Consider the following 218,874-nt stretch of genomic DNA (forward strand, 5'->3'; position numbering starts at 1 on the left):
GTTTGAAAAAATATTCATAGGAATTAAGTTGAAATTATATTGTTCTAAGAAAAACACATTCTCTTTGCTTACAGCAACAATATTGAGCACTCACCATGTGCTCTATAAACATTATGTTGAGAATAAGTGGTGAGCCAGGATTTGAACTTTGGCAGCCCACACCTCTTTACACCATAAGCCACCTTGTACAAATGAGGAAGATGCTCTTCAGCCCAAGGCTGTGTGGTTCTCAATCTTTCCTGCCCAGCACTCCTAGGGATGTGGTATGCTCCCAGAGTCACGTGGCACACTGTATAAGGCAACATCCGTCAGAATTTGAGAGAACTCCAATTTGAACACATCCTCTTATTGTTTCACTTTACATCGTAAGATCTCACTGATTTCAGGGATCCCCTCTGACAACTTTTATACCCTTACCTCTTCCTTCACAGGAGTCAATTCTCTCTGCAAATACAGGGCGGGGCAAAAGTAGGTTTACAGCCGTTTGTATGGAAACTAATAAATACAATAAACTGTATTTCGTGTACTGCCAATTGTAAACCTACTAGATTCAGTACAATGCAACCTGCCAGCAGGACAGGCACAGTATTTTCATTCAACTAAAATTTCCTTAAAATCAAACTATATATACACTTCATTTGTAGTTGTATATACCTTCCATCTTGGAATTAAATGACAAGATTTAGAAAAATATTACTAATGCATAAATTTCAAGGGGCAAAACATTTTAGTTGGCAAGTATTTGAGTATTACTACTATACAGTTTCAGGTACTGTGCATATACACAGATTGCTTCCAACATTCTAACCATTAGTACAGGCGAAGACTTTAATCTGGAGAAAGAACCTGCCTTTTATTGCCTTCATTAATTCCATAATTCTACAGAACTATATTATATGAAGGAATCAGCTCTAGAACTTTATAGACACCTCAACTTCAAACTACATAGTGGCAGCTTTTTTTTTTTTTTTTAATTAGTAGTTTTATAATAGTGAAAGGACATTTTTCTATTTTTAGTGGGAGAAACCAATGCGGTTGTTCCCTGTAGGCACACCTGGACTGGGGATAGAACCCACAATCTATGTATGTGCCCTGACTGGGAATTGAACCCATAACTGAAAGATTGTGGGACAACACTCCAACTAAGCCATGTTGGCAAATGCAAAGAAAGGACACTTATGGTGACCTTATCCATTTTGCAATTCAGGGGAAAAGTCAAGAGCTCTTCCTCATTGTGACCATAGCATGATTTCTAATCACTTTCAGGTAATTTAGCCTCACAAAACCCTACAGAATGCGTAATTTCAGTATGTGTACTATTCATAGCTTTGTCAGTGGCAAGCTCCAACATGACCTATGTAGTGGTTATCTTTGAGTAACTCTAGAGATGTGAATAAAACTTATTTCAAGTCTGAAAACCATGTGGTCACAAGAACACAGTTCAACAGTTTAGGACTTCTCTACTCAATGGAACATTTATAAAGTTCCCACCACATCATTTTGCATAATTTTGGAAGTATAAGCAGTGTATCCAAAAGCATGAACGGAGTTAAAAACCTGAGCTATAGCCTGAGAAGGCATAGTTAAGTAAAATTCTAAAGTCAGAAGACTCAACTGTTTTAATTTCAGCTTCATCTCTTGCTTTAGGGTCTTCAGGCAAAGAGATGAGAGAGTTCTTGCTTCCACAGAGTAGCTGAGGATTATAAACTGTCAAAGCATTTCCTGTGCAATGAGTTCAGAGGAAATCTCATTAGTAAAGCCACTTGGTGGGTTGTCAGCCTTGCATCCTTTGGTGACATCCCAACCAAACTACTACCTCCACCAAAACAGTTTCTGTAAACCACTCAAGGCCAGCAAAGAATAATGACTCATAAAAATGAAAGTTTGGTCAGACGACCTCTTATCATTCCCATATTAACATTTCAATGCTATTTAAATATTCAATTAAGATATAACATTTTCTATGGATAGTTTATTAATGAATGTTGATTCTAACTTATAAGAGGCCTGATACAATGACTTAAATGTTTCAGATTATTTATTATAGCAATATTCCCATAAATGATTTCAATTATGATGGTTTTACAAGAATCATGATGGCTAGGATTAAATAATTTTTGAATAAAATACAATTCATTATTTTATACTTTCTTTGGTGATTTATAAAGTACTTACCATGATGAATTTCCATGACTAGTATTTAGTGAAGATTTTTTTCTTAATTAAAAATAATGCCAATCAGGTATTATTTATTCTATCATTTATTTAGGAAAAAGTTTTACACATTAGGATAGAGTAATAAAAGTTAACCTAGAACCTAATCCTTTCCAACCACCCATTTTTGATCTTATGATAGCCATGAGAACAAGCCGCTAGAAGTAATTACACTTGAGAGTTGTTAGGAGAAAGGCTATTGTCTTTTATTGCCCCACTCAGAATGATATGCACTGGCTACGTCTTATCTCATACTACAAACACTTCAAGCATACAGATGATTGCCATTAGAATGTCTAGCACAAATACCATGACGTAGACTGCTATCTTCAAAAACTGATTTTCTGCCCTGGCCGGATGGCTCAGTTGGAACATCATCCCATACACCAAACGGTTACATAATTCCTGGTCAAGGTCCATACCTAGGTTGTAGGTTTGATCCCCAGCTGGGGCATGTATGGGAGGCTACCTACTGATGTTACCCTCTCTCTCTCTTAAAAAAAAATCAATGAACATGTCCTCGGGTGAGGATTAGAAAAAAGAAAAAACAAAAACAAAAAAGACAAAAAGACTGATATCCTGATCTGCCATCTGAATATAAAGTCTCGGTGCTGAATAAATGGCACTTCAAGAAAATAATCTCTACTGTATGTAAACTGGCAGAGTATTTTTACTTAAAATGTTAAAAAAAGACATGCACACACACACATTTGATGACAAAAATCAAACCCAGGTTAGAAAATTTTATGGAGCCAAATGACAGTGCAGCAGATTAAGTAGAACACACAGCACTGCTCACAAGAGCTTCAGAGCAAGCGAACAGTTTTTCCAGTTACTGTCAAAAAGTCATCATCAGCCAAGGCACGCAATGCTTCTTCAAACATATCTTTGGTAATTGCCTTTGGGGAAAAGAAACAAATATTTTACATATTAAGTACTCTCTTATCTGTCATAGAGATACAATAATTTCAATGTTAAAGAACTATGCCAGTTTTTCTTTTTTGGTGGTTATATACATTTCTTATGTTCTAACTCAGGAGTGGCAAACATTTCCTGTAAAGGACCAGATGATAAATACCATAGCTTGGCATCTATGGTAACTAACTCTGCGCCTGTGTGCCAATGCAGCTATGAAAAATAACCAAGGGGCATTATGATAGCAGGCAAATGGCTGGTGTTGGCCATTGAACTTCTTTTCCCTAACCAACTCAACTTTATTTATTCACAAAAGGGCACCTGAATATTTCATCCCCCAAACAAATTTATATAATAAATTAAGATGTGTGATTTTAACACTTTATAATTGCAAAAACCTGCAAACAACTTAAATGTCCAGCTGGTTAAGTAAATGATGAACTATGCATGCAAAAGAGTTACCAACCATTATGATTAATGTTATCAAATCTATTTACCTTCACAGATGATGTTAATATTAACTTGTTAATTAAAAAAGAAACAGCAGTTACAAAACAGTATAAATGTAATTGACCATGTTCATTCTTCAAAGAGAAGACCACATGTGAACATATACACACAGAAGTTATAAAAGGAGGATAACAAAATTTTAATTGTGATTATTTCTTAATGATGGGTTTACGGGCGGTCTTAGTGTTTCTCATTATCCTTACCGATATTTACTACTTAAACAATAAATGAAGGTAAAAATAAGAAAAAAACTTGAAAGCAGTATTAAGAAAAAACACTCTATTACACAAAAAAATATATATGAACACTTACTATGTCAGATTGTCCACGGATATCTTCAAAAAGTTGCTGGTATTTTAGAGCCGGTGTTTTACCTTTAGATAAAATAAGTTTTTTCAATGCTTCAGCTAACTCTTCTTTCCGTTTACGAGAGGTAGCACTCATTCCTGATTTAAAAGAAATTAACAAAAATAATGTTTCAACTTTCCATAAAGGTTAGTGATAATAGCTGAATGTCAAAAAAAAATTAACTTAGTTATATATTAAATAATTTTCGTGTGCTTTTATGTTTAATACACGTGACAAACCTGTAGTAAGAATAGATATGTCCACAATGCCAGTCCGGGGGTCAGTGGCAGACTGTTTTAGGGCCTCCCGATGCAAACGTTTCGCCTCTTCGACATCAATTGCTTCAACTTTGTTTGAAAACCGTACTTTAGCATGGGCTTCTGCTAAGCGAATCAAAGATTCCAGCTGTCGAGGGTATGCAGAAACCATTCCTCGGCTACTGCCGATCTTTCTCATGTCTACATAAGCCTAATGTACATAGGAAACAAAAAAACCAAAATTCTTTGTAAACAATAACCTTAGTTTCATGGTTGAACCTTGAACATTTAGGATTCCATTAAATAAATGAAACTTTTGCCTGACTCCCATGTGCAGGTACTGAGGGGAATAAAAAGTGAGATCAAGCATTGTGCCTCAAAGCCAAGAAGGTGGTATCTGAATACGACTTTAAAGAATGCAGAGTGGAAATGCACAGTGAAGGTGCATGAAGCCCGGTGCTCAGAGGACATGTGCGCTGGGGTAAGGGGCAGGCTGCAATTAGAGCAGAGAACAACAAAGCTGCCCATATGAAAAAGTTCCTCTGGCACTGACTGACTTATACCCCAGTTGAGGATCCATGAATAAGGCACACAAAGGATTACCAGGATGTTACACAGGTAAGTTGTATTAAACTTATAGATAAGATGACATCATTTTATTTCTTATTGAGCAACTCTCAAGAATGATACAAATGCAAAATTACATCTCATCTGCAACGGTCATTTGAGCATTTTTGGGAGTGTCATTAGAATGTAAAGCCCATCAAAATCCTCCTATCATAACATCTGAATAACCTAATATGTGTCATCATGTACTGCTGTGCTGACCATGTGAGAGATACTGGAAAGTGAACACAAAATAGTTTAATTCAATTTATTTTTTAGAAACAAGAAAATGGAAGCTCAGAGAATTTGAATGACTTGTCCAGAGTTACAAAGTTACTAAGAAGCATCACTTATTATTTTAGCTCCTATATTTTGATCATAAATTCACTATACTTAGTATTTAAATGTAAAAAGTGGATGTACAACCTATGTAAATGAATCATTTCCCCCTTTTTACATTTGGAAAAGTCATTTTGCAACAGCGGAGAAAAGTTATAGATAATAGTATATTATTCTTAATAAAATAATTACTCTTTTAAGGGGACAACGCTAAGGCTTTTCGCTAAAGGCTCAGAAAGCCATTTTTTCAGGCTTTAAACATGGACGCATGGTACCTCAATGAGAGCTTGGCTGGCTTCCTGGCTCAGCCGAGGCATGACTGTGCTGTGAGCGTAAGCGATGTAGTCCTTTAGCACTGCCATGTCCATGAACTCCTCCTCCACTTGCTCCTCACTCTGGTAGTAAAGAGCGACAAGGTGGTGAGCCAGACGCCTGTCATAGGCTTCATCCTGAGGGTCCAGCATGAGGAAGATCAAATCAAACCTGAGAAAACATTGTAAAAATAATGTTTTCATAGTTGGGACACCAACACACCTACAAGCATAGTTTAAAAATTGCTCTTGGGGCTCTGGCAAGGTAGTTCAGTTGGTTAGAGCGTTGTCCCCATATGCCAAGATTGCAGGTTCGATCTGTAGTCAGGGCACATGATGCAATGAATGCATTAATAAGTGGAATAACAGAGATGTTTTTCTCTTTCTCTAAAATAAAAAAATAAATACATAAATAAATAAAATAAAATAAAATAAAAATTGACCTTGGGTCACCTAGGCATGTACAGTGAACATGTCTTTGGTCAGGGCTGCTGAGGATTCTCCCCAAGCATATTCTGTTCAGGCTGCCTACAGAGCCTTCAGATCAATCCAGTTCACCCTGCTCTGTCCCCAGCAGATGGCTGTTCTCTTGACCCTTAGGTTTGCCCAGAAAATAGCTAGTTGTCAAACAGCTAAGTCAAAGAATTAAGATTTCCCTGAGGGAAATGTTACTGTAATTTTGAAGACTGGAAGATATGAATGAAAATACATGCTAGTGTTTTGGGAAAGAACAACTATTTGGTTAAAAAGTAAAACTAAATCAATATTTGGAGTTTTGGGTTGAGCAAAAGTGTGGATTATATGACTCTGCTTTAACAAATTTAACTTTTCAGAACCTTATCTACCATGTGAAACTATTCTCTGTAGAACAAGTATAGTGCTTGATTCTCACTAGTGGCTTTAAGACAGGTAAAAGTAGTGACTGAGAAGCTTCTGAAATAGATGTCAAGGTGAAATGTCCTATTTGCTTCAAAGCACAAATAACTGTCAAGATACTACCCACAGTAGAGAAACACGTAGTGCTTGCCATGAAAACCCCTGACCAACCAAATTTGAAAACTTACACGTTAACGAGTTTGTGATATTAGCAATATGTTGAATATTAGTATTTCCTTTTCTCCCTCTCACCCTGGAAACTCTACAAATAAGCAAAGAACAAACATCTGTTATATAAAAATGTTTTCATACCTTGATAATAACGTGTGAGGTAGCTGGATATTTTCAATGGTAGTTTTCTTAGGATTCCATTGAGACTCGATAGGATTTGCTGCGGCCAGGATTGAGGTGCGTGCATTAAGCTGACAAATAATCCCAGCCTATCAGAGAAAACAGTGCAGTTAGAAGTTTCACCTTGATGGCAGGAACTGTGTGAAACATCTTTGCCTGGCATGGCATGGCCATGTCTCCAATGTCACCAAGAGCCATGTCACCTTGTAAAGATGACTTCAGCAATTCCACTTGGGACAGCACTGTCCTTGGACTCATGTAAAGTGCTGAGTTCTAGATAAATGTATATGCTGTAACTGCACTTTTCTCAGAAACTAAACCTCCTGCATGATATTTAGGACAAAATTAGTAGGTAAGTACAGCAAAAATAAATGAAAGACCCTGTAGAAAATAGGCAGAGATTTTGCTGAAATCTATAGTAAAAGTACTTACTAATTTCCCAAAGTTTAGAACTCAAGGTAACACTGACTAGTTCTACAGATGCTTTATTTCATGTGTCCACACATTTTAAACATGTCCATGTTTATGGTTGGAGAATGTGACATACCTTTGCGATAGAAAGAGTCTGCTGTTCCATGACTTCATGCAATACTGATCTTGTACTTTCATTCATCTTGTCAAACTCATCAATACAGCAGATACCATTGTCACTGAGGACAAGGGCACCAGTCTGCAGGACAAGCTGCCTTGTCTCAGGGTCTTTCATCACATATGCGGTGAGACCGACTGCACTGGAGCCCTTTCCAGACGTGTACTGGCCCCTGGGGACCAGGTTGTACACATATTGCAGCAGCTGGGACTTGCTGGTCCCAGGGTCACCGCACAGCAAAATGTTGATCTCAGCACGAAATTTGCCCCTTCCTGTGTGACTAAAATCCTTTCTTGTTCCACCAAAGAGCTGCAGCAGGATTCCCTAAACAAAAAAATATGTCTAAATATTCATTTACTATAGAGTAACCAAGATATAGTTTAAGTGTCAGAGGTACTTTTCTACTCAATGAGTTACAATTAAGAAATTTAAATAAAGGTATAAAAATGCATTTAATACCACTTTAAGTTATTTATTTATACATAAGCACATATCCTGCCAGAATGGTGGCCATGTAAATCCCTCTTCTGGCTCTGTGTGCCTCTTCATATATGTAGTAACATGTAAGTTTGGTGTAGAGATAAAGTAATGGACAATGATGCTGTGATTCTCCTCAATCAATAACCAAGTAAGGCTGTGAGCTCCTTGCTCTACCAAGCAGGCAGAAGCTCTTATCCTTTATGGTGGGAAGCATGGGGGTGGGAAAGGAGGGATGGATGTATATACTATTTGATCCCAAAGAACTATAAATCCCAACCATAAATTAAAAATCCATATTTACCTTCTTTATATCTTCGTGTTCATAAATACTTGGTGCCAAGGCTGAAGCAAGTCGCTCATAAATGTCTGGTTTTCTGGAAAGTTCCTTAAGCAATTCCACACGTTTCTCTGAAAAAAGTTTCTGTTCTGCTTCTTCATCAAGGCCATGCAGACGTTTTGCATCAGTTTTTCGATAATGAATGACATCAATGTGGGTTTTGTAGACAGACTTCACATTACTCACTCTTGGATTGACTCGAATAGGCACAGCTCGAAAGATGCCTGGGGGCACAACCAAGAGCCCTTTTACTTTCCACTAATGGGCTCGGACAACAGGCAGTACTGAGAACTGACAGCTGGCACTGGAGGAAGGGAGCGTCCAAGTACATTGCCTCCATGAACTCCCCAGGGGGTAAAGCTCTTTGCTGAAGGTGACAGGAGCAAGTTGGAAAGAACACAGGTCTCTGAAAGAGACAGGCCTAAAATGTGTTCATCAGTGACTACCTGGTTTGCTCTGTGACCTTGTGCGCCTATACAAGGATAACTGCACTGTATATAATCATTCTGAGGTTTAAATGAAATTACTTTGCTTTTAGAACAATGCTTAGCTCATGGCTGTGTTCAAAAAATAGTTCAAAACCAGTATTTTCATTTCCCTTAAACTGAGTGTACAGAATCTGCGTAGTAATTATTTGACCAAAACAAAATACTACCAAAATCTTGCATTAAAATTTGGGAAGAAAATCTCAAAAGCTTAAGTCTTTAAAAAATCACTGACAAATTATTTCATACACAGTAAGACAATCTGCTGAATCAAAGGTGAAGCTATGATATAGGAAAAATGACTATTCTGTTTATAATAGCAGATATTTCTAAGGGAACAGTCATGCCTCACCCTGCTTTCTTAAGAATACAGCTTAAGAACATTAAAAGTAGATGAACAATCAACATTTCAAACATATTAACTAATCCATTCTCCAAGAACAAAAATTTCCTAAATTGATGTGTCTGATATTTATCTTTTTTAAATTTTAAACTAGAACCCTTGAACTCTAGGACAACTCAGTTTCTTACTGTTTTTTGAGGAGAGAATATCTAATCTCTCTTATAGCTTTCACAACGTGCTGCCATTGATCACTTGACCTTTGTCTATTTAACAGGTAAATGTAATTCTTTTTAAAACATAAAAATCAACGTATATACATGGTCTATGGACTTGAACTAAGGAGGGGGGAATTGCTGGGGGAAGGAAGTTTCCAGGTAGAGGAGGGCAAAGGGGAAAGAAAATTGGGACAATTGTAATAGCATACTCAATAAAATATACTTTAGGGTACTTCTGGCCAAGACGGAGGCCTGGACAGACACACTGCGTCTCCCTCCAGAACTAAGAAGGAATACAACCACCTCAAAACTAGAGACAACCAGAAGTTCCAGAAAATCGAGCTACATGGAAGTTCAACAAAGATGTAAAGAAGAAATACTCATCCAGACAGGTAGAAGGGGCAGAGCCGGGGTGGAGAGGACACTGTGTGGTGGAAGCAGTGGCAGTGGCAGGCAAGCGGAAAGCGCAATCACACATTTTAAAAAATAGGGAGGGACACTTGAGAAGCGCTCTCAGTACTAGACCGGACTGAACAGCTAGCTCACAGTTCTAGCACAGGGGAAAATAAAGCCTCATTGCTTCTAACTGTGCAAACCAGTGGGGGTTGGGGCAGAGGAAGAAACTGCTGGTCCCTCAGTAGAGTCCGCTTATTTAAAGGGCCCCCGCGGTCCTAGAACATCTGCAGACCCACCCACTCTGGGAACAATGGCCAGGGCAACAGCTAGAGAGGAGCAAGTCCCATATGGAAGTGGGAGAAGTGCCTGGAAAAAGGGCGAGTGCTGAGCAAGTGGCATTGTTCCCCCTCAGACCCTTCCCCCACATACAACGCCACAATGTGGTGAAACAGGTCCCCCTCTACTGATGAGAAAACCTAAGGCTCCACCTCTTATAACGTAACAGGTGCAACAGCTCTATGTAAGAAACAGAGGCAAACACACACAGGAGTCTGTCAAGATGAGGAGACTGAGAAGTATGGCCCAAAAGAAGGAACAGGTCAAGGTTCCAGTGGGAGAACTAAGCGACGAGGAGATAGCCAACCTAACAGATGTAGAGTTCAAAACGCTGGGGATAAATATGCTCACAGGCTTGACAGCTATGCTTAAGTATGGCAAACGCATAAGGGAAGAAGTGAAGGCTATGCTAAGTGAAACGAAGAAAAATCCACACAAAACCAATGGTGAAGGGAAGAAACCAGGGTTCAAATCAATGATTTGGAACGTAAAGAAAAAAAAAAGTCAACCAGTACAGAATGAGGAAACAAGAATCTAAAAAAAATGAGGAAAGGCTTAGGAACCTCTGGGACAACTTTAAATATGCCAACATCTGAATCATAAGGGTGCCAGAAGGAGAAGAGGAAGAGCAAGAAATTGAAAGCTTATGTGAAAAGATAATGAAGGAAAATTTCCCAAATTTGGTGAAGAAAACAGACATATAAACCAGGAAGCACAGAATCCCAAACAAGCTAGACCCAAAGAGGAACACAGCAAGACACATCATAATTAAATTGACAAAGGTTCAAGATAAAGAGAGATTCTTAAAAGCAGCAAGAGAAAGGCAGAGTGCCTAAAAACTATCATTAAAAGGAAGACAGACTTATCCCATTAACACAACCTGCATTCTTACCTGTAACATTCACCCTGTCCCCAGGTTGAACCTTGTCAACAAGATCATTGTGAGCAAAAAGGATGACAGTGTGAGGTGTCTGCCCTGCAGGCATATCTTCAGGAGACTCTTGAAGTTTGATCTTAAAAAAAGCACATGAAAACAGAAACTCATGGAAGAAAGCATAATGGAGACAAAAACCACAAGTCTTTGTACCACTTAGAACCATTTCTGATGCCTAGCAGCTTTACCTTTTAAAACACTGTTCTTTGTTTTAACTTCTAGACGGGTAAGTTTTTTATAAAGTTTATAATGTGACATGAACACATCTTTTGTGAAGATGTTATATTTATTTAAACATTCCCCAACTTGAGGGAGCAGGAGGTGACTTAGGTAACTATTTTTGCCATTTTAAGGTTGTAGTGAGTATCTCTTTGCATAAATGTTAGTCTACATTTCTAATGATTATTTTTAGAAGTTACTTCTAGTAGATTTCCTGGGGGAAAGCAAACATTTTAGGTTCAGGGTTAAGCACTGCTGTGCATCTCTCCTAGTCACTGCATGCACCTCACAAATACCTGGCAGTTTACTTAATTATATCCACTCATCTAACAGCCTCTGTTGAGGACTGTTCTAGGTGTTGGGGACTCCATAGTGCACGAAGTCTCTTCCCTCAGAGTGGAGAGGGGACAGACAATACACAAACACACAAGTGAGCATGTAACAGATCTGACAGTAACCATGTAAGAGACAGAAGAGTAAGAAGCGCAGGCAGTGAGGATGATGGAAGAGATGATTTACATAAAGCAAGGTTAGGAAAGGCCTTTCACAAACCAGGTGACCTCTGGGCAGGGGTCTAAGAATGTTAGGGAGGCAGCATGTGTTCTCAATGTAAAGGACAGTAAGTTCCAAGGTCCTGTGGCAGGCTTGAGCTTGGCTAATGATCTAGGAATAAGGAAATAGAGCTGAGACAACGTCATCAGCCAGGTCCATGGGTACAAAGGTGTGGTGATGGGCCACATATTCTTCGAGACTAAGACATTAGGTTTTACTCTAAGTTTGTTTGGGAATCTTTGAAGAGTTCTAAGAATACTACGCTGAAATTCTTGGGGAACAGTTGTTCCACCTTCATATTTCCTGCTCTTAGCACCATCCTGGCAAGATCTGAGCTACACTTGCTGCAATAATTTGTATCAATATTAGATGAAAATTTACACCTTAATTTAATTTTCAGTTATTTGGTAATTATTTTTCACACTTGCTAATGTTTTTTCTTAGTGACTCCCAACAAGGGAAATTACCTTATGTAGTATTTTGAACACATCTAACATTAAAATTGTTTAAACACTGAAACAAAATATAACTTACAATCACAATAAATAACTTCCCTTCCTTTCCCCATGATTAAAGAGGAAAAAGGTCCAACTTTCTATACATAGAATCAGTGAGAAAAACTTCAGAAAAATTCCCCAACCTGTTCTTTACCAGTGAAACAGTTGCAAAATGACAGAATTTAACCAAATAATCCTTACTGATCTTGATATGTTTTATGTAATTACCTGAAATGCTAAAAAAAAATTATCTTATTTCCCATAAGAACATCTCAAGTGAAATTTGACTTAATAAATCAGAAGCTAATCTGATCTGTTAATTTATGACTATCATTAAGTTTAAGATGTGTATAGTGGAAGACTGCATTTTCTCTCTTTTTATGAAGTATTTTTGGCCATGAGAATGTGAAGTATATAATAATGAACTGGTGCTCAAAGGCAATAAAACAGGGACAGTGCAATCCCAAAGTGGAAGCCTGAAGTGTGCTCCAAGCATCCAGCCCACAATCCTATAACAAAACCTACACTGTCAGAGAAGGAATGAAGTAGCTGAACGCCATTTAAGAAGCAAGGATTCAAGGTTTCATAAGTGGACAAGTTATATTTAGCTTTTTGTGGATCCTGACGGAGGCAAAATATGCCAAAGGGGAGGCCACCCAGAACACCCAGGAAAGTCACACACCATCTGCTTGTCGGAGAACACAGAGCGGTTGTGGATTAGCGCCATGCTGTGGGTGGTGTGGCAGCGCTCACACACGCAGGGCTCAGCGATGCGGCCGCGGTCAATCTCCACCTGGGCTGTGTGGGCGCACGCCTGGCACTGGAAGAAGGCCTCCTGCATCTCTGGAATCAGCTGGGATGTCCTGATTACCATGCCACTGATGGTGATAAGTTGGTCAATGTCTGCAAGTAGGAGAGGACAGCTTGTTCATTAGCCACTGCCCTTGGCTCAGTCAGATGTTTTATCTCCTTGATCTGGATTCCTGACAAGGCAGGTCTGGGTCTGCTGTCAAGCCCAGAAGAACCATACCTGGAGGTGCAGACACACCTGGGATAGCTGGGGTCACCGGCAGACACTATGCCCAGGGTACAAACATCTCATTGGATAACTTCAGATCTAGCCTAGAGTGCCCTTTGTATGTCCAGTCTGCTTTCCTCTCAACCCCAATAAATCTCTTGCCTTTTTTCTCTCAGGGCCCCCTACCCAATAAGCATCTCACCATCTTTTTGTCTCAGCTGTCTTCTGTTGGGTTCCACTTTACAGCTTCACATTACAAACTTGATACTTTTGCCTATTTTGTCCCATGGCCTTCCACCTCACTCACTGTGTCACATGCCAAGTCCTGCTGTCTCAGTGTGTGAAAAGCATGGGTTCTAGAGCCACACAGCCTGGATTAGTAAGTACCTGTCTGACATTGGAGATGCCCTTAGCCTCTGTGTTTCATCTAGGAAATGGGAGTAATGACAGTATATATACCTCATAGAATTGTTGAGGATTAAGAGTCAGCATACATAATACTAGACCATTAAAAACAGTGCCAGACAGAGAACAAAGTATTATATAACTTAGCTAATCTTCACTATATAAGAAAGGCTATTTTGCACTCTTGCTCACAATTTGGACCTTCCCTGACATATAAGTTTTTCCTCAACTAATGCCCATGCTGGTTCTAAATTAGTTACACTGTTATTTGTAGTCAACAAAACATACCCCATAGTTAGCTACTGCTGGCCTTGTAGAACTTCCCATCCCTTAAGCACTTACTGCTGATTCACAAGGTCTTTCCTTTGATCCTGTCCTCCTTCCATCTATTTGTAAATCATTTTTGCTTCTCTCCTAACTAATCCTTCTTATTTTAAAACATAACTTTTATAATAAGTTACAAATATAAGTATAAAAAGCTAAATAATTTTGTAATCAGGTGAGTACCTAGCAGTTTATAATCTCTAATCTTAACTGGCACTCTTTGTGCAACAATGCTCTGACTCTGAATATTTAAATGTAGCACACTTACCCAACAGCTCTACCTCCCCCAGGACCCTCACCAGAAACCCTTATCACAGACTGATGTTAGGAGCCAATTTCATAAAATGAAAATAATTGTAGTTCTTCAATAGTGAAGTCCAACACCTGCTCATGTTTATTAGCTGTCTTATTTCCTTTCACTGAAATGTGTCTTTTACACTTTTACCTAAAAAGGTGTTCATTAATTCTAAATAGCTTTTATACCTCAATCTTCCTATACGGCAAATATGTTTGTCCTATTTTGTTACTTCTGTAGCCATTGTCTAGCTTAGGACCCTGCTAGACAATATTTGAGCGACCGTTAGTCTCCTTACTGAACCTCAATATACTTTGCTCGCTAGACCTACTACAAACTTCTCAAGAGTGGCAAATCTTTCTCCTCAGTGGTTCCCTATTGACTTTGGAATAAAAATCTTAAGTTGAAACACAAAGCTCTTTAGGACCTAAGCTTTCCAGCCTCCATGCAAACTCTCTGCTTCAGCATCACTTATTGTCCACAAATAGCTGTTTCACCTCCTTGTTTTTGGCTACATCCCTTCTTTCTGCTATCTAGAGAATTTCTCCATGTCTGCTTTCCAAATCCTTATTATACTCTCAATTTCTATTTCAACATGAATTCTTCTCACTTGGGCTCAAGACTCTCACCTCCCTGGGCTCAAACATCTTTTGCACCGTTCAGTTATTCTACCTTCTCTTACTTACTTTCCCATCTAGATTTACTAATATTTTATAATAAAGGTATGGTGGGTTCATAATTGCATAGGGTAACTAAAATCTACTATCATTTGGTCAACTGGTAATTTATCACCACCAATTCTTTTAACATTCCTTGATAAAATAAGGTTTAAGTTTGTTTATTTTCATGTAAGGTATTTTCCTGCTATTAAAAATATTACCTTCTGGATTCAGGTTTCTCATATTCTTAGTCTTCAAAGCATTGAATGGTCTTACTTGAATCTGATGTTCTAAGATTGAGTCAGGGTAACGGTCAAAAAAGATCTCATTGACGGCCATGTCAAAAGTTGGGATAACCTCCTACAAAAAATGAGTGAGAATGCTAAGCTGTGTTTGTGTCCGCATCTTACGGTTAATTATAAATAAAGCATTTCATATTAACAAAGTGTAAAAGCAAAAACACACAGCATAATCCAAAAGCATTACCCTACATAGTCACACATATATAATCTATAAATCTTGGACGCACTTAACTCACTCAACTATCTTCTGTGTGCATGCTCTCATTGGGGTTAAGTATGACTACATATGAAAGTACTTCCAGTATGTACTGTCATATTTTAGGTTTTAATTAGTAATAAAGCAAATTTTGAGCACATACTTTCATGTCTTACTTTTTCTCCACAGTGGAATGATAGCAATACTTAATTCATAATTATTTTATTCAAATTTGTTAACACTTGTTCCTCATTCTGCAGATGAGAAAACAGCCTTTGGGGAGGCGGGGGATAAGTAATTTGACTCAGGTTACATACCTATTTAGGCGGAGGAAAAAAAAATCAAGATTTAAAACTAAATCTGGTTGCTTCCAAAGCCTATAGCTATAATCAGTATAGATGATACACTGCCAATTAAACTGTAATGTGGTGTTAATGGTAACACACATCCTAATTTCAGAAATTTTAGTGTGAAAAAGTGCTTATCTTAAAGATTAAACATGGCTTTCTAGAGAGGTTCTTTTGCATTGGAGGCACATCCTCTGTTACCACAAAGAAAATTCTGCTATTCAGAAACTCTTAAGATATTCTAGATGTCTACTGCAATTCATTGAGGTCAAAGCCAAATTCTTACCTGTGGGTAGCAGATGAGCTGTCTGTATAGATTTCTGTCAAATGACTTTATGTGTTCACAGTTTACATTTAAAAATGGCTCCCCAATAACATTAATCTGTAAGATCAGATGAACAAGTTATATTCTAATTATTTTGAAATGCATGATTTGAATCTGTAAGCAAGTATATAATTACCTCCCCAAGCCGTTGCATGTACAGAGGTTCAGTAATATCTATACCAACACTTTCTTCTTCTTTAGCCAGAGGGTCAATAAAATGCTGAAGAAATCTCTTTTTGTAGAGAAAGAAATATTAAGCTTAATGCATTTAAAAATAAGTATTCAAAATACAAAGTTATGAGTTAGTCACTATTTGAAGACAGTATATCCCTATTAAAAACTAGAGAAACATCAACAATTCTAAGCCACCTAAAAATCTACCCCTAAGTATTATGGCTACTTAGATACAGGTTATAAACACTTCCTCCCAGCATTTTCAGCCCTAAGAGTATGAATTTGAACACATACAGCTCACCTGAAAATTTTCTTTGCATGTTGCCACATTTACATCTGTTCCCCATATCACAAGTTTTTGGCCTAGAGACTGCTCACTCGCTACTATATCTTCTGCTGTTGGCTACAAACAAAAATATGACAGGACAATGTTAATGAACAATTTTATCTTCCCAAAATAAAGCTATAAGAAGACTGTACTTGTGTACTCACCCCATCAGAATGCAAATCCACCTGCAGGCCCTTCCGTGCAGACCCCAGGTCAGGCCTCTGCCTCAGGGGTGTGCCCCTAACACCACTCCTTGGGGTTCCCTCTACTCGAGAGCTGGGAGTGCCATATGTCAGTGGTGAACTAGCATCAAAGTCCAGGGGAATAGCTATAAAAACAAAACTTGAAAGTTTACAATGAAATTCTGATAGCATATCCAACTGGAAAATATAGCATGTTATTTCAGTTGATCTAAGTCACCTAAATGCAACAGCGAACTGAATGTTTATTGTAACCTCTGGTGGTTAAGATTCTGAGGACTACTAAATGTTCTATAAAAAGCACTAAGTTTCCTTCTCTGCTCACTGAGCCCTAAGATGTACTATCTCTGTACTCTTCATGAACAATGAAGCATCATCTGTATTATCAGTCACAGTATAACTTAGACGTTCAGAAGCACACCTGAAGAATGTATTGGAGGAGGGCTGGAAAATAATGTGTCCTGTACAGCAGGGCTCTGCAGGTCAGCTCCAGGCGAGGTGGGCAATGGCTGCAGCTCTCCTGTGGAGGTAGAATCCTCGCCTCTACCTCTCCTAGGTGGAGATGACCTGGCATCCTCACTTCGAGCTTATGACAAACAAAACAGAAAAGATGGCCATCAATTCTCATGATTTGTCTTCCTGGATTTGTCCTCCTCTTGGGACAGTATGATTCTTTACTGAACAAACACAAACCAAACAGAAACGAAGCAAATCAGTACGGACATTCTTAACCAATCAACATTAGATGTGGAAAAGGTGGAAACGGGCGTCCAGCACTGCCTGACTCACAAGAAAGTCTCTCTCTGCACACTACAGTGAGTAGGGCATGAGCAAACGCTGGCTGCCCGCACAACAGCTTACTCCCGGGACCTGGACTCAGCGCCTAGAGGCCTTGAGCAAAGGCCAACGCCTCTCAGAGGTGGCGGGAAAAAACCAGAAGGCGGAGAGGGCGGAATCGGGGGATGGGGGGGAGGGCAGTGCATGGCAGGACCAACACGCTGGCAAGGACTTACGCGTCTGCGAGGGTGTGGCCCTTCCGCGACGGCTGCGGCGGCTGCTTGGGGTAGACGCCGGGGACGACATGGTGCTCGGGGTACTTGCGCGACAAACACTACAGGATCGCGTCGCGCCCGCTGCCGGCTTCCTCCGCCACGCCGCACAGACACTGTGCTCTTCCCGTGGCCCGCGGTTACCGGAGAAAAGCCGCTGCCTCCAATGCACGTAGAGCTCCGGGTAGCACTTAGTGGAGCGCACTCCTAGACCTCAGGAGCCTTGCCTAAGGGTTCGCGCCAGTGCCACTGTCGTCACCGTCTTCTGCGGCACCCCGCCAATCACAGCGGCGCTTTCACAGGGCTTCGCCTATGGGAGGCTCCACTGCCCACCGAAAGGGGGGACTGAACGACCTTCTTTGGAGCTTCACAAAAAGCCGACTCAGACCTCGCTCGGTACCCCCCTCTGTTCAGATGGTTTGACCCAGCACGGGACCGCACATTCGCGGGAAATCTGGGGAGTTCAACCAAGGTTCACTGTGGAGTTGATCTTCAGTGTACCGTTGGCCAAGGGAAATATACTTCTTTATTCCTTAAGCATTTTTACTCCAAAAGCATTTTTAATCTTTATCAATGGGCAAACTGTAGATCTCGGCCAAAGACCCCAGCTTTTCTTTTTCTGTCTCTAGTAAGTCAACTTCAATTCACCGACTGTCCTCCTGGTCTATTTCCGAAGGTCACACCGTTGGATTTCTGTTTCTCCCTAAGCTTCAATGTATGCATGCTAATATTTACGACATAAATCTTAGTTCACGTCTAAGCGAGCTATTCTTACACGGAAGGCCTTCCCGCGATGGCCTTGCCACCGCCTGCGCCGCCGCGAACCCCGCCCCCGCACCGGCGAGCCCCACCTCCGTGCTTCACGACATTTCCGGCCCGGGCCAGGTGGGCGCGCTCCCTTGGTTTATGCTGGGGCCTCATGGCTGACTCTAGGACTGGCGTGCAGGGCTACCTGCTGCAGCTGCAGGAGTCTTTGTCCACTGCGGACTGTTGCAGCGCTGCGGTGGCCAGTCATCAGCTGATTCGGGGCCTGGGGCAGGAGTGCGTGCTGAGCACTAGCCCCGCAGTGCTGGGTGGGTAAGAACCGGCCGGGTCGCGCTGCCACGGCGCCGAGGTGTGTGCGCGTTTCCGGGTTTATGAGTTGGGCCAGAGTTTCAGTCCAACGTTTCTCCCAGTGTTTTGAAGTCCAGATATTTTTTATCGTGGGTCGTTATAATTTCTGTGGCTGTTTATAAAAGTGATTTATCATACTGCTTTTTTTTTTTTTAACACTAGAGGACAGATACTGTAAAACTGAAGTTGGTGAAAATGCCCTAAACTTGTCAAACATAGCTATCCAAAATGGGGAGTAAGAACGAGAGGAAAGTATTTTCTTTCACCTTAATCTAGCCTAAATTCATCAGTTTCCAAACCCTTACATTTCCTGTTCTTACTTTAGAGAAGTATTGCAGAAATACAACTGAAAAGGAATGCTGTTCTTTTAACTTTAGCAGTGCCTGGATGAGAAATTTTGTAGTAAAATCTCCTCTTTTAGTACTTTAAAAATAGATCACTGCTTGAAAACTACGATATTCCTTTTTAAAAACAAAAATATGCAGAACTTCTCCATTGTATATCCTCTTAATTAAAAGATAGGTGAGGTTTTCTTCCTAAGACGTCGTTGCTGAATATAGCACAGAAATAATGTAAACAATATCTTAAACAAGATGGTACTTAATACCTACATATTGTCAAGAATATATTAATGGGGAAAAACTTAGAAACTAACAGAATCGTGTAAATAACTTTATAGCCTCAGGGTTTCTAAGAATTCTTTGTTGTACATTTAGTAACTTGTTTGTAATGCAATTCCAAGTTTACTCTGACTATTCAGTGTATGTCCTTTCCCTTGAGATAGAGGAGTGTATTAGTTTTCTATTGCTGCTGTTTGATTTAGTGGTTTAAAATAACACAGGTTTGTTAATAATTACAGTTTTGTAATCAGAAGCCAGCACAGGTCTCACCAAGCTAAAACCAAGGTATCAAGCAGGCTTTTGGGGAGAATTCATTTTCTTTTACATTCAGATTTTTAGCAAAATTCCGGTCTTTGTAGTTGTAGGACTGAGGTACCTTTTTTCTTGCTGACATTCCTTGCTTCTAAAAGCCACGCACATTTTTTCTCTCACAGGCCCCCATCCTTCATCTTCAAAGCCAGCGGTAATAGGGTGTCAAGTAACTCAGAGAGCTTGGAGTCTCTCCTGCTCACTTGTCTTCCCCTGTCTCATCTTCCTCCCTCCACTGGCAAGGGCTTACTTAGGTGATTACATTGAACCCACTGGGTAATCCAGGATATCTCCCCATTTTAAAGTCAGTTGATTAACAACCTTCATTCTACTTGCCTTGTAAAGTTAGCGGATTTACGGGTGTGACATTCCCCTGCATCCCTGTGGAACATCATCTAGAATTTCCTGTTTTTCTTGTCTAACTATAGCAGCCTTAGGTTACCTTATCCACACTTAAAGGCTGAACTGAGAAACACGGAATCCTTATAGGATGGGTTTATGGAGTGGTCCTTGGTAGCTCTAACTTTTTTTTTTTTTTTTGTACAGCGTTACACGCTTCCTTAGTTTTTAACAAAGATTTCGGTTTGCTTGTATTTGTTCGGAAATCACTTAGCATTGGTGAAGTAAGTTGAAAATTTTCATTTTGTTCTTGTTTATTCCTTTATGTTGGAGTGACTCTTATTCTTACCTGTATTTACTACAATATGTATCTCTTTTATTATAGTTTCGTGATTGTCGAGAAGAAGTCCTAAAATTTTTATGTATTTTCTTAGAAAAAATTGGCCAAAGGATCACACCTTATTCTCTTGATATTAAGGTAAGGAGGAAAAAACATATCTCACTATATATCAACATTCATTTTAATTTATGGTGTAAGTTAAACTTGGATTTTTATTTTATTCCTGCCTTTCTCTTTGGGGAACTTATTTCTGCTTGTTTGTGTTAGATTTTAGATTTTAGATTTAATAAGCAAAGGCACATGCCAAAAACTATTTTGATAACTTTTATAACTAGTTTGGTAACTTTTTGCACATAGGCTCAATAATGCCTTTTATAAGAAGTCATAATAAGTTAGGTTTTTGAATTGTGGGGAGATTTTAGAACACTTTAAAAAATAATTTTAAAGACTTCTCCCTAAGGGTGGGATTCATATTTCCTATAGTTCCTGTGTTCTCTTTGACAACAGTCTGAAAAGTTTGCCTGTTTGTGCCTCCCATTTTCTTTCAACCTGCCTTCCCCAAAGTTTCCTCATAACTTACTGTGGAACTGGTAATCATAAATTAAGTTGCTTTTTCCTGAACTTATTTATACTTTCAACAAGTGCCAGATCTTGAGGTAAGTTGTTTTTATGGGTCCTAAATTTGCTTCTAGTTTTTGATGTTAAGTGTTGATGAAGAAGTATATATTCAGTTTGAGGTAATTTATAAAGTTATGTTACAAGTAGCTCTAATATATAAAATGTTTTTAATAGTAATCTTTAAAAATAGGTTTTGATTTTATTCTCTTTTGACTTTTAATCTTTCTGATTGGAATCTTAATATTTATTTATTTTTAAAAGAACTTATTTATTTACTTTTAGAGAGAGGGGAAGGGTGGGAGAAAGAGAGGGAAAGAAACATCAAAGTGTGGTTGCCTCTCACATGCCCCGAACTGGGGACCTGATCTGCAACCCAGGTATGTGCTCTGACTAGGAATCGAACTGGCGACCCCTTGGTTCACAGGACAGCACTCAGTGCCCTGAGCCACACCAGCCAGGGGGGAATCTTAATATTCAAGAACATTGTCTCAAGGGTAGTAGTAACATTTGTAGAGTACTTCATAGTTTACAAAGTTCTTTAATATACAGCTTGTCATTTAATTTTTACCAGATCTCTCCTAGGTATTCTTCATCTCTCTAGTTTCATAAGTCAGATTTAGAAGTTAAGAAACCCACCCGTCTTGGAGCCAGGTTGCCTCCATCCAAAGCTCCTGCTTCTTTCATTACACTATTTCCCATAGAGTTCCAGCCATTCTTTTCTGAATTGCTCTAGTTATCTTTTTTGTTCTTTGTACTTTCTTTTTGATTTATGGCAAGAAGTGCTGTGGGAAGTATATACGGAGGAATAACTTTTACTTCTTTTCTTTCTTTTTTTTTAATCCTGTTGAGGCCTCCATTTACTTTGTGTTTTTTGTTTGTTTGTTACTGTTGATATTATTACCATTGCATATTGCATCAATATGTTTACAGTAATTTTTAATCGGTATACTTATATACTTTAATATTACTTTAACAGCTAAATATTAAATTTTGTTATGTCATAAATTGGTATTGCTTCTCTCAGAGATGTAGTTTTAGATCTTACTGATTTTTTGGTGTGTCTCCTTTTAAAACCTAGAATACTTGTACCAGTGTTTATACAAAAGATAAAGCTGCTAAATGTAAAATTCCAGCCCTAGACCTTCTTATTAAGGTAACTTTATATTTGTAAATACATGTATTTTATATTAAACATAACTTAAAAAAACTGAAAATTGGAGTTTTGGGTGGGAGATATTGGAGGATAGGCTCAAATCACATTGATATGTGAATAAGGTGCACATTTTGTGGTCATCATCCAACAGTATCTTGGCATTTTGTTCTCAGACTCTACTGGCTAGCAGAGGAAGTATTTGGGGTGTTTCAGGGGAATGAAGGGGAAAAATTCCTAAGAAATTTACTGCTTCTCCACTGCTCTCATTCCCCCTGCTTTTAAAGTTACTAAGAATTGTCAGAATTCACCTCATGATGTTTCTAAGTTTTTCCCTAAAACCTTACCATGAGAATGGATCTGTATGTTGTATTTAAGTGATCATTGAGATTGTCACCTATATCTCTCTCTTAGATGGATCTTGCTTTCTGCATCTCTATTTTAGAATTCCTTTGTGTCTTATTGGTTCTTAAGTGCCTCCAAGAGAATGGTTCTAGTCATGTTACTGGTTTCTTGGGAAAGTAAAATTAAGTTTATACCTTCTTCCCCTTTGAAACCCTCTTCTGCTCTTCCAACACTCACCTTAACCTCTGCCTCTCAAATAATCTGGCTAATATGAGTCCTGAGAGACCAAAAATAAATCCCACAGAGACACATAATTCTGAAACTGCTGTATATGGACTTAATTAGGTAGTTGATACCTATTAATGCTCTTTTAGTTACTTCAGACTTTGAGAAGTTCTAGACTCATGGATGAATTTAGAGTTGGGGAATTATTTATCAAATTCTATGGAGAACTTGCATTGAAAACAAAAATACCAGATACAGGTGAGTTGTATTTAAATGTTATTTAAAAACTATTTTAACAAGTTTACATTAAAAATTATTAGTGTAAAACTTAGGTTTGTCTCTACCAAGGTATTTATGTATATGTCAAAAACAATCTGAAGACTTCCGTTTATAAAAATTTTTATCTTTACAACATGATTTCTTTAAGTATAAATCTCACATCATGTCAAATGTAATTTAGTTTATAATACTAGATTTGTGTGAAACTTATCATGAATGATTCTAGTACATAAAACTAGATATTTTATATGTTTTATTGTTACTTTTGAACTAAACATCCTCTTATTTTCTTTTTTATATGTATTTGTTTATTCAACTTATTTAAATGTTACTTTAGGCCTTTATTTATTTAAAACTTATTTTTCAGTTTTAGAAAAGATATATGAGCTCCTAGGAGTATTAGGGGAAGTTCATCCTAGTGATATGATAAATAATTCGGAAAAACTGTTCCGGGCTTTTCTGGGTGAGCTTAAGACCCAGGTATGTAAACTTTATGATATTCTGCTTCCATACATTTGGTTGTATTTTCTATTTTAATGGTATCTTCTTAAAACTTTCCTTTTAGATGACATCAACAGTAAGAGAGCCCAAACTACCTGTTGTGGCAGGCTGTCTGAAGGGACTGTCATCACTTATGTGTAACTTCACTAAATCCATGGAAGAAGGTATTGCTTGACTTCCCTTGATTTTCTTTGTTAATTCAAAAATTATAGGTCCAAAATAAATTGCACATTTATCTTTGAACTTTTAAACCAATTTCTGATTCACATGCAGTTGTGAAAAATAATAGAGATTCCATATGTTCTTCACCCAGTTTCAGCTAGTGATGTAGTACATTAATAGCACAGCCAGCCTTATTCAGATTTCACTAGTTTTACATGCACACATTTGTGTGTCTGTACTTAGTTCTGTGCAGTTTTATCCTTTGTAGATTTGTGTAGGCACCCCCACAGTCAAGATGTTAAACAGCCCCATCACTATAAGGATCCTTCCTGCTAACCTTTTATAGTAACAGTCACCCCTGTTTCTCCTTCCTCATACTGTAGCCACAACTGATCCATCTCCATCTTGAATTTTGTTATTTCAAGGTTATATAAATGGACTCATAGGATGTAACTTTTTGTGGCTGGCTTATTCACTTAGCATAATGTCCTCAAGGTTGTATGTATGTCATGCTGAATAATATTAAATTCTTATGCTGAATAATATTAAATTTTATGAGTATACTACCTTTTGTTTATCCATTTATATATCAGAGGACACTTTTTAATAATGCTGCTGGAAAATGAGTATGCAGATTCTATTGGAGTCCTACTTTCAATTTGGGGGTACATATGCACAAGTTTGGATTGCTGGATCATTTGGTCATTCCGTATTTAATTTTTTGCGGAATTGTCATACTATTTTCCATAGCAGCTGCACTACTGTATATACACACCAGCAATGGAGAAGAGTTCCAATTTCTCCACATCCTCACCAATGCTTGTTATTTACTGCTTTTTTTATAATAGCCACACTAATGGGTGTGAAGTGGAGTTTTGCATTTCTGTTATGACTAGTTTTAAGTTTTTTTTAATGTGCTTATTGACTATTTATTTATTTTATTTGGAGGAATGTCTGTTCAAGTACTTTGCCTTTTTTTTCAATTGGATTGTTTGACTTTTGTTGTTGAGTTGTAGGAGTTCTGTATATATTCTGGATATCAGTGCCTTATCAGATACATGATTTGCAATTACTTTCTCCCATTCTAGTGATTTTCAATGATTGTGCCATGGCATACTGGTATACTGCAAGAATTTTTAAAACACTCAATACTTAACTATTAAGTAAGGGGCACTGATCTCTGTTTCTGTAGATTGTTTTTATAGGTTGGTCAAAAACGTTTGTTTGGTTTTATCCGTAAGATGGCTTTAGTAGCGTTTAGTTGTCTTTAACTTCATTTGAAAAAATTGTGTTAGATTGAATTATGACAGCTTTCATATCAGTGTGCATTTAAGAAACTTACCAAAATTGGTGAATTTTTGTGTAGCAGTTTTAATATTGAAGATGGAAGAAAATAAGCAACATATTCAGCATGTTATGCTTTATTATTTCAGGAAGGTAAAAACACAACTGAAATGTAAAAAAAGATTTGTGCAGTGTATGGAGACGGTGTTGTGATTTATCAAACATGTCAGATGTGGTATTCGAAGTTTCATGCTGGAGATTTCTTGCTGAATGATGCTCCACAATTGAGTAGATCAGTTAGAGTTGATAGCGGTCAAATCAAGACATTAATTGAGAAAGTCAACGTTATACCATGTGGGAGATAGCCAATATACTTAAAATATCCTAATCAATATATTATATTGTCTTTTATTTTATGGAAAAAACTGAACAAACATTTTGGCCAACCCATAAAAAATGTTAATAGCCAATATAACAATAGTTGTCCAGTGTGAATAAATCAAAATTATGTTTATTGTTTTCTGTCATATTGGCAAAAAATACAGTATCTTTTTTGGTGTGTTGCAGTATTTTAGTAATTAGTTTATGTCTGTTGTGAGATGAAATGGTTGAAAATTGCTGTCCCGTTCTGTGGGTTGTCTACCTTCTCACTCTGTTGACTGTGTCATTTGAGGCACAAAAATTCTTCAGTTTAAAGTCCAGTTTATCTATTTTTTTCTTCTGTTGCCTATACTTTGGGCATCATCCATGAAATCATTGCCAAATCACTGTTAAATTATTTTTGTGCCTTTGTGTAGGTCTGTTTCTGATTTCTATTTTGTTCCTTTGATGTATTATGTATTTATGCCCCTGTGAACACCACGCTGTCTTTTTGATATTAACTATATAGAAAGCTTTAATGTCCAGTACAGATAAGTTCTCCCATTTTATTATTTTTCAGCGTCATTTTAGTAATATTGGCCTTTGTTTTTTCATGTCAATTTTAGAGTAAGTTGGTATTTATGAAAAAACTGCTTGGGTTTTTATAGTCATTGCATTAAACTTGTACATTAATTTGGAGATAATTGACATCTCTACTGTGTTGAGTTTTTTAATCCATGAACACAATATATCCCCCATTTGTTTAGTTCTGCTTTGATTTTTTTCATCATCATTTTCTAATTCTTAGGATGCAGATCCTTGCTTATTAATATAAAATTCTGTTTAATATACTTTTCTTCAAATCTATCAATTACCTTATACTAAAGTATCTCAAAATTAAAGGTTTAGAGATAATCTAGCTATGATGATAGCATTATAAGCATTATGAAATTAATTTTGTTTTTAGATAATTTTTTGTTATTCAGTTACAGTTGACATAATATTATACTAGTTTCAGGTGTACAATGTAGTGATTAGACATTTATAATAACTTACAAAGTGATTGCCTCAATAAGTCTGGTACCCATCTGATACCATACATAGTTATTACAATATTGACTATATTCCCTGTGCTGTACTTTACATTCCTGTGACTATTTTTATAATGGCAATTTGCACATCTTAATCCCTTCCCCTTTTAGACTGGTTCCCCCTAACTCCCCTTCCATCTGGCACCCATCAAAATTTTCTCTGTATCTATGAATTTCTGCTACTTGTTTATTTTGTTTCTCTAATTCCCCATATAGGCTTGGTCTGATTTATTTTACTTAACATAATACCCTCTAGCTTCATCCATGTTGTTGCAGAAGCATGATTTCATTTTTTTATGGCTGAGAAATATTCCATTGGGTATACGTACCATCTCTTTTTTACCCATTTGTCTATCAGTGGACACTAGGTTACTTCTATATCTTGGCTACTGTAAATAATGCTACAATGAAAATAGTGATGCATATGTCTTTTCGAATTAGTGTTCTGAGTTTCTTCAGATAAATACTCAAAAGTGAAATTGTTGGGCCCTTCTTTGTCTCTTGTTATAGCCCTTGTTTTAAAGTCTATTTAGTCTGATATAAGTATTGCTTACCACAGCTTTTTTAATTTCTATTTGCATGACATTTATTTCCATCCCTTTACTTTCAGTCTGTGTGTGTCTTAATATGGAAGTGGGTCTCTTCGAGGCAGCATATGTATGGGTATTGCTTTTTCTCATCCATTCAGCCACTCTGTGTCTTTTGATATGAGCATTTAATCCATGTGTATTAAAGGATTTATTGATAGGCGTGTAGTTGTTGCCCCTTTATTCTTTAAATTTTTATCTTTTTTCCCCTCCTTCTTAAAGATATCCCTTTAATATTTCTTATACTACTAGTTTGGTGGTGATGAACTCCTTTAGCTTTTTCTTGTCTGGGAAGCTGTTTACCTATGCTTAGATTCTAAACGATAGGTTTGCTCCAAGTACAGCAAACTTGGTTGTAGGTCTTTGCTTTTCATCATTACTTTGAATATATGTGCCAATCTCTCTGGCCTACAAAGCTTCTGTTGAGAAATCAGCTGACATTCTTATGGCAGCTCCCTTGTAGTTAACTAACTGTATTTCTTTTGCTGTTCTTAAGATTCTTTTTGTCTTTATCCTTTGGTGTTTAATTATGATGTGTCTTGGTTTGGGCCTCTTTGGGTTCATTTTGTTTGGGACTCTCTGTGCTTCCTAGGTTAGGGAAGTTTTCTGTCATTATTTCTTCAAATAGGTTTTTAATTCCTTGTGCACTCTTTTCTCCTTCTGGTATCTTTGTGATTCCAAAGTTGTTATGCTTGATGTTTTCCAAGAGGACTCTTAAACTACCTTCATTTTTAAAAAATTCTATTTCTTTTTTGCTGTTCTGATTGGGAATTTTCTGCTACCTTGTCTTCCAGATCTCTGGTTCCATCATCTATACCATCTAATATATTCTTAATTTTTTATTTTATTTATGTTTTGTATTTACTTCTTTTTGTGTGTGTGTTTTTTTTTTAATCTGTTAAAGTTCTCTTTGAGTTCATTACACATACTTAGAAAAAGTTTTGAACGCTGCTTGTGGTAAATTGCTTGTCTCTTTTTTTCTAGAATATTTTATTTATTTATTTTTAGAGAGAGGGGAAAGCCGGGGGAGAGGGAAAGAAACATCAATGTGTGGTTGTCTCTTGCACGCCCTCAAGGCGGGACTTGGCCTGCAACCCTGGCATGTGCCCTAACTGGGATTTGATCTGGCGACCCTTTGGATCATGGGTTGGTGTTCAGTCCTCTGAGCCACACCAGCCAGGGCTGCTTGTCTCTATTTTATTTAGTTCTTTTTCTGGAGTTTTGTTCTGATCTTTCATTTAGGACAAATTTCTTTGTCTCCTCATTTTGACTGCCATCCTATGTAGATCTGCTATCTCCTAGTCTTTGTAGATTGGCCTTATTTAGTAGGTGTCCTGGGGGGCTCAGTCTCCGTAGTTACTTGAGATTAGTGCTTCAGGTGTGTCTTGTGTGCACCCTCCTGTTGCAATTGAGTCTTGGTTTCTGTGGAACCTAAGTGGGAGGGATTGACCTTCAGGCTGATTGGCTGAGGACTGGCTGTGACTATGGTGGAGGAGATGTTGTGCAAGGGCTGACCCCACAGAGCAGGATTTGCATCAGCAAGGCTTTGGGGCCTGCCGAATCTGCCCCCTTTCGGTGTGTTGTTTCTGGAGGCAGTTGGGTGTGCTCTGGTGTGGTCTGAAGTGATCACTGGATATGTTGGTTCTGGGCCTCTTGTGAAAAGGGGCTGTGGTGCAGGTCAAGGTCAGCCTCTGTCTTTGCTCTACCTGGGACCACCTGGTTTGAGCTACAAAGTGATCTGCAGATGGTTGCCACTTCTGCTATGGTTGGAGAGGTCTGGATGAAGTTATGCTGTGAACTGAGGCTAGTGCCTCTAGTGTAAGGCTTGGGGTTACTTAGCAAGAGATGTGTGGCAGGCTGAGCGTAGATGTTGCTTGTTTGGGGTTTGTAAAGCTTTGGGATATTTTAGAAAAGTCCACAGTATGAGCCAAGAAATATGGGAAAGCCTTAGGTAGGCCCACAAGTTGGGTGGGGCAGGTCTCTGAATCATCAAGGTGGGTGAACAATGTTAGCTAAGTTGATGGAGACTTAGGTATGGGAGGGCTCAGTGAAGGAATAATGGCTTCTGCCAGTGCTTCTATCTGGGGAATAGCTGCCCCGTCAGCCCTCACTCTGCAGCCACAATTTATTTCCTCCCCACATGTCCGTCATGCTTTACAAGCTGCTGCTCCAGCTCTGGAGCTTAGAATGAGTCCATGCATGAGCCCTTTGAGAGTAATGGGCCCTCTAAGAGTAATGCCACCCTGACTGGTATGGCTTAGTGGGTTGAACGTCGTCCTGCAAACTGAAAGGTCGCTGGTTTGATTCCTGATCAGGGCACATGCCTGGGTTGTGGCCAGGTTCCAGGTTGGAGGCATAGAAGAGGCAACCAATTGATGTTTCTCTCACATATCAATGTTTTCCTCCCTCTCTTCCTCCCTCTCTCTCCCTCTCTCTAAAAATAAATAAGTAAATAATGGCAAAGAGAAAAGTAATGCCTGAGATACTTTAGCTTTATGTCTCACTCAGCCACTAGTTTTCACAGCTGGAAGTTATGTGGGCTTATCTTTCTTGTGCTGGTGCCCTGGGATGGGTAGCTGGTGTGGGGCTGGGATCCCTTGCTCCTTAGAGGGAACTTCTACAGCTGAGATATCCTTCCTGATACTTAAAAAAATCTATAAACTTTAAATATATTTTTTTGGCTTTTAAAATGAATTCTAAATGGAGAAAAACCAATAAATTAAATTTTAACTGAAGAATTTTAAACTTGAAAGAAAAAGAAATCATGGTAAAATAAGAAAGATAAAATATGTCAACAGAAAACAATCTTTGGTTACCTGAGAAGGTGGAGAACCATAGGTAAGTCTGGGATATGGAAATCTAACAGTAGTTTTTGATCCAGGAACTTGATGTATGCCTTTATTTTTCTTCAAGATGTCTTTTATTTCTCTTAATATTAGTTTTACTTGGGTTTTGTTTTGTTTTTGCCTAGTTTTATATTACATATTTTTTCAAAGGGTGAATGTTTTCTTCTGAAGGTTCCATATATTTGTTATTCCCTCCCTCTGCATCTTCCTTTCATTCACACCCCCTGCTTACAACCATGAAGAATTCTTACCAACCACCTTACCATAATTGATATTTCTAAAACATTACAGTCAACAATTATTTTCAAATAATGTTTTTACTGGTCTAGACCATATATTTGACCATAAAACAACTCCATAAATTTCAAAAGACTGAAAATTATACAGAGTAGGTTCTGCAACCTCAGTGAAATAGAATTAGAAACAAATGATGAGATATCAAGATAAATTCTAAATATTTAGAAATTAAATAACACACTTCTAAATAATTCGTGGGCCAAAGGAGAAATCACAAGAGAAATTTTTTAAATTTTTTATTTTTTGGGAACACAATAGAGAGCTCAGAAATAAACCCAGGTCTCTATGGTAAATTAGTATTTGACAAAGGGGGAAGGAGCATAAAATGGAGTGAAAATAGCTTTTTCCACAAATGGTGTTGGGAGAGCTGGACAGGGGTATGCAAAAAAATGAAACTAGACCACCAGTTTATACCATACACCATAATAAAATAAACTCAAGGTGCATAAAAGACTTAAATGTAAGCCATGACACCATAAAAGTCATAGAGGAAAACATAGACAGTAAAATTTCAGTTATCCTACATAGCAATATTTTCACTGATGTATCTCTTAGGGCAAGGGAAATGAAAGAATAAACAGATGGGCCTACATCAAACCAAAAAGTTTCTGCTCAGCAAAAGAAAACATCAGCAAGATGAAAAGGGAACCAACAGTATGGGAAAACATATTTGCCAACAATACCTCAGACAAGGGTTTGATCTCCAAAATATATAAAGAACTTATATGACTAAGCACCAAGAAGACAGACAATCCAATTAAAAATGGGCAAAGGACCTGAACGAACACGACCTGAACGAACACTTCTCCAAGGAGGACATACAGAGGGCCCATAGGCACATGAAAGAATGGTCAACATCACTAGCCACCAGAGAGATGCCAATTAAAACCACAATGAGATATCACCTCACACTGATCAGAAAGGTTATTATTAAGAAATCAACAAACAACAAGTGTTGGTGAGGATTTGGAGAAAAGGGAACCCTTTTGCACTGTTGGTGGGAACGCAGACTGGTGTAGCCACTGTGGAAAACAGTATAGGATTTCCTCAGAAAACTAAAAGTGGAATTGCCTTTTGATCCAGCGATTCCACTGCTAGGATTACACCCAAAGAATCCTGAAACACCAATTCAAAAGAACTGTGCACCCCTATTTTTGTAGCAGCACTATTTACAATAGCCAAGTGCTGGAAGCAGCCTAAGTGCCCATCAGTAAATGAGTGGGTCAAGAAACTGGTACATTTACACAATGGAATGCTATGCAGCAGAAAGGAGGTCCTACCATTTGTGACAACATGGATTGGACTAGAGAGTATTATGCTTAGTGAAATAAGCCAGGCGGTTAAAGACAAATACCATATGATCTCACCTAATACAGGAACCTAATGAACAAAACAAACAAATGAGCAAGACAGTAACAGAGGCATGTAAACAAGGAACAGACTGACAATGACCAGAGGGGAGAGGTAGGGGGAAAAGGGGGGCAGAAGAAGAGGGAGGGTCCAGTCAATCAACTAGTATAAATGACCTATGGATATGGACAACAGGGTGGGGATTAACTATAGGAGAGGGGTAAAGTGGGTGGGGCAGGGGAGAGAAATGCGGGAAAAATGGGACAACTGTAACAGAAAAGCAATAAAAAAAATAAAAATTGAAAATAAGGAATGGGTATAGGCCAATTGGTATTTTGTAGCAGTTTGGTGGACTGCTGTTGGATGTGAGAGATGTATTAGTGTAGGATTGAGAGACTTTGCCCTTGAGTGTGGGAATGAGCAACTGAAGTCCCTGCACTGATTTTTAAGCAGGGTGGGATAGAAGAGGACTAGATCTCAGGCAGAAACCTGGAACCTATGGAACATCGAAGCTTAGATATTTACTGTGCAGTTTTGTTGCGTTGGTTGTGATTTCGGACGCTGAAATAAATCTGGCAGGCAGGATTATTGGCCAGTAACGAACGGAGGGCTGTGGCTGGCTCAGACCATCAGCAGAGAGCAGGAAGCCTCATCCTCTTTTTATTAGGGTTTCAAAAGTTACTAAAAATAGAACGGGGGGGTGTGACATTCCAGCCAACAACAGGAGAATTTTACAAGTGAAAGAATTCTTACAGTGTCATTAATATGTAAAATACGGCCAGGGTAACTCCTGGTTTAGCTAGCACCTATCAAGGAAGCAAGGCAGATCCACTAATCCTCAAGGCCAGCTCCATATCAAGACTTCATTAACAAGGAAGCAGATGGAGTACACAACAGAACCTGTTTTACCCAGGATTCCACGACTCAGTGGCCTCGACAGCCTAAAGCCGAAGGCGGAGACGAGAGTTGCTCATCCTCTCCTGAGTCACGGGATGCCACCTGGGTGGTGGGGCATGAGAATGCCCCTACCCAGAGATCTGTCTTCCTGCAACACAGTTACATATGTAAGACTGGAACTTGCAGGAGAATTAGACTTCAAGATAAAAATTTGGTTCTTCAGCATGGAGATAATATGTAAAGCTATGAGTGAGAGCAAGATTAGCTAGAGAGCAAGTGCAGAGAGACTAAGCCAAGGATATAAGGAGAGAGTCTGAAGGATGGAGTGTGGTACTGCCTTGCTCTTGGAGGGGTCTGAATACAAAGAGATGTGGCAGTGTGTTCAGCTCAACAAGGGCAGCTGCACTGGAGCATGCTTGTAGAGGATGTGGTCCATTAGAAAGGAGGGTGGACACAGGAGAATGGACTGTGGGAGGCTGAGCCTGGGAGAAGGCATGAAGAATCCTGAAACACCAATTCAGAAGAACCTTTATATATTTCAGAAGTTCTTTATATATTTAGGAGCACGTGGGCCCTAGATCTCTGGGCTTCACTGTGTTCACAAAGTTCACTCATTCCAGACCAACTTCTCTGACAAGTGTGCCCTGTGTCTGCACATCTGTGTTCGCACTGTCATTTTCTATTAAATGACCTTTTCCCCAACTAGTACCTATACTTTTAGGCCTAGCTCAGGTGCTACTCTGTCTATAAAGCCTGTCTTAAATACTCGACAGCCAGAAATCTTTCCTTGTCTTGAATGCCAAAGTAGCTTTTTTGTATTTTTCATGGCAGTATCCTCCAAACATGCTTATGTCTCTTATGTTAAGTCCTTCATCCTCTATCACATCTGGGTCATGTTTTCAAATATAGCAGTCCTGGCAATCAAAACAAACAAATCTTGAATCTCTACTATTGGCAGTTCACTCTTACAAGAGCAGATAACATGGTAATGCATAAAGGATGATTTCTGGATAGCTGCAGTGAGTACTGGTGGGAGACGATTATGGAAGTAGTTGTGATGTCTATCAGGCCAGGGTAAGAGCCTCTAATTATAGTTGGTTATCAGTTTTATCGACCCTTTTAGGTAATAAGTTTTCCAAGGTCAAAGATCATGTTTTCATTATTGTAGTTTCCATAATTATTTGGCATATACTATGTGTAGAATAAGTGCTTAGGAGTATTGAGAGAACAATGTGTTTAGCCTTGTTTAATCCTCTAAAACGCTCTAAAAGGAGGATATAGAGCCCCTTTTACAGATAAGAAAACAGGCTCTGAGAGACTGGGAAACAGATTTTTGTTGAGTTAGATCTGACACTTGTTTTTGACTAACTTTTGGCATCTGAATCCAAAAATGACCCCAGTTTTTCTCTATCACGTCAACTTTTCAAGGTACAGGATACCCTCCCTTTGTCCCCAAAATCGTACAAAATGTACATACAAAGGAAAATAAAAGAAAAATTACCTGAATATACTGTTTATTTAAAGTTATTTTATTCATATATATTGTTACCGTCAGTCAAATTGTGTACAAGTAGTGAAATTCTGCTACTAAACATACATATTAAGGTAAAAATTTATGCTTATAGCATTTCCTAGAGTGTTCAATCTGTGGACAATCTCGCCTGATGCTCCAACAATGGTCAGCCATCATATGTACATCCCATCTACCCTGATATAGTGCCTCCATGACCTCAAATCTTGGTGGAATCATTCACCTTGCTCATCACTGACTGCACCAAGGTTTTTCGGAAAGTAAGCAAGATGGTTATGCAGTAAATGCACCTTGATGCTCATGTTGCAACCAGGCAGTTTGAAGTTCTCCAAGAGTTTCTGGGCAATTTTGGTAATTCTATGCTCATGTATTTCCAAGAAAGGCCTTGACAAAGTTTCTGAATGACAACCAAGCATTCTTTTGAAGTTCTGATATTGTCCCGATGAAACGTTCTTAATGAGCTGCCGAATCTGTGAACCGTCAAACACACTGGCCTTTATCTTTTCAAACAACAGGCTAAGAAATGCCGAAATGAGGTACTTGAAACAGTCTCCTTCAGTTGGCAAAGCTTTAACATATTGCTTCACGAGACCCAGTTTTATGTGCACAGGTGGGAATATAATGTTCTTTCTGTCAACAAGTGGCTCACGTAGAATGTTTGGAGGTCAGATGTTGGAGACCAATTTGACTCCACCCAATCCTTCTCACGAGCTCTGCTGTCCCACATACACAGAAAACAGGGATACTTGGTGTATCGGTGTTGCTGACCAAGAAGAAAACAGACCATTTGAAGGTCAACACAGATCATCCAATTGTGCTTGTGATATTGCAACAGATCAATGCCTCTTTCTGTTTTCATATTCCTCATGAAAACAAACTGAATGGCCAATTGGGACTGCACCAAATAAATTGCCATTGTGGAGAAGGACACACCTCAAGCTCCACTTTGAGCTGTTGATGAACAGTTGCCATTCAGTTGCATTCTAGATTGGAATTCCAAATTCCTACATTAAACCATGTATGTTATGGCAATACACAAAGCCACCGTTACTTCAAAAGTACTGCAGAAATGCACGTTCTCTTGATCGAAAGTAGGATGCCTTCACTCCTTTTTCAAGGAAGTTTTTCTTGGCAGTCTTGATGCTAGGAGTTCTGAAGCCTTTTTGGATAGTCCCAAATCTCATGCCAAATCATTCAATTCATATTGATCAAATCCTTTATGAACTGAGTCATCTCAATTTCAAAATCTACATTATTGCTGTCACTTAGTTCTTCACCATACTCCTGTTTTTTGAAAGAGGGTAGTTAAATGAAAACTGGAACTGGGATGTTATCTGAATGAGGCACTGGGCATATAGCTGATGGTAGACAAGGATACTCTATTTTACATTTATTTTTCTTGTTATATCTTGACGTTTTCATTATACAAAAGTAACAGTCACTTGAATGATCTCTGGGCTCTCACCAAACCATAGGTATACCAAGTAGCAGTTGATCACGTCTTCCTTTCGTCCAGATCCATAAACTCTCGACACACTGCTTGCACACCTTTTGAGGGGCCCAAGACTTACCTTGATCACCAAGTTTTACTTTAGAGTATGCAAAATAGGCTTGCCTGACAAATGCACTGTTTGTCCTCTGACTGGGAGTGGTGAAACTGCCACAGATATAACAAAACGAATCAGGGTTGTTTGGGCACTTATGACGAGAAATAGCAGAGGCAGACATGATCTGAAGGAAAGGAAATAAGTACATATGTAAATTAAAAAATAAATTCTGCTAACTCCTTGTATACAGACAAGAACTCGGACTACACTTCAGAATTAATTCACTATATAGAGCAGCACACAACCTCTCACCACACTGTCTCCTGTATAACTGAATAGCCTAGACAAGTATGAACCTGTCGCTGATCTCCAAGGTCGTCCCCCACCCCTCCTCACTCGAGGGAGGTTTGCTCTCAGCCAATAGGAGAGCACTATTGCTTCCCTTGATCCAGGCTTGATCCAGCTTAGAGTAGTCGCATTAAAATAAGCTGTACAGAAAAGACGACGTGATAGAAGAAAACGAACTGCAGTTTTGAAATCAACATGCCTATTTAAGTCCAAAACAGCTGCAAAATCAAATTTAACAGGAATTATGTTAAAAATTGTTCCCCAGTGTTGTCTAACAGTTTGTAAGTGATAAGTTGACATATTAAGTTATGTCTTTATTATTCTAGATTTTCTTGTTACTCTACTGAAGTAATAACTGCAGCAGTAATTACGTGCAGCTCTCTAGCTGAATTTACAAGAGACTGTTGGGGTTAATAGAGACGTTAAGCTGTCTGAAATAAAGTTGTTAGTTGTAAAGTCGTTTGTGAGGTTTGTCAGAAAATACTATTAGGATTTGTAACAGAGGCTTCTTTTTGTTTTTTCCCCAGAGCCCCAGACTTCAAAGGAGATTTTTGATTTTGCATTAAAGGCAATTCATCCTCAGGTGGGATTTATATTCTAATTCTTTTACAGTTGAGACTTAATGATTGTCAAACATTGATGGTAATTTTTTTTTTAATAGATTGATCTGAAGAGGTATGCAGTGCCCTTAGGTAAGATTCTGTATTTAATAAGGTAGAATATTTCAGGTTATTAAATTAATGCCTTTGATAAACTTTTACTTAAACTACAAATGAAAGTAAATGTGGCTCTAGGACTGATGCCTGGATGCCCTGAACTGACATGAAATAAAGCTGTTTGTCTAACAAAAAGAACGAGAGAAAGAAAGTGTAATAACATCTCTGATGTTTCACATGCAACTATTTACAGGGAGGCTTTTGGAGACTTTATTTTTAGCACGCAAATTCTGGTTGAGTTGGTCACATCTAGAGTTCTTGATTTAGAAAAATTACTTTAGAATATATTTTAGAGGATCCAGGTGGCTTGCTCCTATTTCTGAACTTTGTTTTGGAAGTCATTGGCCAAATCATGGGCCTTTTGATTCAAATGGAGGATGGGGGCATTCGAGCTCTGATCAGGATCCCTAGGTCGTTATAGTGTAGTGATGATACTGGCTCTTCATGGACAATGTCAATTTTGATATATGCTGAAGCTTTCTTAGTTCTTTGTTGTGCCTTTTGTGGTCCTCTTTTAAATACAATGATTTTTGCATTTGCAGCTGGCTTATGCTTATTTACCCTGCATGCATCTCAATTTAGCACCTGCCTTCTGGACAACTACGTTTCTTTATTTGAAGTGCTGTCAAAATGGTGTAGCCATGCGAACATAGAATTGAAAAAAGCTGCACATTCAGCTCTGGAATCTTTTCTGAAACAGGTACTAAAATGTAACTTACATTTAAAAATACTGTTTCCATGAAGAAAATTAAATTTCAGTCTTATGCATGCACATTTGAAAAATAAATACAAGTTGATTCATTAGCTTCTGTAGTATTTTAAAAAGCTTGGTCATTGATCAGCCACATAAGTAGCAGCAGGATTGAAAGAAAGCTAGGAAGACACTAGGTCTGATCAGGCCTACAGAGCCAAGATTCTTCAGAAGTGGCAATGAAGAGCTGGAAGGAAAGTGGCTCAGATGTCAGGGCTTCTTTGAGCCAGGGGGAGCCAAGTGGGGATGAGGAAACACATCTCCTGGGAAGTGAGGGTCAGCTATCATTTTAGGATAAGCGGCTTGTGTTTCTGTTACTTTAAGAATAAGGGGAACCCATTTACCTTTGAGTGTTTTTCATCTAGATAGGATTTGGTTGCAGAATTTGAGCCTTCAAGTTTGGAAGCGTGTCTCAGTTGGCTAAGGAGATTGTGCTTGTGATTGTAGTTCTGAGCACCTAATGGTGTCTGGAAATACTGCTGTTCAGGCTGTGTTATGGAATTAGACTTCTTGGGTTGGCTTTAAAGGAAAATATTGAAAAGTCACAATAAAAGTTTTGTTTGGAGCAATGTTTAAGTGATAGTTAAATTCATAAGCTAGTTAATGAAGATAATGAAGACTAACTTGAACTATGGCACAGATAGTATTCCATTCTAGGAACATGCATATCATGGTTTGTTTATGGACACTTGGTGGTTTCCAGTTTGGGGCTATTTGAAATAAAATAGCTAAGAACATTTGTGACCAAGTATTTTTGTGGACATACGTTTTCATTTCTTTTGAGTAAAAACCTAGAAGTGGAATTGTTGTGTCACATGGTAAGTATATATTAAACTTTATAAGAAACTGCCAAACTTTCTTCAAACTGGTTGCACCATTTTACATTTCCACTAGCAATGCATGATAATTTCAGTCATCCCACATCCTTATCAACACCTGGTATTGTCGGTAATTTTTAGTCCTTTTTATGGATTTATAATGTAAACCAACTGTGGTCTTAATTTGAATTTTCATGGTGACAGTTTATAATGATCTTTTTTTCTTGTGGTTATTAGCCATACTTGCTTCTTGTTTTATGAAGTGTTCATTAAGATGTTTTGCTGATCTGAAAATTTAGTTATATGTCTTTTTATTAATGAGTTCTAAGAGTACTCTACATAATTTGGATATAAGTCCTTTTCTGAAAATATTGCAAATAGTTTTTCTTCTGCGGCTTGCCTTTTTATTTAAAAATATTTTTTATTGAGGTACTACATCGGTTAACATTATGTATATTTCAGATGTACTGCATTAGAATTTGTTATCTGTGTATTCTGTTGTGTGCTCACCGCCAAAAGTCTAGTTTCCATGCATTAGCATACGGGCACAAATATTTGATCCCCTTTACCCAGTTCACCCTCCTCCTAATCCTCTTACCCTCTGGTAATACTCATTCTGTTGTCAGTATTTGTGAGTTTTTGTTTTGTTTCTTTCTTTGTTTGTTTTAATTTCACATATGAGTGAAATCTTTGGTTTTTGTCTATTTCTGTTTGACTTATTTCACTTAGCATAATACCCTCAGGATACATCCATTTTGTCACAAGTGGCAAGAGTTTTTCTTTTTTTATGGCAGAGTAATATTTTGTTGTATATAAGTATACCACACTTTTTCTCGTATATCTATCAGTGGACCTTTAGGTTGTTTTCATAACTTGGCTATTGTGAATAATGCTGTAAATGAACATAAGGGTGCATATATCTTTTCAAATTGGTATTTTTGTATTTGACAGATGAATATGTAAAAGAGAAATTGCCGAATCATATGGTAACTCTATTCCTAATTTTTTATGAACCTCCATACTGTTTTCCATAATGGCTGTACTAATTTACATTCCTACCAGTAGTGAACGAGTATTCCCTTTTCTCCATATCCTCTCCAACATGTGTTTTTTTCATGTCTTTTTGATAACAGCCATTCTAGCAGGTGTGAGGTGGCTTCTCATTGTGGTTTTGATTTGCAGTTCCCTGATAACTAGTTACCTATGTCAAACATCTTTTCATATGGCTGTTGTCTTTCTTAGAAAAATGTCTATTTAGATTCTCTGCCCATTTTTAAGTAAGGTTGCTTGTTTTGTTGTTGTTGAGTTGTATGAGTTCTTTATATATTTTGGATATTAACTCTTTATCAGAAATATAATTTGCAAATATCTTCTCCCATTCGGTTCGTTGCATTTTTGTTTTGCTGATGGTTTTTATTGCTGTGCAGAAAGAAGCTTTTTAGTTTGATGTAATCCCAGTTATTTAGTTTTTGTTCTCTTGCCTTTGGAGTCAAATTCACAGAAACCGCACTGAAACTGATGTCCGAAGTCTAATGCCAATCTTTTCTATGTATTTCAGTGTTTCAGCTCTTACATTCAAGTCTTTAATTCATTTTGAGTTAATTTTTGTGTATGGTTAATATACTGTGCTAGTTTTTTTTTTTTTTTTCATGTATTTCTCTAGTTATCTCAATTCCACTTATTGAAGAAACTCTCCTTTCTCTATTATATGTTTTTGGCTCTTTCATCATAGATTCGTTGCCCATATATGTGTAGATTTATTTCTGGGCTCTCAATTCTGTTCTAGATCTGTTTATCTGTTTTTCTGCAAATATCATACTGTTTTGATTTCTTTATCTTTGTAGTATAGTATGTATGAAGTCAGGGAGTGTGATATCTCTCTTGTTATTTTTGTAAGGATTGCTTTGGCTATTCAGAGTCTTTTTTTGTTTTCATTTGGATAAAAATGCATAAAAAGGATGTTTGTTGAAAGTACAAAAATAAAAAATTAAAGATGTTTTAAAAAGTATATTCATAAAATAAAAAACTATTCTGTGATTAAGTAGGTGATGTTTGTTTACTTTTTGAGGAACATGTTCATGCTGTGTTTATAGAAAAAGAAATTATGAAGCAGTATGTATGGTATCCCTTTCTTCTGATATAAAGAGGGAGTAAAGTGTCTGGAAGGACATGTGATAAAGACCTGACGGACTTTGTGTGGGATCTAGGCGTGGAGATGAGAGGTGGATGTCTTTTCTCTGCCTTTGATAGTTGTCTAGATTCTTTCCATTCTTGTCTTGGAAGTCTTCGTGCTGAAATAAGGAATGCCTTTTGAACAATTACCTTCTTGCATTTAGGCTGTTGTCAGTTTGGTAGATAGTGATTTATCTACTTGCTAATCAAAGTACTTTTTCTTTTTCCTCACCTAACTTAAGCCTTATTATTTGTGGATTTTTTTTTTTTTTTTTTTTTTTTGGAAATAAATGAGATGCTTTGTCTTTCTGAATGTTAGTTCTGAACTTACTTTGTGCTGCTAAAAAGGCTCCCAGCCTGTTGATGGCTTCTGAACTTGCTGGCCACTGGGCACGCACAACTCTGTGTCACCCTCTGAGTCACAGATGAGCTCTAAGGTGATTTCTGCCTCATCAGGGAGCTTAATTCAAAACCTTTCTTTTCTTTTGTGCATATGTCTTCTAGCGTTTCCCTGGTCTCTTTCAGTTCCATTCTCTAGGAAAAATACATCACATATAATAAGGCCTTATTTGAGGGAGTGTCTTTCGAGAACCTGAGGGAGACTAAGCAGATTGAATCTGGTTCTTTATGAATAAAAGTGATTGCATGGGACTATAAAACACATTAATGATTTCTAATAAAATAATTTTAGCCTTTCTCATTTATATAGGTTATTTTGTTTTGCCATAATGTATTTTTAAAAAAGTAAATATTATGTAATTGCAGGTTTCTTTTTTGGTGGCAAAAGATGCAGACATGCATAAGAGTAAGCTGCAGTACTTTATGGAGCAATTCTATGGAATCATCAGGAACATGGATTCAAGCAGCAAGGATTTATCTATTGCGATTCGTGGATATGGACTTTTTGCAGGAGTATGGCTCATTAATTTTATCTTATCTTTTTAGTTTTATTTGAGAGTTTAAAGGAATATAATTTATTGCATTTTTAAAGTACCTCACACCTGTGATGATATCATTGTTACTTGCTTTATTGTTAACTTGTGTTTTCACGGGCTACTCTGCACTAGGATTCTGTATATGTATTATCTCAAATCCTCATAACTCCCCTCCAAGCTTTTAAGGGTATTATTTCACTTTACAAATGAGGAAACTGAGACCTAGAAAAATCAGGTAACTTGTGAAAGGACACACAGCTGATAATTGACAAAACCAAGACATAAATTCAGGTGTGAAAACTAGAAACAGCATGTTTTTTTCCACTATGCTATGCTGCCTCATTTATGAAGTAAAATTGTAGTTGATGTTACTCATCATTTTAAAAAGAAAAATTCTAATGACAGAAAGAGGTATATTTAAGAATAGTGAGAATAACCATAGTTGTTTCCCTCTTTGTGGCTGTATGTGACTTTTATTTTATGGTGAAAATCACTTGCTACCTCTCTTTCTACAAATTTGTCCTTTCAGTGTCCACTCCCTTGTTTCAGAAAATGAGAGTTCATCTTTCCAGCCTTCCCTATCACTATTCACTTTATGTCTGGTACTTCCTCATTTGCTTCCATTTACTTCTGTTGCCTCCTTTAAATATACAGTATTCCCTCACTTATCGCGGATATTACGCTCTAGGACCCCCCCCCCCCCCGCCCCGCGATAGGTGAAAATCTGCAAAGTAGGAACCTTACATTATTTTATTATTTATATATATATTTTAAGGCTTTATAAACCTTTCCCACACACTTATAAACCATTTCCAGTCCCTTATTAACCTTTCCCACTCCCTTAATAATCTTTTCCACACTTTATAAACACTACTTATATTCTTAAAAATATTCTACACTCTTAAACCTAGGTATCTTAAACAACATACGTATACAGTACTGCAAAATCCCGTGATATAGCAAAAAATCTGCGATAAATAATTAAATATAATATTTAAAAAAATCCCACGATACAGAGAGACCGTGATAAGTGAAGCACAATATAGAGAGGAACTACTGTACTTAGGGCAGAAGAAACAGTATGTAAGAAGGTTCAGAGGTAAACAAGAACATGGAAGTTTCAACTTCATACACTATGGTCTAACCAACTTCAACTTGTTTACCGTCGTTAGATATGTTCACAGTGTAGCTAGAGCGTGATAGAGAAAGGAAGGCGGGAGAGAGGACTCTAAAAACAGAAACTAGTCAGATCTTCAAGGAGGCTAGACTAGATCTGAAGTCTAAAGAAGCCTTTGGGGAATTTGAGGCTGGGTAGTAGCACTATCATATTTGTGAGTTATAAAGATGGCTCATAGTGTTCAGTGTGGTATAGTAGTGTGTTCCAACTTTGCATTTAGTTCTTAGTCTCTTCCTCTGGGTGACTAGCCTCAGGTGGCAGGGACTGCTCTTATTTGTCTTTAATACCTGCTATCTAAACAGTGCCTAGAATATAGTTGAATCTGTAGATGTTTCGTATATGAATAGATATTTAGAATATGGTTACAGATTATTTTAAAAAGCATTTTATAAGATACTTGTGTTTTATATCTGTATTCTCCATTAAAAAACTTTAATATTTAGTTTACAATCATGACTTAATAAGAAACCTTAAATATCATTATTTTGACAGTCATAACATTGTTAAAAATTTATATTTACCCTCCCTAAAGTCTTGCAAGGCTATCAATGCAAAAGATGTTGACCTTATGTATGTTGAGCTCATTCAACGCTGCAAGCAGCTATTCCTCACCCAGATGGACACTGTTGATGACCATGTTTATCAGATGCCAAGCTTCCTCCAGTCTATTGCAAGTATCTTACTTTACCTTGATGCGGTAAGTGGAATAATTAATTAAACTGAGCACAATTTTATTTAATCTCAGTTCTTCAAATAATGTGATAGAGTTGTATGAACTATATGTACTCAGCAAAGGCCCCATTATGATCAAGGCAAATTTTTAATTAATATTTTGTGTCAATAGAATTATAGTCATGAAACTTCACTTTTTGTTATTCTGTCTTTCTCTCTAAAAGGTTAGGATTGCTGCTTGGGATAGAATTTCATTCTAAGTATTACTCAGAAAGTTTTTCTCTGATTTTTAAAAATGTAATCACAATTATAAACGTTAAATTTATGCCCTGGCCAGGTAGCTCAGTTGGTTAGAGTGTCGTCCTGATACGCCACAGTAGGTGCCCGAATCAACCAATGAATGCAACCATAAGTGGAACAACAAATTGATGTCTTTCTCTCTCTTTGTCTCTCTACCCCCACTCCTTTCCCTCTCTGTTTCCCTTCTCTCTCTAAAATCAATAAATAAAAATTAAAAACATTGTACTAGTAGATGGAGGTAACAAGCCAGGTTTTTCATTTAATATGTGTCTAATTGAGTTATAATTATTTTGAATATTTGTATTATTCCCATATTTATTTATTCCCTCCCCTAACTTTTAGTTTGCTTTCCATTTCTGGTAGGTTCCTGAGGTGTATACTTCAGTTCTGGAACATCTCATAGTGGTACAGATAGACAGTTTCCCACAGTATAGTCCAAAAATGCAGTTGGTATGTTGTAGAGCCATAGTGAAAGTTTTCTTAGCTTTAGCAGAAAAAGGACCAGTTCTCTGGAATTGCATTAGTGCTGTGGGTAAGTCTGGAATTTATTTTTATTTTTATGGTAATGAATAATGAACATTTAACATGATATATAAAATAGATAAAGAGCATCTGGTTGCCAAATTCTTTTGTATCTTTTGATGCCTCTTGGAGAACTCCTAATATTTTGGTGGACCAAAATCTTCTTTTTCTATCATTTTTTAAAAATCTTTTTTTCTCTTCCTTGTGCTTCTGAATCTTAATAGTTTAACATATAAAATTAAAGGTTTAATAAAATAGAGAAAAAACTGAGAAGTAAATTTATGTTAAAAAAATAATAGCTGTCATTTTTGTTGTGTGTTTGATGATATTTTTCATTATTTACTTCATTTTTATTTTCATTTCCTTTTTTCAGTGCATCAGAGTTTAATCAGAATATGTTCTAAACCAGTAATCCTTCAGAAGGTAAATTCTAAATCTAATGTTTTGAAAATTAGACCTTTGTCACTGAAAGTTAGAAATGTTGCCAGGGTTTGTAGTCTGTAAATATGTAAAAGTAGGTCTTTTAATTATTAGCCATGCTTTACATTTTGAAAAGTGTAGGATGTAATACCTCTATATTTTTTTTCAGATGAATAAACTTCTAAGTTATGAAACATCTTTAAACATAAATTTAGTGTTATAACACATTTTTTACAAAAAGAAATTGTTTTCTCTCTTGAAATTCTAGAACAATATATTGTACTTAGGTGTGTTATGGGAAGCATATCTTAGTTACTTGAAATTACAAGAAATAGAAAAATCATGACTTTTTTTCAGTTTGCTTTTTTATTACGCTTTTATAAAATACTATCCTCAATCAAATTATAGTCTCCTATTGGTAGCTGTTTTCACTAAGAAAATTCTGAAAATAAGAAAGTTCTGGTAGCAGTGCTTATTTTGTGAATTCATTAGTAAATATCAGTATGATGTCTTCCTGCCAGGGCGCTGAGTCTGAATTGGAAGACTCTCGTGCATCAGGGGAAGTTAGAACTGGCAAATGGAAAGTGCCCACATACAAAGACTATTTGGATCTTTTTAGAAATCTTCTGAGCTGTGACCAGATGATGGTAAAAATGACAATTTTAAAGCCATAAAATACCCTTGTTCTTTTTTATCAGTCTGCATAGTTTATATACTTAAGACTTATTTATTTTAGAATTATATTTACTGACTTTCAATAGTTTATTTTAAAAGTCTTTAATAGATTCAACTAATAATATAACAGTATAATCACTATGAAAGAGCTGTTCTTTTCTTGTTAAAGATGAAGATAAATCTAATGATTTAATAGGTATGAAAGAAATTGGTGCACAGCTATTATTTATATAATAAGTAATATGTAAATAAATTTAAGCCAGGTTCTGGCACCATTTTAGCATAGACTGACAAAGCTTTAATAGGCTGGGAAAAGCAATTTTTGTCAATAGATGATTCCTATCTGTTGAAAAATCTTAGGGGTTTTTAATTGTTTGTTTGTTTTTACTGAGTTAAAATAGTGGTGTTACTAATTTTACCTAAAACATTTTTTTCTTATATGATGTTATATGGCCCTATATTTTGAGGTTAAGTTCCATAGAATATTTGGCTGAGTAAAGGTGAAGTAATTGGGCTATATTTTTGGAATGATAGAATAATTTCACTTTTAAGGAAATGATAGATTATATTTTTAAATCCATTTTGAGGATAGATAGAGATGTATTTATCCAGACACATGTATGTGTGCATGTATATATGTGCGGGCACACATGTGTACATGTACGTGCGTTTGTACACATACATATGATAGGTGTGGTGTGCATGTGTATGCACACAAACACAAATTAATCATCGGAAATGCTTTGTTAAGGATTGGCCTAAATCTTCTCATTTACTACTATGTACTTAGTATTTGCTACATGACGGATAAGTTGTATCATCTGACCAAAATGATATTGGCCTAATACTTTAGGAAAGTGTCTACAATTTGAACTTGTAAATTTCTAGATAAATCTGTTACAGTTTACACAGCAGTTTTCATAATATCTGTATATCTGTATATATAAGCATTAAAAATGCTTATTTAGTATTCATTCTGATACTTTTTACATAAAAGTTTGAAGTTCATGATTTTTTTTAAAGGGTTCTTTTTTAGCAGATGAAGCATTTTCCTTTGTGGATTCCTCCTTTCAAAGACTGAATCGTTTGCTATATGATGAATTTATAAAATCTGTTTTGAAGATTGTTGACAAACTGGATCTTACACTAGAAAAACAGAATGTTGGGGAACAAGAGGTTAGAACTTTTGTCACTAATAATTTTGCATAATTTTTATACCAGCTCTTTGTTGGTATAGCACATTTGTAGAGTATTGCAGGAAATTGGTTTATTTAGCATTAATATGTCTTACTGATATTTTTCTATTCTAATAGCCTAATGTGTAGAAAATGTTATCACTAGATTTTTTAAAAAGTAATTTATATGTTTACTATGTTAAAACAATTTTTTTATGTGTGAAAAGTTGTTTGCTAGGCTTATTTATTCCTTAGCAATATTAAAGTGTCAAATCTTATTTTGTGCAGAGGTGACTCTGTAGTAGGATAGGGAAACCTGAGATTCTTCTTGTTTATAGCTAAGTAAACGCCAACTTCGGGCTTCAAAATATTGAATATATTCTTGAGAGTAGAATATAGACAATAGGCATAAAGGGAAGAATGCACCTTCCCCTTTTTCTATACCCACTTTTCATGACTTTTGGCTGCTAGCTGGAGGTTGCTCTGCTTATATCTGAGGAGTTTTAGCACCAAAACACTATGGTAATGAGACTAGTGTCAAAGGGCTTGAGTTTTAGTGAAAACACCTACTTTTAGAGTTAGTACATAAGCACTTGTACTGTGATATTGTGAAGTTAGAACAGAGATAATGGGAAGTATATCCCGAGGATAATAAAACAGAAAAGGGCCATTTGTCACATGGATTTTATATTGCATTTATAATCAAATTTTTATGCTGGTTTATGGGAATACCAATTGTGTTTTATTGTTTTTTATGCTTTGTGTATGTCTAAAATAATTTAATTAAAAAACTTGTCAAAAGGCACTTTGTGGAAATTTGTCAGCCAACAAACCTGCTGTTTATCATTTTGTTGTCTTCAGTGTCTTCTCCTGCATTTTCTTTTTCTCTTGTTTCCTGATCTCCTCTGTTTTCTGCCATTACTTCATTCCAACAGGTCAGGTGTCAACTATGTTAGCACTTTCCAAATAAAGCTAGTCTCTAACCTTAACATCCTTCACAGCTTCTAGCTCTGCGTCTCTAACTCCTTGTTTAACATTTTCCCCTGAATTTGATAACAGACTTAATGTGTTAATATTACTAAATACTGTTAATTATTTCTCTCAGTTTGAAACTTCCAGGTCATTATCAATATTTTGTATAAACTTTTAGTTTTGAATTCTACCTCTGTTAAAGCATTATTGCTTATCTCCTTTAAGAGATGATATTTCTCCCTTTGTATCTTTGTTTTTGTATCATTTTTTATCACTTTATTTTATCACTTCCCATGTATCCTTTTAGTTAATGTTTTCTGTGAATTCCATCTTTTTTCTCAAACTATAAGCTTTGAGGACCCATCTGTACTTTTTTCACTTTAGCATTCCTTCCTTATAGCATCAGGCCTTGACTGTGACGTCAGTTGGTCACTTATTTGTTGAATGAAGTGTGATGGAATGGTACAATGTTTGTTTTGGAACAATTTTTAAGGATGAAGATGAACCTACTGGTGTTTGGGTGATCCCAACTTCAGATCCAGCAGCTAATTTGCATCCTGCTAAACCTAGAGATTTTTCAGCTTTTATTAACCTGGTGGAATTTTGCAGGTATTTTCTTTTTTTAATTCTAATTTTTTAAGAGTGAAAATTATCAGTTATTGGCTACGATATGGGAAAATCCTTGCATAGATTAAGAAACAAAATAGCAAAAGACATATAATCTAAATGGCTTATATGAATCCTTAAAATATATCTAAATGTACCAGCTTGGAGTTATTGTTTTTATAAGATTCTCAGGTAGGAAACAAAAAGGAATGTATATATCTCTAAAAATGTTATATAATGGAATCATAGACCTTTTAATTATGTGCCTTATAATTTCAAAGCTCAATAAAAATAATGATAAAATAATTTCTACATTAAGTTCTTCTATTTTTAAAATATTTTATTATTTATGCTATTATAGTTGTCTCACTTTTCCCCCTACATTAAGCTTTTAATTTGTTTTTACAGAGAGATTCTTCCTGAGAAACATGTAGAATTTTTTGAACCATGGGTATACTCATTTGCATATGAATTAATTTTGCAATGTACACGGTTGCCACTCATTAGTGGTTTTTACAAATTGCTTTCTACTGCTGTGAATAATGCCAAGAAAATAAAGTATTTTGAGGTAAGTGTTCTTCGGAGGACATTGAATATGCCGTCTTTTTTAGATTGCATGAGTCTATATAAATGTAATATAAAATATGAGATTATAGCATAATTGCACTTTAAAAATCTAATTTTATTATGTATTTTTAAAGACTGATAGTGTGAGTAGCAGTTGGATGACACTTTAAAAATAGTTAACTAATAGCTTTTCTGTTCTGATTTTACAAGCACCTGGCTAATTATGTTATGTTAACAGAGGTTCTTAAAGCGTGATTCCCTGGAGCAGCAGCACCAGCATTACTCAGGAAATCTCATGCCCTCTCCAGGCTTATCGGAAACTCTGGGGCTCAGCAGTCTGTGCTAACAGGCCACTCAGGTGGCTAGTGAAGTTTGAGAATGACAGGATTAGTGTACCGGAGGCTCTAGTCAGTGATGAGCAGTCCCATTGGTTAATTACAGGATGAGCAGCGTGCAGTGCTCATAAGTTTATGGATTGGAAGACGGAGAAGAAGGAATTGACTTAGCCCTGGCTCTTGATCAGCCATCCACCTCCTATCTCATGCTCTCTTTCTCACTGGCTTCTGCCTGAAATGTTTTCAGAGCTAGTTTTTCCTTCTGCTCTGTATGAGACATGGATTCATTGCTCAGAAGGAAGGCTGGGAACTACTGGTTTAAAGGAAACAGAATTACCTGATTATTGTTCACTGTACTAATTTATAATTTACTATTTTATTCAATAGGGAATTGGTCTTAAGAGTCAGAAGAAGTCTTCTGAGGACCCAGAAAAGTATTCTTGCTTTGCTTTATTTGCAAAATTTGGTAAAGAGGTAATTTTTAAATGATTTATCCAGTATTATTATGGGCTATTTAAAAATGAATTTATGTTTTAAAAAATCCTAGTGATCATAAATGGTCTATTTACTTAAAAATTTGTTTCCAGATCTAGATTAAGGGATTGAAAAACACTAACACAGGAAACCATAATGCTTCAAAACTCCCTTGAGTTTTCTTAAAATAATTTGTGTGATGAAAACTGAAAATTAGTAGATTCTTTAGCTTTTTCATATAAAGGGATTTAATTACTTCAAATGAACTTTTCCAAGGTGACTTTTTAATCTGAAAATGATCATGGCCATGTCATATAAAGGGTACATGATCATTTTTCATATTTGAGAATAGGTAAATATTTTTTAGTTGATTTTCAAAGCATAGGCTCTATTCAGGTGCACAGCACTGTGTTTCTCTTCTTTCTTGTTAAGGTATCAGTTAAAATGAAGCAATACAAAGATGAACTATTGGCCTCCTGTTTGACCTTTATTCTGTCCCTGCCACATGACATCATTGAACTTGATGTCAGAGCCTACGTTCCTGCCTTACAGGTAGATGCATTGTCTTGAGCAAATCCATTTCATTTACATAGGAATTCCTAGAAAACACAGAAATGTCAAGATCTTCCCATAGGAGTCATAGGAGGTGCTTACCAATTAGCTCTGGTTTTAAGTTCCACTTTTGTTACTTAGTAGCTTTGGGACTTGGGACACTTGTCTTGGCCTCTCTGTGCTTCCTTTACAGGTGAATGTGAGGACTGAACCTCCGTGTGTGTAAAGTCTGAAGTATATCACCACCCATGTAGACTAGTGGTGCTTGTTTTTCTGATAATGATGCACCCACTTACCTCCAGCAGTGTCTGGCATTCTAGCACTAGAAAGGGTTGTTCATTAGAAACCACAATTATTTGGTGGTACTTTTTTCTTTAAATCTTAAATTCCCTGCGTTTCAGTTTACCTTGTTTGTATTAACATAGATGGCTTTTAAACTTGGCCTGAGCTGTCCCCCATTGGCAGAAGTAGGCCTTAATGCCCTAGAAGAATGGTCAGCTTACATCAGCAAAGAAGTAATTCAGCCCTATTATAAGGACATTCTACCTGGACTTGATGGATACTTGAAAACTTCAGCCTTATCAGGTAAGGCTTAAAAGAATTATGATGGGTATCTTAAATAAAATGGCAATGTAATAATTATAATAAGACTACTATTTATTTTTGTGACTTCTGAAAATGAACCCAACTTATTCAAAATATATTTTGTTGGTATTTTTATAATCTTCCCCAATTCATTTCAATATAATTGAGACATAGGAAATATAACTGAAGCATTAAACCTATTTTTAATTTTATCCTCTTACATCCTACCAGGCTTTATAAAATCTCATTATAGCCTATAAAAACAAGAAGCAAAGGCACATAAACTTAAAAGTGATGCTTAGTAACCAGTGTTTTATTATTGTATTTTACTTATAAATTATCTGGGTAGTCACTAATTATCCATTAATTAAATCAGTCTAAGTCTTCAAGTTACCAAATAGATTTTAGAAGTTATCTTCTAGCTAGCTGACATGGTACAAAACATAATTACTGGGGAAATAAAAATTTTGCCCAAATAAAGATTCAGTTTATTTGAATGTAAACTTATTACATTTTTTATAATCTTAAAAGTTATGCAGGACTGTTTGTAATGATGAAAAATTCTGGAAATGGATAATGGTGATGGTAGCACAACATTGTGACTGCTGTTAATGCCACTTAATTGTACACTTAAAAATAGAAGATTACACTTTCTTAAAAATTTATTTATTTGTTTGTTTATTTACTTATTTTTAGAGAGGGGGCAAAGGAGAAAGAGAGGGAGAGAAACATCACTGTGTGGTTGCCTCTCACTCACGTCCTCAACTGGGGACCTGATGTGCAACGTAGTCATGTGTCCTGACTGGGAATCAAACCAGCAACACTTGGCCTGCAGGCCGATGCTCAATCCACTGAGCCACAGCAGCCAGGGCCTGAGATTAACATTTTATGTTTTATGTTTTATACCACAATAAAAGGTTATGAGAAGTAATGTTAACTTCTAAGCTTAGTAAGCCTGAATAAGTATAGGAAAAACAAGCCCAAGTAGAATAAAATGTATACTGTATTATGCTTAATACTGAAAGAAAAAAAGGATATTTTACTAAACTTGTATCATTTACCAAAGCTGTGCCTTAATTGTGTGAATATGGATTCCTAAAATGCTTCTGAGCTAGTTTCTGCAAGATTTTTTAAAAACTCTCACCCATTTGAAGCGTTATAAGTGTGGTGTCCTTATTTTCAGAAAATTTTAGGAATATTCAATTTATACAAGCTTATTAATCTGTAAATAAGTCAGAGCAGTTCTTTAATTTAAGAGACTATAATTTCCTTTATTAATACCCTTCAAATATAGAACATCATACACATAAGGAGAGAAGTAAATGCCTTTCTCAAATTGGACTTACAGTCACACAGACACATGGAGAGCTAATAGCTTCAGTTCTTCAATTTGAGTCACAGCTCAAGAGACAAAAGACACCAACTGGTTCAGATATCAAAGAGCTGTTTTTCTCAGTGTATGAAATTCTGAGCTGATTTGAGCTACAGAAAATAATAATAATAAAAAGACACTGAAAACCAGATCCTGTTTTCATCTCTGGCCCATTAGAATAGATCTCTAGCATTCATCCACAAAAAGTTACCCAATGGTCAACAGACCATAAACTCAAATTCTCAGCCACTCCTCCCATCCATGGGGAGCAAACCAAAAGCATGAAATCATATAAAGGACAGGACCTAGAGTGGCAGAAAGTTGGGTAAGTTTTTCTTGTCATTTGGGATTCATTTCTTGGAGCCAAGAAAAGATAGGCTGGGATTAAACCACCTTTGAGGGGTCTTCCAGCAATGCAGCTTACCTGGCTGGCCCTGCCAGCAAATACTAGGCATCTCCACAACTAGTGAAAAGTAACTTTATAGCTGTAAAATTATGACTTGGTTGGGGTCGTGCAAGAGGCAACCAACAGATCAATATTTCTCTCACACCTTGATGTTTCTTCCTCCCTTCCCCTCTCTCTAGTAATAAATAAATAAAATTTAAAAAAATTAGGATTTTAATGTCTTGATTTGGTGATATAATGTGTTCACCCTAATATTTATCAAGTAAATGAATGATGCTCTTTAAAATTGGCATTTGTTTTCTGTTGGTAGATGAGAACAAGAGTAACTGGGAAATGTCAGCACTTTCTCGGGCTGCCCAGCAAGGATTTAATAAAGTTTTGTTAAAGCATCTGAAAAGGACACAGACCATTTTATCAGTAAGAAATCCCTTGTATTTTCTTTACCTTAAACAATGCAAAGATCAGATTCTAATGTTTGTGAATACTAAAAATCTTCATTTAAAATGTTAGTCTTACATATAAATTAGAATGCAATATAGAAATAATTTCAATATATTTTTAGCAATAAAAATTAGCTATATTAACTATTTGGTTTATTGTCTTGATCTTGTTTTCCTGTTTGTCTCAATTTTTAAGTATAGTTAGTGGATAATAAAAATAATTAGTTCATATTCAGTAAACAGTGGGAATACTGATATTATGTAAGATTGATTTGTTTACTGATTAGATCTTAAGTATATCATTTTGTCAAGTTTCATTCATGTCAGTTTTTTCCCCGATGTTAATTTGTTGACCGTATTTTTCAGATGTGGCATATGTAAATGAAAAAAATGATGTAAATAAAGAAAATTGAATTAGTATAGGGAAAATAACAGTATAAAGTAAAAATTTAAATTTGCAAAACTTAAAAATTTTTTAAAAAATTAAATTTATTGGGGTGACATTGTTTTAGTAAAATTATATAGGTTTCAGGTGTAGAATTCTATAATTACATCATCTTTATATTGCATTTTGTGTTTACTACTCAAAGTTAAACCTCTTCATCACCACATATTTGACCCTCTGCCCTTTGCTACCTTCCCCCACCCCTTTCTCTTTGATAACCACCATACTGTTGTCTGTATCTATGAGTTTTTGTTTGTCTTATTTGTCTTGTTTGTTCATTTGTTGTTTTCAGTTTTATATCCCACATGTGAGTGAATTCATATGGTGCATGACTTTCTCTGACTTACTGCACTTAGCATGGTATTCTCAAGGTCCATCCATGTCACAGATGACAGTATTTCATTTTTTCTTATGGCTGAGTAGTATTCCATTGTATATATGTACTACAGCTTCTTTATTTAATTATCTGTTGAAGGGCATTTCAGTTACTTCCATGTGTTTGCCACCATGAATATGCTTCAGTGAACCTAGGGGTGCATGTATCTTTACAAATAAATGTTCCAAATTTTTCAAGTAGATACCCAGAAGAGGGCTTGCTGGGTCATATGGTAACTGCATTCTTAATTTTTTGAGGAACCTCCATACTGTTTTCCATAGTGGCTGTACCAGTGTACATTCCCACCAGCAGTGAATGAGGGTTCCTTTTTCTCCACAACCTCTCCAACTCATGTTACAGTATTCCCTCACTTATCGCGGGTATTACGTCCTAGACCCCCCCGTGAGAGTTGAAAATCTGTGAAGTAGGAATCTTACATTATTTTAGTATTTATATATATTTTAAGGCTTTATAAACCCTTCCCACACACTAATAAACTGTTCCCAGTCCCTTATTAACCTTTCCCACTCCCTTATTAACCTTTTCCACACTTTTATAAACACTACTTACGTTCTTAAACATATTCTACACTCTTAAACCTACGTTACCGCAAAATACTGCGATATAGTGAAAAATCCACAATAAATAATTAAATATAATATTTTAAAAAATCCCATGATACAGTGAGGCCGTGATAAGTGAACCATGATATAGGGAGGGACTACTGTATTTCTTAACTTGTTGATAATAGCCATTCTAACAGGTGTGAGGTTGTAACTCATTGTAGTTTTGATTTACATTTCTCTTATAGCTAGTAAAGTTGAGCATATTTTCATATATTCTGTTCGCCATTTGTATGTCTTCTTGGGAGAAGTGTCTGTTTAGATCCTTTGCCCATTTTTTAATTGGATTTTTTTGTTGTTGGTGTTGTTGAGTTGTATGGATTCTTTATATAGTTTGGATATTAACCCCTTATTAGAGGTGTTGTTTGCAAATATATTCTCCCATTTGGTTGGTTGCCTTTTTGTTCTGTTGGTGGTTTCTTTGCCATACAGAAGCTATTTAGTTTGATATAATCTCATCAATTTATTTTTGCTTTTGCTTCCCTTGCCTTTGGGGGCAAATTCATAAAACCCTTTCTAAACCAGGGTCCTTAAGTTTAGTACCTATTTTTTTTCCTATGTATTAATAGTTTATTGTTTCAGCTATTACATTTATTTAGGTCTTTGATGCATTTTGAGTTAATTTCTGTGTATGGTGACAAATAGCAGTTTAATTTTATTCTTTTGCATGTGTCTTTCCAATTTTTCTAGCACCATTTATTGAAGAGGCTTTCTTTTCTTCATTTTGTTTTTTGGCTCCTTTGCAAAAATTATTTGCAATTTATGAAGGTTTATTACTAAGCTCTCAATTCCGTTCCATTGGTCTGTCTCTTTTTCTGCCAATATCATGCTGTTCTGATTATTGTTGCTTTTTAGTATAAAAATTTGAGAAATTAATTATTGTCTAGAACTGATAATGCAAACTCGAGGGTAAACTCTTCCCTCATTTTTGACAGCTTTTGGTTGAGAGACTTGAATGATATTAGAAATGATTATCTAATTTTTAAAAATTATTTTATCATATACATAAAACAAGGTTAAAAGTATTTGAGCTTCTCTCTAGTTTTGCGAATAAAATTTCTTTACAGACACACCACCTGTGTTTCCTAGGACAGCATTTTTCAATTTCAGTGTGCTAGGTAAAAACTACTTCTGCTCGTTGACATTAGTACTGTGATGTAATGATGGGTAACATTGTTGGTCCCTTCGTATTTTATTAAATCTTGACCCTTGAGCACACATCTTTTTAAAATTCTGTGTGTTGAAATGGAGTTTGCATAAAGCAGTCTGCTGCATAGTGAAGTGTGACAGTTGTCTTCAGGGAGAGCACTTGTGTGATGCTTTCTTGAACTTTGAAGTAGGGTACCCACTCTGTTGTTCAAGAACATCATATTTATTTGAAAGAACAAATGACAGACATACCGGCTATTCAATATTTTGCAAACATCTTTAACAATAAGTAAGCCTTTCACTTTAAAGAAAACATCTGAGAATATTTGTTGGCAATGATAAAATTTAAGCAGTTATGTGAAAGTTAAAATTTTGGAAAACTGGTAACCATCACTATGAGCTTGACAGCTCCTCAATACTTAAAAAAGATTTTTCTGATGACATTGTTGATAATATGACCAAGTGTGATTTTTTAAAACATATATAATGAAATGTGTCAATATTTGGTAGCTCTGAATAACCCAGTGAACCAATAACTTAAGATGATCAATAATTGTTATCAAACCATGCATGGGTAAAAATTATTCACTCAATGTGCAAGATAAATCAGTGGATTTTAATGTAATAGGGTATATAATATTTGTTGATTAAGTTTTAGATTTCTCATTGTAATTAATCTTTAAGAAACTGCCACTTGTTTAGTGTTGGTGTACTGTCAAAGAATAATCACAACCATCCGAAAGGAATATCAAAATACTACTTCCTCCTTCTCTAGCTTCCAACTGTAGCCCTAACAACATATTGTAAGAACTATCTTCTAGTGAGCCAGACAATAAAGTAATTTGCAGAAATGTGAAATTATTTGATTTTTCTAAGGTTTTTTTTACTTTGTTCATTTGGGAAATACAGGGTGGGGGCAAAAGTAGGTTTATAGTTCTTCATATGAAAATAATACAATAATTAATAAATAATAATACAAGAATAAACTTTGGGTTTTGCATACTCACAACTGTAAACCTACTTTTGCCTTACCCTGTATAGTTACTTTTCCAAAAAATATTTCATTTGTTAACATGTAATGGGTTTAGTTGTTTTTAAATAAAATAATTATTTAAATAATTTCTAAGTTTAAATAATTTCTAATATGATAAATATTGATAAATATGACCAATATTAAAGCTCTTTGGGGGAATCCATAGTATCTTTTAAGGGTGTGAAGGGTTTTGCTGAAACTTTGGACTAGGAAATGGGAATTTAACTGCAAAATTGGAAGAGATGTGACTTCATGAATTTGCAATAAAATTAATAGCAGTATTGTGTAGGATATAATGAACCATTGGGAGACATAAACAGTAGAGAAAGTTGTAAAATAGTTTTTCTCTTCTCTCATAATTCTCTTTAATTATTAACTCAGTTGTCATCATATGTAATACAGTTGTTCAATTGCAGAATGAAGCACTGTCCTTAGAAGAAATAAGAATTAGAGTAGTACAAATGGTTGGCAGTCTAGGAGGAAAAGTGAGCAAAAATCTTATAACAGGTAAATAAACTTTTCTTTAAAATAAATTAACTTCTATAGATGTATTTGTACTTGAATTTAGATTAATACAAATCATTGTGTATTCGGATATTTACTCCTAAATGTGATTTACGTATTTTCAAATAAGATTACAAAGAATAATTGCCTAATGAAGTGCTTTGATTGTACCCAAGCAATCTGAATAATTCAATATACTACTGGTGAAAATGTTTTAGTTTGAAACATTAAGTGTATTTTTCATTTTAAAATAGAATCTATTTTGACATTCTTTTCTATATTAAATATTGTGTCAGAAATTCAAGAGTCAAAATTTTTTAAACCTGGTATTTTTAATATATGGATATTTTTAGAGTGTTTTGGTGAGAATTAACATTTTTGTTTAGTAAAAATTCATCTTTATTATTACGGTTGAAATTTCATATTAAATATATGAAAATATATGGTTATTTTAGGAAGTTACTGCCTATATTGGGAAAATAGTGTTATAAAGAGATTTTTAGTAAGAATGTTGTTTATCATTTTTCCACAGAGTACCGTAAGTCTGCTGAAATTGAAAATTCAACATCACAGACTCTTAGACTCATTTAAAAATAGTATTACTTTAAATTAAATTCGAAAAGAGTATAAGTGATTTCTCCTGTAGTTACATGTGTGAAGTCACAAAAGGAATGATGAATAAAATGCTTAACTTAAAAGTATAATAAAGTACTCTGGTTTCACTAATGAATTGGTATTAGAATGATTTTGAATGAAAAAAAAAAGCTCTGCTTAATCTTTTTAACAGCTGCATCCTCAGATGAAATGATGAAGAAATATGTAGCATGGGATAGAGAAAAAAGACTCAGTTTTGCAGTACCATTTAAAGACATGAAGCCTGTCATTTACCTGGATATATTCTTGCCTCGGGTTACAGAACTAGCTCTTTCAGCTAGTGACAGACAAACTAAAGTACTTTTATATTTCATTTCACTCATTATTTAGAGTCTATTGTTATTAAGACATATTTTTGTTAGGAAATAGATAATATATTTCAGCCATTTCAGTATTATTAACTTTATATTTTCTATAATATAGTAATTAGAAAACTAATTATCAGAAGTAGATGTCACTGATAAATGAAAGTTAAACATAAATCATCTTATTAGATAATAAACTGGCAAAACATTAATATACCAAAAACTTTATACTTGAAAATGCAATATAAAGAGCATTTAAAAGTGATTTTTCAATCTGTGCTTGATTATCTTCTCAACCTGGGAGACTAGAAACATAATTTCAGGTTTTTCTTTTTATTTAGAATGCTTCAAATATTCATTAAAGTAGTGGTAATTGAAAATGCACTACCAAATGAAGCCAAGTTCTGTGCATGACAGCATTGAAATATATTTCTTAATGATTGTGTTAGTCTCAATATCTAAAGCCTCTAAATTTCAATTTTTAACTCTTGGGTAAAGATCAAAGTGAACAGAAAAGCATTAATTTTATACAACAAAAAGTGTTTCTTCTAGTTAATTTATATTGGTATGATTTATATTTGGGTATGATAGTTTTTTTTTAGAGGGTTAAACTGAGTATTATTTTAAAATATTCTTCTCTTGTTAACTTGAAAACTTATATATTTTTGAACTCTTGGCCTATTTTAGGTTGCAGCTTGTGAACTTTTACATAGCATGGTTATGTTTATGTTGGGAAAAGCCACTCAAATACCTGAAGATGATCAGGGTTTCCCACCCTTGTACCAACTCTATAAGCGAACTTTTCCTGTGCTGCTTCGACTTGCATGTGATGTAGATCAAGTAAGTGATTGATTTTGAATCTGAAACAGTTGCAAAATAATTTTTTGAAGTTATGTCTTGTTCAGTGATTATCAGATTTTGCTTCACATTAGAATCACCTAGGGATCTTGAAAAAAGAAAATACCATTGCCTGGCTGCTACCCCAGACTCTGATTTAATCCCTCAGGAATTTGACCTAGGGATTGTGACTTGAAAAGGCTGTCCTGGTGATTTTTAACGTGCCACAAAGTTTGGGAATCGCTCTTCTGGTTAGGATTGAGTCTGGGCATCTAAAGCTGGATAAACGATTGCCCCTCACATATAGGAACTCACACAGTACTCATGAAAGAGATTGGAAATGTTGGCAAATGGCCCATTACTGGTGACTTAATGGACAAATTCTTACTGTTGTCATCACACAGAAGACAATGAAATTCTTGGTTTATTTTATGAAGCTCTAAAAACCCTGATATCAGGGTGCACAGATAAAAAAGAAAATGAAATGAAAAACTCATAAGTATCAGTGGAAGATTCTTCAATATATATGAACGAATACAATCCAGCAGTATTGAGATGATTAAACAGGACTTTTGGTTAGAACTGCAAATTTACCACAGAAAGGATTTCAGAAGCAGTGATCCTCTCTGTCAAAGCCTGAAGGACATGTGTTAGCTCCTGGTAAACTAGAAATCATTTAATATTGTATTAATTTGATAAAAAATGTCTACCTGAATGTCACAGCCAAATCATCCCCAGTCCTGAAGCCCCAGTGCTGCCTTTTGCTTTAGCCTGGACAGAGCCTTTGGTGAACAGGTATTTGGCTTGTTCATAGGTGCCTCCAGGGCCTATAGCAGCAGTGCCTATGGATGACTTGAAGTTGGTGGTTACTCAGTATAGCTTTATTTATATTCAGTTAGTTATTTAGAGTAGTTAGTATCTAGGCTTATCACTCAAACTGTGAGTTTCCTGAGGGTAGAGACATTAGAAAGGAAGGAGAAAAAAGTATTATTTGGAATACAGTTTTTTACAATCTGGAAATCTCAAGAAGGATATCAATTGATCAACTCTAAGCATTAATAAATCTGGAAGCTGATGAATTCTTGTATATCAGTATCCTCATATATGTCATTTATTAGTATTGACCAGTTGAAAAATATGTTTACAACATCCCATTCATAATAGAATTTACACACACACACACACACACACACACACACACACACGAGATCTGTCTAGAAAAAGTCCAGCCATTGTTAATATAACAAGAACAGTTTGCACATCAAGGTAGCCTGGAAGCCAAGGAGAGTGGACTGGAATGTGCACATGTGAACAATGACTACTTCACTGTACTAGTCAGTGGGGGTGGTAGAGGCCGTTGAGTGAGCACATGTACTGTGTGGCTGTTGCATTCAAAATGAGCAAGTAGAGCAACAAATATGCATCAGATTTTGCATTAAGCTTGAACATTCCTCCGTGGAAGCTATTCAGATGATTAAGAAGGCCGCGGCTATGGGCAGCTGGTGATTGGCAGCTTCATCATGACAGTATGCCCACTCATGCATCATGTGTTGTGCAGAGTGTTTTGGCAAATCATCTAATCACCCAGGTGACTCAGCCCCTCTATAGTGCAGACTTGGCACCCTGCGACTTCTGACTTTTCCCAAAACTAAAGTCACCTTTGAAAGGGAAGAGATTTCAGACTATTGATGAGATTGAGGAAAATTCGACAGGGCAACTGATGACGACTGGGAGAAGTGAGGTTCCCGCTTTGAAGGGGACTGTGGCGTCATTGTCCTGTGTACATTGTTTCTTGTATTTTGTATCTTCTTCAGTAATTATCTTTTTTTCATATAACATGACTGGAACCTTCTGGACAGACCTCATGTATCTCTCTCTCTCTCTGAGAGAGAGGGAGAGAGAGAAAGAGAGAGTGTGTCTAGGAATAACTTTCAATATGCCAGGCAGACATATTTTATGAATATGTTATGTACCTAAGTTAGAAGAATCAATATTGAAGAAATGCCATTTCTTTTCAAATCAGCTGGTGTTTGATAGCATTCCAGCAAAAAAACCAGAATTGAGTTAATTTTGAACCTAAAAAGTAACCTGAAAGAATAACTGCTTGAGCCTAACTAAGAAAAATTTTGAAAGGGTGGAGTGTTGACGGGAGTCTTACCCTAACAGATGTTAAAAAGAAACCACATTAATTATAACAGGGTTCAATCACTGCACAGATGGTAGTTCAGTGGGAGTATCTGGTGGTTGGGAAGTTGATCCTGCATGCCTGAAGATTGTATATTTGGTAGAAAGAACAGTTTAAGTTAGTGAGAAATGGATCATTTACTAAATTGTATTTGGCCAGTTGACTAACCTGAAAATTTAATTTCAAATTTAAAAGATTTAGAAGGAAAAACTGAAACTAAATATATTATAGAAAAATGTAATGAATTTATAACATCTGTCTGTATCTTCGGATTTGGATAGCCTTTTTCATGGATAAAATACCTTAATAATATAGCAGTATATGAAACTAAAAGTGAAAGTTCACATTGTCATCTCTTTCCCACTTATTCCCCAACAGATTTTTACAAACATGCATGTGTGTTTTATTTTTGAAAAATAGGATCATAGCATTCAAAAATACTTTATTTTGTTTACAAAATTTGATTTGGATGGACTTTGTTATTACATTAAAGACAGACATCCTCAAAATTGTCTTTCCATAAAATTTTCATAGGAAGGGAGGTTTTTGTATAAGATATTGAAGGCAAGAGGATAGAAGAACTATTCTAATGTAGCGATAGTTTGACTGTACAAATATTTAAAACTACTGAATGGCACAAACCCCACAATTTTAACATATACATTGTGGGAAAAATGTTTTTGCTACATTCTGCTGAAGATATAAGATCTAGAAATAGGCAGATGGATAAAGAAAAAAAATAGCTCATAAGCAAAGAAGTATATAGCTAATGAACTGTTTAAAATATTGACTGTTTGTAGTAAAAAGAAGAAAATTAAAATGATTGTTTTCAGCTTTCGTCAAATATTTAAAAATTTTTTAATGTCGGTATCGCCAAGCATGCAGGGAAAGGGCACTGTGACCTCTGGCTGGTCTGAGTGTGGCTTTGCATGGGTGCTGTGCAGGCAGAGCAGGAGGCTTGGTGACCTGCAGCTCTTGTCCAGTAGTTTCATTCCCAGTGATGTACTCAGAGTAGAGTGTGTAAGACTTTTCACTGTGATTTCTTTCTGTTGGTCACACATTAGAAATACCTGCAGTTCTAATAGCAAGATTTGGGTAACTGGATCATGGCATATCCATATATGGTATTTTGGGCAGCTAATAGAAATATTGATATAGCGTATGTGTTTATAAGGAAAATATTTGAAATTAAGAAAAGTCGGAAAAAGGTATATTTATTTTTGCACACATGTATATGTATATACATGTAAATACATACATTTAAATGTGTATAAATAATATATCTTGAAATTTAACAGCAATATTGAATGTTAACAGTGGTTTCCTTGGGGGGTAGGATTGTAGATGAAAGGTTTTCTGTATTTTCTACAATTTCTTTAAGGTGTATGTGTGTGAGTTGTATGTGTGTAGACATACAAATATATCTTAGGTACTAAGGATAAAACAGTATAATTTTTTTAAAGAAAAAAGTGATGCTTTAAGGCCAGTTTAAATTTTCACACTGAAAGGTAAGACCTTTTATTTTGACTAATCCTAAAAATTGTTTCAAAGGAAGGTTAGAAAGACTTTTTGTTTTTAATAGAAAAAAATCCATGTGCAGTAGGTCCCTTGTGTTGTTTGGTCTGAGTCCTGAGTCATCTTACATGGTTTTTGAGGTTGTAGTATTCATACCAAGGCGTTTCATTCTTTTTTTAAAAAATAATTTATTTGTTTGTTTGTTTATTTTATTTTTAGAGAGAGGGGAAAGGAGAAAGAGAGGGAGAGAAACATCACTGTGTGGTTGCCTCTCACTTGCGTCCCCAACTGGGGACCTGACATCCAACCTGACTGGGAATCGAACCAGCGACACTTGGCTTGTAGGCCTATGCTCAATCCACTGAGCCACAGCAGCCAGGGCCCAGGCATTTCATTCTTGAACTCAGTATCAGCTGGGAAATAAAACTCTCCTGGATTTCTCAGTGCTCCTGTAGGAGCCCCAGCCTTATAAGACACAGAAATTACAATGTTTAAATATAGGTAATGTTTCCCTTCACTTTCACTACAGACATTTTACTCTAATGAAGGTTAGTTCTCTAACCACTTGTCTAGGTAAGTGCTCTGATCCAAAAGCATAATAAACCTTCTCTTTCCCAAGATGAGCACATGGTCACACCAGAGTAGGCCACTAAGTTAACTCCCAAGATTCCAGAAAATAAGCACTGTTTTCTTGGGTATTTCCTTTTAGAGGGGAGGAACCCAGGCCTGGAAGACACCCTGGATTGTAAAAGCCAGAGACCCACAGAGCTGTCTTGCTCCTAGAGAGACTTTATTTATATTCTGGAAGTTTAGAGTGAGAACTCAGGATCTTTTCCAACTCATCTCCAAGGAGTAAAGATTTTTCTTCTTCCTTTTGGCAGCAGTGGGAGAGGAAGCTGTTTCTCCAATGATATAAGTTTTGAAGTCTGGCTTTCTTTTTGTCACTGAAAATGAGAGAATCAGAGCGCAGGGAATCATGCAGTCATTATTTGCTTTTTAATTGAATAATGATAATGTCTCTGATCCACAATACCTCAAGTGCATGTTCAGGATCAAATTAATGAAGATGCATATTAAAAAACAATAACCTAAATTGCCCTCTTACTTAGACAAACAATGAGTTTTAGTGTGTATATTTTTCTTTGCTGAACTTTTAGGAAGGAGAAAATAGGATCTATTCATTGTACTGTAGAATTTAACTAGAAAAGGAATCTAATAAAACCATGGTAGTATTATTACTTAATTTTTGCCCCTGCCTTTTAAATGGAACTCTTCCAATTGCCCTGGCTGTTGTGACTCAGTGGATTGAGTGCTGGCCTGTGAACCAAAAGGTTGCTGGTTTAATTCCCAATCAGGGCACATGCCTGGGTTGCGTGCCCGGTCCCCGGTTGGGAGCCTATGAGAAGCAACCAATCGACGTATCTCTTGCACATCAATGTTTCTGTCCCCTTTCTTCCTCCCTTCCTGTCTCTAAAAATAAGTAAAATCTTTAAAAAAATAAATGGTACTCTTCTCTAACACAAAATTACTTTAACATGAAGAAAATAAACTAGTATTTTTTCTTCAGGTGACAAGGCAACTATATGAGCCACTCGTTATGCAACTGATTCACTGGTTTACTAACAATAAGAAATTTGAAAGTCAGGATACTGTTGCCTTACTAGAAACAATATTGGTGAGTAATGGTTGATTCTTTCCCTGCTATTCCCATTGGCTAGTTTTGTTTTAAGGTATATTTAGTTCTTCAAGCAAAATTACCAGTCAAGATATAAAAATAATAACATTTAGCTAGATCACGTTGTCTTTTCTGTTTTAGAGAATTGGTGAAATAGCATTTTAATAATCAGTATGCTGTATTTATCTGCTTAAGTAATACTTTTAAATATCTGCAAGTAAATATTCACATTTTAATTTGTTTTCTGATTTTTGGGAGAATGGTTATAAATTTGACAAACTTCATCTATATTAAGGCTGTGGTTGGGGGTTGAGGGTAGAAGGAGTAAGAATGTTCTTTTATCAGAATTGCAGTACCCTACTTTTAAAAATACCTATAGTACAATAATTCACTTTAGAGTAAAAGGCTCTTTTGAGCTTATCCAGTTTTCTCCTGCATTAAGATTCAACAACTAAAGGACCCTACCAGCAGTAGTTCACCATTTACATAAAACTATCCTGAGACTGTAGAGGTAGAATATTAAGATTTGGTCACAGGTTCACTAAAGGTAGGAAAAATGAGGTCAGCTAAAGCTTTATTGTCTTTTGACACTTATTATAATTTTCTGAACTTGTACAAATAACTTTAAATTTGACCCATTAAATGTCATTGTATTTGATTTTACCTATCATTTTAGTCTATTTTTGTTTTACCAAGTATTGACTTTGGAATCAAAAGCCAGTTTTGTTTAATATAGTAAATTTGTCCAAAGTCCTTTAATGTCAAAGGAAATTACTAGAATTTAGATTCTAGACAGATTGGTATTACCAGTGTTTATTTTTTCTTGAATAGTGCTATAAATTTTTATAACATACTCTAGTTATGCTCAGACACTGACCTGGGTATTCAGTTGTTATTTATGCTTTGTTTTAGGATGGAATTGTGGACCCCATTGACAGTACTTTGAGAGATTTTTGCGGTCGGTGTATTCGAGAATTCCTCAAATGGTCCATTAAGCAGACAACACCACAGCAGCAGGAGAAAAGTCCAGTAAACACCAAATCACTTTTCAAGCGACTGTACAGCTTTGCACTTCACCCCAATACTTTCAAGAGGCTAGGTGCATCACTTGCTTTTAATAATATCTACAGGGAATTCAGGTAGGTAAGCCACATGACAAGAGAGTGTGTAAAACAAGTTCTTCAGATCATCTTTAGTGATTTGGAAAAGTTACTTGGTGTATATATGTCCATATATTCATATAGCAGATGTACAGTAAGTGCATGCTGGATGCAGTATTATTTTCTGGGGATTAAAAAAATGAAATAAAATGCAATTTATGGTCATGAAGCCCAGAAACTGCTGAGAAATGCATACAAATGTATTACTACAGCACTCTTTTAAATACAACAAAAGACATAATACAGAGTCTTTTGGAGCACTGGAAGCCAAATATCTAACTCAGTATGAGTCAGTTAGGGAAGGCTTCTTATAGCATTTGTACTTGAGATGAGACTAAGTATGAGTGGAAATCAGCTAGAGCATTTCAGATATAAATAGGATGGTATATAAAAAGGTAAAAGACATTTTATATTTGTATAGACTGTGGAGTTTGAAGCTTGGAAGGGAACATAGTGAAGCCAACCAGGAGCCTTTGTCGAGTTAAGAAACACAGGTTACCTCCAGTGATGATGAGTCCCTGGAGTATGGGAACAGGTAGTGACATGATTAGATTTCTTCCTAAAGTCACCTGCTGATAGTGATATGGTTTGTGAATCTCAGTGGGACAAGACTGAGAGCCTCTGAAAGGCTATTGTGAAAGTCCAAGAACAGATAATTAGTCCTGGACCTAAAGTGATAGTTGTATTTGATTATTTGTTTATTCAGTTAACATTACTTAAAAAAAGATTAAGTACCATACATGACCAAACTCTCAGCTAATAACATGCTCAGTGGCAAAAAACCTGAAAGCTTTTCCTCTAAGATCTGGAACAGACAAGAATACCCGTTTCTCACCACTGTTATTCAATATCGCACTGAAAGTCCTAGCCAGAGTAATGAGGCAAAAGAAACAAAGTCATCCAAATTGGGAATGAAGTGAAATTGTTATTTTTGCAGATGACATGATTTTGCAGATGATAAAGAAAACCCCAAAGACCAGTAAAAAAAACAAAACAAAACAAAACAAAAAAACCGTATTGGAAACAATAAATAAATGCAGTAAAGTTGAAGGATACAAAATCAATGTGCAAAAATCTGTTGTGTTCCTATATACTAACAATGAAATTTCAGAAAAAAAGAAAAATATTCCATTTGCAATTGAAACATAAAATACCTATGAATAAATTTAACAGAGGCTATGAAGGACCTATACACTGAAAACTACAAGCCATTGCTGAAAAAAACTGAAAAAGATAGAAAGAAATGGAATGATAACCATGTTCATGGATTGAAGAGTCAATATAGTTAAAATGGCCATATTACCCAAAGCAATATACAGATTTAATACAATCCCTGTCAAAATTTCAATGGCATTTTCCAAGGATACAGTACAAAAAAAAAAAAAAAAAAAAATCATCAAATTTGTATGGAAAACCAAAGATCCTGAATAGCCAAATCAATCCTGAGAAAAAAGAACAAAGCTAGAGATATCATACTCCCTGACTTAAAATTATACTACAAAGCTACAGTAATCAAAACAGTATGGGCTGGGCAGGAAAACAGGCACATAGACCAATGGGGCAAAATTGAGAGCCCAGAAATAAGCCTGCATGTATATGGGCAACTAATTTTCAACAAAGGAGCCAAAAATATACAGCGGAGAAAAGAAAGCCTATTCAATAAATGGTGCTGAGGAAATTGGAAAGCCACATGTAAAAGAATGAAAATTGGGTGCTATTTGACACTGCATGCAAAAATTAACTTAAAATGCATCAATGACCCAAATATAAGATCTGAAACAGTAAAATACATAGAAGAAAACATGGACACTAAGCTTATGGACCTTGGTCTCAAGGATTTTTTGAATTTGACCCCAATTATAAGGGAAGTAAAAGTAAAAAAATGAATGGCACTACATCAAACTAAAAAAGCTTTTGGACAGCAACAGAAAACTACCAAAAAAAAAAACAACCATCCAAATGATAGAAGATATTTACAAATAATATCTTTGATAATGTGCTGATATCCAAATACTATATTAAGAACCCATAGACTCAACAACAACAAAAAACAAGCAATCCAATTAAAAATGGGTTGAGGACCAAAACAGGCACTTTTCTCAAGAGACATACAGAGGGCCAACAGGTATATGCAAAGATGCTCAACACACTAGTATAAAGGAAATGCAAATCAAGCCCACAGTGAGATACCACCTCATACCTGTTAGGATGGATATCATCAACAAAACAAGAAATAATAAGTGTTGGAGAGGATGCAGAGAAAAAGAAACCCTCATACGCTGCTGGTGGGTATGTAAACTGGTGCAGCCACTATGGAAAACAGAATGGAGGTTTTTTAGAAAATTAAGAATGGAGCTATCATATGATCCAGCAGTCCCTCTTCTGGATATCTACCTGAAAAATTTGAAACATTTATTTGAAACATATGTGTACCCCTTTGTTCATTGTAGTATTATTCAGGGTAGTTAAGATACAGTAACAATCTAAGCACCCTTTATGGATGATTGGATAAAAAAGATGTAGTACATATATACAGTGGAATAGTACTCAGCCATGAGAAAAAATGGAATACTGCCATTTGCGATAGCATCAATGGATCTTGAGAGTACCATGCTAAGGGAAATAAATCAGATGAAAAAGGACAAGAACCATATGATTTCAATCATATGTGAGATATAAAACAGAAAGCAACAAATGAACAAACTCAGACATAGACAACCATTTGGTGGTTACCAGAAGCAAAGAAGGTCAAATATATGGTGATGGGACCTGGCTGGGTAGATCATTTGGCTGGAGTGTCATCTAGGACACCAAATGATTGCAGGTTTGATCCCCGGTCAGGGCACATACTACATTGTGAATTCAATTCCCCATTGGGGTCCTATGGAAGACTACCAATCTATGTTTTCTCTCACATCAATGTTTCTCCTCTCTCTCCCTTCCTCTCCTCTCTCTCTAAAAAAAAAAAAAAAAAAAAAAAAAAAAATTAATGGCCGTATCCTTGGGTGAAGAATATGTGTGAGTGTGTGCGCTTGTGCACGTGTGTATGTGTAAAAGAATTAAGCATTTGAAACTTATATAATGGTATTAACCAACGTCACTGCAATAAATTTAATAAAAAATATATATTATGTGCCAGATGCTGCCGACATAAAGATGTAGCCCTTCATGAAGTTTGCATTTTTGAAAGAGAGATGATTATTAATCACAGAAGTAAATATAAAATTTTTACCTAAAATTTGTGCTTTTACGTAGTGGTACATGATTACTAAGTAATTGTATAATGAGGAACCTGATCTCATTTGGTCAGTATCCTCTTGGAAAGTGGCAGTTGGGATAGAAATGAGGGGAGAAATTATAAAATAAAATAAATAGATGATAGATAGATAATGGGTGGATAGATGAATGGGAATCTATCCTGTAATAAAAATGTGTGTGTGTCGTCGTTGGCAGCTGTCCGTCTCGAGAGACGATGGTGTAGCTTCTTAAGAGTCTATCTGCACCGCCGAGAATGGCTGTGCAGTCCGACTCGGGAGTGACACGGTATCTGTCTCCTCCCGTGTTGAATCGACATCTTGCGATGACGCTGGAGTGTCCTCTCCAGTGAAGCTGAAGCTACAGAGCCTGGGCAGGGTGATATGGAGGGTCTGCTGTTGCCCATGCAGCAGACCCCCCCTCTCTTCGCAGCTGAAGGGTCCAAGGGAAAGACGGAGTCAATACAGCTTGGCTTCAGGTGCGCCGCAGGAGTTGCCGGTGTTGACTACAATGTCAAACCGCCTTAGGGACTCCGGCTCCGGATTTTCTGTCGGGGTTTACTCCCTTAGCCTTTCCCCTGAAGAGGTATGCCGCAAGGCAGCGGAGGTTTTTTGGAGTCAGAGTTTTCCTTCTCTGATGTGCCCTGACTGGAAGATCGAACCAGCGACACTTAGCTCGCAGGCCGACGCTCAATCCACTGAGCCAAACCAGCCAGGGCTCGTTTTTCTGTCTAGTCACTGGTTATCTTAATAGCTTCGTTATTGCTCATCCTTTAAAAAGCTTTTTCTTATCGTAGAATGTAGGTTTGATTTCCGAGTCTCCTGGGGAGGCAGGGTGGAGTAGGAGGAAGATAAGGTGCCCGGGCAGTGTCCTCGCTCTTGACTCTGGGCCAGTCTTTTCCCTCTGTGGGTATATATATGCATACATATATACACATATATACTACACACACACACACACAACAGTATTGTCCTGACTGGTGTGGCTCAGTGGGTTAGGCATCGTCCTGCAAACTGAAAAATCGCTGGTTTGACTCCTGGTCAGGGCACATGCTTGGGTTGCAGGCCAGGTCCCTGGTTGGGGGTATGCGGGAGGCCACTGCTCAATATTTCTCTTGCACATTGATGTTTCGCTCCCTCTTTCTCCCTCCCTTCTCTTTTCTCTAAAAAGAAAGAAATAAAATCTTATGTTAAAAGGAGAATGTTTACAATATAATATGTAAAGCTGTCACTATTTGTAAGATGACAAGATGTTATCTATAGAAAACTCTGAAGACTTCACCAAAAAACTGTTGGAACTTATTAACCAAATTTAGGAGTTTTAGGATTCAAAATCAATCTACAATAATCTGTTGCATTTCTATACACTAAATACTGTCAGAGAAATTAAACAGACTCATTCACAATTGCATCAAAAAGGATAAAATACCTAGGAATAAATTTAATAAAGGAGGTGAAAGAACTATACACTGAAAACTGTAAAACGTTACTAAAAAATATTGAAGATGACACAAATGAGTAGAAAGATACTCTGGTTATGGATTGCAAAAATTAATATTGTGAAAATGTCCATACTCCCCAAAGCAGTCTACAGATTTGATGCAATCCCTATCAAAATTCCAGTGACTTTTAAAAAATATATTTTTCAATTACATTGACATACAATATTATATTAGTTTCATGTGTACAACATATTGATTAGACATTTATGTACTTTACTAAGAGATCACCCTGGTAAGTTTAGTACCCACCTGACACCATACGTAGGTATTACAATGTTGTTGGCTGTATTCCCTATGCTGACTTTACATATCTATGTTTATTTTAATTACTGACAACTTGTACTTGTTAATTCCTTAAATGTTTTCACCTAGCCCACCAACAGCCCTCCCATCTGGTAACTACCACTTGGTTCTCTTTGTCTGTGAGTTTGTTATTGTTTGTTTATTTTGGTTTTTAGATCTACATGTAAGTAAAATTATGTAGTATTGTCTTTCTTTGTCTCACTTATTTCATCAAGCATAATACTCTCTAGGTCCATGCATGTTGTGGCAAATGGTAAGATTTTATTCTTTTTTAGGCTGAGTAGTACTCTATTGTATATATGTATCACATGTTCTTCATTCAATCCTCTATTGATGGACACTTAGCTTGCTTCCATATCTTGAAGAAGGTAAATAATTCTGGTGGATGAATTTTTTTAATGCATTGCTGAATTTGGTTTGCTAGTATTTTGTTGACAATGTTTGTATCTGTTTATCAGGGATATTGACCTGTAATATTTTTGTTTGCTTTTGGTATCAGACTAATGCTGGCCTTGTTAAATGAATTTTGGAGCTCTCCATCTTTTATTTCAGGCATAGGTCAAGAAGGACAGGTATTTTTTTCTTTGAATGTTTAGTAAAATTCGCCAGTGAAACCATCATGGCCAGGACTTTTTGTTAGGAGTTTTTGAGTACTGATTCAAAATAGAATTTCATTAGTAATTATCACCCTGTTCAGTTTTTCTCTTAATGCCTGAGTTAGTTCTGGAAGGTTGTGTTTCTAAGAATTTATTGATTTCTTCCAGGTTGTCCAGTTTGTTGGCATGTAATTGTTCATTGTGTTTTCTTTCTTCCTTTCTTTTTTCTTTTTAGTTTATTTACTCTTTTTAGAGGGGAGGAAGGGAAGGAGAAAGAGAAACATCAATATGAGAGAGAAACTTGGATCAGTTGCTTCTTGAAAACCCCTAGCCAGGGACCTGGCCTGCAACCTAGGCATGTGCCCTGACCAATACTTGAACTGGTTACCCCTTGGTTCACAGGCCTTGCTCAGTCCACTTAAGCCACACCAGCAAGGGCTGTTGTGTTTTCTTATAGCACTTTGTATTTCTCTGGTGTCAGTTGTTACTTCTTTTTCTTCTCTTATTTTATTTATTTGGCCTCCTTTTTTTTATTGTTGGTGATGAGTCTGGCTACAATTTTGTTTATCTTTTCACAGAAGTATCTCTTGGTCTCATTGCAATTATACATGGTCTTTCTACTTTTGTCTTTTTAAATTTGTATTAGCTTAATAGTTGGTTGATCCACTATTTGTCTTTCTGAGTGAAAATGTTTTATTTTGTTTTTTCTATATTTTTAATCTTTTGTTCTTAAAGAAGTCCCTTTAACATTTCTTGTAATATTGGTTTAGGTCTGATGAACTCCTTTAACTTTTTCTTATCTGGGAAACATTTTATCTGTCCTTTGATTTTAAATGATAGTTTTGCTGGGTAGAGCAATCTTAGCTGTAGGTCCTTGATTTATATCACTTTGAGCATTCTGTGTCAATCCCTTCTGGCCTGCAAAGTTTCTGTTGGTAAATCATATGATATTCTTATGGGAGCTCTCTTATAGGTAACTAACTGCTTTTCTCTTGCTACTTCTGAGAGCCTCAGTTTGTCTTTAATCTTTGGCATTTTAATTATAATGTGTCTTGGAGTGGACCTCTTTGGGTTCATCTTGCTTGGGACCCTCTGCACTTCCTGGATTTGTATGTCTTATTTTCTTCACCAGGTTAGGGAAGAGTTCAGTCATTATTTTTTGAAATAGATTTCAATTCTTTGTTTTTTTCTTCTTCATCTGGTATGCCATGATTTGAATGTTGATGCACTTGATATTGTTCCAGAGGTTTCTTAAACTAGTCTCCTTTTTACTTACTCATCTTTTTTTTTTCTTTTGCAGTTCCAATTTGGTGTTTCCTACTACCTTTACTTACAGATCGATGATTTGATCTTCTGCTTCATGTAATATGACTTTGATTCCCTCTAATGTATTCTATTTATTTGGGGGGTGGTCAGAGAGGGAGAAACATCAATATGAGAGGGAAACATCAATTAGTTGCCTTTCTTACTTGCCTCAACTGGGGATCCAGCCATAACCTAGGCATGTGCTCTGATCGAGAATCCAATAGTGACCTTTTGGTTTGTGGGACAACACCCAACCAACTGAGCAACACAGGTCAGGGCCCTATAATGTGTCCCCCCTCCCCTTTTAAAAAAATATTTTATTTATCTTTAGAGAGAGGAAGAAGATGGGAGAAAGGGAGAAAAACACTGATGTGAGAGAGAGAAATATCTATTGGTTGCAATTTGTATGCACCCTGACCAGGGATTGAACCTGCAACCCAGGCATATGCCCTGACTGGGAATTGAACCAGTGACCTTTCACTTTGCAGAATGACACCCAACCAGCTGAGCCACGCTAGTCTGGACTCTAATGTATTCTTAATATCAGTTATTGTGTTGTTTACTTCTGACTTTTTTTTCCTATCTCCATTTTTATGTTTTCTGTTTCTTTGTTGAAGTTTTCAGTTCTTTCCCTGAGTGCTTTGAGTGTCCTTATAACCATTATTTTGAACCCTTCATTTTATTTAGATTTTTATTTTTCTGGAGTTTTGTCTTGTTCTTTCATAGGTACTTGTGTCTTTGTCTCCTCATTTTGGCTGACTTTCTGTGTTTGTTTCTATTTGGTATTTCTGCTTCATTTGCTTGTCTTTACAGAGTGGCCTTATGTAGAAGATAGCCTGTGAGACCCAGTGGAGCAGTTCTCTTGGTTACCTGCTAGGTACTCCAGGGGTGCCCATTGTGTTGGTTTTTGTTTCCTTCTGTTGTAGATGAGCCTTGGTTGCTGTTGGCACATCAGTTGGTGGGATTGACCCTCAGGGTGACTGTGTTGAGGGCTGGTTGTGACTACAGCAGATTAGCTATTGTGGGAGCTTGACCTACAGAGCAGGAATTGCTTTAGTGGTGCTCTGCTGTCGTTGAGTCTGCATTTCGAGTGCATCATTTGTTAGTCTGGTTAGGTGGTGCCCTTGTGTGGCCTGAAGTTGGGCAACATATGTGTTCCATTCTAGAGCTCTTGGGAGGTGCTTTGCTGCAGGCCAGGGTCACCCACGCTTTGATCTGGGTTAGGGGTATCTTGGTAGGAGGTGCAGAGAATCTGAAGTTGGTTGCTGCTTGTGCTGGTCTTAGAGGTGCATGCAAGAGGCTTTTCTGTGAACACTGGCTGTCAATTATACTGGGCTTGGGCTACTTTGGTAGGCACCATGATGTGAGCTGAGGCCAGCTGCCACTTTTGCCAGACTTGTGGCTGCTTCGGTGAAGCTTTGTTCCATGCCCAGACTGGCCTATGCTTATGCCAGGGTTGAAGCCACCTGATGGGAGTTACAATGCAAGCTGAGACCAGTCACTGCTTATACTGGCCTTGGGCCACTGAGCAAGGTACAAGGCATGCCGAGGCTGCCCGCAGCTTGTTTGGAGGTTTTGGACCTTTACTGTTTTGGGGAGATTTCTGTAGCACGAGCCAAGGCAGGCCACTAGTGTGGAGGAGTTGCCTGAAGAGACTAAGGCCAGGTAAGCAAGTTGGGTAGGGCATGGTCTCAAGGAATCACCAGGGTGGAGTGAACAGTGTTAGCCAGGTTAATAAAAAGCTTATACTTGGCATCTGCCTATAGCAGGTCAGCTGGGTGGAGGGGTTAGTTTTACAAAGGAATAATGGCACTTGCCAGTGTGTCTATGCCCAGAGAGAGCTGCTTCCCCGCCCCTCTAAATCTTAACCTAAAGTTAGTCAATCTAGTTTCTCCCTGTAACCCCCTGGCCCTTTTTGAGCTATTGCCCCTGAGTTGGAGCTTAAAGAAAGTGAGTTTGTGATTGAGTCTCTGCATCTTCACATTGAGACCTGTGCCTCAGTCTCCCAGAGTCCTTAATCTTTCTCAGATGCAGTCCTCACTGGTTTTCACGGCCAGATTAATGGCGACTCCTCTTCCCAGCACCGATAACGTGATTGGGAGCCCTGTGTGGAGCTAGAAGTCCTCACTTCTTAGGGGGGACCTCTGCAGCAGTGATACCCATTCTGTTTCTGAACTGCCATACTGTGGGTTGGGGACCTGCCCATTCCATGTCTCCATCCTTCCTACAGTCTTGATATGGCTTCTTCTATATATCCTTGGTCACAGGAATTCTTTTCAGTTAGCCTTCAGTTGGTTCTCAATTATGGTTCTGTAATTTAATTGTAATTTTAATGTGGTTGTTTAAGGAGGCAAGCATAGAGTTTATATACTTCACCATCTTGACTGGAAGTGATTTCTCCAATAGTATTTTTCACAGAAATATAACAAGCAATCCTAAAATTTGTATAGAACCATAAAATGCCTTGAATTGCCAAATCAATCTTGAGAACAAAGAATAAAGCTGGAGGCGTCACATTTCTTATTTTAGACTAGACTACGAAGCTATAGTAATTTTATTTATTTTTTAAAGCTATAATTTTTAAAGTATGGTATTGATATAAAAACTGACACAAAGATCAATGGAACAAAATAAAGATCTCCAAAATAAACTCATGTATATGTGGTCAGTTAATTTATAACAATGGAGCCAAGAATATACAGTGAAGAAAGAGCAGTCTCTTTAATAAATGGTGTTGGGAAAACTTGATAGCTACATGCAACCGAATGAGACAGGACCACATTTTACACCATGCATAAAAATGAACTGAAAATGGATTAAAGACTTGAGTGTTAAGACCTGAAACCATAAATTCCTAGAAGAAAACATAAGTGATAAGCTGCTTGGCATCAGTTTTGGTAGTGATTTTTTGGATCTGACTCCAAAAGCAAAAGTGAACATAGGAGATTACATTAAACTAAAAGCTTCTGCATAGCAAAGGAACCATTCAACAAAATAGAAAAGCAACCTAAAGAAAATATTTGCTGATCATATATTTAATGAGGATTAATATCCAAAATATATGAAGAACTTATAAGACTCAATAGCATTAAAACTAGCAATCTCATTAAAATATTTACATGGACATATTTCCAAAGAAGACATACAGGTGACTGACAGGTACATGAAAGATATTCATTATCACTAATCATCAAGGAAATGCAGCTAGAAACCATATTGACATATCACTTCACACTTGTTCGGGGGGCTGTTATCAAAAAGGCCAGGAATAACAAGTTTTGGGGGGATATTGAGAAAAGGAACCCTTGTGTACTGTTGGCAGGAATGTATATTGGTGCATCCACTACAGAAAATAGTATGGCAGTTCCCCCCCAAAATTAAAAATGGAAGTACCATATTTCAGCAATCCCACTTGTATGTATTTATTCAAAGGAAATGAAAACACTAACTTGAGAAGGTATCTGCACCCTCATGTGTATTTCAGCATTATTTACAATAGCCAAGACATGGAAACAGTGTTAAGTGTGTATTGTATTGGTGGATGAATGGATAAAGACATGTTATATATATATATATATACAAATGTAGTATTACTCAGGTACAAAGAAAAAGGATATCATGCAATTTGAGACAACATGGATCAGCCTTGATGGCATTATGCTAAATGAAATACTTCAGGGAGAGAGAGACGAATACTGATAATATTAATTATATGTGTAATATTTTTAAAAATGTCATAGATACAGAGAACAGATTGGTGGTTGCCACAAGCAGAGGGAGAGGATGGGTGAAATGGGTAAAGGTTTGAAAAAGTACAAATTTCTAGTTATAAAATAAATAAGTTACAGTGAGTTGATGTACAGGATTGTGACTGTAGTTAGTAATACTTCATTGCATATTTGAAAATTGCTAAGAGAATAGATCTTAAAAGTTCTTATCACAAGAAGAAAACATTGGGAGGGGAGAGGGAGAGAAGGGGGATAAGTAAGGGAAGGGTTTAATTAAAGAGCCTGTATGAAAGACTCATGGACATGGACAACGGGGAGGGGTATGATTGTGGGAGAGGGGGTGGGTTGGGTGGGGGAGAGAAATTGGGGGAAAAGGGGACAACTGTAATTGAAAAACCAAAATAAAAAAATTAAAAAAAAAAAAAAAAAAAAAGAAAACATTGTAAGTAGACTTACTGTGGTGATCATTTTGTTATTTATACAAATATCAAATCAGTATGCAGTACACCTGAAACTAATAAAATGTTAATATATCAATTTTACCTCTTCTAAAATTTGTAAATTTTATAGAATAATAATAACAAAAGAAGTTTTTGCTTGCTTACTAACTAGATTAAGATATAGAATATTATCAACTTTTAGAATCTTTAGAAATTAATCATTGATCATTATCTTGAAATTTATGTTACTTAATTCCCTTGCTCATTTTTGTTTTATTATTTTTATATGTACACTCACGTCTATACATTTGAGTTTTGAAAAGCAGTAAGTATTGACACAACTGTATTAGCATGTGGAAGTGTTTTCACTGTTAGGTGATGGATCCCACAGAGAAGGAAAACTCTGACTCCAAAAAACCTCCGCTGCCTTGCGGCATACCTCTTCAGGGGAAAGGCTAAGGGAGTAAACCCCGACAGAAAATCCGGAGCCGGAGTCCCTAAGGCGGTTTGACATTGTAGTCAACACCGGCAACTCCTGCGGCGCACCTGAAGCCAAGTTGAATTGACTCCGTCTCTCCCTTGGATCCTTCAGCTGCGAAGAGAGGGGGGGTCTGCTGCATGGGCAACAGCAGACCCTCCATATCACCCTGCCCAGGCTCTGTAGCTTCAGCTTCACTGGAGAGGACACTCCAGCGTCATCACAAGATGTCGATTCAACACGGGAGGAGACAGATACCATGTCACTCCCGAGTTGGACTGCACAGCCACTCTCGGCGGTGCAGATAGACTCTTAAGAAGCTACACCATCGTCTCTCGAGACGGACGGCTGCTGACGACGACGATGGATCCCAGGAGATTCTCTGCTGAATAAGAACTCAGCTTTTCTAAGGGAGTTCAGGAGTCTATTCCAAGGAATTACAGTACATTGACAAGATTCACCATTAATGCTGGGAAGCAAAGCTGTCCAGAAATGGTGTGAAGTAGACCAGCAACTGATATCTGGGAGAAGTCCTCAGAGGGTGTGGACTGCCCCTTAGTTTCTACTTCTCAGTTCCCAGTGTCCGACCCCTGTCTGTCAGGAACAGGTCACAGCACTATTCTCTTATGGGATAAAGTAGCACTGTCAGCGGATCCAGGCTGAACATGAACAGGAGAAAAACTTTAAGTACATGGTCATGGTAGGCCTGGTAGGTAGACCAAATTCCCAAAAAGAAGAATTTGGATTAAGCTCACCTGGCTGTTCTGTCCAGATCAAAAAACCCATACTATGGTATCCTCATGGAGACAGCTGTCAATGAGTCTTTTCTGGGTTCCTGCTTTACTTTCTTGTCTGGATCTCCTTGACACTCTTCTTGGGTGTTCCCTTTACTTTTTTCCTTGTTTAGTCTTCTATCTCCTCTTCTCCCAATTATTGAACGACATTCCAAGTGTCTCTTTGAGAAAAGGTACCTGAGAGATCAGTATTTTGAGATCTTACAAGTTCTTATGTTTCCTTTCTGCATGATAATGAACTGTTTGCACACCTTTGGAGAGAACAGTTTGAGAGTATCATTTTGTCATATCATTTCTGTACCTACCTACTTTAACTGGTTTTGGTGTCTAAGATAAAAGCACTTGTACTTAGTCTGACCTTGGAAGGCCTCTACATTTCAGCTCTAACTTTTATGGTCTCGTCCCAAATTGCTCTTCCAAATCAACCCCCTAGCTTTTCCAGTATGCTTGCTGACACCTGTGTTTTCCACTTTGCCCTCCATGTCCTTGCCCATGCCATTCACTTATTAGAAGTATCCTTTATTTTTCAGTGTCAGATTTGGGCGCTCAACATTGGGGGAGATATGTACCTTGTGGAAGTCTGACAGGCCCTTCTGGGATTCATTTAAAAAACTTAATTTGGATGCTATTTCTGCCAAACCAAGTACCAGTTTGCAATTCTTGTTCTAAGCTCTCCCCATTCTCCAGCACCACTCTGGTTTTGTTTGTTCCAAAATGCTCCTTCCAAGTGGCTATGCTATAACCCAGCACTTCCTCACACAACAAGAACTCTTACTCTTAGTCTTCTCTGAACTCCTGTGAGACTTAGTACCTATACCTGTCATTTTGTATACTTAATCATTTACTGTCCAGTGTTATTAAAGATTAGTGAGAGATCTGGCTTCTGTCCTTGGCCAGCCCATGAGTAGGTGGTCCACAGACATTTACATTTACTGGATATGCTTGTAAAGCTCTTAGAGTTAATTCTTGGTATTCACTTATTTGGGGGTAGGTTGAGAGCTCTTAAAATTTCTTTATTTTAAAAGAATAATAGATGCAATATCAGATAGTCTTTTCTACTATATTGGATTTTAATGATATGTGTGGAAGTGTGGTCAGAACAGCAGTTCTAAGATTATGTACTATGAGCAATTGCAGATATAAGAGGAGAGGGAGGGGTGTTGGTGTACAAAGCCAGTGCTGCCTCTTGATTTATGTCATCTTTGGTTTGCTCTTGAGGAAGTTTTCTTTGACAAATATTTAGGTGGTTTTATGTTTTAAAACATTTGAGCCATTTTTTGAAAACAAATTTAATGAATGTATTGTTTAATAAAATTAGATTTTTGTCCTCATTTTTCTGCCTTATTGCTTTCTTATGTAAGGATCATTGTTCTTTATTTTACAGGGAAGAAGAGTCTCTAGTGGAACAGTTCGTGTTTGAAGCCTTGGTTACATATATGGAAAGTCTGGCCTTAGCACATACAGATGAGAAAGCCTTATGTAGGTTTTTTTTTTTTTTTTTTTTTTTTTTCAGATTTAATGTGTTTTATTGATTAAATTATTACATTTGTGCCAATTTCCCTTCCCTCTGCTCCCCTCCACCCAGTGGCCCCCCTCCCTCCAGTTGTCCCCCCCTTTTAGATTATGTCCATTAGTTGTGCATACAGTTCCTCCCAACCTCTCTCCGTCTATTCCATTCCCTCCTACCTTGATCCCCAATTCCTATATCATCTCCCTCCCTTTCCCCATTCCCCCTCCCTGTTGACCTCCCCCCGATATGCTTCCCGTACCCACAGTTCCTCTTCCACTCTCGTTGCCTATTTAGTTTGCCTTTGTTTCATCTCCCTAGCTTCTGTTTTTTTTTTAAACCAGTCCCTTTAACATCTCATATAACAGTGGTTTGGATCTAATGAACTCTTTCAGTTTTATTTTGTCCTGGAAACACTTTCTCTGTCCTTCTATTCTGAATGTCAATTTCGCTGGATAGAGTATTCGTGGTTGTAGGTTTTGGATTTTCATTACTTTGAATATTTCTTGCCAGTCTCTTCTTGCCTGTAGGGTTTCCCTTGAGAAGTCAGCTGATAGTCTAATTGGGACCCCTTTGTACATAATTCTTTTCTTCTCTCTTGCTGCTTTTAAGATTCTCTCTTTATCTTTAATTTTTGACATTTTGATTATAATGTGTCTTGGAGTGGTTCTCCCTGGGTCCAGTCTCTTGGGAACTCTCCTTGCTTCCTGGACCTGCAGGTCTATTCCCTTCCCCAAGTCTGGGAAGTTCTCCTTTATTATATTTTCACTCAATTTTTCAAGTTCTAGTTCATCTTCCTCATTCTCTGGCAAACCAATGATTCTTATGTTGGGCCTTTTATAGCTGTCCCAGAGGTTTCTGATCTTTTCATTGTTGCTTCCCATTTCCTCTCGCTGCATTGGTTGACTGCTTGTTCCTTCTCCATATTCCAGTTTGTTGAAATGAACTCTGGATTTTATTTCCTTTCTTTCTGTCTCGTATGCGGTTTTGTTCCTTTCGTTATGAAAGTTTTTCGCTTCTTTCATATCTTTTTCCTGCTCTTTTGTGAATTCTGTAAGCCACCTGATAACAATGGCCCAGAACTGAGCCTCTGACAGGTTTCTTATCTGTTCATCTGTCAGGTTCTCTATCTGCTGTCTGGTGAGCTGCGCCACCAGGATTTCTATAGTTGTCTGCCTCATTTTGACAGATGCGTTTTGTTTTCTTGGGCTGGCTGTCGGGGGCAGTGCCTGTGTACGCGTCACAAATCAGCGACCTGCCGGCGCCTGCCTGTCCGCGACCTATTTCGCAGCCCTGTGGTGCTTTCTTTGGGGGCGGGGGTCCAAGATGGATTCACACAGTTATTCAGCTAGGAGACCGGGATCCGTCCTCCCGCCCCCCTGGGCCTCACTGTTCAAGGCGATGCGGCGGCCGCTCTCCCCAGCTCCGGAGTCACGCACCGCCAGGGGCTTGGCCCCCGGGACTCCTCGCCGGGGTCGCGCACAGCCGGGGGCTCGCGCAGCCCGGATTTCTCGCCGCCCGCCGCTCCGGGTACGACCGCAAACAGCACTGTCCTCTTTAACTCTTACCTGCCCAAATGGCACCGCTGGTTTATAACTTCATATGTTGGACTTCCGTGTAGTTTTATTTTCTGGAATTTCTAGTTATCCTTTGTTTTGAAGTAGTTGTATTCCTCTCTAGTTGTAGAGGGAGACCTAGCGTGTCCGTCTAAGCCTCCATCTTGGCCGGAAGTCCCCTTATGTAGGTTTTATCCCAGCTTCTCTGTGCATGCCAATTCTGTGTGCCTTTTAAGTCTTTTTTTTTTTAAAGATTTTATTTATTTACTTTTAGAGAGAAGGGGAAGGAGGGAGAGAGGGAGAGAAACATCAATGTGTGAGAGATAAATTAATCAGTTGCCTCTCACAGGCCCCCAACCAGGGACCTGGCCCATAACCCAGGTATGTGCCCTGACTGGGAACTGAACTGGTGCTTTCAGTTCGCAGGCTGGCGCTCAATCCACTGAGCCACACCAGCCAGGGCACCTTAGAAGTCTTAAGAGCTTTTCACTTGGGTTAAGTCTCAGCTAATTCTGTCACATGGTGATGTGCTTTTCTCACCTCTCCCATTTTGGGTGATAGATGTGAGTGGAGATACACACCTCCAGTGCCTCAATTCCATTTTGTAGAAGAGTCTGCCATGCCCTCCTTCTCTAAGACTCACCATGTACCCCTAGTGACCACTGAGGTTGACCTGGTTGGTCAGAGGTCCCGCCCAGGGCAGGTGAGACAATTTTATTGTGAGTTTCAATAAAGCCAACCAGTTGCTATGATGATACAAAATGTGAAAGTGTACAGATTGTACAAGGTAGAGAAAGCTGGGTGTAATAAACACTGAGTTGCGGTCAATGTCTCTGAACTCACTAATGATAATTTAGAAAGTAGAACATATGTCTCATTACAAGATTATGATAAAACTATTTTGACCATAATTAAGAAATTAAAAAAAAAATTAAGTCAGGAATAGGCTACAGTAGCTAAGAGAATAATAAATGATAGTCTTTACAATTAAATTCTGTCCAAAAGCTGTTAGGACCATCATGAAATTTTTGATCTGGAAGGCTTCTTAGAGATCTCCCTATCCAGTTTCCACACTAGTCAGAGCCCAGGGGCCCAGAGAATGGAAGCACATGGCTGTGTGGCGGCAGAATTTCTCTTTCATTTATCCAGATTTCGGTTTCTGTATATCTTTTTAAAACACAAGTTGATGAGCTCTCTTATCCTTCATGTTGATAGCCCACTATGGACACCTCCTTAAAATTTAGTCCTTGCCATAAAATAGCTTAATATTACATTGTTTCTCTTAATATCTCATATGTTTCTTTTTCAACAAGTGAAACTTTACTCTTTTAAAAATCACCGCTGTATTTAAAAAGCATAGAAAGAAAACTTTTTCTTGGTAATGGAAGTTATAAGTTGTGGAAGGCTCCTTTCCTAAATAACCCTAGACATCTGTGGATGGTTTTACTATTTTATTTCTGTCCTCTTACAGTAGTCGTATTATTAAGCTATAATATAGTTTAAGCTACATAAGAAGAAGGGGATGTCATGGAAGTTATGCCCCTTAAATAAAAGCCTTAAATTGAGGTACAGAGGCTCTTGCGTGATATGTGGGTTTTGTAATACATCCAAAGTCTTCCATCTGAAATCCATTACATGAGGCTGTGTTTTGGCTGGCTGAAGGGCTTGTGGGGCAGTTTCTAATTAAGTGTGGTATTGCTATATGTGTGAGTCTTGCACTATCTTGCATTACATTTTTTTTTTTTATTATTGATCATTAAGGATGTCCCCATTTCCACCCCTTTCCCCACCGCACCCAGTCCCCACCCCTCAACTTCCCTCTCATCATCACCACACTATTGTCTGTGTCTATGGGTTATGCATGTATGTTCTTTAGCTAATCTCTTCACCTCCTTTCGTCCATTCTCCCCGTCTTATCTTGTGGTCCTAAATATGGGTTTTGTTTCTGGTTTTGGACATGCAGTGTAAATCATTTAAATTTTATATTCTGAAGGATGAAAATATATTAACTATTGTAAAATTACCTCTAATTAAAAAATTAGACTAATAGCCCTAGCTGGTGTGGCTCAGTGGACTGAGTGCCTGCCTGCAACTAAAAGGTTGCTGATTCGATTCCCAATCAGGGCACATGCCTGGGTTTCGGGCCTGGTCCCCAGTTAGGGGCATGCAAGAGGCAACCTGTTGATGTTTCTGTCCCTCTATTTCTTCTCCTTTCCCCTCTCTCTAAAAATAAATGAATAAAATCTTAAAAAACAAAACAAAAACAAAATATTACCAGAAATAAATGCAAGAAGTATTTTTTAAAAATCAGATCAATAAATATATACTATTTATTAATAATAATCAGCTTTGGAACTATGCTTTTGTATTTGAGTATAGGTACAATTCAACAGTGTTGTGACGCAATTGATCACCTAAGGCGTATCATTGAAAAGAAGCACGTTTCTTTAAATGAAGGAAAAAAACGACGTAGGCCAAGGTACATGATATTGCTTTCATTTTCCTTTTTTATTTCCCCAACATAAAACTAATTCTCAGTTAATAAAGGAGAGTATGGGAGAAATGTGTGGAAATACGAACAGTTATTTTTCTAAACAAGGAATGTGTGGATGTAATGAAGAGTCAGTTTTCCAAACACATTAAAAAGCTTTATGTTTGGAAATGTTTGGCTTAAGCTATAAATTTGATCATAGTTGGGACAGTTTATACAATTTGAAAATTAGTTTTGAAACAGAATTTATTTTACCTGTACTAACTTGAATACAAATTCAGTATGGAATTATTTGACTAGAATATGTGTGAACTATTTTGGATTAAATTTGAAATATAAGAACTGAAATATTGAAATAGTAGAATTTTGACAGAAATGGAATTATACAATCATGAGATGAAGCTGCTCAAAACCAAGGCTGAGTTATTGAGTGGTTTCCAGTCTGCTCTCATTTCCATCCCAGCAAGGTCTCATCCTCAGACAGGAAGGGGGTGTGCCGTGCAGTAGCCCCCTGTGTCTGAACAGGGAACTCTGGTGTCTGCTGGTGGCTGTCACTCTGTAAAAGCATTGGCTCATGTAGACTGGAGAATAATATGTGTTCTATTTTAAAATTTATTATTCCTGATTCTAACATTAACTTACATGCCCCTAAGTCATTGGCTCTCAAACTTGAGCATATATCAGAATTACCTGGAGGTTCAGCTAAAACACAGGTTGCTGGGTCCTGCCCTCAGAATCTGTTTCAGTAGGTTGAAGACGGGGCCAAGAATTTGCATTTCTGCCACATTTACAGATTATATTGAGGCAGCTGATTGAGGGACCACAATTTGAGGAGCACTGCTTTAGATCTTAAACCGTTTTTTTGTTTTAAAGTACAGTATAAAGGAAACATGAAATACTTGGTGCTGTTTTTTTTAAGAAATGGTTTTAAATTTTCCTCTCCAAAAAAAAACAAAGTAAGTAAGCAGCATTTAGGGTCTATTTAATTTAACATTTTAATTTTATTCTGATGATAGTACATTAAAAATAATTTGAGTGCCTTTTAATGAGGTTTTTGCATTTATCATTGTGGCAAAATTGAGTTTATGATTTCTAGACTTTCTGGTCAGTTAAATGCTTGATCTTGGGTTGTACATTACATACCATGTGTTATCTCCATATAGAGGATTTCCACCTGCGGCATCATTGTGTTTATTGGATGTGGTCCGGTGGCTTTTAGCCAACTGTGGGAGGCCCCAGACAGAATGTCGACACAAATCCATAGAACTGTTTTATAAATTTGTTCCTTTATTGCCAGGTATGGTGATCTTTATGCCATATTAATGATGGGTTTTTCTTTACCAGTAGTTTAAAGATGTGTGCTTATTTAAAATGTGATCCTTCCATTATTTAGATGAATGTAACAAATAATATGTTTCTAATAAATATAAAAAATAAATATGTTCAGTAATCATTGCAGATCAATTGTATGACAAGTGATAAATTATGGCTGTATATTTCTCAAAGATTTGGAGAAGGAAAGGAAGAAAAGCTCTTTTGATGTTAGTCAAATGGTACAGAGGAAGTAAATTTAGAATTCCCCAGCATCTTTTTTATTCCACTAAAATTTTGCTTTTCTATCCCATTTAAAATAAATAAAGAAGAGTTGAATGACCATTGTAGTTGTTAGCATGATATTCAATTAAGATTTAATAATCTTATTATTAAAATAATGCAGTTGTTTTATTTTAATATGTAATTAATAAGAAACTGCTAGTCTCCTAAGTCTAAATGATCTCAGATCATTATGATATTAAAGGAAAGAAATGAACCTTTGCTTCTCCATAATTATTGCACTAAACCATTATACTGTACTTATAGACTTGAAATTATTACTAAGCTTCTCAGGAATAAATCTATTTTCTCCAATAAGTTCAACCCCAAGTTTGGTAGCTTTGGCATGGGGAAGCTGTGCCTCAGGGTAGACCAGGCCCTGACTTACCCACTTCCAGTGCCCTGTATACTAGTCTATAATCAGTACATGCTCTGGCGTGTGCATCTGGTGAGAAAGGGGGCGGTGCACAACATGTCACAGCAGCCAGTTCTCTTTAGAAAATGAGGTGGAGTGCTACTTTTCGGCTTTTTTTTCATGGAAGAAGAGGTAAAAATTACTTCATGTAATTATAAAACCTAGAAGGATTCTATATTTTGTTATATTATGGATTATAATGTTATACACTATATTTTAGATATATATAATTGTATTCATAATAAATATATATGGTACTCAATATATAGTATTTATCTGCTATACTCTAATTTTATTTATGTAATAGAAATATGTATTTTTATTTATTTTTATTTTTTTATTTTTGGTTTTTCAATTACAGTTGTCCCCTTTTCCCCCAATTTCTCTCCCCCACCCAACCCACCCCTTCTCCCGCAATTATATCCCTCCCCGTTGTCCATGCCCATGAGTCATTTATACAGGTTCTTTGACTAAACCCTTCCCTTACTTATCCCCCTTCTCTCCCTCTCCCCTCCCCACTATTGACTGCTATTCTGCTCTTCGTTCTATTTAGTTCCTTTGTTTGTGTTGTTCTTTAGTTTCCTGTATTAGGTGATATCATATGGTATTTTTCTTTCTTTGCCTGGCTTATTTCACTAAGCATAATTCTCTCTAGTTCCATCCATGTTGTCGCAAATGGCAGGAGTTCCTTTAATTTAGAGAATTGTTTATTAGTATTTTATATTTGCCTTCAGCATTTAAAGTTTATTTTATATATTAAATCATTCTATCGCCAATCCTGTAAAGTCAGTGAAGAGTGAATGGGAGGAGGGATGGGGCATGTTTTATTATTTTTAAAAGAAACTGAGGCCCAGATATTACATAGGTCGAACTACTTGTTGGCAAACCTTACTTCACATTTGGGTCTCTGGCTCTCTCTGGCCCATATGATTTCTGGTGATGTCAGCTTAACTGATCCCAGACATTTCTTTTGCTATTCTTTTCAATTGCTTCTAATAGGGACCTGATATATTTTTGATGAAATAAGTTAGCTCTACCTCTTAGAATTGTTTTGGTTAAACCAAGAGTGCCCAGTAGGTGAACCTTGGCCTGCTACCAACATATAATTTTCATAAAATTAATGAGCATTCCTTGACTCACCTTTTGTGTCTTCCATGGTTCATCTGTCTCTTTCTCTCTATATTTTCCTCCAGTGGTTTTTAAGAGACAGCATTAGGCATCTTTTTAGATCAGAGGTTCTGTGCCCTGAGCTCCTGCACTGTGAGTGGGGGTGCTGGGCACATCAACACCCAGATCAGTGGAATGTAGTAACGGTGCAGGTAGGTTCCTATGACATGTGTCAGGGGCTCCTGAATGCTGAGACTCAGTGAATGGGAACATGTCATACAGAAAGCCAGAGTGACCAGCAGCCACAATCATGAGGGGGTAGTGAAAAAGAAGTGGAGAGTTGGGACGTTTCCAAGCTCTCCAGATGTGCTTTCCTATTTTTCTCAGGCTTGTCTTTCTTCTTATTCATGTTCTCTTGTCTTCTTCTTTCTTTAGATCTGTCTTTTTGTGTCCCTTATTTCTATACTTTATATCACTCTTAGCTAATTCTTGATGTAGAATTTAAATATCTTATTTTCAATTATTATTGTTATTATTATTATCATTTAGAATAAAATTTCTATATTTAGAATTAGCCAGCTGGGCTCAGTTTAGATGATCCCAATTTTGTTGGCAACATCCAAAGCATCATAGTCTAGAGCCAGTCGAACATATGCCTTCTTCTCTCCATCAGGCCTAATCAGGGTGTTGACCTTGGCCACGTCAATGTCATAGAGTTTCTTCACAGCCTGTTTGATCTGGTGCTTGTTGGCCTTGACATCCACAATGAACACAAGTGTATTGTTGTCTTCTGTCTTCTTCATGGCTGACTCAGTAGTCAGAGGGAACTTGATGATAGCATAGTGGTCAAGCCTAGGGGAGGTAAAATAGGGTTACTTCTTTTTCCTTGGAGCACTCTTGCGAGGATATTTAGGCTGCCTTCAGAACCACAGTGTCTTAGGCCTCCGGAAGGTAGGTGACGTGTGGATCTTTTTTTTGTGGCTGTGGACGCCTTTTAGCACTGCCTTCTTTGCCTTCTTTGCCTTTGCCTTAGCTTCGGCTTTGTGAGGGACAGGGGCTTCCTTCTTAACTTTGGGCACCATCTTTGTGGAAAAAGTTCACTTATTATTATAGCTTTATTTTTAATACTTTTTTCTAAAACAAAACCTGCAAACATGATATTAATCTTTTTTTATACAACTTGTGATGAGTATCTTTGACACAATAGAAAAACTTTTTTAATACATCAGAATTACATTACTGTTTTGAATTCTTCACTAACTTCATTAGCTCAAAATGATTTGACTTTTCAGAGCCTCTCATATCAGAAAATACAATTTTATTTTTTCTCTAATTTAGAAAAATGATTAGTACTTGAAAGAAAAATACCTTTTAACAAGCAGATCATCTGACTTATTCAATAAACACTACAACTAATTGTATGGTAGATGCAATTCTGAGCACTTTTTAAAACATTAACTAGTTCAATTCATTTAATCTTTATAATAATCTCAGAGGTTGATACTGTTATGGCTCTAATTTTTGAATAAGTAAACTGAGAGACAGGAGAAGCCAGGTTCCCACAACTGAGAGGTAGCACAGCCAAGATAGGAACTTAAGAGTCACAGTGTTTTTGTGTGTGTTTATTTCTTAAATAATTCCACTAAAAATGGAATAGTAATATTTAAGAAAAAAGGCAAAGGAAAGGGCATGAAGTTTATAGCTATTCAAATAGTGTCCTACTATTTTTATAGTGTTTAAAGAAATTGGAGAGAATGGCTTTTGGTGGAAATACTTCTTGGCAATAATTATAGTCAAAAAAGTTGTGAGTACTATAGTCAAAAAAAGATTATCCTGTATCATTTTTAAATTATACTGCTCTGATAGTTTCATGGGAAACTATATTTGAAATATTGTGTAATGCCAGTCCTCTTCTGGTCTGATTACATTTTTAAACTTGAAAGATTTACTTATCATTATTATTTGGGAGGAATGCTACTTCTAATTAGGCACAGTGGTTAAATGAAATAATTTGATTATGTAACATTTCTTTTGTTTTTTTTTTAAGGCAACAAATCCCCTTCTTTATGGCTGAAAGATACTATCAAGAAAGAAGGTGCTTCCTTTCTCATAAACACATTCGAGGGGGGAGGAGGAAGTTGTGATCAGCAGTCAGGCATCCTTGCTCAGCCGACCCCCTTCCATTTGCAAGGGCAGTTCAGTCTGAGAGCTGCCCTGCAGTGGATGGACATGCTCCTGGCGGCACTGGAGTGCTACAACACATTCATTGCAGAGAAAACATTGGAAGCATCTGAGGTCCTGGGTAGGTAAAACTTAGCCTTAAGTTAGTGTTGTTCATTTCTGCCTGGAGACACTATGGAGAAAAGATCAGTGGGGTTTTTGATTAGTTTGCTACTATTGCAAAATAATAATAACAACGGTGATAACATACAATTTATTTAGTACTATGCAAAGTGCTTTACTTGCATTCTTATTTATTCTCACAGTGAGGGTGTGAGTATAGACGACACAACAGAGGCTACAAAAACCTGTCCTTTCTCCTTTGTCCATAGGTTCTTGACCCTTTTATAAAAATAACCTTTGAGGCTTTTGTTTCTAGGTAGTACATTAGAAGAGTTCTTCCTGATCTGAGGCTTTATCTTATCCCATGTGCTGTATAGTGTATCTTTGCTTTTCCTATTTTTTTTATTCCTTAGCATTTGTATTATAGTATGGTAATAACATTGTTGATTTCAGAGAAGCAAACTGTAATGTGGAATGTTTTGTGTGTTCCTTAGCCCATGCCGAGAAGAAGCTATGTGGGCTCCATCCTTCTAGTGACTTAAATGTGGGTGGCTTTTGGGAAGTACATGTCTCCAAGCATAGAGCATTTGGAGCTGACTGTTGGCTGACAGATGTTCTCTCTGATTTATGGTTCTCTGGCAGGTCAGGTATATGTTAGCCTTCTGAGGTTTCATTTAAATCCTCTCTCTCATAGGCTGAATCTCAGGCTTGCCACTCAGAACATGTTTCATTATTTAAGTGACTTTTAACATAGGCAGAGAATCTACTCTAGTGGTGGTGGTGGCTGACTAAAGGAATTACCATTCTGTCTTTTATTTCATCAGGGGAGAAGTCCATATTATAGGAATTTGGGGAAGAGGAGCTGGGCTATTTTCCTTCTAGTTTTAGGATGGTAGAACCAGGCATAGTGGGGAGTGTATAATGTGTGTGTCTGCACACATGCTGGGGATCAGGAAAAGAGATATTGCACCATTCGGAGAAAGTTATGACTCTAACATGAGATTCCCAGAACAATAAATAGGTCAGAAAGTTGTGAAACTTTAAAAACAGCAATAGTAACTGTTCAGTTGTCAATAATACCTTAAGTTTATTGCTTTAAGAGGTCTCATATATCCTCTCATATATCCTCATTTTGAAATTTTAAACAAGGAAAATAGCATAGAAAATATGCAAAACCTCTTCCCTAATCACATTTCCTAGTGATAAGCACAGTAAAAGTTTAGTATTTACTTTTCTAAACTTTTTATATACATATTACATACTTTTTAATTTATATTTTTACAGTTAATGGGATGATTATACATGCTTTACTATAATTTGCTTTTTAAAAAGAACTTCACATAGACATCTTTTTATGTTAGCTATATAGCTTGTTCTAATTTAAATGACCACATATTACTAAATTATGTGAATGTGTTATAATTAAGTAGTCTTAAAACTGTTTTATTCACTTAACCCTGGTGCTGGAAGAGAGACATTAAAAGCAATATATTTCTTTCAAACTTTAAAGTTGACCAGTTTTTCTTATATCTTTCTGATACATTGTAAATGTTGACATTTTAATATAAAACTGTTAACGTTACTTGAAAAAAATGTACTCAATGGACCCTAAATACTGTAGTAGTTTTATAGTCAACATAATAAGCTTTAAAATACAGTTGCTGTATTGGAAATTTTGTAAAGTCCCTGATTACTATTATTTCATACCCCTTAACATGTTTTTATCCTAAAGTATTTTGCTTTTATGCTTATGTTTTTACGTAAAGCCCTACCTATGTCATTGGAACAAAGGGTCTGTTTGTTTAAAGGCTTCTCCTGTTTTATCATTACATTTGTTGGTAAGGCATATTACATTCATTACCACCAGCACAACATAAAGATAATAAACAATTTATAATCATTATATGTAAAAAGTAAAATTACATGGTTATAATTCTGTTTTTGTTTTATTTAGATTTTAGTACTAAAAAATGTTCGCATAAAATGTGCCATACTTGAATAATTCTAAAATGCACAATTTTCCCATATTTAACATATCTACAGTTGGAAGGTATTATACAGTTCATGGTCTGCTGTAGTCAAGAATATTTGGTATTTGATACCAATGATATAGTTCGCAGACCTAGAACAAGTACTTCCAAAATTCATTTGGAAGCAAAAATGACCCTGAATAGCCACAGCAATCCTGAGGAAGAAGAACACTGTATGAGGAATCACAATACTTGACATCAAACTATACTATAAAGCCACTGTAATCAAACAGTCTGGTACTGGCATAAGAACAGACATGTAGATCAATGGAACAGAATAGAGAGCCCAGAAATAAACCCTGGTCTCTATGGTCAACTAATATTTGACAAAGAGGAAAGGAACATAAAATGGAGTGAAAAGAGCCTCTTCAACAAATGGTGCTGGGAGAACTGGACAGGGAAGTGCAAAAAAATGAAACTAGATCACCAACTTACACTACACACCAGAATAGACTCAAGATGGATAAAAGACTTAAATGTAAACCATGATACCATAAAAGTCCTAGAGGGAAACATAGGCAAGAAAATTTTAGATATCCCATGGAGCAATATTTTCACCGATATATCTCTTAAGGCAAGGGAAATAAAGGAAAGAATAAACAAACGGGACTACATCAAACTAAAGAGTTTCTGCTCAGCAAAAGAAAACACTAGCAAGATGAAAGGGGAACCAACCATATGGGAAAACATATTTGCCAATGACATCACAGACAGGGGACTCATCTCCAAAATATATAAAGAACTTATATGTCACAACACCAAGAAGACAGACAACACAATTAAAAAATGGGCAAAGAACCTGAACAAACACTTCTCCAAGGAGGACATACAGAGGGTCCATAGGCATATGAAAGAATGGTCAACATCACTAGCCATTAGAGAGATGCAAATTAAAACCTTAGTGAGATACCATTTTACACCAGTCAGAATGACCATCATCAACAAATCAACAAACAGCAAGTGCTGGCGAGGATGCGGAGAAACAGGAACCCTACTGCACTGTTGGTGGGAATGCAGACTGGTGCAGCCACTATGGAGAACAGTATGGAATTTCATTAAAAAACTAAAAATGGAACTGCCTTTTGATCTAGCAATTCCATTGCTAGGATTATACCGGAAGAATCCTGAAACACCAATTCCAAAGAACCTATGCACCCCTATGATCATAGCAGCACTATTTACAATAGTCAAGTGCTGGAAACAGCCTAAGTGCCCATCTATAAATGAGTGGGTCAAAAAACTGTGGTACATTTACACAATGGAATACTATGCAGCAGAAAGAAAGAAGGAATTCCTACCATTTTTGGCAACATGGGTGGAACTAGAGAGAATTATGCTTAGCAAAATAAGCCAGGCAATGAAAGACAAATACCCTATGATATCACCTATTACAGGAAACTAATGAACAACACAGACAAACGAGCAAAACTGAACCAGAGGCATGTAAACAAGGAGCAGACTAACAGTGACCAGAGGGGAAGTGGGAGGGAGAGAAGGGGTTAAGAAGGGAAAGAGTCTAGTCATAAATGATCCATGGACATGGACAACAGGGTAGGGATTGACTCTGGAAGAAGGGGTGGGCAGGATGGGGGAGGAGGAATGGGGTAAAAGTAGGACAGCTGTAATAGAAAAGCAATAAATAAAATAAAATAAGAATATTTGGTATTTGAGAATGTAATTCTTAATGTATTTTCTTTCAATTCTTTGAATATATAGTGACCTGTCATCAAAATTATTTTAAATAATTTGACAGTTTGATTAATTTTTAAAAATGTTATGAAAACAAAGAATTGGAAACCATCAAGCTTATAAAAGGATTTCTTAGTTATTATTATCTTTACTCTTTTAACACGTGTGTCACTATTTTAAATTGTTGCTTTGGGGCTCTGAAGGTCTTTGTACCCTGAGATAATAAACTGCAGTAAGATTGAGGAGCAGAGGAACATGTATCTGTGTTTCTTTTGTTAAGCAGAAAGGCAACCATGGAAGGGGTGGAGATGGCAAAGGAGTGCCCCAGCACAATCATGTTTTCAGATAGATGAGTTTTATGAAAAAGTTCATTGAGGAGTTGATCTGAAATTGATTCTGTACTACACCTGTCTGAAGATGACTTCTGTAATTGGTCTCTCTGTTTCTCTTTGAAGGACATTTAGGTTGTTTCTGTTTTTTCATTATTAAGAAAAATGCTAAACTGAACATCCTTACACATCTTTGCAATTCTGCCATTATTTCACTAGGATAAAATTTCATTGCTTAAAGCATATGAGCTTTTCAGCATTTGATAGAAATTGGCATACACATATTCCAAAAATCTTTTGGTATGATTTGCCAAATTCCCCTTCAAAATAATCATATTAATTTATATCCCATAAGTAGTGTTTGAGAAGACCTAAGCTTCCATAGATGTGTTCTTACTCTATGAGTTTAAAGTTGAATTCTATTTGGGTGGTATTCATTTTGAAATTTTGAAATGAGAAGAAATGAGTGCCATTTTATTCAGCTTTTATTGAACTTTTCTTTTAATTTTGAATTTTGACTACATCATGCCTATATTTAAAGAAGGAATTTTACATTAACCTTATCGGAGAAGGAAGCAAAGGTTGATATTTTAATGCCATTTTTTCTAGGTACTGAAACACAGTCTTCGCTTTGGGAAGCAGTGGCTTTCTTTTTAGAAAGCATTGCTGTGCAGGACACTGTGGCAGCCGGAAAGTGCTTTGGCATGGGGGCAGCATTTAACAGACTCAGCCCGCAAGAGCAAGAGAGATATAATTACAGCAAATGTACAGTTGTCGTTAGGATTATGGAATTTACCACAACACTGCTCAGCATCCACCCAGAAGGCTGGAAGGTAGGGTCACTCCTGCTGCTCTGTTAATTTGAGGAGAGTACTTGGCACTGGAAAAATACAATAAAGTACTTATTAGAAGTGGCTTTGGCTTTGTTAGAACTATCCACTGCTGCAGGAGTTATCTGTTCTTGAAAATAATAAAATTTTGCATGTACTTCAAATGCTCATTGTGTGAATGAAATACAAATAATTTTTCCAAGTTTTTATTTGATATTGCATTTTATACTATGAGCAAACTCTGCCTTAGGAAACATGCATTTATAAATATTTGCTAATGCATGTTTCCCACCTGATGCCTGCTCTTGTAAAGAAGGTTTTATTGGAACACATCCAGGTTCATGTGTGCACATAATTGTTCATGGCAGCTTTCACACTTTTAATGGCAGTTAGTTATGTCATTGCAGCAGAGACTTGTATGACCCATGAAGCCAAACACATTTATTGTCCGACCCTTTATAGAGAAAGTTTGCCAATGCTTGCCCTAGCCTGGCAAAATTCCCAACCTCATGGATATTACATTCTAGTGAAAATCTAAATCCTTACTCATAGATGCGTTTTTATTCAAATCTATCTTTCACAGCTTCTTGAGAAGTATTTATGTAACACAAACCTTATGAAACTCTTGGTAAAAACTTTGTGTGAGCCCTCAAGCATAGGCTTCAATATCAGTGATGTCCACATTATGGATCATCTTCCCAGTGTTTGTGTGAACCTGATGAAAGCACTAAAGAAGTCCCCATATGAAGACATCCTGGAGATGCACCTCAAGGAAAAAATAACAGCACAGAGGTGAGCATTCAGTTCATGCTCAGGGCCAGTGTTGTGGTGGAATTTAAGGTTGCAGCATGCTCTGGCAGCCGTGTGCGTGTCTGCTTTAACTCTATTTCTTTAAATAAAGGATCTTGTCAGTGGAGTGTTTGGTGCAGAGGATCCTGACAATTTAAAAACCATCCCCTTAGCAAATGCCTTCACTGTCCCTTAGTGCACACAAGCCTTGCCTGTGGCTCAGCCTTGTGTTGATTTTCATGGTCCCCTTCTTTTGTGTTAGCCTGTGACTGTTTTCCAGGGCTGTGATTGTTCTGAGTGCCAGGTAGTTAGTAAATGCATTCATAACAGAATACACATATTTTTCAGTATGTCCTGATAATTGAATAAGATGAGCACTCATCTAGTTTTCTTTTTGCTTTCTCACGTGGCCAGCATTGAGGAGCTCTGTGTCATTGACCTGTACGGCCCTGATGGTTCTGTGAACAGAGCCAAGTTGTCTTCTATTGTGTCAGCTTGTAAACAACTTCATAAAGCTGGTTTTTTGCATGTTATATTACCATCTCAGGTAACCACATTTTGTTTTTACATTTTTCTTAGCTTCATTAAAATAGTCTATTTACTTATATTCTTTTTAAAACATCCTTTATGTATGCTGAAATGGGAATTAAAAAAATACTTGAGTCAGACATGTAGGTGTTACCAGAAATATAAATATGAAAGTAAATATAAAAATTTATAAATATAAAATGAAAATAAAATAAAGGATCTTTGAATAGTTCCTGCAGCCTTCTGAAGAACTTAACTGCTACTGTGCCTTTGTGGCTAGGCGTCATCAATGAAAAATATAGCATAGACAGCAAAGTTGAGTGAAAAGTTTTGTGACAGTTGGAAGGCAGTTGTCAGTGATAGCTATAGTGGAATTTTTAATTAATGAAAGGTGTGAAACTTTTTCTATTAAATATTTTATTGCTGAATATTTCAGTGTTGATTTTTCTTTTAGTCTGTAGATCAGCATCATTCTATAGGCAAAAAACTTCTTTCACTGGTTTATAAAAGCATTGCACCTGGACACGAACAACAATGCCTTCCTTCGCTCGACCCCAGTTGTAAGCAACTGGCCAGTGGACTTCTGGAGTTGGCCTTTGCTTTTGGAGGACTGGTAGGAAAAACAGCTACATGCTATTCTATCCTCACAATGTAAATATATAGTTCACATGCATTGTGTCTTTAAAAACAGGAATTTAGTTGGATAAGATCTTAGCTGCACAAGTACTTTAATTAATTTACATGAGCTGACTTTCTGAAAAGTTTTTTTTTTAAATAAAGAAATAGAATAGCATTATCTTAAATTGAGGTTTTGTCTATCGCTCTTTGTTTCCAAAAAGACTTTAGGCAGAGAACATTTTGTGACTATAAAGCTGAGCTGTGTTCACACAGTGACCTCTTTTGCCCACTGTCATTGGTGATTCTCCAGATGGCTGATTTGCGAGAGGCCCTAAAGGATAATTCCAGAGGCACCAACAAGTGTGTCTTCACTGTCTGTATGAAAGGTGCAGGGCTGGCCTCAGCAGTCTGCTGTAGCTGAGAGCTGCCAGCCAGTACTGTGTTCACTCCATTAGACCTATCATTTCTGCTACAGCAGAAGTGTGTTGGCTTCTTTGTCCACTTAATATAAACAAATTACATGCTTAAATTGTCAAATAATACTCACTATACAGGACTGTCCCCTTAAAGCAACAATAAGATGGCTAGAAATTTGGGAGAAACATGAGTCAGGGAAGCTATCTTTCCCAAATTGAAACCTAGAAAATGGAGACTCATTGAAATGTATACAATTCAAACTCAAACCCAGGCCTTTAAATATCAGGTTTTCATGTGATTTTCCATGTTAAGTTAATAGCTGCTCAAGGAATCTTTCTGTGGCATTTAAGATATGTAATCCCATCATGGCTCTTTTCTTTTTCTTCTCAGTGTGAGTGCCTTGTGAGCCTCCTGCTGGACACAGCAGTGTTGTTCATGCCATCCTCAGGAGGGCCCCAGAGGAACATCGTCAGCTTCTCTCACGGAGAATACTTTTATAGCTTGTTCTCAGAAACGATCAATGCTGAATTGTTGAAAAATCTAGATCTTGCTATTTTGGAGCTTATGAAATCATCTGTGGATAATCCCAAAATGGTAATGAAATTTTACTTTAAGTATATTTTCCTATATAATGCTTATATTCTTGAAATATATTATTTTAAAAAAAAGGTTTTTTCCTGGAAGGTGTAAAGCTCTTGCCAGTACTCGAATACAAAGTCAAAGGAGACAATCACAGCCTTTATGAATAATTAATAATGGATGTTGAAACATTATTTTTTCTAATCTCTCACTGTCCCACAATCTCTAGGCCTAATTTTATAAGGCACAGCTATATAGGATAATGACTTTTGTCAAGATTTGTCAGTGGAGCTCATGAACCTCTCCTGAAGCCAAGCCTGCCTTTGTTTCTCCTCAGCCCCTAGTTGGTCCTGTACATTCCGGTATCACTTTTTGCATGTTCCCGCTATAGCCACTTTGCCACCTCACATTGAACCTTTGGAGATCAATATTTAAAATACAGTTGACCTTGGTTTGCTAAACATACAAAATTTTGAAATTTAATCTGGTCTGTAGACGATCAGAAACTGTTAACTGTTAGAATGACAGTTTTAAGGGAAGAGTGTATAATTTCCTACTGAGTTTAAGTTTTTATTCCAAAGAGTGCTTGCTGTCTATTAAAGGGGAATATTTAGTGATAGATTACACTAGGAATTTGTATTTTTTTAAAGTTAGAGTTAAAATTATAGTAGGCTCATAATTCTCAGAAAATATAACAATTTAAGCATTTAAACTATTCAGATTTCTGCTGAAGATGATGGATAAAAACCACATGCATTTACCTCCACATCAAATACCTCTAAAATGACAGAAACAAGGTTTTTTTTTTTTAAGTACAGTGCTAAAGGATAAGAGTGACAACACTTTGGAAGCTAGAAGGCAATGCACAAGTTGTCGTTAACAGACTTCAGAGTCCCAGAAAGTGTGAAGATGGGCAGCCGGTGGTGCTGCAGAACTCAGAAAGGGGTCAGGTGGCAGAGATGCTGGGCGTCTGGGGAACAGAGAGAGCCGAGTGTGAAGGACAACCTGAGAAGAGGAAAACTGTTTGAAGATTAGTCATCCCCTGTGGTCAGGGACTGGCCCTTCCCAACTTGAGGACCCTGGAGATTCTCTGAACCCAGGGAATGGAAATATATTATTAAAAACAAAACAAGATTTCTTCCTGGAATGTTTAAAGTTCTTGCCAATGCTTAAAAATAAAATCAAAGGGAACAAAATATAGTTAATGACCTTAGGCATAGTTGAGTGTAAGGATTTTTTTTTTTAAAGAAGGACCTTTAATGAAGATTTAGAATCACATTTAGTATATAATACAAGTATCTCTTTAAGCAATGTAGAAAGTTTGGAATACTTTTTACCATAACACAAACATTTTATTATTTCACTAGTAACAATTCTGTTATGAACTTTTATCTTTTAAGTTTAATGTCAGTTCTCAAACTCTTAAATTAATTTATTTTTTTTATTTTTTTAAGTATATTTTATTGATTATGTTGTTATAGTATCGCAATTTTCCCCCCTTTGCTCTCCTCTGCCCAGTACCCTCCTTCCTTCCAGCAATCCCAACCCCCTTAGTTCATGTCCATGGTTTGTGCATGTAAGTTCTTTAGCTTCACATTTTCCTATATTATTCTTAACTTCCCCCTGTCTATTTTGCACCAGCCAGTTACGCTTTTGAATCCCTGCACCATTTCCCCTTTTATCCCCCTTCCCCCTCCCAGCTGATAACCCTCCAAATGATCCCCATACCTCTGATTCTGTTCCTATTCTGGTTTGCTTAGTTGGATTTTGTTTTTATTTTTTAGATTTAGTTGTTGATAGTTGTGAGTTTGTTGTCATTTTAATGTTCATAATTTTGATCTTCTTTTTCTTAAGTAAGTCTCTTTGACATTTCATATAATGATGGCTTGGTGATAATGAATTCCTTTAGCTTTACCTTGACTGGGAAGCACTTTAGATAAAGTACTTCCCATCCATTCTAAATGATAGCATTTCTGGATAGAGTAATCTTGGTTGTAAGTCCTTGCTTTTCATCACCTTGAATACTTCTTACCAGTCCCTTCTTGCCTGCGAAGTTTCTTTTGAGAAATCAGCTGTAAGTTTTATAGGCACCCCTTTGTCGGTAGCTCTCTGCTTTTCTCTTGCTGCTTTTAAGATTCTCTCTTTATCTTTAACCTTTGGCATTTTAATTATGATGTGTCTTGGTGTGGTTCTTTTTGGGTCTAGCTTTTTTGGGATTCTCTGCTTCCTGGACTTGTATGTCTATTTCCTTTGCCAAATTTGGGGAGTTTTCCTTCATTATTTTCTCACGTGAGTTTTCAATTTCTTGCTTTTCCTCTTCTCCTTCCGGCACTCCTATGGCAGACTCTGCTGAGAGACTGACAGTTTCTTCCTCTGCCCCAAACCCCACTGGTTTGCACAATCAGGAGCAATGAAGCTTGATTTTCCCCAGTGCTGGGACTGTGACCTGTGTGGTCTGGTCAGGAGCTAAGAACACTCCCCAGGTGTCCCTCCCAACTTTAAAACATGTGACTACGCTTTTCTCCAGCCTGCTGCTGCCGCCGCTGCTGCCACCACCACACCGTGTCCTCTCTGCCCCGGCTCCGCCTCTCCCACCTGTCTGGATGAGTATTTCTTCTTTATATCTTTGTTTATTGGACTTCCATATAGCTCGATTTTCTGGAACTTCTGGTTGTTTCTAGTTTTGAGGTAGTTGTATTCCTTCTTAGTTGTGGAGGGAGATGCAGTGTGTCTGTCTACGCCTCCATCTTGGCCAGAAGTCCTGGATGCCTTTTTATTTTGAAAGATTTTATTTTTTTTTGATTTTTAGAGAGAGGGGAGAAGGAAGAGAAAGAAAAGGAGAGAACCATTAATGTGCGAGAAATACATAAATGAATTGCCTTTCGCACGCCCAAAACTGCGGACCTGGCCTGCAACCCAGGCATGTGCCCTGACTGGGAATCAAACTGGCAACCTTTTGGTTCACAGGCTGGTGCTCAATCCATTGAGCCACATCAGCCAAGGCTGATGCCTGTTTTTTTCCTGATCCGGTTGCTTTGGCTGGGACTTTTTATCCTTCATTTTGTTTATGTGGTGGGTCACATAAATTGATTTGCAGATATTGTATCAACCTTGCCTCCCAGGAGTAAATCCCACTTGATCATGGTTAATGGTCTTTTTAATGTATTGCTGAATTTGGTTCGCTAATATTTTCTTGAGGATTTTTGCATCTATATTCATCAGGAGTTCCCTGTAATTTTCTTTTCTTGTATTTTTGTTGTCTGATTTTGGTATCAGGGTAATTCTAGCTTCATAAAATGAGTTTGGATGTGTTCCCTGTTCTCTTTTTTGGAGTAGTCTGAGAATGATTGGCATTCCTTTTTTTTTTTTTTTCTTTAATGTCTGATAGAATTCACCAGTGAGGCCATCATTTCCTGGGCTTTTGTTTGTTGAGAGGTTTTGATTACTGATTCACTTTCCTTACTAGTAATCAGTCTATTCAGATTAAACATTTCTTCCTGACTCATTCTTGTCAGGTTGTTTATTTCAGGTATATATACATTTCTCCTAAGTTGTCCAGTTTGTTTGTGTGTAATTGTTTATAGTAGTCTCATGAGCCTTTGTATTTTTTCTTCATATCTGTTTAGTTTCTTTTTTCTTCTTTTTTTAAATTTTTATTTTATTTTATTTTATTTTTTAAATGTTTTATTGATTATGCTGTTAGAATTGTCCCAATTTCTTTTCCCTTTGTTCCCCTCCACACAGTGACCCCTCTCCCTCCAGTTGTTCCCCCCTCCTTAGTCCATGCCCATTGGTTGTGCATATAGTTCTTCTCAACATCTTCCTATCTACTCCACTCCCTCATAATATGCTTCTTAATTCCTGTACCGTCTCCCTCCCTTTCCCCCATCCCCCTCCCAGCTGACCTCCCCCCAATATGCTCCCCATACCTATAATTCTTTTCTCACTCTTGGTGCCTACTTAGTTTGCCTTTGTTTCTATTCCCTAGCTTCTGTTGTTGGTTGTTGTGATACAGTTTTCATTTTAATGTTCATAGTTTTGATCCTCCTTCTCCTAAACAAGTCCCTTTAACACCTCATATAACAGTGGTTTGTATCTAATGAATTCCTTCAGTTTTACTTTGTCCTGGAAGCACTTTCTCTGCGCTTCTATTCTGAATGACAGCTTTGCTGGATAGAGTAATTGTGGTTGTAGGTTTTTGCTTTTCATTACTTTGAATATTTCTTGCCAGACCCTTCTTGCCTGCAGAGTCTCTTTTGAGAAATCAGCTGATAGTCTTATTGGGACCCCTTTGTACATAATTCTCTTCTTCTGTCTTGCTGCTTTTAAGATTCTCTCTTTATCCTTAATTTTTGAGATTTTGATTTTAATGTGTCTTTGTGTGGTTCTCCCTGGGTCCAGTTTTTTTGGAACTCTCTGTGCTTCCTGGACCTGTAAGTCTATTTCCTTCCCCAAGTTAGAGAAGTTCTGCTTCATTATCTTTTTACATAATTTTTCAATTTCTAGTTCTTCTTCTTCACCTTCTGGCAACCCTATGATTCGGATGTTGGCCCGCCTATAGCTGTCCCATAGGTTTCTGAGCCTCTCCTCATTTTCCTCACTTTTCGTTTCCTCTGTCTTCACTGGTTGACTGTTTGTTCCTTCCCTGTGTTCTGATTTGTTGATTTGATCCCTGGTTTTCCTTCCCTCACCACTTGTTTTGTGGGTGTTTTCATTCATTTCAGCAGGACTAGCCTTCATTCCTTCCCTGTCTTGTTTAAGATCCAGTGTTAAGTCTGTAAGCTGTCCTATAACTATAGCTCTGAACTGAGCCTCAGAAAGATTATCTATCTGTTGGTCTGATAAATCATATATTTGCTGTCTGGTAAGCTGCGTGATTGGGATCTCTATCATGGTCTCTGCCATCCTGACAGATTTTGTTTACCTTTCTTTCATGGATGGGGCTGTTACACCTTCTACACTATCGGGGGTGAAACCCCGTGCACTCATCCCTTCTCACCCCACTGTGGTGCTTTGTGTGGGGATGGGGGTCCAAGATGGATTCCTGCCGTTTACTCTCCACTGAGAGACCGGGAGCTTATTCCTGTGTCCCCACGACTTATGGGCCTCACAGTCCAAGGCAATGTGAGTCTCCCTTCTCCGGCCTTGGAATTGCAAGCTGACGGGTTTGGTCTACAGCAGGGGTGCTCCCTAGGCACTTCTCTCATCCCCTTAAATGTGGGTGCCTGTGCTTACCGTGGTCCCGCTGCCATCACTGCAGCTGCCGCCGCAAGCACAGCTTGACCTCTCCACCCCGGCTTCCGCCCTCCTACCCGTCCAGACAAGCTCCACTTGTTTATAACTTCATACGTTGGACTTCCATGTAGCTTTATTTTCTGGAACTTCTGGTTATTTCTGTTTTTTGCAGTAGTTGTATTTCTTCTTAGTTGTGGAGGGAGACAGAACGTGTCAGTCTAGGCCTCCATCTTGGCCGGAAGTTCTCTTGTATTTTTATGGTGTAAGGATACCTTCTTTATACAGGGAAGTTACATGAAAGCTTTCCTTAATTCTGATCTCCAGGGCTTAGGCCTTTCCCCCCAATTTGGCTTCCAGAATATGGTCTTCTAGGAATATACTCTCAGGCAGGATATTGGAATATTTTAACAAGCCTAAGAGAAAATAAGGATATGCTCAACACCGCCTAGCCAGATCAATTTACCGCGATCATCATGGCCAGTGAGCCCACCCAGTGCAGTGCTTCTAGTCAGTTCCTTAACATGTACCAACAGCAAAAGGATACCAAACACCTGAGAAAAGGGATTCTAAAAGGGCCGATGGAGGGAAAGGCAGTTGAAGCAGAGACTATTCAGTGAGATTAAAATGTAAAAAAAACACACACACACAAAAAAAAACCCAGAAAGATAAGGGAAGAGAGTATATCCATGAAACAATACTTGTTACTGAAAAGAAACATCAGAGGACAAAAGAGAATTTTGAGGAATTAAGCATAGGCATCAGAAATTAAAAATGGAGTGGGTTTAGAAGCTAAAGTTCAGGAACTCTTACAAAGAATAGAGGAAAAAGACAAAACAGGAAACAGAAAAGAAAGATGAGGAAACTTGGATCATTCTACAAGGTGTAGTACCAGAGCCTCTGCCTGAGAGGAATGGTAAACCTTTGTGACTAATATAACTGAAGAGAATTTCCCAGAAATGAAGGCCTTGTGTTTCCATGTGTATCCAGCCATTGAGTATCCAGCACAGTATATGAAAACACCTCCACATGTCTCAAAAATTCAGAATGGGGTTTCAACATTAGAAAAGATCCTGAAAACTTTCTGTAGGAGAAAACCTGATTACATTAAAAGGATCAAGAAATTGGGATGCTTTTGTCTTTGTAGTAGCAAAGTGGACGCTGCCAAATTTTCTTCACAATTAAGGAGAGAAGATTCCCAACATGGAATTCTGAATCTGGCTGGATTATCAATTATATGTGAAAGTTGAATAAATGTTTCAGATGTGCCAAACGAATGTTATTTTCTGTGCATTTCTCACCAGGAAGCTCTTGAAGTGCTTCATTAAAACAAGGCAGTCAGCAAAGAAAGGGGATGATGTTGGATCTGGGAAGTTGGCCTGAACACAGAGTCTCCCAGAGGGTATTCAAGTGAAACCTGAGGACAGCAGTCACAACATTCCAGAGCCAGAGCTGTCACCACAGAGAGGGAGCTGACAGACTTCTTGATATTTGGATGTCTTGAGGAGATTTAATTAATTTGAGAGAATCAGATGATGAACTGTCGTAGGCACATTGAAAACAGCAGAGAAAGCAAATAAGTATTAACTTTAGGGACATCAAAATGTACAAAAAAGGAATAGCATTGGCAGTATATAATGTGGATCATCTGTGAAAAATGGTTACATTGTCATAATGTTAGGAATATTGTATATTTTTCTAGCCAAATAGAAAGCACTGTTGAAAAGGTGGTGGGACAGGAAATGTGCACATGCCAGCCTGTGTGCATGTGTATGAATGCGCAGGTGTGTGCATGTGTGTGGACACGTGCCCATGCACATTAAAGTGGTAATGGTGACAGAAAGAAGCTAATTCCTCCTCCCATTGAGAATGGCAGCATGAGCATCATTTCATGAATGAGACACATTTTTTAATGGGAAAATTTACATGTTAAAATGCTGCTCTTATTGGAGAAGTTGTGAAGTTATCAGCTATTATAAAATTAACATCTTTATTTTTCGAGAATAGCTTTGAGTAAGGGAAGGGATTAGTCAAAGAACCCGTATAAAAGACTCATGGACATGGACAACGGGGAGGGATATGATTGCGGGAGAGGGGGTGGGTTGGGTGGGGGAGAGAAATTAGGGGAAAAGGGGACAACTGTAATTGAAAAACCAAAATAAAAAAAAAATTAAAAAAAAAATAAATAAAAGAATAGCTTTGAAATGAAAGTAAATTTTGTTATATATATTGGTCTTGAAGTTAAGAATTTTTCTTCAATCACCACATGATTGTTTCAGGTGAGCACCATTCTGAATGGCATGTTAGATCAGAGCTTCAGGGATCGGGCCAGTCAGAAACATCAAGGACTGAAACTTGTAACTATAATTCTGCAAAACTGGAAGAAGTGCGATTTGTGGTGGGCCAGTGATTCTGCTCCTGAAAGTAAAATGGCAGTGCTGACTTTACTGGCAAAGATTTTGCAGGTAATTTGAGACACATATAATATACAATTTTGGACTCTGTAACTTGGATCTTTAAAAATTTGATGGAAATTTGATAAATAAAAAATATTTTCTCCAAAAAAAAAACAAAAAAAACAAAAAAAACAAAAAAAAAAAAATTTTCTCTGGACAGTTGGTGATTCTCTTACATTTTATACTTTTTCTGTTATTTTACTTTTTTATCATTTATGCTCATTATCATTTCTTATATAATACTTTTATCTTTTCAATGTGACTTTACATGCATCTTATCAGATTGTTTTTAAGTATTTTTGAGGAATAATTGGTGAAATATTGTTGAAGTCCAGTAACAAATTTACAGGTCATTTCTGAAATTTAAAAATTTGAAAACAAAGAAAATTAGAGACATGATATAGAAATGTATCACGTTCTTATATCCCCTCCTTCAGATTGATTCATCTGTATCTGTTAATACAAATCACAGTATGTTCCCTGAAGTCTTTAAAACATACATTAGTATACTTGCTGATTCAAAGTTGGGTCTACATTTAAAGGTAAGTATTAAAAAATGTATTTTTAGATTATATTCTTCATTATTATTCCATTTTATATTTTTGCTTATTTGTGATGTTTGCTATTTTTATAATGAAAATTTTCCAGTATTTAAAAGCAGAGAGGCTAGCACGATGAACTTCCACATACTTATTACCCAACCTCAATAACCATCCATTTGCGGGTTTGTTTCTTTCAACTATACAGTCATTTGTACCCATCACATTGAAGGAAACCCCTGGTGTCATGTTATCTGATTTGCACATATTTTATTTAGTATGTTTCTCCAAAAACATAAGTAAAACTACAATGCGATTACCATACTTAGAAGGCATATTTGTCTTTGCATGTAGATTATTTAAATTGGCTTTTTTGAGAATTGCTATACTTATTAATGAATGCCAGGCTTTAAACTATAACTTAATCATTTTTCTATTAATAAGTAATGTTAAATATCTTGGTAATTTTTAGGGCAAAGAACATAATATTTTCATTTTTAAAGTTCTTTAATAATTAGACTTTACACTCTAATAAAATGTGGCCTTAATGAAAACCGTCCTTTTACTGGATCATGAAAATTTTCTTTAGAATGATCTGCTCTCTGTGATTAATCAGGTTTCTCATTCCTCAGTGGAAAGGAGCCTGGGAACTTACCTGCCACCTAAGGGAGATAGGAAATAACACCTACTTTCTTTGAAGCTTGGTATGAAGTTCTGAGTTAGTTCTGCAAGGAATATTTATGAATTATCCCTTAGGTTATTCAAGATGTTCTTTCCAGTCAAAATTTATCTAGTATATTTCTACTAGAGTCTACATTTTTAGGAGAAATAACATACAGAATTATCATACAATGTCCTTTTTATTTACATGTATATAGCCCTGAGTTGGCTCACTTCTCTCTAGAGTAGAAGCCATGATACCCATTGCATTCAGGTTTTCTTAATGTAATCTAGAAGGTATTCTGAAGTCTCTTATTGAATCTACATAGTGTTTTATTTGCAAGTCTTCAGAAGCAGTGACTTTATTTATTCCATAGGATCTGTAAGTCATGACTAGTGCAATTTCATATGTCTACATTGTTCCACAGGGTCAAGCTATAATTCTGCTTCCATTCTTCACCAATCTTACTGGAGGCAGTCTTGAGGACCTTAAGCATATTCTTGAAAAGCTCATTATTTCTAATTTTCCAATGAAGTCAGAAGAATTTCACCCAGGAACTCTGCAGCACAATAATTACGTGGACTGCATGAAAAAGGTAGTTCTTTTTTAGTAGTAACAAATAAAATTAAAATGTTTTCTTTTTCTGTCACATTTCGTGATGTAGAGAAGTAAGTGAAACATTCAGAATGAGTGTTCTTTAAGAATTCAGCCCTGATTGGTGTGACTCAATTGGTTGGGTGTCATTCTGTAAAGCTAAGAGTCATCAATTCAGTTCTCGGTCAGTGCACGTGCCTGGGTTGCAGGTTCGGTCCCCCGTCAGGGAGCATATGAGAGGCAACCGATCAGTGTTTCTCTCTCACATCGATGTTTCTCTCCCTCTCTTTCCCCTGACCTTCCACTATTTCTAAAAATAAATAAATAAAATCTTTAAAAAAAGAAGTCACAGTAACTCATTTTGAAAGCTGAGTAACACTGGAGGCAGATGCTTATCTAAATCCTTTGGAATTCACTTTTCTTTCTAATTTTAAATTGTGAAATATATTATGCATGAAGATATTGTGAACTATTTTATGCATAATATATGTCTTAAGAAGAGTACCAATAAGAGCTAAGAAATCAATGATTACCAATATGTTTCATTTTCTAAAATTTGAGTATGTTATTTGAGAAACATTCAGTGATTAATATCTATATTATTTAATATACAGCTGAAGGTCCCTGAAATACCAGTGGCTTAAACAAAATGGCAGGTTATTCCTCTCTTCTGTACAACTCTAGATTGACTACTTAGGGTAGCTTCTCAGTCTTCTTTTACCTTGTTCTCTGTCATTCTCCATATATAGCTTCCATTTTGTCCCAAATAGCTGCTCCAGCTCTGGCTGTCTTGTTTTCTTCTATCCCCTTCTGTCCAACAGGAAGGGTAAAGTGTAGTAGAGAACACTTTGCTTCCATGTAAGTGCTTAATTCCAAACTTACACATATCAATTCTACTGTTATCCAGTTTGCCATATACATTTGTAAACAAAGCTGTGAATGTTATTAGAACAATCATTATAATCAACTAAAACTTAGGGATTGAGAAAAACTAAGACAATGACCATTGCAGGGTTAGTTTTCATCTACCATTCTTATGATGGACTGAGCCCTGGGCCAATGTCTGAACACTTAAGAATAATGAAGACTTTGTCTTTGTTTTCAAAGAGCTTATAGTAAAACAAAGAAGAAACAAACAAACAAACAAAAAAACCAACAGATGATTAAAGCACACTTTACTAAATGCTGAGATAGAGATAAACATAGGGTATAGGTGTGGCAGATTATCCCAAGATGGCTGTACCAATATATCCCATTCCATATGTTTTTCTTATAGTGTGGCTTTTCCATTGAAAGGCAGTCAGATGATTTTCCTTCCATTGGGAATGGGTTGCCCTTAAAGAGTCAATAAAAAGAATGCAGAGGAAACAATGCTGCATGACTTCCAACACTAGTTAGAAAGGCTTACGGCTTTGTCCTAACTTTCTGTTTCCTGACATTCTTCTTGGTGAGACCCAGTCACATGAAAAGACCAGTATACAAGTCCTGTCCATCCATATAGATTTTGTCTTCCCCATTCTTTTTATATAATTTTCCCCCAAACATACAGGAAAAATAAATGAAAGAATACCAAGACAAGCATTCATATTACCATCGCCTATATTGAACAGTTAATATTTTGTTATATTTATTTTGTTTGGGGGGGGGCAGTGTGTATCTGTGTTGACTGAAACATTTGCAGATTAGTTTCAGACATCATAATATTTTGTTCCTAAATATACTTCAGTATGCATGTCTTACGAATAAGCCACAATACTGTTATCATACCTAAGCAAATTAACACTTCTCTAATATCATGTGTTATGTAGTCCACATTCATATTTTCTCAGATGCCCCGATGTTTAACTGGTTTTTCAAACCATGATCTTATTAATGATTGCACTGAATTGTCATGTCTCTCATATCTTTTAACCTAGAACTACTTTATCCTATCCTTTTTATTTTTTCATGACATTGAATTTTTGGAAGAAGCCAGAGTACTACTCCTGAATGTTGTCCCATATTTGTCTGATCATTTCCTTGGAGTGTTCTTTTACTTGTCCCTAATCTTCTTTATTTCCTCTGAACTGGAGTGGGCTTAAAGTTTGGTCATGAGATTCAGGCTATTCTTTCTGGCAACAATAGCACATCAGGAGGCAAATAGTGTCACTGTCCCTTTGTTACTGACCTCAAGTCTGTGGCCTGGTTAAGGTGGTGACTGCCTCATTTCTCTAGTGAACAGAAGATAAAATTGAGCATGTCTTCTAGAAATTAGAACAAGCAGGTATCAAGATGGAAATAGGGAGAGTAAGTATGAGAATGCTCCATGAGCAGCCTAGACATCTGTACAATTAAGACGATGGTGAAAAGACACACATTTCCAGAATAAAAGAGTCCACAGAGTACCTTGAAATGGTGAAGGAAAATGACCTGTGAAGGTCTTTAATTATGGAATTTCAGAACCTTGTAATAAAGAGAAAATTCTAAAAGCTGTTAGACAAATATCTGTAAAACCTTAAAAATTAATACTCAAATATTTAACAAAATTATATGCCATTTATTACATCCATAAAAATGACTAAAACATTACTATTTCTTAATTCTCTGTGAAATTGTTATAATTTTTTTATTTAGAACTTCTAAATACAAAACAAAAAAGAAAATTCAACAAAATTATTATATCATTACTGATTGTTTGTTTTTACAGTTTTTAGATGCATTGGAATTATCTCAAAGTCCTGTATTGTTGCAGTTGATGACAGAAATTCTTTGTCGAGAAGAACAACACATTATGGAAAATTTATTTCAATCCACTTTGAAAAATATTGCCAGAAAGTAAGTTATTCTGTTCTGATCTGGAATACCAGGAACCATATACATTATGTTTCTGTGGGAAATTTATCTTCTCCATTCCAAACAATAGTTGAGTGACAATTGAACTCGACTCTTATAACTAAACTTTATTTTGTTTTTCATAAGAAAAAAAAAATTTATCTTTAAAGTTTTAAACATACTCAAATTTGAAGGTAAAACTAAATAAATCTCCAGATTAAACAAGCATCAGCATTTTCCAGTTACATCACCCCTTTTTGGCCTGGGTTCTTTATTCAGCATGTTTTTGAGGTTCATTCACAATGTAGCATGATTCAGTCATTTGTTCCTTTATATTGGCATTTTAAAAAAATCACAACCAACATTCCACACAACTACCGGAGGATATACACTTCTTGAGGATATATGGAACATTCTTCAGGACACACCATTCAGTAAACCATTAAAGAAGTCTTAATAAATTTAAAATATTAAAATATTACAAAGTGTGTTCTCTATGCACTGTAAAGTTAAATTAGAAATGAACAACAGAATGAAGGTTGAAAATCCAAAAATATTTCTAAATACTGTGCTAACTGAACAACATCCATATTGTGACAGAAAACTTTGAACAAAGTGGGACTACAGGGAACATATCTCAACATAATAAAGGCCATATGTGACAAACGCAAACCTAAAATCATACTCAGTGGGAAGAAACTAAAAGTGTTCCAGTTAAAATCAGGAACAAGACAGGGATTCCCACTTTCACCATGAAGGAGTTCCTGTCAAGATGGCAGAGTGGGTCAATGCTGCTTGCCTTCTCCAATGACCACAACAAAATTACCACTGAATTACAGAACAATCATCATTGAAAACCACCTGAAGATAAATAAACAGCATTTCTTACATTAAGGATATAAAGAAGAAGCCAAGTTGAGATTGGTAGGAGGGAAGGAGATATGGAATGGGCAGGTCCCCCATGGTGTGGTGGTTAAGAAATGGGAGGGATATCTGCTGCAGCGACCCCCTCTGTAGAGTGAGGGGTTCCAGCACCACACTGGATCCCATCCCAGGGCATTAGTGCTGAGGGGTCCCCATAATATCTGGGTGTGAAAACTAGCAGGGATTGTATTTAAGAAATAACAAAGGACTGTGGGCTACTGAGACGAAGGCCTCAAGGGGACCGTGCAGAGAGTCACTCAGTCACAAATTCGCTCTAAGCTGCAGTGCAGGAGCAGGAGCTCAAGAAGTGCCAGGAGTCTAGAGGGAGGAACTAAATTGACTAAATTCTGGGTGAGGGCAGGAGGGGTATGGGTAGGGAGGAGCTCTCTGGGGACAGAAGCACTGGCACCAAATTAGAAGTAAGAAGTAACTGTCATTATTTGCAGATGACATGATAGTGTATATAGGGAACTCTGATATTATACCAAAGAACTATTAGAACTAATAAATGAATTCAGTAAAGTAGGAAGATACAAAATTAATATTAAGAAGGTGCACTTTTATACATCATTAATGAACTATGAGAAAGGGAAACAAAAGAATCAAATATACAACTACATCAAAAAATATAATATCACATACCTTCTTTTGGGACTATATTTGCATTCCCTCCAGCAATGTATGAGAATGCCTGTTTCATCACAATCTTGACAATACAGAGTATATTGTCATAGATTTTTTCCAAATTTTTTATTTTAGAAAGGATCTCTCGACATTGCTTTAATTTGTATTTCTTTTGTTATGACTGAAACAGCATATGTTTATATATTTAACTTTCATTTGCATTTATATTTCAGTAAACCATCTGTTGGTTTTTTTAAAAAAGATTTTATTTATTTATTTTTAAAGAGAGGGAGAGAAACATCGATGTGTAAGAAAAATATCGATTGGTTGCCTCTCACACATGTCCCGACTGGCGACCTGGCCCACAACCCAGACTTGTGCCCTGAGTGGGAATTGAACTGGCATCCTTTCACTTTGTGGGAAGATGCTCAACCAACTGAGCCATGCCAGTCAGGGCTGTTGGCCCATTTTTAAAATCAGATTTTTGAGCTATATGATTTGGATGCTTTAGGGCTGTGCATTTCTATAGTGCTCAATATAGGAAGCCCCTGAAGAGATTTTAAATCTAAGATAGTGATCAAATGAATATTACAAAAGTCCATGTTGCTTCTAGTACTGTCCTACAGCCTTAAAATTTAATGACTGAATTGCCTTATGAATCTAATATTTTTGTCCTGAATCATATCTTAACTTCTGAGCATTGGGATTTTAGAAGTGGAAAGGATTTTCATGTTTGTTTAGTTCTAACCTCTTATTTTTATAAGTGGGGAAACTAACCTGTATAGTCTTAATTTTATAGACATTAGAAAAAGCTGAATATATCTGTATAGGAAGTAGGAATGGTACTTCATTACTAGGAAAAACTAGAATTTTTAAATCATAATTCATGAGTTTTAGATTATGTAAATGTGATCATCTTTAGGCCTTAGACTCTCCCAAAGCCTTCTAGATATTCTCTGAAGAAAACTAGATTTGAAAGTAAATGAAAAAAATTCTTTCTAATGCTTAAATTTGTCATGAAGATTTCTGGATGTGAGTAAAATAATATAGTTTATGTACAAATGCTTTTTTATTTCATGGTTTTTATGTATATAAAATCTTTAAAGTTATTTTTCTTATGTAGTAGGCACTCATAAAGTATTTGTTCATAGCATAAATGTTTATGTAATTTTTTTATTAGGAGTTCATGTGCCACACAAGTTAGCCTTCTGGAAACTGTATACAAAATGTTCAAGAGGGATGACCTAGCTTCAAGTATCACTCGCCAAGCATTTGTAGACCGTTCTCTTCTCACTCTGCTGTGGCACTGTAGCCAGGATGCCTTGAGAGAATTTTTTAGCAAAATTGTGGTGGATGCCGTTGATGTATTGAAGTCCAGATTTACAAAGGTATTATATATCTATTATTAATTAAATGTTAATAAGAATTGACATATCTTCTTGATCAATGTCATTAGAATCTGCCTTGTGGCGGCTTCTGGTCTTGATGATGGCATAGGTAAATGTGGTCCTCCCATCCTCTCACAACCACATCAAAATTAAAACTAAACTGCAGAATAACCACATTGAGAACTGTCTGGAATCTAGCTGAACAGAAGTCCTATAACTAAGGATGTACAGAATAAGTCTCCTTGAGACTTGTAGGAGGGGTGGAGACGTGGAACTGGAGGTCCCACATCTACATGTGTCAGTTAAATATCAGGAGGGATATCTCGGCTGTAGAGGTCACCAGTGAAGAGTAGGGCTGTGCTTGCTTTAGAAAATCCATTCCTTGCCTCATCCAGCTTCTGGAGGCTGTCAGCAATTCTTGGCTTGTGGCTGCATCACTCCTATCTCTGCTTATGTGGTCACATTGCCTCCTCTTTTGTGTAATCTCTCTCACTCTGCCTCCATCTTATAAATATGTAATTGCATTTAGGGTCCACTAGATAATCTCCTTATGTCAGGGTCCTTTACTTAATTTTATTTGTTTAATCCTTTTTTGTCATATAAAGTATAATTCACAGGTTCTAGGGATGAGAACATGGTTATCTTTTACGGGCTATTATTCATCTTAACACTATTCACCTGTCCAAATGTTTCTACTTGTAACCTAAGTTTATCCCATCCTAATCTCCCCCAAAGTCTAAACTCAATACAGCACCAACTTTAAGTGGCAAATCTTATCAGCTCAAGATTCAAAGTTGCATTGTATAAATCAGGTATGGGTGGGATTCTGTGTATGATCCCTTTTCGGGCAAAATTCTCTATCTGTGGACCTGTGAAACTAGAAAACAACTTGGTTGATGGAACTTATAGGAATGTCTGTAGGATGACACTTATAGACATTCTTATTCCAAAAACAGACACTGGATATATGAAAGGAGTTAGTGTTCCAAAGCAATCTCAAAATTCAGCCAGCCAAATTCTGATAGGTTTCAAGACCAGAAATAATACTCCGTGGCCTGATGCTCTGTCCTCTGGACCAACGGTTCTATCCTTGGAGTTATTCTTTTTTCTTGAAGGTAGCATGTGTTCACAGCTGAGTAGTTTTACCAATGTGTTTCTTGCCTGTAGAATTTTGGGAGTACAGTAGCTTTTTTTCATTTCGTCTGGTGGTTTTTCCCCCAGTATAACATTCTCAAAAATCATTTGCCTCTCTTAAATATGTCTGCAGATTTACTCTGTTAGACAGGAGTCACCACCAATATATGTGCAATAATTTCATTTCTCTTCTTGGTCTATGAATCACATGTTTAATTTTTTTAGCACAGTCAAAGATTGTGCTTAGTCTTCTCTCCAGAGCACACTTTCCTAACAGTGAATTTCTAATGTTAGCATCTTTTACAGTGTGGATAGGCAGAGGATTTCCCAAATTAACAATTTCTGGTTCTTTTTGCTTAATAGTTCTTACCTCAGTTTATATCTTATACTTCACATTTTATTAGAAGCATTAAAGAAGGAACCAGGCAGCATCTTAACAAATTTGTTTGTAAGTCTTTTCAGCTAAATATTCAATTGCATAGCTTTTAAAGTTCTGCTTTCTGCACAAGTATAGTAGTATTTAACTATATTTCTGCTACTATGTAAAAAGGATCTCTTCCTTCAGTTTGTAAAAATATGTTTTGTATTTCCTTTTGAGACCTCACCAGCAACTACTTAATGTCTGTATTTTTACCAAAAATATGTTGATCATGATTGAGATATTCTCTAAAACAATATTGGCTTTCTCTCCCATGCTCTTCACTTCCTTTTGAGCCATAATTACAAATGCCTTTAATGTCACCATTTCTACTAACAATCTTTACAAGACAAGTTAGGCTTTTTCTGTCCTATAAGGCAAAATTCTTTTATCCTGTACTCATCATCTAACTCCAAAGCCCCTTTCATATTTTGGGCATTTGTTATAGCAGTCCCCAACTCTTGGTACCAAAATGTGTTTTAGTTTTGAGAATCTGCTGTAACAAATTACCATAAACATGGTGGCTTAGAATAAGAGAAATTTATTCTCTCATAGTTTTGGAGGCCAGAAGACCAAAATCAGGTTCACTGAGCCAAAATCAAGGTGTTGCAAGGGCCACACTTGCCCCACAGCTCTGAGTATTCATTCCTTGACTGCCAGCTTCTGATGGCTGATGGCATTTCTTGTCTTGTGACTGCATCACTCCAGTCTCTGCCTGTGTTGTCACTTTGCCTATTCCAGTTTTCTGATATCCCTCTATATCCCTCTTACTACATGATTTTTTGTGTTTTGGGGGGTCCATGTGAATAATCTAGAATGTCTCCCCATCTTAAGATCTTTAACTTAATCATGTTTGCAAACTTCTTTTTTTGCCTTATGAAGTTATATTTACAGATTCCAGGGATTGGGGTGTAGATAACTTTTGGGGATGGGAGGCATCATTTAGCATCTGCAGAATACTGTTGGGATTAGTGTAAATACCCAAATGGCAAATAGTTAATATAGACTTCTATATAATAGTTGGAAATTTGGGTTTTAAGAATTGAAATTTTACTTGCTATTATACCTTCAATAAGATTTTATGCAAAACTTGTATACCCATACCCTAAGCTCACTATTTGGACATTGTACATTATTTCCTGCCGCACTGAATATAATACATCAATACTTATATCCACATCTTAGACCTGGGCTGTCTCATATTGAAGTGATTTATCATCTTTACTTTTTATGTAAAAATGCATTGAATATTAAATTTTATTTAGGCTATAAACATTTTTCATGTTTGATAAGAACACATATAATTATTCGTTTTCTTTTTTTAGCTAAATGAATCTATTTTTGATACTCAAGTCACCAAGAAGATGGGCTATTATAAAATGCTAGAGGTGATGTATTCTCGTCTTCCAAAAGATGATGTTCACTCTAAGGAATCCAAAATTAATCAAGTTTTCCATGGCTCCTGTATTACAGAAGGAAATGAACTTACAAAGACACTTATAAAGTAATGTTTTAGTTAATTTTATGTTGCATTTGATATATTTGTGATACATATATTTTTATCCATGTCCATAATGTGGATAAATGTTTAAGTTTGAATACTGAATTTTATAATTTTCTTGTTTTTTTCTTGTGCACAAACAACTTAAATGGACTTCAGTTTGTTATTGGTAACATTCTATCCTATACTTTTATAAAGAACAAAAATAATTATTTTACTGTTTTCCTTACCATATTTCCCCTAAATAACTCTATATATTTGACTGGTGTGCTTTATAGTAAGAAGGAATTTGGTGCATTTTATTTTTTTCTGACTGTCATTTGAAATTAAAGGAGTATTAGAATATTTTTAAGCAGGCATTCTATAAGTAATCAAATACATTTTCTCTTAAAATCAGCCTTCTAATGAAGTTCCCTCTTTGTAAATATCAAACACAGACTTTTATTGACATGTCTAATTTTGCATATCCAAAACAAATGTATCATGATTATCCTCATGTCCTAATCCTTGTTTTACGTCCTCAGTCAATGACTGGTCCATCACTTATTTGCATAAACCAGACTTGAGAGTCGTAGTTTATTCTTCCTTTGTCTTCATCTCTCCTACCTCCAGGCACGCCTTATCAGTCACCAGTGGATTTTTATCTCTTGAGTATTCCTGAAACCAGTGCCCTTATTTCATTCTCCTTTCTACAGCCTTGTTGTAGCGTCTGCTGTTCTTTGGTGAATCACTGAAGTGGTCTCCATAATTATTCTCCTTGCTCCTAGGATTGTCTCTCTTAGTTCCGATTGTTTAACTTTCCCTCCCTAAAATCCTTCCAAGGAACCTTGTCTTCAGTAGCAGGTTGACAAACTTTCTGCAAAGGGCCTGATAGTAACTATTTTTTGCTTTATTGGCCATCTGGTCTCAGTTGCAAGTACTACCCTGTACTGTGAAATCAGCCATAAATAGCATGTAAACTAATGGGCATGGCTGTGTTCCAATAAAACTATTTTCAAAAATAGTTGGTCATCAGGGAATGGTTTGGTGACCCTAACATACAGGATGAAGTCCAAGCTCCTTATCATGGCAGGTGAGATCTTGTGGGAACACACCTCTTTCTACCTTTCATTCGCTGCTAGCTGCTGCTGTTTCCCACTTTATCCTCTGAACACACCATGCAGCGTGTCCCTTTTTATAAGTGACACTTTCTCTACTTATAATGCCTGTGTACATTTTCCTCTGGCTAATTTGTAATTTGAAGCTCAGATATTTTCTCTTAAAACTTTTCTTCCTTGGCTTCTTGGGCTGGACTATTTTCTTACCTTACTGTGCTTGTTGCTGTCTCCGTGCTTACTGCAGTGTGAGGTCCATGGACATGGCCTTCACCCTGAGATGTGCATGGGGTACAGTGACTTGCTTAGTCTCCTATTCCTAGTGCATAGTACTATGTTGGGCACAAACCTGACATCCAGAAAAGGCTGAACTGAATTGAAATTCTGTTTTCTGGCATTGTTGGACTTGAGCAACAATTTCCCTATTACATGAATTAATTTTTAACCTGAATCTATTCTGCAGACTGTGCTATGATGCATTTACAGAGAACATGGCTGGCGAGAATCAGTTGCTGGAGAGGCGAAGACTTTACCACTGTGCTGCATACAACTGTGCCATTTCTGTTATCTGCTGTGTCTTCAATGAATTAAGATTTTACCAAGGGTTTCTGTTTAGTGAAAAACCAGAAAAGGTAGGCCTTTCATGAGGTATTCAATACTGCTGTCATTATAGGATTTCAAAAGTTAGATTACATCAATCAAAGTTATATCATAATTTCCACCTTCTTATAATATTGTAGATACAGTTCTTTTAGTTCCTCATATATAGAGCTGAAGTGCTTCTCCATGAGTTATTCATTTTGTAGTTGCATCAGTAGTAAGGATCTTCACCATTCGTATATCTTTATGTGATTCTTTGAATTCACAGAATTTGCTTATCTTTGAAAATCTGATAGACCTGAAACGCTGCTATACATTTCCTATAGAAGTTGAGGTGAGTGGAATTTTTTAATGCTCTTTTCTAAGTTAAAATACTTACCAAGTTCTTATACAGAAAAATATGTATTATACCGAACATATTAAATTGCCAGTACTCAGATCTGCTTGGAACTACAAAAACTGGTAGTTTTAAGTAGTTCAGCCTGAGTACAGTCTCAGGCAACTACAACGAAATTCATCAAACTTATATTTTCCCTTTCTTGACTTGACTTGTATATAAAAGACAGTGCCAATAAAAGAAGCTGCTAGGAAATATTCCAGAAGTTGTTTTCTGAGTAAATTTTTCTGACCAATGAAATTGAGATCCATATGGATACAAAATTACAGCCCTGTGGCCCTGCTTGGGTTATTTGGTGGGAGAATGAGGGTGCCATGAGAAGTCACAAGGATAATTGCAAAACTTGGTCTGGTAAATGTGACGGGCTTGATTTTAGCAAAGCTAAGTTTGATGTACCTCACCCTAAGCTGTAGGTGTAGCTTTTCTCAGCTCTTTGGAAAGTGAAGTTCAGCAGAGGGCCAGAGCTCATACACTACGTCCTACCGAACAGAGCTGGGCCAGGAGCTGCCATTCGTGTATCTCTGCACAGCTGCTGACGTCGACCATGTCTTAGTGGTTCACGGGTTCCAATAAATGGTTGCTTCCTGCCGTGTAACCATTTAGAATAAGACTGGGAACCTTTTTTCTAGACGTATGTTCAAAGAACTAAACAAATAATAGCACTAGTTTATTAAGCATTCAGACACTTGCTTTATATTACTTCTGAACTTTACAACATTACTGTAAGGTGCTATGATATATCATAACCATATAGTTGAGGGAACTGAGGCTCACAGATCAAGTATAAACTATTGGTAACCCAGGCATGTGGTAATAAGAGCTTAACAGACATTGTGGGAATCTGTATAAAAAGCTTTCCTTCAGGAGTATTCACCTTTCTTTGTGGATATTTTTGAATACTTATAAATTTGATAAAAGTTTTATTTAAAAATTAATTTTTATTTTTGCCAGATTGCTACTAAATAGAAAACAGGTGGCCATGATTCTAAAAAGTTTTGAATTGTGTATTTGTTTTGCCTAATAGGTGCCTATGGAAAGAAAGAAAAAGTACATTGAAATTAGGAAAGAAGCCAGGCAAATAGCGAATGGGGACTCAGGTAGGATATTTTCAAAATGATGAGAAAGATTCTGGTGCTTGGTATTTGTTACGTAATAGAAAATACCTTAAGTACCCCAAAACATTGAAAGTGAATTAGAAAATTTTTAAGTGGTAAATGGAATTGTATCTTGTAATAAATGTTATTAGTTCAATTTCAACTGCGTAGAAAGATCTCTAAGTGGCCTCATGGGACTCGTATATGGTACATTTTATTTGAAGTCCAAGATTGGAATAATGTTTATTTGTTTGCCTATGGATTATATTATTTAGATATATTTAGAAATCTCTGTGAAAAATACAAGTTCCATCCTGCCACACCCACATTAGCTCCCACCTCCCTCAGGACAGGGCTTCTCTGCCGCATTAGTTTGTGCTCACTCCTCTCTAGCAATCTGTCCCTCTGCCTGTGCCTTTCGACCCTGGGCTCTCTTTTGCCTCCATGTGCATGTATGTTCCCTCAGCCTGAAATAATCTTGGCCTCAGTTATCAGCATGGATTATTACATTTTGTTTAATGCCAACTCCTGCAGGACGTTCTCCTTGGCCTCCCTATTTAAAATTAACCCTTTCTTCCCTCCACATACTCTTTGTTTTAATTTTCTGCCTAATTTTTCTGTATAGCTTTGTTTTCTTTACTTGAGAATAAAATTTGGACCAGTTTTCTAAATTTCTTACATGTTTAGGATTAGTTATTTTTTAGTAGTATCTTTTCCCACATTTATGCTATACATCACGGGCAAAATGTGCATCACCAAAATTTTAATATGCTTAATATCATACCTAAAAATTGGATCTAGTTTAACTTGATTTCTTTGTCCATGACAGTAGAGAATACTGGTCAATAATGAGAAAAGCAAAATTTCCTTTTTGCTTTGTTAATCTAGATAATGAGTTGAGAATCATAGGATTGATGAAAGACTTAGTTGACAGTATCCTTTTATTTTAATACTATTTGAGCTTAGAGAAATGCATTTCTTACTATATTTGAATAAATGTATTTTCTTTTTATTTCTATTTCAGGTGGTCCTCGTTATATATCTTCCTTGTCATATTTGGGAGACAGTAGCCTGAGTGAGGAAATGAGTCAGTTTGACTTCTCAACTGGAGTTCAGAGCTATTCATACAGTTTCCAACATCCTAAATCTACCATTGGTCATTTTCAAAGACAGGTGATCACATTTTACATATTAAAGTATATTCACATTTGTAAAGGAAGAAAGAAAGGTTTTGTTGTTTTATAGGAAGCCAGTTCTCTGTAGTAGTCCTCAGGGAATAGTATTAGTTTGGAGAGTTTTCCGAGATCTAAGGTCCAGCCTATCTTTCTGTAGACTCAGCAGTCTAATTTCATCAGCACAATAAAGAAAGCTCTCTCCCAAGGGCTCACTTGCATTAGCTAGTCAAATTAGCGTCGTTACTTAAGTGCGTATTTTGTGATATTGCCCCCCAAATCAGAATGTCATGCACACTGAAATTTTAACAGTGTACTTTGCATAATCAGATTCTTAACCTTTTCATAGGAGCATAAAGAACCCATGATCCAAGATGATTTTCTGGAGTTAGAGATGGATGAACTAAATCAACATGAATGTATGGCAACCATGACAGCCCTGATTAAGCACATGCAGAGAACTCAGATCTTACCTAAAGAAGAAGAGGTCTCCTTTCTGTTTATTTTACATCGTCTCACTTAATACTATTCATTGACATCATATTAAGAAAGAACATATAATATCAAGGACTAAACCAAATTCCATATCATATAAAAACATGATTTTTGCTGCTCATGTTTTACTTTGTCATTGTTGTCTCATAATATCAAAATATGAGGTTATTTTATTCTACTTTCCAGTGTAATTTTGAATGTATCATTTCAGGGTTCAGTGCCAAGAAATCTTCTTCCTTGGATGAAATTTCTTCATGACAAACTAGGAAATCCATCAATAGCATTAAATATTCGTCTCTTCTTAGCTAAGCTTATTATTAATACAGAAGAAGTAAGTAATTTATTATTATTTTTAAGTATTCTTTGAGTCTCCTTTAAAAGCCCACCACAAAGAAAGATGTTCTCTGAATAAATTAACCAATCATATTTATTTATCTAACATCATTCTTTTATATTTCATTTTTAAATATGTAAATTAACTTCTATTAAGTTAGAAGTTATCTTTTTATAAGGACATGTGTTGGCAGCTTTCTTATGGCTGCCAACCTTCTTGGTTTGTAGTAGCAAAGAAGGTGGTAAATTATTCCTTTTAACTCTATATAGAAAAATAACTGACTCTCTTAGATAGTTGCTGAATTTACCATTTGGTCTACATATAGCACTGTGTTAGGGAGGAGTGTCTTTCACCAGTGGGAGTTAGGATAGATTTTTAAGAAAGTCCTTGGGTTTAATGTTGTAAAATAGCAGTGGGAGCTTGCATTCTGCATGGAAGCAGCAGTGTGAGTGAGCACTGACAGCCTCTGAGAGAGCCAAGCATGTCTGCTCTTACTGCACAGACCATGGGCACATGGTCCAGAGGAATAGCATGTGTAGCATGATCACATTTCTGAGGGCAGGTGAACTGAGCCAGGCCTTTGGGGTCCCTACAAAGGGTCCAGCTCATTCACTGAGTGGTAGGGAGCCACCGAAGGGAGCTAAGTAGAGTGACATGATCCACTTGACCCCACAGAAGATCCTTCTAGGCAGTACTGCAAATGTGAGCCAAAAGCACAGGGCTGTCGGGAGGTGGTTGAAAGGGCTGACCTGAGACTACAGCAGGGCTATGTTCCTCAGGGTTGTGCTGAATTTCTAGCTCCTAGGGCTGCCTAACATAGCTCTTAGAGGTACGGCAAAACTGGATGGCTTAAACAACAGAAACTGAAAGCCAGTGTTCAAGATCAGGGTGTTGGTAGGGTTGGTTCTTTCTAAAAGCTGCAAGAAAGAATCTGTTTTTAGGCCTCTCTCGCAGGTGTTTCTCAGCATGTAAATGGTATTCCCCATGAGCCTTCACATTGTCTTCCTCCTATATGTCTGTCTCTGTCTCATATATACAGATTTTTCCTTTTTAATAAGGACACTTTCATTGGATTAAGACCCTCAGTGACCTCTTGATAATCTTAAAAGGTCCCATTTCTGAATAAGGTCACATTTATAGGTCCTGGGAGTTAGAACTTCAACATTCTTTTGGGGGACTCAGTCAGTTCAGCCCATAACATTCAGGTCACATGTGATTTCTGGCTCACATTCCTGTAAGTGCTGACTTGATGGCTAGCAAAAAGGGAACTGGTGTCTTTGTCTTTTGGTTGATGTATTGGTAGGCTGGGTGTGGGTGCATGGTTCGACAAGGAAACCTGCTCGATTTGTTCACGTGTGTGGATATGAGGTGCCACTGAGACATCACTGAGATGTATCCCTGGAGCATTATGTATATCTGAAGCTCAAGAATTATCAGGACAGTGGTTTTCAGATGTTCAAAATGTCTCTTGTCTTATGGGAGAAAGATTAGAACTTGTTTACATTTTAAAAATTTCAACCTTTAAATTTATCTATATGTTATATTTTAATAATATAGTAAAGTTTGTATTTATAATTTACAAATAAACCAATAGACATATATGGAAATTTCAGACTCTTTTTACTTATGGGTTGCATAAACAAAAAGATACGAGACCACACAGATTTAAGTGGTGAGAGTAAATAAGAAATCTCTGAGAAAAAAAAATTTTTTTTAAAAAGAAGGTAGTAAAGGTTAATATAATAACTTGAATCATGCTTTATTATTTTACATCAAAATGGCATTGTCTTGCAATTTCTAAAATAAATGGAATTTAGTATATAGAAACATTTTAATTAGGTTTCAGAGTCTTGAGTATATGAAGTCTTCCACGGTATAGGAAGAAATGGGGAAAAAAATCAGCCACGTGCACCTAACTAATTTGCATATTCTCATTTTTCATATATCCTATGCACTGGCATAAAATTAAAATTCTCTAGAGCTGAATGTTATTCAGATAGGACAAGGTTGATACAGAATGATTTTGATTTCCACAAGCATAGTTATATCAGAAAGGTTTTAAGCAAAGAAAACATCAATAATATATTTTCTTCTATTAAATTATGGTTTCAGGGGCCTCTAAGGAGAGAATTCAACAGAGAATCTGATCTGATTAATCAGGGTAATTATTGGAATTTACATCTGTTTTTGATTAGGTCAAGTCATAATATAAAATTTTAGCTGATGGAGGATATGTTTCTGGATTAATATTTTGGTTATTCAAAATAGTCCTTTGGTACTTGACTTCTAAATTTTCTTCTAGGTCTTTCGCCCTTATGCGAAGTACTGGCTTAGCCCGTTGCTGCAGCTGGTTGTTTCTGAAAATAACGGAGGAGAAGGAATTCACTATATGGTGGTTGAGATCGTGGTTACTGTTCTTTCATGGACAGGATTAGCTACTCCTATAGTAAGAATGGATACATCTTTTATGTAGTAATATATCAGTTCTTTGCTGATATCTTAACTAGGGTATATAATAAATAATCCAGGCTACTCTTTTTTTTTTTTTTTTTTAATTTTTTTATTTTGGTTTTTCAATTACAGTTGTCCCCTTTTCCCCCAATTTCTCTCCCCCACCCAGCCCACCCCCTCTCCCACAATCATATCCCTCTCCGTTGTCCATGTCCATGAGTCTTTCATACAGGCTCTTTAATTAAACCCTTCCCTTACTTATCCCCCTTCTTTCCCTCTCCCCTCCCCCCTATTGACTGCTATTCTGCTCTTTGTTCTATTTAGTTCCTTTGTTTGTGTTGTTCTTTAGTTTCCTGTATTAGGTGATATCATATGGTATTTTTCTTTCTTTGCCTGGCTTACTTCACAGGCTACTCTTAATGACTTAGAGTCATCATTTTTAGAATTAATTTTTATATTCTTGTGGTATTGCTATACTAAATGGCCTTATACTGCTTTAGTTCTCTTGTCTGCTTTCATAATTTCTCAGACCTTTTATTTCTAAGCTATCAGATGTTTGTTTTGTTTTGTTTGTTGCTTTTACCTGTAAGGAGTTTGGAAACTAGAAAATTGGTTTATTAAAAGTATGAGAAATAAATGTCAGTAGACTTCTGCTGTGACTAAAGTCCCTGAATGTGTTGGCATTTGTTTTGCCAGCCTGTCTACTTCCTGAGTATTGACTGTAATGGTTGTACTTGCTGCACAAGTGACTGTGAGGTCAATGACACTGTACTGTATTGCAGCTCGTGGCATCACCGGCATAGATTCATGTCTGTTGGAGCTTTGCCTATTCCCTTGAACACATTAGCACTAATAAAGTATAAGAGTATTCATGTAAGGATAGCTTGGGAACAGTCCTTACTAAATATAATAATGTACATGTGTTTATGTCTGGGTGTGCCCCTCTCATTCCAAAGTTAACTAAATTTAGATTTCTTGGCTTTAATATGATGAAATAAGTGTAGTCTGCTTACTAACATGAAAAAATTAAGAGAGTGTTTAGTTTAACTTAGGAACCATTAAAAAAGATTGATTTAGATGTCAGGAACTCAGCTGATCTTGAAAGAGCTGAATTGCTTAGTGTCAGAATAGCTGATTAAAGCAACAGCAAGCCAAAGTGAAAGTCACAATGAAGCCTTTAATCAAAAACTCATTGCAATAGTATATACAAAAGGCTAAAACCAGAGGAAGCCCCGGCTCTCTTGTTCCATTTCCTCCCAGAACAGCATACTGGTTGAGGGTCAGGTTGATGAGTACCGATCTGGGGGCCCTCTCGCTGTTGAGGGAGCCACTAATTAAAGACCCAAGCAGTTTGGTAGGACCCTGGAGCTGGGAGGAGTGTGATGGAGAAGGGCTAGGAGTTGAAAAGCACCGAGCACTGAGTCAGAGTAAGGAAGAATGTCTTCAAGTGTTCTGTTACTCCCTCCTAAGGAGGTTTTAGCAGAGACACCTAAAGAAGATAGAGACCTGAGAGTGAAGGCACCTGTGCTAGGAAGCACATGTGTGAAAGAGCATGACCAGACAGGGGGGCCTGAGTGTCTGACTGCAACTACCCTTTGACTGCAGTGTACTGGCTGTGTTCCAAGTCTGGTGTGGGGTGGGGGCAGCTTTATCCTGTGAGGCCTATCAGGGACAGCCTTTGTATGTGCCTGTGATTAGACCTGAAAAATCACACACAGGTTTTTAACCAGGAGCCAGACTCCTCAGTAGAATGCCACATATCTCTTGTAAATGGACTTTTGGATTAAAGACTGCTTTTTCAGAATGGAATGCTACATATTAATGTGGAATTTTTATACCATTTCAGGGGGTTCCTAAAGATGAAGTATTAGCAAATCGATTGCTTCATTTCCTAATGAAACATGTCTTTCATCAAAAAAGAGCTGTGTTTAGTCACAACCTTGAAATTATAAAAACCCTTGTGGAATGCTGGAAGGATTGTTTATCCATCCCTTACAGGTATAAATTTACTAGATTTTGCAATATTGTTTAGAAATTTTAAAGATGTAGCATGTTGTAAATAGTGATTACAAGGAAACTTAATTACTTGAAATGGTAAAAGGAGTACTATAATTTGAAATAGAATCTATTTATAAGGGTGTAATATTGCTACTCATAAAATTACAACTTCCGAAGTTTGACACAGAAGCACTGCTTTTTACTATAACAGCACAGGGGTAGACTGTAGGACTCTTCTTTGATTCCTTTTGGCACTACCTGAGGCAAGGTAAAACTTTCAAAAGGTTTTAATTGGTGAGTTTGGGCATATAATTATATGAAGATATAAAACTGCTTGTGTTCCAAAGCTAGAATAACCTGTATGTGAACGAAGAGGGTATTATTAAGAAGGGTATTAGATGTGGGTAAAGCAAAAGTATTATCTTGAAAATGAGCTGTAGAAAATTTCATATTCGTCTTCCTTTTTCTCCTTTTATTATACGATAACTTACATTGTATGTTTATGTTTCAGCTTAATATTTGAAAAGTTTTCCAGGAAAGATCCTAATTCTAAAGACAATTCGGTAGGCATTCAATTATTAGGCATTGTGATGGCCAATAACTTCCCTCCCTATGACCCAAAATGTGGCATAGAGAGTATAAAGTAAGTATCATAGTTTTGGGTTTGATTTTTATTGTTGTTGTTGTTGTTGAAGTATTCCTAAATTGGAGATAGACTGTTTAATTTTGATTTAATTTTAATAAGTTTAAGGTACAAACCCATTTTAAATGTTTCTACCTTAATTTAAGTAGTTGAGTTTAGAGGTCATTTTGGAGAAGAAATATGTTAATAGAATAAATAAGGAAGGTAATTTTTAAAAAATCAGTGTAATTTTTTTCTGTACATTTTGGCAAATGAGAGGTGTTAAGGTTTTTTGTTTTTTTTTTTCCTTATTTTCTAAAATGATTTTTTCCGCCTTGACCCCTGAAAGCAACATGAGCTGTATGAGACCATTTCTTACAGGACATGACCCTGAAGGGGATGCCGCTGGACCTTGTGCTGCCTGCCCCGACTCTGTTCTTTGGTGTAGTAGTAACCACACTGCTCCCCTCTTATGAGGACCCTTCACAGGTCCGGGTGGAGGGGCTTAAAGTCAATGTTCATATCATGGTTACTCCATCGATTTCAGCATCTCCCTCCCATGCTTTGTCATGTCTTTGGAAGTATCTCACTCTGTTTAGTTGGTCCTCTCCAACAGTCACCTGGTGTCTTGTGCAAATATGTTGCTCAGCACAGAGTCAACAGGAAATAGCTTCCTGATAGACAGGTTATTTTTTGAGCTTTGGTTTTCTCTAGTGACAACTTGACAGAGCCACTGTGGGGGGAAAGTTAAAAGTTCCTCTGCCCATGAAGGCCAAGGGCACTGCATTTGTACTCCCTTTCCTTTTCATTATTTTATTGTCCCTCTCTTTCATAGTCCATGACTTTAAGAGGAAATCATTAAACTGCAATAACAGATAATAGCTTTTTCTTCACTATAGTTTTAAATGCTGGGTGCTGTAAAACTATAGTGAAGGTTTTTGGTGGGGGCTTCGCCAAGAAGCCAGCACATTAATTGATGCTTGTTCAAGTCCCTCAGGTCCTGCAGGCTTCTTGGTCTCACTTCGTGTCAGGGAAGGAAGCCCAGCCAAGGCAATACAGGCCATAGACAGTGCCTCCAAGACATAGATAGCACTGTGGTCTGTCAGTACAGAATGTAGACAGTTCTGCCCTCACTTCAAGTGCACCAGGGTGTCTTTGTCTGCCTGGCGGAAATTGTGTTTTTCAGCCACTCCATTCTCCAAGTGGTTCTAGGCGGCAGTTGAGCTAAAGGAGGGAATCAGTGTTTGGTAAACCTGCAGGGCTCTCATTCTGCATCCTCCACTACAGCTGGAGTCACCTCCCCTCTCCAGCATTAGGTTTTGCTTTTACTATAGCATGTTCTGTGTAATTGAACTGACTGTAATGTGCCTTCTTGATACCCTGATGTCAGAGCCTTAAATACATCTTCATATATGTATTCACACAAATAATACAAATCACAATTTAGGTTTCATATTTTCTCAATTTGTTCTATTAATATGGTATAAGAAGTAAAATTGTTTTAATTTTATGTCATATGAGAATGAATTACTTTATGTATATATTTTCTATATTTGTTACAGATACTTTCAAGCTTTAGTCAATAATATGTCCTTTGTAAAATATAAAGAGGTATACGCAGCAGCAGCAGAAGTTCTGGGACTTATTCTTCAATATAATGCTGAGAGAAAAAGTGTGAGTGTGTTGTGCAATTTTAAATAAATGCTTTTTCAATTTTGATTTGTCATGACACTTGATACTTATAGCCTCTATACTCTAAGAAACCAAAGTGGACATTCAGCATTTATTAATATTTTCCTCTTTTTCCTACTTACTGTATACAATTCTCAGGTTTTTTTTTTAAAGAAGATGTATGATTTTTTAAACATTTGGAAATTGGTTAAATTTTTTTTTTTTTTGCCTTTTTTTATTGTTTTACAGTTGTCCTGATTGTTCTCCCCTGACCTGGCTACCCCCCTCCCACAGTCAATCCCCACCCTATTGTCCATGTCCGTGGGTCATTTATACATGTTCCTTGACTATACCCTTCCCCTTCTTTCCCCCCTTAGGAAGTTGGTTAAATATTTAAAGATTGGTAAATTACTCTTTATTCTAAAAGTCAAGATATGAGTATTTAACCAGCTTTCATTCCTCTGAACTTGGTCTCAGGGTATCCTTTTGGAGGATAATTTGGACTGGTAAGCTATTAAAATCCTTCACTTCCGGTTTTTTACATAATACAGCTGTTACACAGGAGATAACAGTTCCTAGAGAACCTTTCTCAGTCTTATGTGCTCTGCCTACTTTACTGGATTGTGAAAAGTACCTTATTGAATTTTTAAGCACAGTATACATTTAGAGTACTATAATTTTCAATAAAATATAATTATTGAAGACATATATAACTGCATGGGAATTATGTTATAACTTACTTGAAAATAGTGTAGTGGAATGATGCTCACTGCTACATTGCTCTCCTCCCACATGATGATAAAGTGAGGTGCTCTGTGTTTTGGAGCCTCAAAAAATGTTGGTCATTGTGATGAGATACTTGTGCCACATCAGTCTGTCCACAGTGACATGTCAATCACTCCTCCTTGATTTCCTTTTGTCACTGGCTCTGGGACACACTCTTGGCTCTCTTCCTAGTTCCTGGGCAGTTTCTTCTCTGTTCCTTAACTGTATGTTTCCTGGGCCAGCTCTACAGCTATGATTTTGGTCTTCTTCTGTTTCACTGCTCCCCTGCTGATCATATGGCTTCGTGACTTTAAAAACTGCCTCTATGTTCATTATTCCCAAACTTGTGTTTCCAGTCCATTTCCTCTCCTGAAAGAAAAGGTAGAGAGTGGAGTCTGGGCACCATTCATTGTCAGGGAGGGGAAGTCAGAAGGTCCTGAGGGTACCCAGGGTACCCCAAAGTAGCATGTTGGACTCCCCTGCCCATTTCACCAATTAGGCTTTTATTTGGATTTAAAATAAAATAAAGCTAAAGGAAATAGGCCTCTTTGGGAAGATCAGACATCATTTATCTAAGGATTATCAGCTACTTTAGTAAAATAAGCAGTTTTAAAAATTCAGAATAACGTTGTGATGACATGATTCTAATGCCCCTAAGTATTTGATATCAGTTTGCATAGTATGCTTAATTTTTACCATGGATGGAGCAAATTAAAGCAGATCCCAGGTTCAATCTCTCCTGACTTAAATTTCAACATAATATGAATGAGAAACACTTTTGCTTTACAGAGGTTTTAAAAATATATAAAATGACATTGATTTTTTGTGTAGGAATTTGGGAAATAGTGAAATATAAAGAAGTAAGTAAGAGTCACTCCTACTCAAACCACTAAACTCCAGTCATCAGTATGTGTGTGCGTGCATTTGTCTGCTACTGTTTTATCCATGTTATTAGGCTCACATTGTTTTATAACTTTGGCACTTACACATGCTGATCACTTATATACTTATATTGGGTACTTACTAGTTGCCTCCAGGCTCCTGTTATCAGCTAGAAACAGGACAGGCCAATCTCCTGCTCAAGGACCTGGAGTTGTTGAGGGGAGACAGATAATTAACAAACAAATCTATTATAGTAGGTAGTAATGTATGATCAAGAGAAAGCAGGGTGTAGGAAGAAAGACAGTGATGGTTTAGATAGAGTTGCTTGAAAATTGTGGTTTATGTGAATATTCAAGAAGAGACGTGAACACTGGTGCCATAAAATGTATCTTAATCAGTATTTAATCACTAATTTTAGTTCAGTTTTTTTTTTTTTACTTCATTTTTATTGTTTTTCTATTACAACTGTCACACTTTCTCCCTCATTGCTACCCCCTGCCCAGCCCATCCCTTCTCCCACAGTGGATCCCAACCCCATTGTCTATGTTCATGAGTTATTTATATTAGTTCCTTTGCTAAACCCTTCCCCTATTTACTCTCTTTTCTTCCTCCCTTCTTCCCCCTGATAACTGTTACTTTGTTCCTTGTTCAATTTTGTTCGTTTGTTTGTGTTGTTCATTAGTCTCCTGTATTAGGTGATAACATATGGTATTTGTCTTTCATTGCCTGGCTTATTTAGCTAAGCATAATTCCCTCTAGTTCCATCCATGTTGTCGCAAATGGCAGGAGTTCCTTCTTTCTTTCTGCTGCATAGTATTCATTGTGTAAATGTACCAGTTTTTTGATCCACTCTTCTACAGATGGGCACTTAGGTTGTTTCCAGCACTTGGCTATTGTAAACAGTGCTGCTGGGAACATAGGGGTGCATAAGTTCTTTTGAATTGGGGTTTCAGGATTCTTCGGGTATAATCCTAGCAATGGGATTGCTGGATCAAAAGGCAGCTCCAGTTTTAGTTTTTTGAGGAAATTCCATATCGTTTTCCATAGTGGCTGCACCAGTCTGCATTCCCACCAACAGTGCACTAGGGTTCCCGTTTCTCCACATCCTCGCCAGCACTTGTTGTTTGTTGATTTGTTGATGATGGCCATTCTGACTGGTGTGAAGTGGTATCTCATTGTGGTTTTTATTTGCATCTCTCTGATGGCTAGTGATGTTGACCATTCTTTCATATGTCTATGGACCCTCTGTATGTCCTCCTTGGAGAAGTGTTTGTTCAGGTCCTTTGCCCATTTTTTAATTGGGCTGTCTGTATTCTTTGTGTTGAGATATGTAAGTTCGTTATATATTTTGGAGATCAATCCCTTGTCTGAGGTATCATTGGCAAATATGTTTTCCCATATGGTTGGTTTCCTTTTCATCTTGCTGATGTTTTCTTGTGTTGAGCAGAAGCTCTTTAGTTTGATATAGTCCCATTTGTTTATTTTTTTCTTTATTTCCCTTGCCTTAGGAGATGTATCAGTGAAAATATTGTTATGTGGCATATCTAAAAATTTCCTGCCTATGTTTTCCTCTAGGATTTTTATGGTGTCACGTCTTGCATTTAAGTCTTTGATCTGTCTTGAGTTTATGCTGGTGTATGATGTAAGTTTGTGGTCTAGTTTCATTTTTTTGCACGTCCCTGTCCAGTTGTCCCAGCACCATTTGTTGGAGAGGCTCTTCTCATTCCATTTTATGTTCCTTTCCCCTTTGTCGAATATTAGTTGACCACAGAGGCCTAGGTTTATTTCTGGGTAGTTCAGCTTCTTAAATGACCTATTGATGTTTCATTGTCAAAAGGAAGTGCTAATCTTCTTTATCAGTCTGGCATATGACATGAGCCTGACACCGCCAGTGCTAGCAGCACAAGCGCATGTATCTGCAGCCTGGCTAACCCAAACTCCTGGTTCTGGAGCCTCTGTGGTGCTCAATGGTTAATGCAAACCTGTGAGTGCTCCTGGAGCTTCATGTGGTGAACATTGTTGGAGATAATAGCACCAAACACTTAACTTTCCAGGATAAACCTGTTTTCAGAAACTTCACGTAAGTGTCCACCTTTGTGTGTTGGAAAAAAAACTTAATTTTTCAGATACTGGAGGAGTCTGTGTGTGAAATGATTGTAAAACAGTTGAAGCAACATCAGAATACAATGGAGGACAAATTTATCGTGTGCTTGAACAAAGTTGTGAAGAACTTCCCTCCTTTTGCCGATAGGTAAGATGGTGCTGGTAGTGAATGTCTAGTGGTGGGAGGTGATTGGGATTGCCCCCTCACTCACTGGCCATGTCCCCGGTTAGGTTTATGAACACTGTGTTTTTCCTGCTGCCAAAATTTCATGGCGTGATGAAGACTCTGTGTCTAGAAGTGGTGCTGTGTCGTTCAGAGGCAATAACAGATCTGTACTTACAGTTAAAGAGCAAGGACTTTATTCAAGTCATGAGACATCGGTGAGTGGGAAACCAGCCTCATGTTCTCGATGTAGCAGGCTTATAAAGTGTTGATTTGTTCAGCTATTTCATGCAATGCAGAGAGAGCTTGTAGGTTTCATGAATTTGTTAATTTTGTTAAACTTGTTAAATTTGAATCTAAGAAGAAAAGGTAGTGGGCCCTGGCCATCCTGTGTCCTCTGACCTAGCACCTTGGGGTGGCCACATCTGAGACATTGTCTAAGGCTGTTTTCAGATGTAAAATACATCCATTTTGCCAGGTAAGGGGCTTCCTTTTTTTTTTTCTTTCTAAAATTGTTAATTTTCAAAATTGCAATCTGCCGGTAAATGTTAAAAGAGAATGCTGTGATCATTTAAAATATTTTTACTTCTCTGTACTCTTTTCTGTATTCATATCTTTTACATAGTGATAAATTATTGATAAGTGTGTATTGTGCCGGTAAGAAAGAATGCATGTCATTGTGTTCTAATACCCTACATTAAACATTTTCTGCATATCTATTGTGTATAAAGCACTTTAAGGAGGAAAATATACACAAAACAAGGAAATAAGTGTGCACCTTATCTGAGACCCAGACTACACTTAATCCCACATATGACATGTCAGGTGATCTAATACTTGAAGTCATTTTTTAAAATCATGAATTTTAAAAAAAATATTTAGCTTAGTTTATTTGATATTTTCATCTTTTTAAAAAATGTAAACTTTTAATTTTTGAGTAAACTTATATTACAGAAACGTTAAAAAAGATAGTACACATAGTTTCCATATACCTTTCTTTCACCCAGTTTCCCTGTCTTACATAATTGTGGTACATTTGTGAAAACTAAGAAATTAACATTAGTACATATTGTTAACCAAAGTAGATTTTATTTGTATTTCATCAGTTTTCTAGGATTCAATCCAAGATTCCACATGGAATTAATTCATTTAACTTTTATTCTAGCCCATGATAATTATTGTTAAGAATGTAATTTTTATATAAGTATAGTATTAGCTATCATAACAAATATTGAAATATAAAATAGTGCAAAAAAAGTTAATCTGTCATATCTGAAAGTATAATAATAAAAATTGATAAATTTGTGTGTTTTTAAAAAATCTACCTTATTATAGAGATGATGAAAGACAAAAAGTGTGTTTGGACATAATTTATAAGATGATGGCAAAATTGAAACCAGTAGAACTCCGAGAACTTTTGAATCCTGTTGTAGAATTCATTTCTCATCCTTCTCCAGTGTGTAGGGAACAGATGTATAATATTCTCATGTGGATTCATGACAATTACCGGTAAGCTGTACATGCACATTACTGAAGGGAGAATTTGGGTGCTTTTAGCAATCTGGAACAAATTATAATAAATAACAAAAAACATTTTCAACATACGATAAATAATTAAAACAAGTTTATTTTTGTATATTGAAATGTATCCTTACTTTAATTCATATTACATACCTGTGGTAAATATTCAGATTTTGAAATTATTGGTTGAATTAAAAGTGTAATTTGTTTTTGCCCTGACTGGTGTGGCTCAGTTGGTTGGAGCATCATCCCATAACCAAAAGATTCAATTCCCAGTTGGTACATACCTACGTTGTGAGTTCGGTCCCCAGTTTGGTGCATACGATTCCCAATTGGCGCACTTACGAGAGGCAACTGATCAATGCTTCTTGCATCTATGTTTCTCCCTCTCTAGGAGGAATGAGAATATGTGTAATTTGTTTTCATATCTATACCTTTAAGATCTAACAAGATTAAGGAAATAAAGTCTGCTGGGATGTCTTGAGCCTTCAGGACCACCATCACACCCATGGGCTGGGTCACCTCGTAGCATTTCCAGGGAGTCAGCCCTCTGAAGACCTGCTCCCACAACCTACCCCTCTTCCCCCGCACTTGAGAGAGGGGCAGTCACTTGAATGGGCTCACAGAGGCACCAAAGTGGGGGTGTTGGGGTACATAAATTCTGGACAGTGTTACTGGTTTGAATAAAAGTGATACAAGAGAATATTAATGTTTTGTCATTTTATTATTTTCTCAGAGATCCAGAAAGTCAAGCAGATGATGACTCCCAGGAAATATTTAAGTTGTCAAAAGATGTGTTGATTCAGGGATTGACTGATGAGAACCTTGGGCTTCAGTATGTGCTTCTCCTGGAATAATTGGGCCAGGACAAATAAATTTAGGGGTATTTTTTATAGACTAGCATAGTTTGTTTAGTTTTTAGCAGTTTTAGAAATTTATTTTTAGTATGAGAATTTTTTCTGCCTCTTGCATTCATAATGTTAAATAAAAATGTATTTTAAATCACATTAAGTGAAAAATCCTACCAAGTTACTTTAATATAAAGCTTTTGAAAAAGTGGCATGGATAAAGCTGTCTTCTTAGTGCAGTGAATTAAAGCATTAAAAAAATGAAAAGAAAATTAATGACAGTTAACTGTTTTTCATTTAACTCAAATGGTTGAGATCACACAGTACATAGTAATACTGAATGAAATCTTTGAAACCTTAAAAATAGGAGGAAACTGTAATGTTAATTATACATGGAACTATGATTATTTTTCTCATATAAAATGCCTACCCTAAGTCAGTTAGATGAATCTTTATCAAGTACTAATTTTATAAAAAGTCATAAACTTTTTTGTATGATTCTATATATCAGTTAATTTTCTGTTCTAAATTCATAGAGCCTTTAAAAATTGCATTTGGATTTCATAAGCATTTATAAATTATAAAGCCTAAACAGGTTTTTAACTATTTTAAGTTTTGAATATTTTATGGCACTAATTTTTGGAGTCATTAGTTTTAGCAAGGCAGTAAAGAATTGTATATAATTAGGATGTTTCCTCAGTTTCAAAATAGTTAATATTATATATACTTATCATTAAAAACTTCCCAAGTAATAGAGATGAGAATAAAATTACCCAGTTTCTCACTTCTTGTTAAATATGCTAAAGTTTTAGAATATTTCCTTTCTTTAATGTATATTATTATTCATAACTCAGATTATCTTGTTTATATAATTTTGAATGTGGTTTCCTTCTAAGTTAAGCTTTATATAAATGAAAAACTGTGCCTTCTCCACATAACAATATGTGTAGGGTATTTTTCTCATTTGCCATATCTGAGCAATATGCTTTTTTTCTTCTCTGCTTTTCAGATTAATTATTCGAAATTTCTGGAGCCATGAAACGAGGTTACCTTCAAATACCTTGGACCGGTTGTTGGCACTAAATTCCTTATATTCTCCTAAGATAGAAATGCACTTTTTAAGTTTAGCAACAGATTTTCTCCTTGAAATGACCAGCATGAGCCCAGATTATATAAACCTTGTGTTTGAACATCCTCTGTCAGAATGCACATTTCAGGTGAAGTGCTTGCCTCTGTAATAATAAATATTGTATAAGCTTTCCCTGTTATCAACATTTTGTCATCAACATTTTCCAACTGTGTTTGGTTGGCTTTCTGTTTGTATTGAGATTTAATTGACATATAACATATTAGTTTCAGGTATACAACATGACCATTTAATATTTGTATATATTGCAAAATGATCACCACACTAAGTCTAGTTAACATCCATCACAATACAAATGTTTTTTTCTTGCAGTGAAAACTTTTAAGATATTTTAGCGACTTTCAAATATACAGTGCATTATTAACTGTAGTCACAATGTTGTACATTACATTTCCATGACTTATTTATTTTATAACTGGAGGTTTATGTCTTTTGACCTCCTTGACCCATTTTCCCCATGCCTCACCCTCATCTCTGGCAACCACCAATGTGTTCTCTTTACCTGTGAGTTTAAATTTTTTGTTTTGTTTTGCTGTTGTTCTTTTTAGACTCCACATATAAGTAATCATTCACATCTTTGTCTTACTTCACTTAACATAATGCCCTTAATATTCATCCATGTTGTTGCAAATGGCAATGTTTTCTTCTTTTTTGTGAATGAATAATATATATAGATTATATTTTCTTTATTAGTGGACACTTAGGTTGCTTCCATGTCTTTACTATTGTAAATGCTGCAGTGAACATGGGGGTACAATATCTTTTTAACTTGGTGTTTTTTTTTTCCTTCAGAAAAATACTCAGAAGTGGGATATGTGGATAATATGGTAGTTCTATTTTTAATTTTTTGAGGAACTGCCACACTTTTCCATAGTGGCTGCACCAATTTACATCTCCAGCAACTGTGCACAAGGTTTTCCTTTCCTCCACAACCTTGCCAGCACTTGTTTTGTGTCTTTGTGATAATAACCAGTCTAACAATTGTGATATCTCATTGTGGTGTTGATGTGCATTTCCTTGATGATGAGTGATGTTGCTTCTTGTTTTGTTTTTTAACTTGGAATACTCACATACTCCTTTCTGAAACACCCATATTTGCTTTACCCACCTCTTCCCAAACTCCCTTTACAGGGTTCACACTTCTCATTTTTTCAGCCTCCACTTAAATTTTTCTTTCTCCTTAATGCCTTCTCTCCCTTCCATCGCTCTTCCTGTTCACGTGGTACATGCCAAGTTTATGCTCTCTCCTGGCAGCTTTAAGGAATGACATTTACAAAAGAGTTCACTTCCTCTTTCCCTGAGCTCCTGGTCAGAGCCTGACCTTATTATGCTCACACCTGTATTCCTAGTAGCTTTCACAGTGCTAGGCACGTGGTGAGTATTTAGGAAGGAGTTCAGTCATTTAACTTGCTGCAGTTGTGGCACTCTTATTGAGTATGGCCTTAAGCCTTTTAATGCAGAATGTTAAGGAGTAGAAAAATGGTATTTCTCCCCCAGCACCAATTAGTTTTTCTAGTTGGCAAATAATTATTAGTTAAAAGTTTTAAATCTGAAAAAATTCTTTGGCTGCTTCCCACAGAGATATGTGTAATTATAGTACATACTTGCTGATAGTACCATTGGATTTTAAATGAAAATATTTCAGTGTTGCTAAAGAAGGACTATTATTTTATTTGAAACTCTCTTACATGCAGGAATATACTATTGATTCTGACTGGCGCTTGCGAAGTACTGTTCTTACTCCAATGTTTATTGAGACTCTGGCTTCCCAGAGTACTCTCCAGACCTGGACCCAGGAAGGATCCGTTTCTGTCCAAGGGGCTATGGCTAGGCAGATACGGGCCACCCAACAGCAGTATGATTTCACACCTACACAAAACACAGGTAACCATCAATTTGCGCCAGGCTTATCACTTCTGGAAGCAGCCACTACTGTAAGAACTTAACCATATTTAAGAGAAGTGAAATAAATAGGAAAATGTGATAAGAACCACAGAAAATGATATGTCAGTCAGTGGAGAAAAGGACTGAAACCCCTAGAGTAGTCAACCTCTTAGAGAAAGGAAGTAGAAGGATGGTTTCTAGGGTCGAGGAAGGGGACAGTGGGGAATTGCTGTTTCATGAGTATGACATTTCAGTTTGAAATGATAAAGTTCTGGAGATAGTGGCTGGTGTTAGTGGATAATAGTGGTGCTTGCCCAACTAAGTGAATGTACTTGATGTCATAGAACTTTACACTTTAAAAATGGTTAAAATATTGATTTGATGTTATATATTTTTTTTACCACAATTTTTCTAAAAAGGAGAAAAAGATTATTTCTGACTGGAAGAAAAGAGGAAAAGTTTTAATACATTATATTCTATTTCAGTTTTGTCCAGAAAAGTCTGTTTAGTGCATCAAATTAAAAACCTCATATCTCAGAAGCAAAGTAGAGCTACACCAAATTTATTTACTATGTTTATAGTATATTAAACTTTTCTTTGGTTCAACTCTTCCCTTTGATCATCAGAGTACAACTTGTCGAGTAAAATATCTAAATTATTTTATAGAAACACTTCATTGTTTTTCCGTTATATAATTTTTTTTTAACATTCTGTTGGTTCCAGAAGTAGGGCTAATTTGAATAATTACAATAGAAATTTTATGACACTGATATTAGAAATTGAGGATCTTAGTACTTTATGATAGATACAAAATGTTACTCCTGTAATGATCATAGCAACTTGAAGGAACAGGTGATATGTTTTCTACTTTACAAATGAGGACACTGAGGCTTAGACACCTCAGCTGCCTTGGGTTGTCCACATGGAGCTTCCACCCAGTGACTATCTCCCTGGAGGAGCTGTCCCAAGTCACTGTCACAGGTGAGCACGTGGAGGCCGGGTGCCACCAGGATGAAGCCCCCTTTTCTCAGGCAGTGCTGTGGCAGTGGGTGCTGCCCTGATGCTGTGGTGGCGGTGTGGCTGTGGCAGGGCTGGCAGTGCTGAGCATGATATGACATATCTGGTCCTTCCCATTTGCAGATGGAAGAAGCTCCTTTAATTGGATGACTGGGAGCAATATTGACCCACTGATGGATTATATGGTCTCTCCATCATCCGATTCCCTGTCTTCCTCCTTATTGTTTGCTCACAAGAGGAGTGAAAAATCACAGAGAGCACCCTTGAAGTCAGTGGGGCCTGATTTTGGGGAAAAAAGGCTGAGCCTTCCAGGGGACAAGGCAGATGACAAAGCAAAAGGTAAAATAAGTTTGCTGAAGCATGTTTAAAATGACCTACCCTCTAAATCAATGCAGAGGTTTGGATAAAGAAAGCACATTTCTGATTGTATTCACATATCCTTATAACCTGTAATTAAAGTTTAATTCAGTAAGTGTTGTCTGGGCATTTACCATATTGAAATTATACTTTTATGTGTTGCAGAAAGGCTATTGATACACTGAACTCAATCCATTTATTTAATGGATACTCTTATGATCTTCTCTTTTAAACCAGTTTTAGGAAATTTCACAGAAGTGTTCTTTGGTTCAGGTCTATTTTAGTCCATTTTTCTAGGGCTTTTTCAGACTGCTAACTCATATGGTCCAGCTCTGGAATACTCTTGGGTGATTTTGCTGATGATTTCCTTATCTCACTTTTCTCTGTTTGGAATCCTGTTGCTTGGCTATCAGATCTTCTGGATTATCCTTCTAATTTTCTTATTGTTTTGTCCTTGCTCTATTTTCTGAGAAATCTCTTCAACCTTATTTTCTAACCCTTGCTTTTATGTTATGATATCATATTTTAAATTTCCATAGCTTTTTTAATTCTCTGGACATTCCTTCAGTCCTTGATCCATGGTTGCAATATCTGCTCTTATCTTTCTGATAAGTGATAATGTTTTGAATTTTTTTCCTGCATATTCTGATTTCAGCAATGGCTCATTTGCTCTGTTTATTTTTGTTTCTGTCTTTCATATTTGAAGCTTTCTTCATCATACTTGATGATTTTTGGCTTTTCATGTGTGTTCCCAGGTAGGACACTAAAAAGGTATTTGGAATAGCTTGCACGTTGGGAGTGTGTACTGACTGGTCTTCACTGAGCAGAGGTCAGGCTGGACCAGTACATTGAAACTTACCGTCAATATCTCTGTCCGCTCTTTTGTGCTGGCTTATTGTCTAGCCGCAAATCTCTAATCTCTGGCCTATAGGATAAAAGCTTGGGTGCAGAAGTCTGGGGACCAAGTGGGAGGAGGCAGCTCCAAATTCCAGATGTCTTCATGGTCACTGTATCTTTGCTGCCTCCAGCCTTGCTGGCCTTTTGCACTCCCAGACTCTGTGTCCATTACCCAGCTCCACACCCACAGTGTAGGGCCTGGGCTTTCAGTCCACACCTCCTGCTTCAGCCTCCTCCCTTTCGCTGGAGGTGCTGGAGCTGCCCGGCCCTGAGCCTTTCAAGTCTTCTCCACTTTCATGGTTCTGGTCTGTTCTCTGAACCGCAGCACTGGGAGTGTATTGAGTTAGTTATAGCTTTCTGTTCTCTAGCTCCCAAAACTGGTCCATTATCTCCTTTGCATAGGCTTATGTCATTTAAAAGAAAGAAAGAAAAATTAAGTACAAGTAAAAAATGGAGGTAAGTAAATGACCTCACTTTAATTTCAGGGGATTCTAGGAACATGGCAGAGTCAACTGTAAATGTTAAATTGGTCAACTAACAAACCTGCTTTTTATTCTTTAGGTACAGACAATCAGGCAGAAATACTAAGATTACGCAGACGATTTTTAAAGGACCAAGAAAAGCTCAGTTTGATTTATGCAAGAAAAAGTATTGTTGAACAAAAACGAGAGAAGGTTTGTATGTTTCTGAAGAATTTGATTACTTTGAAATATCTATTTTATATATGTACACTAAGAAAACAAGCTTCCTGGAGATATTGGTTCCAATATTGGTCTACAAAGCAGCACTACATGACCTGAAGTTATTTATGAGCTAGTCTTCTCTGACTCATGTAGATGTAAAGGGCATTCAGGAATCACTGATGAGGTTGTAGGAAATTGAAATGAAACATGTGTGGGTCATGTCCTGAACCAGTGGTGTGTCCTGACTCATAGGCACTGCAGGATGCCCTCTCTGCCCCTTCTGTCAGTCTCTTATCACAGCTTAGATTTGTTCTCTCTGAACAGACTGACTTGCTCTGTGTGGTGCAACTGTAATCAACAATTAACTCCTGAATTTACATACTGTAACTGTAGCTGTTGGAAAGGGATTGCCCCACTCTACCTCAAGGCCAGTCTTGACCCACTACTCTCTTGGAGGTACCTAGATGGAAGGAATGGTGGACCCAGAGGGAGAGCTGGGCAGGAGTAGGCAGACACACTAGAGCTGTGTGCTGAAAGCAGTGATTGAGGCACAAGTGTGGCATGAATTAATTTTTCAAAATATGTAAATAATGAAATAATTTGTTTGCTATAGTTTCAGTCTTACTTATAAATCAGTAATTATGATAAAAAATTTTAAGAAAAAGTCTAGACTATGAGTAAAAGAAAAAACCCTATCTTTGTTCTAATTCAGTTTAAATCCTTAACCACTTAATTAACTTCCAAATCTGAGTATGAAGTGATTGAATGGTTCCACTGTATCTTCTGTATCCACTGTACTTTTCTTCTTCCTCTTGTCTCTGTAACTGCAATTATTCTTTTGAGGACTAGCATCCAAAATCACTGTCCCAAGTTTATCTCACTGGCCCCATTACACCTGGAGGGCTCCTAATTAAACCTGAAACCTGACTAGGCATGAGTGAAGGAAATAACAATATCTAGGCAGCAGAAGGAAGAGATAAAGCCAGGATGGTTGGATAGAAATCCCAGGGAGTTATTTTGGCCTGATACAAAGGCCTTCATAGTAATTAAGAAGTAGCCTGCTATATGAGGCCATGCATTCTCTCTGACATGGTTTTCTGATCCGAAGTGACTGGCCGCTCATTAAGAATGGCGTGGAAAAAGTCATCAGAAGTCCGTGCACTTGTGGTCATTTGTTTGTTGTTGCATTGTGCTCAATGTCGGGAACTACTCAGTGCTGGTGGGATAGAGGTGGGTGTAATATGTACAATGTGGGAAGTTAACCAGTTAACTAAGTAATGAGCATGTCTGGGGAAAGAAGTAGTGAGGGAAGTCTTTTTGAAAAGGTGGTTTCTGAGATGGGAACCAAATGATGAATGAAAAGCTCTAGAAAGACATTATAGGCAAAGAGATGAGCAGGTACCCATGGCCTTGCTTGAGGGAGAATTGGGTTGGGGTGATTAAGGATTTAATGGAAGGCCCCGGCTGGCGTTGGTGGACGAGCAGGCCTGAAGGACCTGACTATTGGAGGTGACTATTGGTGATCATGCTGGGCCTCATAGCCAAGGCTTATTCTAAGAGTAATTAAGGAAATACAGCTCTCTGATTTATGGCTTTAAAAAGTTTTCAATCAATTTCTCTGGTTTTACAAATATTCAGATTACTTTGTAGTAAATATTTAAATTATCTTTTCACTGCTCATCTGCCATAGTGATTTTTCTTTTGGATTTATCTATCATCGACTGGTAAAATGTAATGACGGAACCATTTTGGATACAAATTGTCATTGATTCACTTTTATGTTAAAGATGGGTACTCACAGCTCATGTACTACTGATTTTCATAAATAACAATTCAAATCTCAAATCTTCCTTTTTGGTTCTAATTATTATAGGAGATCAAGAGTGAGTTAAAAATGAAGCATGATGCCCAAGTCATTTTGTACAGAAGTTACCGTCATGGAGACCTTCCTGACATTCAGATTAAATACAGCAGCCTCATCACCCCCTTGCAAGCTGTGGCTCAGGTTGGTCCCTGAACACTGCATTTTCTATGGATGGATAAAAACTCTTATAACAATTGCAGGGGTCTACTTTGTACAAGGAAAAATGTTTGGGGCTACACTATATCCTAAATGAGGTGTTGATTTTTCCTAAACAATGCACTTAGTTAAAAGACGTTGTTCCAAGTCTGGGCTCTGCCGTTTCTTCACTTTGAAACTTCTTTTCACATGGTGAGACTCTGACTTAGTCATGTAGAAGATAGCCCTTCAACTGGAGTCCTTGTCAAAACATGTAATGCTCTGAGCCAGTTTCCATCTATGAAATCAGAATGAAGTCTAACTTTCTTACCAATAATGTTAGAATGAAATGATATGAAAAAAAAATCATTGTAAACTTTAATGTGCTAAGCCATTTAAACCATTGCATATATAGAATCCTTTTGAGAGGTGTGGAATCAGTAGATTATCAATTTATCAGGTGGGATTTAATATTCACCCTTCTCTGTTAATTCTCTAAATAGCAGGGGACTGGAAATATTTTTCTAAGTCATTAGGTGTAAAAGTAGAAGTTTTCTAGCTGAATCCTTTGACAAAAGTAGGATATTTATCCCCCAACAGCTTAAGATTCCTTTGACTTTTATTGAATTAATTTTTAAGTCAAAGAGTTCATAGTATATAGTATGCTAGTTAGTAAAATATGCCTTATATTTTATTGTACTTAATTTTCCAGTACTAATACTGATTATAATAATAGGTTATATCAGCACAGCCCCTTACTGTTTTTTAAGCTTTTTAGTTAATGTGAGTAATTATAGATTGACAGGAATTTACAAAACTAGTACGTAGTCCAGTGTACCCTTCATCTAGCTTGATTGCAGACTTTGTTCATTTTCATCATTTTTCTCTACATTTGTGTGTGTGTGTGTGTATGAGAGAGAGAGAGGGAGAGAGATATTTTGTGCAGTTTTATCCCATGTACAGATTCATGTAATTGCCATCACAGTAGCTCTTGGTTATTACAGAGTGCTTTCACATTTCTTTAATTAGATTCTCCCAGTAATTTTATGATATTGAAGCAATTTAGACACATTTACAGGTGAGGAATTAAAGATTAGCTAAGAAAGGACAGTATGGCTAAAGCCATATGCCTTACTGGTTGCAGAATAAAGACAGTGCCCTCTGTGTTTTGATTCCTGGCCCAGTGCTTTTTCTATGTTACCATTATTTCCCAGTTTTTTTGTTGCCTTGTATACATGTGCTCACATAGCTGCCTCAGAAATGATGTTGACACCTGCTCATCTAGACACAATTTACTTCCCTTCACACTGGAGAGGTTTATGATCTGTCATGATGGTGAAGGGTTAGCAAGCCTGAGATTGCTGAGACACCCATGTCCAAGTCAGTTCATCTCCTTTGTTCTTGGATAAAATAGAGATGGTGAATATTGTTCTGAAAAAGCATGAGTATGTTTTTTATTCTTTAAGGAGAAATGTGTTTATTCAAATTTTTATTAAATTTTCAAACTCCAATAGTTTATTTTTTCAACAAATGTTAATACACAGAGTGACTCCTCCTGTATGCCACAGACTTTTCTAAGCAATAGGATGCAGTGGTGGATGAAACAGAGGAGGCCTCCTCTGCCGTTCTGGGACTGCCATTCTTTCATGGTGAAAGAAATAAAAAGGAGCACGTAAAGTAGCCATTAGCATGTCTGGCAGTAGCCTCCTATTGCTCAGAAGATACTGTTTTTCTTAGTTATTACTGCAGTTATCTTAACACAATGAACATTTGGGATTCCATGGAAAATAAAGGAATTTGTACATAAGTCACAAGAATCAGTAGATTGTAGACATGGAAACCTGTCTGCTACGTGCTAAGTGAAACAAGCAGGTTACCACACAAGGCACTGTATAAAAGAGTGTGTGTGTCAATAAGAGACCAACCATAACCTATCTTTGTGTAGTATAATTATGCGTGATATTTATTTTCTTCTTTTATTCTAACCCATATTTTCTAAAATGTTATATAGCAACTATTATAACTTTTTATAAGACAAATACATTACTTAAACCAATAAACAAAGTATAAGTCAAATTGCAGCTTTTCTTCAGACACAACTTTTATCAAACAAAATAATTTAAATTTTTTATTTATTCATGAACTCATGCCGTCATTAAACATAATATAGACACAACATGCCAGAAACAGTTCTTAGTACTGGTGTTATAGACACAAATAAAAGGATAATGTTCCATGGCAATGGAGTATGAGGCTTAAACCATAAACATAGTGTGTCATTAGAGATGAATAAACCATGAAGACACACAAATGGCTTCTTACAGATTTAATAGTTTGAATGGTCAAAATGATAGGATTTTGAAAATTAAAATTGACATTTTATTTATGCTTATTGGTTAGTTTTCTTTACCGTGATGTTCATGTGAGGAATAATACCTAAAATTCTAATTTAATCTTTCTCTAAGATTTTATCAGTTACTGCACTGAGCATTTGACATGTATTATCTTGGCTAATCTTTACCAAAACCCTGAGATATGTTCTGGTATCTCATTTTAATTATGAGGAATCTGAAGGCCCAGATTCACTCAGGAATTAAGATATGTGGTTACATACGTGATTAAGCCAGGTTTTAAATTCATATCTCTGGGTCCAAAGTCTATGCTATCATGCCTTTCATAACACACATGTCAAACAAATATCTTTGATTAAATTCCAAATACTCCCCATGCCAATGCCTGTTAAAACTTTCTGAACAGAAATGAGATGTTTAGTAGATATGTTTGCAACAGTTTGTATTTTCAAATAAAGCTTTGATAGCTGGTAAATTAGAGCATTTTGACTTCAGATCCTAATTTGTCTTTGTTTTGGACATTTTACAGAGAGACCCAATAATCGCAAAGCAGCTTTTTGGCAGCTTATTTTCTGCAATCATAAAAGAGATGGAGAAATATAAGACCATGTCCGAGAAAAACAACATTACTCAAAAGTTGCTCCAGGACTTCAGTCATTTTCTTAACTCCACTTTCTATTTCTTCCCACCTTTTGTCTCTTGTATCCAGGTAAAAGTCTACGCTCACACTCTTCATAATATATATGCATTGTCTACTTTGCCTTTGCATGACTAAGTCATAATAACTTCATTTGTTTCACAAGTTCATATAAAAGATGTGTAATAGGGAAAATGTACTCTATTCTGGTTACCTCTTCCCAGATGGGTAAATGTGATTTATTTGTACTTAAAAAAGAAAATGACAGAATAATCAGAAATCAAACTTGATATTGCAGTGCTCTGATTTTTAATATGCCATTCCCTTCAGGTTTTGCTTGCCCCGCTACATGTTGTTTAGTTGCTTTTCCTTAGGTAGTATTTCACCAAATTCTTTCCTGCTTCCTGACTACCTTTAAGAGATGTTGATTGACTTTGTTCTAAATGGTGGGGATATGGTGATGAAGAGGTACAAATCTGTCCTCCAAGATCATTCCAGATGAGTGAAAGGTAATAATAAACAGGCAGATATAGAAGATAAGATGAGGTGGTAGTAGGTGCCATAGGAGTTGAGTAATATAGAAGTTAGCTGAAGAATGTAGGTGGTAATGAAGCAGGTACACGTAAGACGCCTTTTGATAGGGGGTGTGTGTACTATTATAGACACTACTTAGATGGAGTGTCAGAAAAGGCCTTTCTAAGGCATTTTGGTTTGAACAGAGAACTTAATGTAAGCATACTTTGAGTTATTGCTAAAACATAATTATTGGAAGACTACATTTTCATGTAAGAAATGTTTTCTTTGCCATTCAAAACATGGATAACTAATAAGTTCATAATAGAATATCTTTTTTATTTGTTTCAGTATTTTTAGTAACCTCTGGAATAATTTTAAAGCTTGTATTTTAAAATATTTTTTAATAGTAGCTTTGGTTTGCAGACTAATTGGGTAATAATTCCCTCAGATGAAGTACTTGTTTTTTCTGTTTCGTTCTTTTTGATATAGCATGAAACTGTTAATATAGTTTTTTAAATATGTGACTTCTAATTTTATTGGTTTATAATTTACAGGTAGAATTCCTTTGTGTTTCTCTCCTGGTCACATAAGATAAAGTTTGAGTGCTGTGATTGTATTGAATCAGTCAGTATTTCAGAGTAACTTTCTCTTTACATTATATTCTGAAGAAATTTTTAAAATCTGAATTCCTAGTTTTGTTCCTATATTTATTTTAAAAACTAATCTTTTTCATTGTTATTTAGGACAGTCCTTAACTGTCATTAAATAAATAAATAACTTCTAATCACCCTAGAGCTTACTATAATATTTACCATTGACAAGGAAAAAGCAGCACAAATACAAGTCAATGCCTGCAGTTTGCAGCATTTGCTGTTAAGATTTTCTCTTTGTGGTTCATACCTGAAACTATGATTTCTTTTCTCTTTCCATGGAATCATAGCACATTTATAGTGTACACATGAGTTCTTTTCTAGCAAGGATGACGTCTCTTTGAGGTGCTACTGCCTCACCAGAACTTCCCCACAATGAGTTTCTTGGTTATGAGGTATACCAACTACATCTTCAAACTGAAAGAAAAATCGTTTGGCACTTTTCCTATGACACAGTCAGTGACTGGCAATCAGACATTAATTTGGTGTGCTATATTTATCCTATTAGTTTCTTATTTGAACTTCACATAAAATTTTGGTGTGTTTTTTTTCCACAAAAACACTTGTGGATGTTCTATATGCAAATCTCTATTTAAGAGTTGTGGAATATTTGAAACAAAGAAGTGCTGCTTGCCTTCACCTACTACAATGAGATAGAGGTCAAAACAAGGAATATTTTTATTAATTCCAGTAGACAGTCAACATTTTCAAAATTAGGCTTCATTACTTTGTTGTTTTGGAATTAAAAGAAGTGAAATCAGTTGGCTAAAGTTATTTTTTAGCAGATCATTCTCTTTTTTTTAAGACTTTATTCATTTTTAGAGAGGGGGAAGGGAGGGAAAAAGGGAGAGAAACATTGATGTGCAAGAGAAACATTGATTGGTTGCTTCTCTTACGCCTGCAACTGGGGACCTGGCCTGCAACCCAGGTATGTGCCCTGACTGGGAATCGAATGGCAACCTTTTGGTTGGCAGGCTGGCACTCAAATCCACTGAGTCACATCAGTCAGGGCTATTTATTTATTTTTAAAAAGAGAGGAAGGGAGAGAGGGAGAGAAACATCGGTATGTGAGAGAAACAATGATTGGTTGCCTTTCTCACATGCTCCAACCAGGGACCAGCCCATAACCGAGGCATGTGCCTTGAACTAGAATTGAACTGGCAACTTCTTGGTTCGTGGGACGACACCCAACCCCACTGAGCTAAACCAGTCAGAGCTAGCAAATCATTCTTCATAAAGTGATACTGTCAAAATTATACAGAATAATCAATCTTCCTCAAAACAAACTTACAGAACTCATTTAAATTATGAGTACACATTTACATATAAAGAAATGATATCCCAATAATAGTTCTTTATTCATTAAAATCATCTCATGAAAGACATCTCTTGGGCAAATAGGGATAAATCTTAAGATACATACAATCAGAAACAACATTGTTTACCATAGTGTCTGGAATATAGAAGGCACTCAACAAATATTTATAGAATGATGAATTGCTTGAAAATAAAAAATATATTTGTTTTAAAATATTTTCTTATTTTGGGTTTCCCTCTCCAAATTAGAATGGTGTTATATCAAAATCTGACATCTTAACTAAGAGCCTTTGCTATGTTATTAATTAAAATATAATTTTATTTGGATTTTCTTTACTAGTTCCTTTGAAGTGACATGCATTTTTGTTTGTTTGCTTTGGAGAATCTGTATTCTTCCAAGACCCCTAATGTAGAGCTTAAGTTTGCTTGGTGGTAACTTGGTCAGACTTAACAAGTGGTCCATTCATAGCACACCCATGAAGGGGTTGGGAAGAGGCTGGTGTGGATGGGGAGGAACAATTCATATTCTCTATATTGATTTAAGGTTTACTTCTCATTATTTGGTGTTTATAGGACTCAAATTGAGAGTTACTACATAAAGGTCAATATAATAATTCCTGGGTAGAAAGAGATGGGGAAAAAGGTGTGAAATAGAATAACGGAGACGTGTATACCTACTTTTTGGAGATCGGATATGAAATCTTTGTGTTTCAGCTGCTTTTCTCATCAATTCATTCTAAATATTTCTGGAAACTGCAATTATTGTTTGGATATATAAATACATATTAAAATATTCATATTTTGCTAGTGGGTTTTTTGTTTTTGTTTTTTACTTTAATCCCGGGATTGGAAGTGTAAAAATAAAAGGTCATTTTCTCCTTTGAGCAAATTGAATGTTGAAGAAATTTTAGTAGAATTACACAGAGAAACTTTTGGTTATATCACTACTTATACCAAAACATTTTTTTTATGTTTAGTAGAATGAGTTATTCACTTGTGAAGATACAAAGTACCACAAGCTAAATAGCTACATGTGTTTGTGGTTTCACAGGAGATCAGTTGCCAACACACAGACTTGCTGAGTCTTGATCCAGCTTCTGTCAGTGCTGGCTGCCTGGCCAGTCTGCAGCAGCCAGTGGGCATCCGGCTTCTCGAGGAGGCCTTGCTCCGTTTTGTACCTCAAGAGCCAACTGCCAAGCGGGTTCGGGGGAAGTCCCGCCTCTCTCCTGATGTTCTCAGATGGATGGAACTTGCTAAGTAAGCTCTGTGATCCACACACTGTTGGAGAACAGTGAATTTCACCAAAGAAATACATAAAAATCTTGACTTCATTTTGGCAGAAAATGAACAAATAAAGTTGATAGTAACACTTAGAAAACTTAAAAAAAAATCTTTCAGGTTGAGTACCATTCTATGAGTCAAGAATAGTTGCCATGAAAAGGAATGTCTTGCCCAAGGAAAGAGATTAATTAAACCTGATAATTTCACTATACCGTCTTCTTGGACTTGGGGTATTATGCACTAAGTTTAATTTCCTGTAAAGTGTGGATGTAACTACAGTTTTTAGTATTTTGAATGTTTTTGCTGTTCTTCTATACTGAATAGAGGATGGTTTATTATTTTCAGCAGGATTCAAACTTTTAGGAACAATTTAGTTCAATTATTTTGTTTATTTGGGGAAAATTTTTTGTTTTGTAGTTACGTTGTTTTCAATTGTCTGATTTTCCCCTTACCTGTGGTATTATCAGAAGCCTGCTAGTAAGTTGAAATTTAATTTGAACTTCTATTTTATAAAACTGATTTTTAGAATTTCAGGTTCTAGGAAAAAATTAAGTAAAAGGGTGTGGATTCCTTACACTTTTCACTGTTTTATGCTCATTTCTATTTTTCTTTTTAAATTTATACTATGAATGAGTATGGCATTGTATCAGGTGCTGAGAAGAATTAAAATATGAATTTGACTTTTCTCGCAGACTCACACAACTAGCCATCCAGTAGCAAATGTATGTGCTTATATACTTGACTGACCATCATACAAAGTAGGAGGTGCTGAGTTCTCTGAGAGACAAAAGAGAAATCCTACAACAGTTCATAAAGTGCATCTTGACTTTTTTGTCTTCTTTTTTCAGATGTATAGAGTGGAGCAAAAATAGGTTTACAATTGTGAGTACACAAAACGCAGTTTATTCTTGTGTTACTTATTAATTATTGTATTATTTTCCATACAAACAACTGTAAATCTACTTTTTCCCCACCCTGTATGTAAATAGTAAGTAACACTTTGTATATTTAACATTTTCAGTAAGTGAGAACTCATTTCATGTGTATTTACTGGGTAAATGAAGCACACACTTTTTTTTTTAGTATATTTTATTGATTACGTTGTTACAGTAGTCTCAGTTTATATTTCCCTTTGATCTCCTCTGCCCAGTACCCCCCTTCCCTAGAACAATCTCACCCCCTTAGTTCATGTCCATGGATCATGCATATAAGTTCTTTGGATTTACCCTTTCCTATATTATTCTTAACTTCCCCCTGTCTATTTTGTATCAACCAATTATGCTTCTGAATCCCTGCACCATTTCCCTATTTCTCCCCCTTCCCCAACCCAACTGATCCCAAATGATCCCCCTACCTATGATTCTGTTTCTATTCTGGTTTGCTTAGTTGGATTTTGTTTTTATTTTTTAGATTCAGTTGTTGATAGTTGTGAGTTTGTTGTCGTTTTAATGTTTATAATTTTGATCTTTTTCTTAAGTAAATCCCTTTGACATTTCATATAATAAAGGCTTGGTGATGATGAACTCCTTTAGCTTTACCTTGTCTGGGAAGCACTTCATCTGCCCTTCCATTCTAAATGATAGCTTTGCTGGATAGAGTAATCCTGGTTGTAAGTCCTTGCTGTTCATCGCCTTGAATACTTTTTGCCAGTCCCTTATTGCCTGCAAAGTTTCTTTTGAGAAATCAGCTGATAGTCTCATAGGCACCCCTTTGTAGGTAACTCTCTGCTTTTCTCTTGCTGCTTTTAAAATTCTCTCTTTATCTTGAAACTTTGACACTTTAATCATGATGTATCTTGGTGTCAGCCTCATTGGGTCTAGCTTGTTTGGGACTCTCTGTGCTTCCTGGACTTGTATGTCTATTTCCTTCACCAAATTTTGGAAGTTTTCCTTCATTATTTTCTCACATAAGTTCTCAATTTCTTGCTCTTCCTCTTCTCCTTCTGGCACCCCTATGGTTCAGATGTCACCACACTTAAAGTTGTCCCAGAGGTTCCTAAGCCTCTCCTCACATTTTTCAATTCTTGTTTCCTCATTCTGTACTGGTTAATTGTTTTTATCTTCCTTATGTTCCAAATCATTGATTTGAACCCAGGTTTCCTTCCCTTCACCATTGGTTTTGTGTGTATTTTCCTTTGTTTCGTTTAGCACAGCCTTCACTTCTTCCCTTATGCATTTGCCGTATTCAAGCATATCTGTCAAGCCTGTGAGCATCTTTATCACCAGCCTTTTGAACTCTGCATCTGTTAGGTTGGCTATCTTTTTGTCGCTTAGTTCTCCCACTGGAACCTTGATCGTTCCACCTTCTGGGCCATACTTCTCTGTGTCCTCATTTTGACAGGCTCCTGTGTTTGTTTACCTGTGTGTCTTAGGTAGAGCTGTTACTCCTGTTATGTTGTAAGGGGCGGAGCCTTAGGGATTGGTCAGTACAGGGCAACCCATTTCACCACATTGTGGCACTGTGTGTGGGGGAGGGGTCTGAGAGGAAATAATGCTACTTGCTCAGCACTCTCCACAGCTCCAGGCACTTCTCCCACTTTGTATGGAACTGGCGCCTCTCTAGCTGTTGCCCTGGCAGTCATTCCCAGAGTGGACGGGTCTATGGATGATCTAGGACCGTGGGGGCCCTCTAAACAAGCAGACCCTGCTGAGAGACTGGCAGTTTCTTCCTCTGCTCTAACCCCCACTGGTTTTCACAGTCAAAAGCAATGAGGCTTTATTTTCCTTTGCTTTGAGACTGTGAGCTGCACGGTCTATTCTGGTGCTGGGAGTGCTCCCCAGGTGTTTCTCCGAAATTTTTTATGTGTGTGTGTTGATTTTTTTTAAGTATATTTTATTGATTATGTTGTTACAGTAATCTCAATTTTTTTGCCCTTTGCTCCCCTCTGTCCAGTAACTCCCTTCCCTCCAGCAATCCCACCCCCTTTAGTTCACGTCCATGGGTCGTGCATATAAGTTTTTTGGCTTCACCCTTTCCTGTATTATTCTTAATATCCCCCTGTCTATTTCGTACCAACCGATTGTGCTTCTTAGTCCCTGAACCATTTCCCCATTTCTTCCCCTACCTGCTCCCAGCTGATAACCCTCCAGATGATCCCCATACCTAAGATTCTGTTCCTATTCTGGTTTGCTTAGTTGGATTTTGTTTTTATTTCTAAGATTCAGTTATTGATAGTTGTGAGTTTGTTGTCATTTTAGTGTTTGTAGTTTTGATCTTCTTTTTCTTAAGTCCCTTTGACATTTCATATAATAATGGCTTGGTGATGATGAGCTCCTTTAGCTTTACCTTGTCTGGGAAGCATTTCATCTGCCCTTCCATTCCAAATAATAGTTTTTTCTGGATAGAATAATCTGGGTTGCAGGTTGCCTTTCATCACATTGAATATTTCTAGCCAGTCCCTTCCTGCCTGCAAAGTGTCCTCTGAGAAACCAGGTGATAGTCTTATAGGCACCCCCCTGTAGGCAACTCTCCGCCTCTCTCTTACTGCCCCCAGGACTCTTTCTTTGTCTTTCACCTTCGGCATCTCAGTCATGATGCATCCTGGTGTGGTCCCCTCTGGGTCCACTTTGCCCAAGACCCTCGATGCTTCCCAGACCTGTATGTCCATCTCCCTCTCAAAATTTGGGAAGTTTTCCTCATTTTTTTTCAATTTTTGCTTCCTCATTCTGCACTGGTTGACTGTTTTTTTCTTTCTTATGTTCCAAATCATTGATTTGAACCCCGGTTTCCTTTCCTTCACCATTGGTTTTGTGTGGATTTTCCTTTGTTTCACTTAGCATAGCCTTCACTTCTTCTCTTATGTGTTTGCTGTATTCAAGCATATCTGTCAAGCCTGTGAGCATTTTTATCACCAGTGTTTTGAATTCTTCATCTGTTAGGTTGTCTTATCTCCTTTTTGCTTAGTTCTCCCACTGGAACCTTGATCCGTTTCCCCTTTTGGTCTATACTTCCCTGTCTCCTCATTCTGACAGGCTCCTGTGTTTGCCTTCACCTCCCAAGTAGAGCTGTTACTCCTGTTACGTTGTAAGGGCCGGAGCCTTAGGGATTCGTCAGTGCAGGGCAACCTGTTTCACCACGTTGTGGCGCTATATGTGGGAGAGGGGTCCGAGAGGGAACAATGCCGCCTGCCCATCACTCGCCCCTTTTCCAGGTACTTCTCCCACTTCCGCACCAGACTGGCACTTCTCTAACTGCTGCCCTGGCTGTCGTTCCCAGAGTGAGTGGGTCTGCGGACATCCTGGGACCGTGGGGTCCCTTAAACAAGCGGACTCTGCTGAGACCGGGTATTTCTGCCTCCACCCCAACCCCCACTGGTGTGCACAGTCAGAAGCAATGAGGCTTGATTTTCCCCGGTGTGGGATCATGAGCTTCGAGGTCCAGTGAGGAGCTGAGAATGCTCCCCAGGTGTCCCTCCTGACTTTTCAAAACATATGACTGCGCTTCCCACTGCCCTGCTGCTGCTGCGGCTACTGCTACCACCACACTGCGTCCTCTCCGCCCCACCTACTGGTCTGGATGAGTATATCTACTTTATATCTTTGTTGGACTTCCATGCAGCTCTGTTTTCTGGAACTTCTGATTGTCTGTAGTTTTGAGGTAGTTGTGTTTCTTCTTAGTTGTGGAGTGAGACGCAGCATGTCTGTCTTAAGCCTCCGTCTTGGCCAGAAGTTCTCAAAGCACACAGTTTTAAACATAACTTTACTTAATACTTTCTCTTACTTTTGTATATAATACTTTTGCATTCATTTCAAACAGTTTTGAGAAGATTATTTAGCCTTTTCTTGATATATCAGTCATGGTTTAGTCCATATTTTAGTATACATACAGGTCTCCTGGGGCCAGTGTAAGTTGGACATGGGGCTGATCTCTTTACTGAGTTCCTGAAAAATGTTCGTAGCTCTCATCTCCTGTTGGGTTCTTGACCTGAGTTGTGAAAGTTTAAAGTTTACCTTTACTTTTTTCTTGCTTTTAACACTATGAATGGGGCAACGGGAGAGCCATATGTGTAAGATTTTTATTTATTTTAACATTAAGCTCTGAGAAAGAGCTCATGGGACTCTTTTGATGTAATTACATGAGATTTCATACCTGAGAAGGGACTAAACTGGAGAAAAATCAAGGAGGAAGCTCCCTTCACCTGACGAGTCAGGTGACTGCAGATTCAAGAACAGTGACATTTGTGCTAAAACTTAAAAGAGGGGGAATTTTTTCATGGGGAAAAAACAAACTTATTAAACACTTAATTTAGAATATCTTAAAGGGAGAAACTTGATTGATGAAGTTAAGCAGATTTATGTTAATGTAAAGATAAAGATTGCTCGAGGCTATAAGAAAATTACTTGTCAATAGAATTGAGATTGTCCATAGAACCTGTATTAAAATATGGAATCAGTAAGACTTGGATTAATTTTTACTCACTTCTGGGTTCTTGACTACCTTCCAAATTTTAGATGTAGACAAGGATTCTAAATAACTCACCCATAGAGATGTGCATTGTTACTGTGATGGTACCATTAACATGGAAGAAGTTTATTTAATGACATAATTTATACATTATAAACCTATGATATTTTCATATTTCACTTTAAATGTACCTTAGAGTAATTTCTGCCTTCTGTATGATTAAAGTAGTAAAACCTAATGGTAACTTCAGATTTTTTAAGATTTTGTTATTTTACAAAACAAAGATTTTTTTAGTTAATATAGTATGTGATATCTGTAGTTAATATTATTTTATTATAGTAAATACAATTTTTGAGGCATTCATTAATTTGGACATTTTTTTTCCTTTGGTTTGTTTTATAGACTGTACAGGTCAATTGGAGAATATGATGTCCTCTGTGGCATTTTTAGCAGTGAGATAGGAACAAAGCAAGTCACTCAGACAGCGTTATTAGAAGAAGCCAGAAGTGATTATTCTGAAGCTGCTAAGCAGTATAATGAGGTAAAATTGATCTCTAGCAAATGTCAGTTGATTAAGTACTTTTATTCTCTGGATGAAAAAACTTAGTTTTAAATTTTAGAGCTTTGTAGTATTTCTGCTTTATTCCTTAGATTTTATACAAATAGCAGAGAATGGTTTCATAATACCAAAATGTGATACATTGTTGTATCTCTTACTCCTTTTAAGAAAACGTCATCAAGCCACTGGTTGGGCAGCTCATTTGGTTAGAGAGCATTGTCCTGATATGCCAAAGTTGTGGGTTTCATCTCTGGTCAGGACACATACAAGAATCAACCAGTGAATGCATAAATAAGTGGAACAACAAATCAATGTCTGTTGTCTCTGTTCTCTAAAATCAATAAGTAAAAAAAAAATCCATAAAATAAAAGAGAAGCATTTCATAAGTTACCAAATATTATAAAACTGTAAGATATTTTAATATCTGCTGCTATTATATAATTTCTATTTGAGTAGATTGTTTTCCTTCAGCAAGTAAAAAATTTATGAAGATGTGAGAGTTGGATTTGGGAGGTGACTATAAATTCAGTTTTATAAATTTCATGTTTAGAGTTGCCAATGGCTATCTAAGTGTAAATGTCTAACAAGTATTTGAAATTCAGGGTCTGTGACCTGTGAGACTCGAATGAGCAATTCAGGTTGTATAATTCTCTGCAATTTTCTGTAAATATCCTATTTTCTAATTTTTATTCTAAGAACTTTATACATAGTAAATAACATTATTGATTTAATTCCAATTATGGGTCATTTAAAGTCTTCATTTTGTTAATTAGCTTCATTGGTGAGTTTCTCAGAGAAATGGTTTTTCTTTGGTTAGGGTTTTTATATTTACTTGTTAGTATAATATTCCTGTTGTTTTTCTCTCTTCCCTTATCATAAATCTGAAAATGATTGTCCTTACTATGAATGTTGTACTACCTGCATTATTTCAAATATGTTTCATTAGTATTCTTTTGAATTTTGTAACAAATCTTAGGAACTTTGCTTTGCCAGGCTCTCAATAAACAGGAGTGGGTGGATGGTGAGCCTACAGAAGCCGAGAAGGATTTTTGGGAACTTGCATCCCTTGACTGTTACAACCAGCTTGCTGAGTGGAAATCATTAGCATATTGTTCTACAGTCAGTGTTGACAGTGGGAACCCTCCAGATCTAAATAAAATGTGGAGTGAACCGTTTTATCAAGTGGGTAGAATTATTTTTGCTGTCTGAAATAAATATTTTAGAGGCCAGGTATTCTCTAATTAATGAAGTTGCTTAAAACTTTTCAAAAATAAGATAGTAGTAGTTGCAGAGCATTAGGACATTTATATAACCTGACTCCCCCCACAACTCCTTAGTATTGTTAAATTTGTTACCACTTGTAGCTAACCCTTTCAAAATAAATGGGATGCATTTAAAAATAAACATTAACATTAACATGGAAGAATATTTCCTGTTTTCTCTGTACTGGGTCACAGGCTACACATAGGCATGCCATAATTTCTGGAGCAAGATGGTTCCCCACTCACAGAGTCACCCCAACTCCTGAAAAAGGCAGCTCTCCTAGTCCCTCTCACACAGCTGCTATCTTGGCTATGCTTAAAGATTCCTCACTTTGTAACATCCAGTTGTCTTTCAGCTAAAAGTACATAGTTCCTACTTTCTATTGAACATGTTCCTATATATTTTGTGGTTACACAATGAGTAATTTCAGATGAACATGTCTTTAAAAATAGTGTTTAGGTTTGAAGTAATGAACATACATAACTACTTTGGCTGTAAATCTTGACCTACAAAATTATACTGTGGAATATTATAGTAATTAAATAATTAGGCATGCTCAAATTGGCTTTCTGGAGCTACAAATAGATTCTCATGTTCCTTAGGAGACCTATCTACCTTACATGATCCGCAGCAAGCTGAAGTTACTGCTTCAAGGAGAGGATGATCAGTCCCTGCTGACATTTATTGATGACGCTGTGAATAAGGAGCTCCAAAAGTCTATTATAGAGCTTCATTATAGTCGGGAATTGAGTCTTCTTTACATCTTACAAAATGATGTTGACAGAGCCAAATATTATATTGAAAATTGCATTCAGAATTTTATACAGGTAATAGAAATATACTAATCTGAATTGTACCATTTCTGTGATATTTTTAAAGTCATTAAACTCATGAATAAAAAAATTTTTTTAAAATTTATTTACTATTAATACCACTTATTTCCTTTTTGCTATTTTCTTTTTCTATCTTTTTACTGTTTTTTGTCTAATGCCTTTTTTAATCCTTTTTTTTTTGTAAAAGTTTCATTTTTTTGTTTTTTTCACACTGCTAAAAAAACTCAAAACACACACACACACACACACACTCTCTCTCTCTCTCTCTCTCTCTCTCTCTCTCTCTCTCTCTCTCTCTCTCTCTCTCTCTCTCTCTCTCTCTCTCTCTCGACCAGACTTTTCCACTTGGTGTAGTTGAGTGGAAGTTTGGTTGCTTTGTCGAGAAGAATATGAATCTTTCCTGTTCATTTTCTGCCATTTGTCTTTTTGCTTGTCTGAGAGTCTTCTTCCGATGTTTATTTTTAAAGGCAGTGTGTTGTATAGAATATTCATTTTTATCACTGGTATACATTAATCAGAGGCATACTCATTTATTGTCTTTTCTCTTTAAACTTTTTTGTATAAAAAAAGTTGATTAGTTCACTTGAGAAATTTTACTGAAGAAGAAAGAATTGGCTTCTATATTTAGCAATTTAATTATAGAACATTATGTTTTTTTTAAATGTCAGCAAATAGAGGCAATAATAGACCACTTGTATTGATTTCATTTATTTCAATGAACCAAAATGTGATTGGAAACCTAAATTATTTTAAAAATTAAGTTCCTAAAAAAATTCCATGTATGATCTAATTACTAACCACACTGAAACTTTGTATAATTTATGTATTTGTATGTACTTGCTGTATTTCTCATTTTATAGAATTATATTACAATTTGAAGTTTTAAGTTGGTTTATAAACAATACTAAATGTCTTTTTTCTAGAACTATTCTAGTATCGATGTGCTTTTACACAGAAGTAGACTCACCAAATTGCAGTCTGTACAAACTTTAATAGAAATTCAGGAATTCATCAGCTTTATAAACAAACAAGGTAATTTTTTTAACCTACTATTACTTTTTTCTTTTATACTTATGGAAGAATTTTAGCATCTGATTTTTTTCTTTTTTTCTTATTGAAAGTATATATATTGTTAATATATGGGTTAGAAACTGCTTTGAGATCATTCTAAAAATATGTATTTTGAGATTATTAAAATGAATGTTTAAAATGATGAAGCACTTAGGCACTGGGGATGCAAAGCCAAGTAAAACAGACTGCCCACCTTGAAGAAGCTTTCAGAATTGTGGGGTGATTTCAATACGATGTGATAGCTGCTGAGGCAGAGGCGTGCACAGGATCCCATGTGAAACACAGATGACAGAACCTGGACTGAGGGGTGTGAAAGGCTCCTGGAGGAGGGGCCTGAGTTAAGTGTGGAAGTGGGAGAGGGATTTGCAGAATGCCTGCTTCACAGCAAGCCTGCAGCATCCCCTGAGGTGCCCAAGTTCTGTGACTACTGGCTGCCAGGTGCCCTAGCCTGAGGGGAGGGGAGCTACAGCACTCAGACAGTGGTCTTTCTGCCACCACTATGTGGATTTTATCCTGGTGCCCATTGGAGTCCACCCAGTGCCAAAGGGAAAGAGTACATCTTTGTGAATATGAATTTTAATTGTTGTCCTAAGTAATTCAAAAGAGTATAAAAGATGCTTTTTGGAGTACTAATTGTTTTCTATTTTTCAGAAGCTATGTTAATCTCTTTGTAGCAGTTTTATGAGATGAAGATTCTCCTCACTTTCTAGAGACTTAAAGATTAAATAATTTTCCCATACTATTGAAGTTAAAGATCCAGATTTTGAAACCAGAACTGTCTTGATTTAAGCTTGTGTTTTTAACCACCAACAGAAAGAAAGCTAAAGCTTAAAACATTAGCAATGTGAAACTTAAATTTTATGAGAATTATTATGAATCCCTTTTCCAACACACTTGAAGCCAAATAATTTTGGGTATTATTATCATGTAACCTTGCGCACACACCAGGGCCTGGGGCAGTATTCCATAATTAACTACAACCATGCATCTCTAGCTTCAGTGGTGAATAGTCATATGAATGGCATAAACAGTGCCATATGCCAGTTCAGATTAGATTTGTCAAGGCAGTTGACTCCAACCCCAAGAAAACCTTTTCAGCTTTCAGTGCTTTTTTGATTTTGGAATTGTGGACCTTTACTAAATATAAAAATTGTATGTTTATTTCCCCATTTTGTTCTATATCCTTAAGAATAAGAATATATTAGATTTAATATGGTAACTTTGTTTTTCTGTTGTGAAAGAAGAGCGAAATATTTTTTAATTTGGACAAGAAATTTCAATTAAGTTTCTATTTACTAATGACAGTCCTACATTGTAAGTTGGTCTTGTTATTAAGCTGTGGATAGAGATATTTTCTAATATTATTTTTAGGTAATTTATCATCTCAAGTTCCCCTTAAGAGACTTCTAAAAACCTGGACAAACAGATATCCAGATGCTAAAATGGACCCAATGAACATCTGGGATGACATCATCACAAATCGGTAAGATGTGATTCTTTTGAGTTGAATGTGAATTATTTTCTGAAATTCCCGGAACTGTTTTAGAAAAATGTGGGGTTTGAGTCTAGTGTCGCTATCTCTCATCTTGCCAATTTCCCATTTAAGTTGTTCTACCAAAACTTTCCATGTCGGCAATATTCCTTTGTTCCCACTTGTCCCCTGTGGGGGAATTGCTGCCCAGTCACTTTGAGTTCATCTTGTGCTGGATGGTTAATTACAAGCATATTTTGGCAATGAGAGAAGGCAAGGGAGCAGCAGGGCCTGTGGTTCATGTGCTTCTGTCTCAGGGCTAAATGTTAGGTAGTGGTATGGCAGCAAAGAAAATACTGCTTAATGATTTTTTATTATCCTATTACAACTTTCCTGCCTCCCAACTTTATTACATAATTATATCTATTGATATTATATATAATGGTCTGAGATAATGTTCTTTTACTGAACTGGAAACAACCCTGGGTAATCCATAAGACAGTTAAACATATATTTAAGAGAAGAAGTAATAGACTCAGAGAAGTTGTCAGTTATTTTGTGCAAATACACACAGTAAGTAGGACTCAAGGACTGTGAAACCACATGTGATATATTCTTTCCACTATATTTTTAATTTACTTGTTATACTTTTTTTTATTTTTTATTTTGGGATAGGTGCTTATCTATAGAAAAGTTGCAAGTAAAGTAGAACTCTCCCGTGTACCTTTTACACAGATTCCCTGTTTTTTAACATTTTTAACATGTAGTCACATTAGCTTTTTAATTCTTTCTTCACATAACACATTTATTTTCTGAATCATTTGAGGGTAAGTTGCGTACACATATCTCCTTACTTTTTATCAGTATACTTTTCCTGACAAAAAGAGTATTTGTTCTCTTATATAACCACATTACAAGAATAATTTTACAGTTTTTTTTTTTTTTAATTCAATTTATTGGGGGTGACACTGGTTCACAAAACCATGCAGGTTTCAAATGTACAACTCATTAAAACATTATCTGCACACTGCATCGTGCACCCAGTGCACCCACTGCCCAAAGCAAACTCTCTTTCGATCCCTATTTATCCCCCCCTTTGCCCACCTCCTTTTAGCCCACACCTCCCTCTCCCTCTGGCTATCACCACACTGTTGTCTCTGTCTATGTGTTTATAAACATGTTTTTTGGCTAATCCTTTACCTTCTTTCCTCCAGTCCCCAAACTACCCTCCCATCTGACAGCAGTCAGTCTGTTCCATGTTTCTATGCCTCTGATTCTGTTTTGCTCACTAGTTTATTTTGTTCATTAGATACCACATATAACAAAGATCATGTGGTACATGTCTTTTTCTGACCAACTTATTTCACTTAGCATAATAAATTCCAGGTCCATCCATGCAGTCACAGAAGTTAAGATTTCCTTTCTCTCTCTCTCTCTCTCTTTTGGCTACATAACATTCCACTGTATAAATGTACCACAGGTTTTTTATCCAGTTATCTACTAATGGACACTTGGGCTGTTTCCAAATGAACACAGGGATGCATATATTCTTTTGAATTGGTGTTTCAGGTTTTTTTCGGAAATACTCACTGACGTGGAATTGCTAGGTCAAAAGGAAGTTCCATTTTTTATTTTTTTGAGGAACTCCATACTGCTTTCCACAGTGGCTGCACCAATTTGCATTCGTTTACATTCCCACCAAAAGTGCACAAGGGGTCCCCTTTCTCCACATCCTCACCAGCACTTGTTTGTTGATATGTTGATAATGGAGTCTCCAGCAGGAATGAGGTGATGTCTCATTGTGGTTTTAATTTGCATTTCTCTAGTGATTAGTGACTTTGAGCATCTTTTCATATGTCCATTGGCTATCTATCCTCTTTGGAGAAGTGTCTTATTCAGGTCCTTTGCCCATTTTTTAATTGGATTGTTTAACTGGTGTTGAGTTGTATAAGTTATTTAAATATTTTGGAAATTAACCCCAATCAGATGTATCATTGACAAATATGTTCTCCCATTCAGTGGGTTCCCTTTTCATTTTGTTGATGGTTTCTTTTGATGTGCAAAGCTTTTTAGTTTGATGTAGTCCCATTTGTTTATTTTTTTCCTTTGTTTCCCTAGCCCTAGGAGATATATCGGCAAAAGTATTTCTACAAGAGATATCTGATATTTTACTGCCTATGTTTTCTTATGAGATTTTTATGGTTTTGTGACTTACATTGAAGTCTTTTATCCATTTTGAGTTTATTCTTCTGTATGTCTTGTTTCATTTTTTTTGCATGTACCTGTCCAGTTTTCCCAGCACCATTTATTGAAGGACTGTCTATTCCATTGTATAATCTTAGTTCCCCTGTCAAATATTAATTTAACATAAAGGCATGGATTTATTTCTGGGCCCTCTATTCTGTTGATCTATATGCCTGGTCTTAGGCCATTATCAGACTTTTGATTTACAAGGCCCCGTTGTATAGTTTGATATCAGGTATTGTGATACCTCCAATTTTGTTCTCTTTCTCAAGATAGATGAGGCTGTTCAGAGTCTTTTTTGGTTCCATATAAACTTCTGGAACATTTGCTCCGGACCTGTGAAATATGCCATTGATCTTTTCATAGGAATTGCATTGAATCTCTAGATTGCTTTGGGTAATATGGACATTTTTTTTAAGTATATTTTATTGACTATGTGGTTACAGTAGTTCCAATTTTTTTCCACTTTGCTTTTCTCTGCCCAGTACCCCCCTTCTACCCGCCTTAGTTCATGTCCATGGGTCGTGTATATAAGTTTCTTGGCTTCACCCTTTGCTATATTATTCTTAACTTCCCCTGTCTATTTTGTACCAACCGATTATGCTTTTTAATTCCTGCACCATATCCCCATTTCTCCCCCTCCCCACTCCTAGCTGATAACCCTACAAATGATCCCCATACCTATGATTCTATTCCTATTCTGATTTACTTAGTTGGATTTTGTTTTTATTTCTAAGATTCAGTTATTGATAGTTGTGAGTTTGTTGTCATTTTAGTGTTTGTAGTTTTGATCTTCTTTTTCTTAAGTAAGTCCCTTTGACATTTCATATAATAATGGCTTGGTGATGATGAGCTCCTTTAGCTTTACCTTGTCTGGGAAGCATTTCATCTGCCCTTCCATTCCAAATAATAGTTTTTTCTGGATAGAATAATCTGGGTTGCAGGTTGCCTTTCATCATATTTGAATACTTCTTGCCAGTCCCTTCCTGCCTGCAAAGTGTCCTCTGAGAAACCAGGTGATAGTCTTATAGGCACCCCCCTGTAGGCAACTCTCCGCCTCTCTCTTACTGCCCCCAGGACTCTTTCTTTGTCTTTCATCTTCGACATCTCAGTCATGATGCGTCCTGGTGTGGTCCCCTCTGGGTCCAGCTCACCCGGGACCCTCTGTGCTTCCTGGACCTGTATGTCCATCTCCTTTGTAACATTTGGGAAATTTTCCTCATTATTTTCAATTTTTGCATCCTCATTCTGCACTGGTTGACTGTTTTTTTCTTCCTTATGTTCCAAATCATTGATTTGAACCCAAGTTTTCTCCCCTTCACCATTAGTTTTGTGTGGATTTTTCGTCATTCATTTAGCATAGCCTTCACTTCTTCTTATGCATTTGCTGTACTCGAGCATATCTGTCAAGCCTGTGAGCATCTTTATCACCAGTGGTTTGAATTCTGCATCTGTTAGATTGTCTGTCTCCTCATCTGTTAGGTTGGCTATCTCCTTGTTGCTTAGTTGTCCCACTGGAACCTTGATCCGTTCCTTTTTGGGCCATACTTCTCTGTCTCCTTATTCTGACAGGCTTCTGTGTTTGTTTGCCTCCACCTCCCAGGTAGAGCTGTTACTCCTGTTACGTTGTAAGGGCCGGAGCCTTAGGGATTCGTCAGTGTAGGGCAACCTGTTTCACCACGTTGTGGAGCTGTATGTGGGGTAGGGGTCCAAGAGGGAACAGTGCCACCTGCCCATTACTCGCCCCTTTTCCAGGCACTTCTCCCACTTCCGCACCAGACTGGTGCCCCTCTAACTGCTGCCCTGGCTGTCGTTCCCAGAGTGGGTGGATCTGTGGACGTCCTGGGACCATGGGGTCCCTTTAAACAAGCGGACTTTGCTGAGACTGGGCATTTCTGCCTCCATCCCAACCCCCACTGGTGTGCACAGTCAGAAGCAATGAGGCTTGATTTTTCCCTGCTGCTGGGACCATGAGCTGCCAGGTCCAGTGAGGAGCTGGGAACGCTCCCCAGGTGTGCCTCCCGACTTTTTAAAATGTGTGACTGCACTTTCTGCCAGTCTGCTGCTGCTGCCACCACCACACCACATCCTCTCCGCCCCAGCTCTGCCCCTCCTACCTGTCTGGATGAGTATTTCTTCTTATATCTTTGTTTGCTGGACTTCCATGTAGTTTGATTTTTTGGAACTTTGGTTCTTTCTAGTTTTGAGGTAGTTGTATTTCTTCTTAGTCGTGGAGGGAGACGCAGCGTATCTGTCTACTCCTCCATCTTGGCCGGAAGTCTCATAAATCATTATTGAGCACCTGGTACATGATGGGCACCGTGCTGGGGCTTGGTTGTCATGGTGAGTGACACAGACTTGGCCAGTGAGCACCTGGCGGTCAGAGACCAGCAGGAGAGATGTGAATGAAATAATCTCCCCAGTATGGACATTTTAATGATGTTAATGCATCCACTCTATGAACATGGTATATGCTTCCACTTATTTCTATATTTATCAGTTTTTTCCTCCAATATCCTAATATTTTCCAAGTATAGGTCTTTTACCTTCTTGGTTAAATTTATTCCTAAGTACCTATTTTTTTTGGTTGCAATGGTAAATGAGATTGTTTTCTTAACTTCTCTTTCTGATAGTTCATTATTAGTGAATAAAAATGCCACCAATGTCTGAATATTAATTTTGTATCTCACTAGTTTGCCTAACTTATTTGTTAGATCTAATAGTTTTTTGGTGGAGTCTTTAGGGTTTTGCATGTATAATATCATGTCACCTGTGAATAATGACAGTTTTACTTTTCCTTTTCCGTTTGGATGCCTTTTATTTCTTCTTCATCTCATTGCTGTGGCTAGGACTTCCAGTACTATGCTATGTAAGAGTGGTGAAAGCAGACATCCTTGCCTTGTTTGTGATCTTAAGGGAAACACTTTCAGTTTTTGCCCATTGAGTGTGATTCTGGCTGTAGATATGTAATACATGGGTTTTATTATATCAAGATATGATCTCTCTATTCCCACTCTGCTGAGAGTTTTTATCAGAAGTTGGTGCTGGATTTTATCAAATATTTTTTCTGCATCTGTTGATGTGATCATGTCATTTTTATTCTTCATTTTGTTTTATGTGATGTGTTGTATCATGTATTGATTTGCGAATATCATATCAACCTTACATCTCTGGAATAAATACCACTAGATTATGGTATATGATCTATATAATGTATTCCTGGATCTGGTTTGCCAATATTTTGTTGAGGGTTTTAGCATCTGTGTTCATCAAGGATATTGGCCTATAATTTTCTTTCTTTGTAGTGTCTTTATTTGGTTTTGTAATTAGGATTATGCTGGCCTCGTAGAAAGAGCTTGAAAGTCTTCCCTCCTCTTGAATTTTTTGGAATAGTTTAAGGAGGAAAGGTGTTAAGTCTTCTTTGAATGTTAGGTAAAATTCACCTGTGAAGCCATCTAGTCCAGGACTTTTGTTCACTGAGTTTTTTTTATTATTATTTCAGTTTCATTAGGTGTAATCAGTCTATTCAGGTTTTCTGATTCTTCCTGATTTAGTTTTGGAAGATTGTATGTTTCTAGGAATTTATCATCTCAACCAGACTGTCCAATTTGTTGGCATATACTTGTACATAGTATTTCTTACAATCCTTTATATTTTTGTGGTGTCAGTTGTTACTTCTCTTTCATTTTTGATTTTATTTATTTGGGTTCTCTTTTTTTCTTGATGAGTCAGGTTAAAGGTTTGTCAGTCTTGTTTTTATTTTCAAAGAACCAGCTCTTGGTTTCAGTGACCTTTTGTATTGTTCTTTTAGTCTTATGTCATTTATTTCCGCTCTGATCTTTATTATTTCCTTCCTTCTACTTCCTCTGGGCTTGTATGTTGTTCTTTTTGTAGTTCTTTTTTTTTTTTTAATGTGTTTTATTGATTATAGTGTTACATTTGTTCCAATTTCCCTTCCCTCTGCTCCCCTCCACCCGGTGGCCCCCCTCCCTCCCCTTGTCCCCCCCTTTTAGTCCATGTCCATTGGTTGTACATATAGTTCTTCTCAACCTCTCTCTGTCTATTCCATTCCCTCCTACGATGTTTCTTAATTCCTATACCATCTCCCTCCCTTTCCCCCTTCCCCTTCCCTGCTGACCTCCCCCCCAATATGTTTCCCATATCTATAGTTCTTTTTCCACTCTCATTGCTTATTTAGTTTGCCTTTGCTTCAATTCCCTAGCTTCTGTTGTTGTTTCTGGTGATGCAGTTTTCATTTTAGTGTTCATAGTTTTGATCCTCCTTTTTCTAAACCAGTCCTTTTAACATCTCATATAACAGTGGTTTGGATCTAATGAACTCTTTCAGTTTTATTTTGTCCTGGAAACACTTTCTCTGCCCTTCTATTCTGAATGACAGCTTCGCTGGATAAAGTATTCGTGGTTGTAGGTTTTGGATTTTCATTGCTTTGAATATTTCTTGCCAGTCCCTTCTTGCCTGCAGGGTCTCCCTTGAGAAGTCAGCTGATAGTCTAATTGGGACCCCTTTGTACATGATTCTTTTCTTCTCTCTTGCTGCTTTTAAGATTCTCTCTTTATCTTTAACTTTTGACATTTTGATTATAATGTGTCTTGGAGTGGTTCTCCCTGGGTCCAGTTGTTTTGGAACTCTCTGTGCTTCCTGGACCTGTAAGTCTATTTCCTTCCCCAAGTTTGGGAAGTTCTGCTTTATAATATTTTCACATAATTTTTCGATTTCTAGTTCATCTTCTTCACCTTATGGCAAACCAGTTATTCTTATGTTGGGCCTTTTATAGCTGTCCCAGAGGTTTCTGATCCTCTCATCCTTGCTTCTTGTTTCCTCTCTCTGCACTGGTTGACTGTTTGTTCCTTCTCTATGTTCTGGTTTGTGGATTTGAACTCTGGATTTTATTTCCTCACCATCTGTCTCGTATGAGGTTTTGTTCCTTTCAGTATGGGTGTTTTTCAATTCTTTCTCATCTTTTTCCAGATCTTTTGTTAATTCTGTAAGCCACCTGATAACAATGGCCCTGAACTGAGCCTCTGACAGGTTTCTTATTTGTTCATCTGTCAGGTTCTGCATCTGTTGCCTGGTGAGCTGCGCCACCGGGATTTCTATAGTTGTCTGCCTCATTTTGACAGATGCGTTTTGCTTTCTTGGGCCGGCTATAGGGGGCAGTGCCTGTGTACTCGTCACAACCCAACGACCGGCGCAGATCTGCAACCTTTTTCGCCGCTCTGTGGCCCTTTGTCGTCACAACCCAGCGACCGGCGGTGGTCCAGCAACCTTTCTCGCCGCGCTGTGGCCCTTTGTCATCACTGCCCAGCAACCAGTGGCTACCCGCAACCTATTTCGCAGCGCCCTGGCACTTTGTGTGGGGGGTCCAAGATGGATTCCCGCAGTTATTCTGCTAGGAGACTGGGATCTGTCCTCCCGCCCTCTGAGCCTCGCTGTTCGGGGTGATGTGGTGGCTGCTTTTCCCAGCATTGGGGTTGCAAGCTGCCGGGGTTAGACTGCAGCTGAGATTGCTCTCCCTGCCGCCGTCCCTGGTGCAACCGCAAACAGCTCCGCCCCCTTTCGCTCTTACCTGCCCAAAGGGCGCCGGTGGCTTATAACTTTGTACGTTGGGCTTCTGTGTAGTTTTATTTTCTGGAATTTCTAGTTATCTTTTGTTTTGAAGTAGTTGTATTCCTCTCTAGTTGTAGAGGGAGACCGAGCGTGTCCGTCTAAGCCTCCATCTTGGCCGGAAGTGTTCTTTTTGTAGTTCTTTAAGGTGTAGAGTTAGATTGTTTATTTGAGATTTTCTTACTTCTTAAGGTAGGCCTGTAATGCTATGTACTTTCCTCTTAGGACTGCTTTTGCTGTCCTATAGAAGTTGGGTTGTTGTGTGTTCATTTTCATTTGTTTCCAGGTAATTTTTTTGTCTCTTCCTTCATCTCATTGTTAACTCATTCATTTTTTTAATAACATGCTATTAGCCTTCATATGTTTGAACGTTTTTCAGGGTTTTTTTTTAATTTATTTTTTATTGTAGTTGATTTGTAGTTTCATATCATGTGGTCAGAGCATATGCTTGATATGATTTCAATCTTCTTGAATTTGTTAAGACTTATTTAGCATCCTAGCGTGTGATCTGTCTTTGAGAATGTTCTGTGTGCACTTGAGAAGAATATATATTCTGCTGCTTTGGGATTAAATGTTTTATAAATATCAATTATATCCATCGGATCCTGTATGTTGTTTAAGGTCACTGTTGGATTGTTGATTTTTGTCTGGAAGATCTCTCCATTATTGACAGTGGGGTGTTAAAATCACCTACAGTGACTGTCTGCTGTCAATCTCTTCCTTAAAGTCCACCAAGATTTTCTTTATATATTTAGGCGCTCCTATATTGGGTGCACATATGTTTACAAGTGTTACAGCCTCTTGTTGGATTGATCCCTTTAGTATTATGTAGTTACAGTTTTTGTTTCTTGTTATGGCTTGTGTTTTGAAGTCTGTTTTTGTCAGATATAAGTAGTGCTACCCAGCTTTAAAAAAATTTTTTTCATTTCCATTTGCATGGAATATTTTTTTCTCATTCAGTCTTTGTGTACTTTTGATCTGAGGTTGGTCTCTTGTAGAGAGCATATACATGGGTTATGTTTTCTTACCCATTCAGCTACCCTATGTCTTTTGATTGGATCATTTTCTCCATTTACATTCAAGGTTATTATGAATAGATACTTAGTTATTGCCATTTTATTCCTTATCCCTTTGTTTATCTCTCTCAATTTCTTTTATTCTTTTTTCTTAAAGGAGGCCCTTTAACATTTCTTGCAATGCTGGTTTGGTAGTAACGAACTCCTTTAGTTTTTTGTTTTTATGGAAAGTTTTTTATTTTGCCTTCAATTTTGATGCTAGCCTTTCTGGATAGATTAGTCTTGGTTGTAGGTCCTTGCTTTTCATCACTTTGAATATTTCTGGTCTGAAGGATTTCTATTGAGAAATTAGCTGACAGCCTTATGGGAGCTCCCTTGTAGGTAACTAATTGCTTTTCTCTTGATGCTTTTAAGATTCTCTCTTTGTCTTTAATCATTGCCATTTTAATTATAATGTGTCATGGTGTGGTCTTCCTTGGGTTCATCTTGATTGAGATGCTCTGTGCTTCCTGAACTTGTATGACATTGTGCTTCACCAGTTCAGGGAAGTTTTCAGCCTTTATTTCTTCAAACAGGTTCTCTATCCCTTGCTCACTCTCTTTTCCTTCTTGTATCCCTATAATGCAGATGTTATGATTGATGTTGTCCCAGGGGTCTCTTAGACTTTCCTGACTTCCAACATTTTTAAAATTTTCTTTTCTTTTAGATGCTCTGCTGGGATGCTTACTGTCATCTTGTTCTCTAACTTTCCGATTTGATCCTCTGCCTCATCTAACTTGCTATTGATTGTTTTCTAGTATATCCTTTATTTCAGGGACTGTATTGTTTATATCTGACAAATACATATTTTTATGGTTTCTGTGATCTTTTTAATGCTCACTATTTTTTTGCTTTAAGTTGTCACTGAGATCATTCATTTTTTTCCCTAAGGTTCTTGAGCATCCCTATAACCATTGCTTTAAACTCTGTATCTGGTATTTTGGTTTCTTCCATTTCATTTAATTCTTTTTCTGGAAATTTCTCCTGTTCTTTCATTTGGGACAAAATTATTTGTCTTCCCATTTTGTCTCTTGTTTATTAAGTAAATCTGCTACTTTTCCCAAACTTGTTATGATAGCTTTATGATGATTTTGTCAGGCTCAGGGGAACAATCTGCCAGATCGCCTGAGCTCTGTGCTCTAGGAATGTTTCTTGTGTGTTCGTGCATCCCTTGTAGTTGAGCCTCGAATGCTGTTGGCCTTTATGTGGGCTGGCCGAATATATGGGTAAAGCTTGATCACTGTGTGTGAGGTGCTGTGCAGAGGCTGCCCCTTGAGGCAGAGTTGTTCCCAGGAGGGTCTGGTGCTTGCCGGTATCCCCCTTTGGGTGTGCTGCTTGTGTGGCTAGTTGGGTCAAGCTCTGGTGTGGTCTGAAGCCCACTACTGCTTCTGCTGGTTCTGGATCCACTTGGATGGGGTTCAGGTACAGGACAATGTCAGACCTTGTGTGTAGCCAGGCTTGGGCTTTCTGGAGCTACCAGACTTTTTACTGTTTGTGACTGCATCTGCTGGACCTGGGTGTGCCTGAGAGGTGCCAATATGTGTACAAGGGTCAGCTTTCTCCAGCTTAGTGCTGGGGGCAGATCTAAAAAAGGTCTGAAGCTCCCTGAGGTCTGTTTCCACCTGTCGCCTATCTTATCCCCTGAGGTTACCTGGTCTTCCTCCAGAGCCTTTCAAAGAAAGACTGTAGAGTGGGCCCAAGATGGCTGTGACCCACACACCCTTCCACAGTTTTCAAGCTCAGTAGAGCAGGGCAACTAGTCTTAGGAGGATGGGGCTTGTGGGTCCCCTACTTGGGGTCATGTGGTGAGGCACCCAGTGAGAGAAAAGTGGTCCCTACTCCAGAGCCAAACCACTGTCTGCCAGAGTCTCCAGCTCTCGTTCCCCCAGGAGGGGCACACCGCAGCAAGCTCTGCTGGGCAGAGCCATTGGGCTCAGGAGGACAGATTTTTTAAGAGTATCCTGTTGGGGGCAATGCTGGCCCAGTCCACAGGAGGGGGCTAAGCACTTCGTCCTTGTCCCAGATGAGAGACTCTGAGGGACTCACACTCGAATGTCCCATTTCTGAGCCACTTCCCCTTCTCTCTGCAGAACTGAGCTCAGTGGGTGTGGTGTCTGGGACTTCGTAGGGCAGATTCAAACAGTCTCCCATTAGAGGTGGTAACCTCAAGCCTGTAAGGTCCCCTGGTCAGATGAGCCAAAGGCTCTGTTCAGCAGTAAGCAGGCATACAAATTCATTTGCCTGCCCATAAAGGGCTATCATAAAGGCTTCAAGTTTGGAAAGGCTCTTGTTTGGAAATTTAGTTAAACAGAGCTTTGCACCAAGTTTCCCAGCCTGATGGGCCAATTCCCTGGCTTAGATTGGCAAGGCCTCCATCTGGGCTCTCTGCTCAAGTGCTGATGTAATCAGGGTTGCAGGATGAGCTATACAGATTCTGCAGATCTCTGGTTAAGTTTCCTGGTTAGGCTAGTCTGGAAGCTGTATTCAGTGGTGGGCAGGGCTATAAATTATCTTTCCTGCCTAGTTGGGGCTTTGGAACAGGCCCCAGTGCCTGGCATTGCATTTTGTTTAGGGATGAATCAGGTAGAACTGCACACCGAGCTTTCTTGTCAGATGGGGTCACCATATTGGCTCTGCTGACACAGGGCTGCTAGCTGAACTCTCTTTGCTCAAGTGCTGCTATAATTGGGGTTACAGGGTTGGCTGCACAGAATCCCAGGAGCTCTGGTTAAGTGTTGGTTGGCAGGATTGGAAGTTGTATTCAGCAGTGGATGTGGCTACGGATCAGCTTCCCTGTCTGGGCTAGGCCAAAGAACAGGCCCCAAGGTGGCAAGGCTCTTGGAAGCAAATCCAGCTGAACTGTGCACCAAGATCTCTGGCCAGATGGGACCACTGGTAGACCTGTCTGCTCAAGTGCTGCTAGGCTAAACAGCATTAGGGTGCTCTAGTCAGGTTTCCTGATCTGTCAGTCAGTGCTGGGAGCTACCGTCAGCAATTAGCAGAGCTATGTAAATTAGCTTCCCTGGATAGAGGGACAAAACAACACTCCAAGACCAGCAAGGCCCATTGTTTGGGGCCCCAAATCAGGCAGACCTGTGCCCTGTCAACTTCCCTGGTCAGAATGGGCCACCGTCTTGGCTCTACAGATGAGTGGACATCTGAGGATGAGGAGACATCTGCAGATGAGGTTAGGATATCTACTTGGGCACTGCTATTGAGTAGGAACTCAGTCTGCCAAGATCTGAGCCCTAATTGCTGAAAGCTCCACCCCCTTCGGTCACAGTCTGATCTGTAGTGATCAAGTCCCCATGATCCCTGTGAAATGAGATCTGAGTGGGCCTATCAAGTAGTGACTCACACCACAGGGGTAGCTGGATGTTCACCGTGGACTCCCTTTTTTTCACTTGAGAAACTGTATGCTCCAGGGTAGGAGTAAGGTGCCCTCTCAGAGCAGTGCTGTGCTGACCTGGGGGATGGATCATGTAGTCCTAGCCTTGGAATGCAGTCCATCTCAGTCTCTGTATATGAGGGTTGATGGGATGGTGCTTAAGGCATACCCTCGTATTCTAGGATTTTCACAATGGTGTCTTGTCATGAGTTAGTTGGTTTTCTTGTGAAGGGACTGAATTCAAGAACAACCTGTGTCTCCATCTTGATGACACCACTCCTTCATTGTTCTCACAGTGGTTTGCATTGATTGCTCTTTGAATATGAAACAGATGTTGCCCACTTGGGGTAAACTATGTAGTTATAATGATCCCTTTTATATATTCTTAGATTTGCTAATATTTTGTTAAGAATTGTAATTGTCTATATTCAGGTGGGATATTGGTTTGTAATTTTCTTTTTTGTATTGTCTTTGACAGGTTTTGGTATTAGGATTGTGCTATTTTCATAAAATCAGTTAAGTCAAGTTCCCTTCTCCCTTTTAGAAAAGTTTAACATTCTTTTTATTTTTTACTTGAATTTTTGATAGTATTTACAAGTGAAACTATATGGGTCTGGGGTTTTGCTTTGAGAAAGATTTTTTGATAATGCATGTAACTTCAGTAGATACAGGGATATTTAAATTTTCTATTATTGTGTATCAGTTTTGTTAAGTTGTATTTTTCCATTTCATCTGAGTTGTCAAATTGCTGACATAAAGTTGCTGAGATTATTTTTTGTAGTATCTGGTGGGAACCCCTTTTTCATTCCTGATATTTGTAATTTCTGTTCTTTTTTTTTTTTTTCTTAATCAGCCTAGCTATAGAGGTTTGTCACTTGATCTCAAAGGACCAGCCTCTGCCTTTGCTAATTTTCATTATTTATCTGTTTTCTATTTCATTCACTTCTGGTCTCATTTTTAGTTTATTCTCCTTTCTACTTTCTTTAAACTTCCATTGCTGTTATGTTTTTAGTTTCTTGGAGTGGAAACTTTGATCCTTGATTTTATACTTTTTCTTCCCTAATATAAACATTAAAGTTGTACATGTCTTTCTAGGTATCACATTAACTGCACATTTGGGTATGTTGTGGTTACATTATTATTTAGTTCAAATACTTCCTAATTTTCATGTGATTTCTTTTTAAAATAAAACTATTTTAATTTTCAAATAGGTGAATTTTCTGTTCTTATTGTTATTAATTTATAAAATAATTCCATTGTGGTCACAAATCACACTCTGTTAGGGTTTCAGTGTTTTTAAATTTATTGAGACTTGTTTTATGGTCTAGCATATGATCTGTTTTAGTAAATATATTATTGTACTTGAAAATCCTATATATTCTGCAGTTCTTGGAGGGAGGGACTTTTGTTTATTGGGTAGGGAACCAAGGAGCACAGAAGCAGATAGATTACTGGAGAATCTTGTATCTTTGGAATAACCAAAGAAATAAAAGGAAGAGATACATGAGACATGCTAGTTTACCTGACTACAGCTTTTCTAAGAAAATTGAAATTAATTCCTTGATGAACAGAAAATTAGTCCAGAAAATGAGCAAAAGTTTAATAACTGTAGAATTCTGTCTGTGAATGCTATCCAGTAGTCCCCAATATGTCAAAGATTTCTTTCATAAGGTATTAATTCTTGTTTTTCTTTGTTTTGTGTAGATGTTTCTTTCTCAGCAAAATAGAGGAGAAACTTACCCTTCTTCCAGATTACCATAGTATGAACATTGATACAGATGCAGATTCCAGTGACAGGATGGAAGTGCAGGAGCAAGGAGAAGATATTTGCTCTCTGGTTAAGAGCTGTAAGTTCTCCATGAAAATGAAGATGATAGAGAGCGCGAGAGAACAGGTAGCTATTAATATTTGTGTTCCTCTACTGTGTCACAGAATTTCTTTAAATTAGTTTTTTTAACTTTTCTTTAAAATATGTATCTTAAAGATAATTGAGTAATTAGTGATTTTTCTCTTTATAACAAAATAAGAAACACTTAAAATTATCCAGAATATTTTAGCAATATATTTACATATAAAGATGGGCTAAATAGAATTAGTTGTCAATACCAGTAATGTTGGAGATAGAGAGAAAAGGAATAATTTAAATCTTCAGATGACATAAAACCTTCAGGTTTTTTCAACTTAATTTTCCCATACTCTTCAAAACTTCAAAATGGCACAAGTGAAATTCAAATTTTGCCTCTTTTCATTACCAAGCACTTCACTAGGTGCTAGAGATAACATGTTGAACAAAATATAGAAAAGTGACAATTACAATATTTAATATTAAAAGACAATCACATGTGAAGGACATGACTTAGCCTCGTGGGAACAGGGAAAGCTTGGAGTAGGAAGTAATGTCTAAGTTGGATACTCAAGGGTGAAACAGGGCAGTGGGAATAACATATAAGACCCAGGAATGATGCAGAGCACTTGGTTTCCTGAGTGGAGCAAAGGTTAAATTTTAGTTCCTCCTAAATAGCTGTGTACCTTGTGCAAGAAAGCCCTGCAAGCAAGGTGATTAGATGTGCAATTTTAAAATGCATTTTGGTTCTTGTGAGAAGAAAGGATCTAAGAAAGGGCAAAGGATTAGCAAGCTTTTATATTCATCTATGTGAGAGATGATGGTGGCCATATCTAGGTTAGAGGTCAAGGAAATGAAGATGAGTGAACAGATTTAAGAAAAATGAGAAGACTTGCTCAGATGAGACATGATGATTAGTTCTGTTTGGGAAGAGAATGGATGCTACAGATTTTTGACCTGAGTCGCTGGATGGATGGGAATGCAAAAGGAAGGATAGTTTGTGGGGAAAATGTTACATTCATTTCGAGACATGTTAAATTTGCAAGGCCTGTAAGACAAGAAAGTTTTAATTTTCATTTAATAATTTGTGCATAAGAAATGTGAAACTCTGTAGAAAGAGAGTGCCCTGGCTAGGTGGCTCAGTTGCTTGAAGTACCGTCCATATACCAAATAGCTGTGGGTTCAATTCCCAGTCAGGGCACCTGCCTAGGATGTGGGTTCTATCCCTGGTCAGGGCACACATGGGAGGCAGCTCATCAGTGTTTCTCACATTGATGTTTCTCTCTCTCCCTCTCTCTCTCTTTCTCTCTCTCCATTGCCCCCTTCCTCTCTTTCTCTGAAATCAATAAGCATGTCCTTAGGTAAGGATTTAAAAAGAAAACGTTATGTTACTGATAGAGGTCTCAATGTGATCAGCATGTGAATAGTCACTGAAGCCATGGGAGTAGATAAGGTAACCAGTATCAATCCCCAAAACAGACAAGCAGTTATGGGGTGAGCACAGGAGGAGGTGCCTGCAAAGAAACTGTGATACCACAGGGGAAGGGCCAGAAAACATCAGTGTCAGTTACCAAAGAAGGTGAAGGTGTGAAAAGATTGAAAAGTGACCCATATGGCTTAGTTGGTTGGGTGTTGTTCCACAAAGTGAAAGATCACCAGTTTGATTCCCCTTCAGGGCACATGCCTGAGTTGCAGGTTCGCTCCCTGGTTGGGGTACATGCGAGAGGCAACTGATTAATGTTTCTCACCCTCTCTTTCTCCCTCCTTTCCCCTCTCTCTAAAAATAAAAACATAAAATATTTTAAAAGTAAAAGGAGAATGGTGTTAAGTTTGGTGAGGACCATTTCACTGTAGTAAAAAAAGTCAGACTATAGTGGGTGGAGAGATGGGTGAAAGTTGGAGGAAAGGATATGGAGACAGTGAGCATAGATAGGCTGTTCCTTAAGAAACCATGTCAAGTGGGGTCATAGAGGAAACATTTTTTTTAAGATAAAAGGGACTGGACATGTTTAAATCCTAATGGAAGAAACTAATAGGTCAGGAGAAATTTGCCACACAGAGGAGGATTCACTGGTGAAATAGGATTCATTGTGGAGGTTGACAGGGGCAGGACTCAGGGCAGAGGCAAGTCTTCCATTGTAATGGAGGGCAGGAAAAAAGGATGTGTGAGGGCGAGTGAGAGAGCTCATCTGTTTTCTCTGAGAAGTGGGAGCTATTGAGTAGTAAGGAGAATTAAGAAAAGTGAGATTTGGAGATGGCCCTGTATTGTGGTGGGGAAAGCTGACCAGCACACTAGGAAAGGATTGTCAGACAGCGCTGAACATGGTTATTGTCTTCAGTAAATCTGTCAGTGTAAGAGCAGAGAAGGCATGCACTTTGATTAACTCAGAGTATGTTTTTTCCTGGTAGGTGTGACACCTGGCAAATGACATGTAAAGGCTAAAGGTCTGAGAGTACCACTAAGAGAATGGTGGGAATGATTGGTTTGCTTAATTGGGCATAGAAGGAAGTATTAATAAAAGCAGAAAGAAGGAAGGTTAAGTTACCAGAAATCTTAAGTAGGTTATAAAGTTAATGATAGAATGAATTTGGTGAGTGGAAGAGCAGGTCTGTGGTCAGAATGGGATGGTTGGAGTTTAAGAATTTAGTGGTGAGGGAGTTTTGGATAATGACGAGGACCATGGAGTAGCTAAGAAACTACACCCAGCACTCTAAGGAAAAACGGTATTATCCCTGCCCTCATGATTGCTGTCTAATGACAGGGCATGAACTACACTTAAAAGCAACAGCAGCATCAGGTGGATGAAGAAAAGAGATGTCAACAATTCTAGGAGACCACAGGGAAGAAGAGAAATTCTTCCTGGAATAGGAAGGCTTCATGGAGCTGGACACATCTGGACCTGGCTCTATGGGAATGGTAGGGTTTGGATTTGGAGAGGAGACAAGTGTATTATAGGTATAAGATTATTCCAACAAAATCATGAAGGTGAGAAACTGGGAATGGCAGAGTGTACTCTGAGCAGAGAGGTTGTGATGGGGAGAGGCATCTCATGATGAATGGTTTGAAGTGGATCATGAAGCATTTATTTAATTTAAGCAAAGGAAATGGATTAGCTGCTCTACGGTAAATTGTGTCGTGCAAAAAGGAAACCAGGCTTATTAACAAAAACTTCTCTTGTAAAATAGTTTTATTTCTACAATTATAGTTATGGCATTATACCACTTTCTCTCTTCTGTTACATAGAACAATTTCTCACTTGCCATGAAACTGCTGAAGGAGATGCGTAAAGAGTCAAAAACAAAAGACGATTGGCTGGTGAAATGGGTGCATAGCTACTGTCGACTCAGGCACAGTCAGAGCCGGACCCAGAAATGTCCTGAGCAGATTCTTACTGTGTTGAAGACAGTCTCTTTGTTGGGTATGAGACTACTCTTATCTATACAAGTTTAAGAATGTTATATTATATGTTGCTTTATCTGATTTTGGGAATTAAATCTTTGGAACCAATGTACTTCATATCCTGTATTGCTATTGAATATGACATTTGCAGCTTTTATTTCTTTATCTTTAAAATGGAATTGAAAGTAAAAGTTTTTAAAATACTTAGTCCAATCATGAATCAAATAGTTTAATTATTTAGAAAACTATGTTTACATATAAGAATTACCTTGTAAAAACTTAGACATGAAAAGCCTTTTTCCTCCTCAGATTTTTGCTTTTCATAACAATATAGCCTTAAAGACTGAGGGGAGAAAAACTTTCTCTGGGTTTTGGACCTGGTATGCTAGCCTGGTTACCATATATCCAAAGGTACGTCGTAGCACCATTATTGAACATGCTTGCAACCATATTCCCAGATTTGACTCCTCAGCAGGACAAGGAATCATATTTGAATATGAGCCTCAGTCAATGCGCAGACCGGAAAAGCAGTCTTTCCATATTGATCCCAGGATCAGAAAATCATCTTTATGATGACTTAAGTATTTTTATGGGTTTTTGAGGAGGAAGGAGGGATAAGAGAAGTGTGCTGATATAAAGGTAAATGTTGGTACTCATAAACATAATTCTCCTTTTTTAGTATGGCTGTACTTTGTATCAGCCTTGTGAAATAAGCAGAGCTAGTAGTTGTGGTCAGGTATCTGAGAGAACTGTCAGCAAATTGTCATTTTGCTGGGTGAGCAGGGTGGTGTAGTTGATGGGACTTGCTGGAAGACTGTTATAGAGCATAGGCGAGAACCAAATGGTCGGAGACAACCAAATTAGAATTTAAAGAGCCTTTATTAGCTGGCCAGCAACTTCCCAATCTCACTCCACGCAGGGACTCAAGTGAGTAGCCCTGAGCCTCCGTACAAAGCTGATTATATAGCAAAAACCTATATCCTGGGTTGCTAGCTGGGGTAGTAGCACAACATAACCATTATAACCGTGGGCAATGCATATAACAAAACTATAGAATATAACATCCGTTGTGAAGCCAGGTGGGGTGATGTTGTTCTAAGGGTATCTATGTTTGGCTAATGCATGCAACCGCAAAGCTAACATCCTGCACTTGTATAGGGGCAACTGTTACCATGGAGGTTTTGCCCGATACATGACTTGTTTGGGGGCACCTGTCACCTTGGCTTTGCAAAACTTTTCCACTCTAGTTCAAGCTCTAGCACAAGACCACCCTTTCTCTTCTACACCTCCTTCTAACATCCCTGCAAGCTAAACTGCTAGCCTGACCAGGGCTGGGTAATCTCTTTTTCTAGAGCCATATAGTAAGATAAAGAACTGCAGCTTTATTTTATTCTTTTTTTTTTAAGTATATTTTATTGATTATGTTTTTACAATTGTTTCAATTTTCCTTTTGACCCCCTCCACCTGGTACCCCCCTTTCCTCCAGCAATCCCACCTCTTCATTCTTGTCTATGGGCTGTGCATGTTAGATCTTTGGCTTCTCCTTTTCCTATACTATTCTTAACATCCCCCTATTTTGTTTCTACCAATTATGTTTAGGCCCTGCATCTTTTTCCCCATTTCCCCCCTTCTCCCTCCCAGGTGATAACCCTCCAAATGATCTCCATATCTATGATTCTGTTCCTGTTCTGGTTATTTACTTAGTTTGTTTTTGTTTTTTAGATTCAGTTGTTGATAGTTGTGAGTTTGTTGTAATTTTCATGTTCGTAGTTTTGATAATTTTCCTTAAATAAGTCCTTTTAATATCTCATATAATAAAAACTTGGTGATGATGAACTCCTTTAGCTTCACCTTGTCTGGGAAGCACTTTATATGCCCTTCATTCTAAATGTCGTCGGTCGTCGGCAGCCGTCCATCTCGAGAGACGATGGTGTAGCTTCTTAAGAGTCTATCTGCACCGCCGAGAATGGCTGTGCAGTCCGACTCGGGAGTGACACGGTATCTGTCTCCTCCCGTGTTGAATCGACATCTTGTGATGACGCTGGAGTGTCCTCTCCAGTGAAGCTGAAGCTACAGAGCCTGGGCAGGGTGATATGGAGGGTCTGCTGTTGCCCATGCAGCAGACCCCCCCTCTCTTCGCAGCTGAAGGGTCCAAGGGAAAGACGGAGTCAATACAGCTTGGCTTCAGGTGCGCCGCAGGAGTTGCCGGTGTTGACTACAACGTCAAACCGCCTTAGGGACTCCGGCTCCGGATTTTCTGTCGGGGTTTACTCCCTTAGCCTTTCCCCTGAAGAGGTATGCCGCAAGGCAGCGGAGGTTTTTTGGAGTCAGAGTTTTCCTTCTCTGATGTGCCCTGACTGGAAGATCGAACCAGCGACACTTAGCTCGCAGACCGACGCTCAATCCACTGAGCCAAACCAGCCAGGGGGTCATTCTAAATGATAGCTTTGCTAAGTAATCTTGGTTGAAGGTTCTTGCTTTTCATCACTTTGAATACTTCTTGCCTGCAGAATTTCTTTTGAGAAGTCAGCTGATAGTCTTATGGGAACTCCTTCGTAGGTAACTTTCTTCTGTCTTTAACCTTTGGCATTTTAATTATGATGTGTCTTGGTGTGGTCCTCTTTGGGTTCAACTTGTTTGGGACTCTCTGTGCTTCTTGGATTTACATGTCTATTTCCTTTGCCAAATTAGGGAAGTTTTCTTTCATAATTTTTTGAAATAACTTTTCAATTTCTTGCTCTTCCTCTTCTTCTGGCATTCCTATGATTCTGCTGTTGGTATGTTTAAAGTTGTCCAAGACGTTCCTAAGTTTCTCCTCATTTTTTTCATTCTTGTTCCTTCTTTCTGTTCCAGGTGAATGTTTATTTCTTCCTTTTGTTCCAAATCGGTGATTTGAATCCCAGCTTCCTTCCTTTCACTTTTAGTTCCTTGTGAAATTTCTCTTTTAAGTATATTTTACTGATTATGTTATTATAGTAATCCCAATATTTTTTCCCTTTGCTCCCCTCTGCTCAAGACCCACCATCCCTCCAGCAGTCTCACCCCTCCTTAGTTCATGTCCATGGATCGTACATATAAGTTCTATGGCTTCACCCTTTCCTATATTATTCTTAACTCCCCTGTCTATTTTGCACCAACAAACTGTGCTTATTAATCCCTGTACCATTTCCCCATTTCTCCCCCTTCCTATCCCAGCTGATAACCCTCCAAATGATCCCCATACCTATGATTCTGCTTCTATTCTGGTATGCTTAGTTGGATTTTGTTTTTATTTCTTAGATTCAGTTGTTGATAGTTGTGACTTTGCTATCATTTTAATGTTCATAATTTTGACCTTCTTTTTCTTAAGTAAATCTCTTTGACATTTCATATAATAATGGCTTGGTGATGATGAACTTCTTTAGCTTTACCTTGTCTGGGAAGCGCTTCATCTGCCCTTCCATTCAAAATGATAGCTTTGCTGGATAGAGGAATCTTGGTTGTGGGTCCTTGCTTTTCATCACATTGAATACTTCTTGCCCGTCCCTTCTTTCCTGCAGAGTTTCTTTTGAGAAATCAGCTGATAGTCTTATAGGCACCACTTTGCAGGTAACTCTCTCCTTTTCTTTTTCTTTTTTTATTAAGTATATTTTATTGATTATATTGTTACAATAGTTCTCTCCTTTTCTTTTGCTGCTTTTAAGATTCTCTTTTATCTTTCACTTTTGGCATTTTAATTACGATGTGTCTTGGTGTGGTCCTCCTTGGGCCTAACTTTGTTGGAATTCTCTGTGCTACCTGGACTTGTATGTCTATTTCCTTCATCTAATTTTGGGAGTTTTACTTCATTGTTTTCTCATGTAAGTTTTCAATTTCTTGTTCTTCCTCTCCTTCTGGCACTCCTATGGTTTGGATGTTGGCACGTTTAAGGTTGTCCCAGGGGTTCCTAAGCCTCTCCTCATTTTTTCAATTCTTGTTTCCTCATTCTGTACTGGTTGACTGTTAATTTTCTTCTTTATGTCCCAAATCAATGATTTGTACCCCGGTTTCCTTCCCTTCACCATTGGTTTTGTATGGATTTTCCTTTGTTTCACTTAGCATAGCCTTCACTTCTTCTCTTATGTGTTTGCCATACTCAAGCATATCTGTCAAGCCTGTGAGCATTTTTATCACCAGTGTTTTGAACTCTTCATCTGTTAGGTTGGCTATCTTCTCATCTGTTAGGTTGGCTATCTCCTTGTCATTTAGTTCTCCCACTGGAACCTTGATCCATTCCCTCTTTTGGGCCATACTTCTCTGTCTCCTCATTCTGACAGGCTCCTGTGTTTCCCTCTGTGTCTTAGGTAGAGCTGTTACATCTGCTACGTTGTAAGGGACAGAGCCTTAGATATTCATCAGTACTGGTTACCCCTTTCACTACATTGTGGCGCTGTATGTGGGGGAGAGGTCTGGGAGGGAACAATGCCGCTTGCTCAGCACTTGTCCCTTTTCCAGGGACTTCTTCCACTTTTGCATGGGTCTAGCGCCTCTCCAGCTGCTGCCCTGGCCATTGTTCCCAGAGTGGATGGGTCTGCGGACGTTCTAGGGCCATGGGGGCCCTTTAAATAAGTGGACTGTACTGAGAGACCAGGAGTTTCTTCCTCCGCCCCAACCCGCACTGGTTTGCACAACCAGAAGCAATGAGACTTTATTTTCCCCAGTGCCTGGACCATGAGCTGTGTCATCTGGTCAGGAGTAGGAACACTCCCCAGGTGTCCCTCCCTACTTTTTAATACATATGACTGCGCTTTCCGCTGGCCTGCCACTACTGCAGCTGCTACCACCACCACGCTGTGTCCCCTCTGCCCCGGCTCCGCCCCTCCTACTAGTCTGGATGAGTATTTCCTCTCTATATCTTTGTTTGTTGGACTTCCATGCAGCTCGATTTTCTGGAACTTCTGGTTGTCTCTAGTTTTGAGGTCGTTGTAATCCTTCTTGGTTGTGTAGGGATACACAGTGTGTCTGTCTACGCCTCTATCTGGGCCAGAAGTCTGGGATTTTTCTTTATTTCACTTAGTGTAGCCTTCCTTTCTTCCCTTATGCTTTTGCCATATTCAGTGAGTTCTCCTAACATCCTTATCACCAGTGTTTTGAACTCTGCATCTGATAGGCTGGCTATCTCCATTTTGTTTAGTTCTTTTTCTAGGGTTTTATTATGTGTTTTTATTTGGACCATATTTTTTTGCCTCCTCAATTTTGCAGCCTCTCTGAGTTTGTTTCTGTGTATTAGGTAGAGCTGCTTTAACTCCCTGTCTTTGTAGTATGGCCTGTGTAGCAAAGGCACCTATAAATTGTGTGGGGTGGAGCCTTAGGTAATTCCCAGGCTGGGGCCACCTACTCCACCGCTTTTTGGCTCTGTGGTGGGGGGCTCAGAGAGGGGAAAAAGCCACTCCTGTCTTCTTGTGATTTGCTCCACACTTGCCCCATTTCCAGTCACTTCACCCACTTTCTGTATGTGATTAGGACCCTTCCAGTTGCTGCCCTCAGGTTTGCTTACATTCTAAATCCATGGGGGCCCTTCAGGCAATGAAAACCCTGCAGTTTGCTTGCCACCCCAACCCCCAGTGATTATGGCTGCCAGCGGTAATGGGGGTTTATCTTCCCAGTGCTGGAATCCTGGCTTGTGCTCTCTGGCTTGGGTCTGGGATCACTCACTCGCAGGGTATCCCTCCCAATTTTTATTTACCACACGCGAAATTGGGACTGGCTGTTTTGCCGCTATCGTTGCTTCTCCAAGCCACACAGCCTCTCTGCCCCGTCTCTGCAACTCCACCCATCCTACCCATGTGGATGAAGTGGCTCTTTTAAATCCTTGATTGTTGGACTTCCACATACAGCTTGATTTCCTGACAGTTCCGGTTATTTGTTTTTGAGATTTGGTTTTAATTATTTCTATGGTTGCACGAGGAGGCAAAGCGTGCCTACCTATGCCTCCATCTTGACCAGAAGTCTTATTTTTATTTTTCAACTACTGTTGACATGCAGAGTTATATTAGTTTAAGGTATACAGCATAGTTGTTAGATATTTATATAATTTATTAAGTTATTCCCTTGGTAAATCTTGTACCATCTGACACCATATATAATTATTACAATGTTTTTGACTATATATTCTCTTAAGCTGCACCATAGCTATTTTGTAACTGCCAGTTTGTACTTAATCCCTTTACCTTTTCATTTAGCCTTCCAACCCCACTCCCATCTGACAGCCCTCATTTTGTTGTCTGTATCTATTAGTTTGTTTCTGTTTTCTTTGTTTGTTTATTTTGTTCTTTAGATTCCACATATGAGTGAACTTATATAGTATTTGTCTTTCTCTGACTTGTTTCACTTAGCATAATACCTTCTAGGTCCATCCATGCTGTCGCGAATGATAAGGTTTCATTCTTTCTCATTGCCAAGTTACCTTCCATGGTATATATGTGCTGCATCATCTTTATCCTTTTGTCTTTTGTTTGGAGTATTTAATCCATTTACATTTAAAGTAATTAGTAATAGTATGTAGTTGGAGCCATTTTATTAATTGTTTTCTTATTGTTTTTGTAGTTCTTCTTTGCTCCTTATTTTCTTGTTCTCTTCTCTTGTATGTTGATGACTTTCTATAGTGTTGTGTCTGGATTCTTTTCTCTTTATTTCTTGTATATTTCTTCTAGATTTTTTTCTTTGTGGTTACCTTGTACTTCACATAAACCAAATAGTATTTATAGCAGTCTCTTTTAAGTTGATGATCACTTTAAGTTTTGAGACATTCTAAAATCATTCCCATTTTTACTCAACCCGTCCATGTTTATGGTTTGGTCATTACTTCTTCTCTGTGTGTTTGTGTGTACCCCCTAATTTACAGTTGTATTTATATATGATCTTCCTACTTTTGGCTTTTAACTTCTGTACTAGCTTTGGTTGATCCACTGATTTTATTATGTTTAACTTTGTCAGTTAGAATTCTTTGCAATATTTTCATATTCATTTTTCTCCTTCTTCTTAAAGAAGTACCTTTAATATATCTTGAAATTTTGCTTTGTCCTACCTGGGAAGAACTGGACCTTTAAATATGGCAGTCTCTGTTGCTTTATCAGCAATGGGTAATAGTATCAATTAAAAAACTACTATGGGTTATTAATATATATGCACACATGAACTTCTTATTCTTTATAATAGATAGAATTAGGTGCTTTGACAAATGCAGAATGATGATACTTGAGTAAATGTTGGTCCGTATTTTAACTGCTTAGCCTCTGTGTACTTAGATATGTTCACTGCTAACAAAGAACTTTTTTTTTTTATGTTAGTTTAATATTGCCTAACCAGTGTTTAAATTCAGTTTCTTATAACACAAAGATTAATTTTAGTTAATTTCTTAATAGAAAGCAACTTCTGTATACTATGAATTTGGTTTTTAAAATTTTTTGTTATTTATTTACTTTTGAAATAATCTTTTGTGTGTGTGTGTGTGTGTGTGTGTGTGTGTGTGTGTTTTAATCCAACAGATGAGAATACATCAAGCTACTTAAACAAAAACATTTTGGCTTTCCGTGACCATAACATTCTCTTGGGAACAACTTACAGGATCATAGCTAATGCTCTCAGCAGAGAGCCAAGCCACCTTGCTGAAATTGAGGAGAGCAAGGCTAGAAGAATCTTGGAGCTTTCTGGATCCACTTCAGAGAATGCAGAAAAGGTAATGTTTATTGTGAGAAAGAACGTTTTATTTTGTGTGTGGTATATCTTTAATGTGCAACCTCTGGCTACATGAAAGAAATAATAGGTAGAGTGCAGAACTAAGGTGGTGGAGTAGGTAACTGAGCTTGCCTCTTCCCATGATTAATCATAATTACAGTTCAATGATAGAATGATCATCTCTATGAACCACCAGAAGCTTAGCTGAACAGAATTCCTATAACTAAGCATATAAAGAAAAAGCCACCTCATGACAGGTAGAATGGGTAAAGATGCAGACCAGGCAAGTCCTATTCCACAGTGTGGCAATAAACAAATGAGAGGGATAGATTAGTTTTGGAGGTACCCCCCTTGAAGAGCAAAGGGTTCTAGCCCCAGACCAGACTCCCCAGCCTGGACCCTCACTTCTTTCATCAGCTTGTCCACATGGGTAGCCTGCCTAACTTGCCCTAAAGACTCTCCAAAAATCCACAAACTTCACAAGTGTGCTGTCCAGCTTCAGCTCATGCAACAGACTCAAAATTCCACATGCAGCAGCCAGCCTCAATGTGCATTATAGCTCCTGTCAAGTGTCCCCAAGCCCAGAATAAATAGTGACTGGCTTCAACTTATGTTGTATCTCCCACCAAGTGGCCCCGAAGTTTGCATATGAGGTTGCCAGTCTTGGGCTGCATCATAGCTCCAAACAAGCAGCCATAAGCCCAGCACGAGCAGCAGCCAGCTGTAGCTGACATCGTAGTGCCCTCCAAACGGTCCTAAGACCAGCGCAGCAACAGTTGTCTCAGCTCTACCATGCACCTCCAAGCCCTGCACAAGCAGCAGCTAACACAGATCAATTTGAAGCTCCTACTAAGTGGCCTGAAACATGGCAGAGGCTGTGACTGACCTTGACACAAACCAGAGCCCCTTCTAAGAGGCTCCAGACCCAACATACCCAGTGGACAGCCTCAGACTGCACCAGAGCCCCACTAAACCATCTTGTCAACCAACATACATGATAGAAAACCTCAGCTGGTGCCAGAGCCCTGTAAAGCAACTCCCACTTTGTGGAATCAGCTGCTGAGCAACAGCTCATCCACTGAAGTCACAGATGGGCCTTATAGCCAGTCATCGTCAGGGTCAGTGCCACCCACTGATGTCCCAGCAGCAGTCAAGGCCTAATTACATCAGGAGGTAGCATACAATCCCTGCACAGACAGCTCTGGAGCACCTGGCTCAAGTGACAAGGAAGACTGGACCACTGGACTCCACTGGGCAACTTCTGTATAAGGTCACTTTCAAGAATGTGAGATGGAGCAACTTACCTAATACATGAAAACAAACACAGAGAAAAAGTAAGGAGACAAAGAAACATGTCCTAAATTAAAAAATAGGACAGAACTCCAGAAAAAAATTAACGAAATGGAGACAAGCAATATACTAGATAAAGAGTTCAAAACAGTGGCTATAAGTATGCTCAATCAACATGGGAGAAGAATAGATGAACTCAGGGAGAACTTTAACAAATAGTAAAAAGAGCCAATCAGAGTTTAAGGCTACAAGAACTGAAGTGAAGAATACACTAAATAGAACCAACTGCAGATTAGATGAAGCAGAGAATCAAATCAGTGATTTGGAAGACAAGCTAGCAGAAAATACCCAATAAGAACAGCTAAAAGAAAAAATAATTTAAAAACTGAGGATAGTTTATGTGACCTGTGGGACAATATTAACCCTTTGAGTGCCAATATCACTGTGAGCGATGCTGACAAATTTTCCCAAAAGTGCCAGTGTCACTCCCAGTGACTCTTTTTTCGATGGCTATAAATGTAAACAACAATGGAATAATTTGTAGTTTACATTTTGTTCTCTTTTTTTGTACCTCAGCTTATATATTGATATAACTTTTTCTCATGTTGATCCAAATTTCAAATTTTTACACTTGTTCAAATACTGACATATTAATTCTGTTATAATTTTTACTTACATTTTAAACGGTCCTTTTAATTTTATTTATGTTTGCAATAATCTTTGAAACTATGCAGTGTGCATGATAAGGAAGCTTTTGCTCATATTTTGTTTTTGCATTTCATTCGTTCATAAACTTTTTCACTATTGATATCTATTGATATATGTCTCTAGGGTGAATGCCGTTTGTGTTCATTTTTTTTTGTACGTTATGAAGAGTTTTTTCCCAAAAATTGATGCAATATTTGGCATACTTCTTGCTTGTTATCCATGTTGCTATGTGATTTTTCAAATTATAATCATAGGTTTTATATTATGCCATATATTATATTTCAAAAGCCATATTGAAGCCAATTTAATTTTTCTAAAATAATTGTTATAATAAAATAATTTTAATGGAGTAAATTTTTTGCTAAATTGCATCAAAGAACACTGCTTACAAAAGAAGAGTGTATTCACTATATTTTGTGAAATTTTCAGCAAATTATTGTAAATAATAATGCTTTTATAGACATTTTTCATAAACTCTGCGTTTCTCAGCAAAATAGCCTCACATTTCTCACGCGGATTTTAGCAATTACACATGGCACTCAAAGGGTTAAGGGTACCAACATTCACATCATACGTGTCTGAGGAGAAGAGAGAAAGGAATTAAAATCCTATTTGAAGAAATAATGACTGAAAACTTTTCTAACTTCTTGAAGGAAATAGACCTACAAGTTCAGGAAGTGTAGAGAGTCCCCAAAAAAGATGAACCCAAAGAAACCCAAAACTGAAATGCCTAAAATTAAAGACAAAGAGAGAATACTAAAAGTAGCAAGTGAAAAGCATCAACTTACAGGGGATTTCTGATGAGACCATCAGATGTTTTTTCAACAGAAACTTTGCAGACCCAAAATTGAATTACATATTCTATTCTGCTGACAAAAGATAAAAACCTGCAACCAAGATTACCCAGCAAGGTTATCATTTAGAATTGTAGAAGAGATATTTTACCAGACAAGCAAAAGCTAAAGAAATCCATCACTACTAAACTAGCATTACAACAAATGTTGAAGGGACTTATTTAAGTACGAAAAAAAGATTGAAAATAAAAATAAAATATAGAACAGAAAATCTCACTGACACAGGAAAATACGTAGTAAAAACAGTGACTCAACCAATTTATAAAGGTATTAGAAAAGTTAAAAGTATGAATTTATGTGTAAATACAATACACTAAGAGGTACACAGAAAAAGAAGTATAATATACTGGCAAAAACAAACCTGGGGGTAGTGAGACAGAAAAATCAACAAGGAAGCCATGGCTTTAAAATGACATATTAGAAAAGATGGGTTTAATTGGGTTTTTTTTCATCCAAAGTAGCAGAATATACATTTGTTTCAAGAGCACATGGAACAATTTCCAGAATAGAGCACATGGTAGGCCACAAAACAAGTCTCAGTAAATTTAATGAATGAAGTCATATCAAGCATCTTCTGTGATCACAGTGGTATAAAACTAGAAATGAAAGACAAGTAGAAAATACACAAACACATGGAAGCTAATGAACATGCTGCTAAATAATGAATGGGTTAACTATGAGATCAAGGAGGAAATCAAGAAGCCTTGAGACAAATGAAAATGCAAACAATGACCCACAGTATGGGACACAATTGAAGTAGTTTTAAGAGGGAAATTTATAGCAATACAGGTGACCTGAGGAAACAAGAAAAATCTCAAATAAACAATCTAACCTTACACCTAAAGGAACTAGAAAAAGAAGAACAAACAAAGCCCAAATTGAGTAGATGGAAGGAAATAATAAAGGTCAAAGCAGAAATAAGTGAAAGAGTTTAAAAACTAAATAGAAAAAATCAATACAAACAAGATCTGGTTCTTTGAAATGATAAAGTTGATAAATCTCATCAAGAAAAAAAGAGGGATGACCCAAATAAATAAAATCAATAATGAACGAGGGGAAGTGACAGCCAACACTAAAGAAAATTTGTAAGAAAATTCTGCAAAGTTATATGCCCGCAAATTGGACAACCTGGGAGACATGGATAAATTTTTAGAAATATATAATCTTCCAAAAAATCAGGAAGAAATTATCCAGTAATTAAATTGAATCAGTAAGCATAAAACACCCACTAAATAAAAGTTTTGGACCAAATTCTGTCAATGTTCAAAGATGAATTAATGTTTGTTCTTCTCTGTTCAAAAAATTGAAGAAAATGCTCCCAAAATTATTTTACAAGCCCAGCATTACCTTGATACCAGAACTAGACAGATACAAAAAAAATATTAAAAAGAAAAGTACAGGTCAATATCCCTAATGAACACAAATACAAAAATCATAACAAATTATTAGCAAACCAAATTCATCAATACATTAAAAAGATCATACACCTTGATCAAGTGGATTTATTCCAGACATGCAAGCTTTGTTTAATATCTGCAAATTAAAGTGCTACCCCACATATACAGAAGGATAAAAAACCGTGATCTTATTGGTAGACGAGAAAAATAATTTGACAAACACAACATCCATTTATGATAAAAACTCTCAGAAAAGTGGGGATAGAGGGAATATACCTTAACATAATAAAGGCCATATATGAGATCCCCACAGCTAACATCATACTCTATGGTGAAAAGCTGAAAGTTTTCTCATTATGATCAGGTACAAGAAAAAGATGTTCACTCTCACCACTTTTATTCAATATAGTATTGGAAGTCCTTGCCACAGCAATCAAATAAGAAAAAGAAATTAAATGGACCCAGTCTGTAAAGGAAGAAGTGAAACTTTCATTATTTGTACATGACATGATACTATATATAAAGAACCCTAAAGGCTTCACCAAAAAAGTATTAAAACTAATTAATGAATTCAGTAAAGTAACAAGATGCAAAATTAATATTTCGTCGTCGTCGGCAGCCGTCCGTCTCGAGAGACGATGGTGTAGCTTCTTAAGAGTCTATCTGCACCGCCGAGAATGGCTGTGCAGTCCGACTCGGGAGTGACATGGTATCTGTCTCCTCCCGTGTTGAATCGACATCTTGTGATGACGCTGAAGCTACAGAGCCTGGGCAGGGTAATATGGAGGGTCTGCTGTTGCCCATGCAGCAGACCCCCCTCTCTTCGCAGCTGAAGGGTCCAAGGGAAAGACGGAGTCGATACAGCTTGGGTTCAGGTGCGCCGCAGGAGTTGCCGGTGTTGACTACAACGTCAAACCGCCTTAGGGACTCCGGCTCCGGATTTTCTGTCGGGGTTTACTCCCTTAGCCTTTCCCCTGAAGAGGTATGCCGCAAGGCAGCGGAGGTTTTTTGGAGTCAGAGTTTTCCTTCTCTGATGTGCCCTGACTGGAAGATCAAACCAGCGACACTTAGCTCGCAGGCCGACGCTCAATCCACTGAGCTAAACCAGCCAGGGCCAGCATTATTTATACTAGTCAAAAATTGATAACATCTTAAATGTCTATTAGTATAAGCAGTGTAATTAAATTATGGCACACTAGCTTACTAGACAGTTTTGCAACCATGAAAATGTAAATTTAAGGGACTCCAACAATTTGGAAAAATGATAATGATATAAGGTAAAGTGAAAAGGCATAGTATAAAATCGTACATAGTATGCTACAGTGAGCAATCCAAAAGGGAAATTAAGAGAACAATGACATTTTCAATAGCCTCGAAAATAAAAATACTTAGGGATATTTCACTAAACAGGCGAAAGACTTGTACAGGAGAACTATAAAGCATGACTGAGGTAAAGCAGACCTAATGAAAGGGCAGTATTGTTCATGGGAGACAGTATTGTTGAGATGATGATGCTACCCAAAAGGACTTACAGATTCAGTGCATTCCCTATCAAAATCCCAATGGCATTTTTTGCAGAAATATAAAAACCCATCTAAAATTCATATGGAATTTTAAGGGACGCTGAATGACCAAAACAATCTTGAAAAGGAAAGACAAAGTTAGAGGACTCAAACTTTAAGATTTTAAAACTTCTTACAAAGCTACTATGATTGAAACAATGTTGTACTGCCATGGGATAGACATAAAGATTAAAGGAATAGCATAGTCTAGAAATAAACCCTCATATGTGGCCAGTGGTTTCTCCACAAGGTTGCCAAGACCATTCAATGGAGAAAAAACAGTCTTGTCAACAAATGGTGCTGGTAAAACTGCATGTCTACATGTAAAAGAATGAAATTGGAGCCATACTTCACACTGAATACAGAAATTAAGACAAAATGGACCCAAGGCCTAAATTTCAGAGCTAAGGGTATAAAACTCATAGAAAAATTAATATTTAGAATTGCATTTTTGTATAACAATCAGAAAAAATAAGAAAGTCCCATTTACAATTTCACTAAAAAGAATAAAATACTTAGGGATAAGTTTAACCAAGGAGGTAAAAGACTATTACTCAAAAAACTCTAGGACATTGAAGAAATAAATTGAAGAATTAACACAGTTAAAATTTTCATAACACCAAAAGGAATCTACAGATTCAATGTAATCCCAATCAAAATACCAATGGTACTTTATATGAATCTAGAACAAATAATGCTAAAATATTTATGGAATCTCAAAACATTGCCAGAGTAATCTTGAGAAAAACAACGTTAGAGGTATCACACTACCTGATATCGAACAATACTGGAAGGCTATAGTAATTAAAATAGTAGGCATTGGCATAAAAACAAACACATAAATCAATGGAGGAGACTAGAAAGCCCAGAAATTTACACCTGACCTTTATGCTCACTGAATCTACACAAAGGAGGCAGAAAATGTACAGTTCGGTAAAGACTGTCTCTTTAATAAGTGGTGTTGGGAAAGTGGACAGATGAATGAAAAGAAAAAACTAGACCACTTGCTAACACCATATACAAAACTAAACAAAATGGATTACAGACTTAAATATAAGAACTGAAACCATAAAACTGGAAGAAAACACAGTCAATCTCTTTTATGCTACCCTTAGCAATATTTTTTTGGATATGTTTCCTATGGCAATCACAACAAAAGCAAAAATAAACAGAAGGTGTTACATCAGACTAAAAACTTTTGCACTTCAAAAGAAACCATCAACAAAACAAAAAGACAACCTACTGAATAACAGAAGGTACCAGTGATACATCTGATACGGCAATATCCAAAATTTATAAAGAATGCATGGAAATCAACACCAAAAAAAAAAAAAATCTAATTTTAAAAATGTCAGAGGACCCGAATAGATCCTTCTCCAAAGAGGCCAATAGACTTAATGAAAAGTTGCCCAACATCACTAATCATCAGAGAAATGCAAATTAAAACCACAATGAGATATCACCTCATACCTGTCAGAATGATTATTGTCAGTAAGTCAACAAGCAGTTTGGGTAAGGATGTGGAGAAAAGGAAACTCTTGTTCACTGCTGGTAGGATTATAAATTGGTGTAACCACTATGGAAAACAGCAGGGATGTTCTTCAAAAATTAAAAACAGAAGTACCATAAGACCCAGCAATTACACTTCAGGTATTTATCTGAGGCAATTCAAAACACTAATGTAAAAAGGTATTTGCACCCCTGTGTTCATTGCAGCACTAGTCACAGTCACCAAGGTATGAAAGCAACCTAAGTGTCCATCGATATACAAATGGAGAAGGAAGATGTACATTTTTGAATGGAATATTCCTCAGCCATAAAAATGTAACCTTGTCATTTGCAGCAACATGGAAGGACCTAGAGGGTATTATGCTAAGTGAAATAAGTCAGAGAAAAATACTGTATGCTTTCACTTACATATGGAATCTAAAAAACAAATGAACAAACAAAACATACAGATACAGTTGAGTAATCTGATAGTGGCCTGGTGGGAGGAGTTGTGGTGATGGGTATGAAAGGTGAAAGGGGTTAAGAAGTACAGATTGCCAGTTATAAAAATATTTATGGGGATGGAAAATAAAGCAAAAGGAATATAATTAGTAACATTGTGATAACTCTGCGGTGCCAGATGGGTATAAGACATACTGGGGCAGTCCCTTCCTAAAGGTATAAATGTGTAAACAGTTTTACACCTGAAACTAATATAATACTATATGTCAACTATAACTGAAAAAAATAAATTTTAAAAAAAGTTCAAAGTGCAGAAAACATATTGAATCAACCTTAGAAAAAGATATTTGCAAAGGGAAAGGTGTATATTCTGTGTGGAACATTTGCATATGTTCATCTTAAACTCCTAATCTTTAAGGTTTTATGATATACTTCCAGTAATTTCAGTCAGTGGAAATTCTCAGTAATTTTCCCTTTTGCTTAATTCCAAATGGGAATCTTATTGCCAATGGATTTTCCAGCTACTAAGTGAAGCACCAAACAAGAAAGACATTACAGCTTTGGGGTAAATTCCTTTATTCTACTTTGTTTCATTTTATTACTTTTCAACTACTACTAAAAATGAAGATTTATTCAACAGTTTCAAAAACAGTATGTTATTTGAATAGTCAGTAGTCACCACTCAGGTGTTCCACTAGTTTGTGGGACAAATCAGCCTTTTCCATTTTTAAAATTTTTTATTTAGTGCTGCTTTTAAAAATCCTTTTGTATTTTGATAGTTAACAGCCTCGCCTCATCTAACCATGGCCCACCTCACTGTAGCTGGGCAGCCTTGCCTTCTTCCTTCGCAGTATTTCCAATGTCTATGCGGGACATTGACCACAAGGTGCCAGCTTCCATCTCTGTTTAAATTCCTGACATGGCTGTATGATCCTTTTGGTGCCTGCTCTGTATGACCAGTAGACTGTCTGGCCCACACCTGGCTTACTTTTCTATGTTTGATTGTATTTTACATGCTCAGGATCTTACTGAAATTGCTTACTCCTTCACAATCAGGGCAGACTCTCCCTTTTTTATGTAGCCAGCTTTCTGTATTTATTATTTTATGGCTAATGAACCACAAGTATTCTTCCTTTCTGATCACAAATGGAAAAGAGAGTTTTTCCAAAAAGCTTCCATCACACTGACAGGTTTTCTGGGATCTCTGTGAATTCTAGGTGATCACAGGGCTGTACCAGAGAGCGTTTCATTACCTTTCCAAGGCCGTGCAGACAGCTGAAGAGGAGGCCTGGCCTTCCAACAGGGGCCAGTGGTCTGCAGATGGAGTAATTGATGCTTATATGACGCTGGTGGATTTCTGTGACCAACAGCTCCGCACACAGGAAGAGACTGCATCGGGTGAATCACAAAATAAAAAAAGTTAGAGTTATCATATTATGTTAACAAAGTTTCAAGAATTTTATACATACTTTTGGTTTCCTGTTTGTGTGGTTTTTTTTTTTCTAATGAGAAAAGTCTTGACTTTTTAAGAAGGAATGACATCTCCAAGCAACACATCCTGCTTATCTTTTACCCTGGAGTCCAGCTATCTTCTATCTTTCCATTTGTTTACTTTATACTTTCATATTTTGCTTGTAGCTGTGGTATTATTGGCTTTATGTGTCCTGCCTCTTGCTCCTGGAGTAAATTCAATAACCAGCACTGCCCTTTTTGTTCCCAGCCGAGAGAGCAAACTGCTTCATACAGAATGGGTAATCTAATAGAGAAGTTCAGCTTCGAGATAGAAACTTGAATACAGTCCAAAATTGCTTCTGCTGTTTGTTGATATAAAGTAGTTGTTAGGAAAAAAAAATGACATACTACAAAATATAAACCAAAAAGTGAAACTACGATTACATGTTAAATTTATAATTTATGTATACTGACCACCATTTTTTTCCTTTGCTTGTTAGTTACTGAGTCTGTAGAGCTACAGATGTATCCAGCCCTTGTGGTGGAAAAAATGTTGAAAGCTTTAAAATTACATTCCAGTGAAGCCAGGCTGAAGTTTCCCCGACTACTGCAGATTATAGAACAGTATCCGGAGGAGACCCTGAGCCTCATGACAAAAGAGGTTAGTATCTTTAGTCTATGGAACTTAAAGACATACTCCTATTTATATCCAAACACATTAATGTGTATGTGCACATATTATAGCTTTTTCTAACAGGCATTGAATCTTGCTACCTTCCAAGAACATATGTAATTTAAAACCATATAAAGGAGTGTCCACATCTACCCATTTTCCTTAGTAGGTGTTGATAATGCTATGTCTGAGCAAGGATCCCAAGAAATAGAGGAGGAGGTATATTTGGGACAGAGATGGGTACTTTCTGTAGGACGGTTGATTGTCCATAGAGACAAAGCTGTTGATACCTGTGCTCAGTGTATTATTTAGTCCAGGGAGAAAGGTGTGCATCTCAGCTGTCATCCCACCCCCAGTGACTGTGGCGCTGTCAGCAGCATGGCGTCTAGAGGGATCCTGAGGCCTCTGAACTCACAGTGAGCAGCCAGTGACTGTGGGCTCACGGGAGCAGCTTGCAGTCGTCCCCCACAGGTCTGTCCACCCACTTGCATGCCCCTGCTGTCCTCATCCACAGAGCCTTTCTTGTTGGTGAGGCCACGTCTGTAAAGTGGAGGGCTATGTGGAAGGCCCCTTAGTGACTTTTATAAATGTTTAACTGGAAAATAAGGCCAGCCTTTGAGATGATAATGTAATAGTTCAAAAAGGGTGACATATACTCTATTAGCTACATAAAGTAAGTTTTTAAACAATGCTGGTCTCTGAGCTGTGGAGACTGAGGGCCTGTCAGGGCTTTACCACACCTCGGACCCTCTTGTGGATTTGGAATGGGGGGATTTTTTCAGGCTATCTTAAACTGCAGATTAAAGTAAATTCAGAAATGAAATATATATGTTTTTTTCTTCAAGATAAGTGAAGAAATAAGTTATAATTTTTAAAAAATAATACCTCATTTATATGTAATAAAGATAGCATTTTCAATTTTTGAGAAAATAAATATGGTATTTAGTCAGTGTTATGTTGGGGGAGACACGAGATGGGGCAGCTAACCTTTATCAAGCACTCTCTGTGGGTTGTGTAGACTGATGAATTTTACCCTCACATATCCTGCTCATTCTTCGTTTTATGGATGAAGTTAGGATGCTTACCTACATTCACTTCTCTTACCAATATACCAAGTAGGTCATAGTTTTGTTTTTTTTTTTAATTATGTTTTATTGATCAGGCTATTACAGTTGTCCTGATTTTCTCCCCTTTGCCACCCCTCCAACCAACACTGTTCCATTCCCTCAGGCAATTCCCCTACCATTGTTCATGTCCATGGTCATGCTTATAAGTTCTTTGGCTACTCCATTTCCCATACTGTACTTTACATCTCTGTGGCTATTTTATAGCTACCTGTTGGTACTTCTTAATCCCCTCACCTCTTCACCCATTCCCTCATCCCCCCACTTCCCCCTCCCATCTGGCAACCATCAAAACGCTCTCTGTATCCATGATTCTATGTTGTTATTGTTTGCTTAGTTTGTCTTTTAGATTTCATTGTGGATAGATTTGTATTTTTTGCCATTTTATTGTTCATGGTTTTAATCATCTTCTTTTTCTTAAATAAGTCCTTTTAACATTTCACATAATAGTTTGGTGATGATGAACTCCCTTTAGTTTTTTCTTGTCTGGGAAGCTCTTTATCTGCCCTTTGATTCTAAATGGTAACTTTGCTGGGTAGAGCAATCTTGGCTGTAGATCCTTGTTATTCATCACTTTGAATATTTCTTACCAATTTCTTCTAGCCTGCAAAGTTTCTTTTGAGAAATCAGCTGACAGTCTTATGGGAGCTCCCCTGTAGGTAACTAACTGCTTTTGTCTTGCTGCTTTTAAGATTCTCTCTTTATCTTTAGCCTTTGCCATTTTAATTATGATGTGACCTGGAGTGGGCCTCTTTGCATCCATCTTGTTTAGGACTCTGTGCTTCCTGGGCTTGCATGTCTGTTTCCTTCACCAAATTAGGGAGGTTTTCTTTCATTATGTTTTCAAATAGACTTCCAATTTCTTGCTTTCTCTTCTCCTTCTGGCATCCCTATGATGTGACTGTTGGACCACTTGAAGTTGTCTCAGAGGCTACTTACAGTATCCTCGTTATTTATTTATTTTAAACTCTTTTTCTTCTTGTTCTGATTGGTTGTTTTTTGCCTCCTTGCGTTTTAGATCATTGATTTGATTCCTGGCTTCATCCACTTTACTCTTGTTTCCCTATAAGTTGTTCTTTATTTCAATTAGTGAATCCTTCATTTTTGACTGGTTCTTTTTTATGCTGCTGAGGTTTTCACTAAGTTCCTTGAGCATCCTTATAACCAGTGTTTTGAGTGCTGCATCTGAGAGATTGCTTATCTCCATTTTATTTAGTTCTTTTTCTGGACTTTTAATCTGTTCTTTCATTTGGGCCATGTTTATTTGTCCCCTCATTTGGGCATCCTCCCTGAGTTTGTTTCTATGTATTAGGTAGAGCTGCTGTGATTCCCTGACTTGGTAGCATGGCGAAATGCAGTGAGTGTCCTATAGGATCCAGTGGCATAGACTCCCCTATCACCCAAGCTGGGTACTTAAGGTGCACCCTTCATGTGTGCTGAGTACACTTGTTGAGCCTTGGTTGCTCTTGGCTGGTCAATGGGAGAGTTTACTCAGGCCAGTCAGCTGCAAGGACTGGCTGTGACCACTGACCACCAACCTCCAACCTCCATGGAGGATCAGCTGTGCATGGGCAGGGCGGTGGTGTTCTGATGTGGCCTGTAGCTCTCCACAGGGTGCACAAGCTCTGGGGTTTCCCAGGTGGTGCAGGACAAGGTCAGCCCCCACTGTGTTCTTCCCAGGGCCACCCTGCATAAGCTATGAAGGCATCTGAGATGGCTGCCACTTGTGCTCGGCTTGGAAATTCCCAGGCAAACCAAGCTGTGAATCTAGGCTGGCTGTTGCTTGTTTGAGATGACTTAGGAAGTTGTGAAACATGACCCAAACCAGCCATTCACATGGAAAAGTCATGGCTAACAGTTAGGGTGCACTGGTAAGTTAGGTGCGATGGAGTCACGGAGAATCTCCAGGGCAGAGCAAACAGTGTTAGCCAAGTTGAGGGAGTCTCAGATATGGCACCAGCCTGCCAGCTTTGTGGCTTTGTCAGGGAATGGTTCAGAAGTGGGACAGTAGCCTCTGCCCACCTTTCTGGCTGGGTGAAAGCTGTCTCCCAGCTCTCAGACACTTCAGTCCTCCCTGTATGACACTGGTGACTTTCAAGCTGCTACCCTAATGCTGAAGGTCTAGAGAGTGAGTCTTAAGTCCATGAATGCGTTCTTTAAGGGGAAATTGCTTGGGGCTCTAGCAGTTTCTTCCACCAACTCAATCCCCACTGGTTTTTGCAGAAGTTTTAGGGACTTAATCTTCCTTACACCTGAACCCTGGGCTCTGGGGCCTGATATTGGGTTTGGACATATTGCTCCCAAGATACGCATCCCGAATTGCTATCCACCACATGGGGATGTGGAATCCATGCCTCTGCTCCTCCTGCCAGTCTGGATGGATGTGGTTTCTTTAATTCTGCAGTTGTCAGATTTCCATTCATCTTGGTTTCTGGCAGTTCTGAGTGATGGTTGTCCTATATTTTAGTTGTAGTTTTGATGTGGTTGTGTGAGGAGGTAAGACTTGTCTACTTATGCTGTCATCTTGACTGGAAGTGCTATTCTCAGATTTTATCTTAAAATTAACACCTTCAAACACATTAGAATAATATAAGAAAGGATGAAGCCAAAGAACTTATATGCACGACCCATGGACATGAACTAAGGGTGTGGAATTGCTAGATGGAAGGTGGGTACTGGGCAGAGGGGAGCAAAGGGAGAAAATTGGGTCTACTGTAACAACATAATCAATAAAATATACTTAAAAAAACACATTAGAGGAAAACATGAAGAAATTTTGAAAACGGTCTTAGAGTAAAGAGACAATAACCAGAAGCCTTTAGGAAATAACTTGATACTTCTATGCAGGAAAAGAAAAAAATTTCATATACAATGTTAAAAAACTGGGAGAAAAATATTTGCAAAACATATTAGAGACAGAGTTCATGTCTTCACTCTATAAAATAAATACACCAGTAGAAAATTGTCAAAGGAAATGCACACAAGATTAATGTAGGTAAGGCAAATAAACAGCCTGTTCAGCCTCACTAATAATAAAACACAAAAATTAAAATTAGATATTTTTCCCTTGTCAGATTAACAATCAATTTGGGGGGAGGGGGGCTTTTTTTTTTTAAGTATATTTTATTGATTATGTTGTTACAGTAATCCCAATATATTTTCCCTTTACTCTCCTCTGCTCAGTAACCCCCTTTCCTCCAACAATCCCACTCCACTTAGTTCATGTTCATGGGTCGTGCATATAAGTTCTTAGGCTTCACTCTTATATTATTCTTAACTTCCCCCTGTATTTTGTACCAAACAATTATTCTTCTTAATCCCTGCACCATTTCCCCATTTCTCCCCCTTCCTGCTCCCAACTGATATCCCTCCAAATGATCCCTAGACCTATGATTTTGTTCCTATTCTGGTTTGCTTAGTTAAATTTTGTTTTTATTTTTTAGATTCAGTTTCTGATTGTTGTGAGTTTGCTATCATTTTAATGTTCATAGTTTTTATTTTCTTTTTCTTGAATAAGTCCCTTTAACATTTCATATAATAATGGCTTGGTGATGATGAACTCTTTTAGCTTTACTTTGTCTGGGAAGCACTTTATCTGCCCTTCCATTCTAAGTGATAGTTTTGCTGGATAGAACAGTCTTGGTTGTAGGTCCTTGCTTTTCATCACATTGAATAACTTCTTACCGGTCCCTTCTTACCTGCAAAGTTTCTTTCAAGAAATCAGCTGATAGTCTCATAGGCACCCCTTTGCAGGTAACTCTTTGCTTTTCTTATGCAGCTTTTAAGATTCTCTTTATCTTTCACCTTTAATATTTTAATTATGGTGTTTCTTGATGTGGTTCTCTTTGGGTCTAGCTTGTTTGGGACTCTGTGCTTCCTAGACTTGTATGTCTATTTCCTTCGTAAAATTTGGGAATTTTTCCTTTATTATTTTTTCACATAAGCTTTCAGTTTCTCACTCTTCCTCTTCTCCTTTGGGCACCCCTATGATTTGGATATTGGTTCCTAAGCCTCTCCTCATTTTTTTCAATTCTTGTTTCCTCACTCTGTACTGGTTGACTGTTCTTTTCTTCCTTATGTTCCAAATCATTGATCTGAACCCCAGTTTCCCTCCCTTCACCATTGGTTTTGTGTGGATTTTCCTTTGTTTCACTTAGCATAGCCTTCACTTCTTCCCTTATGTGTTTGCAATACTCAAGCATATCTGTCAAGCCTGTGAGCATCTTTATCACCGGTGTTTTGACCTCTGTGTTTGTTAGGTTGGTATCTCATCATCACTTAGTTCTCCCACGGGCACCTTGATCCGTTCCCCCTTTTGGACCATACTTTTCTGTCTCCTCATCTTGACAGGCTCCTATGTTTGTTTGCTTCTGTGTCTTAGGTAGAGCTGTCCCACCTGTTACATTGTGAGAGCCTTAGGTATTTGTCAGTACGGGTGACCTGTTTTACCATGTATGGCGCTGTATGTGGGGGAGGGGTCTGAGAGGGAACAATGCCTCTTGCTCAGTACTTGCCCCTTTTTCAGCCACTTCTCCATCTTCCCATATGGGACGGTGCCTCTCTAGCTGTTTCCTTGGTCATCGTTCCCAGAGTTGGTTGGTCTGCAGATGTTCTAGGACTGTGGGGACCCTTTAAACAAGCGGACTCTGCTGAGAGACTGATAGTTTCTCCTCCGCCCCAAACCCCACTGGTTTGTGCAGTCAGAAACAATGAGGCTTTATTTTCCCTGCTGGGACCATGAGCTGGGAAGTCTGGTCTGGTGCTGGGAATTTCCCAGGTTTCCTCCCTACTTTTTAAAATGTGTGACTGGGCTTTCCACCAGCCTGCCGCTGCCACCACCCCACCATGTCCTCTCCGCCCTGGCTCCGCCTCTCCCACCTGTCTCGATGAGTATTTCTTCGTTATATCTTTGTTTGTTGGACTTCCATGCAACTCGATTTTCTGGATCGTCTGGTTGTCTCTAGTTTTGAGGTAGTTGTAGTCCTTCTTAGTTGTTGAGGGAGATGCAGCATGTCTGTCCAGGCCTCCATCTTGGCTGAAAGTTGAAAATGAATTTTTAAAAAATAATTATATGTAGTGTTGAAAAGGATTTTGGAAAGTAGTCTAATTTCCTTTTTTAGAATATTTTTAAGAAAAATTTTTTTCAAGTGCAGTGGGCATTCAATAATATTTTATATTAGTTTCAGGTGTACACATAGTGGTTAGACAAACACATACTTTTCAAAGTGTTCCCCCTGATATTTCTGGTACCCAGTTGTGCCATAGTAATTAAAATAGCATGTTACTGGCATAATTTATCTTTACATATGAAAATTTGTAAAGTCTTTTTGGAGAGAGATCTAGCAATGTTTTTTACAATGAATGTGCCCATAGCAATTTTACTTCTAGGAATTTATCCTATGGTTCATAGCACAAGTACAAAGAGATAAACATATGAATGTCCACTGTAGCATTTATCTGTAATAGCAAAAATTAGAAAATACTCTAAAAATTCATTCTTGAATGAGTGAAATGGAATACTATACCATTGTTAAAAGGAATGAGGTAAGTCTAAGAAAAATCAGCAACAATATGCCTAGTCTGATTACATTCTTGTAAAGAAAGGATATGTGTGCACATGCATCGAAAACTTATGGAATAATTGAAGGGTTCTCAGTGGAATAGGAACTGAGAAGCCTGAGGGAGAGAAAACTGTATTTTATAGTTGCCTGTTTTGATACTTCTGATTATAAATATATATGTATATACTTTTTATATTGACACATTACTTTTATAGTAGAACAGTGTTCAGTGTTTTTGTCATTATTAAGTTACAGCTCTCTGTGTTTCAGATTTCCTCCATTCCCTGCTGGCAGTTCATTGGCTGGATCAGCCACATGGTGGCCTTACTGGACAAAGAGGAAGCCGTTGCTGTCCAACGCACTGTGGAAGAGATTGCTGATATATATCCACAGGCCATTGTCTACCCATTTATAATAAGCAGTGAAAGCTATTCCTTCAAAGATACTTCTGCTGGTCATAGGAATAAGGAGTTTGTGGCAAGGTGATATTGCAGAGGAATTAAGTTGATTCAACTATTGTTAAATACTATAGTTTATGAAAAATGTGTATCTAAAAGCAAACACATGGAAGCTTATATTTGTCTTCAAATTAATTAGAGCTTTCACTGAAGAATAGAAAATCTTAGATCTTTATTTGTTGAATGTATTTACCCTGGTTATGTTATTTATTATAGAATTTCTTTCCTTTTTTAAATACATTTCATCTTAGAATGTTATTAATGAAACATTTTACCCTTATGCTAATAGCAACCTATTGGTGGGAACAGATTTGATGAGAAGCTTTATGAAATCAGTTCTTGAAATTCTTCTTTAATTGAAAATATCTTAATTAGGATTTAGTAGACTGTCAAAGTGTCATTCTTTTCACTTTTTTAGTTGATTTGTAAGTGGAGACATAACTAGCAGTGGAATACCACTTTTGCAAAAATACTTTATAAATACATGGTATTTTAGTTCACATTATTTATCAAAGGATTTTGTTGTTGTTGTTGTTGTTATGAGCTGATATGCTCTATTATTGAGTGTTCTGTTTCTGAGAAGACAACTAGGTGTCAGGCATAGCTTTCTATGCCAGGCTCTGTCGATGGCTTGGCTGTGCTCCCACCATCTGCCACTGCCAGTATCCACTCAGGGTCTCTCAGCAGAGCCAACTGCTGTATGATTAACTTTTTTAAAAAGGAAGGAAAGAAAAAAGTTTGAAAATGTGTTGAGAAACTTGCCTGTTCTTTCACAGTGTAACTTCAGAACTGTATATATCAAATTGTATACATCAAATACATTATTTGCCAGAAAATTGACTTTTATCTCTCTAAGACCCTCACCTCTTTATAGAATGCAGTAGTCCCGCTTTATTCACTAGGGTTATGTTCTAAGACCCCCCCCAGTGGATGCCTGAAACTGCAGATTGTACCAAACCCTTGGTTTTTTTCCTATAAATACATACTTATGATAAAGTTTAATTTATAAATTAAGCACAATAAGAAAGATTGACAACAATAATTAATAATAAAACAACAATTATAATAACACACTAAAATAAAAGTTATTTGAACGTGGTCTCTTTCACAAATATGTACTCACCTTTCTGGTGATAATGTGAAGTGATACAATGCCTGCCTGACGAGATGAAGTGGGGTGGATACGCTGGACAAAGAGATGATTGATGTCCCAGGTGGCACAGCACCAGATTTCACTGTACTAGAATGGCATGCAATTTAAACCCTGTGAATTGTTTACTTCTGGATTTTTTCCATTTAATATTTTCAGACCATGGTTTACCACGGGTAACTTATACCATGGAAACTGCAGATAAGAGGGACTGCTGCACATACTTTGTCCTTCACCTGATACTAGATATAATTTTAAAATTGTTCTTCCCTGGACTATAATTGGTTATATGTATATAAGTAAAAATAATTATAAATTATAGATCTTGATCTATGGAAGATGTTTGATTACCTAAACTTGTTGATTTTTTTTATAGGATTAAAAATAAGTTGGATCTAGGAGGAGTGATTCAAGATTTTATTAATGCCCTAGAACAACTTTCTAATCCTGAAATGATTTTTAAGGTAATATTACATCTTCTAGCCCATAAAACATAGAACTTAGCCTGCTTACAACCTAGCTTGACTTTTCTTCCCCCTCCCTCCTACCCCTGCACAGGACTGGACTGATGATATCAAAGTTGAATTAGCAAAGAACCCTATAAATAAAGGAAACATTGAAAAGATGTATGAAAGAATGTATGCAGCCTTGGGAGACTCAAAGGCTCCAGGCCTTGGGGCTTTTAGAAGGAAGTTTATTCAGGTATGGGTAAATGGCAGTCTGCCTTTATGATAATACAATAATTATGAAAATTAATACTTAATATATTTGCTGGTTTGTTAGCTATTCTGGTTTTAAAATGTCTGTTGCATTTGTAAGCTTTCTTTAGATGTTATGCTTTCTCTGAGATAGTGACAGCATATTTTTAGGGTGTATCGTGGCAAGTGAGGTAATAGGTAAAATCTTGGGGTTTTTTTACATTGTGTTTTTCATGCTCAGATTCCTAGATAAAGAGGTTATATATAGTTTAATATTGTTAATTCTCAGAACAATTTGAATATTGGATCAAGAAAATTTTTGACTTTTATATAGATTAACTATTTGTGATCACTTATCTCTGTTCAAGGACTCTCCTGGGTGCTACAGAGGTACAAGGAGAAGATTGACCCAGATTCTGAATTCAAAGGGATTGCCTGCCAATTATTGTATTTAAAGAACTGGGGCATAAGGACAAATGTGATATGTGAGACCTAGTTTTAAAGTTGTTCTAGAGTTGAAAGGAAGAGAACACCCCTCAGTTTGTAGTGAATCAGAAAAAGCCTCCTAGAGCAAGTGGAGATCAAAATGAGCTTTGATGTGTCCAGATTTGACATCACCATGCATGTGCTTTTTGCTCCCTTTAAATGAGTTCATCTTCTGTCCCTTGTCCACCTGGAGAACTTACCCTTCAAGATGGAGCTTATGCACTATTTCTCCTAAACCTCCTTCTTCTATCACCAAGAAGAATTAGTGTCCCTTCCTCTCTGCTGTCTAAAGTACATATGTACACCTCTCTTAGCATTCATCACACTGATTTTCCCCCCAATTTTGGTTAAACCACCTTTATTCATTAAACCTCAGAAAGTTTAAGAACTTAAAGAAATCCTATTACTCAGGTTGCTACAGTTCTCAAATTCCACAGTCTCTAGCACCAAGTCTTTGGCCCTTCTGTTTTGTTTAATATCTGCTTTATTAAGATATAGTTTAATCCTGACTGGTGTTGCTCAGCGGGTTGGGCATCATCCCGCAAACTGAAAGGTCTCTGGTTCAATTCCCGGTCAGGGCACATGCCTGGATTGCAGGCCAGGTCCCTGACAGGGAGCGTGTGAGTAGCCACTTCCCCTCACTTCCCCTCTCTCTAAAAATAAATAAATAAAATCTGTAAATATATATATATTTCACATACCCTACAGTTCACCCTAAAGTGTACAACGCCACAGTTTTTATTATATTCACAGAATTGTGCAACCATCACCATATCAATTTTAGAACGTTTTCATCACTCCAAAAAAGAAACCACATACCTGTTAGCAGTTACTCCTCATCCTCATCTCCTGCCTGCCCCAGGCAACCACTGAGCTACTTTCTGTCTCTGTACGTTTGCCTGTTCTGGACATTCCCTGTAAATGAAATCATACAATATGTGACCTGGCCTCTTTCACTCAGCATTATGTTCTCAGAGTTCATCCATATTGTAGCATATCAGTACTTCACTCCTTTTTATTGCTGAATATTATTTCACTGAATGAATATGCCACATTTTGTTTATCCTTTCATTAACTGATGGATATTTGGGTCTTTTCCACTTCTTAGCTCTTATGAATAGTGCTGCTGTGAACATCAGTGTACAAGTTCTTTGGGAAAATCTGAGGAGTGGAAAATCATGTTTATCTTTAACTCTTTAATTTATGTCTCCTGAATTAGACTTGTGGACAGCAATTTTGTCTTGCTTATCTTTTCCTTTCATTACCTATAATACTGCCTGGTGTGAAACAGGACTCTTTAATTAGATGAATGACTGGTATAGTGTTGATAAGTAGAGATAGATTTTGGTGGATCATTCCTACTTCGGGTAGTTTTAATGAAAAGTATGAACGAATAAGAATATACGGGACAATTGTTGCCTAAATGTGACCAGGGGTGTATCCTAAAAGTTAAGATAAAATCATAAATTTTTGTATTTCATTTTATGACATACAGTAGTAGGCTCCACATCCTATCAAATGTCTCACAATGCTGCTGCTATACGTGGAGCATGCACGGATCTCAGAACAGGAAACATACATACTGTAAATGTATGTATGCCTTTAGGCACACTTTTTTGTAAAGGCTCAGATTTTCAGCTTACATCTTTCATTATAGTGCAAAACAGCCGTAGACTGTAGGAAAATTAAAGTCATATCTGACCGGATTACAGTAAAATTTTACTTACAGAAACGGGCAGCAGGCTGGATTTGAGTTGTAGTTTGCCAAACTTTATTCTAAACAAAGAAGCTACAGTTGAAAACCAGGTGGCTTGTCCAGTGTCAAACAGAGTGAAACTAGAACCAGGTCTCCCAGCTTAGTAGCGCCAATCCATCATCTGTAAAAATATTTAATTTAAGCAGTACCTCTTTTCTGAAACCTTCCCTAATCTACTCTGTTCTCCAGTAGGTTATGGCCCCTACCCCAGACTGCGAGGAGGTGTTTCACGGTAGTTTGCCACCTGTCTGTCTCCTCACCCTGTGTGAGAATGTCTGCAGGGGTGTCCTGTTCATTGCCTTGTGTTGAATAATTAAGTCTACATAGTCCCAGGAAAGGCTGCATATTATACCTTTGAATTCACAGCCGCCTCCTTTCCATACATTCTGGATACCATAAGACTCTGCCCAGAAAATCTCTTACTGTGGACCACTCACTGCTTTTTCCTGGCTAAGTGTGGCTGCCTCCAGCCCTCGCTGAGGGAAAATGTCAGAGGCAAAACCCACCTCCTTGTTTCTGGTAGGCATTATACTTATCTTGAGGTTATTTGGAAAATCAATCCAGACCTTTCTACTTTGTACCAAATCAACAAATAATTTGCATTAATTAAAATAATAATCTACCAAAACAGAATCTCCTCAGATTTCACTTTAGAGGATCCTAAGGGCATTAAGCCATTCGGAGATATTGTTGGTGTCAGATATGTTTGGGAAGTAGCCAGTCTTTCCATGTATTCTAAGAATTGTAGATTGTTTCTGTATTTTTTATCCATGCAAGGTCAAAGAAGAAATTTGTTTTATGTATGTCAATTTTCCTATAATGAATTGTCTTAAAATAAAGCATACATTTCATTTATACCAGAATTATGTTGCGGGATTAGTTCTAAATTTAGTAAAAACTCATGTTTTTATTTTTTATTTTTATATCAGAATTATAATTTAAATATTTGAGTGGAGACTAATACAAAGAAATATTTGATGTGTTCCAAGATAAAGTACTTATAATAATTATTGTTTTTAGAAATATGAATTATCTAATGTTTTCACTGGTTTATGATTCAAAATAATGACTTCAAAGACCCTTACTAAAGAAAGTAACATTCTTGTATTTTTCTTTTCAGCTATGAAGAATATTTAATAGCTGTTCATTTTAATTTAATTGCTCTATTTATTTTATGCTTTGTTTCTAATTGCTCCTGTTATCATTATGGTGTAGATCAGTAAAAGATAACGGACACAAAGAGGTTAAATTGCTTTCCCCAGTTTTTAATGCCTTTATTAAAATTTATGACTGGAAGTCACCACCAACCATATTATTTCTGTCTTTTCAAAGGAACACAAACAAAGACAGGCTTCAGGCGTTTTAGAATATTGAAACATTCAGGGCAAGCAAAACTGTAAATCGTGGAAGTCCAGGAAAAAAAACCTATATAATTAATTGGGTATTTATTTATTATAAACATTCATAAGCCTAGAACCTTTTCTAAAGTTCAAATTTACCATAAACATTAATATTTAAGGTAAGTTATTAATTTCAGGCTTTTGGAAAAGAATTTGATAAATACTTCGGGAGAGGAGGTTCTAAGCTACCTGGAATGAAGCTTCGTGACTTTGAAGACATTACCAACTCACTACTTTCAAGAATGAGCCAAGACTCCAAGCCGCCTGGGAATCTGAAGGAATGCTCCCCCTGGATGAGCGACTTCAGAGTAGAATTCTTGAGAAATGAGCTGGAGATTCCTGGTGAGTTAACCTTTTAGAAGTGGCAAAACTACTTTAAGGAGAATAGTGCTGTAGCAAGAACTTTTGATTTCTAAAATAATATCAGGTTCTTGACAGTTTTATTTTTTCAGTTTCAAAACTTCACCATAGTTTTCATCAGGAAAACTTAAAATTACTGTGAATCAGTACACTTTACCCAGTGTCCAGTTAGATAATAGTTGTCTTATATGCCTGATTAAGAAAAGTATTCAGATTTCTATCTAATAATAGTGGTGACTGGTAATTTCTTCTAAACATACCCATGCTTTGCTCTTGAATAACTTATCCCCAGAAATATAATATAGGTATAGATGCAGAACACTTCTTGGGAGGTACATGTTGGTCCCATTTCAAGTGATGGGATAATGATAAATAGCTTACCTTCATGAAAAAGAATTGTGATATTGAGGGTAAAGACAAGTTAGTCAGATGTGAACATGGAATGATTTTTCAAAGCCAGTCATTGTATATTCCATGTTCTTCACCCCGGAATTCACCAGACCCTCCCCTAAATGTTTTAAAATGGTTACTCATTCCAGTGGATATTTAAAAACTCTTGGAGAAATACTTTTCCTTGTTGTTCTTAACAGCTGTGCATTGCATACAGGAAGTTTCAAGAAAAGCATTTGAAACAGAAGCTTCCTAATATGCAGCTTGATTCTCTTTGAAATAATACAATGTTCTAGCTCAATGCATTAATTTTCCTGTTTGGAATTCTTTCATTAGTCAAATTGTGAAATAATAGCGTTTTTAAAGGCCTTTTTCTGTTTCTTTTTTTTGTTGTTGTTGTTAAGATTTTATTTATTTATTTTTAGAGAGGAAGGAGGGAGAAAGAGAGGGAGAGAAACATCAATGTGTGGTTGCCTCTCGTGTGCCCCAAGCTGAGACCTGACTGGGAATCAAACCAGCAACCCTGTGATTCGTAGGCCAGTGCTCAATCCACTGAGCCACATCAGCCAGGGCAGACCTTTTTCTTTAAATGAAAACTTGCAGTAAAATATTTTATTATGTTAGATTAGCTTTTTAAAATTAGATCAACAGCTACATTTTAAAATACCAGGTTTATTCTCTAATAGTTCTAGCTAAGGCTTTTCTGTTTTGTCTTAGGTCAGTATGATGGCAAAGGAAAGCCAGTGCCAGAATACCATGCACGAATCGCTGGGTTTGATGAGCGGGTAGGTGCCAGTGCTTGTGATGCCAGTCACCATGGTCAGGACTGTTAGTGTGTGGCATTTAGTTCTCCAGATAAGAGAATCTTTGTCTTGCCTAAAGAAAAGACAATTAACTTCCTGTGTTGGTCTCAAATGTATGTAGTTTTCTGATCCTATTATTTACTAAATTTCTTAATGTTTCTGGTATTTTAATATCAATCATATTTAGGGACATAATGAACTTGAAAAGTAAACTATATGTGTATATATCTATTATAAAACATATGTAAAATTAAGTAATTATAGGAAGTAGTGTGTTGCTCATTGCTAAGGACATCCACATTCATAAGCAATTATTTTAACCAGGAATATGAAGTTCTGTGGGGACAATAGTATGGTATGAACAGATAACAGAAATATTTCACTGGCCCTGGGTTCTCTCTCTTTTTTTTTTCTCTCTCTTTATATCACCTGACTCTGTCTTCAAAGAGAACTCTCTCTTTGAGTAATATATGCCTGCCAGCCTTACTTTTCCCCTTTGAATGATTATATGATGAGCTAGTCTCTCAGTTTTTCAGACTGTGCCTAAAAATATTTTCTTAATTTTTAAAGGTAAAAACAATGACTTCTATCAGAAAACCAAAGCGCATCATCATCCGAGGCCATGATGAGAAAGAGTACCCATTCCTTGTGAAGGGGGGGGAAGATCTGCGTCAGGACCAACGCATTGAGCAGCTCTTTGAGGTCATGAATGTCATTCTGTCCCAAGATGCCGCCTGTAGTCAGAGAAACATGCAGTTAAAGACATACCGCGTCATTCCCATGACCTCCAGGTACAACCGCATGGGTACCATCATGCTAGAGATTTACATGAATGGAAATTTCAGCACTGGGCCAAATCCTTGTTTAATTTCGCTGAGATGGGGTTGGAGGTCACTTGACAATTCAGTGTTTCAAATTTCACAAAGACAGAGAGCTAACCAGAACTAAGAAACACTTATAAACCTATGATTTTCATCTTAATGTGGAGAAAGTAAGTGGAGAGTTGACATGAAAAAATTTATTTTGCTTTGATTGCACAGAAGTTTTTTCCTACTAAAAAAAGAACAGTTTGGGTTTGTATTTATAAACCTTTTATTCTCCTTTTCAGATTAGGATTAATTGAATGGATTGAAAATACTTTTACCTTAAAGGATCTTCTTTTGAGTAGCATGTCACCAGAGGAGAAAGCAGCTTATACAAGGTAATGTGGAGTCTAAATGTTTTCTCCAGCTCTGCCCTGATTCACCCCAATAAGCCTGCTGCTACCCAGACATAACATTCTCTCTGAGTAGAGTTGTTTCAAGTTCAGTTTCCTCCACCTCATGTTTCTAGTCACATATTAGGGCCCCTTTTAATTGGTGCTCTCAGGCAAACCCTAGCCTAGTCTTTAATCTGCCCTGGCTAGATGAATAAGATAAATGGAATAGAGGATTCTAAACAGTAGTTGCACATATTTTACCACAATGAAAAGAAGTATTAACTTTGGGGGGGGGGGGAGGAAAATCTTGAAGAAAATAAAATAAATAATAAGAATAGCAGCTAATATTTCATTAAGTATTGTCTTTGTGCTAGACACTATTCTCAATTCTTAAGGTATATGAAATCATTTATTTTTTACAAAAACTTACAAGGTATTATTATCACCTATGTTCAGATGAGGAAACTAATGCCCAGAGAGCTTAAGTAATTTGTCCTAGGTTACCCAGCATGTAAGTGGTATAGCTAATCAGAAGAGGTTTTTTATTTGTTGTTTGTTTCTGTAAAGAAAAATAAAGACAACATTGAAAGACATTTTGAAAGAGGAGTTAACCAGCTTTGAGGACAGGCTATAGAATAAAGGCAGAAGAAGTAACAAATAGCTTCAAGGCCTATTTTTTTTTCATTGTACTCATTTTTTTTTCCTGAAAGTTTTTCCATAGGAGCAGTACTCTCATCAGTCAGGAATGATTTCTATGAAATTAATCATTTTAATCAAATTCTTATTTGTGGGTTATAGTTGCTACATAAGACAGTGTTTACCATCTTTTTATTCCAATCATATGAGTCCTTTGCTTAGAATTGTTTCTGCCTTCCCTGGGAGACAGGAAAACTGATGAACAGTACTTCCTGGAATCAGAAATTCTAAAGCTCACTCAGGTGCTAACAAGGAGAATCTTAGACAAGTGACTTAACCTTTCCCTTATTCCCATGCCTCAGTTTGCAGGAGGGGATAGTATGGTAAAATGCATAAGATGAACACATATCAATAGAGTTTAAAGTGCTTTTCAAATAAACAATTGTGTAAGTTACTTCCCACTACATCTTTTTAAAACAAGGCACTTTCAACCCCCATTTCTAAAAATCATTGCTATTTTTTTACATGTTGCAGTTTTTTAAACTAACAGTTTTCATCCCAGTTGAAACTAGGAGAGAATTTAGTTGAAAATGGTGTGTCTTTTTATGAAATTAACTTAGTAGCAACTTAGAAAATATTCAACTTAAAGTGATTGAACTGTTAAGATGTTGCAAAATTGTTTTATCTCTGGATTCTTTTTTTTATTTAGGAAAACTTGTTAAAGCTTTTGACACAAACCCAAAAGTGGCTAAGCATACAAATATCACATTTTTTCCAGCTGCCCAGATACTGCCTTTTGTCTATGAAGCACTATGGAAAACAGCTTTTCAAATTAAATTCAAATCCATTGTCATCTAAGAAAATACTTTATTGTTCTTAATATGCATTTTGTAGGTATCTGCATACTGGAAATGGTGAAAAAGAGTTTGGCAATGTTTCAGAGAATGACAAAAACAGACTCAGTCTGTCCTCAACAAATAAGTTGTGTTTTTGTTTGAAGTGATAATTTGGCTTAACATTTGCTGCCTACTTTAAATGTTGCATGTAGTACTGTCATCCTGTTATGATTATTTTCTAGGACAAGATTTTTAGAATTATATGCCATGGTCATTAAACACTTATATTTAGGTCATCTTGTTTCTCTTTGTATGAAGTGGGAAAATTATTGTTTCTGATAGTTCTGTGTCTGCGTTTTTACACAGGAAATAGCTTTGGTCTCTTTAGGAGAAATTAAGAATGAGTGATGATATATTGAAATTCTAGATCCAGAGTAACATGGGTTCATTGTTAACATTAAATAGGATTAAAAGTCATATTTCTTTCCCCTGCCTCTTCACTATTTTTCAGTGAATTCTTGGTGATCTTTACCTCTAAAATCATAACATGCTAAATATCTTCCTAATGCTGATTCCCTTTTTTCTCTTTGTTAGTGATCCCAAAGCACCACCATTTGAATATAGAGACTGGCTGACAAAGATATCTGGAAAATATGATATTGGTGCTTACATGCTAATGTATAAGTAAGTTTGTTTTGCTTTTTCTCTCTTATAACCAGTTCATGCTTCTCAGAGTTGCATATATACTTCTGTTTCTTAGAAAGTCTTACCTCAGAGAGATCATCAAAATCCAGTTATTTGATATTTGAACTTCAATGTAAACAAAGAATTTTAAATTTCCAGTCACAAGAAGTTTGTTCTAATCAGACATTTTCTATTTTTAAATCATAGGAAAGCTAGTCATACTGAAACAGTCACATCTTTTAGAAAGAGAGAAAATAAAGTGCCCCCTGGTCTCTTAAAGTAAGTATGCATCTGTCTTGCTCAGCCAGCGGTCATGCGGCAGAGCCCACAGAACTGTCTCCCTGCCCCAGGCGTGCCTTCCTGAAGATGAGCATGGGCCCAGAGGCCTTCCTGGCACTCCGCTCCCACTTTGCCAGTTCTCATGCTCTGATTTGCATTAGCCACTGGATCCTGGGTATCGGAGACAGACATCTGAACAATTTCATGGTAAGCATGGAAACAGGCAGAATGATCGGAATCGACTTTGGACATGCATTTGGATCAGCTACTCAGGTATGCTCATCTTGCAGTCACTGTTCTTGGCTAGTTTAGAATTGTCATAGGACTTTGTAACACCCTCGGGAAATGTAAGTCTCCCCCACCCCCTTATTTTTACTGTTGACACTAATACAGATGGCCCCATTTTCCCTACCTTTGCTCGTCTCCATCCATCTCCCCACCCCCTAGCCCCCTTCCCTCTGGCCACTGCTGTCTGTGTCTTTGATCTATGCATACATGTTCTTGGGTTAATCCCTTAACCTTCTTTCATCCAGTCCCCCTCTCTCCTCTGACAGCTGTCATCTGTTCCATGTTTCCATGCCTCTGTTTCTATTTTGTTCATCAGTTTATTTTGTTCATTCGATTCCACATATAAGTGAAATCGTATGGTATTTGTTTTTCTCTGACTGGCTAATTTTACTTAGCATAATAATCTCCAGGTCTATCCATGTTGTCACAAAAGGTAAGAGTTCCTTTTGTACAACCAAATAGTATGGGAATGGATAGTTTTGTTATAAACATTAAATTTGACATTCTTGGAGAAAGGGATATTCTCAACTTCATTTTGTCCTGGTTCAGACAGGTTATGGAAGGTGTGATGATAAATTATGTAATCAGAGCTAAGAATAAAATGTGTTGCTGTAAAAAGGGAAGACTGTAAGGAAGTTTTTTGAAGCCCCATAAACAAGCCCCATATCTTGTCTTGTACAAGATATGATACAAATATTTTCTCTGGCATTCAACTGAATGTTTTAAATTGTACTTCTAAATCTCTGTAGGCTGTATGGTCCTATGCGCATAGGTTTTTGCATTTCAAGGATCATTCTGTTGATTACTCTTATGCACAGTTAATTTATATCTGTGTAGCTGGTTTTGAGAATAGAGGAGTTCATATTCTCACTAAATGTGAATAGTAACTATGGGAGATGTTTTGTTTGTGCTTGTTACTTTGAGGTTTTTGGTTAACATATTCTGTTTCTTGCATGTATTTTTTTCTCTGTAGTTTCTGCCAGTCCCTGAGCTGATGCCTTTTCGTCTAACTCGCCAGTTTATCAATCTGATGTTACCAATGAAAGAAACAGGTGTTATATACAGCGCCATGGTACACGCACTGAGAGCCTTCCGCTCACACCCAGACCTGCTTACTACCACCATGGATGTGTTTGTAAAGGAACCTTCCTTTGACTGGAAGGTAGGGTTGTTTATGCAGTTCCACTTTTATTACAGTGTACAAGTGACTGACCTGCCATCTACTTTCATATGATGGAAATGCATCAAATTGTGTTTATTAAAATATTTACGTGATTCTTTATAGCATTTCTCAGAATTAACATTTGGGGTCATTTGGCCTGAAAAGAAAAGAAGTACTTTTATTGGACAAACTGTTGTTTCAATTGAGTGTATTTCTTTTTTTTTTTTTTTTTTCTTTTGCAACTGAGTTTTAGTCAATTTTTTTTTTTTTTAATTTTTATTTTTTGGTTATTCAATTACAGTTGTCCCATTTTTCCCCCATTGCTCCCCCCTCCCAGCCCATCCCTTCTCCCACAATTATATCCCTCCCCATTGTCCATGTCCATGAGTCATTCATATACGTTCCTTGACCTGACCCTTCCCTTACTTATCCTCCTTCTCTCCCTCCCCCTTCCCCCCTACTGACTACTATTCTAGTCTTTGCCTATTTAGTTCGTTTGTTTGTGTTGCTCTTTAGTTTCCTGTATTGGGTGATATCATATGGTATTTTGCTTTCTTTGCCTGGCTTATTTCACTAAGCATAATTCTCTCTAGTTCCATCCATGTTGTCGCAAATGGCAGGAGTTCCTTCTTTCTTTCTGCTACATAGTATTCCATTGTGTAGATGTACCACAGTTTTTTGATCCACTCATCTACAGATGGGCACTTAGGCTGTTTCCAGCACTTGGCTATTGTAAATAGGGCTGCTATGAACATAGGAGTGCATAAGTTTTTTTGAATTAGGGTTTTAGGATTTTTCAGGTATAATCCTAGCAGTGGAATCACTGGTTCAAATGGCAGTTCCATTTTTAGTCTTTTCAGGTAATTCCATACTGTTCTCCATAGTGGCTGCACCAGTCTGCATTCCCACCAACAGTGCAGGAGGGTTCCTGTTTCTCCACATCCTCGCCAGCATTTGTCGTTTGTTGATTTGTTGATGATGGCCATTCTGACAGGCGTAAGGTGGTATCTCATTGTGGTTTTTACTTGCATCTCTCTGATGGCTAATGATGTTGAGCATTTTTTCATGTGCCTATGGACCTTCTGTATGTCCTCTTCGGAGAAGTGTTTGTTCAGGTCCTTTGCCCATTTTTTAATTGGGTTGTTTGTTTTCTTGATGTTTAGTTGTATAAGCTCTTTATATATTTTGGAGATCAGTCCCCTGTCTGTGATATCATTGGCAAATATGTTTTCCCATATGGTTGGTTTCCTTTTCATCTTGCTGATGTTTTCTTTTGATGAGCAGAAACTCTTTAGTTTGATGTAGTCCCATTTGTTTATTTTTTTCCTTTATTTCTCTTGCTTTAGGAGATGTATCCGTGAAGATATTGTTACGTGTGATATCTGAAATTTTCCTGCCTATGTTTTCCTCTAGGACTTTTATGGAATCACGGCTTACATTTAAGTCTTTAATCCATCTTGAGTTTATTCTCGTGTGTGGTGTAAGTTGGTGGTCTAGTTTCATTTTTTTGCACGTCCCTGTCCAGTTCTCCCAGCACCATTTGTTAAAGAGGCTCTTCTCACTCCATTTTATGTTCCTTCCTCCTTTATCAAAGATTAGTTGACCATAGAGGCCTGGGTTTATTTCTGGGCTTTCAATTCTGTTCCACTGATCTGTATGTCTGTTCTTATGCTAGTACCAGACTGTTTTGATCACAGTGGCTTTGTAGTATTGTTTGATGTCTGGTATCGTGATTCCCCCTGCTGTGTTTTTCTGTTTCAAGATTGCTTTTGCTATTCGGGGTCTTTTTTGGTTCCATATAAATTTTTGGAGGATTTGTTCTAGGTCAGTGAAATATGTCATTGGTATTTTAATAGGGATTGCATTGAATTTGTAAATTGCTTTGGGTAGTATGGCCATTTTGATGATGTTGATTCTTCCCATCCAAGAACATGGTATTTGCCTCCATTTATTTGTATCTTCCTTAATTTCTTTCTTGGCAATGTTGCATAATTTTCAATGTACAGGTCTTTTATCTCTTTGGTTAAGTTTATTCCTAGGTACTTTATTTTTCTTGTTGCTATAGTAAATGGTATTTTCTTTTTTGCTTCTGTCTCTGATATTTTATTGTTGGTGTACAGAAATGCCTTAGATTTCTGTATATTTATTTTGTACCCTGCGATTTTGCCAAATTCACTTATTATATTGAGTAGTCTTTTAGTGGATTTTATAGGGTTTTCTAGGTATACTATCATGTCATCTGCAAATAGTGATAATTTTACTTCTTCTTTCCCAATTTGGATGCCGTTTATTTCTTTGTCTTGTCTGATTGCTGTGGCTAGGACTTCCAACACTATGTTGAATAGAAGTGGGGAGAGTGGACAGCCTTGTCTAGTTCCTGATTTCAGGTGGAATGCTTTCAGTTTTTGTCCATTGAGTATGATGTTGGCTTCAGGCTTCTCATATATAGCCTTAATGATGTTAAGGTATGCTCCCTCTATTCCCATTTTGCTGAGTGTTTTCAACATAAATCGGTGTTGTACTTTATCAAATGCTTTTTCTGCATCTATAGATATGATCATGTGATTTTTGTCTTTCATTTTGTTTAGGTGATGTATTATATTTATTGATTTGCGAATATTAAACCATCCTTGCATCCCTGGGATGAATCCCACTTGATCATGGTGTATGATCTTTTTGATGTATTGTTGGATGCTGTTTGCCAAAATTTTATTGAGGATTTTAGCATCTATGTTCATCAGTGATATTGAGTGTATTTCTAACAAGGAGAGGAAATACAGACCCTTTGATGGAGGTTCAGTTTCTCTCAGAGACAACTTTTATTTTAAATTCTGTTCTACAAGACGTCTTTCTTGATCGTAAAGACAAATAATTTTTTCTTAAATATCAAGTGTTCTTTATAATACAGCCTCCCAAAATGAAGCTTAGCAATGGCATCCTTTATGTAGGGAGTGATATGTCAAGCCGAACTATGGTCTCTCAAGATCATTGTCATTGTTATGTGTACTACTGTTAGAATTTGTATAAAAAGCTATAGGTCCCCCAGTTATAGAGATGTTTGTTTGTTTTAAGATCATTACTTGTTTAATCTGTTTGAATGTGGTCATATATACTATTATTATAAGCAAAAATAATAATAATAATAGTCATGTTCTTTTCCTTTAGAATTTTGAACAGAAAATGCTGAAAAAAGGAGGCTCATGGATTCAGAAAATAAATATAACAGAAAAAAATTGGTATCCCCTGCAGAAAATATTGTATGCTAAGAGAAAGTTAGCAGGTGCCAATCCAGCCGTTATTACTTGGTAAGATTATCTTTTGTGCAAAAAACAAACAAAACGCCTGATACTGCCATTTACTGAATTACTAAATGCTGTGTAAAGAGCTAAGAACTGTACATTTAGCCTGTGCTGTTAGCCCTGTTATCCTTATTTTATAAGTGAGTGCTTAACATCATTAGTCATCACGGAAATGCAAAACAGCTACCACTTCACAGCCACTGATGAAAAACTGAATATAACTAGTACTGGTGAGGATGCGAGAAACTGGAGCCCTCATGTGTTGCTAGTGGGAAGGTAAAATCACAGTCTGGCAGCTCATCAAAAAATTAAACAAAAAGTTGCCATTTGACTCATCAGGTCGATTCCCCAGTGTACACCCAAGAGAAGTGAAAGTACAGACTGGCACAAAACCTTATAGACAGACATTAACAGCAGCATATATTCATGTTCACTTTTTTTACAAAGTGAATATCTTGACTTCATGGTTTTGAGCAACAGAAATATTCTTTAAGTGACGAGAGGGAATGTTTGATAGCTTGGAGTGCAGGCAACAAAGGAAAAATAATGCACAGTTTATGTTTCTGTACTTGTTTAACATTTTTTCCAGTGATGAGTTACTCCTGGGCCATGAGAAGGCACGTGCGTTCGACGATTTTATAGCTGTAGCACGAGGATGCAAGGATCACAACATCCGTGCCCAGGAGCCAGAGAGTGGGCTCTCAGAAGAGGCTCAAGTGAAGTGCTTGATTGACCAGGCAACAGACCCCAACATCCTCGGCCGAACTTGGGGAGGATGGGAGCCCTGGATGTGAACTCTGTGGGAGTCAGCAGATAAAAAATATGAACATGTTTAAAGAATCTCCTAAACTTGCAATGAGCCAATTTTCCTTAAGCACTAAAGAGAAGAAATCTAGTTAGTGATAGTGTTATAGGAGAAGTTTAATCAAGATCATGATGAATAAGTGAATTTTGCAATGAATGATTGGGTTATAATAAAAAATTAGGTTAAGGTTATAATAACTTTTAATGGAAAATATATATCCAGGCTCATGCACATATAAGGTTTATAGCATATTACAAGTGCTGTGACTTAGATAAACCAGCTCTTTTGATAAATGGTATGTGTGGACATTCCGTTCAGTGTTCTCATAGGTATTATTATGGCACATTGGAAATCACACCCAGAAAGTTTATCACTAAGACTTCATGAGAGTAAAGCCAACAGTATAATTGATATGTTGTTACATTCTGTTAGAAGTGAAGGAATAATAACAACAGGTAAACCTGCATCTTTGGCTTATTATATTCAGAAATGATGCATTTGATATGTTAGAATATTTTTGTAGGATTTTTTTCTTTCATTTACTCTCTCCTAGTTTTGACATCTATGATGGAATTGTTCTTTAGAAGAGGAAGTATTTAGGAGAGATTTAAAAACAAAACAAAACTGGTCTTAGCATTCACTTTTGCTACTCTGAAGTACAATTGGAAAGGTAGATGAACTCAGGATAAATAACTTCAAGAATTCCAGGTATGATATCAGGGTTAGCACTAAGCATTTCAATTCTAGGAAATATATATATATATCTATATATATATATCTATATATATATAGATATATATATCCCCATATGAAATGGAGTTCTCATTTGGACAGAAAACATGCATTTTAGAACAGCAAGATCAAATTATGAAATACAAAAACCGCTTTCTTTTCCATTCATAGAATCTCTGCCCCTCCACTACCATCTGGGACTGTTTTTAGGTTGGCTTGTTGTTTTCAAACATATCTGGAAACTCTTGTATGATTTTAAGAAATAACAATCTTAAGAATTTGGAACATTGAAGTTTTTTTTCCAAGTTAGTGTATAGCTTCTATGCAGTTTCGAAAGCAAAAACATTGTTATATCACTTGACAAGTTAATTCTGTTAATTACAGATTGAATGCATTAATGGTGTAAAAAATAAACCCTTATGTTCTCAACAAATAGTATCTCTTCAAAGAAATTTAATCTTTAAGGAAAAATAACTGATCCTGTTTATGAAAACCCAATATACATATGATCTAGTAAAGACTTTTTGCTCTAGCATAAAAACAACCCAAACAAGCCTGCTAATTAACCACGATTTTCACTTGAGTCCTAATAATGTGGGATTATTTATTAACTAAATCCTCATATTATGGGAAATCCTGTTTTTGACGACTACTTTTTATGCCAATAAAAGTTCTTTGTTACCAGATGACTGTGTGTATGAGTGTAATTTCAAAGCTGTGTGCTTGAAAATTTCATCAGAACCCTTGAGCATGCAATAAAAAGGAACAGTTACAGTATACAGCGTTCACCAGACATTTGCACAATTGCTCAGGTAATAAACGTCCTCATTACACACTTAGGGACTACCTGTCTGACTTTTACCTGTGGTTCAAACTTCAACCCTTTGATTCTTACTGAATAAAGATATTTGATTTGGCTCCTACACAACAGAAGTATGGTTAGCAGAGGGGATGGGGATGGAAACATGAAAGGGGTAAAGGGGGTCAAATTATGGGGACCAAGGGAGACTAGACTTCGGGTGGTAATCACACAATGCAATATATAGGTAATATAGAATTACACACTGAAACTAATGTTATTGACCAATGTCACCCTAATAAATTTAGTTCAAAAATATATTTGGTTTGGAAACCAGGAAATAAAAGAAGACACCTCTATTGATTATAAGGAAATAATATTAAGAATTTTATTTTTATTACGCACTTTTTAAAGATAGAAGCCATATACATTTTCAGAAATGTGAGAGTACAAAGGCAAGCAAAGAATTTTTTCCAGAAGTAGGACAGATTGATCTATGTTCTTCAGCTCACAGAACATCTTAAAGAGATAGAGCAATATGGCTTGTGTACATTATTCGTGCTGTTTGTCAAAGAGATGAGACAGGCCTGAAAGAGGTGGAGTCCAAGGATTGGCTATTGGTGTAAGCCTTGGGGTTTTCTTAGGCCTTTGCATATGTCAGGGCTCGGCATGTACAATGCATGTGACAGGCCTTCAAAGCCCTTATTCTAACCCTGAGGATCCTCCTCAGCCTGCTTCTATCCAGGCTATTGGTTCCATTATTCCCCTCTACTTGCTACTTGCCCCATTATTCCCCGCCCCCAAATCCCATGGGTAGTATCGGTCTAAGTCCTCTGACACTGCATCCTGGAGAGCTGCTTGAGCTGAGGGG

At 37.1% G+C, this 218,874-nt stretch overlaps 2 protein-coding genes and 1 pseudogene across 2 annotated transcripts; 1 reads left to right on the plus strand and 2 right to left on the minus strand.

Annotated features, from left to right (window-relative positions):
* Positions 1 to 2,243: 2,243 nt before the first annotated feature.
* On the minus strand, positions 2,244 to 17,939 carry MCM4 (minichromosome maintenance complex component 4). The gene is made up of 16 exons (XM_090283715.1): positions 17,697 to 17,939; positions 17,105 to 17,269; positions 16,648 to 16,811; positions 16,457 to 16,558; positions 16,118 to 16,213; positions 15,943 to 16,038; positions 15,033 to 15,171; positions 12,793 to 13,013; positions 10,801 to 10,921; positions 8,098 to 8,357; positions 7,275 to 7,640; positions 6,689 to 6,816; positions 5,465 to 5,672; positions 4,227 to 4,455; positions 3,952 to 4,085; positions 2,244 to 3,113 (listed from the first exon to the last, which is right to left on the minus strand). Exons 1-16 carry the CDS (start codon positions 17,764 to 17,766, stop codon positions 3,021 to 3,023), a joined length of 2,592 nt encoding a protein of 863 aa, XP_090139841.1. The 5' UTR covers positions 17,767 to 17,939; the 3' UTR covers positions 2,244 to 3,020.
* A 696-nt stretch (positions 17,940 to 18,635) lies between these two features.
* On the plus strand, positions 18,636 to 217,218 carry PRKDC (protein kinase, DNA-activated, catalytic subunit). Its single transcript, XM_090283716.1, has 86 exons — positions 18,636 to 18,805; positions 20,321 to 20,397; positions 20,499 to 20,591; positions 22,150 to 22,224; positions 22,941 to 23,049; positions 23,438 to 23,550; positions 23,636 to 23,735; positions 36,399 to 36,454; positions 36,533 to 36,563; positions 37,130 to 37,287; positions 41,094 to 41,240; positions 42,973 to 43,137; positions 43,776 to 43,944; positions 44,308 to 44,357; positions 44,876 to 45,001; positions 46,053 to 46,205; positions 47,670 to 47,785; positions 48,191 to 48,350; positions 49,072 to 49,158; positions 49,591 to 49,710; positions 50,136 to 50,295; positions 52,384 to 52,490; positions 56,556 to 56,646; positions 57,431 to 57,594; positions 58,290 to 58,442; positions 63,707 to 63,814; positions 64,727 to 64,953; positions 78,759 to 78,853; positions 82,817 to 82,916; positions 84,092 to 84,225; positions 88,091 to 88,345; positions 92,984 to 93,207; positions 93,788 to 93,996; positions 94,408 to 94,540; positions 94,976 to 95,134; positions 95,947 to 96,150; positions 103,647 to 103,832; positions 104,261 to 104,365; positions 105,451 to 105,618; positions 108,304 to 108,431; positions 111,157 to 111,364; positions 114,242 to 114,420; positions 115,975 to 116,143; positions 116,380 to 116,445; positions 117,533 to 117,605; positions 118,627 to 118,775; positions 119,124 to 119,261; positions 119,481 to 119,600; positions 121,906 to 122,049; positions 123,901 to 124,052; positions 124,564 to 124,695; positions 126,237 to 126,348; positions 130,119 to 130,243; positions 130,327 to 130,476; positions 131,594 to 131,767; positions 132,516 to 132,614; positions 133,637 to 133,844; positions 135,469 to 135,658; positions 136,799 to 137,014; positions 138,491 to 138,603; positions 140,486 to 140,617; positions 143,492 to 143,671; positions 147,134 to 147,339; positions 153,169 to 153,307; positions 154,319 to 154,507; positions 155,191 to 155,415; positions 156,345 to 156,453; positions 157,864 to 157,975; positions 171,980 to 172,169; positions 175,363 to 175,537; positions 183,024 to 183,214; positions 192,192 to 192,372; positions 192,927 to 193,087; positions 200,055 to 200,266; positions 201,769 to 201,856; positions 201,951 to 202,094; positions 205,870 to 206,074; positions 207,200 to 207,267; positions 207,856 to 208,076; positions 208,394 to 208,486; positions 210,550 to 210,639; positions 210,847 to 210,918; positions 210,990 to 211,191; positions 212,180 to 212,368; positions 215,534 to 215,673; positions 216,257 to 217,218. Exons 1-86 carry the CDS (start codon positions 18,652 to 18,654, stop codon positions 216,459 to 216,461), a joined length of 12,405 nt encoding a protein of 4,134 aa, XP_090139842.1. The 5' UTR covers positions 18,636 to 18,651; the 3' UTR covers positions 216,462 to 217,218.
* On the minus strand, positions 86,634 to 87,125 carry LOC150004486 (large ribosomal subunit protein uL23 pseudogene; annotated as a pseudogene).
* Positions 217,219 to 218,874: the final 1,656 nt, after the last annotated feature.

Source organism: Furipterus horrens, unplaced genomic scaffold (assembly GCF_987537825.1).
Source record: "Furipterus horrens unplaced genomic scaffold, mFurHor1.1.pri manual_scaffold_7, whole genome shotgun sequence".
NCBI classification, from domain to species: Eukaryota; Metazoa; Chordata; class Mammalia; order Chiroptera; family Furipteridae; genus Furipterus; species Furipterus horrens.

What these genes read in the sequence shown, in the direction of transcription:
- PRKDC (XM_090283716.1), top strand. Translation starts at nt 18,652, where the DNA reads ATGGCTGACTCTAGGACTGGCGTGCAGGGCTACCTGCTGCAGCTGCAG. An exon ending in AGAAAATAAAGTATTTTGAG is followed by an intron (nt 48,351 to 49,071) that starts GTAAGTGTTCTT and finishes TTTATTCAATAG; the next exon opens with GGAATTGGTCTTAAGAGTCA. An exon ending in CACACCTACACAAAACACAG is followed by an intron (nt 135,659 to 136,798) that starts GTAACCATCAAT and finishes TCCCATTTGCAG; the next exon opens with ATGGAAGAAGCTCCTTTAAT.
- MCM4 (XM_090283715.1), bottom strand. Translation starts at nt 17,766, where the DNA reads ATGTCGTCCCCGGCGTCTACCCCAAGCAGCCGCCGCAGCCGTCGCGGA. An exon ending in GAGAAACCTGAATCCAGAAG is followed by an intron (nt 13,014 to 15,032) that starts GTAATATTTTTA and finishes TCCTACTTGCAG; the next exon opens with ACATTGACCAACTTATCACC. An exon ending in CATATCTATTCTTACTACAG is followed by an intron (nt 4,086 to 4,226) that starts GTTTGTCACGTG and finishes CTTTTAAATCAG; the next exon opens with GAATGAGTGCTACCTCTCGT.